The 288,358-nt window shown below is 42.0% G+C and overlaps 7 protein-coding genes and 2 long non-coding RNA genes across 36 annotated transcripts in view; 5 read left to right on the top strand and 4 right to left on the bottom strand.

The window, feature by feature from the left end:
• The first annotated feature begins 4,776 nt into the window (after nt 1–4,776).
• On the top strand, nt 4,777–10,537 carry LOC149915382 (uncharacterized). Of its 2 annotated transcripts, none has more exons than XR_016459075.1 (4): nt 4,777–4,913; nt 7,814–7,921; nt 8,814–8,937; nt 9,063–10,537. It is a non-coding gene; the product is annotated as an uncharacterized LOC149915382 (long non-coding RNA). The 2 variants fall into 2 exon arrangements; XR_016459076.1 differs by having other exon boundaries at nt 8,743–8,937.
• Nucleotides 10,538–12,558: 2,021 nt separating this feature from the next.
• Nucleotides 12,559–16,938, bottom strand: TOB1 (transducer of ERBB2, 1). The gene is made up of 2 exons (XM_031598691.2): nt 16,616–16,938; nt 12,559–14,497 (listed from the first exon to the last, which is right to left on the bottom strand). The coding sequence occupies exon 2, from the start codon at nt 14,361–14,363 to the stop codon at nt 13,386–13,388; it is 978 nt and encodes a 325-aa protein (XP_031454551.1). The 5' UTR covers nt 14,364–14,497; nt 16,616–16,938; the 3' UTR covers nt 12,559–13,385.
• Nucleotides 16,939–51,664: 34,726 nt separating this feature from the next.
• On the bottom strand, nt 51,665–110,948 carry SPAG9 (sperm associated antigen 9). 8 transcript variants are annotated; one of them, XM_090122062.1, is made up of 32 exons: nt 110,534–110,673; nt 105,276–105,396; nt 98,863–98,941; nt 95,582–95,652; nt 94,227–94,259; nt 87,330–87,424; nt 82,642–82,795; nt 79,620–79,830; nt 79,074–79,173; nt 78,296–78,417; nt 75,297–75,354; nt 74,810–74,962; nt 74,671–74,722; nt 74,144–74,274; nt 73,044–73,100; nt 72,064–72,237; nt 71,320–71,449; nt 70,985–71,077; nt 70,526–70,693; nt 69,650–69,821; nt 68,235–68,462; nt 67,495–67,684; nt 66,622–66,744; nt 66,023–66,103; nt 65,491–65,558; nt 62,921–63,069; nt 61,630–61,801; nt 60,541–60,654; nt 58,728–58,766; nt 57,695–57,871; nt 56,773–56,910; nt 51,665–55,227 (listed from the first exon to the last, which is right to left on the bottom strand). In XM_090122062.1, the coding sequence occupies exons 2-32, from the start codon at nt 105,285–105,287 to the stop codon at nt 55,112–55,114; spliced, it is 3,660 nt and encodes a 1,219-aa protein (XP_089978188.1). In that variant the 5' UTR covers nt 105,288–105,396; nt 110,534–110,673; the 3' UTR covers nt 51,665–55,111. The 8 variants fall into 8 exon arrangements, with proteins under 8 accessions (XP_089978188.1, XP_031454552.1, XP_089978189.1 ...); XM_031598692.2 differs by lacking the exon at nt 98,863–98,941 and having other exon boundaries at nt 110,534–110,948; XM_090122063.1 differs by lacking the exon at nt 94,227–94,259.
• A 3,064-nt stretch (nt 110,949–114,012) lies between these two features.
• Nucleotides 114,013–118,107, top strand: LOC116232404 (nucleoside diphosphate kinase-like). Of its 3 annotated transcripts, none has more exons than XM_031598709.2 (5): nt 114,013–114,523; nt 114,929–115,129; nt 115,627–115,728; nt 116,437–116,549; nt 116,856–118,107. In XM_031598709.2, the coding sequence occupies exons 2-5, from the start codon at nt 115,001–115,003 to the stop codon at nt 116,971–116,973; spliced, it is 462 nt and encodes a 153-aa protein (XP_031454569.1). In that variant the 5' UTR covers nt 114,013–114,523; nt 114,929–115,000; the 3' UTR covers nt 116,974–118,107. The 3 variants fall into 3 exon arrangements, with proteins under 3 accessions (XP_031454569.1, XP_031454570.1, XP_031454568.1); XM_031598710.2 differs by having other exon boundaries at nt 114,429–114,523; nt 114,932–115,129; XM_031598708.2 differs by lacking the exon at nt 114,013–114,523 and adding an exon at nt 114,537–114,906 and having other exon boundaries at nt 114,997–115,129.
• Nucleotides 118,108–118,404: 297 nt separating this feature from the next.
• On the top strand, nt 118,405–120,396 carry LOC116232403 (nucleoside diphosphate kinase). The gene is made up of 5 exons (XM_031598706.2): nt 118,405–118,525; nt 118,745–118,877; nt 119,254–119,355; nt 119,642–119,754; nt 120,151–120,396. The coding sequence occupies exons 2-5, from the start codon at nt 118,749–118,751 to the stop codon at nt 120,266–120,268; spliced, it is 462 nt and encodes a 153-aa protein (XP_031454566.2). The 5' UTR covers nt 118,405–118,525; nt 118,745–118,748; the 3' UTR covers nt 120,269–120,396.
• Nucleotides 120,397–120,861: 465 nt separating this feature from the next.
• On the bottom strand, nt 120,862–149,396 carry MBTD1 (mbt domain containing 1). 18 transcript variants are annotated; one of them, XM_090122164.1, is made up of 19 exons: nt 148,965–149,233; nt 148,062–148,210; nt 147,372–147,563; nt 145,083–145,264; nt 142,037–142,238; nt 140,839–140,978; nt 139,787–139,901; nt 139,613–139,698; nt 135,182–135,299; nt 134,263–134,397; nt 133,726–133,814; nt 132,262–132,496; nt 131,046–131,101; nt 130,690–130,794; nt 129,749–129,896; nt 127,393–127,475; nt 126,834–127,068; nt 126,145–126,222; nt 123,959–124,755 (listed from the first exon to the last, which is right to left on the bottom strand). In XM_090122164.1, the coding sequence occupies exons 5-19, from the start codon at nt 142,188–142,190 to the stop codon at nt 124,637–124,639; spliced, it is 1,896 nt and encodes a 631-aa protein (XP_089978290.1). In that variant the 5' UTR covers nt 142,191–142,238; nt 145,083–145,264; nt 147,372–147,563; nt 148,062–148,210; nt 148,965–149,233; the 3' UTR covers nt 123,959–124,636. The 18 variants fall into 18 exon arrangements, 14 of the variants coding, with proteins under 14 accessions (XP_089978290.1, XP_089978293.1, XP_089978291.1 ...); XM_090122167.1 differs by lacking the exon at nt 145,083–145,264 and adding an exon at nt 147,883–147,909 and having other exon boundaries at nt 148,965–149,232; XR_016459143.1 differs by lacking the exons at nt 145,083–145,264; nt 147,372–147,563; nt 148,062–148,210; nt 148,965–149,233 and adding exons at nt 120,862–123,950; nt 144,222–145,054 and having other exon boundaries at nt 124,073–124,137; nt 124,625–124,755.
• An 84-nt stretch (nt 149,397–149,480) lies between these two features.
• On the top strand, nt 149,481–157,986 carry UTP18 (UTP18 small subunit processome component). The gene is made up of 14 exons (XM_031598705.2): nt 149,481–149,972; nt 150,091–150,218; nt 150,316–150,411; nt 150,928–151,007; nt 151,217–151,302; nt 151,870–151,995; nt 152,799–152,973; nt 153,289–153,389; nt 154,643–154,733; nt 155,095–155,218; nt 155,988–156,162; nt 156,583–156,725; nt 157,165–157,221; nt 157,857–157,986. Exons 1-13 carry the CDS (start codon nt 149,481–149,483, stop codon nt 157,187–157,189), a joined length of 1,842 nt encoding a protein of 613 aa, XP_031454565.2. The 3' UTR covers nt 157,190–157,221; nt 157,857–157,986.
• Nucleotides 157,987–178,800: 20,814 nt separating this feature from the next.
• The window catches only part of LOC149915381 (uncharacterized), a 177,155-nt gene continuing 67,597 nt past the window's right edge, over nt 178,801–288,358 (top strand). Inside the window, exons 1-2 of the long non-coding RNA XR_016459140.1 lie at nt 178,801–179,740; nt 267,402–267,598. This is a non-coding gene — a long non-coding RNA (uncharacterized LOC149915381). The remainder of the gene's footprint in view (nt 179,741–267,401; nt 267,599–288,358) is intronic.
• CA10 (carbonic anhydrase 10 (inactive)) overlaps nt 207,128–288,358 on the bottom strand; it is a 157,654-nt gene continuing 76,423 nt past the window's right edge. Inside the window, exons 5-10 of the mRNA XM_031598711.2 lie at nt 243,400–243,585; nt 217,274–217,369; nt 216,774–216,846; nt 210,059–210,213; nt 209,173–209,347; nt 207,128–208,341 (exon numbers count right to left, since the gene is read on the bottom strand). Coding sequence (XP_031454571.1) covers nt 208,319–208,341; nt 209,173–209,347; nt 210,059–210,213; nt 216,774–216,846; nt 217,274–217,369; nt 243,400–243,585 — 708 coding nt within the window. The 3' untranslated portion in view covers nt 207,128–208,318. The remainder of the gene's footprint in view (nt 208,342–209,172; nt 209,348–210,058; nt 210,214–216,773; nt 216,847–217,273; nt 217,370–243,399; nt 243,586–288,358) is intronic.

Here is a 288,358-nt window from a genome sequence, read left to right as displayed (position 1 = left end):
GAGGAAGAGTCTGCAGATGTCAGCAGGGCAAAGAGATGCTCCAGAACTTTCTTTGAAGCCACCACAAGAATGGTTCACCTTGGTGGAGCTGACCTCAATTTCTGTAAGGCTCCAGGGGAAGTTCTCACCCCAAAAGTTCAAGGCAACGTGGCTGCCTTGCAGCAAGATGACAGGCAGTCTCCTGAGTCCAGGACTGGTTAACACAGGACAGGGGTGAGAACAGAAGGTCAGCTTTTCATCGGGGGATCCATCGGCGGTGCCCACAGAGCCCTGCGTGATGGTCAGGGCTGCTTCGTGTAAGTGGTTGGGAAAAGGGACTGGAGAGGCAGGCTACCAGTTCTGCTGCTGGTACGAGATATTTGGTGCTGCAAAAGGGGAAGCTAGCTGCAAGGATACTGCATGATAAGCTGCAGGATATCGTAATACCCGGCAGCAGGATGACAGAACAGCAGATGAAATACAATATTGCTTAATAATCTACACAATGGAAACTTATCTACATAATGGAAAAATGAGTCCTGACTGCACTGCTGTGATACCTTCAAGCAAGCTTTCCTCGACTGAGACCTGGGTGACCCATCATCAAATTTGGGACTGAATTTCCCCAGCTCTGCTGCACTCTGTATTCTGGGTCCCCACCTCGGCACACGGGCAGAGCCCAGCCCTGCTCGGCAATGTCCAACCACAGGAATGTAATTACAGGAGCCAAACCCGAGCAGCTGCTCCCACCGCGCCCCGGCGAGCGGCACCCCGGGTCTCGCACAGCCACCTTTTCCCATTTGTGCACTGCTTGTGGTTCAAAGTGAAAACTCCTCACGTCCCGGCACCGAAGTGACGCCGGAGGGCCGCAAAGTGGGGCGGGAGCCGCGGCTGCTCCCCGGCCGGACGCGAGATGGCGTGCGGGATCGCGCTGCGGGACCTCCGCCTGCAGCCCCGGGTCAGCGCTTCCCGGGGGGATGCGGTCCTTCCCTGCTGGGGTCAGTTGGCCTCACCCTGCTGAGTTTAACTTTTCGCAGACACTTCGCTGTGCAATTCAGATTTCCCGAGGGAAAGCAGACCCCGCGGAGCTGGGTCTCACATCGCTGCTTCCATCCCTGGCCGCCTGGAGATACAGCTGGGTGGACTGAGGCTTATCAGGAGAAATAGATGTAGTCAGGATGTGATAAGGCAATCAAATCCATCTCCAGAGCCACGAGAAAAGGACGCAATGTATAATTTGTCCAGCATTTTTCGTCTCCCTGTTTGCAGATTGCTTGGTTTCTAAATATATTGGTCCAGTTATTCAAAATTACTCATGGATCTCTTCAGTGAATAATACTTGACCTGCAGATCATCCAAAAAGCGAATATTGCAATCAGATTCTCAGTTTCTGCTGTCATTTCTTGTAGCTAACGGATGTATGGGACTTAGGTAATTAACTCAGGAGGAAACTCAGATTGTATATTTGATTATAATATTTGCAGTTCACTTTCTACTGTGCCCGCTCAAGAAGTCATCCAATCAAGAGATGGGCAAAAGGATCTCATCTCTGGCACAATGCAAGGGCTGCTTCTTCCGCTCACTACAGACACAGAGCTGCTGCAGGGGGAGAGCTGAGTGCGGCCTCATGGAGCCGCACAGTCATGGCAAACACACAAAGACTGAACGCCAAAAGGTAACGGCTTTCCACACCTACAGGTGTGCAAAATGAGACTTACGCCAAGGGTGTCCTCATCGCCAAGGTCTCTGATAACTCTTTCTCCAGGAAGAGACTTTAAACTGAAAAAGACCTTAACATCTTCCCCAGGCAGCCCATCCCAGTGCCTCACCTCTCTCTCATTAAGTTCTTCCTGACACCCAATCTAAACCTTCTCATCACACTTGAGACTGCTTCCTCACATCCAGTCTCTTGCACCTGCCTGAATGGGTGCTTCGGTTCTTCTTCCAATTTGCCATCAGACTGCAGAGGCCTCCAGCAACCCCAGCATTAAGCTGCTCTTTGCCCCCACCAGCATTAAACACATTCTCTTATTCCCATTTTTGTTTGTGAATGGAAGTTTAAGGTCTCACTTAATCACATAATCTCCAAAGCAGGAGCTTTAGGAGATCCGTCAGCCACGACAAAGCTCACAGTAACACACCGGGGTCAGAAAGAGCAGTGTTGCCATCTAGGGACTTGCTGTGAGCTTTAAAAAAGAGAGAGGTTTCTTTGGATGAGATGCTCCAATGTATTCCATACGAGTAGTGGCAGTTTGCTTGCTCACTATAGATGTGCTGGGGAGGAAGGAGGTTTTGCAATGGGCCTTTTTAGGCTTGGCTTTTGTTTTCCTGCCATGCGAGGAGCCCTGCCCCGTGTGCATGCAGGAAGCCCGCAGCCAGCAGCTGCTCCACCGCAATCTCAGCTCCAGGACTGCCGCCATCCCCACACGCACTGCGCCTGCTGCTCACTGGTGCTGCTCTTCATGTTTACCGAAAGTAATTTTTCAGGGGAGAAAAACGGAAGGATTTGCTGCTTCTGCCCTGGCAGGAGGGTTTACACATGAGCGAATGGTTTGTAACAAATGCGGTGTAAGATTGATGGAGCTGCTCCTCTTGTTCACAAATTATTCACTGTCCATGGGCTGGAAGAGGAAGAAAATTGTCCCTTGTTTTGTAGGACACACACGCACATGTTTTTATTATTATTATTTATGACTACATTCAGTGGAAAAAAACACTCCTGAGAGCACCTTTTGCAGAATTATTTTGGCTCACATGTTGTTACATTTGTAATCTGGAGAGAGGACAAATGTCGGGTATTTTTTTTTTCCCCATTTCTCTCTCTCTCTCTTTTTTTTTTTTTGTAATTGTCCTGACCTATGAGCTTCTGTCACGGGTTGGAGCCTCTGGGCACTGGGAGGTCAGAAGACTTTGGCCCACCTTTCCCTTTGCAGGGAGTGTAGCGTGGAACTGCTGCTGAGTGGTGCAGGGGTAGCACAGCTCCTCCAGCCTCACTCCACCAAAGCCCCAGTTTCTTCACAAGGAGCCCTAAAACCTCCAGTTCTCCATGAAGCTCTGAAAACAACCCCCCACACCACAGCATGCCGCAGGCTGAAGCCCTTGTCTATGTCTGCTGCTGGGGTGGTTTGTTTCCTGGATAAAGCTTTCCTTTCCTTCTTCCCCAGCTGGGATGGAAAGGCACTGCCGTGCCCTTGGCAGTGGGCAGCTGTGCTGCTGTGTGGGACGTGAAGCCCTCCCTGCCCCAGGCAGGTGAGGCCGCTCCAAGCCCAGCTCCTGCAGCGTCTGCGTCCTGCAGGAGTCACGCAGCCTCGTGACACAGGCACTGCTACAGCCTACCAAAACCTAGCAGTTCGTTAAAAAGAAGGAAAATACTATATTTTTGCCCTGAAGATCCAGGCAGTGCCAGATGCTAAGTAGGTCACTATTCAAATCCCCGTCTTCGTTCCAGATGTGGGCATGTGTGCATACTCTGCATATTGATTTGTGCAAACCATGTAACATACACAGAACTCACTGGCTTGTGAGCTCGGCAAACACACAATTGCTCTGCAAATCCATCACTGGTAGCAGCAGTTGGGTTGCTTGCTCAAATAAATGCATTTGCAAACTCTTCTGGGTCTGCTTTAAAAACACCAGTTTGTTTGCATGGTGCAATGCAGCCAGCTCCGCTCCACAGCCCTGCAGCCTCGAGCTCAGGTGCTTTCAGGTTTGCATACAGCAATTCCGAACACAAGTACATTTTTGCAAACATAACTACAAAAAGCAAGCAAACAAACAAACAAACAAACAAACAAACAAACAAACCTCTCTTGATTTGTAATGTATGAGCAAATCATTGCTTTGCTGAGCAGGAGTTGGTGTGGCACCCTTGGCTGTGCAGGTTGGTTACCTGCTCAGCACCTCCCAGCCCGCCCCGCAGAGCAGATTCATGCCATCTTGTTCTCCCCACACAGATTCGTGCTGCCATCTTGTTCTCCCAGCAGCTGCTGCTGTGCGCTCCTGCTCCACCAGCGCCCCTTAAAAGAGCCCCACGAAGCAGCCATCGCCAGTTTAAGCCCATCCTAATCAATCAGAGGTTGTTGTACGGGTCAAAGAGTGAATGACCCGTCTCTCCCTCTTTTTCCAGCCTGCCCAGATACACACCGTGATGGGGAAGGCTGGGAATCTGATACAGGCTACAGCCCAGCAGTGCTCCTGGGGAGGGAAGCGGCGGCTCTGGGTGAGAATATCTGTGGCAGTTATATGACTAATCCCAACATCTACGGATGTTTTCCCCTGCGCCTGTAAGAGTTATGTGATCCTAAGCTTCCTCGAGGAAAACAAGCCCATTCTGGCTAGATGACTAACTGCTAGCAGAGAGCATGTATGTTTTTCCATATCTGATGAGAGACCAACGTGTCCAAGAGAACAGTGCCCCATGGAAACGCCCACTGAAAGCTGGGCACCTGAGAACAGCTGGGTGCTCCCAAAAAGCAGCTGGGAGCCAGAAAAGCAGGAGCCCTTCTCCTGGTCCTCTGCTCAGGCCAACATGACCCTGGGACTGGGAAGGGCAGACAGGTGTTAAATGTCCCTGGGTCTCCTCGGAAAATAGGCAATGTCAGAACTGAGTGCTTTGGGAAAGTCACACCAAAGGCTCATGGTCCCCATCTCCACCTCCACGTTGCTCGCTTTCTGATTTCACTGGAAGATATTCAGGTACACAGAGTTCATTTGTGCTGGCAGCAAAACTCCAAACCCAGAGATCTCCGACCAATGTACAGTGTCATGTACACAGAGCACATTACCACAGCCCACACGTGGTGAGGAAAAGTGTCACTGGTGGCTAAAGCAGAAATATCTCAGGCAGTGAAGGCTTCCCCCTCCGGACCGCCCTGGAGCTGAGCATGGCTTCCTCCTCCCGCGCTGAGCTGCAGCGATGGAGCATCATCTTCTCAGTAAGTGTGGGTATTCTTAGACTAATAGGTTCCACAAATTGCTTGTAAAGGAGCTTGCTTTGCCTGAAGCACCTACTTCTTCTCAAGCCTCCTGTGATGCAGTGTAAACCAGGTTGCTAATAAAAATCAGTCTTTAATTTGCTTCCTGAAAACAGCTGACAAAATACACGGTTTATTTGGGAGTGTCTGTACACTCTTCTATTTCTGTCCTTTTTATTCAACCTCAGAGAGCAGCAAAGGGAACTGCGAGTACAGAGAGAGACAGCCCTGCCCTGAAGAGATTACAGTCTCAATCAGATAATGCACTGCAAATTATACGTGGTGAGGCACAGACCTCAGACAAGCTGAGTGGGGAGTAGGCTTGCTTTGGGAAGGAAACTGGGAAAAATAAATTTTAAGGAAGACCTTGCAGGAAAGTAGAAAGAAAAACTGAGGAAAGGATCTAGGAATATCAAATGGATGAGAGAGGCTGTACTGCAGAACACTGAAAAAAACTGAATAGTGAAGATGAGATCTAGAGCCTATGTTTCACTTACTTTGGGCACCAAATTTCACACGGTGCTTACACTTCTGTTAATTGGCTAACATCACCTCCACTAACTCATCAAGGCTATGTCTTTGTCTGTAGGCTCAGCTGAGCAGGAATAGGGACAGTGGGTGCAGCACCGTGGTGCAGGGAGGGCAGTGCCAGATGTAAGAGAGGCCAGGGCAGGGAGCCGGGACATGGTTTATTAGGGCAGCTGGCACACTTGGAAAAACTAGACATGCTTTCAGGCACATCAGGCTTCCTTGGGTCTGAAATAGAAGCAATAACCTTAGAGCTAAATACAGGTTGAGAATAATTGTTCTGAGTTAGACTTCATTATATTAATGAATTAGGCAATTTGAGAGAAAGGACGATTGGTTCCTGTTGATCAAAGGGAGGATACTAGCCAGAGGACAGCTGATAATGTCATTTATGGCACAGAGTGGGGGCGAGAGAGAGGAGAATAATTATTGCCTTGGGATGACTGGCAATAGCAAAAATTATAGTGTAATATGCAAGCAATATCTGTGTGATTTTTATATCCTAGAGTCAGGAATTCTAGTACTCAGATGGTCTTCTGAAGTTTTGGAGAGCTTCCTTAAAGGTTAGGAGTGAGAGGTCAGAGACACGGCGGCTGATCTGCCTCTGTGCGTTTCTGTCCTTTACCATTTCGTAGGAGTTAATTTGGGTTGGTTCCCTTCAGTTGTTGCCACTGCCAACTGCTGGATCCACAGTGCAAACTGCACACAGTACAGGAGAGCAGCAGACAGAAGGGCGGCGGTGGCATCAGTCGTTCGGTATCACTTAGAGATCTGATTCAGTTAAGCAGCTGCAGATAACTGCCAGCACTCATGAGTTCATCAGCATCCATTTTTCTATGGCGGGCCAGTCCCTGGGAGCCCGTGACTTCCTATGATCTAAATTTTTACCTAACAGTTAATAGAATAACAGTTGTATAGAAAAGCTTGACATTTCTCAAATTTATTTACATTTATACCCAGAAGGTGAGTTGATATGGTGCAAGGTTGATTATTATTTATAGTTAGCTCATCATTTCTAAAATACGCTTGGAGGCCAGGATCGGAGCTTCTCCAGTGATTCGGTTTGACAACACTGGCAGAAGTCTTTAAGGACAGCACTGTAACTTTCTAGAAGACCCAAATGGAGAACATTGTTCTGTATTGCGCAAGAATGAAATTCAGTTGTTCTCAGCTAAAATATGATCTCTGGCTGAAAGCAGTTAACCGCTATAACATGGGATTCACAGCATGTGCAGGGCAGGTAACTGCCCCAGGCATTAACGTTTTCAACCGCAGTCAGGAAAATCGGCACTCTTCCCACTGAACTGTCGAACCGAGGTGCTGTGTACAGCCGGCCAGTACTGAGAGATGCAGACGGACTGAGAACCTGTTGGCTTCAGAAATCAGCTGCAGTTATCTACAGCATCTGAGACTCAGCAGGGAGCTAAAGCTCAGCCGTGGGCTCAGAAGTACAGAAACCACTTCTGGCAAGGCTGAAGCAATGTGCTGCAACTGCTCAGAGTTCACAGCCAGCAGCAGAACCTGGTAGCCCCGTCTCTGTGCTTGCTTGCAGGATGCTTAATATTATGGTCTATTGAAAATCAAAGGGGAATTTGTTTTAGTTTGTAAAATCTGTATGCAAGCCTAATTTTGACCAGCAGCAACTTCAGTGAGTAGGCTGGTGTAACATTTTCACATGATTTGTACTGGAGGAATATATACTTCTATATCTATAGAAACACCCACAGAAATTCTTTTAAAGAATCACAATAGTTGGAATGTGAGATCTCACAGCTCTCGAGGCTTTCTGCTCCAATGGTGGGTGAACCAAACTCCAGAGCATGGACAATGAGAATTAAGTGCTTTACTTGTATATGCATGCCTTACTTCTAAATGGAAGGTCACATACCTTAACTGAACTGTACAGCAGAGAAGACTCAGCTAAAGGCAGTAGAAGGGGGGAGCAACAGGTCAACCTCAGATGTTCCTGTGGCTAACAGAAGTCGGATAAAGTTCAGCAGAATTGACAGCAAGAAGGCAGTGATAGCCAGCAAATGTCTAACTTGAATTTCAATGGTAATAGAGAAGGAAACCAGCACAGAAAAGGGCAGTGACTCACCCAGAGGCAGAACTGAAATGCGGGTGCCCAAATTGTCATCCATTGCACCACATTCCTCACTGAGCTGCCACCCCTTGTTCCCACCAACAGGACTAAAACCTTCCAGGCTGTGGTATTATTGGGCACGGCTGTCCAAGCAGCAATTTCACCCAGTTTCATAAGACTGCAACAATCAAATGTAATTCTTAACTATATTCTGACATCCAGTAGTTCCTTGTGCTGTCTTTCCATACAGTGAAGTGGAGCCAGCCCAGGGGAGCTGTGTGTGTGCAATGTACCCGAGACAGGAAGGGATGGAGCCAGGATCTCCTTCGCAGCCCTCACCTTAGGGCTGGCAGTGGAGGTAAGGGGATCTCACTGGAGATACCTGAGCCCTTCCAAAGGCAAGCAGTTTTTCTTCCTTTGTTTCTGCATCCATGGCTGCTGCAGCTGGGCTCGTTCTCATTTGCTGCAGCCTAGGACTGTGCCCCTCTGCCACTATTGCTGTACTTTCCATCACATTACAGGAATTATCATATTCTGCCAAGGAAAAAAGGTGAGTTTCCAGGGTTGTTCTCAATCGCATTAGTCTTGTTGCTATAACCCTCTCAAAGAAGCTTCTCCAAGAAGGTGCTAAACCGTAATTAAGGCACTGCATTCCCAGAGATCTCTTTTGTTTTATGCTATGGGTAATCTTTAAGCTAAGGGGAACGCGGAACGCAGCTCAATGAGCTCCACGAGGGCACGGAGCTGAAAGGCTGTTGGAACGTAATGGTGCCTCTGCTCTCAGAGGAGGAGAGGATCTCTGATGTTGGGCCTCTGAAGCGCTCAATTACCAAACAAAAACTACGAGTTCCCTCAAAACTGCAGCCACCAATGCTACGGATTGTTTTCAACAAACAAAAGATGACAGAATAAAGGATGGGGGTGGGGGATGCCAGCACTGTATGCCAAGGTTTTTCTAAAAATATTTTACACCTGCTATTCGTTGTGCACACTGATCATATTTTGTCTGTGAGGTAAAGAACTTGCAGTGCCAAGGGGAACGTGGTTTATGTTCCTGAAGCCTTAATGCTTTTTCCCTTCTGCGAGGCAAAACTCCTTACTACCTTCACTAAATAAAGCCAAGAGGACAAAAGTCACACACACACTGCCACAGTAACAGTTTAACCATTCCTCTCGCAGAGCTTTGGAAACAGTCCCTTCAGCAGGATTTTACTGCTCTGGCACTTCAATTTAGCAAACTTTTTATGCAGCTCATGAGAGGAACGGAGCCAACTCTGTACACTCAATTTAAATCAACTTGCTGATGGCAGAAAAAAGAATGCTGAACCGTCGGTTTGCTTCATCTGCTCCAAAACTACCAACACAAACTCTGAGGTATTTATTACTGAGAGTTAATAGAACAGTCTGGGGCACGAGCTCAGTGAATGAACTCTGGCTTGATCCCACGCCGGCTGAAAGAGCTGATTTAACAACTAGTTGTTTGGTTCCTTCTATTTCAGAGGCGCGGCAGGACGGTCTGCTGCCGCAGGCCGCTGTGTCCGTGGTGCAGGGAGCACAGAGCTGCTGCTGGGCGTCTGCCTGCGGCCTGCAGCAGGGCGGTACAGCGATGCTTCGGAGCTTGCTGATTGTGCACGGTGAAGAGCAGGGAACGATCCTCCTGTGACTCGAACTACAGTTTGTGTAAGTTGTGACCGTTTTCTTGAAGCTGAGAGAACCACAAAAACCTGCACTCACCGAGACTGCGATGCCAGCCCAGCCCACGGCCCCCAGGTTCACCGCCGCAGGTGGGCTGTGGAGAACATGTGTGGCAACCAAGCACGATGCCTTCTGAACTCGGCCCACGAACTGGCAAATTAGTATAACCTTCATTACAGTTGTAACCTTGTCTTCGTAGGGTAGCAGGCATGGCTCAGGTCTGTCAATGAAAATAACCACATCCATTTAATTTCGGCTACTACAAGGAGATCCAGAGTGAGCTCTGTCGTTCATCCACACAACGCAGCCCAGACCGTAGCTGTGAAGCCCTCCCTGCCCCACCGCGCCAAGCAGCCCCTGAACTCAATTTCACCGATTCCCCCAAATTTTCAAAAGGAATCAACTTGTGCTGAACTGAGTCAGCCTTACAAATGAAAGTGCTGCCATCCCTTATCAATCGCTGCACCAACACTCGAACACTAACCTTGTTTTAATATAGCATGATTGTTTGAAAAATTCTTAAATGGAAAAGCAAATTAGTATAACCTTCATTACAGTTGTAACCTTGTCTTCGTAGGGTAGCAGGCATGGCTCAAGTCTGTCAAATTCCACAAATCTGGCAGATTTAATAATTACTACTTTAGGTTTTGTGCTCTGTTTAATTCTCATTGTAGAAAAAATGGATATTTTATCAAATTAACCAGACAGTGGGAAAAAAAACAAGCCCTGGTAACTACTGATTTTGACATTTTATAAAACCAGAAGAAATACCTTGAAAATACAGCCTTGCATGGTTGAAGAGGTCCATACAAAAGATCGGTGTAAGCGATAACTACTGGAAGAGGTAGGTGTGCTGCAGTAAACGTGGGCCTCCAGCCACTCTGACACTGACATGGCTGTAGTCAGGGTCTGAGTCTGGTTCAGGTTCAGAAGTTGAGCAGAACACTATTGCTACTTCAGACTGCTGTAGGGATTGTTTTTGAAAGTCGTGCTGCAGACTTGAAACGAAGAGACAAGAGACAAGACGCACCCCATGGGACGCGTGCTTACAGCATCGCCCTTTTCTTCACTGAAATAAAGGACATCTTCTGAGGCTTAACTGGCACCTGCAATTTTAAGGAAGCAAACTGCATGTTCACAAGACAAAACACAAAAGAACTCGCACAACTGTAGCAATGCTTCCTTTTTTCACCTTCACTCCTTTGGGTCCTTTCTCTGAAAGCAAATGTGCTTACCTGAGGGCACTGGGTGCATGCAAATCAGACAAGAGGTGACTGGGCACTCATTTAGAACAGTATGCTGCAAAGTCAATGTTTGAGCTAACAAGTTCAGCTCTAAGCTTTAGTAAAAGATGATAAATAAACAGATGAAGTGGACTGAACAGAAAACAGTAAAAGCTTTAATTTCTAGAAGGAGTAAGAGAACACATTAAAAATGTTATTTGCATTCTACAAGAGCACCAAATGCTTTTTCTCCAGATTGTCTCCTTGCAAAGCACCATAAACAACCCAAGAAGGACAAAAACCTGCTTATTAAGATCTGCTTTATATTAGGAGGTGCTGCTGTATGCAGACACATAAAAAAATAATAAGCATCTTTTTTTTCCAGAGTTTTCTCCCAGCAACGACTGCCTTCGTTGCAGAGCTGGTTATGGTGACAGTGAACAAATCAGAATGGAAAGAGGGTAGTACTGCTGAATGACCTTTAAAACAAATGATCTTAGCTTAAATCACAGGAACATAATTACAGAACACAGCCTCCACTATCACAGCTGCTCAACCTCTTTGCCAGGTTAGCGATTACTACGTTGTAATTATTAAACTTACAGGAGCCTTAAACTTTAGCCATATAAACAGAGTAATACACAGATCAAACACTCTCCACCTTTCGATATTTTCAAAAATTATACACGGTTCAGGGGCCTTTTAGAAGCAAAAGCACACACTTAAAATTAGTGATAACGCTTTTAAGTGCAGCTCTGCCCACTGATGTGCCGTTAGTGAAAAGATAAACCAGATGGCAAACTCAATAAAAAGCAGCAGACAGATGAATGCCTAAAAAAACGTTCACTCCACTATTGCTTTGGAATTGGTTGTCATGGCATTACAAATTGATAGCACGGTCAGCCTCACACCTCCAACCCAGCCATTTGCTAGCGCAGTACTTCTTCACAGCTCCGCTCTGTCCAAAGCAAAGGCCTCAGTGCTGCAGAAATATGCTCCTCCTCACAGCACAGGTTATTTTGCACCAAATCTCTGTTCCACTCCCACCAAACCGGTAGGTGTGTGTGTGGCACTGGGACAACTCACGCCTTTCATAAAAGCAAGCGCATCAGACAAGCAAAGAACGATCTGCATTCTCAAACACCAATTTCAGAACCGTGAAGTTCAGACAATTTTAATACTGTGCTCCTTTTGTAGCTCAACATTCACTGTTGTGAGCCAAAGCACAGCCCTCTGAGCGTGCATCTTCTCTTCGTACAACTGGAACTGGAGTGGAAAATAAGCTGCTGGTTAAGAGTTCAGCATTAAGTAAGCAAGTTTCTGTTCCCCATGACAACATCTGTTAGCAAGGAACACCATTCGTCAAAAAGACAGAAAAGAGAAAGGGATGCCATGGGAAATCTGGTTTTTGTCACCTTCTGAGCTCCGTGTCCTCCCACTCACGTTCATGTTTTGAAAACCTATTAAGTTAAAATTGGTAAAATCCACTAGAATAAAAACCTTGGATTGCCACATCGTTGTTGCATTACATTTCTCATTTTAATAGAGGCATATAAAATGGAAGTTTACAATGAGTGCAGTAGCTGTACATCAGCACTTTTATTCAGCTGAGCTTCTGAGTTATTCATCCCCAGTACAGACCCAGAACGCTGATGCATTGTCTCGGACCTCCCGAGATAATGGCTCAAATCCACGCTGCTTACACAGAAAGTGAGCTTCACTGAATCACCTGAGTACCTTCTGGATGGGTCACGTCACACAGTAACTCCACACTCACACCGCACGGAGCCTTAACTCCCAAGGCAAAAACAACGAATCGCCTTTCGACTTCAGTGAGCCACAGCTACAGAAAACAAGCAAACGTTTGCTCGGTCACAGGCAAGCAGTCCGTCAGGCCGTGTGCTTTGTCAGAAGCGTGCCAGGTAAGCAACCCATTATTGTGGTGCATCAACACGGAACCCTTTCCATCGTCCTCTGTGATGCACCAAGTCACTTCTTTGCACGATGAGCTCTGAGCACACAGTGAGCACAGCACTGCGACCGCAGCACAGCAGGAGCACAGACCACAACAGCCGAGTAATTTTAAAGGATTTTAATACAAACTTAATATAAACTATTTCAGTCCCTCTTAACATGTAAGACACTGACTCAAAATACTTTTATACCTTTTTTCAAGTATTGCACAATGTAGGTACAAAATTAATATTTACGATTACATTTTCTTCCATAATATATAGCAAAAATCTTTAAACTTTTAACAGAAAATACAATTTGTGTTTCTTTTGAAAAAAGCAAATATTTCGTACATTTTTGATTCCACCACTAAGGAATATTCTGTACACAACTTTTTATATTTTTTTTAGAATCGATGTCTTTAAGATGGATATCTTACAATTTCAGTAAAAAAAATACAACATGAAGCTGCTGCAGCTGTCACAGATCACTGTAGTAAAAAGATATAAATGCAATACCATGTTGTAGAAACAATATATATACTCTGATATTTTACAAACTTTGTACTAAATTAAATTATACAATTAGAAAAAGACCAATAAACCCACTTACTAGTGCCAATTTTTTAATATATATATACATATGTTTGCGTGCATATATATATATACACACAAAAAATTAGCCATGTCCTTGCTATATCTTAAATACTGTAAGAGGCCATATTTCGAGAGTATATTTTTTAATGTACAGTCAGTATAAAATAATTTTGTGCTTGGTTGGCAAATGAAAAAATGATGCATGTTGTATTTCTCTAACCAAGCTTGAATGTATTCATACTACAAGCCTTAAAAAAAAAAATATCTCAAGAGGTGGAAAAAAAGATACACCCTTGGGTACGTGCATTTTTACTTGTACAATAGTATTTACTTGTATGTCACTTCTGCTTTATTTTTAGTTAGCCATAACTGGCTGAAATTGCTGGTTAGAATACTGCATGTTGTTTAAACTAAAATTCAAGCCATCCACAAAAGACTTTTCATTTAGACCTCCATAGGCTGCAAACATATCAAAGGCATTACTGTACTGGAGAGGACTGAGGTTAAGGGGGCTGTCACCAGGAAATACGCTACCGGTGCTACCTTGACCCTGCATGTTGGGGAAAATAAACTCCTTTGCATTAGGAGAAAGGGCAGAAGTCTTCTGCTGTTGTTGCTGCTGCTGCTGATTGCCTAAGCCAAGCCCGTAGAGAGAGTGCATGGAGGAGGAAAGGGCTTTCTGCTTCAACAGGTCATTGACATTCAAGCCCAGGTTGGTGGGAGAAGTGCGGGCGACCTTGTTGCTACGGCCGCTATTCTTCATTTTGGTCGAGCCAAACTTGGTGGCAGCAAATGTGGCAGTGGTGAAGGTTAAAGGCTGAGTGGAGCGGGGCATGAAAGTTGGGCTCACAGCAGCAGAGTGACCAAAGGGAGGAGAAGGAGAACTAGACACTGAAGATGCTGGGTCACTAATTGGCATGAACACCTGGGCCTCTGGGTTAAAGCTGTTCTTGATTTCCTTATCCAACTCACATCCATTTTCATTATCATCCACATAAAGCACTTTCACTGGTCCCTTTTCACCAATTTGGTATGAAACCTCAAATGGGTCAATCCAAACACTAAGATCCTGAGGCAAGTTGCCACGAACATCATCAATGTCCAAACCACTCTCTTTGGATGCTTGTTCTATGACTGGGTCCACTTTCTCCCCTATATGTATACATCTAAACCCTGATCCTTTGTATGGCTTTTCTGGATACCAGTGCCCTTCATACTTCTTCTTAAGAAGTCTTTCAAGCTCTTCACCAAAAATGTTGACACGTCGTCTGGGAAGCTTATTGTACAAATATGAAATAATAAAATTGAGTGCTACTTGGATTTCAAGCTGCATAGCTGCTATGCCACAAAGGTGTAAGTCTGTTTCAAAACACGAAGAAAGTGTTCAAGATGCCACAGGGAAACAAAATTTCCTTCAAAGTGCTGATGCTAGTTGATTATTATCCTTCACCTTGAGTGCTCTTGTTCCTTTAAGAAAAAACAAAAGCAAACACATCCAAATAAGGAAAGGTAAGACCAAGGTTCAAGGCCTATTCTTTCAGCTTCACTTTCTGCATAAAATAGGTTATGTTTTAAGTGAAAAAACCCCAAACTATTTATGTTTGTGCCTGCAAAAGCTGAGGGTGTCAGCTACGTTCGGTTTGACTTCCAAACAACCCTGCAGAAGATGCACCAGGCATGTGTTTACATACGCAACACGGGGCATTTCAAAATAACATGAGCTTGCAGTTTAGTTATTCACAAAGCAGCAAGTGCAATTCTTAAGACATCACAGGACTGCCAGGTCTGTCAAGGGTTCAATTACCAACCCGCATTTGGCTGATTTATAGAACTCAGCTGCAAAATTTAGCACTGGACTATTAGCTGAGACTGGGAGGTCCTGGGTTGAGGATCATTTATCACTTTGAAGTTTGCAAACACAATGGTCACGCCGTAAGCTGCAGATACAGAAATATTTTCAGTTGCTTTAGAGAACTTCAGACAAGAACTACAAGTATGCAACACAGTTCAATTCCAAGGCAGCCATCCGCACAGACTGCTGGAATTATGCTGTGCACTCTGCTGCAATGGTGAAGTTGCATCAAGCGAAATGTCCACTGTTCATATACAACACTTCTTGCTTTCCTCAGAAGAGCTAAAATGATAATGCAGGCAATGCATACAAAATAGGAGCATTGATTTCCTGCACTGGCAATGGCCGTGAAATTAATTACATTTTTTTCCTACATATTATTCCATTACATATTAAATATACATGCTGCATTTTCTACAGTCCGGATTTCAAAAAGCTACAGCCAACATCGGAGCCAACGGGGCTTTTCAGAGCTCCAGTAAAAAACAATCGCCCTCCTCCTTCTCCAGGACTCCATTTTATATTTAATATAAAATATGGTTGTTGGTCCTTTGAAGGACAAAAGAGAAAACAGCCATCTGAAGTTAAAAAGGGGCAGAACGAGGTATCAGCACACGCTGCAAAGGAGAACCTGCAGCGCTCCAACAGGGCGCCCAGCCCCCAGGGACACCTTGGCATACAAAGTTCCAATGAAACAAAACACGTCTATTTTGTGAAACGCCCAGCACGAATTTCAATTAAGGGTGTGCTTTTCTGCACTGCATCGCTAGGGATAAAATTCAGTGTGGCTGTCAGTAAAGATTAGAGAAATCAAAGTCAATATCAAAATCCCATTATAAAAAAAAAAAAGCTTTGTATTTACGCTGTTGTTTCCTGCTCCAAATAATCTCCTTTAAAGGCTGGAACCCTGTTTCCAAGCCACTTGCACTCTCCCCAAGATGGTATGGAATATGTGAAAGCCTGCACGATAAGGCGACCTTTAAACGTTTGCTGGATCAGCACTGGGTGGGGATAAGGAAAAGATCAAGGGCAAACAGAAGATATTTACAAAAGGGACACAATCGGTGCAGAAAAGCTGATTGGGTGGTTCAGAGGGGCATTTAAAAATGATTTATTAATCCGTCTGTTTTGTTTCCCCGCCTCCGCGTCCCCTTAGGAAAGCAACGAGCCTTTCAGGGCGCACCGGGAAGCCAGCAGCCCCGGCGGGCAACGAGCGGTGCGGGGCGGTGCGGGGCCGGGCGGTGCGGGGCGGGCAGCCCCAACTTCTGCCCCTGCTTAGAGGACAGCGCTCCGACGGCCCCGGGCCGCAGCGGCGTTACATAACAGGCGGCTGGGGCTCATTAGATTTCTGCTCACGGCCCGGGGAGCTCCGGCGGCGGCGGCAGGAGGAGGAGGAGGAAGGGCGCCTTCCAGGCCCGTAAGGCAGAAAGCGAAGCCAGGTGCGCGGCGCGAGGCCCGCTCCCCGCGGCGCAGCCCGGAGCTCAGCGGTCCTGCGGGCGCTCCGTCGGTCGGAACGCCGCCTCCTCCCCGCCGAGCGCGGCCCCTCCCGGCCTCCCTGCCGGCCCCGCTCCGCGCGGGTCCCGCCGCCCCCCGCCCGCCCCGTCCCGGCCGTGCCCCCCTCGCTCCCGGCCGCCGTCACCCCGCGGGGCCGCGCCCGCCGCAGCCCCCGCCGGCGCCCGGGCCTCCGGGGCCGCCCCGCCCTCGACGAGCGGCGCCCCACGAGCGGTACTCACCCGGCGGGGCGCGGCGCGAACGATCCCGGCGGGCTGCGAGTGCTGGGGGCGGCGGGCTCAGCAGCCGGCCCCCATCTCCGAGAGCCGGCTGCCTCGGCGAGGACGGGAGGGGAAAGAGAGACGCGAAAAAAAAAAAAAAAAGAAAAAAAAAAAGAAAAAGAAGGGGAGGGGGAGGGTTGGAAAAAAAAAAGGGGGGGAGGGAAAGGGGGGGGAGGGCTGCGCTGCTCACACCCCCACGACGGGCGCGCTCCGCCGCCGCAACTGCGCTCCTTCTGCTCCTGCCCCGCCGCGCGGCGCGCCCCTATATATGGCCTCCCTCGCCCCGCCCCCCGCCTCGGCCCCGCCCCCGCCGCACACCGCCCGCCTCGGCCCCGCCCCCGCCCGCCGGGCCCCGCCCCGCCCCCCGTCCTCCCCCACCGCCGTGGAAGCGCCGCTCTACGTCAGCGCGCGCCTCGCCTCACGGCAGCGCTGCGTCACGGCCCGCGTCAAAGCTGCCCTCGTCAAACCCTGCCCTCGCGGCCCTCGGCTCCGCGGGGAGGGGGGAGGGGCCCGCGCCGAACTACAGCTCCCATCACCGCCGCGAAGACCCCGCGGAGCTGGGAGCCGCCGATCGCGGCCCGCTGAAGGCTCGGGCGCCCCGCGGCGCGGCGCGAAGCAGCGCGACTCCTCACAGCCCTCCCGCGCCGCCGGGGCTAAAAATACTCCCCGCAGGTAGCAACGGCGTGCGATTGGCTGCCTGCCCGCCGCGCCGCCTCCCCATTGGTCACTCGGTATCGAGGAGGACGACGTCAAACGCCCGTTCGAGGGGAAAATGTCCCGGGGGGGCGCGGGGCGCTGCCCTCGGAGCGGCGGGGCGGGGCGGGGCGGGGAGAGCGGTGAGTCCCGGTGCGTTCCGGTGTTTGTCGAATAATAAAGCGCTTCGGCACCGCCGGCACGGGACCGTGTTTGGAAATGTCGGAAGGAATGGCGGCCCCGCGGCCTCTGCGAAACCCGGCGTCATTCGGGTGCATCAGCGGGCGCTGCCCCTCCGGGGATGGCGGCATTGCAAGCAACGTGAAAATCCCAGTTCGGGCTGCAAATAGCCGCTGCTTCCTATTATTTTTATTATCCAATATGTTATCTCACTGTAAAGGTTTGCAGAGCGCTGTGACTGCAGGCGGTGGCACCCGGAGCTGCGGGACCTGCGGGCTCCCGGCGGGCAGCGTGGGCATTGGCACCGCGGGGACGCGGCAAGGCAAATGCCGGGCTTTGAAAGGAGGACGTGGCAGTCCGCTGGGGACCGCCAAGGCTGGGCGAGTGTGCGGACCACACCTGCCGCTGCAGCCAGCATTCAGCCGCGAGCTCTGCGCGGCGGCAGCTTTGGTGGGAGCGCCGCGCCGCCTCGGAGGGCCGGGTGTGCAGGTGAGGTTTGGGATGCGGCCTGAAAACCGAGTAACAGCGCTGCTGAAAATGAGCGGCTGTGAAAGACGAGGCTTCCTGCTGAATGGCCTTAACGTGAGCATTAGAGCCGAGTTAAACGCACAGAGCTAATTCTTGTATAATCAAGGCTGCTTGAGACGCTGTAAAGCCGGAGATGTGCTCTCCTGTGGCCCACGTGAAGATGCTTCTGATGAAGATGCTTCTGATGAAGATGCTTCTGATGCGGTCTGTGCTGCTGGGGCGGCCCGATGCTGGAGATGAGTGATTGCCCTGTGAATTAGGCTGCAGGCCGGCAGGAATCAGGCCCACTTCTGGGGCTCCAAAGAAACTTTCAGTTCATCCCTTTTTGTCTGAAAATCAAATTCTGACTTTTAAACTTCGGCAGAGCACACATGAAAGAGAGGTGCCAAGCTGTGGTAGTGTTAAATTAGTAGCACTTAAGAACGAAGTCTAATCCAGGATCAGCGGTATTCTTAAAACCTCAGCTGGCTCTCTGGTGCACAGAGGTGAGAATGGGGCCTGTAAGGTTTTCAGGCCTTTTGATTAATACTCAGCAGTAGCAAAAGGTGCCTCCCCCTTTACAGAAAAATCTTTAAAAATGCAATCAATACAAAATAACAGTTCCTGCAGCAAAATTGTACTCAGGATGCCAATTCTATTCAACCAGAAGATTCATCATAGATATATGTACATATTTCTATTTTTTTCCTGGGAGACCTTGACACTTCCTCTCCCCAGCAGAACAAATCAGCAGAAGTATCTCAGAGAATTGCAGGGAAGCAAGAGGGAGATTAGGAGACTTTTAACCCATGTTACCCTGGCAGGGGTTTCATCTCTTTCTTCACAGCTGTATCCTGCAGTGGCTGTTCGACGTCAGCACCAGAAGCTGAGCTGCAATTTCTAGGCTGCATCTCTGCAATCTAATCTGGAGCGCCAGATCCTTAAAGTAATTGATAGCACTCTTAAAATCTAAACCAGTGTGATGTACTGATCAATTTAAAATACCGTTTATTAAAGGAACTTTAAATATCCAGGATTTTTTTAATAACCTACATCAACATAGATGAGAATTTAAGAGAAGCACAAGCACAGCTCACTCTCATCACCCATCTTTGTCCTTTTCACCCTTTCTGCTACGTGAATGTTGTTGACCCCTACAGAATATGTAACGTCTATCCTGACAGCAGATACAAAGCTTTGTAACATAAGTTCCTAAAAACAGTACAACACAATTCTCTTTTTAGCATGGAAGCCTGGGCTTCGGTTTTAAAAAGCTGGGAGGCTTTTCCCCTTGCATTCATCCCTCTCTAGCCCAGTTTTGTCCATTTGCTGACTTTAATGTGTGTCCCAATTCCCCATCATTTATCAGCATAAGCACCCAATCCTGACTGGTCTCCAGTATTTATCTCCTCTCAGTAATTTGGAAATGTAGTGTAGATTCTCTCACATTTCACCTTACCGACCAAAGCAGTGGTTTCCCTTTAATGCCTGTGTTGGCACATACACATATCAGACAATGCCTGGCCTCAGGAACTCTCTGACCAGAAGGATTTTTCAGGTGGGAACCACAAAATTAGCTCAGCCATAACATTCTGGTGGAGAAGAGAGTAACCCAAAAAAGAAAAACTCAGCCAAAACGGAGAAGTTCATGGGGTGCTGTTCCAGGTCATCTTCAAGAGAGCCCTGAGCCCTCCCTGCTCTGCAGTGTGCTGTTTACTTTGGAAGCCCCAAAGACAGGGCTACGAATTCCCACAAAACACACTGGGGTTTGGCTGCCCAGCTGGGTGTGCAGCCATACACCCACAACAGAACATCTTTTGCTCTAAAGTATATGATGACGTTGGCTCCAGTGTGCTAAGACATTAAAAACCTGGCCATGGAGAGCTGGAGCTCATATGGCAAGGAAGAAGCAGCAAGATATGGCTACCTCCTGCTTTGTGCAGTCAGTACATCTGACAAAAGAAACTTCTAAACTGGTGCCTTCTTAGATGTTAGTGATTCTTCTTTAAAAAAAAAAAAAAGAGAAGGAAAGAAGGAAAAGGAAGAAAGGGAGGAAGGGAGGAAGAGAGAAAGAAAGAAAAAAGAAAAAGGGTAAGCATATTATCTTGCTGGGCAAATAAAAGCAAAGGGGACTGACCTGCAGGAGCACAGGGCTCACATCATTCACTCCTAAGCGTACTGGTGCTCTGCTTTACTCGGCTGAAGGTACTGGAGTCCCAGGCAGGACAAGGAAGGCATCTGCTCAGTAAGAAGAAAAATCAAAACTCGGAGAAACCTGGCATGCTTCAATTAAGACTTTGCACCAAAGCTCTGCTGCTTCAGCCACCTTCAGGGATGAAGTGAAAAGGTTTTGTGTCCTGAAGCTGCTGTGAGGCAGGGTTTGTTGCAGAAGAACAGCCTGATAATTGATGGTGTGAGAAAGGGGAACCGCTCCTGGGAAGGCCAGAGTGTGAAATGGGGGCAGCGAGTCCAAATAAAATGGGGGCAGTGAGTCCAAATAAAACGGCCCAGACAGTGAGTGCTCACAGGCAGACAGGTACTGTGATGAGGGCGAGTGGAAAAAAGGCAACGGGAGATACTCCATGAGGATGAGAATTTTCTGTAGCTATGAGAAAACAGACTAAAGTAGAAGAAGGGAAGAAAAATTGATTTTCTACCTTAGAGAGGTTGACCTTTGAGGAGAGTTTTATTAAAATCCAATATAATTTTTTTCTCGAGTTAACTTTTGCTCTGGGATCTGCCAGTCTAACGCCAGTCAGTTCTGCAGGGCCTGCTGACAGACAGAGCTCTGAGGCGAGGATTGTCCGAGCTGATAGCCACATAGCTTCGTCAATCAGCTTCAAATTACTCGTTATTCTTGTTACAATGATTCATAAACAGCCTTAAAGAGATAGAAAGCTGCTTGTTAAGCTGTGGGGACCGCTCACCTTAATTATTTTATGGGGATCAGAAATAAACACTGATGATAAAAGGCTGATTTTCTGCCCTTTTAATTTGTGATAGATGAAGGGAGACTGAAAAGTTACTTCTAAAAGTAGCTTTCATTAAGAACTTGCTGAAGAGTTTTGCTTTCTTGTTATTTTTCAGGAAAACTGCTAAATCTGTTTCCTCTGAGGTGGGATTCAGGCAAGCTGGTCAGTCCTTTTAACTGAGAGATACTAAATGTGAAAAAGGAGATATTAAACATTAAAAACTGACCGTGAAGGAAAAGTGCTTTCATTCAGTCCTAACTAACATTTGCTTATAAAAATGCCTGATAAACACAGAAGTTCTTTTCCTGATTTTCTGTCATTCTGATTATCTTCAGTTAGGGTAAAAAAGATGCCCCAAAGTGCTTGGGGACTCTCTTGGAAGTAAGTGGACACTCTCCCTTACTGGGGCAGTGATCCAGCCAGGGCAGGCTTTCCTTGATGCCTAAACCACTGCTCTGAATTCAGACGCTCTGGCTGCCCCAGCCATGGGAGTTTGGGCTCTGCAAGGCCTACTGAGAAGACAAGGGAGGCATCTTGAGTGATGGAAAATGTAGGGAAGCCAAAGGTTACATGTCTTGAGTTTGAGAGCATTCATTTGAGAAGAGCCAAGTCAACCTAGTGTGCTGCCAGACCCTGACAATTTGAGTGATGGTGGCTTCCAAGTAAAGGAAGTTCAGATGGCAGCATCATGATGGGTACAGTATGAAACTCTTCTCGTGAGAGGAAGATCATTGGAAACTCTCTTCACATTAATAGAAAACCAAGGGTGCTTCCTTTCAGGGGAGCAGGAACCTGGCTCTGAACATGTGATACAGTTTCTAAGCAGAAGACTTTCAAGACCTAAACATAAGTTTAGGTACTTCTCTGTGCAGCACTGGCCTTTCTGTGCAATAAATCGGAAGGGGGAAAAAATAGTTTTTGTGGGTAAGCTTGGCCACGACAGCTAAAATGCACTCATCCTTAGAGAACGCTGAGATCCCCCAAGGGAATTCCAGGAGCCTGAAGCAGACACAAAGGTCTGGCTGGAGAAAGAGATGCCAGCTTATGGGGGAGGAGGGTTTGACCTTGGGTCTGTAAGGGTATTATCCATGGAAAAAAATTCAATGGAAATTTCTCTTGACTGTGCTCTTATTCAGCACTTTAAAGTCTATGGAGTTATGGCAGTAGGAATGGTGGAATGGAATTAAGGTTCAAGCTACATGGTTGCTCCTGGGACGTGAGGAGTGGTTTTTAATGCAATTCTGTTATTCTATTCGTGTAAGGAGCAGTTCATGGAAGTCTGAATTTCTCAGCGATACTGAAACAGTCATCCGGTTTATATCACCAGTTTAAAGTGTAGCAAATCGCTCATTTCCTCTCCAAGCTTTGATTCCCAAAAGTATAATTGCTACAAAATAATATAATAGATGCTTTAAAAGATGAAGAAAAAAAGTTAAAATTAGCGTAACATCTTGCCTGATGATGGCAATCATCATTTAAACCCAGAGCCACATCTAGAGATCTCCCAGGACATTGTGCTTGTGGCTTTTCATGCCAATAAAGCCATGGCGGGGAGAGAACACAGACCTTCTATTTCACTCATCACAGGTCTTCACCATGTGATGGACAAAGGAGCAAACCTCACATACCTTCATGTGTAAAACCCACTTCATTACAGCAGAATGTTTTCTCTCAAGTCAAATCGGTGGGAGCTCTTATGCAGCACCGTGATCAGTGTGCAGGGCTGCAGACGGTGTCTGCACGCAGCAGCAGGGCTGTCGGGTCTCAGGAACAGCCATAAGCAACGGCTTCGGAGAGGAGAGAAAGCAGCCGTGTTGCACAATTACATCGGCAATGGGAAGAAGAGATTTCTTCTGTATCCCACGCGGTGATTATCTGATATGCTGGAAAATGAGCGCTGACATACTTTTTATTTCAGCTAATGTAACTCAGACTTGTAAGGAAGGTGATTCTGCTGTATGACCGTATTATCTAAATTGCTTTGTCGCCAACGCATCAAAAACTGAATATAAAATTGACTGCACGTAATTGAATGCTGACTCACCCTCCGATTGGGATAAATGGTGCAGTATTCCAGGATGTCCTGGAGCTTTCTATAGTCTCACAATCATACGTGAAAGTTTCTGATGGATTTTTCACCACTCCAAGCAAACTTGTGTTTTGTGCTACTATTTGGGGCTGGATGGAACAAATCTCTCACTGTCACATGGTGTCTTCCCCTTGCTCCCTTAACTTCATCCATTTTCTGCTGAAGCTCTCATCTTTCATCCTGGCTGCACAGTTGCCTCCCTTGTGATTTTCCCATCTCCAGGCTCTCCATATTCGTAGCCCTCTCTGACCTCCAGCTCTACCTCCCTAGTTTCTAAGGCTACATAGCTGGGTACAGTTTTCTCACAAAATGCTTTTCCATAAAATCTCCAGTTCGGTCAGATCTGAGGCTGTACCATTTTACATCCCTGATACAGCTCATGGCAGACCATTTCAATAGAAGAAGTGCAAACACGAAGAAGCAAACGCAGGAAATCGTTTTTTGTCTCCTTGAATATGGCCTCCATCAGGAGGTGTGTGACTATCCTTAAAGGCAGAATGCTGTTTGGTTTGCAGAAGGGGTGGGAGAAGCACACCTTCAGGGAGCAGTGGCAGAGCAGGGCTGTGAGCCCTGGGCAGAGCTGTGTGCCATGGGGTCACCTCTTTGGGCTTCACCACACAGCCAGGGAAGGGAGCAGAAGAAGGGTTGTGACTTCTGTGATGGGGATAACAACAGTTACTGACCAACGGTCCCACTGTAAGTTCTCTTCCAAGTTGGTTCAGCTTTTCTTCAAGGACTTTCTCCCACAGAGTCAAAAGAGGCTCAATTGGAGTTGTGTTTCCAGAAACAGGTGAGTTCTCGAAGTAAAAGAGCACAATTCATTGTAAAAAAACATGATATATATGTATGGACAGTGTGAAATCCAGACCTGATCTGCAGCTGGGTCAGAAGTTGGTCAGAACTGAGGATCTGCTCTCCTCTGGTCAGTGCAAACAAATGTGGTACTATTGCAAAACACAGATTTAAAAGACAGAATAGAAAAAAATAGAAAAAAAAAAGGGGGAGGGGGAATCTCCAGTGGTGATGAAAGCAACACATTCTCAGGGGAAAAAAAAAAAAAGACATTAAAAAATAGCAGCAAAAAAAATTAAAGCATCCAGGTTGTTGCTGCTTATCCAGGCTGCCTTGAACAGACCTCTCTCCAATCTTACAAGCAGCTTGTATCCAAAGGAGAGGAAATTAGGGAATTCTGCAATCCAGCTGTGTGGAGGCAGCACCCAGGTGGCTCACAGAGCACCATGGAGGCCTGGGGGCCTGGAAACACGGGCAGCATGGATGGCCCTGTCCCTACAGCCCTGCCAGCAGTTGCAGCACCAGTAGCATTTGAACCCTAATGTGCAGCGCCTGGTGGTTCACTCGACGCCAGTTTTCCATTGCACTGCTCTGCAAGGGCAGGGCTGGGAGGCTGGGGCACCCCTGGCTGGAAACCTGAGCTCATTCTGCAGTGAAGATAAGCTCTTGGATGGGAGTCCTTCAGAGGGCTGTGAGCAGGCAGCGTCACTGCGGGTCTCGGAGCATGCAGGTGGTTCTCCCTTTAATACAGAGAAGACACTAGGTGGTCAGGGAGGAGTACACTGTTCAACATGCTGGAGAAGCAAGGCAGCTGCAGCTCTTCTTGCCAATCTGCCAGGCTATGGAGTTCCAAAGAAGCGGTAGTGCCCACATAATCAAACAGGAGAACTGTGCTGGTCCTGCCCTGAGGCTTTGCTCCAAACTATAACTAATGAGGGCCGAGTCCCTGACAAAAAAGCTTCACAGAATCCCTTTCTCAGGCTTTTGATTTTGCTGGAACATGCACAGCAGAAAAATTCACATAGCTGATGGAAAAGCCATGTCCTGGCCTGACCCCGCTACTGACGACACCAGACGAAGGGGCAGCGATGTGGGGTCACGTTCAGGGAGGATCTGTGATTCAGCACATCGGTTTGCTAAATCTCCTCTAATTTGTCACAGAACGAAGGAGCGGGGCAAACACCTGCAGCTCCAGGCTTCTGCTTTACTGCCAACAGGTAGGGCAGGCAGTACTGAGCTTCTAAAGAATACACGATGCTCAATTAGGACAGTAGGTCAGAAGGAGCACAGTGATTCATAGTCAGGACACACTCAAACCATCCACAACAACACGCAGCAATCCCATACAGAGAGCCCACAGACAGCCTGTCCTTCTGCAGTGCTGGCAGTAACAGGCTGCAGGGCAGCACCACGTGCTCAGACCCCACTGATTCGTGGAGCAGTTGGGCTGGCTGGAAGGAAATGGCTCCCAGTGCTCCCAGAGACAGCAGGGCATGGGATGGCCCTGTCCTAGTGGCAGCCATCCCCTAAAATCAGGGGATGCAGAGGGGCTGAGACACACAGAATTAGTAAACGAGGTTCCCGGGATGAACAGCCCCTTTTAGAGAAGGGCTGCATGCAGTTTGCCCAGGAACGAGCTGCAGGTCGCAGCAGGTCAAGTTTAGGATTTCTCGGCCCCAAGGGTACGGGGACTGACAGTGCTCAGCTGTGCAAATGGTATTTTCCTTGCCTGGCAGTGAGCTGCTGGGCACTGAGTGTAATTTTCCATGCTCGCAGTTGGCTGTTGGTTTTACCTTGACACGTGTTTGATAGCCTAAGCTCCGTCAACACTGTTTCACCTCTTAGAAAATGATAACTAAGAAGGCCAAACGAGGGGCACGTTGGTACCCAGCAGTTTGGTGACCAGGTTTCCCTTAGCCTCAACAGCAGCTTACTGCTGTGCAACAAAATGTCTCTTCCAGATTTACCCAGAATATGAAAAAAGCCTGGATGCAAGGCATACGCTTGGTTGACTTTCATCTCTCTGAAGACAAATCTTTTAAAATTTAGATCAAGGAATCTTTTAATGAAACAAAGAAATTGTGCCACTTGTATCGGTTCCAGATATAAATAAATCAGCTGGAAATAAACAGGAGCAAGGCAAATCTAAGGGAGACAGACACGCTCTGCAATGTCAGCCCAAAGAGACCGTCCGATGGATGATAACATGGCTGGCTCAGAAGAGAAGTCAGGGTTTAAAAGACTCACTGTCAGCCATCTGGCACATCTTCTGAAATACCCTGCAGTACAACTTCACCGAACTGCTGCCTTTTTTGCATCTGCTCGGGTCTGAAGCGTAGTGAGGATTGTGACATCTCTGCCAGCACTGCCTCTGTGGGACTTGTCACAGTCCGTGGCTCAGCCCCCAGCCTGCCACACGTGGTGGTGGCATTCCATCAGTACTGGTGGTGGGACCTTAATGATTCCGTGATTCTGTTGTAACCTTCCCAAAGCAGTGATACTGTTCCACGTTTAGGGTCATGGAGATGGTGCTCACAGAAGCGCTGGCTGTTGGGAACCCACAGCCCACCCCCCTGGTGCCCGCGGGCAGGCAGGGCAGCGGGACCTGCAGCACCGATCCTCTGATCCTCCTGCTCCAGGAGCATCATGCTGTGTTGCTTTGAACTGAAGGGCAAGCTTCGTGTTCTAATGGCGTAGGCCTTATTTTATACCACTGAGTAATTTGGACTCTGTATATTAAATATCACCACTTGCCATTTTCTAATAACCCACAGCAACACGGTGATAAAAATCTACGGCCCCTTCAAGAGATTGTTTTCCTTTTCATGAAAATCAAATCAAAACTCACAGAGCCGGCTGCCCTGCCTCATCAGCTCCTGCCACCTGGTCCCCAACCAGCTGTGCTCAAGGCTGTCACCCTCCCTTCCTGACACGGAGCGCAGCGGCTGCGGCGAGGGAATGCTCAGAGCCCTGCGTGCTGCACAGAGCTGAGGGCTGCTGACCAGGCACCCCTGGGCTGTGATGTGGACCCATTAAAAAGCTATTTTCAGCTTAAATGATCTTTGATACTGAAACCAGAGTTAACCTGAGTGGCAAGTGGAGGTCATCTGTCCTGAGAAATAAACCCAGGGAAGAGGAGGGAGAAAAGCAGGAAGATAATCACAGAGAGAGACTCTTTAGGGAGGGAAATTAATTTGAGAACATGCACTGGTGGGAAAAGAAGCACACAGAAAAACAGTGTTGTTGCATCCCCCAAGTGCTGATCAAGTCCCCATCCCTCCTCAGCTGCCAGCCAGGCTCCTAATTTGTAATTCTCTGCCTTCTTAGATAGATGGGGCTAAGCAGCAGGAGCCATCTCTTAGCAGCTCCAAGCATCTCACCTTTGTCATAGCCGTTCTCGGCAGCTGGAGCCAAACTGGGCTTGTTGCTAAGATGGGTTCCATTCAAATTTCACCCATGTGCAGCAGTGACTTGTTAACAAGCTGCTCCAGGAGATCTTTGTAGGACAGTGGAAAGCAGGGAGAGGAAATAATTACAGCATTTCCACCTACAGCAGTCTGCTTCAGGGCAGGTATAAATAGATCCGTAAGTGTTTGTTCACTTAAGAGAGAGCTCAGCCTAACTGCTTTTGCAGTTGCCAGCAGCAGAATTGATGGTTTGTTGGTTTTTTTTTTCCTTAAAAATGAGGGCAAAGATCACTGACTAAATATCACCCTCCCTTCCTCTCAACCACAAGGAGCATTTAAAAAGTTTCTGAGTTTTTACCAACTCCAGATGCCAGGTGTACAAAAGAACAGGCAATTTTTCAAAGCTGTTCTATTTGTCTGGGAAAGGAAGGATAATTAGATCCGTTCTGCTTCAGAACTGAGGAAATTAATGGGGGAAAAGAAAACCAAAACCACGCACATTTCATCCGCTTGGAAGAAGAAAGCACCCAAAAAGCTTTGGAGGGATTCATGCAAACAGTGCAGGAAGGAAAGGAGCGGAGATCCCACAGTTGCATCCATCCGTCCATCTGTCCATCCATCCATCTGTCCGTCATTCTGTCCATCACACAGCCCTGCTGCTGTCCACCTTTCTGAGCAGAACTGACCAAGAGCAGCTCCCTGCTGTGGGCTCACAGAAGTGCCACAGACATCATCACGCGTCCTCCTGGGTCACGCTGCTAATGGACAATTAATGGTGTTCCGGGGGCTTTGTAGGCAGATCTCCCCGCTTTGCCTTCAGCCATGCATGGAAACCTCATTCATCCCAAGCCTGCGAGGTGGCTGCAGAGGGCAGGGCAGTATGTGCAACCTGGAGAATGCTATGCAAACTATTTCAGTGCTGTAGCATCATTAACATTTTTGAATGTCTGAGAAGCTGGGTTTTGGGGATTTTTTTTGCCTGCTGAGACGAGATGACTGACAGAAGGAGATGAGGAGTTCTCAAAAAAATAAATGGTGTGAAAGCAAGCAATAATTGCCCTAATACATAGGCACGAGTCTCCAGAAGGTCTCATGATTTATTTCCAGAGACATCGCTGACAAAAATGCCAGGCATGCCTTCCTAGGCCAAGGCACAGCCTGGTGCTGCCTGGAACCCGGCCTCGTGCTGCCCGCCGTGCCCACCCGAGCACAGTGCTGGCTGGGAGCTGCCATCCTTGAGCCCCGTGCAGCCATGCACGAGGTTCCTGCAGCACCTGGCCTTGTGCCTGCTCTCACTCTTCCCCTGCTTCACACACAACCAACCCCAGCCCCTCTCCCTGCTGTCCTCCTCTGCCAGCTCTTCCACCTGCTCCTCCCATTCTCCTGCACGGCTCCCAGTAGCCTTTACATATGCTGATGCCCATTCTGCTGTTCCGTTCAGCCCCAGACCTCCCGCAAAGCTTTCTTGCATTGATCTTCCAGTCAGCTTTTGTCTTTCAGATATCGAGGTTCTCTTTGTTTGTACTCCTCTGCCTGGATCTGAAAGCAGTTCTGCTTCTATTGGCATTACTGAATCTGGGTCCTTATATTTATTAAACTCCTTGGGATAAGGGTGGCGGCTTTCAGGGACAGATGCATATCATGCCTGGCAGATGGGGCAGAGCTGATAGGTGTCACCAACCACCCAAGCCTTACCTGCACTAGGTGCTGGCTCAGGAAAGACATTTCCGTGGCAGATACCAGCTCCAGAGGGCCGCTTCCATGGCAGCCCTGCCAGGAGCAGACACCAACTTCATGGCAAGCTCAGCAGCCGGGTATAGGGAAGTGTTGTGCCCTGGATTGCAGCAAGCTGCTCTGCTTTTTCCCTTTTTCCTCTCCTATTGATTTAGTTTGGAAGCATTTCAGATGGCACTTTCTTCTGTTATATGGTGATAAAACCCTGAGCTCAATAACTGAGATCTGATGTCTGGCATCAAAGCAATACAAATAACAATAAAAGAAACAAAATAGTGGTGAGTCAGGCTGGTTTCTGCTTGGAAAAACATCAGTTCTCCTTATTACTCATTGGCTTTGCCATCTCCTCTGGGGGACTCTGCCGGCCACCGCAGGCTGCAGCAGAACAGAGGCTGGGCTGAGCTCCGTCCTGCCAGGACCCGCTTTGCTGGGGCTCAGTGGTTGTGTGCCTGTGCTGATGGCACCCAGGGCGCATGGGAGCCCATCAGCAGTGTGTCCAGCCAGCCCGGCCCTGCTGTTTTCTACTACCAGGACTTTTATTGGTTCATGTCTAGCTTGTTTGCTTCCTTTTGGCACCACTTTTTCTCTGCAAGTGAAAAATTTACCCTGAATCACAGCACGTTATTTCCACTTGTCAAGATAAAGGTTAATGAAGTACTGGTAACTGCATCACAGATCTGGCTCTATCTGAGATTTCTTATGGTGCGCTGTGCTGTGCAGCTCATGCATGGAAAAGGCTGAGATAAAAAACGATAATAAAAACAAAACAAAGTGTTAGAGGTCAAGAAATTCGCAATGGCAGAGCCGCTGCCCATGGCTGCTGCCTTCCCCCTGGGCCGTGCAGTGGGCACAGGGTGAGGTTTACCCCAGCGTTCCCAGTTCTGCAGCACCGCAGTATTTGAGCAGCATTTCCCTTTGCAAACATTGGCTACCTCTGCGTCGCGGCTGCTTGGGTATTCATACAGCGTATAAATAATACAGAAAGTACGTAGGTATGTACCTCCTACAAGTATATATATAGGATTTAGAAGCAACATCGCAATGTATTTGATGTGTAGCTGTCTTCAGAAAGATTTGCACAGAGTTGCAGAAGGATTTTGCACGCTGGCTGCACAAAGCCTCCCATGCCCAAACACAAACCGGGTGGCACAGCGGAGCCGCTCAGCGCAGCGCTGTGAGGCCGGAGGAAGCACAGCCACCAGCTCCTCTCAGACACGAGACCAGCACCAAATCCTGCTGATACGAAGGATGCACTGGCTTAGCAGCAGCCCCTGTGGCTGCAGGAAGGAAGGGAGGGGCAGCCTTGTTTTCTTCCCAGGGAAGGCCAGTGACTTGTGGGATGGGTGTCAGAAGTGCCGGTTGGGCTGAGTCATGAGGCTGGCATGGGGCGTTTCTCATTAAGGCTGGCTTGAATGCACGCCAAAGAGGATTTCCAAAATTCACAGCTCGTCATAGGGTTAAAAATCCCACGGTCTGCTATTCTGCTCCAACGCGTGCAACCAAAAGCCTGGGGAGGTTATGCAGAGGTTTGTTCTGTAAATACATTTTTAAAATCTTGAGTACAAGTGAAGTTTAAAAGAAAAAAATGACAGAAAATCCCACTTCTAAAAGAGTGAACCCTCACAGAGGACCTTTTCCCTCTCTCTGAGGCGGATCCAAAAGCTGTTGTGAACCTCAGTGTGGATTTTATTATGGGCTAAATTGAGATGCTTTGGAGTTGCTGAAATTTGGATCTGAAGTTCATAGTTTCAGCCCCTATGCTGTGTATAAAAGGAAGAGAAAGAGAGGCATGTGCTTTTTCTTCCTTTTGATATGCAAAGATGTAGATGAAATACTTACTTTCCAATTTTCTTTTTCAGTAGAAACCCGCCAGAGTTGCATTTGGACGTGAATTACCCCGCAATGCCTGAAGAGCTCCTGAAGTGATGGAGGACATGGAGAGCCAAAGGGATTTGTGCAGGGCAGCGGGGGAGCGGTTGCTGGGGCTGCTGGGAGCCTTGCTGGCTCCTTGCCATCTGCTGAACTTAAAGGTTGTGTTGCCATGGACCTAACCTCAAAATCTAAAATCACGGAAAGGAGATCTGCCTAACGCAGCAGTGCTGTCCCTTCGTCTGCAGCAACAGCTCACCAGGCACCCCAGTACGGCCGCGTCAGAGCAGTGCGTGGTGGGACCTGGCTGTCCTGTAACACTGCCAGGCACAGCGCCAGAAGGAAAATGTTTCAGATTTTATGTATTCATGAAAAACAGTAAAAGCGGATGCAGAAATGAGACAAAACAAACCTTTGCCCACTAGGTGGCTGTAATTGTTATGGCCCTGCTTAGTTTTTTGGTATCAAATTGTCTTCAGCAGAATGCTTTCCTCCTTCCTGTCCTGCTCGGTGTGCTGGGGATCGCTGTTGTGCTGGGCACTGAGCTCCTCGCTCGGTGATCTTTACCAAACATCAGCGTTCAGAGCAGCTTGCTGCACCGTGCTGGAGGCCCGGCAGTGTTCTGAAGGATGGAGCGCGCATTTATTTTTCACTACTAAAAGAAGTACTTCATTTTCAGATGGCATAAGTAAGGACCAGAGATGAATAACCCTTTGGAAAGGCTTTCCCCATGTTGTGCCATTAAGCACAAGCAGCTTTCTATTACTGTTCTATCACCAAAACTTTGCAAAGCTGATGGATGAAAGCCCAGAAGGCAGGATTGAGCATCTGTGTCCTACATTTAGGATCAGCACTGATGTGAAGAAGAAGCGGGATCTGCAGGAGAGGAGGCTGGAGTGATGCAGCACAGGGAACGCGTTGCTCCATGCTTGCACCAGGCTCAGAGAAGGAGCGGGGCAGTGCTGTGCACACAGCCTGCAGGCCCGCCTGCCCGCAGCACAGCTTGTGCCTCATTCCAGTGGGATTCCCTGCAGCCACAGGTACTGCCCCGATACCACGCATGTGTCCAACACCTCTGGATTTCAGAGTCTGGAAGTGATGGCACAAAGGGAGCTGCAAGATCTGCTTACAACAATTTCAGAATGGCTCTGGTGGTGGTTTAATATCAGTCAAGTAGACCATTCCATGTATTGCTCGCTCTTGCAGAAGCGCTCGGAAGCCACAGCTGCACTCAGACCAGTTGTGTTCTCCTGCTTTGATTGTTTCTCCCTAAATGAATCCCAGCAGAGCGCTGTGTTTTGTGCAGGCCCTACAGAGGGAGGTGTCCCTGGGCACTGAGCTCAGCGGGCTGCATGCTGGCCGTGCCCCAGGCCGTCACACTGCTGTGCTGCAGGCTGCCCTGCCCTTCCCACTGCATGCAAAGCAACTGAGCCACGCATTTAAATCGAGTTCATCACCCGCTGTCTGAACACCGTATGGAATTATGTTAATCGAGAAGGCATAATGAGCCTTCACATCCACCTGACTGCAAGTAAGGATGAAGTGCTGAACTGAAGTGGCTCTTTCATCCTAAATTGGTCCTTATCCCCAACACCTCTGCAAGATTGTCCTGTGTGCAGGGCACTGAACCAGGTCATTATGCCTGCGTTCTGGGGATGTCCTCAGCGAGCTGTCACCGTCCTGCACGGGCATTGTTTTCCTAACTACAAAGTAGGATAAAGCGTTTCTGATTCTGCATCAAAATATTGAGACTGATGGCTGAAAGAGATAGGTACCATTAAGGGTGGAGGTCTGTTTTTAGCTCTCTTCCCGTTTCCTTGAAATTAGTTCCTGCCATCATCCTTTGAATGCCTGAGCACATCCCCAGCACTGGGGCTCTTCCCCAGGCTCCCCTGGCTCACTGACTCTTGCAGCAGGTCTTGCTGAGCAGGTTTAGGTGAAATAATCTCCACACAAACATTCTGCAAACAGATCAATTCCGTGTTTGATATCAAACATCCTTTCTGGAGCCCACCAGGTTAACAAATGTCTTAGTTATGAAATTATCAACCAGAACAGCAGGCAGCATCAGACCATATAGGTCTGAAATAATTTAACTTCCATCACAGAAGTTTCAGCGCTGCAACATCAGCAGTATGAATAGCTGCCATTTCTGAGAACAGCAAAGGACAAGTGGTTATGGTCTGCAGCTCCACGGGGGCGTTTGGTGCAGAGCTGAAGACTCACGAGAGCAGGTTTGGAAAGGTGCAGAACAGCTGAGGCTGCTGACATGCTGTGATGGAGTTGTGGATGCCTTGTGTGCTCAGCCAGGAGACGCACAGCAGCAGAGGCACGCAAACCCAGCAGGTATTTTGGAACGCTGCGCACTTGCAGCCCAGAGGGAGCTGCACACGTAGGGTAACAGAGGTGTGTGTGGGGCTGCCCCCAGTGTTGTCGACCATGAAGGAGACACCCTGCTGGGAGCAAGAGGCGCAGCGGCGAGGTGGGTCCCAGCCTTGGGCAGAGGGATGGGGCAGCGGCCCTAAGGAGCCCAGCCCTGTGCCAGCCCTGGCTCACGCCTTGCTGTGGGCAGGAGCTCTGTGCCCTCCCTCATCTCACCTGGGCATCGCCCTGAAGCGAAGCATTCCTGCCCAACACGCACTGCGTTCGGTGGGGAGTTCTCTCTGCATGCTCCCTTTTGGTTTTGTACCATTTCCAGCATTTCTGACAAAAACATTTCCTCTGACTGTTTTCCTTCTAGAAACAGCCTCTTCCAGACAGGGCTGCTCTGCCACTGCGCAGCGGGCAGACGTGTGGCTATTTAAAACGTGGAGCTGGAACGTCAGCCAAGCACTTGTCTTGTTCCAAGCAGAGCTGGAGCTGAGGGCGCACAGCGGGATGCACCCTGCCCAGCCTGGGGGCTCAGCAGCATTATGGCCCCTGTGCTCAATTCAAGGCTTCCGGGCACCAAATCGGTGACAAAACCCAACAAGGTTTTAGGAGCAGGTATTTCTCAGCCTGGTATTTCTGCCCTCGGCTCCCAGCTCCTGTGCCCTCTGTGCCCAGCAGTTTAATTAGTTGCCAAGCTGTACGCAGCAGCACTTGGCAACTCCATCAAATCCAACATTTTGCTAACATGAGGGTCATTGGTGATTTTTCTCCCACCCGCTGCAGCCCCCCTGTTCTGCTGGGAGATGCAGAGTCATGGCTCTGCCTGCCTGGCTCCCTGCCACCCAACTGCTCCTTTAAAACCCCATACCTCCCATTGAAAGAACTCGGTGTCCTGTTCGCCAGGAGGACGTCAGTGTTTCTATGGAAACTCTTCCCAAAGATTCTCGCTCGGCGCTGCTGCTGCGTATTGTATGACTGGCTTTGTGCATGGCAATTCATTATAGAGGCTGTGACGAAAAGGGAGCAGCTTTCTGCCCAGAGGGAAAAAGCATTCGGAAAAAAAAAAAACAACAATAACAAAAAACACCTCCGTATTAATAAAGTAAGCCACTAAAATGGAAGGTGCCAAAGCCATTCGGTATGTGAGTTATGAATGGAATCTGCTCGCCTGCGCTGCTTGCAGAGAAGTAAAACGTACCGGTACCCGAGTAATTAGCTGAGCTGAAGAAATGGACACATTCCATGTAAGATATTTTTTGTTCTGAGTCGCTGAGGAGAAAGTTTTCCACCACGATCACCATGATCAATGAGTGCCACGCAGCAACGAACGGAGCCACACAGCCTGGGACGTGCGCTGCCGTGGGTGCAGGGCTCTCATCCAGCTCAGGTTTCACATTTGAATTAATGTCCGTGAAGGGGACGTGGGATTAATAGGCTGACAGAAGATTCGCATTACTTTCCCATTTTCCTCAATAACAGAAAATCATGGGGACCAGCGGAGGACACACTGATGGCACTTACGTCAGTCTCCCTTGCTGGATGTGTCCAAAGGCAGCCAGACTGCTCACCCCACGGGAATGAGCAGCACACATTAAAGGGCAGCAAGGCAAAAGGTCCGTGTCTCATTCTCACCTCTTCCCCAGGCTCACCCTGTTGTTTCCTATGGGGAGGCCTCTGCTGACTTTGAAGATGTGGAACTTTGGGAGGTTGTTGTGGTGGTGCCCAGGAGTGGGCTGGCAGCAGGGCTGTGCTCCCAGCTCGCAGCTCCAGGCATCGGGCCGCCCAGCACAGGAGTGGGGAGCAGCCCCTAACCCAGCAGCAGTCTGGGATCTCCTGAGAAAAATGCAATGCTCGTGCACTGAACTGGGAAATGGCACCCGGGGAAAACTGGGCAGAGAATGAGAAGAGACAAGTATTTTATTTTTAAACCTTATGAATTTCTGAGTGGTTCTGCTGTGTTGCTTTCCTAGGGAGGAAGGCAGAGTTGGGAAAATAGGAATTTCAAGCCATGCTCGCTCCCTGATCCCGCACTAAGGACTTGTATTACCTTTAATTGACATTTCTGAGTGCATTCTCATTGATCTACCACAACTGTGCTTTGTGCAGAGAACATTCTATTCTGAGAGTGTAATCCAGACCCATGCAAACCATATAGATGTTTCCTGATAACATAATTTAGAAAAAGAGGATGTAATCACTGCCTGTGCTGCACGCATGGCGTCTGTGCACTTTACGCCCAACCCGTGGCCCCGTTTGGGATCTGCACCGGGGAAATCTCCCAGCGCCCTCAATGTGGTTCTTGTTTTGCAGAAAGCCTTTTCCATCCTATTAAATATGTAGTCTTCGTGCCTTTGATTTTAGCTTCCTAATGATATCTCATGCTGAAATTATTTCAAAGGATCTCGGAGGTTCTTGCACATGAAATTCAGGATTCCTGCTGGGGGAACGTCGCTGTTCTCGGAGGAGAGGAGAGCAGCGATGCGGGCAGCGGCTGCAGAGCCATGGGGACGGGGCAGTTCTACTGGGGGGAGATTGTTCCTGGGAGCACAGCAAAGTGGGTTCTTGCTCTCAGGAACTACAGTTACACATGGAAGAGCTCAGAACTCATCTGACCCGCTCCAAAAAAAGATAAAAGTCTGTTTGCCTGTACTACGCAGCCCACGTGGTGCTGTTGTGGCACTTAAGGTGAATAGCTGGTGTGTGCTTCTCATGGACCAAGCCATTGCCATTCTGTTTCATTGCCTTCTTGGTGATGGAAGGACACGTGGGGTGGGGCACTGCAATCTGGATTGTTGTTGCTAGGGCCAAATCTGTCTTCGTTCAGCAGCAGTATTGTCCACAGTGGGGTTCTGTGTGAAATAAGCACGCTCACGTTTCACGATAGGAAACCAAACCAAAATTAGATCCGATCCAAATTAAAATAAAAAGAATCCATTTCCTCAGAAGGCAGCAGAGCAGGTGAGTCAAAGACAGAGTGGGAATATAGGTAAAGGTGGAGAAACACAGATATAAATATGTTTATCTTAAAACATTCCTTTAAAGTCACAGGAAAGCCATTTAGTGCATGCGATGCCTGAGGTTTCTTAAACAGGGAAAGAAATTAAAATACTGATCTCCACTGATTTCATTGCGTAGCAGCAAAAACAAGCATGGCTGGGAAGGCTGAGCCATGGGAGATCAGAGAGTGAAGCCATACTTGGCAGTGCCGGCAGGGTGCAGAGGCAGGGGGGCGAGCTGTCGTTTGAAAGACAGCACAGACCGGGGCTGAAGATGAAGGAAAGGTCGGTGCAGCTCTGGAGAAGTGTCCTTTCAGATGCTGGCACATACGTCAAGTCATGGCAGCCATGGCACACAGCTGTGGAGGCACTGGGCTGCACTGAGCCGGCATGAGGGTCACCAGTGCCACCAGCAGCTGACAGCACTTCTATTCTCAAGTTTCCAAAGCAAATCACCTTTACAGAAGTGGTGGCTCAGCTCTCTCTATACACCACGTCTCCTCCAGCGAGGCGCCCGGCAGCACCGTGCGTTTCTGACAGTCCTGAGCAAAACCCAAAGCGTGGAGCCACCCGGCGCTCCGGGGAACGGACAGACCCACCCCGTGCATCCTTCCCATCTCTGGTTTCCATGACAGTTGCATAATCAGACATTTATGTAAGTAGAGGTTTCCTCTTTAAATAGCAGGCTGTGATCTCATGCGCACCTACATATCACCCATCTGAACGGAGATGATGTGCCAGTCGTGTAGAACTCGCAATGCTTCCAACTTATTTTCCCGTATTTATGGTGGCTGATGAGCCTGGAGGGAACCACTCACACACAGCTGATTTCTCAGGGCCCGGAGCAGCCGCCAGCCCCAGCTGTGACACGTGGCTGTGCTCAGCACTCGCTCAGGCCCTGGTCCAGCACGGGGGTGGGCAGATCCTCACCACATCCCCCACTGCTGCAGCTGCACCATCGGCCCCAGGGGCTCCTGCAGGCAGGGGTCATTCGGCCAGCACTGTGCTGGGCCTTCTGCAGCGCTCCACCAAGCTCACACCAACACAGAGCTCCATCACACGATGGAGAAACACAGCCCTCCTCCCAGGTGAGATATTAGTTGAAATGAAGAGAAGCAGAGCTGCTGTGCAGAATTTCTGTCCTGCTCTCACCTCAGCTCATGTAATGAGACGGAGATGCACTCAGGGGTAACTGCGGATACATCTGCTTGCTAAAAGATCTAAAGAGACCCTGGAAGAAGTGGCAGCAGACACTGCAGTCCCAATGCCAGCAGCTCTCGGTGTCTCTGGGTACTGCGATGTACTCCACATGTGTGCTCCATGTCCTGCTAGCAGCCAGTCCTTCCCAAACCACCCCTTTAGTACTGTTTGCATCCCTGCAGCACCGTACGCAGAAATGTGCTCCGGGATGAGGAGAGCGGTGTGGGGACGAAGCTGGCGGCCGTGCCAGCCTTCGGCCTCAGCTCGGGGCCACGACAGCTGCTGCACAGAGCCTGCTCTCACTGACAGCATCACGGCCTCTTGTTCCCACTGGCAAACAATTGGCAAAAACATCTCCCTTTGCTCCTCGGCCTAATCCTCCTCCTCCCTCTGCTGCTGTAGTGACCCAGCAGGGCGGATTGGGCTTTGCAGGTGGTTCGGTTGGTTTTGCCAACCCAGCCACATCTCCATGGTGCTGCCATCCCCCCGCGGTCCCGCTGTGCCCACCTCAGCCCTGCCTTCAGCCCCAGCACAGCCCGGGTTTGGAGCCGGGGTTCCCTGCTGGTGTGAATCCCCCGGAGGCAGCACGGCTGCTCTGCCGCGGCCGCTGCGACGCAGTTATGTAAGGGGATTGTTAATGCTTTTCTACGTTGGCGGAACTGAAATTAAAAGAGGAAATTATTCTCCTGATGCTCAACTCTAATCCCCATCTGTCTGTGTTTTTACTTTTCTGCACTTGCAAAGCTCCCTGATCAAAAGGTCTTGAATAGATTCCAGATTTCCAATTTAGTTTGCTTATGCAACCCAAAATATTATGGCAGTCTTTCCTGGGGGCGATTAAGCATATATTTTCAGTTCCTCCAATTCTCTTGGTTCCAAGAGCGCTAAAAATGGCATAAAGCTTGAGCTCATCCCATCCCATTAGCACCACAAACAACCTTTTTTTTTTTTTTTTTTTAAGTCTTTTTAAAAATATGGGAATAGTCATCAGCTTTGCAGGGAAGGAATATATTCTGAAAAAACGTGATTTGCTGACCGTCCCCTGTGCTCAGCACAGCAGTGTGTGCGGATGGAGCCGTGCAGCCGAGGCTGCCAGCAGGACAGGGCAGATGGGGGCAGGGACCCCGGCCCGGAGTGCTTGGGAGCTATTTGGGTCGAGATTTTCTTTGTCCCATCGTGAGGATGAGCTGCAGCTGCACAGCTGGGAACAGATCTCATCTTTCTTGTGGTTCAGACAGCACTCGTTCATCCCCATCTGAAAACTGGCTCTGAGTGCTTTGATCCTTTTAATCTTTCTTCTGCTTTCCCCACCCCAGCTCAGCACTGGGACTTTGTGACCTTTGGGGAACCTTTGGGGAACAAGCAGAGTCCTGACAATGGGAGATGGGGCTTTTACCCAGAGCACAGCGGGGACGCTGGGGTTTCATCCTGCTGTGCTGCTGGGCTCGTAGCACCTGTGAGTGGTGGGGGACCTCAGCAAGTTCCCAAAATGAATCTGCTGGGTGGGATGGGGTGGGAGGAGGCCAGCCGCTCCTGCAGCTTTCAAGGGCAGGATGCTTGATCCCAGGAAGGTCCCCCTCTGGCCATTGTTCTGGACCAGAAATCTGAATGGCAGTTGGTCCAAATTTGTGTTATGGAAGCTGTTATTCATAGACATCACTAAATCCCAGAAATTACCGATTTCTGGCTCGGCTGGGAGCCCTTTGTGTTCCAGGATAGTTTGCTTGGAGAATCCAAGTGCTGTCAGTCCAATGCAGTGCAGAGGAACTCTGTGCTTGAGGTGCCCAGAAGCCCAGATGGCAGAGGATGGCACACAAACCCCGAGCTGCTGCTTTGTGCTGGAATCTACTTCAGACCATCTCTGCTGACTGCTTAAATCAACTGCCGACCCGAACCCAAAACATCCCCAGCATGAATTTTCCCCTGGTGATGCTTTCGTCTAAAGCACACAACTGATGAGCACACCTGAAACCTTCAAACAGAAAGGATACAGCAACAGGGAGCCGTCCAGCAAAGGGAGCAGCAGCCTGCATGGCTCAGACACTCAGCAAAGCGGCTCTGCCCATATAAGCCATTTATTGCCTGCACTTCAGCATCACCCACAGCTTCGGGACCGGCGCTCTGTGCGTTCAACAGCAGCCGAATGTAGAGCAGGGAGCACCCAGTGCCACCACACAGCATCACCCAAAGGGATGCAGCAATCCCCGCAGAGCAGCAGCGCTGCCGTGGGTGAGCTGCTCCCTCCGGATGCCAACAGGATACCGTAAGAAATCTTGGTCATGTTTTTAGCAGGGCAGAGGCACCGACTGGTGCTGGAGAGGCAAGAGGGGAAATCACTAAACTCCACAACCCAGCGGCAGGCTTTAAGAGGAAACTTTGCCTTGTGCTGGCTCACATCTACATGCAGATGAGAGGTACTAAAGAGCAGGAGAGCTGAGCTGTGGGGTTCCCCCTGGTGCCGCAGGGCCCAAAAGCAGGCGAGGAAACCCATGGCAGCACACACCGCACAGGGCGGCCCCCGATCAAATGTTGCTGCTCTCAGCGGCGAGCAGCTGCTCATAAATAGCAGCGGATCCCATTACTTCATGACCTTCACTTCCCAGCCTGGCAAGGCACAGACTGTGGTGCACACAGGCCGTGCCCATGCAGGCAGCCCTGCACCACGGGGCTCCCACACGAAGCACTGGTGATGCCCCGTGGTGGGCAGCAAGCTGGGCCCACCCACACTTATTTCATAGAATCTTTTGGGGACGGTTCGGTCAAGTCTGGCTGTTGGTGGCTGCAATGGCCGCCCGCACACCGGGACGCAGCTCACACACTGGTGCCACTTTGAGGGGACATCCACACAGAACGTGGAAAAGGATGGGCAGATGGGGTCAGTGCCTTCTCAGCCATCTTGTGACAAAAACAGGCAGATTTGGGCAGATCTACATAAAATGCAGCTGTGCTTTGCAAACCTTTTTTTTTTTTTTTTTTTTTTTTTTTTAACTAGGTCTTTTGAATGCTAACCAGCAGACGAGGTTATTTAAGTGCACGCAGCACACACAGCACACCACTGCCCTCCCCCCCTCCGACTTCCATCAGGAGGAGATTTCCTGCTCTCAGCTGCAGCTCCTGGCTGGGCAGACAGCCGCCGGGCTCACACACAGGAGGGTGGCTGCAGCACCCAGAGCTGCTCCTGTGCTGACAGTGAGAGCGGGACTGAGGGACACACATGGACACACGTGGAGGGAAATAGCCTCCAGAGAAATAAGCGTCACCCCAACACCTGTCCCATCACACCCACTGCCACGGCATCATCCCATGCAGCACTGCTCAGCAGCTCCATAGGAAAGCACAATGCCTTTGGGACAGCCGTGTGTCCCAGTGGCTGTCATTGCCCAGCGCTGTCTGCAGTGTGGCACAGCTGGGCTCGTGCTGTTTGTTTCTTTTAAACTCACCATAAAGTGTCTACCACCAGGGTTGGACCTCAAAATTTGATTTGGAAATGTTACGAGGATGATGATGAGCAGTGTGCAGTTCCTGCCCAAGCACTTTGCTGTAAATGTGTAAAGGCCTTTAAGGAACAGGGCTCTGCCTGTCGCCCCTCCGCTGGCCTGCCACAGATCCACCAGCACGGGTTGCAGCATTGGCCCTGCGACTTCACAGCCATTGCAAACAGCGGCCTTGCTGGTGCTACTGGGGAGTGCGGGGGGAATCCCGGCTCACCCCCGAAATGTGTTCTGCCCTGAGCACCCCCTGCCCTCATGTTGATCCCGTGGGCTCTGCGCCAGCCAGGTGTGTGCCACGGCTGTTGTTGCTGAGAGGGGCAGCGCAGGGCTGACAGGAGAGGGGTGGGCTTCTCTCTAGCTGGAAATGCATTCTTCTTTATAGGGTTGAGGTTCCCTCAGTAGAACTCTTCATGCCTGGGGGTACCAAAGTCCCAGTGGAGCTGGCTGTGCTGGGTGAGGACATGGGATGCAGCAGGGCCACATTCTGCAGAGCTTTCAGGCTTTGAGCCTCTTGGATTCAACTTTTCTGCAAAATTTATTTTGACGGGAATTCTTGTTGCAACCACAAGCCCTGCCAGCTTCAGGAAAAGCAAAGCTGGTCCGGCTCATGGAGAAAACATGGAAATTGCAAAACATGGCAAGTTTTAATGATGGAAAGAGCCCAGATGGATTCTCCCAATGTGTTTGCAAGGAGGAGGAGTGACTCTGAGCATTCTATGGGATGTGCTTGGCACAGGGATGAGGCACGGTGGCTGAGCGCCGTGCAGCACCTGTCCAAGAGCAGAGCATGTTGTCCCGCAGGGGATGAGCAGAGCTTTTTTGCCCACCACAAAGCCTGCTATTCCAGAAGCTGCTCCGTGTTTCCTTAGCAGAAGCGTGGCTTAGCAGCGCAGCTTGCACCACTCGCACCCACCTGCAGTGCTCATATCCACAGTGCTGCCACTGTGATGGATGGGAGTGCTGGGGAAGGAGAGGTGGCATGAGGGGCCCCTTCAGCAGAGCCTCACAAAGAGCAAAATTAAACCCTCGCCTGTCCCCATGGCAAGCACTGCTCCCAAGGGATGGGAAAATGGTACAGGGAGATGTGTGCGTGCTGCTGCCCACGCCCCGAGTGGGAAGAGTTTAATGGGAGCTGAGAAAGAACGGCATGTAGGAGGAGAATAGATGTTAGCAGCACCTTTTTGTTTTCCTGGACGGCAGAGGGAGGTGGAAAGGAACTCCCCTCCTGGGGAATGGGAGCTCAAGGTGTGGGACAGGGCCGCCCGCCCAGGCTGAGCACCAGCAGCACTGCAGGGGCAGAGCCTGCTGCCATGAGGTGCTCATCCCTCACCAACTCATACAGACAGGAGAGATTCCCTCTGCCCTGAGCCATGCCACTACAACAATGCTGGTGAGCTTGCAAAAACTCATCACTGCCCCTAAAAAAATAGGCACATGTGATGGAGGTACCTGCAAAGGAAGGGGCAACACCGAGGGCAGCTCAGCCCCGAAATGCAGCACTGATGGCTGCATGCAGTTCCCCACATCGCACTCTGCTGCAGCGCAGGAGGGCCAGCACTGCCCTCAGCACACAGCTTGTGAAGGAGGCTCTCACAAATCCCGCCTTGGAGAAGCTCTGTGTCCTTTGGTCACGGAAAGGAATGAAAGCTGCATACAGCACTCAGTACTCAGTAATCCCGCTGCACAGCCCCGTGCCTGCATAAATCAGAGTCTCTCATGAATATCGCACTGTACCTGCGGCCGCCTGACCCACCGCTTAACGAAGATAAATAGAACGTGAACAAAGCGACAGTCACAGGGCCCAGCAAACAGCACCTGCGTTCTGAGAGCCTGGAAGGTCGCAGGGCACAACAGGAGACGGATCCAGGCCGGCCGGGAGCTCCGTGCTGGGGTTCTCCCCCACAGCATCCCACAGGAGCCCAGCACGTCAGATGTGGTCACTGAGGCATGGAGTTGCTTCGTGCTTGTTTCTCCAGTTCTAACATCACATGGGATTGCTGCTGCGAGCCCCTCAGAACCCACCAGCAGCCCCAGGGAAGAGCTGAGCTCTATCCCAAACTATTTTCTACAGCAGCTTGTCCTCGCTGCATGACTTCCCAGCAAACAGCGGCTTCTGCGTTTAGGAACAGCAATTCCTTCCAGGTCCTCACCCTGCAGCCTCTCCTCCACCAACACCCGCCTCACCTCCGCTGCACCCCCATCTGCACTGCAAAATCCTGTCTTAAAGCATGCAGAGAAGGTTTGTGTTGCAGCCAGTGAACGCTGCTAAAAGGGCATCGAATGCTTTTTCCATTGTCATTAATTGAGTGAAGAGAAAACAGACTCCGCTGCTGTCATATCACGTCAAAATAATTAGCTCTGCTATAAATAGCACAGCTTACTCACTTGTTTCTTCTCTTGCGTTAAGGTCAGGGCTGCAGCCGGACGAGCAGCACATCGCAGAGCCGCAGCACTCCGTGACCCCACGGCCGCGCCTCCATCACATCACACCAACCAGCAGTCGTGTTCGGATAAGAAGAGGGGAAAAGTGTGCTAGCGAGCCACACGTGTGCAGATTTGCATGGGCTTAATTAATGAGCATCTTCAAACCAACTTTTGCTAAACTGCCCTTGTTTTTGTTGCACGATGCTGTGATGCTGTGCACGTTTTTTTCCCCAGGTCACTGCTGAAGCCCACAGCAGATTTCTAGGAGCAGCTCTGCACGCTTGCAATGGTTCAAGCCCAAGGTCCGAAGCACTCACATCAAACACTCCAGATCAGCCTCGAGACACAGGACAACCTTCTCCAGTCCTTTTACAGCTGAAACGAGTTCCTGCTGGAGCTCAGGATTCGAAGTGCCCTCCCAAATCACGCTCTGTGCACCCACGGGTGAGACCCCAAACTCATCCTGAGAGTTTCTGGAGCTGTCTGTGGTAATGGAGAACTGCTTCTTTGAAATACAAAGAACAACTCAGTAATTATATGACTCGTAATAGAGACATTATGAGAGCTGTCAGATGAAACTCTGCATGCTGAATCTTTCAGTATTGAAGAGAAATGTAGCAGTTTTCTGCCCATGCTAAGCCTGAGCTCACTGGCAGCATCTCCTGCCATGCTCCTGCTGCTCCCTGTCTTTCAGATGAGCGCATGAATCACAGTCTAATAATAATTTTTGAAGAAATCCTTCCGTCCTAGGAAATCACATTCAGCCACAGTTTGAAATGAATCCTGTGAATTTACCAAATATTTAGAGAATACATCTAGAAGCCAATAACAATGCACTTCCTTTACCTACAGACGTTGGGCACGATGCAGCAACCAGCACTGGGTGGGCAGCTCATCAGGGGAGAATTCAAGGGAAGAGAAAAATTGCACATAAAAGCTCTGTGAGCTCATTCCAGCCCACCAGAAAGCCAGTGCATGCTCCAACCGGGCCATCCATTCCCTACTGACCCCTTCCCTGCTGATTAATGTACCTCCAACCCAGCCATTCCCACTGAAGGCTTTCCAGCAGTCCTTTTAAGCTCCCATTCCCCACTCTGCAGCACAGCACCAATACCCAAAGACAGTTTCAAACCTTGAAGGCCCACGTGAAGTCTGTGCACTGCAGCCAGTTTGGCAGTCGGCACTTGAAAAATCAGAGCCAGCTCCACAGCAACGATTTGCACAGCACACGGAGCCTAAAATTAGCGTGCCTCCATCTCGGAGGAAGCCGGATTGCTGCTGCAGCTTCTTGGGTTTGAGAGAAACTCACAGCATCTGAGGAGCACGGAGCGTCTGCCAGGCAGTGCTCTCCTGGCACAACACAAAGCAGGGCAGGATTGGTAGATGGATTTCTGCTGTCTGTAGGATTCATTAGGGACACCCATCCAGATTCTCAGTCAGTGCCCCCATTACACCCCTACGTTACACACAGCTTCTCCACGATAACGGCGCTGCAGCTGAGACCTGGCTGCCCAAGCAGCTCCACGCTGCCTCGTTTCGTTCTGCAGATGAACGGATGCCCATAGGAGGATGCACGACTCCACGCGGGCGTCTCTGACCGATTTAAATTATTCAAAAAGTCAATCAAGAGCTAAGTGCTAAGCTGTTTTTATTTCAGCTTCAGATGTGGCTACAGCCGCTCCCCCTGAGACGCGTGAATAATGAATGCAGTTGTGTAGTGGGATCACTCAGGACACGCACAGCTCTGAGCTGCTGCTCAGATTCACCGCTCTCCCTCCCCAGCTCAGCCCTGCAGCCCTGTGCCACGCTCCCAGCTCAGGCCCTGCTCCGGGTTTCTCAGGGCTTTGCAAAGTCCCAGACACCCATGAGCTGATGGCAGGTCCCTGAGGTGCACAGCACAAAGCTTGCATTAAATTTGCACCAAATAAACTTGCTGTACCAACAACCCAGTGAAATATGGCCCTTTGTATTTTACATGAATGCCAGCCAGCATCTAATTTCATTTTCTGCTCTGTTGTAGAATGGGAAGGTAATGACTCTCTCTCAAAAATACAATTAAAATGATTTGCCTATGACTTTGACTGCAACGTATATCTTATGGAAGGAGCCCAGAGCAAAAGCTGGGCCATGGGCTGAGTCCTGCCTGGTTGCAATTAGGAACAGAACAGCTCCATGACATGAAATCTGATGAGACAATGAACTTCTGACCTATAGCAGAAATCCGACCGCCACAGCCCAGCTCCTCCAGTGCAGCTCTGCAGGAAAACAGAAGTCCTCATTCAACGTTCAGTTTTCCCCACCCTTCGCCAATGGAATTTTTATATGATGTGGATTAAATATGGCAAACTTTGAAGGCAGAAGTTATAAGTGGCTGTGTGCAGTCCAGGCCTCCTTCTGCTCCTGTAGCTGCTCCCGTCACACCTTGTATTGGCACAGTGGTGCGCAGCAGCAAAACGAGACACTGCTGTGTCCATCTTCACTGGGAATGAAACACTGAATCCAATCCTTCTGGGCTCATCGCTTTTTGCCCACCTTGGCTTCATTCTCTGCTCCCAAGACTAAGAATTAATCCTATATTCCTCACTCAGGATTCCCAGTATGTGCAGCGAAGTGCAGAGTGCCCAGCTATACGCCAGCAGCGAGCTGTGGGAGGAGCACCCACCAACCTGGAACGTGTCAGAGCCGCGGAGCTGACACCTCCACAGCACTGCAGGAGCACCACGAGCTGTGGGGAGACGTGTCACCATGCTGGATGGAGCCCAGCACAGCAGTACTCCTTATCTGAGCTCCCGCTCCACTTTAGGCAAGTGCACCCTTTGCTCAGAAATGCCGATGGCCAATGCACACAGAGCCAGGGGTGCGGAACCGGGCGGCTCCCCCCGCGGCTCTGATAAGCTAAAAACAGATGGAAGGTCTAAGCCAGTTACGTGGAGCACATGATAAAATTCCTTGCTAAACTGGGGCCCCAGTCAGTGTGAGCTTAGGGTGGAACTCCAATAAACAGAGGAGGAAGAACAGGCGCAAGAACGGAGCCAAAGGTTCTCCTGGGGTGAGGGCTGGGCCCCGGCGAATGGGGAAGCAACGTGACCCAAGAGGAGGACGGACGGTGCGGCTGCTCCACGCTGGGGCTGCAGAGCAGGAATTTCCTCGTGGGAGCGCTGCCAGGAGGGTGAGGAAACAGCTTGTTTGTGGAAGCATGGAGCGACGGAGAAAGGAGGGGTCGAACAAAGGCTCTCGAGCAGCGCTGCAGGCACCGCCAATGGGACGGAGCATTTGTGGTGCTGCGAGCTGTGCCGCCTGAAAGAGCTTTAAGAGCTTTATTTTGGGTTTTTGAAGTAGAGCGAAATAATAGAGCTCATCTCCTGCGTGCATCCACGCTTAGCATTCAGATCTATGGCAATGGCTGGTGGGGTCAGGAACAAAAATAGCCTGGGCCCAAAATCTCAGTGCCAGAGTCCATCCTCAGATGTAATGCCCGGGCATCAGCCAGGTCCGGGAGCTGAGATTAGTAGAGCTGTGTGTGCAAGAGCACGGCATCGCTGTGCAAAGATGCAATAGAGCTGAAAAATCCATGACAGCAAATCCCAACAATGCCCAAAACAAAGCTCTAAGAGGACTCTGTGCACTGCGCCAGCTGAAAGCTCACAGCAGCGGTTTGGGGACATATTCCCACCACACAGAGGGAAAGAGGACTTCATGCCTGAAGGATCTCCACTGATTGATTGCATCACCGTTCACGGCACCATCTGCAATAGTTAGAACCTAAAAATGGGAACTTCCGCTCAGGGCAGACAGCAGTGCCTGTGCTCCCCTTCTACCAGAGAAATTGCTGTGAATTGAGTCTTCTGCAGCATGTGGAGGGAAGCACAACGCTCACACTGAGCATGGTGCAGGGGGTCTTGGTCTCTTTTCATGCCAAGGATCACAAATCAAGTTAGGAACTCCTTGTCGCTCGGAAACTCGTCATGGCCGTATCAAATTGCTGTAGCAGCAGTTGCATGGAAAAATAACATTCAGGATATTTTTATTTTTAGCTGCCTTAATGAAATATAGCAGATGGAAATAAAGAGGAGAAGCCCATCCTGTGTGACTCGCCATCTGTCTGGGGATCAGCAACAGGTCCATCGTGGATCACAGCTAGAAAATTACTGCGTAATTAACGTCAGTCTTCAAGCTACCTTAGAGCTCTTCAGTCCTTCACTCTATATGCAGGTTTCAGTGCCACTGCGAGAGCCATGCTCACAGCACAGCCTTCATTTCAGAGCACAAGACCTCAGGCTGAGCCCCAGGGGCTCCTGCAGTTCCCCATGGAGGTGGCAGCAGTCTCAGAGCCACCTACTCAGCGTGGGACACACTACTGGGATCCTAATGGTTATTCCTGATCCGGATGTTTGTATCCTGCCTGCAGTTCTGCAGCGCTGCAAGCACGGGGCCATCTCCTCTATTGGGTTGGTAATGTCAATGCAGGGCTCAGAGCTCTTACCCCAGCGTCGCCTGTTGGCTTTGCTGCTGGCACGCGGCTGTTCCGACTCAGTGCAGGAGCTGCTCAGGAATCCGGCCCTCCAAACTGCTCTGATTACCTCTGTGCTCCGCTCACTGGGAGGAAGCCTGTCATGGTTTGTGACATCCTAAACAGGCGCACGGCCCCGAGCGCTGCTAAAGGTCAGGAGCTGGGCTCTGTGCAGGAGATATTTGCTCGGTGCTGTCATCGCCATCCCCTCTGCTCACACTGCCGAGCCACTGCAGCTCTCTTTCCTTTCTGGGAAAATCAATGCTTTGTCACAAGAAAGTTTGGTATTTCACCACTGCAGGATATTGGTAATTCATCTCCTGTAATGGGATGTTATCAGATGGCTTTAACCTTGTTTAGTGCCACCACTCTGCCAGCTCCTACAGTCCACTTGATCCTGTTCTGGTTACTCTCATGCTGATGTAAGAGCACAGCGCTCTGCGACTGCACGGTAAGAAAAGCTGTGAGGAACAGCAGTGTGTGCAGAGCTCCCTGTGCTGGGGGGAAACACTGCTGCCCCAACCCCTTCTGAGGGTATCGCCGCACTCACCTCCATGCCCAGGCACTGAAATCGCACCTTACCCAGCAAGCAGCAACTGCATTACCCTCATGCAGGGCTCAGGGACGTGGCACAACGTCCGTGGCTCCGTGGTTGCTGCCCCAGGGGTGCAGCCATCGGATAGGGACACACAGCACTGTCCTCTCACTGCACCCACAGAGAGACCACAGCTCCACAGCGTCTGAGCCCAGAGAGTTCTGTAGGGACGCGGGTGGGATTTGCACAGCAGAGCACTGGGTGTGTGCTGTGCCCTCACACGCAGGCACTGAGGGGCTGTGGCAGCCGAGGGACGGAGCTGTGCTCACTCTGCCCAGCCTGAGCCTTTGGAGCTGGAAATGTACAGCGGCTCCTGAAGGCTTCCACAGCACAGAGCATCTGCCTGCTCATGTGAGGGGGTGGTTTCCACTACAGCAGTGAGAAGCCATCACAGAACCCCCAGGCCTCAGATTTTGAGCCACTCAATACCCAGGGATATATTTAGAAAAATGACAGCCAGGCTGATCACAGCTGTAATTGAAGCCAAAAAGCTCCATCCCACCCTTCAGCACTGGAGCTGTATCCTCTGGCACAGCATCCCCAAGGATGCCTGCCGCTCTGTGTCTCCCACATGACCTCCAGCCCACACCTGCACACCCCCAGAACCACTGAAAAGCCACAGTGTGAGCAGGCGGGTTCCCCCAGTGCTGCTTTCACCAAACGATCAGGAGGTCACCCCAAAGCAACATTTCTGCATCCTCTTCATTCCGCACTTGGAAGCAGCTCTGGGTGATGAGGGTGCTGCTCCCAGCTGTGCCGCACAGCTCTGCTGCAGGAGGTGCCCCAAACACAGCTCTGCACCCCACAGTCCTGTGTCCCTTTGGCTGCAGCTGCTCCGCGAGCGCCTGCCCCCCTCCCCAGGCCCCCCTGCACCACACGGAGACAAAAATACATCGGCAGCTGCTGCCCACCTGGTGCTGGGCTGAGATTGGGAAATGGCAACAAGAAACTGAAAATAAAAGACCAAAGAGAGACAGATAGGACCGCGCAGCAGAAGTGAGAGCACTAAAAATAGCGGTGATGTGATGTGGCACCACAACGCGCTCCAGCCCCCCACACAGCCTGTGGCCACCCCATGGCTGAGCTGCAGCACAGCGCAGCACAGCGCAGCACAGCACAGCACCTGCCTGGCCCTGAGCACCGCGCTGTGCGGAGCTGCAGTGGACACGGCCGATGCAAACAGCAGCGCCAGCCCCAGGGCTCCTCTCCAGTGCCTGACCTTCGTCTGCTGCAAAGAGAGGATGCTGTGAAATAGAGTAGAAAGTTTCCTTTTTAATTCCGGCAGAAGCAGAATTACTTCACAGAGCTGCTGTTCCCTGGGAGCAGCGACCCAAACGCTGCAGCCCCCAGGACAGCCCCACTCTGCTCCCAGGTGGGACGTGAGAACAGTTCAGCCCTGGGAGGTATTCACAACCAGAATGAAACTGGACAGGTTCTGACACTGTGTGTGACTTGACCCACGGCGACCCCGGACCAAAGCCCACAAGGAGCACAGGGGACGTGGGCTGCTGGTGGTGCAAAGCCCCGCTCGGAGCCCGGCACACGGCACTGGGACCCAAGAGGTCCAACGCTGGCTGTGCAGACAAGGGACAGAGCCCAGAGCTGGGTTCGACTCAGAACTGAAAAACCGCAATTCTCTCTCCCTATTTTTGGCCTCAGGTTTTTGAATGTCTCTGCCTACTCCCAGAAGATGTGACAAGGAGTGGGTTTGAGATAGTAACAATATGACAGCGAGTCCAAGAGCAGCTCAGGATGAAAGTCAGCACCACCACGGGGCGGGAGCTCCCAGACAGGGGCTGGGGAGGGGCCTTGGGAACAGACATAGGACAGAGAAACGCCCCTGCGGGAACAGTGGCACCACAGGGCCCAAACCCTGCCAACAGAGGCCCCGGGACCACCTGGACCAGCACTCCCTGTGCCGGCCTCTCCACACACAGCAGTGGAAGTGAAAAGCAGATGTGGAATCCAGGAAGGCTTCCAACTTACTGTTTTTTCCCCCCTCTCCTTATTTAAGCTCCAGACCTGAGGCGGCCGACAGCCACGGGGCAGAGCCGCCCCGCAGAGGCAGCAGGGCAGCGCTGCTCTCCTTCGCTCAGCAGCCACCTGAGAGCCCCAGGGCCATGGGAGGAAAGAGGACAGCGGTGCCTCTGCTCATGAAAACAGGTGTGAGGAGCACCCAGCCAAATTCTGCCCATATTTCCCACCATCTGTAACAAAGAAGTGAGTTATTCCAAGCTCTGGCTGCAGTGGGCTGAACAGGTCCCAGCCTGGGGCCCCTGCGGGCATAGCGAAGAGAAACCCCTGCAGCACAACCTAAACAACAACCTGGGGGAAGGCAAGGGCAAGCAGTTTTCTGAGCCTTTTGATAATCAAACGCCCAAATTCCCATTTCCTTCAACCGCTGACAGAGGGAATTCACCCTGAAGAGTTGCAAAGGAAACCTGAAACTTGCCTGCTGGCAGAAGGCAGGGAGCAGAGCAGCCTCCAGCATCATGACGTCTCTCCCCACGTCTCCACGTGGTCTGTAGGTTCTTAGAGCACCACCTTGTGTTTAAATACAACAAACCGTTCTGAGTCCCGAGTGGATTCATCCCTTTTAGAACCACGAGCAGAGAGTAAACCATCCCCATCACACCACGCCCAGGTGTTCCAAAAGGCACAGGAACTACTCTGCTCAGAACTGGGTTTGTCATTTTACAACCACACAGGACAGCACTAAGAAGTCCTGCACAGCCCAAGGCCAAAAAGCTCCTTCCTGCTATTCTTCTACAGCAGAAGATGACCATAATGCTAAATAACATCTACAGACTGCGTTGCTCAAGGAGCTTTCATATAGACAGGAGGAAAAGGAGTGGATGGCAAAAAAAAAAAAAACCCGATCTCTAAGTTTGGTTTAATAATCCCTTGTAGGAAAATCTGAAGAATCAAATTACTTACCCACATGAACAGCAGGCTGGGAGAAACGAGCTTTAACCTTGTCAGAGTGAAGGCAGATGCTGCTGCTTCCTATTTAATACACACACTCAGCACAGTGCAATGAGATCCCTGTGAAAGGACGCACTGAGAATCAACACCGAGAAGAGGCAAACTGTCTGTGCACCTGCTCTGGGGAGGCAGCAAGGCAAATGACTTGCAAGAAAACCCCAAGACACAAGACCACAAAGAAAACACCAACCCAATGCATGTTTCATATACATATTTATATATATATTTCATGTACAAAGTTACATTCTGAACCCCATGGATTCAATAATAGAAATAAATACTGAAATAACTACACTGCTATATGAGCTTTTCTGCTCACAGAAAAGAAGCCTCAACTTTTAACAGACAGCAAGTGTAACGCTGTAGTATCCATCTCGGATTACAGAGGCAAGTAAAATTCAGCGTAAAGTGTTCAACAGACAAAACTTCCAAAAATTACAGACCATAAAATGTTTAAAATATGTTTAAAAGATTGAGAAATGTGCATCAACAAAACTAACAAAGGAAACTTAATCTTGTTAGAGGGCGGGAGAGGCATTTAGTGTATAGAAAAATGCTTTGAGGTGCAACATAGGTTGTTACAATATGGCATAACCCTGTTAGAAAAAACATTTCCTTAAAGAGCTGTATTTGAGTTTACCGTGTCGTGTTTTACAGAGCAGGGCCTTCACAAGACCCTGCTGAGACAGGGTCCCTCACAAGAGTGCTAAGTCAGGTTTAATCCTTTGGTAACTTTTATAATACTCACATGGAAATAAATAGTTACACAGCATTTTAAAAGACGCACGTGCTTTAGAACAGTTCGTATAATAAAACAGATTGAACATTTGTTTGTTACTAAGGCAGCCTATGATAAAGTGTCTATGCTCTGCCAGCTCTATCTGATCCAACGCAGGAAGACCTTGACAAGAAGTGGACAATGCAGCAGCTTACACAACACGTCCCACCTCTACCATACCAACACCCTCACCTGGGCAAGCCCTGCACTGCACATTTTGTGCTCAAAACGTTTCCAAGCTATTAGTGAGCTGTAGCTATCAAGAGATTGGCTCCTACCTATATGATGCTTTGATCACGAGTGTATGCACAAACATTCTGGAGACTATTTCTAGGGCTGTTTGTCACCTCAGTGCCTGGGCTTTGCTCAACTCAGATTACCTCAGGCAGGGAGTTTATAAATCCCAGTGCACTGGGATGAGAACAGGGAGTCATTTTGCTGTACCTTAGGACAGGGGATAACATTTTTAAATGAGAAATACAGAGAAGTGCACATGCCTTTTATCTACCACAGTGGTACACAGTTAACTACTGTCTTCTTCAAAAACCATTCTACTCTTGGACAGAAGCAATCATTGCTGAAAACCAGCAGAAGTGGGCCTGCTGAGGTGACTGAATGGCACGGCGGACCGATGTGCTTGCTAAAAGACCAGGCATGTGCTTGCCAGATTAAACTGCTCTGCTTCAAGGCAGCCAAACCGTTCAGAGAAAACAGACCATTAATTACAAATAAAACGCTATATGGGCACCAAGGAACAGAATTGTGCGTTTGTTTTTCTTCTGAGAACATGAGAATGTGACAATCAAGCAGTGAGTACAAGCTTTGGAAAATGGAGAAAAATAAATTTAGGAAGACAGCAAGAGAAGCAATGGAGCTGCACCACTCACAGTGAAGACTCTGCACAACCGTAAAGAAGTGTAGACAGTTCTTTTCTTAGACGTCCAATTTCCCAAGTTAATTCAGATGTGCTTCCAGTTCAGCATACGTGGCTACGTGAGTTTTAAATAGGCCTCTATGAGAGCGTTAAGTCAGTTTACTTTCTGCATTCCTATTCCAGACTTTAGAATTAAGCCAAAGTAGTTTAAGAGTGACTTCAAAGATGAATTTGGAAAGCAAATTATGAACAACATGCTCTCGTCACTTTTGGCATTCTGAAGAGAAAAATACTACCAAGATATTAGACTTCTTTAATAAGGACTTTTACTACATAATTTGTGTCCTAAATACATATTTACGAGAGGAACAGTTGCATACAAAATATGTTGCTTAAAAAGTATTTATACATATAAATCTAACCAATAGACCTGAATGGAGTTTTTCTGGTTTATCAGCTATGATATGCATTTGAAAAAGCTGCCTAAATATATATTTACACAATAGACCTCAGCTAAATGTGTTCATTTAAAAAATTAAGAAAATATATAAACACATGTTTGCCTGATAGACCAGAACTGCTCCTATTGCATAAAAATGTTTAGGCAGTTTTAAAAAGTGTTTCTACACTTACTTCTCTGAAACTGTTCAGCACTCACATATTAGTCCCAGTCTTTTTGGGGTAAATGCTGGATGTTCATTAAACCCCTCCAACTTTTGCTTTTTAGAGAACAAATGAAAGAGCAAATTTGTGTTTTACAGTATTCCAAAGAACAGAAATCATGAATTGGTTAATATAGGAAATTCAATGTAAAAGGAAGACAGTCTTCAACTCACACTTATGGTTAAAAAAAATAGATGGTGAGTAGACAGAATGTCAGCCTGATATTAGAGTCTCCTGACTTTCAACAATTTACTCCATCTTAGTGTTACCTGCTAACATTGCTACACGTTTTGGGTGGGACTAAATGGGAGTATGCAGCTACAAAAAATACACTTTGTACCTTGCCATCTGGCACTAAAGTTCATTTACAATCTCACTTGGGCAGGATGCATTTTTCCTGTACACACACAGTCTTTTCTCGTGCTCTAATTGAGGTCTTTAACCTTCACACATGCAGTGACTCATGAGTTCGACCAGCTAGGCAGAGAAGATCATTCTAGTGATTGGGACATACGGAGTTAAGACAAGAAAAAAATAAAAACAAGGTGTATCCCCTGTTCAAGAACTCTGATTATTTATAAACTTAAATCATCCTAAGAACATCCTTTGAAAACAGAGTTGTTCACATGCATCTGTGTCAGGGAGATGGGAAAAAACACTGTTTGAAATTGCTGATTGAGGGCAGCAGTTCTCAAACTTTAAGGTTCAACAGTGAAAACATGTCATTTTATTTAAATATCGTCACTTCTATACAATCTCCTCTTTCCCCCCAGAAATTTTGATGAAACAAATTAATCTGTATACATGATGTAAGCAAGACTTTCAAGGTTTGGAAACAAAAGTTGGAACAATTTGCTTTAGCTCTCACTGAATATTTGGATGAGCCCTGATAATCCTATGATTTGCCCTTTTTTTTCCTAAATACTCTGGGAATAACTTTGCTGTTTTACTCAATGCATTATACAGTGAAATGAAGCTCAGTCATAGTAAAGCCAAACTCAAGTGAGATTACCAAAGAAATGAACTACATTAGATTGTTGTGGTACAGTAAAACTAACGTCTCGATTGCTTATTATGGTGTGCACACCAGTTTTGAGAAAGTTCTGATTTCATTATACTGTTCCATGTAACAAAGGTGCAGTAAAACAGCACAAGCTAATTCCTGTATAGTTAAAGGTCTGACAGGTTTGCAATATAAAAGTTAGACAGCAAAGAAATGCTTCAACATCATGTAGTGAAACAGGTCTCACAAAATAAAAAACATGCAGAAGCGCTTTTTTTTTTCCTTTTCTTTTTAGCTTAAGGTCTCCAAGCTGCATCCTACAGGCTCACTCACTGCCATACATTACTTGCCACACTATTAAGTGACTCCTCTCAGCTTTGGCTACAGAAGGTTCAAGTTGTAGAGCTTCTCCAAGAAGTTCCGATTCTCCACCTTCATCACCTGATGAAAAAACATCAGCTTTGATTCAGGCAGACAATGAAAACAGGACACCAAATGGAGCTAAAGAAATGACATATAGATTTATAATACTAAAGACAGTAGTTGCCATATGCTCATAAGAGAATATTCACAAACTTGAATATATACATTATAAATGGAAAGTTGGTTGCATAGTTGTTTCAGAGCCTACTATTCTGACAGTCACATTCTTCAATTCTAGAAGAATGTTAACTCTGGCTTTTTTTTTTTTTTTAATCACTTCAAAAGAGAAGAGCAGTTTTACAACCGTGCTAAACTCTTTGTGACATGAGGCAGCTTGGATCAAAGGGGACAAACTAACCACTAACAAAACCACATTCGGGCTGTGATAAGCATCACTCCAGTGGCAGTCTTGTGGTACAGAACAACGTCAGCTCTAACAGATTAAATGGGAGCTTACTGACAGCTTCAGGACAGTTCAGTGTCACAATTTGGCTAAGTTTCTCGTTAGATTACTTCAGAGCTGTGAGGAGTCTAAACATAAATAGACCAAACTTGTTCTTGATCCAGTTTGCTTACACTTTTGTGGTAATGGTCGAGTCAATGCAGCTACACTTCTGAAGCTTTAAGAATCTGTTTTTCTATCACACGACAAGGACAAAGTGCACGTTTAGTACATGGCTACACCTATCTTGCCTAAAACGAGTACAGAATTTTAGTGTCCCACTACAGTGTGGCAAAGAATTGCCACAGTCTTGTGGCACTCCACTGGGGTTACCAGCAGGAACATGTTTCACACTGGACATGACAGAATTTGGGCTGGCGTTTGTGGGTTGTTTTGGAGTTGTTGCATGTGTATGTGTTTTTCTTGTTTGTTTTTTTGTTTGTTTGTTTTTAAACTCTAGAGATCGATGAGAGGTCAGAATGAAGAGCTGGGAGTGCTTTTGGAGCACTTTTCCCTCACACTCCCCAGCCACAGATTCTAAATATTGAACATTCTTGTTATATTTTCCTGAAGTGTCAATTAAAAAGATGTTTACACAAGAGATCATTTATGGGCTGCATCATGCAGAAATGCTATCCAAAAAATGTCATGATCATAACAGGATGGGCATTTAAAGATAACAGTGAGTTACTCTTCCCCTTTCCCCTTAAACACAAGGGCATTTATTTGTATTTGAGTGTTGTTCACCTAATACTTTACTTAAATATGAAAACTGACTATAAAAGGTCAATTAACTAAGGACATTTTCTAGCAGCTTGAGTCAGAAGGCTTCCATCTTTCAAAGTAAGATTGAACACATGAACTCCTATGCACTGTTTCAAATGAATGTTTTCACAGTTTCTCTCAGAGGTCATGGTTTACTGGAAGAAGTGGAAACTGAAGATGTATGTATGAGAATAAAGATGTTTCTACATACTTGCTTAGTAAACACTCAATAACTGACTAACCACAGAAATGCATTCTGCAGTCACAGTGGAAGTTTTGATATGGTTAACAACCCAATCTAAGATGCTTTCATCATGAAGAGGTTACAACTGGATTTTAAGCTCAGTATTTCTTACCCATTCTGAAGTCAATATATCCTTCTCCACCACTTATCACCAACATTGATTTTAAGGGACCCTGGCTGAAGGACTCTTGGGCTGGCTTGTCACTTGTTAGCTCTGTTCCACCACTACTCTGTGGGCAAACAACCTGACCTGTATAAAAACACAGAACACATTTTTAGGCCATGTCTCACAGTAATGCCACCTGCACTTGGTCACCTAATATACTCAGCTATGGATTCCAGCATCTCTTCAGCAAGAGGCAAAAAAAGCAGCTAGCTGTGCTCCGATTTCCTCTCTCTAAAGAGATAAGTCAGGTCAGTTCAATGCAAGTCAGAATTAATGCCTCTTGGTAGAATTCACAGCACTGGCAGATCTAGAGAATGACATTGAAACAGACTTAAGGACTTTTTCAGACACACAACTGAAATGATTCAGCACATCAGCCCAGTAAGCAAACTTCTGTCATTTACTTCCAGCACCAAGTGCATACACAATTGCCGAGAGGGTAATTTCATCAGTACTACAGCTTCTAGAAAACTCTAAGATTTTTTTTTTTTTAAAAAAAAAAACAATTCTTTCCTTTGGGGGCTTCTCCCTTGGTAGTTGTTCTTTCTTGCAGCAAGTCAGATTCTTAAATCAGACCTTAAGTCACCTAGCATTTGACCACCCTCTCAGCAGGCAAGTACTCAGATTCAGGCAGCACCTTTTCCCCAGATGAAAACAAAGCACTTCTTTGTCACCAACTTCTCCTTCCTTCCCCCCCTCCCCCCGCAGCTTTGAACAACACTGTACCTGAGAATCAGAAAATTCTCACAGATCAGAATGTAGTATACTCAGAAACAGATTTACAATCTCATACACTTGCTAAAAAACTACACTTAAGAAGCAAAGGAGGGCAAAAGCTTCATTTAAGGAAGGGTAACAAAAAGCTCACCAGGTACTGCAACAAAGAATTTGACAGCATCACGGTGCCCATGGAAGCAAAGCTGTGCGTGTGCCATTGAACAATATGGTATGAAGGTTCCTGGAGTCACTTTGTCACTGTTCTCATCTCCATATACACGAATTACACTACCTGGACGGTTTCCAGAGCCTGCGGCTGCTTTATTAGCTGTAAAAGAAGAAAACAAGTGTTTTCTACTTGAAAATACAAATTACAGAAATGGTTATTTGTTAAGGAACCTTATGGTACCATCTAAAAGCTACAGCCAACTCAGATAAAAATGAAACAGGAGGGCAGCAATGCCAATTCAAGACAGAGCTGGAAAAAAAAGAGATTGCATGCTTCGTTATTTTAAGTACATTAGAAAATGGAGCAGGATTCTTATTAGTCTAGCATAAACAACAGATTTTAATATCCTACTTTTGGAAAAAATAATTTTTGAAAGGACTATATCTTCTATAGGAAATAAGTACCTCTAATGTGCTTCAGTACAAGCAAATTCAATATACTTCAACATGTAACATGTTTTCATTGCAACTTATAGGGTATCCCCGTGCAAGTATGAAAATCTCAGTAGCCACCTGTGGCCATGCAGGAGCTACCTTATTATCATTCTATGTCTAGTTTTTCTTGAGAAGTTTTAAAATCAATTAAAACAGAAGTACTCATGCTAGACATACAAGCCATCTCCATTCTACAGACTACCAAAGAAGTGAAAGAAACAGTGATTTGTAACAAGACAGTAAATGATGTGGATTAATGACAAAGTTATAAGATATGGTATCACATTGGCTGGAAGAAAAATAAAGTCTGTATGAAAGTTCAGCTGCAACACAGGATGATATGCTAAACTGCTGAGCAGACTGGTGGCCATTTAGCAAACATAAAACTGCTGCAATGCAGTAACTGCAAGTGGAAAAACATTTAGGAACATACAGAGGGTAGATCTATAGGGAGTGATAAACAGCCTCAAAGTGGCTATTAGAAGCCTGAAAATAGATTTTTGTTCAGGATCTGCACTTACCCCTCAGCCCCAGTAAACGTCCCTGGTGGAGGATTACAGCTAAAGTGAGAAAGGAGGAAAGGGGAAATAGATAGGTATGACAGTAGAGGAGAAGGATTAATGAGAACCCACCACTCTTTATTTTGGTTTTTGATAAGACAGAGCTTAAATTTTAGCTCCTAAAAACCAGCAAGTTTTAATCACAGAAGACTCAATAAAAAGTCAAAGAACAGCATCTTGTTATAGAAGTTGCAGTATAAAATGGACAACAGAAGCACTGCCACTTTCATGTGCTTTATCACTGAGAATTTATTATTCATTAGCAATGTTTCCCCTTTCTCTCTTTCCTTGGCAGAAAACTACCAAATACTTAACTACTCATGATTTCAAGTGCCCTTTTGAAACAGCATCTGCAGATCTGGAAGGTACCCTGCTAATGAGACCCAAGGAACTGAGATATGCAACTGATTATGCAAGGATATGACTGTTTTTAAAACCATGAATATTTATAATAAGGGTTCTCAAACCCACAATCAGGCTATCCACAAACGGTTATTCCAATTCATGATCAACTAACAAGACTGAAATTAACCTGAATAACTTTCCTAGGGATTTTTTTCCCCATGTTCACTATTGTTTTAAAACAAACTCTACTGGAAACATTAAATTAAGCTTGATGCAAGCGCTATAATTTCTGAAAGCATGATTTAAACTAGTTCAAAATCAGTGACAAAGACTGTCCTTCCCTAGTACACATGCAATGCAAAAAAGACAGTTATCAAATGAACAGACAATGCAATGGAACAGTATGAGAAACAATGCATGTATGTGCTGTCCAACAACGCAGATACAACATGAAAAGCTTTTACCATTAAGTTACCCTACAATGTCACCCATCAGCTTGCACTACTTTCTATTCAAAACATGGTACCATTAATTACAAAGTCTTGTGTTTTATTTTCTGGAGCTTCTGTCCATGTCTTTTATGATTAGATTATGATTTCATCATTAGCACAAGTATTTTTTGCTGTTTGCTTTAAATGGCCAAATATACAGAGAATCTTCCCAAATTTATCCTTTAAGATTCAGTCTGCCCTTGAACAGGATTGCTGCCTTCTCCCAGGGTTCAACCATATTTCCTCTCCTATCCCCAAGCCATTTCAGTAGTTTCAACAACAGTTCAATCAATCAGTTATTAAGCACAGATACCTGGATTTACAGTGCCGGAATTCTACCTAGAAATTTGTGTTCTACTTAAAGATACTGCTTAGAACTCCCAGATCTTCAACCGTGTCCTTCAAAGCAACTGGTACCAGTGCTGTTCCAATCTTCCATATCAACTTTGTGATGAATTCTCAAGAATAAACCAAAGCTGATTGAGTTGTACTAGCAACAATACCAATTTGCTCAAACCAAACAGAAATATCTACTCTGGTGATCACATGGCAATCATATCATCAGTTAGAAAACTCTTTTACACGCAAATAAGCTTCAATGAGCACTGCTACTACTCCTAACACCTCTAAGGTCACATGGATGCCTTTCAAATTCAAGCCAGAGCAACTCCACTCAAATCAAAGAGCAAGATGTTTGGAGATGGGTTGTTTTTTGGTTTTCTTTTTTTTGATCTGTTTTGTTTTTCACTCGGAGACTTGTAACCATGGACATAGCTTGGGCCTCCATAATGTTTAGCAGCTAATCTGTCACAAACCTGAAAGATTCGGATTTGTTGGTAAAGTTTTCTACCCAATAGCAAGCATCTGAATGACCCTCCGTATTCTTTTTTCTTTGCATTTACAGCATATTGAATAGCAGCTATTCATATTTTACTTACTTTCTGTTAATGGAATGGAGATGATGACACCATTTCCTGTTCCTACCCATAAACGATTACAAGACACCATAAGAGCTGTGATTCTCACAAATGAGAATCCCAGTTTACCAGTACCTAAAAACAAAAGATGCTTTTCATCAAAAATTATGAGCAAGAATAATTTTACTTCCATAAAGAGATTCTTAACTTCAGTTCTCAACTCATGCAGACAAGTAATTCCCGCCCACCTCAAACAAGCAAGGCAGAGGAGCACATTCAAGTTGTAAAGGCAAAATAAAATGCTAAAACTTGTGCTAAGTTGAGAACCTATATAGGAGACAAACATACTGGGAGAAAGCACAAAAAACACAACAGCTCCTTAATGTTGCACATTTAGTTATTCTAGGGCTTGCAGCACCATGGCAGTCTGTCAAACAAAAAAAGTCATTCACAACAGTGAAATAACAGTTTCTTGCCCATTAAAATAAAGGGTACTGCTTCTTCTACAAGGGAGTTTCAGAGGCTATCATTAGAACTATACAGGGAACAGAAGAAAGCTGTCAGAAGAAGGGGAATGTGGCCTACACACTAGTCTCCTTTACACCAATGACAATAGTTAATTGTGAAGGACTTCTAATGGACCAATTACCTTTTCAGGTTACGTAGGTGGTCAAACTACTCTTATATAAACAAAAATTCAGGAAGCTTGTTAGCTTTGACAGCAGTAAGAATTTGCTATTTTGCATTTGTACTTTCTTAGAAAAGAAAGGGCAAATTTTGCAGGAAAGTAATGGGTTCTTCCCACTCTGAGAGGCATCGTTCTAGTAATAAAGATTTTACTGACTGTTATTCCTGCCCAAACATCATTTTCCTCATTAGTTCTGAGTTTTAAGGGACAGCTTAGACATCTGATAGGATCAGACCATACCAGAGACAGACTAACTAGGTTTCTACTTGCAGAACCAAATTTTCACATACAGCAGGATTTGACTAGCATTCCACCCACCCTTCAACTTCATTTGAAATGAGAATTGCCTGACTCATAACAGGAAAAGAAAGCCCCAGACAGCAAGAGGTATAAGAACACTACAGTTTTTCTTATCAACTTACCTAACATTTTGCTTACATAAGGTTCAATGTCCACATCTTGCAGATGCTGATACGTGTGTGCGTGATAGAGACGCAGGGTAGAGTCCAAACGAATCGACACCCATACCCCATCACCCACCCATGCCAGCTGTCTCACTTGGCTTTCTCTTCTTGGGTGTGCATCAAATGACTTCTATAAAAGATGGGATCTTGAATTAGAAAATAAGAGAAAAGAATACAAAGGACTTCTGTGCCACCCTTACATGATCAATACTGGCAATTTCCTTAAGTCATCTACTACCCTCTGATTTGTAAGACCACTATAGCAGACCCTTAGTGCTTAGCTCAGTTAGTATTACAGTACGATGCTGATAAACAGTAAAAAGGCTGATTGCCTGCCCTGAGGCGTGACCTGAAAGCCATAATTTCCTGCTGCATCTTCATTTACGTAACCTCCCCAGCCTACTGCGATTTCTGTTTTATCCTGGATCCTCTTCAGTGTGGGGTCTTCTAGTCACTGCAGAACATATATATGCACTGAAGGTGTTTTTCTTCCCAGTTCTGTCAAGCCTTGCTCTTGCATACAAACTCACTCCTGCTGAACACAAACTACCCAGCAAAACAGTTCACTACTGTATAAATTCTTACAGGTTTCCTTGCATATAATCTTCACAAACAGATTACGAATTGGGCCCTTAATATTTTCAAAAGAGCTGAGCAGTCACCCTCCCAAAGCCTGATCCATTTCACAGACCAAGTATAAGAAGCTAAAATATTAATATTGCTAATTGCTTTCAGAAACCACAGGCTCTTCGTGCACTTGTATACTCAGAACACTGCAGAAGCCAGCTTACACACCTTACATAAACATAATACTCTATAACTGGAGGGAGAGTACATTCAAGATTAGCACTTACAAACCTCTAAAGTATGCAGAGAGATTCTAGAGAAGGTTGTGGGTGGGTGGAGAACATAATGAATAAGTAAATATGCATAAATGAAAAGAATGAGTTTGGATCTAGCATTGTAAGCTCTACAAAGACCTAAAAGGACACTTACTAGTTTCTGGCCAGGACAAAGTAGAGAACTAAACCCCAGAATAATCAGTTTCGACAAATGAGAACTGCCTTAAATTTTTCCAGAATCATTACATCTTTGGAAAATTAAGAATTGCTCCCTAAAACAAATTTGCCTGCCTACTTATATGCTGATGAACAAATAAGTACTCTCTGGAGTTACTCAGGAGTTTGCTGTAACATGAGATGGCATTAAGACAAAACATATAATTATTTTAAACACCATTTTAACTTGCCTCTATTTTCATGGCCTTTGGTTGAACAACATAGATTTTGTTCCTGTAGCCACACCAGACTTTGTCATGCACCACTGTCATGCATCTTATAGAATGATGCGGCCGGCCCAGGTCTAAGAGGTGATAGTTTGTCAAATCCCACTGACCATCTTTAAAAACAGAAGCAAAATAAGAAAAAAACCAACAACAAAAAACAAAGCATAGGTTCCTATCATTTTAAAAGTAACTTAAAAGCACAGGTAAATACCTTAAGAATAGTTTCATTTTTCAAAAGCACTGTAATGATCTGGGTAAGTCAATACAAATGCATGGGTAGGCTCCACATTAAAAAAACAGCATTTACTTGTATGAACTACCAACACCCCAAATGCTACTCTGTTTTTATATAAGGTTGTACTATGACTCATGTTCCAAACATGTCAAAACACTTGTAAAAGCAGAAAGTTACCTAGTGTTAAATGCTTTACTTGGACAGGCATCAGTATACATAAGAAGCAACAACCCACACGGCGCTGGGCAATTACTGCTTGGCTGAGCACAGAAATGCTGGCCAGTGCATCAAGATTTTTTTTACACATTGTTAGACCTTAAAGTGGCACCTGATATCCACTGGAAATCATACTAAAATTGTTCACCCAACACCAAATAAAATTCTGCTGTAGACTAAGCTAACACAGAGATCATTCCAATATTTACTTGAGATATTTTAAGGGATTATAAACCAATAGAATTTAAAGGAAGAAAACATCACAACTTCACCCTAGATGCATCTTTCCCAGTATTTGCATCAGCGCTATGCAACCTCTTAATTCTCCTGAACACCAAGAAAAGCAATTTCAACTACACAAGGGAAAAGAAGAAATGAACAGGGACTCTGCAGAGAGAAGCCACTAGATGAATTCCAATTACTCTTCAGACATTCCCCAGCAGGTCCTTATTTCAGAAGCTGAAGAACAGAGTCTGTCCCAGAGTGATGTGGACAGAAATTCCACAGAGATGCTTACAAAATTCTACAGAAGGACTCAGCCACACACAATTTCTAAGATCAGTAACAGAGCAGAAGTCTACTATTGGGCAGGATGAACAGAAGCGATCAATGCAGACTCTATCAATGGGCTTTCTGCTGTTAGTGCAGATACCTATACTCCTTTTTTTCTTCCTGTGATAATCAAGAATTCCAGCTATGTACCAGAACAGTGCAAAAAATTCTGTGGGAGTCAGAATAAGCCCACATTTTCTTCAAAGGTCATTAGTAACACTTACATTGCAGTATATCAGAACCTAGAAACAGGCAGCCAGAAGGGCTGACAGGGTCACTTTTTTCTTTTTGGCCACATAACAGACAGAAGGACTACCTGAAAGAAGAAAGCCTTAACAAAAGCTGAAAGAACCCGAGGATTACAGCTCTGTGAAAGATTAAACAAAGCCTTAAAAAAAAAAAAAACAGGAAAGATTCCACTGCAGACCTATAATCCAAAGGAGACTAACATCAGAGAACAGGGCAATTTAATGCAACTCAGCGTACTTGATTTTCCTGTATTGTGCATTTAGGACGCTTGTAGTAGAAGTTACATATAGACAGAAAAGTCTTATGCTTCCATTAAAAAGAAAAAGATGACCATGAAGTCTTTCCCTCACTTCGACAGAAAAACTGAAGTATATTCAAATAACACTATTCCACCCTGAGATTTTTGATAGCATAAATGGCTCTGAAGAATCCTCTACTACCTTACCAGTTGGGAAAAGGGCAAGCAAAGCACTTTGAGATGATATGGTGTATTTTTCATGACTAAAGATTGATGGTGGAAAAGTTCAGTAGCACACTTAATTTCTAAATAATACAAGAAAAAGCCCCTGAAAACATGACATATGTACTAACAGCAACACAGAATAGAAAACCTTAACATTTGATTAGGTATCCTAATATTTAAACAAGTAACTCCTAAGAGACAGTCAAGTAACTTATAAAAAATGCCATTATGGTGCTGTGAAAGTACAAACAGATCCAACCAAAATTTAACTCGAATCTCAGCATGACCAAATTTCTCTAGTTACAACACTGATTGGAGTTCCATATTTTATATCCTTAATGTTTAACTATAGCTATGTTTCTAAGCAACAAGAACAGTATACTCTTGAAGACAGGCTGGAAAACATCAAAATTTAGTTTAGCTGTTCATGGAAAGAATCTGTATGGTGTAGAAGATGAATAGAGGTGCAGGCAAATATGTTGGGGCACACAGTTCATATACCACATTCAGTGCTTCACTCACTCTGTATGCCTTTAAGCACCTTAAAGAACTTCAGTCAGAATATGTGGTCGTGAGTTCAAATATAAGAACATGGGTGTCTCAGATCAAGAACAGAAGATTCCTAACTGATGCATTTATAGTTTTCCTGAACTGAAGTACTAAAAAAGCGTAAGTACCTGAAATTACAAAAGAAATGAGAGATCAAGTAGTCTGCAAAATGGTCATTAGGAGAGCATTTTTAAAATGCTATTTATAAATGGCACATTTACTCAGAAGTACTGTCATAACTTCGCTTTCAAGACCCAACAGAATGCTTACCAACTCCTCGGTGAAATATTGCTAGTGTTCCATCAGCTAGTGCAACTAATACTATTCCTTTCACATGTCTGGTAAAAGAAAGGAGGTACAAGAATATACTTCATTAGATCACATTTCTCAAAATACAGGTTTAAAGTATAAATATTACAAATTTCAGCATACTTCTTACACTAGCATTAGTTCTAGCGTTTTGGTCTGTAGCTCAAGAAAAGGCACAGTAATTAGTGACTCAAAATTCAGTTTAGATAGTTTTCAAAAAAAAAAGTAGCTACCACGTCCAGAGAGAACCCTGAGGATAACTATCTGCAACTGTTTTGAGTACACAGCCACAAAGGAACTCAGTTGATTTATAGCATTTTCAATATATAGAAGGTTCTTTTTACTTTTCTCACTCCCCAAGTGCTTTCCACTGCCCCTCCAAGAATACGCATTCACTTACAGGAACTGACATTCACAATATCTGAAGAAATATAAAACTAAGGATTTTAACAAAAGTTCATTATGATTTATATGACATTTTTTCAAGACTTACACAATACTGAGAATAGAATCTTTAAGTTTAATGGCATGAATACATTTCCTCCAGTGAGCCACTGACGAATGAACATAGAGGCTGCAAAGACAAACCAGGAAGGATTAAAAGCACTATGAAAGGTCTACTGGGCAAGAGAAAAAACAAACAGGCAAGAACCACATAACTGAGATCCACAGATAAAGGAAAAACAGGTTTTCATCTTCTACTGAAAACTACATAAAGACTGAAGGAACTATATGAACAGACAAAAATTTTCCAGATATCTAAAAACATTACAAAGCCTTTTGTACAAACGTCTGTAGTAAAAAGATAAATGTTTTCTAACATAATACTGAATACTGCAGAATTATCAACTATTATTACTCCCACTACTAAACATTCAGCTGCAGAAAAGTATTTATCTGTTAATAAGAGCTTGCAATGTCGCTTCCAGTGCTTACTTGGAATTCTGTAATGCTTAAATGAAGTGTCTAAGGTTTAGGCTCTCAAGAATTCCTTGCACTTAGTTTTGACACAAGACAGTTACTGGCCTGTACAGGCCCAAGATGCAATTTTAAAATAACTTTCCAAATAAAGTTAGAGTAATATTTTCTTACCATCCATTCTGTGTTCCAAGCCACATTGTTGGTAAAAGGCTACTCATTTTCTGTGCTTCTTCTCTCACTAGATCTTGCTCATTTGGCAAAACTGCAACATCTTTATATAGTTCTGACTCAGTGCTAAAAGACAGTTTAAATGTGTTGAATAAAGTGTGTAGCTTACTCAGAGTAACACAGTAACACAGGTATGCACTCTGTTGCTGCTGGCATCCACACTTGCTTTTGAAGTACATACAGCCTTTAAGGAACAGTAACTGTACAAAACATACATTAATGATGCTAATAAAAATGCAATAATTTCTTCCTCCCAAGTGTGCATTCAAGCCTGACAGCTTTACTGGTATCTCAGGGGAATGGTAGAGTCACAGCATCCCAGGCACATAAGAAATACTTATCAAATGACTGCAATGCCCACATGTATGAGGAGAATGAAGATTTCAAACATACTACCATTTGAAATACTGTTTACTTTCAAGCTTGTTCTCCACTCCTGTAACTAACTCAGACTGATTATTCCGAGAGAGAAAACATCATTTGAACAACTAGTTGGTCAGGAGAAAGGGAAACAGGAAATTTGAATAGGCTAGGCCACTGCTATTCATGTTAAGTTTCTAAAACGAGTTAGTGACAAACTGGTGGACAATCATTACAGCATTCTGGAGGCGTCTGTACTCATGTCATGAATTCACATATAAGACACTGTACAGAGATGACCACCTCATGTATGCAAAGCATATAATGCCTTGTACCAAAATTACTTACATAAACCTCCTTTGCAAGAGAAACAACTAGTACCTTCTGTCCCCATGTGTTTCTGAAAATGTTTTTCTTACCAAATATAATTCAAGAGTTATGACTCCAATTACATACCCAGGCTGGTACACTGGAGATGCCTCTGTGTTCTGCACTCCCAGAGGATCTGTAAAGACGTGCTCTGTATAGACTCCAGTTTGTCCAATATCAGTTATATCTTCTGTCCCTGCACTGACTTCTGTTGCTTCTGTTGCCTCTTCTGCAGTTGGAATGTTGTCATCTACTGAATTACTTTCATTTGCAATATCTGTGGAACAAAAGACTCGAAAAACTAAAAACAGCAAGAGAATTCCCAACATTATGAAGCAGACAGAATTTGATGCTTAGATCTTAAGCAATGAGCTGTAACAAACAACCAGACAGTCACAGTCCAGCTATCTCAGCTAAAAAAATAAGATCAGAAACAGCAAAGTTTTCATATCAGCAAAGCATCAAATGCACTTTAAGCAGCTTCATTTAAATTTCTACTGAGACCTTTCAGGATAAAGCAGACATCCACATCTTCTCCAACCATTTGTCAAGAGGAGGTCAGCATTTTAAATAATAGATGAAAATTTCTCTTCAGACCATACTAAAGACTGACTTCATTGAAAGGGATTTGAAAGAAGCAACTGCCTAAACACACGCAATAGCACTTCCACAAAGTTTTCAGCTGCAAGTATGTCAGATTTACAAGCCATTTCCCATAGCGTACTTGTTTTACACCACCTTTTAAAGACAACTTATTAAATACCTGCCCCATTCACTTTCTCAGCTACATCAGGAACATCCCTAGTGCATTTGTAAGATTTTCATACCTGACTGTTTCTCTGCCATTGGTGAGGCACCATTTGCACTATGAGCTACAGGTGCTCCTGTAACACCCTCTGCAGTACAGCCAACCACTGTTATTCCTCCCAGCATGCTATCAGTTTCTGCAGAGCTGTTGCTAGTCATACTTCCACACAGAGACGACTTGTCCACTTGATTGGGATCCACTTCTTGAGACCCCTCCTCTCCCACAGGATAGTCTGTTTCCCTTGCTCCTAGAAGAGATTAAAGTTGCATGTTTCCATGGGCATAAAAGCCATCCACCTCTGTATCTAACAAAAGTCTAAGCTTTTACACAGAGAACTGTCCAGCATATGAGATTTAACATGGAGAATACCCACCTACAAAAGAATTTTTAACGTGAGGGACGCTAAAGATGCTATCACTGAATAAATTTGTTCAAAAAGCAAAAGCAGTACCTACATACACTGATACCTGAAAGTCATAGGCCACAATTTCAATTTGCAGAGTTCTCTAACTCCTTTATTTCCATTTCAAACAAATTAAATTTCATGAATAGATACTTATATGCAGGGTTACCTACATGTCTATAAATAATTTCACTCCAAAACATCCTTCGTACTAGAAAAAAGCAGATTCTTTTCTGTCTTTAAATCCTCTTAAATACTTTTAAGTCTTAAAAACAGTAAAATACTATAAATGTCAAGAAACTATTTTTTATGCTCTCTTGATTTTATAGATTACATACAACTTCAATGTAGCATAACTTGCAACATCAAAGCTTACTTTCAAGAACTTATTCCAAGTTACTCTCCTCGCTTGCCAGTTTCGTGGCCTCCTATTGCTCATAACTTCCCAAATACCTGAAACTACCCCCTCCTTTGAATTTTATCATTTTGACAATACTAAAAATGACTTGTTCAAATCTTCCTCGGGAGGAATTTTCTTCTGAGTCTATTACACAATACTACTTCACAGAAACTATTACCAAAAGCTTTTACAAGAAACAAGCTGGGCTGCACAATCTGTTGTTTTCCAAAGTCATGACTTCCTATTACGCTGCCCTCAGTACATGCTCAATATAACAGATTCCCTCTACAGGTAGTTCCAAGATTTATTACTTAAGCAAGAATAAAATCCAATGTATTTTTCCTAAACTATGTCCACAGTTCTGTAAAACAATGGCACTACTGTACCTTTATAATACAGCAGACAAAAACAATTCTCCCTAGTTCTTGACATCTCACTACCTTTTACTTAATTCAGGTCAAAAGCCAACGGAAAATCTAAACAAAATAAAGATTTCCCTCAAGCTAAACATTTCTTAATGCTATGCTACAGAAATATTTTATCACACTGATTTTAGATTTTATCATTGCTTAAGAAAATCTAAACATGATGCGCTTCAAGAAGTTTTAGGTCTTGCTTATGAAGTCTTTACCTGGTACACTAGCAATACAAAGCACGTGAGAATTACAAACAATGAAACTGTCCAGAATATTTCCTGGCTGATTAGCATCAATAATGATAACTTTTGTAGCAGAATGTGTGCTTGTACAGATCCAAACTAGACTGGATAAGTCTTCCTGGTGTTTCAGCTCCTTCTGCTGGTCCTAAAGGAGAACGAAGCAGAGCAGAAGTGAATGACAACAAGAGGGACAAAAATAAAAGTACTGCCATTTATCTGAAATATATTACTGTACTTGATCGCTTACCACTTGCCAATATAGCTTTAATGTCACTGTAAAAATTAGTTATTTACTTGCTCCAAACCCATAGAGAACATTAAAACGTTCATATTTCATACTTGCATAGACACAAAATAAAATAGTTCTAACCACACAATTATACAGCCAAAAAAGTATAATACAAAGTAATTAACATGTCAGCTACCACAGTCATCACCACAGATTGTGATGTTGCAATGCAATTCAAACTGAATTTAAGCCTTCATTTCTGTGCCCTCAGTAAGATTTCTGTTCAGTTTACTAAGTTCATGAACACATTGTGCCATCATTTAAAAATGTTAGCCTCAGACACCTTAGTATCTTTCCTCATAGCAGGCAGCTCTACTAGCATAAGCAGACTGTTGTGTTCTAAAGTGGACTGGCTCCTGAGACTTAACAACAAGCTGAGACACAGAAAAGAATTAAAAATATTTTACGTTTTTTTTTTCCTGATGCAAGTACCTTGCATTGATGACTTTTTGAGAAAAAACTATTACCACTAATAATGTATTTGGTAATCAGGTTTAAGCTACAGCTAAATGGTAAAGGTAACTATACAAGCTATTCAACATCCCATACAGTGATCTTACCTTGAGCTCCTGGTCTAGTCTGTCTAAGCTACTTTGAGATCCTGTGCGCTGCTTGTTGCCATCTGCATCTGTGCCAGCCACATCATTGTAAAACACGCTGGCACCAACCACAGACCCGCCATCCCGTGTCTTTCCTCCTGACAGGTTTACTCCCACAGCACACCACAGCTTGGAAGAAAAAGATTTCATTTATCTTAAACTAATAAAAAAGACATTAAGTACACCAATATCAAAATTAGGATCTTTCTGCAGTCCAGTTAGAGGAATTAAGGAATTCATTAATGTTAAAGTCATGTATTTTCTACTGAAGCTTGAATTCTGATTAACTTGAGCTTTATTGCAACCTGTAAAACTTGTAGAAGTTCATTACAACTGCACTACAGAAAGAAAGTTATAAAACAGAATCACGCTATAGGCTGCCTAAAATGTAGTCTCTATAAACAGCTCCAAATATTCTACCTTCATAGAGGTATCCTTCTCATCTAAAGGTCTCAGGTAAACAGGTACGGGTAAGTTTTTCATCTTATTGTCACCTTGGCCACCATTTGCCACCTAGGCACAAAAAAGAGACATCCAAAGATATTTACAGTTGTCAGAATCAGTTGACTAATTTTGTTAATATACTTAAAGAGTTTTGCTTTGTGTTTTTTTTCAGAAAGGCTACCTTCAAATGTCAAAGTTAAAGCAAAAGAAAAGTGCTGCAATCAACTCAGCTGTGAAATAACACAGTTCCCTAGTCTGTCAGAATCTCACAGTGAAATTACCACCATTACACTTGAAAATAAGCATAATACCTGTTTGTACTTTTGAGGTAGACTCCAGCCAAATGCTTGCACTCTACCATCCTCTTTCTGGACGTGGGCTTTCACCTGACGATACTGTTCTCTTTTCTGCTCTCTGCGTGAGGCTAAACTGGCTTCAGTTCTAGGAAAGAATCATTATTAAAGAACCTATTATTTATACTCTTTAAAATTCTGTGTATCACTGAAGCTGTCATTAAACTCATCTGTATAACACCAGGTTTCCTGTGGGCTGTTTTTAAGGAACCTGGTTAAGATAGGCAAACCAGAAAGACTACTGTCGGTACCCTTACATAAAAATTAACTGCATGGGTTACGCAGTTACTGGAAGTCATGAAGTTGTAAGCCAAAAGGATGTACTGCCAAAAAGAAGCATGGGATGAGAAAAAGATACCAGTTAGCCTGACACATGTATTTTTGTACCAAACATAAACGGAAACTGAATAGTTATTATTTAGTTATAATACTTTGGGAATTGAGCGCACCGAGTGCTGCCTCCTATGACTAAAAGCGCTTTCATAAGCTGCAGTGGTATATGCTAAACAAAACACTACTGCTGGCTACCCAGAATCAGTCACTGCTGTGCAACTAGACTACATTGATCTCCCAGGTATCAGTATTTACTTCAGAATATTACAGTTCTCTTAGCAGCAACATTGTTTTTTTAACCTCAAGAGAACAAAAAAGGGCAAATACTGGATAGATCATATCTAGTATTATGAAACCAAGGTGCCTTACTCGTCACTGAGGAATTCAAAGGCTTTAGATTTGTCACTAGGCAATTGAGATAAGGTGCTGCTTCTTTTCTTGACTGATGGAGTAATATGTGAGGTTGGAGCATTATATTTAACGTTGACAGGAGGTTCTGGTTTCTTAGCTGTATTGCTAGATGAACTGAAGAGCCTGCTAAAACTAGAATAAAATAAGAAAACTGTTAAGATTAAGGTACATTCAGACTTACTGTGCAGGCAAAGCACCACATAGGATAGCCTTCTCAAGCCAGCTGAACTAAACGTAGAGCCCACCACAGCAGTCATTACACACTCAAATACTTTCATAGCAAAGAAACTCGCGTCAATAGAAGTTCTTGAAGAATTACTGACCATTCGTATATTAAATGTAATAGGATCTTGAATGAATACTTCAAGAAAACTAGGATGTGAACTTACATCTAGAAGACATTTTTATGATGCACGTTAGTTCATGCACAGTGCATTCTAAAATTTCCACCACTCTCTAAGCTAGAAATATATTAGACATCAGCAAACCACAAGAGGATTATTTGCCAGGTATCTTGTTGTGAATAACGCCATTTCAGATCTAAAGAGCTTCAAGTTAGAAAGGAAAATTGACAGAATAAACCATACTTCATAGAGAAAAAGGAAGCTGAAATAAATGCAATCCACACAAGCTATTCAAGTTTCTACTGTTCATCATAAAAAAAATCAAAATAAGTTCTGGTGCATATTCAGCTACGAAGAAGTTACAGCACTTTGGCATTTAACTTCACAAAGTGCACAGCCATTCATTAGATGATGCAGCTTACGATATATTTGTCTTCAAGAACAGTCTTACCGAGCGGGCATGCTAGGTAACAAGAGGAAAACAAGTAAGACATCTCCATTTGCTGAAAGACAATCAGCTAACATATAAAAATGTGCCAGCTAATTGGTTAGGGTCTTTTATTTACTGTTAGTGAGCTGTATTTTAATACTTACAACTGCCAAATGCTTGATCTCTTCTTTTCTTGCATGGCTGGATTTTCCCTTGATGCTCTACAAGAAACAAATTTTAAGTTTACTGAGTAAGTGTTAATAAAAATCTAAAAAGGGAAGGAACAGGACAGCGTGCGACTTACTTTTACAGAACAGAACAACTGATACAGAAAGTATCAAAGCCAGTTTCTTCACACTAGCACCTCTAACAAGCACAACACTGACATCACCAACATATACATGCATCACAAACAACTAGTAAGTACTCTGTAAACAGGATGGAAAACTCACACAACATTTTATAATGAAAACAGATTAAAACAAACTTTAAGTTCTTCTGCCTTAATATTTTAACCGCTGCTTTTTATTTTAAAATTTTACTTTTTGACACAGTAGTAAATAAATGATGGCAATCGCCCCTGAAGTCATAAACCCAATAACAGAGATATGAGATTTCTATAGGAGACAATAACTATAGGAACAGAAAAGCAAACCACAGCTGCTTGGGAATACATACTTCTCTCAGACTCAGAAGGGCTCATGGGAATTAAGGACAGCAATAAAAAACGAATGTCACCACTGTACCTGACCAGCAGGCGGCAGCAAATGACATTACTGGACATGGAACTGACTGGGGGTGGCATCCCCTCCACATAACTCAGTATTCAAGATGCAAGCTAGACCAAGTTCACTAATTAACATTTAACAAATCTTGCAATTTTAAAATTGTGCTTTCTCCTGCACTATTCAAGATCTTATTCGTGGATTATACTTAATCTGAAGGCTGACTGTATTACTTTTTTGAGGTTTCAGCTGCTAACTGAACACACTGCTTTAAGATGCATGCACACGTATGGTAACTTTTTCCCCCAAAAAACACTGATTAAAAAAGTTTTATAACCATTTCCATTTTCTTAAGGGGTGTTTATTTCACATCACGGGAAGTAATACATTTTCAGAGGCATCACCAAGACCCCATTCTAGCAAACCAATACATGCATAAAATTCAAGAACTTACTCATGGGCAGGCAAGGAGACAAGTCTACTGATCAGATCACACACAAATAAAGCTAGTGAAATCCAAGGAGCTAAGTGTCTTTTACCTTATCATTTCAGTCCATCGGACAGCTTCCTGAAGTTCCATCAGCCTCTCTTTATACTGATTTCTTTCCATCAGAACACGAGCCATTTCAACACGAGTAAAGCGCTTCCGCTGAGCAGTGGGGACATCACTCTGAACACAGAAAAACAAACACAGAATGAACAAAGGAGCACAGCAGGGCCTTGCAGAGTCAGCCTCTGCCTTCAGACAAGAGTCAGTTTGGGGCACAATTCCAGATTCTAAACTGTTTGGAGCTTTGTAAAAATTAACTTGATTTTACCCAGGGCTTTCTGCCATACCATCCTCTCCACCCATCCTTTCAAATTTAGTACAGTCTGAATAAAAGCAGTTCTTCAGGAAAGATAGAGATAGTGAATTTAAGTCTATACGGGCTCTTCAGATCTGTTTTAACATGGAGAAAGTTTACCACTTAAGAAGTTAAGCTTAACAGCATTCACTCAATGCATGCAGTCTTTTGTCCAGTTGTGAATTATCAATACAAACATACACATGCACACATACACCTACATCATCATCCTCTTTAGCTTTTTGTCTTGCTTCCTCTGCTTCTGCACGAGCTCTAAATAAAAAAAAGAAACAACAACATAAATAGCTGCATTAAATACCACAGCAGTTTTCTTTTTCAGAATCACAGTATTAAACATACTTTTTAAGCTCCTCTTCCAGTTCTTTATTCTTCTCTTCAAGCTTTTGCTTTGCTTGTTTTACAGCTTCTAATTCACCTTGTAGGACATCCTTCTCACAGGTCAATTCATCCACCTTTGCTATTAAATCATTCTTCACCACATTCAGTGCATTCCTAGACAAACATTTAAAACATCATTACAAGGACTGACTATGGCCTCACAGCACATTCAGCTTCAGTTGAGTTTTATTCTTGACCATGCTTAAGTTTCTCATGTAGAGCTACTATTCAAAAAAATCATTGATTTTCTTAAAACTCCTGCCAACCTCCAAGATTCACAAAATACATTTGTACCACTGCAATTAAAAAAAGTAGTAGAGAATTCAGAACAGGTTGTTGAGTAGTTACATTCCTCAAGATAGAAAGATGTAGAGACTGATACAAGTCTCCATGTAACAGAGGAGGACAGGAATGTATTATTATTTTTTACACAGACATTCACACTTACTTTGTTTCCAACAGCTGAGTGTTTTCCAAAATAAGATTTTCCACCTCACGACCCATTCCTTTCCAAAGGAAATAAACACACAGAATTAGCAGATGAAACTGATTTTTCTCAAATGCTCAGTTTTACTGCTATCCAACAATAGCTGAATTTTAAGTAAGAAGCCTGGCAAAAAAAATGACAAGCTACCTGAAATTTCAGGATCTACCTCCTACAGTTAGATTTCCCCTCCACCTTCTTCCCAACCTGCCTTCAAATAATGACTAAAGGCAGCCCTGGCTAACAAGCTAATGCTACCTCCACCTACTAAATACGTATTGAGGATGCTACAGTATTACCAACTCCAGAAAATAAACAAGTATGGCATCAGTGGGGAAGCATTAGTCCACAAAAAGTTAATTTTACAGTTCTCTGATGTCTTTTACATCAGCTAAGAGTCAAAAGTATGTAAGTTAGACGAAACATGCTGATTAAAGCTCACATTGTGAAAGCCCTGCAAATTTCCCCAGAGCAAATGATACCTTACCAAAGAAATTATGGTCTTTAAAGCCCATGCATTCCATGTAAAGCAAAAACAAGAACAAGAAACATTTCATGTAAGGGGTAATATGGGTGAAGAGCAGTAAAATACTTAAACTTATGAAGTAAGAGTGAATTAAAACAAAGCCACCACCAATAACTGGAAGTGAAATGTGATGTGGATAGAAGCAGGACTTTATATGAAAGATGTTAAATAAAATTTGTCATAAGCATTTCTATTGGTTGGACTTATAAAAATTCAGTAATTTAATAGAAGTCTATTGTCTGCGAAAGAATTTAGAAGCAGGTAATCAGAAATGCTTAACTGTTCAGTATGCTTCATAGGAATATACTACTACAAAAAATGAACTTAACTCTTCACGTAGCTGCTTCAATATTATTGCCATTTCTGGAAATTAATTTCTCACCCCTATTGTTTGCATGTACAAAGTAAACAATTGTAAGGTTTTAAAAATAAGGTAGATTCGGTCTGTTTACACCTGGCACAGCAGAAGTATTTTCAGATTAAACCTTCCACTGTTACCACAATGACAACAGTAGTGCTGCTGATTTAAGATCAACACAAAAAAGTCTCTTAATGGTGGAGGCTTATTTTCTATGAACACAACTTCTCAAGTAACTTTGCTAACAGACTTAAAAGACAGTTTCATAACAATAAAAAGGCTTACTCTAAAAGCAGACATGCAAGTCTAAATTCCCCGAGTTTTAGATTAAAAACAAAAGAGATTGAACACTGAAGGAAGTTAGATTGGCTGTTGGTACTTCATTAATAATGGGAGAAACCCATAACACTGCAGCCACAGAGGGATGTCACTACAAGATCTCTTTCTAAATGTTTTCAGAAGTCACAGAAGTAGCCATGACCACCTCAAACACATTTCAGGATCCATTATAACAAATGACCAAAAACTAGAAAGCCAAAAGAGTGCAAGGGCAAAAAAAAAAGTGTTACCAAGCAGGGAAAAATGCAGAGAATGTATTTCATGAGAGCAGCAGCCAAAAACGCCTAACTGTAGAAGCAACAAATTTCAATTTTTTTTTTTAAAAGAGAAGCATACACACCAGAATATTCCCCTGGGTATGCAGCCCAAGAGAAAACATTAGAGAATCCCAATTAACTACTTTTACAGACCTCAAAACAAGTGTTTGAAACACAGCTACCCTGGATGCAGATGTGGCTACTGAGTGGTACAAAGTAGTTTGGACTATGGTTGTGTTTTAAGTGAAATGGTCTTTATACTGTCCATCTATTAGATCACATTCTGCATAACAATCATTACAGCATGTTCATTTTGCAGTGGTTTTACTGAAAGTGCTAATGAAGACAATAACAAACCTCTGATACATTAGACTAACTAGTATATTTGCCTATGGAAAACAAAGTATTATCAGGCAATCTGGACAGAAATTTGATTTCCATCATGCAGATAAGGAGCAGAAGTTCCAGTGTTTATACTACTTCTCCAGTACCTCTGGTTTTGCATGCAGAATGCAACATGAGCTGCCCACATGACAAAGTGCAAGAGTTTGGGATGAAATACATTTGGCGAGGATGGCATGGCTCTCACTGCTCAGGATTCCAAGCAGTACAGAGTAACAAAGAGAAGTCATCTCTCAGACTGAAAATAGGTCTGTTAGTCCAAGTGGGAAATGCTCTCAGAAGTGTCCCCTGCTTGATGTAAAGTACGTTTCTGGTGGAATGCTTAGCCAGAAATTCAGCCTGCACACATAGTAATTCTAAATGCTATGCGTCTCTACCTCTGCACTGTCAGAAAACAGAAGCTGAATTATTTTCTATATACATTTCTAACACATACACACGAGATGCATCTGCATTTTATATACTGGAAAACGAAATCTAAACCATTGATATGTCCAAAAACCCTTTGTGATAATACTAGACAGTAACAATTTATAAAGATTTTTAATGGCTTTTTTGCCCCTCAATTCGTATCTCCCAAACCTGCAATCTGTTCAGTGAGCATACAAGCAGCAGCAAGCTGTTCGATGGGGAAAGAAGAAATGTTTCTTTCCCTCTTCCCTGCTTTTAATTAATAGTTTCATTCTCAAATTACCACCACTGCATTATACTGTAATTTTCTTACAAATCATATTCCACAGAGTTGTGATAAAGCCAACCAATTACAGATGAGCATAACCTGCATTAAGTTATCTAACACTAAAAAAGGACTGCTTCAGTTCAAGACAAAATCCTTTTGTCAGATAACACATATGGAAAACTGGAATAAAGAATAGTACACCTAGTGCCTGAAAAGATGACGGGTATGTTGGAGGAATAAACACATTTTCCTTTTTTTGTTCCATAATCCCAACTCAACTAACTTCAGATAAAACTCAGATACTTTTAAATTACTCCTAACAGTAAACCTAGTAAGCATACTGAAACATTTAACTCCCAAGGAACACTCCAGTAAACAGCATCATTAAATAACCCTTCTTACCCAGTAAGTCTGCACCTTCATCCACATCTCCAATTAAGCCAGAACCAGCAGATGACAGCTCCTCAAAGAGTGATTCTGTATTACGGTCAAATGCTTTGTTCTCTATGCCTTTGGTAGGAGTGCTATGCAAAGAAATAAACATCACCAAGAAGGCAGAAGGAAAACACATTCCCACTCTGAAGAAAGTTCCCTTTAGGTTACTACAAATAGTTCCCCATAAGAACAAGTAACATTTTCAGAAGCTTTTGGCTTAGAGTCCTAAATTCCATTTTCGTATCTTTTCTAATGTTACCCTCCACAAGCAATAGCCTGCAAAAGAATCAGACTCTGGTATGCTACAACTGGGAATCCTCCTTCAGAATCTGATAAAAAAATGTTGTAGTACTCTGAGAATCAGTCGTAAGTCCAGATTTTAAATGTGCAGGTGAAAGAAAGCACAAGAGTCCAGGAAAGCAAATACAAGCATCTTGGAAACTAGATTTAAGGGAAAAGGGCTTCTTGGTGTAGAACTTCTGATCAAAATATGGAAAGAATACTGAAGCATTCTGAAGTTTGCTGTATAATGAGGTTTGGATGTAGAAACAGACTAAAGTACTGCTGTTACACTTAAAACCTCCAGAGGAATTTGGGGAAAGAAACAGGGTCACAGAAGTAGGAGACTTTATTATATAATGCACGACCTCAGTCTTAAAAATTCAAAACAAGTCATGAGTTCAAAACTGAAGTCTGGTACCTTCCTAAACTGTTTTTCCTACTCAAATCACACTACTCAACTTACCTGGAACCCTTATATCCACTGAGATCTTTATCCATATCCAGCTCTGGAGTCGACTCAATGATTGCTTGAACTTCAGATTTTTCTTCATTTTCATTTCCACCTAAAGAAAAGTAAGGTGTCTAAATAAAACAAAAATCACTGAGTTTTGAGATAGGGAATTACATAAAAATAATTCCACGTTGACCAGCAACCTAACAGACTCATTTAAAGACTTATTTAGGTAACCACATGAAAAGATACATGGATTTTGATATCCTTGTGCACACTGGAATTTCTAAGCCAGTTTCTCTTGAATTTAATTTAATTCCTGTGAGAGTAGACATCTATCTCATTTCAAGACTTTGCCTGGATGAGTGCCACTTCTGCTGCTCACATAGGAACATCAGAAATAATTCTAACATCACCAATAAAAAACAGGTGTATGTTTGGTACACCTAAAAAAATGAGTAAAAACATACTTGTCATTTGTGGCACAAGAATAAGAAATTTCACAATGACTACTTGAGATCCATAATAATAATTCACTGAAAAGGAAATGCAGCTTACCAGTGGACACATTCCTTGTCTCTTGAGCTACCTGTACTTCAATATTCTTGCTTATGTCCGGCTTCTCATTCTGCATATCTGTACCCTTAGCAAATCCTTCAGCATCTTCCTTTTGAGGAGTTTCAGCAGGCAGTGCAGGTACATCTGAAGCAGCTGTGGATGCTGGAGTAGTGGTTTTTGAGCCTGCTTGGCTAACATCAGAGAGCTCATCCTAAAATTGAACAGTTATTGAAAAAAATTAAAAATAAGAAGGACTGGAAGAGTTACGCTCTTTATTAAAGAAAAAGTAATAAAATGCCCACATTTTGCTGAAGAATATGCAAATATAAAGAAGCAGAAATAGAAAGAATACCTTAAACCCCGTACCCGCCAAATGCACCTTTAGACTATGGGTGTGGTTTTCACTCCTGTTAAGATTATAGCTACATAACACACATCCTTACTTCCATGCTCTTTCAAAATCTAAATTAATAAAGTACATCAATAAGTTTATTATGTTTTTCTGTTAAGCCCTGCAGACAGCAGGCTGTATCACCGTCAGTAACTCTTCTAGCTACAAAGTGAATTGCTGACAGTCTTTCCAAAGCTGTTCTACAATTTGTACTTGTTCAAAACACGTATGATGTCTTAAAATAACTTCTTTAAGAACAGATTCAGAAGCACTGGTGCAGAACATGTATTTAACTGGTATAAAAATATAGCATAGAGAACTGTATTAGCATTCAGACATCTTAACTATCACTTAAACAGCAGCATACCAGCGAACAAGATCTCACTGCAGATATGAACACAAACTGGTCCATTTAGGACACTGTCTCCAGCAAAACTTAATGAGAAAAAGCATCACAAAATATGAAATTCTAATTTATTGTACTGCTTGCATTCCTTTTCAAGAACAAAATGAAGATGAATTTTCAACCTCACTAAAAAACAGAGACCTGAATAGAGACATCTTTCATTTGTGTCAAGTGCAAGGTTACCAGGAGTTGTCATTTTTAAATTTTTTACTCCTGCTACTTCCTTGCCAGATAAGACTTCAGTTTATCAGAGCGAGGAGGAAACTACACATTTACGTATACCTGCATAAGTGAAAAGCCTGCATCCCACAGTAACAACAGTAACATTCCCACTTAGAAATAAACTCTGCTGCTTTAAGCATCTTCCTATCAATTACTTCATTTTCATCCCCTTGGTAGTAAATTCCAGAACAAGCTATTATTGTTTAACATTCTGACAAAATTATTCAGAAATCTCAACCAACAAACCTCCAGAATAACTTATTGTGCAGTTATTCAAGGCAGCAAAACCCATATATTAAGGTGTTACGTGAGATACTCGGTGTTCATTAAAAATAAAAGACGTTATTCCCCAACTAGCTTTTTGAATAGGTGCAGTCCAGCTGCCGACAGACAAATGATTCATACTTCAGCAAGCACTTACAGAAGGGAGGGAACGATGCCCCTTACCATGGGAATCCAGAGTTCTCACAAACACAGAATAAAACCTCAAGAGAGCTGTTGGCTCTGTTCAAACATTTCTACATCTTTGTATTCCAAAAGCATTCACTAACTGATGCAGCATGGACTGACCACCAACTTTCACATGCAAAGCTCAAGAAAAATGGCTTGACAGTGCAAAAGAAAACACTGAAGAGAATGGTCCTTGGCTTACAGAAATCTCAAGTTATGTCATATTTTACACTTCTGACTTTACTATCTGGTGAATTTTATTTCAGGGTTGTTCCTCTCCCCCTCCAAGAAACATTGCTCATTAAACTACTATGTTTGTTGGTTTATATTCACACCCAAAAAACTGCTCTGGACCAAAGCAACTTAGAATAAATAGGTTTAAATGATCACAATTTGTACTGTTCACCAACAACTGTTTTAACAATTAACTATTTTGAGATGAGTTACAACAAGAAACCTACTATGACAACATATCATAATCAGTGTAGATTTCTGAACAGTCAAAGAATCAAAGATGTCCCTTTGTATCCCATCCCTACCTACTCGTGGTTTTATGTAATCTGAATCTCAATCAGCTCTCCTAAAGGGAGAGCTCTGTCAATTTGCTTAAATTAATTGGCGTGGGACAAAGGGAATAGGAAGATTTTAAGATCCAACATGGCCCTAGCCAAGAGTGACAAGTTTTTAGACTCACACTCTTGCTGCCACTGATATTTGTTTATAATCGATCATTACTTACACTTCCCATTACCTCCATATGGTCTCTCGGGGAAAAATCTGAGTTCCAGGTATTTCTGTAGAGCTTTTTTTTTCTTATCAGTTTAGTATTCTCACACTGGTAATTAATTTCAATTCGGAGGAGACTAAATCGCTTAATCTGCACATATCAGAAATAACAGTGCACCCCTTCTCCTCAAACCCTTTCACTAACATAAGGAGACTGAGGTTACACATTCTAGAATTCCTCAAGCTGCACTTCCAGACCCACTATGGACTTCCAGACTTGCTGCACTCCAGCATTTTTTCCCTTCCTGCAGCTTGCTCCGTGCCACCCTCCCACTGCTGGAATGCAGAACAATTGGAGGAATTACAGCCAAGCTACACGTAAGGGAAATCATATCACAGGCTAATTTAGGAAAGTTTGGTCACCCACCTCTGTGGTATACCCATACCATACTATATGTTCAAGTAGGCAGAGGCTGCTACAGTAATCCAAGCTTTCCCTCCAGAAGAATGTTAAATCAGCAGATCTGTTTACTCTATTTACATATCTGGTCAGTAAAGAACAAGCTAGTGACCTTTGGAAACGGTCCTTAGTCAGGAAAAAAACACTTGTGAATACAAGAACTGTATTACCACTTGTTTGGAAAATGCAACCCAAACTGTTTCTACCCTTGAAACTCATTTGAATTACCACACCTTATTCGGTTTGCACAAACATGAGTCACAGTTCTACCTCCTCCCTTTCAATTCCTTCCTCCCCCCTCCCACCAGCAATGAACCATACCCTGTTCATGGGGTTCCTCCTAAAGCACAAGGCACTGATCACTTACCTTCAGACTTGTGTGGGACCGTGGCTGGCTTAGCTCATGGAATTTCCAGTGCTCTGACCCAGGTGTTTCCCCTGCTTCTCTCTGAGCTTCAGGTGTGAGCAGTGAATCTCCAGGAGGCAGTGGGAAGATGCCCAGCGATATCGGCCGCTCCTTTCTGTTGGAAAGAGACAGATTTCACCATCAGCCATTTCAGTCACAAACCTTTTGCTGTACACCTCTGAAATCAATAGGGAAGTTCTAAAATTACAGGGTCAAGCATGCATATGCTTTTCCCTACTTAATACAGAACACAGCATATGCAGTTTGCATTACAGCATATGCAAATTTTTTCCTTTGCATTATTTGATTGCAAGTAGGCTATTCCATAGCTTTAGGCAGTAGTATTGATGGCACCAAATCTAATCTATAGCAAACTGAGGTTCTACAAAAACAGAACAGATGAAAATGTCAACTTTGGAAGATTAGTCTTCTTCAACCACTGAAAACACCACATTGTACTTGTTTTTGCACAAGATACACACCACCACAAAACTTCAACTAAATCATTAACTGAAGCATTTGGGAGAGTCAAGCTATTATCCTGAAGTCTGACTTTAGGGTCACTTGACTTATATGAACTTGTATAACATGAAGAAAAACAAACAGGTCAGGAATTACCAGTGTCAAAGCCAGCTAAGGCAGAAATGCCACAGTTTTAATAAACATCAGTTCAACTCTCTGCTTCACCCTACTGCCATATAAAAGTTTGAGAAAAGCTAGAGACAAGCAGCCAGTGCTACCATACCACCCTGCTTCTGTGAGCAGCAGCACTGGCTTCATATCATCAACTGCAGCTTCAGCTTTATTTCATCAGTAAGAAAGGCAAAGAACTTCATCCCCACTCTTTGCTATCTTTTGTCACTTCTCCTCAACAAACATTTCAAAGTTCCAAAGATTCAGATGTTGCATTTTCCCCAAACATTCCCATATCCAATCTTGCTATCAGTAATGTTATCAGCGAACAAAAAGGCCTTCTTCTTAGTAGCATGAGGGAAAAAACATTGTGTAGAATGCAATTCATAGGATGCTACAGCCAGCCCTGAAAACGAATAATATCAGCTGGGCACAGCATTAAGATAAAACAGTATTTGTTCAGATAGAACAATGAAATACAGAAAAAAAGAGCCATAATCAACTAGTGAAATTCAAGTAAAGCTTTAAGTATACTGAAGACAGAAGATAAACGCACACAAGCAATGGCAGATTGCTTTTCTCAAGAGAAAGAATTGCAGGTATCCCTGCAGATACAGTGCAAACAAAATACGAGCATTTGAAATATCCCATGTATTTCAGCATTATAAGCATTGTCAAATCTCAGTCACATAGCAATTTTTACAAGGCTTTTCACAAAATAAACATAACCTCAGACTTCTAAGCAGAATTAGTGACTACATACAAGTTATATGCAAAAGCACAAAAGGCAATGTTGAAAAGCATAGGAAAAACAACGTTTTTTTTTTTTTTTTTTTAAGCTTAGATAAGAAGGTAGTCAAGGAAAGATTAATAAAATAGAATTATTTAGCAATTAAGCAGTCAAGTGCCATTTGGCAGATTTTGACATCATCAAAAAATGCACTGTGTGAATAGTAAGTGATTTTGTTTATCAAGAACCTTCCCAGAAGAGAGGCATAAAGATGCTGTTACGGATGTCTGAGAACTCTTACATGCACACCCCTTGGTCTTTGATAAACACTGGTCCAACTTCAGTTGGAAATTTAGAATTAGAGAAAATATGCAGCAAAGCAAGTAATGCAAAAATCAGTCTGGGTTACAAAATAAAAAGCAGCAGATAGTTGACAGTTGTTGGAGCAGTAACTCTGCTGAAAAGCATTCAGGAAAATAATGGCCAGAAGACTAAAGGATTGGATTCCAGCTGTCGCTGCTTTTCTTTACATTTCCCATAACTCCACTGTGAACAAAAGACACCACAGAAGCTTAAATTATAATAAAAGAAAGGCTGAAAACATGCCATTGGTTGAGAAGTTGAGCAGCAAAAAAAAAATCCCTTCAGCCTCAAAGAAAGGCAGCCATAAAGGCGCATTGTGCAGAGCCCCGCGCTCCAAAACGCCTCCTGCAGCGACTCAGAGCAAACAGAGCTGCCTGCAGGACAACCACAAAGCTCATCTCCTTTGTACGTGTCAGAAGAGGGAATTTAAACAAAATGGGGAGCAGAAAAACAGTTCCCAACTGAAAAATGCTTCTTCGAGGAACAGTTTTCTAAAAATTTTATCATCCTTTTTTCATACATTTAAAAAAGCAGTTCAGGTGCACTGCAAAACTGCAAGGTGAATGAAGCCTGAAAAGGGGCTTCTGTTGGAAATTAGGGCTTACTATGAGGATGCCTGCATTAAGTGATCTAAATAGAACCTTCAGAATAAGCAGCCAGATGCTGTGCTGTAATAACCCACTAATAGTAAAAAAAAAAAAAAAACAAAACACAACTGGTTTACAATTAGATTCCCTCATCCTGTCTTTACTGTTTTCATATGAATAATGAGCTAAGGAACTGAGCTTAAATTCCTGTAACTCCTAAGATGTATTACTGGGAAAAGATGAGCCAGGAAAAGCACAGCTTCCAAAAACCATCCGGATCCAACATACATTCACCCGGGAAGCAAAAGCTCATCATGAAGAACAAATTTTCTTAAACCATTTGATTGCTTAAATATAGGAAACCTGAAAAAATTACCTGAATCGAAGTTCAGTATTTTGCTCTGCTGCTTTTGTTGTGGTCTGGGTTTGTTTTCTGCCATTTTTAAACAAATACAGCCTGAACAACTAAATCAGTCCAGAGAGTTACAACTACTTTATGTCTCTGCATTTAGAGCACATGTTTTTGTTAGCTACACTGCATTACAGTCTTTCATCTATTGACAGATTTTAAACCTTCAGAAAAACGTTCCTGAGCTCAGCCTTGGGTTGAAAAGCATCTCCCATACAACATCCACACGCACCATGTATTACAGGAAGTCACATGGCTGTTTTAGAGGACACTTTCAGCATTTTTCTCTCTTTCAATAAAGTTTGTTATTAAATTTTGAAGTATTCCAAGTTTTCGGGTCAGAAAGCTACATTTCAAGTTTTCCAGTTTCTCCATCTGTAATTCTGGTAAAAAACATAAACGTTACTTCTGGTAACCATATTCTAACGTATGGCTGCTTCTGCTCCAGGCAACCAGGACACAGAACGTAGTGAGAGGGAGGGCAGAGCTGGCAGTGTGCCATACAAGTACAGAAAAACGGGGAGAGGGTAACATTTGGCTGAACAATAGTGAATAGGCTGTAAGAGCTCTAATGCCTAAATGAGGAAAGGCTTCTCCCCCCTCAACTAATAATCAAGGTTATTTTTTTTATTAAAAAAAATGAGCAATTAATTATAAGGTATGTGAACAGTCTATCAGTTTGGCGGTATTATATAACTTATTAGTTTAAAAAGGAATGAAATGTGTTAGCATAAGGCTTCAGTATGCATATATTTATGGCCACATACACCCAGCCCGTAAGTACCTAAGAACACAACAAACGCAGGCTTTATCCGTGACGTTCACTTCAGCTTTTTTTTGCAGATTACTATAGATCAATGTAATAGCTTTCTTCAAAAAGAAAAACACAGGCAGACATTGTACTTGCTTAAACAAAAAGCAAATAAATTCCAGTGTGCAAGAACCATACTACCATATCCCTGTCCATAAATATTGCATTTACAAAAGAATTTGAAATTCATGCACGGTCGACATCTTTCACTGATCGTTGCTCTTCCTGTTTGAAAAGGAAAGAAAGCAGAGAAAAAGCAAGAGCTCGTGCAGCCAAGGTTCAGTGGGTCAGAGTACCTGAGTATCCTTGGGAGGTTCTGCGTCAGAGCTGGCACGCCAGTAGAAATAGAAAAGTGCACAAGCAGCAGAACAGAGAGAGACACCAAGATAGCCGAGTTAATGACCACCGCCCCGCCAACGAAGCCAAACACAAATAGCAGCATGCATCCGGGATTCATGGCGCTGCGCTGGCATGGTGAAACGCCGGGACCAAGAAGGCTACGCGGGGGCCAGGGGTGTATCTTTGTCGGCAAAGTCTGTCATTCAGCCGCTGCCACAAAAACAATGCCATCAGCAGCAGCTTTCCACTCTTCTGCAGCAGCTCCACAGCAATGACATCACCTCTCCTCTCCTCCCCCCTCGCACCGGAGCTCCTCGCAGCACTGATGCGGACGCAGGCACAGCCAGCCCAGGAGCTGTTCTCCCCTCCTTCCACACGCAGCTCATAGGCTGGAAAGCTCCAAATCTGCATAATATATTCACATCAAGCCCCCAGAACAAGTGAGTATCAAGATACCCACCTCCATCAACCTGTACACAAAGCAGCAGCGAGACGGCAATTATTCCGGGATATTTTTGGATACCTACCTTTAAGCAAACACCCCAAAAAGCTGAAATTAAGATAGTGTACAAAGGATATATCTCAACGTTCAGCAGTACAACAGCAAAAGCTTTTCTCTACTGATTTCTACACTATTCTCTTGCTGCATTCCAATCATACAACAAATCTTCCTGATTCAGCCAAATCGTTGTTGCAGGATTAAAGGACAAAGTCTTGCAAACACAAACGAATGGATTTTTCTTTCATTTCAGGGTGAGAGCATAATAAATAGCTTACCTAATTCTACTGTGCGTTGTGGATTCTAACTGATCACCCCCTGTTAGCTGATGAAGTTTGGTTCTTTCCAAGTGCTCCATATAATTGTGAATCATCTGTTTAAAATGACAGAAAAACAGCAAAAAAACCAACAGCTTAGTGCTAGTTATTTCTATTACAGTTTCATAATTATTGGCCAATGAAACCTAACCTTTCCCTCTACTGCTATAAGTAGAAAGAGCATTCAGAAACGTTTAATAGGTGAACAAAGGAAGCAGCAACATTACAGTGTTTAAAGCCACAAACCAGAAGAGAATCCCATAATTAAAAAATTAGAGAACTTGTGCTTTCCTGCACAAGGAACACTGTAATAGCATCCAAAGCCACGTGGTATTACAAACATTTTTGAACCCAAATGCCATGTTCAAATGCATGTTAGAGGCTAAGAACTCTAATCATGTCAACAGATATTCAAGTGTATGATGTGACATTCAGTACAGCTCATTACTGCCGACCCGCAAAAAGAAGTATGAAGACGAGACAGCATGTGCTCCAAATATTACACAAAATCAGATTTCTTCTGTGAGCATAAATTAATTCAACATCTCCTTTCTTTCTTTCAAAACCAGTATCAATTTAACTTCACTTAGAGAACTCAAACTTTGGTTTCAAACCATCCAGACTGACTTCTCATCAGGACTGAGCGCCTCTGGGTTTTCAGCACAGGAGGAGTTTGCTTGCTTGCTCCCTTCCCATTAAGAGATGGCCACAGGCCAACGCTGACTCCAGCAGCCATGACTTATTTAACAACCCGATTCCAATCTGCCTAAGGATGGTGCTGCTCAGCACTCAGTTGGTCTGGGATGCACATGGAAAGCAGTCACAGGTACTGCCATCCTCAAAATGAAAGCTGGGGAAGTATGAAGAGAGCCCACGACTTCGTGCATTTCCAGCATTTCTACACTGACGATGAACAGGGCACTGAGAACTGAAAAATCACAGATGTCCCACACAAGAGTCCAGCAGATATTTTTCTCTGATACATATTCAAGACACAGGTTTCATCTAGGAAAAAAAAAAATCTATTGAATGAAATTAAGAAACCAGTTTTACAGAATATCCTGAGTTAGAAGAGACCTGCAAGGATCATGGAGTCCAGCTCGAGTGGACGCATACTTTCAGACCAGCATTATTAAACAGATCTGCACAACATTACATAACCTTTGCTTCTGAGGCGTATTTACAAACACTGGGACTGAAACCTCCATCTACACGACACTTGCAAGTCAGGGCTGTCCAAGGCCAGTAAGACTGGAGCTCAGTGCTGTTATCCTGGATGTCAGCTTCCCCCAGACACCAGCTGCCAGCATGGGCTACATGCAAATATATACTCTTCATCTAAAATATTCTTGTATTGCAAACTAGTTTAAAATGCCCCAATTGGTGGATACTCCACAAATCAAATCACGTGCTAAGGTACAAACAGATCTTTTGTGCCCCACATTCAACTGAAGTAATAATACAGAACAGAAAAAAAATTATCTTGCTATTTTTAGAGAAACATTATATAATATACTTTAACTGCTGTCAAAAGCTTACAAAGTTTATCCTCCAACAAAATGATATGGATGCAGTGGTTTACTATGACCATTTCATTAGTTCTCTGAATTATTTTTAAAAGCTCATTCACATGCAGAAGCATTCAAAGGAAATGAAATGAAAACTCCACCTTCAGCTACCTATGCTTATTGTTTTAGCTGTTCCCATCATGCAACCAGGGCCAGCTATTCCAATGCTTCCAATGCACAGCACTACGTGGCAACAAATTTATAATTCAAATGATTTTAGAAATACAATGGGTTACTTTTCCCTTCTGGAATAACCTTGAAATTTAAATAAGACCCTTCTGCATCCCACCCATTCGTTCCCTCATCACAGAGGGAATTACTGATCAGAGGTCAACCTACATGTAAGTAACCAGCAATTTTCCAGGGAAAGTTAGCATGCAAAAAAAAAAACACTTGGGCCATTAAAATATACAGCAAAGTATACAACCTAACCTACTTTCTACCATTCCCTCACTCTGTTCTTCTGTTGTTTACTGAAACGTCTCATCACATTTATTACCCGCACACAGAGGCTAGAGGGCAGGTCAACTTAAAGGACTTAATAGTTGAGCACTGCTCTGCGGGTGAAAACATTGCTGATGGTAAATGCAGCAAATCCATGGATTGCATACTTCAGCACGAAGCCTGTAAGCTGGAAAGACACAAAAGTAAGATGAGAAAGGCAAAGGTATGTATCTCATGCACACAGAGCACAGCAGTTCCTCTGCAGACCCAGACTACACCGCCTGCAGCATCCCAAAAACCAGGACAGCAGCACCACTGTGTGAAGCCCACACACTGCCCCCATCCAGGCTCACAAACGCAGAGGCTGACAACAGCAGGATGAGGTCCCCAAGGAGTGAAGCTCCTCATCCTCCTTCCCCGCTCATAGGGAGCAGCAATAGACACAGCATGTGGGCTCTCAACTTGTGAACATCAGTTCAGTCAGTAATGTGACACAATAAATTCAGTGTTGCAATTAACTGAGAAGTCAGCACCCCAAGTGCTCTTTTACAACAGAATTTTGAAGGCTCCCTCCAAAACTACTGCAGTTCAAACCAGATGTCATCCAGCAGCCCTTCCAACATAAGTTACTCTCAGTCTCAGAACATCCTCAAGGTGCACCATCCTCATCCATAACAAGTCTAACAAATTAATGTGCTTGAATTCTGAGAGCTCAAAATCTGATCAAGAATTTTGCTGTTTTAAAACTACGCATCTATCCAAAGATTGATTATTACTGACAACTGACTAACTGGAGCATGCACTGCTCTTACATGTCACAGAAAAGAGCAGATAATAAACACAGGAACCCAGCTACTGTCTTCCTTCACAGAAGTTGGAGTCAAAATATTTCATCATTCTTAACCTTTTGCTACTGACCATTAGTTTTGCTGCCTACAAAAGGACAGAAACATTTTGAATGACTGATTACCTCAGAGATGACATAATAAACACTCACCACTCCACCATTTTTGTGGTACATACATTGCTCAGTTACCATTAGCTGAAAGGATTAAAGATAACTCAGAACTTGGAAAATTTACCTTACATAGCTAACAGCATTTCAGAATTCACATCAGCACATCCCAGGGCACACCACATGCAAACTGACTATAACGAGCTTTCAACATATTACAACATAAACAGCAAAGCCATTTCCCTTGAGCATAAAGCAATAGCCATGTGTTATCTTTCTATCTCAAAAAAGAAATAGTTGGTTTTGTCTCCTCATATAGCATGTGACAAAATCTAGAACTGTAAGGCACTGTTTCTTCTATCTCATGAACTTCAGCAAGTGCTCAGAGAAGGACAACAAGCATCCTGGCACTGGTTCCTATTCCCTCCCTTACAAACGTGCTCACTCAGTACAGACACACAAGTATGTACAAGACAATCCCAGGATGGTAACTGGGACTTTTTTCTTTAACCAGGTTATGGACATCCCCCTTGCCCCTTTCTTTCTCTTTCACTTTGCTCCTTTCTATGTCAGTGCCCCAGCTCCCCTAGGACAGCTGCAGCAGCTCTTTTGCTGTCAGCTCAGGCTTTGCACAACATCACTGCTCATCTGGCAGAGCCAGCCAGGTTCAACACAAGCAGCTCCTGCCTTTGGGAATGTGTCACCATATATATAGATCTTCGTGTGTCCCACATTAATTACCTTATTAGATCTAGATTATATTTTTAGAATCTCTGCGATTCAGTATGAAGTCCTAAATATGTTTCCATGAGCTTGTCACCCAAGCACCATTGCCACTGATGAACCTGATGCATCTTAACCCACATAAAAGATGATGTCACTGGTGGGCACAAAACATGTAAAGATGCTCAACTCAGGCTTTACACAACAAACTATTAATGCTTAGCATAAGGCTGTAGAAAAGTTTGTGGAACAGAAAGTCTAGCCTAAAGATGCTAAGACTGGCACCCATGCCTAGCCACAGCTGTAAGAAGAGATCTTCACTTAAGCCTTCTCTTCCAGCTTCCCAGCAATGGGATCCGTTCAGGGCATGTGCTTATCCAAATGAAGCTGACAAAGTGCATGTCTGGTGCCAGAGACAGGCTCACTGTTCTGTCACATTGTATCAGTGCAAAACAGCCAGCAACTTGCATGGCCCAATTATGCTTCATTAAACTAAGCCCTTGTTCTGTGTGTCAGGAAAAGAGATATTGAACCATCTTAGTTAGCCTTGTGCACCCCAAAGGTTGTTTTTTTGTTTTATAAGTGCTTGCTTGAACAGGAAAGGGCTTCGCTATGAGCATCTGGGCAGAGAAGTGCTACAGGTGTTATTCAGCTGTCAAGTAAATGTTGAAGCACTGTTTGGCCTCAGTTTTCCAGCTGAGTAGTAAACAAAGTTTTTAGCCAAGTCTTTAAAACAAACAAAAAAAAGAAATGCTCCCTATTAACTATGCAGAAAAAAATACCATCATCCTACACTGGGCTTGCTGCAAGTCACTGCAGCTCTTTGCAATGAAGGTAAACAAATGCCAGTAGGTGTGTGCAGGAAACAGGTCCCCTTTAACAGGTAATATAAGGAACCAATTTTATATCAAATAGAACAGTATTCGAGATAAGCTACAATTAAGAAACAGAATTCTCTTTTAAAAGTCTACACAACAAGGATTCAACTGCCAACCCTTTAACCTTCTCACTTAGTGTCACTGTGGCTGTATGACCATTTCCTGCATCTGGTCCTTTATAGCTATGGAAAGAGGGAAACAACAGTTTGCAAAGTTATAATTCCAGAAATACAGCTCAGCACACTGCTTTGCTGCTCATCTGTTCTGGGTACCCAAGCAGAGCAAGATCAGAGCAAGACCTGGCACATCACTTGTCACGATAGGGATGTCAGAACACATTCAAGCTGTGTTTATACATCTGCTCTGTCTGAAGATGTCATCCTCCCAACCACCTACTGCAAGTGTCCAGCTATGCAATCTGCCTCCCAGTCTGCCACTCAACTGCTCAGGTAACCACATCCTAATCCATTTACGACCGAGCCAGTTAGCTCAAGCACAGACTGACTTAGCAGGGGGGGAAGCTTATGGAATACGTTGCACTCACAGTCATTAGCTCATCTCTCACTGTACATAAAAGAGATGAAAGACAGGGCTAATTAGACAAAAGGATCAAGGCTAAATCCTGTCTCCTGAACCTCAGCAAGTCAGGGCAATGCTGCTGTCCCCGCAGCTGCAGGCAGTTCCTCACAGAGCAGCCTGGAGCCACAATGCAGAGCACCATGCCCAGCAGGCTGAGCTGGATGGAGCACTCCATGCACAGCATACCAGAGATTCAGGTCTCTGCATCACACTGCAGGCATAACTTCCCATGGCCTATAATATATAATGTGGAACTCAGGAGTAGCCCAGCCACAGCTGAAAGCAGACATGGCCACAGGGCCTCAAGAATGGCCAGAGGAAGAAGCAGCCATCCAAGCCTGAAATGCTGAACTGTATTTCTGGGAGGGGAATGAAGGGAAGCAAACAGCAAAAACAGGGGGAATGGAGAACAACTGCTAGAAATTAAGATTGCAGAAATTACAGTCACATTGCATTTTCAGCGTGACATCTGTCAGAGCAAATACTGCCAACATCTTAGAGCTAAAAAAAAAAAAAACAATGAATGCTCTGCTCATTATTTGGTTAACTGAAAGACAAAGAATCATTATTTCAATAAGCACCAGAGATTGATCACTTGCAAAGACAATGGTGATACGGTGATGCTAATTGAGAAGGAAAGAAATATTCCTTCCTAGGAAAAGGCCAACATAAAAAGAGGTTTTGGAAACGCTTACTGTAACAGAAGCATTTAACCCAATACACTTGATAACTTCAGGCTTAAAGTAGGCAGAGTACTGGCCAAAATATCTGGCATTTAAGAAAAACATTGATTTCCTACATAGACCTAAAACATTTGAGTATGTTGGGAGAAAGGGAAGCAGGAAATTTCAGAAGGGGGGGGGGGGAGCATGGGATTATTACAGACGCTCCATAAGTCAGAAATACATGCCAGTTAAAATGCTGATCTTCTGAGACAGTCCATGACCACAGCAAGGTATGTCAAGAAGTTCAGATCTTGCAGAACTGGCAGTGATCTAATTGCAATCAAAAATGTCTTTGAAAGCAGAGGTAAGGAATATCTAGTTCACTCCCTGAGGACTGTCACACAGCTTTTAAAAGGCTCTTTTCACAAACAATCACTTTGCTGGCATCTGTTCTTTGTCCTTAGTCCCAACTCTGGAGTTGAGCTTTCTTAGCCCATAAAACCACCACCTCATCCACTCTGCACGCCTCACCTTTGATCTACTGTTGTATTTCTGCAGCCCCCAGCTGATGGCATGAGAACTGTGCATACCTCTTTAATATGTAGACACACACTTCTTACCCAGAGACAGAGACCAAAGCTTACATAGACAAAAGCAGAAATATCCTAAAGCAAAGGTGCTTTTTTTTTTTTTTTTTTTTTTTACAGACTACATGATTGTTTTCTGCACCATCCTGATTCCCTTAAGTATTCTGGGTTGTCAACTTGGCTAAACAAAGAGAGATGAAACATTAAAAAAATGAAAATGCTGAGACTAAGGAACAAAGGAAAAAAAAAAAGCAAACATGCTGGAAGTATTAAGTATAGAAACCAGAGACTTGTTTTTAGGAGCAGAAAGGTGTGAATATACCATCTTATACTACAACTTATTTCCTTATTAAGGGAGGACACAGTCACCTTGGTGATAACAAAGCCCAATGAAGCCTTTCCCTACACCAAAGAAAGCGAATGAAAGAAGTAAAAGCATTTAAGAAATTGGAATCAAACCAGTAGAGGCCGCTGTCCGTTTTGGAGCAAAACCTATGTGAAAAGATATTTGGAATGTTTCATTAGCATTTCATTGAATTAATTGTGGCCGGTACATTTAGTTAACTCAACACTGCAAAGGAAGAGTCAATAAAAACCAGTGCTATTTCCACTGTGAGAGCACTCATCGGTTCCAGCCACACCACGCAGGCACGGTACTCTCAAGTGCTTCCAACTCAAAAGAAGGCAGAACTTAGGTAAGTGAGCAGCATGAAGCTCTGTCACTTCTTGTTTCAGTTAAATTTCTAGTTTTCAACAGATGCTGCATTCTGAAGCAACTATTCAGTACCAAACACGATCTTCACTACAGTAAGATTTCAACAAACACAGATTAAGAAAATACGAAGAGCAGAAATTCAGTGCAATACTCAGAACTCCTAACCAGCTGCAGTTCCAAACCACTTCCAGCTGTTGTCTCTATTACAGGACGTTCATCTTAGAATTGCCATGTAATAAAGGTAACCAAAACCAACATTCACACTTGCTTCTTTCCAGGAACAGTCAACACTGCTCTCCCCTCTGTCAGCAGGGATCTCAACCCAGCTATGTGAGCTTTCAGGGAAGGAAGAAAGCAATCAGAATAAGGAAAGACTAGGAACTGTGCTCAGTGATGAACTATTTAAACTAATCAGAATTACTAACGAAATTAGTGATTTCCTTACCGAAATAAATACCCTAGCCAGGCAGCAAGCCTCCCTGCATGGGAAAAGACAAAGCATTTTAGCCCCTTTTTGCTCTAGATCTGACTTCAGTAGAGCTGCTATTGTTTTATTTAACTTAATAGACAAAGTCAGACTTGTACTGCCATCACTGTAACAGCTATCACTAAGCATGATATGGACTTCTGATCACAATTCTCACTAGGAATGCTTTTGAACTTGTTTGCTTCTTGAATAGCACAAGACCAATACTTCAGGAAAACTGCTGATAAAGAGAACCAAGATTGTAGTTTTGTTTCTATTTCTTTGAAGTTTACTAATGTACTTTGAGTAACAAGTAATCATATTTATCACGTGAAAAAGTAATGTTTTTTTTTGTTGTTTGTGTGTTTTTATATTCTGAATTCCTAAGAAAGCTGCAGAACTGACAAATGTATAAGCAAACCATCATGGAAAAACACGCACACAGATGTGAATGAGATGAAAAGTACATGCCAAATAACATCAGTTTACAATGAACATTAACAATACAAACATCCAAGCATTAACTAGTTAACAAAAATATCCAACAGTTTTCCCAGTTGTTCAGAACAAGAACATTCATCTATGTGAAAGTCCATAAAGGCATTCTGAATTCATCTTGATGAAACGACCTACCTCTGTATGTCTTGAATGAAGAGCATTGTATTCTTTCTTGAGTTCTGCCTCCCTTTCCTCAAGTCTGCTAACTAGAAAATAAAATTGAAAGAGGAATTAAAACTAGATTCATGAATCTGAAAAAAAAGTTTTGATTTGTTTAGGATTATCAACTAGACCAGAGACAAGAATATTCTTAGTAATGAATAGGAACAGCAGAATAAAAAAGTAAGGCAGTTTCTCTATTCTTAACCTCTTATCACTTGAACTTCCTGAAAATAGCATCTCAATCTTACAAATTGCAGTCCTTCAAATCCAAAGCACTAATTATTTTCCCCAGCTGATCACCAGCCCAACAAAAACATTTTCACATTCAAGAACAGCTCACTGCTTGCATCAATCCAGATTTTTCCCACACATGAACAAGGAAGACCTAAAGAAAGGCAGAAGCTGCATCACTTAGCTGTACTCAGTATGGGATGAGAACTGCGAGCTCTGGTTAAGGCTCTACAATGGTTTCCTAGAGCACAGCCACATCGTATTCTCTACAGTAAATTTATCTAACGAAGTATTTTTAAATAGCTTCAAATCACATGTTGTGGTACAGAAATTAAGGCTTTTACGCTGGCATTCACTCCTATTTCCCCGAGTATTAAGGTAATCAATTCACCGAAAAAATCTGAATACTTCTGCAAGTACTGCAAGAAATTAAAATACATCTAGCAGATTTAAGTAACATCTCAGGAAATACATTAGTATTAAAGGAGATGAACTGGAAATAACAGATTTTTTTTTTTTTTTTTGCTGCTAGTCCTACACGTAAATTCCAACGTTCTCTTTGGGTATACCATGGCATGATACTTATGTAATATAACCAGGTGTTTCAAGTTCTGTAAGTGAGGCTCCCTTATTCCACTTCCATAAGGAAGCTTTCCATATTTCATTTGTTTAAATACCCTGGGAAACTTAGAATTTATAGTTACTCACCCCCAGAGACACATTGCCAAGCACATTATCTGAAGACAAATGCCAGCACTTTCTTTGCTATTTGCACATTTTGCTATTGCTGACTGGGTATTCTGAAAATCAATTCTCATTTCTTTTTGCTCCAACTATCTGTGTTTTGGCTCAGTATTTTATTGCACGTAGGTTCCAGTCAAAAAAATCTTTGCCAGAGTTGAATACTGGAACAGAAGTACACAGTTGTCTCTTCACTCCAGTCTGTATAATAAACACCTTGAGCTCCTAATCTAATCTTGCTCTTATAAGAACATTAAACTCCTTCACACAGCCTTTTGCACTCCACCTATAAACATCTCGCCAAAAGTATTAAATCAAGTTTCATTTATACTAATGGAAGATTGAATGCTTTCCTTTCTGCGCCATTATCAGGATGAATAAAAGCTCTTTGGGATAAGCAGCAGTCAAAAACAAGTTTTTACATCTGCCTATGTATTTTTGCTGCACAATACATATCTGCATTTTTGGAAGGCAACGAAGGACACAAACATTACATCTAACAAATGGAAGAATTCAGTTTATTATTTTTAGGCAACAGATTTCTTAAGTTCCCTCATGCAGGAGCACGCTATATGGAAATCTACAGTAAGTGCCCACAGAAAGAAGTGTCAGAACCTGTAATTACAAAGCACGACATGACAAAACAGATTTTACTCAGTATCTTAGACTGATGGGCACAGTAGTCAGAAAAACAACATTTTACAAGAGATGCCCATTAAACAGCCTGGTTTATTCCAAGCAATAACTAATTCACAGCTGCAAGGCAGAGTCCAGCAGCTCCAGCAGTCCTCATTTCTCTATCCACATTCTCCTGGCTTTGCATCCAAGTTCTCTCCCTCACAGACCATGGATCCGACAACCTTTCAGCTGTGCAAGACCTGCTTTAGGACAGGTAAGCAGCCTGGAAATGCAAAGCATGTCACTGATTGTCTTTTGTGCAGCTTGCTTCCTTCCCAGAAATGGTGTCCAGGAGCCATGGAGCAGCACGGCAGGCCTGCAGCACCCACTGCCTGCCCCATTCCAAGCCCACACCAGGCCTCAGCTCAATGCAGCCTCACCAGGAGGTGAAGGATGCTGGCGATGCACTCTGACCCAGCACCACAAACCGGGGCCTGGACAGCTGACTCCAGGAGATTAATTTTTATCAGGAGGGTTCTGGGAGAATTACTTTACACAATGTATTTCACAACAATTAATTAAAGCGCCACACTACACATTGCAAATACCCTTCCCTTCCTCTGTGAAATCCACAAAAGCTCTGCCCGCTGCTATCTGTGTAACAAGCGCTTGCACAGTGGCTGCGGTCCCATAACAAAGCATGCTGTTTTCTCCTTTTATCATCCAATTTTAAAAGGTTCCTGAAATCAAGTCATAGAAAGCAGCAATAACAGCTGCTGCACAGTCAAGGAAGACATCTTCAATAATTCTTATCTTAACCGTCGTTATTATGCACGGAAGTTCCAAGCCACAAAGGCCCCTGGGGGGATGCACCCATGTTACAGCTCTACAGCTGGGAGGTTCACTCACAAGAATGAGTAAACTAAGCTTACATACTCTATGATATCACATTAACAGACCTCAAAAGAAGCCTTTCCAATGCCAACAGGTGACTTGTCCTGGCCAGACCGTGCCTCCGCATCAAGGAGATGATCCTGACCACACGAATCCACTTGAACTCACTTCCAGCTGAACACTGGGGAAGTGATCACATATTCCCTCCAGATCACTGCACACACATAGTACCTGAATCTAGCAGAGAACAGCACAGAAGGCTTTTGAAGACTACCATTAGGCTCTGGCCCCAAAACTTAACAAACTCATTAAGTCACTACTAAATATGCATTCCCATCAACAGGAACAGGAAGTTAATTGCAACAAAACAGGAGACAAAAAGCCTCCCACTAGCACACAGAAGCACATTTGAACTGAACTGCTGAATTGTTGTCATCTGTTTCACTTTGCCACTGCATAAAGGAGTGGATGACCGGAGGTACCCTCCAGTGTCCAACCAGTATGAAAGCATCCCATGGGAACGCCACTACAAACTCATGCTCCAAGTCCAACTGCAAACTTCTCCAGCCCTATGAATACCCTAACACATTCAATGACTTGAAGCACCAATCCTAACGCAAATCCTCTCAAATCAAACCAAGCAAGCCTAAAAGAGAAGCTTATATATTCCAGTAAACTATAGAAGCCTCTGGAGCGCCTAAATCTTGACAGCACTACAAAGACCTGTGTGACAAGCTGCCCACCCTGCCTCTTCAGGAATCAGAGCTTACCTCCCAAGTCTGCTGGCTTTACCAAGTTTGGCACACCCTCCATCTGTATGTTGTCCTCTGCCTCAAACTGCTGATAAGCCTGAGGGGGAGAAAGAAAAACAGGCCTGCTAGAACACTAAATCAAGCCCGTGGGATGCTTCGGGATGGAACTAAGCTCCTGCTACACAAGGCAGGACAAGGGCCCAGCTCACTGATGAGCCCTTCCTGGCATATGACCACCCGAAGGCTTTCCTTGGACAGCATTCATCTAACTCTGTTCTTAAAAGCTGGTCCCACTGCAAACGTACAAATCAAGCATAGCCAATCCTAAAAGCCAGTAGGACTGCATGATCCAGTAAGCTGCTAAAGAATAGACACAACACACATTGATTGAAACAGGGACTGAAGCTATCAAACAAGTGATAAGACCTGGAAACGCAACAGAATGATTACAGTAAACTTTGCCATCCAAACCACTAGCACACTTCTCCCTTAATTTAAAAACACACGTATGCAGTTACTAATGTCAGCTGGTTTCAGCCTACTCTCACGCTTTTGCTCAGGCACATTAGCAGATTTACTTTGAAGCAGGTCAATTGCTGCTCTGTTTTCCTACTCCATTTTATTTTAGCCTCCAGTGTAGTAGCACAAGTCTGTGTGGGCTCCCAAGCTAAACATATGCTCTGCTCCATCTAGTGGACTGTTGATTCCCACAACACAAACCCCAGGTAATGTCTCAATCTAAGGCAGCCAATATATGCTCTCAAAGATAAACACTGGAAACTGACTAAGTAAAAAGGAGCCATAAGTACAGCTGCAATGAAACTACCGCTGGTCTTCACCTTTTTCACAGAACTGGTGGAGGCTAAATGCAGTACTGGGGGTATAGATGAGAATTCTACTCTCATTCAGATGAAAATAGAATACCAACCTTTGGCAGAAGACTCCCAGCAGTAACTGCCCTGCGTTTTCTCCTGAAGCAGTAAAAGCAACAGTTCTGAGGAAAACCAGTCTGTGTGGTTACATCAGCTGCCAAAACGTTGGTCTCATGTCCCAAATAAGACCTGCAGCAAGCAATATCAATTGCTATCTTGTGTCACCTGATGTGGGAAATAGAAGCAGCCCAACAGCTGGGGCACAATGTTTGCAGCTCTAAAGTCAGACATTCTGTGCTTGCTGGATTTTTTTTTTTTGTTTGTTTGTTTTAAAGCGTAGTTTTCCCCCAATAAAAGCTATCTTGAACTTTGTAATGAAACTTATGCTTGATAACCCTGCAAGGTACAGAACCATATCTGTGCTCCAGCTGTTCTGTCAAATGCAGTACACTACCTTGGCTGTACTTCAGCACTGGGCAGACCCAGACCAGAAACCAATGCTTTCATCCTCAGAGCCCACTGCCTCCATTGGCAAGCTTTCCTGCTACCCAGACACAGAGAGTTGTTTTAGTTTCTCTTGTAACTAACCCGACAGTCCTTTTAAATAAGTTAGCCTGAAAAGAATTCTTCCAGAAAACATATTCCAAAGCTGTTCCACTCTTGTATCACAAGATACACTGCAGTCATCTTTAACATGAAAAAGATGCGAGATTCCTAAAAAGCCATCTCAGCTAGACAAGCAAGCTGTGGTTTATTACAGCAAGGTTTTAATACTTGTGTGCCTGACTTGCCAGATTCAAGGTTGAAATCTGAAACATTTTAGCAGTAGTTACGAGCAGAGCTAGCAGCATCCTTACAGCGGAAGTTAATGTAAATCCATTCTGCTATCTATAGCTCTTATAAAAGACATTTAGGATTACCAGAGGCTGGTGGCAGCCTCAGACACTCACCTATCATGTGAGGGAAGAGAAAGGGAAGAATTTAAGTGTTAAACCTCTGATTTAAAGAAAGAAACAACAGCATGTCCTTGCACTGCACTTCCCTGTAGAACTCAGGGGTGCCCTCTGCTGTCACAAGAATTCACAGAAGTCTGATCAAGTCATAAAGCAACAAAAAAAAGACGTTTGCACTAACAGTAAATTTTTCCTAAAGACTGACAGCAAAAGCTTCTGAAAACTGCATGCACTGACACTGTCTCTACACATCTGTAGGACCTTCATGCTATTTAACTTGCTTTGTAGCTCCCTCTGCGCCCTGGGAGGGCTGGCACCAACCTTCCCTGCTCAGGTAACACCAACCCAAGGGCAGAGGCACAATGGAAACTTACAGAGAAAACGAGCAGTGCAAATTGAGACGATGGGCTGCCAGGACAGAGCCACACAACAGCAGCACATTTCTGTAACCAACCCGATGTCACAAACCCTCACACCTCTGTGCTCCTTCCAGCAGGAGCAGCTCACCAGCATAGCCCAGAATGCAATTCCTCAGACCTCCCCCTGCCCCCCCAAACAAGCTGACACCACAGCCACCGAACACAAGCACCAAGTGCTTTATACCATGCATGGGCACTAACTCAGTGGGCATCTGCCCCTGCCACTCAGGCTTTCATTACCTCCTGCAGCTCCCAGCACTCTCAGGGCACTGCTGGCCCAGGCTGTCACCTCTTCCCCTCTCCTATTCCTCCTCCAGAGCAGCAGTGTGGCAGTTCAGTGATTTAGGCTGTGGCTGATAGCAAACAAATACATTTGTAATATACAGAGGAAAAATTGAACCACGGTAACTAGCAACTAGGTGACACAAAATAAGATGCTTTTCCCACTTCTTCAGTTTCAAATGGTAGGTTTATTCCAGCCCAGCTGGTTGGACGTGGCCACGAACATAATCCCACATGATACTTAAGTGCAAAGAAAGATTCTCTGTTTCAGTTCCCCATGTCATGAACTGGGAGGAAGAACAAGAAAACCTCAATGCAATTCGCACTGAATGATTCTGCAAGGCAATACAGACATAAGTGATGATTATTTCAATACATTTGAGTGTAAAATCATTAATATTGCAATGGAAAAAAAAACCAGATCTCCAAGTTTCACATGGAGAAATCTAAGTCAGTAAAAACAAACAATTTTACTATCACTTTCAGCTGCAAAATAACGTAAATGCTGTTTTCATGCTTTTAACAGCAGTTCATTAAATTTGTGAGATAACTCAGCTGCTGTGAGGCACAGCACATAAACTCTTAAGTAGGAGAGAATATCATCTACTTTGTTCAAGGCTTGGATACCATTTAGCACACGGAGTTACTTTCAAAGATGTACTCCCATGTCTTACCCGCTTTCCATTCTACGTTATTAAGCATCGCCTGGAAAACAGCAGAAATACCAATAATGGATACTGTAACATTTCACTAACTCCAACTTCAGTGGTAAGCAGTACTGAGGGTTTAAACTACTTTTTGTCAAAACAAATCGCTACTCGCTCTTACACTTATTCTTCATCAGAAGGCATCAAAAAAGTCACCCAGCACCTGAACTCCAGTATTTGTACACAGTATTTTAACAGCAAGAATTATAATTTCCAGCCCAAAGGCAGCAGACAGCTATCCAGTCCATCTCCATGATATAATACGCACAGAAGTGTCTAAACTTCACACCTAGGCTCATGCTTTGGCAAAACCACACAACAGTGTTTCACAGAGCTGTCTGTAAGGCTCAAGAACGCTTCAACTCTGAGTCTGGAAAGTAGATTCATAACTGCATTTTCACATCCCATTTTCACCTACTATCTATTGCATTCCACTGACACTAATTACAGGTAATGCATTAAGTGGTATCCAATAAACTGATGTTGTTATCTCAGACTCTGTACTCTGATAAAACCTCGCTTGGTCTTTTTGTATTTGCTTACTGATCCCTGTGCCAGGCATCCCAATTCCATTATCAGTGATATTTCTACCACTACTCAGAATGTTGACATGGTAGCAGTCAGCAATACCACAGACCCATTTAAGTAGTGGTATAGGAAGTTCAAGAAAAAAGAAACATAGCTGGAAGGCTCAAAATCACATCCACTGAATTAAAATAATATTGGCATCTTTGGTATCATAGGATTTGTCTATAAAATAGGAGATAAGAATACAGTAAAGTTAGACTAGTTCAGGAATATACACAGCAGTATGGCTTTCATACCCTAGAAATGTAGATCACCAAAAACAGTTCAGTTGCATAATAGTCATGAGGTGTTCACAGCCGTGTTCGTGCCTCTTTGATCTCACGGCATCGGCAACATTTCAAGGATTTGTAAGGCTTTCATGTTGTCTTAGACAAGTTACCAACCCAAATCATAAGCAAAATCCAATGTTCCATACAGCTCTATCATTACTTGAAAGTTACCTTTCTGCCACCAAGACAAAAGGTTTTTCTCCATCACAAAGATTTCTGAACAGCTTAAGCTGAACCTAACTCCAGAACTTTATGCCAATGTGACAACTGTTTCAACAACAGTATTTCTCACAAAAAAAAGTAGTTCTAGCCACAATTCAGTGGTTCCACCAAAACAAATGAATTTGTAATGCAAGCAGTTTTATTAACAATACATATACAGTGTAATTAAAGGCCTAAAATTGTACATACAGACACACTCAGCGTTCAAGGCAAAAAGCGCTTCGTGTCAATAGATTCACAGCAGTTCATGATGCAGTATATTGAGGTGCATAACACCAAGTGCAATTTCTGTAACAAAACCCCAAGCCTGCTGCCACATGTATTACCAGAAATCCAAATGCCTCTTCCTGTGCAATCTGTTCTCTTTTACCGTAGTGACAAAAGTGACAGTAGATGTTATATGACAATCTCAATGCCATAATTCTGTTGTCAGAGCACAGGGTCCCCCCCACTAACAAGTTGTCTGGGATGTGGACACAGAGAGCAGGGCATTCTGGACATACTGTCCTTTGTTACCAAAATAGACCACCCTACTTTGCTTCTAACATTTGTTTTTGGCTGCTACTTTCAACCATACACAACCACATTTCCATTCACAAGAACCCTCGTATTTCTGATACTGCAGTATACTTTACAACAACCAGTTTTTATCCTGACCTGACCTAAGAACTACTGGAAATTAATAATCCTGGTTCCATCAGAAGAAATGTCTGTACAGAACCTGAGAACACAAAACTGCAACAGACCTGTAAAAGTACCTGCCGCTAAGTTTTCCAACAGCATTCAAAGTCACCAACAGATCATGGAGACTGCTAAAAAAAAAAGTCACACCACAGGAAGACAAGAAGTTCCCATTGTTCTGACAGTTCGAACTCTGGAAAGATTAAGCTGTGCATGCCATCTACTTTCATAACAGCACCCGTGCACCAGTACTCCTACCTGGCTGCAGACCCACTCACAACCCTGAGAACTAGACTTCACAGAAAGCTGATAAAAGAAAGCTCTGTCTTCTTGCACTACAGGTACAAAAGGTGACTAAGAAGGAAGAAAAGAGGAAAAATCATTGAAGGAAGGGGTATTCTGACAGCTGGCAGCTTGCTTCTAGAACCTGATCTTATCCTGACCTGACCAGGCTTGATACAGGCCGTCACTGCATTCGTATGCAGCCCAGCAATAAAAGCTGGGTATTAACAGGCATTCTAGTCTTAGGTCAATAGAAGTTAGCTTTGAAGCACCTGTCATCAGCTGGACAAATTGATCACTTGAATTAATATGAACTTTATCTCTATATTCCGCTAAAGAAGTTTAATGAAAACAAAAATCATAACCTTCATTGAACACAGCAAGAGACTCACAGCAAAATAATGAACAGCAGCACAGGTCTTTCTAGGGGCAGGGGAAATGAGGGGATTTTAAAGGCATTTTAATGTATTACTTCTCTACTGTTCATAAAACTAGAAGTAGACAAAATCATGATCAAGTTTCAATCAACCGCTGGTTCAGCCTGCAGCCCAGCAGGAAGCTTAAGCTACACTACATTCACTTCCTAACTCACTACTTCAGGCAAACAAACCATTGCTACATTTTCTCCAAAGTTTCTTCAAGTTTCATAATTTCACAGAACGTCTTATAGTAGAAGTACTCAACTCTTTTTCTGTAAAAACTAAATGCCTCAAAAATAATTCAAAAATCATACAAGTGCCAATTAGAATGAGAAGCGTTAATCAACCCAGCATCACTCCTAAAGTTAAAGACCACGTTTATTTCTAGAACAGACAATGGTTTAATAAAACAAATTCACTTGTGAAAAAGAAAGTTTATTCTGTAGTTATTAGTCGTAAAATAAATTCTGAACATCTCCTGAGAAAGTTGTTAAGCAAGAGCATAGCATGATTTAAATGGAAAGCAAAAGAACAGATATCAGAAGAATCAGGTTAAAAATAACGTAGCCTGTGTCTAATTGTTTTGCCTTAATCTTAAGGAAAACAAACTTGCACAGGAGTTATCTGTGAAAACACAGAAATCAGCACAGATATTTAGCATATGATTACCCATGTACAAAATAAATTTTAAATACAATAATATCACACTGAATGAAGTGCAATGTAGTTTTACTCACTTTGATCAGCATAGTTTTTTGCTTTTAGTTCAAGTTGTCGAGTCTGTGATTCTAATGCTTCCACTCTGGTCTGCAAGTCCTTTTTCTCTTGTTCTTGAGAATCCTCAAACTCAATGAATTTCTAGACAGAAGAATACGCTGAAGTTAGATCCAATTAAATAAAAAAAATTAGAAGCCTAAACAAAGCTACTAGATCATACAGAAGCAACAGATACAGCCATTCCCAGATTTGTTTTAAAGTAGAAAGCCCTGCACTTCAAGCAGCACACAGGAGAACATACAGAGCACTTTATAGCAAAGAAGGGTAATAAGCAGGTTTCCAAAACAACAGATCTCCAGCCCACACTTAACCATGAAGGACACCAATTATGCTCCACTCTGGCATCCACTGGTCAAGCATCCCACCTAGCTCGCTTTGCATCACTGCTACCAAGGATCAGCTATCTCAGAGACGCCTACCTGGGACCAAGAGGAGTGAGAATGCTTTCATTCCATCCCACCTCCACACACCGCCTGCCAACCCTGCACACAAACACAGCTCTCAGCATCCTTAGATTTGAATGAGCACTGGCCAAGCACACCCTTACCTGGAAGCCACACCACCACCCCCTGCAGCAGGCAGCAGCTAACACAGCTGCTTATGGATACACTCCAGCAGTGCCCATCACATTCTGTTACTTTGGTTTACCAAGGCTCACTCACAAAGTCCCGGAGTTCACTACAGTTACAGTTTCATCAGTTACAGGGTAACAGCTTATTGTGGCAGGGGGAATTGGCTTAACCAGGCACCATTCCTTGTTGGGACCATGAAAAAGCAACATGCGCAAGGAGTTATGTGAACCCCCCACAAACCAGCTTTTCAAACAGTACATTACACATTATTTGAAGGTAAGTATTTCCAAAGCTTTAACCAACATAGGGATCATAGCTTTCCACTCTATGGAAGAGCTCAGCTTAGTGGGGTCATCAGAAGGGAGGAACTGTCATTAAAAAAAAAAATACCTCAAATGTAGAAATGCATCAACATCTATGTAGTGGAACAAGAGTTCCTTTCAGGCAAGCTCTGCACAGCCATCACAGGACCACAAATGGCATTCATATGACTGTGCCTGAAGCAAAAGCAACTGAGCAGCAGCTGACACCAGCCCAGGTACGGCTGCTCTGGGTTCTGCAACTTAAAAATGAGTTCTTCCCTGATCCAAGAAGACAGACGTGAAAAAGTCTTTGTATGTCACATCCTCCAAGATGTTTAGGATCATTAGTTTGACAGCGTATGAATAAAAATCTCAAACTCACCACTGTTCAATCTCTCCTTTGTAGATGACACAATGGTTTTGCCCCTTCCACATTGAAAATTCAAGTCATGTCCAGCTTATTCATTCTTAGCAGACTCCCTTTTATAAAGGGGCTTCAAAGTTTGACACAAATTTGGCACCAAGGCTAAATGCCAACGCGGACTGCTAAATTAAACATGGGAAACATGAAGGAGGAACTGTAACATGAAACTGTAACATCTTTGTCTAGCTGGTTCTCTGATAATAACTCAGATGTGTCCCATAACTTGGGGAAGGCTGGTGACAATTATATTTCTGACTAAACAGCCGTTCAAAGCTTTCAGTATCACCGCTACTAATGAAGCTCATCATTTTACCCTTGTGTTCTTCAACTACATGCATTAAGAGTGGTTTTGTTTTAAAGTTAAATGATTTGGGTAAATTTTCCATGGATTTTGCCTTCATTTGGTTGAAGTTAGAATCCAAGTTACAACTCCTCAAAGTATTTTCTGAGTAGAGCTGGGTCAGTTGGTCAGTTTCCCCCCCTCACTCTGCTCTGCACTGTTCCAGACCAAACCACAGCCTGAGCCCTCCAGACTGAGTGTCTGTGCTGCGCAGCTCCCCGTGGCACAGCAGACAGAGCGCCCTGCCCTGACACAGCCTGTGTGACTGCCAAGGGAAGACCAGGCAGGCAGGCAACCACTGCAGCCAAGGGTACAGGCAATACGCTTGGAGCACTGCTCACTTTTGGCACTGTTTAAAGAAGATGCAGCAGCACACGTAGGAGGAACACACTGGCTACTCACTGTACTGTTACTGGCTATTCTCTCATTTCAACCCAAACTATTGGTTACACAAAATACTGGAGCAGGCAAAACCTGGCATTCCCCATCCCAAGTGACTTCCTCTCTAGCCCACAAAGTCATAGCTTACAACTTCCAAGAGAAGTGAGTTCTCTAGCTTTTTTTTTTTTCCTGCAAAGAACAAGTTGAAGGACACCAAGATGTCTTTAAACACTCATTCCAATGACAGAAGACACTGCAACCAAAGGGCTCAACCTGCCCTTTGAAGACCACCTTGTTCAAGGCTCTTGGTCTGTGATGATTAATGCCTGTCTGCATTTTTTGACATATAATGAGGTATAAGCACAGGATCCAATGCACACCTCCTTCTGCTGAAATGCAAACCTCAGATACCTTCATAAGCTATGTTTAGTAACTCCCTTTTACTCCTCTCCATTTTCGCCAGGCAGCGTCAGCTATGTCACTGCAGACAGACATTTCTCTGACCTGCTCTTCAAGGCCTCTGGTACAAAGCAATGTGATTTACAAGTCTTTATACAGATTTATTACTATATTAAGCGTACTGCAATAGTTAATGCAATGAACATGAACGTGAATCACAGAACAGTGTAGCATATACAATTTGAACAACCACCCAAGCAAACAATCATTTGGTGACTCGGTAATATAGTCACAAAATTAGGCATTTCTTCCTACGTTTGTCTTCATCGCTCCTCCCTTACATGCTGGCATGCTTCCCTGACATGTGATCCAGGTGCAGCACTCAGCATATCTCATTTGAGGGTGCCTCCCACTTGGCTGCCTTCATCACCCTGTGACACACACTTGAGTAACTTCCACTGTGACGATGCTCCCAGCCAAAGGCAGCTGTGTTCATGTACACACGTAAGGTCAGCTACAGAACCAGCTCAGCTAGACATGGTGCAGATAAAAACACACGGAGATGAAAACAACTGAGGATGAAGTTGATGCTGTTGTAGTAAACTGCCCATGTTTCCAGGTCCAAGTGAAACTCCTGCTAGACATGCACAACCACAGCAGTAACAAGTTCTTCCTGCAGAAGTAAGACCTAAGATCACACAACACCAAATCTCTTATCCTCTCCCACTTCTTTGTTGCAGGGCTCACTGCCTCATTACCGGGTAGGAAGGTTAAGCTGTGCACTGCTGTGAGCAGAACAACCCAATAGGAAGTTCCTCTATTTCTCCAGCTCTACCATAAAATGCACCATGTTAAAAGCCAGGCAAATTACAGCAATTAGAAAGATCACAATCAGTATCAAAGGGAACTGAAAAGATCTGGTACTTCTGAATTCTTCCTTATTTTCAAGTCACTGCAACAGAAGTCCACAGACAACAATTTTGAGAATGTTTCTTAAACACTCAGTTCAGGAACTAAGAAGCAAATTAGGACATCAGTACGTAGATGTTTCTACTCAAACAGCAAACCATTAACAGTCATCAAGGCACTGTCGCAAATAAGAACTCCTACAGTGTCCAGGAGAAAATAAAAGAAGGCTCCTGAGTTCCTGAGGACAGCCCAACAGAGAGCATGGGATATCCAACTGCATGGTTCCCAAGTGTCCATTTTGCTACCAGATTGCACAAGGAACCTTCACAATGAAGAGAAACAAAACCACGAAGCCAATAACCTGCTGTGTCCAAGAAAATAGTGCTATATTCACATTCCTTCCTTTTCTTTCAGAGACACCACACATTGCCCCAGTATCTAAAAAAAGTCACAACAATCAAGTCTGACAACACATCTCCCAGGAGCATGCAATGCTTTTTACAACACTGTCAGGTATACACAGCATAAGCGACCCCAAGACGACGACCTTTGTGCTTATAGCAGAAAATGTGGTCTTTGATCTAGCTGCACTTTAGAAAGCATCAATGAGCTGTCCTGGGAGGAGTAGTTTTTAAGACAGCATAACGCTGGTCCCTTTAAGTTCATTTATCATGACACAAAGAAACAGTGATCACAGCGAGCGTCTAAGGAGCCACAGTAACAATTAATACTGTATTCTATTTCATCATAATATTGTGGTTTCTGTTTTACTGCCCAAGGCCTGCTTTTTTCAATCTGGCAAGTGCTGCCTGCATTTCAAGCTTGATTGATTTTTCCTGTGAATTAGTTCAGAAAACATACATCACTCCCTTCCTCTTACCCTCATAAGAACAATGTTTTAAAAGAAGCCTTTTCTATCGGCCTGTGTCAGAATGAGGGATTCACAGCAACAATCTCCAGACCATAGTCCACAAGGCAGGTAAAGTGCTGTTGGACAGGGACAAGGAACAGTTTATCGGTCTAGGAGGCGGAGAACACCTGACACCACATTTGCAGGGCAACACTTTTCACTCAAATCCATAACATACACATATTTGTACAGCGCAACCAACGCTTTGCAAATTCAGCTGTCTTCAACAACGTTGCCTTCATCTTCAGTGTTATTATTTTGATTTTTGGAACATTTAGAGGAGAAACAACCCCAGAGAGAAACATGGGACACGAAGTCTGGAAATAGACTCGTAAGATGGTTTGTTCTATTACAGGTAATGCTGTCAATCCAATTTCCTACAATGAGGGACAATGGGCTGAGAGCAGCCATCCCTTACAGCTGCCTTCTGTCGTATTGCTTTATGCTCCAGCAGGAAAAAAAATACAAAAAATACAAAAAACCACAAGTCAACGGCAAGAGTATTCTCAGGTATTTCTACCCTTTTTTTGTGGCAACATCTGAAGCCAGAGCTCGAGTGCTCCGCTCCACCTGTTGCTGGCCGCAGCTTCGATGCACCAACTTTGACGAGCCGCAGTCAGGACAGCAGCTATTCCCACGCGTTTCGCAGCGCATCGCCCCGTTCCGGGAACGCGCCCCGACACGGTGGGACGCGCGAGCAGCGCAGCCAACGCCCGGCCAGCCCGCAACGCTGCGCCGCTCCGCGGGGCCCGGCGCTCCGAACGGCGCCGCTCCGCCGCGGGTACCGGCAGGGAGGGCGGCGCGGAGCCCTCCGCAGCGCCGCACGGCCCCGACCGCGGCGGCCTGGCCCCGGCTCCCCCCGCGGCCCCGCGCCCGGCGGTGGCGGCGGAGCGGCCCGCGGGGCGCCGGAGGGGCGTTGAGCGCCGCCGCCCCGCCGAGGAAGCGCGGAGCCGCCGCCCGCGGCCCCCCCGGCCCACGCACCTCCTCGGCCTGTTTGCGCAGCGCCTTCTCCCGCTCGTACTGCGTGAGGAGCTGCTCGTTGTCGTCCCGCAGCAGCTCCAGCTCCACGCTGGTCTCCTGGCTGTGGGCGCACACCGAGTCCAGGTTCTCCAGCACGGCCACCACCAGCGGCATCAGCTCGGCCACCACCTCCTCGTCGTAGCGCCCGATGAGCCGCTCGAACTCGCGGTAGATGGAGCCCGCCAGCCCCGACACCCGCTCCGACATCATGGCGGGGCCGGGGCCGCCGGGGTCCTCCTGGTACACCACGCCGTCCGCCAGCTCCATGGCGAGCGCCTGGCCTCGGGGGGCGGCGGCGGCGTGCGGCGGGGCCTCGGCTGCGGCCGGGCCGAGGGAGGGACGGAGACGGGCGGGGGGCGGAGAGCGGCGGCGGCGCGCGGCACTGACCTCACCGCCGCGCCGGGCCGGGGCGGGGCCGCTCGTCACGTGGCAGGGGCGGGGCCTGGCGGTGAGGTCACGCGGGCGGGGCTGGGCGGGAAGCAGGGAGCGGCTGAGGGCGATCACGTGGGCGGGGCTGGGCGGGAAGGCGGCCGGGGGCGGGGCGGGGCGCGCTGCGCGTTGCTGCTTGGGGCGAGGGGGCGGCGGTGCGGCCGTTCGTGTTACGGCGTCACGTCGTGCGGCGCGGGGCGTGAGTGGGTCGAGTGATTCACCTAGGGAGGACTGACATGGCTAAAACCAGTTTTCAGGGCTTAGCGGCAGTGAAACGACGCTGAGTTCGTTGTTTTCGGATTCCTGACAGAAAGAAAAAAAGGCCTTCTTTTTTAAATGAGCTCTGATAAATTAATATCGGAAATCCCATCCGCTAGCAGGAACCTTCAGAGGAGAGCAAGGTCACGCTTGCTGATAGAAATGGGTTTCCTGGGATTTGGGGTGGTGAGTTCCGTGCTTTCTCACGGGAACGCTGTCAGCTATTTCTGGCATTTATTGTAAATTGGAAAGCGATGATACGGCGTTAGAGATCTCCGTGTTCACAACACAATCCATCGCTGCGGAAACGGCTGCTTTCCCTCAGGGAAATAAATATCTTGTGCCATGCAGGGCGCCGCTGCGCTGTGGTGGCCGCAGTGATTGCCGCTGCCGTTCAGCAGAGCTGCGCGCTGTGCGCCCTCCTGGGCCGGCTGGCACCGCACCGCACAGCACCGCACAGCACCGCACCGCACAGCACAGCACAGCACCGCACCGCACCGCACAGCACCGCACCGCACAGCACAGCACCGCACAGCACCGCACCGCACAGCACAGCACAGCACAGCACCGCACAGCACCGCACCGCACAGCACAGCACCGCACAGCACCGCACAGCACCGCACAGCACCGCACAGCACAGCACAGCACAGCACCGCACAGCACCGCACGGGGCGCTGCATGCAGGGGATGGGCGCGGATTTCGGTCCCCGTGTTGGGTTTCGTTGAGCTCTGCTCACGCATCACTGATACTTCACGTGGAAGTGAAACTGATATTGAACGCACCGCAGCCGGGGTAGCTGAGAAAAGACGCGATGTATGCTCCCCTGCTCGCATCTCTTCACGTGAAATTTTCATTTACATTTTTGGAAATCACCTCTTTGATGTCGTTTCGCGTTTCTCTTTAGCAGTCGTGCACTGAGAGAAGAACAGCAGCTCCTCCCTGCTGGCTGGCAGGCCAGCTGCTATGGACAGCAGCCCTCTGATACCGCCTGCCCAGGGGAGCTGGCTGAGAAAACGTGTCTCCTTTTGCATCACCCGTGGTTTCACGTTTACCCAGTTGTTGGTATTGAGGAAGATGCTCAGAGCCTTTGGGATGGGTGTTACTGCCTTATGCTTCTGTTTTTTCTTTCCTTGAAGTGATCCTGAATAAACCTTGCAGGAGGGATGCAGGCAGTTGAGAGGTAGCCCCTTTGGCTCTACCTGGTTGGAAGGCCAATCCAATAGCAGGGCATTTCCAACCTAGACCTCACTGCACTGTTCAGAATTGCTTCTGCGGGATGTGGACAGCTATAAACACCCGCAGATGACTGTAAGGATAACAGTACCAACCAAACTGCTGCAAAGACTCTTTTGTCTGTATAGTTTTATCAGCGTTGCCATCATACTTGGCTAATTACACAAATACATTAGCTCCTTTTGGCAGAGAGCAAAAGTGGGTCAAGGTGTCTGCTGACAGCCTTTAAGGGAAGGGGTCTCTAAGGATATACTATTTTTATCCTCTTTCTATTAGCAAAATTGATAGATGTGGCTTTATTTTCAAGTAGCTGGAGTGAGTCCATCCCAGAGCAGGCAGGCTGCTACCACTGCAGTCAGACCGAGGAGCACAGGGAGAAGGGGCTGTTTGTGCTCCTGTTTTATTTCTGGTCACCTGGAAGTTTTGTACTGCGGATAAATGAAGTATTTAAAAGTACGAACATTGGCAAAACTAGCTGGGACAAGCTGCAGGTGGTATCTTGTTGGCAGTCTTACTATTTCTGATCGTGTTTTATTATGCACACAATCACTGTGAGATCGGAAACTCAGGGATGTATTGAAAATAGAACAAGATTTGGAATTGTATCCTAGTTGCTTTTCAGCAGGTTAAGAAACATGGAAGGCCCCGTCAGTTTAGAAAAGTAATGGAGCATATGAAACAGCACAGAGGTGTTGCTTTTGTTCCCTGAAAGCAGTGGCTGTCTGTGGTGACAGAGGTTATTTACACAGAGTGACATGAGGAGAATGGAATTCACACTCATGGAGAAAGAACTCCTTGAAAAAGAAATTCGGTTTTGGATAATAAAAGTTTTATTCCACATCTCTAGAAATAACAGTTTCTTTGAAAGTAAATTGATTTTGATTTACCAGGGAAGAGAATTAACTATTGGATCAGTTTGGGACGAGAAGAACTTAGCTGGGACTTTACCCCGAGGAGGAAATTAATTCTCTAGTCCGTTTTTGTCTTAAAGCACCACAGCAGCGAGAGTCGGGTGAAGGATGATGGCTGAAGTAATCAGGCGATAGCAGAAAGCTCAGTGGAGGGCTGGCCACGAGGAGCACAGAACGTAAGTCAGGGGAGAGCTCCCCGATTTGGGGTGGTATGGAAGCAGAATTTCAGCTGAGATCTTCATAGAGCTGCACAAAACAAGGCTGGGAGCTGCGTTCGGATCCTCCTGATGGCCGGAGCCGTTCACACGCTGTTACCTCAGGCTTATTTAAAAGCCCTGCTTTTAGGTGAGTGAATGGCTGGGGCTCAGTAGTGGCATTTCACTCCTTTAAACTCCGCTGACTGAACACTTGCAGGTCTCCTTTCCCTCAGCACCAACCCTCTGCTTGGCTGGGCTGCCCGGGGCATGGCAGCGGTACATGGAAGACAACAACAGCGCTGTGGTGTTTTATGCACTGCGTAACGAACAACGTGTGCTGCTAACCAGGGATTAGCTCGGAAGTGCCGAAGACGACCCCTATTAATGAGGGTACGAGGCTTGGCAGGGCCCACACGCAGCGCTGGGCCGCAGCACAGCCCGCCCCGCGGCAGCCCTCCGCTTTCATCGCCTGGCGGCTTCCCGCAGCGCTGTACGCGGGCGCCTGCTGCTGCCTTTTCGTGTTTGCCTGTTCGTGGGATCTTTTCCGTTTGTAAATACTGCTCTGCCTTTGTGAGGACTACAGCGTTAGGAGCTGTAACAGTAGTGTGGAATATCTAAAAAAAAAAGGTCTATTGAAGCAACAGAACGTAAGCGCAATATCCGTCTGCTGTCAGGAAGGCCGGCGGAGCTGAGCCGACGGACCCCCGCCCGTCCCCGCTACAAACGGCGGATGGGCACGCGCTGCTTTCGGCCGCGGGAGCGGCGGGCTGCGGGCGGACCCGACGCGCCGAGCGCCCCCTGCTGGCGGGAGGCCGCGCCGTCGCCATGGCAACCGTGCGGGCTGCACGGCCCGGGGGCGGCCCGGGGCTAAGCCGGGCTGGGCGGCCGCGGCAGCGCCAGAGCCGTGCGGGGCTGCCAGCAGGTGAGACGGAGCGGTGCGGAGCGCGATGAGGAGCGGGGCCTGCCCGGGCTGGGCGGGGTCTGGCTGTGCTCGCGCGTTTACCTGTGTGCGGGTGTGTGTGCACGTGTGTGTGCTGTGCTCGTAGCGAGCTGTGCGCCGAAACCGGAGAGCAGCCCTTGACAGATGAAAATGATGTTTATGGATTGATATTTTGCCCTGAATCGCAGCCAGCAGTCCCTCCGTGGTCCTTTGCTTTTGTTTTATTTACAGCTTTTCTGCTCTTCGCATCTGCTAACTGCACAGTTGTGTATGTTGCAAACTTACTGTTGCCTAGTTACTTCTGTAGCATTGTGCCCGTCCTGCACATCGACCTTCAGGCGCTGCCGATGTGCACAGCTTGCCAGGTAACGGGTCTCATGGTTGCAGCAGACACAGGACCCGGGGCCGGCGCTGCGCTCGCTGCTGATCCCGTGACGGTGGCTGCCCCTGGCCAGGACCATGGCTTCCATCTCAGAGCGCACCTTCATCGCCATCAAGCCTGACGGCGTGCAGCGGGGGCTGGTGGGAGAAATCATCCGGCGCTTCGAGCAGAAGGGCTTCAAGCTGGTGGCCATGAAGCTGACACACGTAAGCTGTCCTTCCCTTGTGTTCTTAATAGGAATATCGACCTGAAAACAGAGCAGCAAATGATAAAGAGAAGTGCTGAGAAGAGTTAAACCTGGAATTCTGATAAGTCTTCGGGTGTTTTGGAGAAGTTCCAGTTGCCAGCTCTGGCTAAATGCTTTAGACATGCTAAGCACGCTAATTTTAGTAACTTGATGTCCTTAGTCTGAGGAGAACATTCTTGTAGGTGCACCCTATTCTCAATTGATATCTCTGGATATATTCAACAAATGCCAGCTCACATAAGCTACCTGCATTGGCAATAGAGACCTTCAGAAGTTCAGGTATAATTAAGGCCAACAGTTGAAACCCACATTTACTAAAAGCACTTCTAGGAACTTAGTGGAAATGCTGAATTTCAAAGTGTGTGCTTTGCAGCTAACCTGTGTGATTTCAGCATACTCTTACAGAAAGCTTTCTGTTGCTGTGGGGCTTTTTTGATTATTTGTTTTTTAATGCAGGCCTCTGAGGACCTTCTGAGGGAGCACTACATCGACCTGAAGGACCGCCCGTTCTATGACGGCCTGGTGCACTACATGCACTCCGGGCCTGTTGTAGCTATGGTGAGTCCTTACAAATGAAGTTTAGCTGAGAAAAACATGGTGTTCAGTTGCCTCACTAAGAGGCTTGTGTTACCTACTGGGTACTAGTTTACCTTTAAAAAAGATTTTAGAAACTTAGATTTAAATAATGTGGTTAGAAAGCATAGTCAGGAAGATGCACTGCAAAGTCAGTTTAAAAAAATATGTTTTTCCATAATCTTTCTCACAATTGAAACAGTATGTTGAAGAAGAGGGCAAGGGGAAATTGAGAACCAAGGCTGAGACCTAGAGAGACAGTAAAGCTGCGTGAAAAACCCACTATGGAATAGCATGTGTTAATCAAGCAAAGAGCTGATGGTGGAATAGACATTATTCTCAAGTTAAAGTAACTTTGAAAGCATTTTTAGTCTAATTTTATTGGAAGGATTTTTTCCCTTTATGATGTAGTTGTGAAATAATTGAACTGGAGGTCGAGATCCTCAGTGAGCAGAAAGCTTTTCTGGAAGAGTGCTTCACGTCCTGAGATTTAAAGTCGTTCTCTTCCCATGAGCATTGCAGATGGGTGCCAAGAATCCCACAGAAAAACTGGAGATAAAATAAGCCTTGCTGTTAGGATGGTGGTTTGTGCAGTGATGGACAGCACTGCATTGCTCTGGAACACATTATTAACTCTTTCTACTTTGTCTACAGATAAGGTTTTATCATCTTAATGCATTTTTTTTCCCTAAGGTGTGGGAGGGTCTTAATGTGATTAAGACTGGAAGAGTGATGCTGGGGGAAACTAATCCCATGGATTCCAAGCCCGGCACTATTCGTGGCGACCTCTGTGTGCAAGTTGGAAGGTATATCTGCACAGTATTGATATCATCTGAAGATAGTAAAGGGCAGTGGTGTGTCATGGTGTGGCAGAGCTGTGCTGCAGGCTGCCCTCCCTGGGGCAGTGTGGCAGTATCCAGACATGGAGAAAGAGCTGCAGTCCGCACAGTGACAGAAACGCTGAGCAAAGCTGGCACAGCCTGCTCTGTGCCTGCCTGCTGCTGCCTTACCATTACGTACAACTTCTGTGTGCAATGGAGACCACTTAAAAATGGAGTTTTCTTTGCTTTGAGGTTGGAGATTATATTACTTTTATATCACTCTTTTCCTAGGAACATCATCCATGGGAGCGATTCTTTAGAAAGTGCTGAGGCAGAGATCAACCTGTGGTTCACTCCTGAAGAACTGGTTGACTACAGGAGCTGTGCTCACGAATGGATCTACGAGTAGAACTGAGGCTCTGCCTTTGGTATTGTGGCTGTGCTCTAGTTAGCTCCAATCCTCCACATCACCTCCTGCAAACCTGCTTCACAAACCTGCCACGTGCACGGCTGTGAATACTGATCAGTGGTTGCTGTTGCTTTGGTTAGAAAACTACCAAGCTGTAGATAGGAATGTGCTTTAAAAAACATTCAGACGTTTATGTGGGTAGAGGTGAAATTAAATGGTAGAGAAGCAAAACGTTCCTTGTTAATAGTACAGAACACGGCTTCACAAAACGCTCTGCAGCTGCAGGGAGGCAGAGAGGAGCGCGCAGCCGTGGGGGCCGGGGGGCACCTGCTGGGCTGCTGGGCTGCGCTGTGTGCGGCTGTTGGGGCTGCACGGGGCATCCAGTCAAGTGAACGCTCAGACCCAAAGCAGCTACGGGAAAAGAAACCTCTTTATTTCTCATTCCAAAACGTGCTGTGTTTGTATGCAGAGCTCAGTGAAATTAGAACTTTTCTCCAGATTGATGTGCTTTCAATTTTTTTTTTTTCTGCACAGGATTTATGTAGCTTTTTGAGGAAGGATTATAGGTCAGGCTTTTTTGAAACCCTTTTTTTATGTGAAAAGAAGATTTAATATGAGAACGGATGAGTGTGATCCACTTTCAGCCAGAAAGCACACAGAGAAAAATGGAATGGAGTCTGCTTTGCTGCCCAAACTGCTAACAGCTGTGATGGCTCTGTCTGTGATGGCTGCAGGTCCAGCACAGCCTGCTTTGGGATGAGGTATTTCAGAAGTGACTCCAGAATTGTTTTTTATTTAACTGTGTAGAGAAATCCTTCACAATAATGCTGAGCATCTTTCAGTAGGGACGGCTGCTCCTGCTGGGGAGAGCATCAGCCAGCAAACAGTCACTGACTGCACGGGTGTCGATGCCATTTATCAGCTCGTTTATCCATAAGTCAGTTCATTGTAGCATTCCTTAAGAGCAGCACTCGTGTGTCAGTAGTTGTTTGCACTCCGCAGCGCTCAATTATTTCAAGTACTGAACCACACTGGAACTGACATCATCTCTTTGTGGTTATGGAGGCGCTGAGCCCCGCAGAGGAGATGCTCCAAAGTAAATGTTTGCCGTTTCTTACATCAAATAAAGGGTTATTTTCATCACGCTGCCTTAGGGCTAATTAATTAACGAGTCTAATGAACGGGAACAAATTAGGTACCGAAGCGCGGGTGAGGCCGTCAGGCTCTCGTGCCGACACGCGATGGGGCTAAATATCCTGCATCGCTTCTCACTGTGGGGAACCACAAAAAAAGCATTCTGTCACCCGGCATTCGCTGCTATTACCGCGCCGTCCATCCCCGAGCTCCGCCCTTCGTCCCTCATCTTCACCGCAGGGCGCAGCGCTGCCCGCAGCCCCGGCCGCGGATGCGCAGCGCCGATCACCGCGCACGGCCGCATTGGAGCCGCCCCGCCCCGCCGCCCCTCCCCCCCGCAGGGCGGGCTTCCGGCGCACCGCCGCCGCCTCCTCCTCCTCCTCGTCCTCTTTCTTCGGCGGCTGCGGAGCTGCAGGAGGTGCCCGTGGCGCTGGGTCGGGTCGGCGCGGCGGGAGGGGATCCGAGCGGGGCGGGCGGCTCTGCGCGGGCATCGCCCCGGGGCGGCGGGACGGGAGCGGAGCGGAGCGGGGCAGCGCGGGGCGGGCGCCACGTGGGCCGTGCGGCGCAATGGCGGAGGGGCTGCGGGCCGACCTTGAGCCGGGGGCTCAGATTGAGGCTGTGTGCTCGTGTTCCGCAGCGCCATGGCTGCCAACTGCGAGCGCACCTTCATCGCCATCAAGCCCGACGGCGTGCAGCGGGGGCTGGTGGGAGAAATCATCAAACGCTTCGAGCAGAAGGGCTTCCGCCTGGTGGCCATGAAGTTCGTGCACGTAAGTCGAGGCCGGAACTGCCGCCGTGCCCGGCGCTTTCTTTCCGCTGCCCCCGCGGGCCCTCGGATACGAGTCCGTCCCGGCGGCCTTTCGTGCTCCCGAACGCGCGGCCGACGTCGAGTAGCGCAGCAGCGGCCCGGGCGAACCGGCGGCGGCCACCGGCACCGCGCCGGTACCGCTGTGCCCCACCGCCGCCCCGCGGGGAGAGCGGCTGCTTTTCTCAAGGCCCGCGGGTGCCCACAGGGCAGCAGCCGCTGCAGGGCTGGTGGCGTTACAGAGCTGAGAACAGCCACGGGGTTAAATCTTACAGCAGCGACCCCGTCGGAGGACGGGATGGGGGCTGACATACTGACAGAGCCCCTTTGTCCTCCCACAGGCCTCTGAGGACCTCCTCAAGCAGCATTACATCGACCTGAAGGATCGGCCCTTCTACCCCGGCCTGGTGAAGTACATGAACTCCGGCCCCGTGGTGGCCATGGTACGCAGCGCGCTCCTCCTGCGCAAGATGCAGGCACTTAAAGTGCCTGCTGAGATGCTTCCTGTGTGTTAAAATTCCCCAAAACTTATTTTCTGCACAAGAAAACCTTTATAGTTTGGGGGTAAAAAAGGAGAGGTGTTGAGGGTCACTGGCCCACAGAAACCCACCTGAAGCGGTTTCTGTCTTGTGGTGAAGCCCTCACCAAGGACCAGCTGTCACTGCTCAAGGTGTGGCATGCTGCATAAGCAAGGGCTGATGGTTGTTTGCTGTCTTTTCTCCCCTGTAGGTGTGGGAAGGGCTCAATGTGGTTAAAACAGGCAGAGTGATGCTGGGGGAAACCAACCCTGCGGACTCGAAGCCCGGCACCATCCGTGGGGATTTCTGCATCCAAGTGGGAAGGTTGGTGCTCAGCTGCCTCTCTATAGAGATGACTCTTAGCAGGGCTAGGCTTTTCTTCAGGGAAATCAAACTGCTGGTGGCTAACCTGGTCCGATGGGGTTTTATTTGCAGGTTGCAGCCTATAACAACCACTTAGGACAATGGCTGGGTACAAAACTTCTTAAAATCCAGCTCCGTGGCAGAGCTCCATGTAAGATCAGACTGGCTGCTGCAGTAGAATAGCCCTGTGCCCCCACCCTGCTGGGTGTAGTGAGCAGAGCTTATAGTGGAGCTGTGCAAGTGCTGTACCTGAGACAAGGGTTGTAGCTTTAGGTGCTTCACCCCCACTTTTTCCATATGGCATTTCCACTTGTAGAGTTTTTTTTTCTTTATATTAAATGATGCACTGTTCCACAGAAACATCATCCATGGCAGCGACTCTGTAGAAAGTGCCCAGAAGGAGATCAACCTTTGGTTCAAACCAGCGGAGCTCATCGACTACAGATCGTGTGCACATGACTGGATCTATGAGTGATGCCAGCTTCCACAGTGAATTGTGCCTTCTGACTGTCATCTCACTCCAGCTAACGATCTGGGAGCAATTAGCACAGCGGTTATCTTGACAACTTTTCAGAACCATCAAAAATAAATGATATAAACGAACTGCTTACGGTGCATTCATTATAGAACAGACCTGTTGTGCTGAACTCAGTGAGGTATGAGGAGCACTCGGTTTTCCTTGCAGGAGGAAGAGCTGTGTTTCAATACAAGCTTCTCCACCTGGGTGAATGGGGAGGGAAGGGATGCTTCATCTCCTGGTACAGAACTGCACTGGAAGGAAAACCCAACACTCCCCCATGGGAATTTCCATAGCAACAGTGCACAGCTATTAACAGCAGCTGTAAAACAAGGCCAGGTGTAAAGCCTGCACTGCATAAATCCTGCACCTAACACCACAGCTCACACAAACACCTTCCCTATTCCTGCAGGCTGCTCAGCTGGGCGCTCACACAGCACCCGCAGGCTGTAAGAACAGCTCTGGGTCTGCGCTGTCAGGGAAGGAACGAGCTGCAGAACAGCCAGCGCTGTGCAGGGGAGCAGCCCTTCAAGGAAACGACATTCAAGAACTGACTTGTAACGTTTTTATTTTGTGTAAAAAAGGCAAATTTAGTGAATTATTTTCATCTTGTACACAAAGTTATAATTTTAATGCTTTTCACATCCATGCTGAAAATCTGCGGTCTCATAAAAATGAAAGTAACATTTAATTTCTCCAAAAGCATTTTTTCCACTTATGTACATTGCATGAGAAAGTCTTAAATACTCTCTCATTGACCACACAAGTTACCAAGAAAATAAAAGATAAATTTGTACAGATATTGATTTATATATCAAATACATACAGAAATGATGTAAAAACCCCATTTGTTTCATCTCCATTCCCGCCCCAATGTTTCCCCAGGGCCGGAGCTGACGCCCATGTGTATAAATGGCTGTGGCTTTGTTTTAAATATGAAAATTAAAAGGAAGAAAAATTCAGTTTAAATCACAGTTTTTAAAAATCCCTTCCCAATAAAGGATTGTTACCAAATATATTAGCACCATTGTACAAATATTGACAGGAGAGGGTATTCACATCACATAAAACAACAAGAATAACAAACAAACACTGAAACCCGTGTTAGTATCCGTAGAACAAAGAGTCGAAAACCGCCTTCGCTTCCTCAGGTGCAGCAAGGAAAGGGTTTGAGCTGTGTTCAAATGACAGAACTCAAAGACCACCAGGAGGGTTCCAGCAATAGAGGGGAGCTGCAGACAGGCACGGCATCCTGCTTTGCCAAGTGCTGACAGTCTGACCCCACTGAAAGCTCCGCATCGGACACTGCTCTGCTTTCTGCCCAGAGCAAAGCTGAGGACACCAGAAGCATTCTGCTGACGGATGCTTCCCATGCACAGCAAAGCCTACGCCATGGGTACCAGCAGGGACCCGTAACCCACAGCTGAAGAGACATCCTCTAAACACCACGTGGGATTCGCTCAGGTTTCCAGAAACCTCAAGGAAACGACCCGAATCCCTGCCGCGCTTTGCTTAGGACAGATTCCACCACACCTGACACACAACGCCGCTATCTTGTGAGCACGACACAGACGTCACTCCTGTCTCAACGCACAACTCCAGCAGAGTCCCGTGCACATCAGAATGCAGGGCAGCTCACACACGTAGTGTTTGATCAAAGGAAACTTGTTTCTAAAGAACACTTGAAAGACTGACAGACTTCCAATCTGATTCCTACGTTTCTCCAGCACAGGAGATGCATTCAAAGTGCCATCTTTGCCTCTCAGCAGGCTAAGCTCACAGGTCGGCCGTGCCTGGGAAGCCAAGCTCTGACCTGGGCAATGCATGGGAGCCCAAGGTTTCCTGGCTTGGCAACATCCCTTGCCACCATAGCCCAAATTTTCACATCAAGAAACAAATTAATGCATGTTTTTCTACTGTATCGAGAAGCAACGGATGAGAGAAGAAAGCAAGAATGTGCTCAACTCATTCCAGCTGCCAGTGGCAATTTGGAAGTTGCCGCATCAAAAAACATGAATAAAATCAACAGTGATGTACTTACCAAATCAAATCAATGCTTGCAGAACTGGATTTTATGGCAGCATAAATGAAGAGCATAGGGAAAAATAATAAAATCAAGGTTCAAAATGTCATTAACAATGGTCTCTAAACCTACTCCTCCAACTCAGGGTGTTCAAAAGAAATGCCCCATGAGGGTCAGGCTCTGAGAGGACGGATCTGAAGCCTACCAAACAAGAGAAAGTCCCTTTGCTATGGCTATTGCAGAGAGCTGAAGTGTCTTCACCACCTGAAGTTACAGATACCTATAATCCAGTAACCAGATGCTGTCAGAGTACGAAGCTGTTGTTAAAAAGGGGTCATTACAGACATTTTTACTGGTAAGGGAAAATTCCAGACATTCCTATGCTATACAGGACAGCTTTTTTTTAAATTCCAGTAGTAAATACAAAACTTTACATAATTAACCCCTCTTGCATAGAATGAGGTAAACCTGTGCATATTACCAATACTATGTACCCAAAGTTAGAGCAATATTTTAGAAAAGAATCAATTTGCTGGTTTTCAACTTTCTATGCACTTTTTTCTGTTTTTAGGTTTGAACAATCTAAATATACAAAAATGGTCTCCTGGGGCTCTGTGGGTTGATGTCCTTAAAGCATTTCTTAGGCTGCAGGAACACAGAAGTTAACTGTTTTGATCACCGATTTTCTAAGCCCTACCTTATGGTTAAGAGTCAAATAATCACTGTACTGCTCTGAAGGGGACCTACTAAGACCCAGAAGCACTTATAGAACATATGCAGTTAATTCCTGAGAGTTTAGTTAATGAACCTTACTGGTAAAAGCTAAAGCTCTTGATGCACATTTTTCCAGTCACAGCTCTGCAGGGTGATAATTTTACTCATCAACTCCATCAATGAAGCTATCTACAAAAACATACAAAGTTTAAAACCAAGGAAGGAAAATCCAAATAATTAAGGGCTCACGTGAAAATACTTTGTATTACACTACTAGTCAGTCATTTTCATCCTTCTGCTTAACTTTTGCCTTTAAAACATCTGGACAGACAAGCAGGTGGGATTAATGGGATATCTGAAGCAAGACGCAAGGATTGAGGCAACAAACACATCCAGCTGGTGAGTTACGTGCCATGCTGTATACCATCCAGATAACGTTCTCAAATCTCAGTTTCCACCTCACAATACTGCAGCAAGAAAGGAACACTGCAGGCTGTGCAGAGCTGAACATCTGGCTCCTTTTAGGTCAACTGAAACCACACGGAACATCAGTTCTGAATGTTCAGAAACAAACATTTCAGATGGTAAGGAAATAAAGTCTTTCTGAATGGAAAGATACGATCAGAAGAATACAGAGAAGTTCCTTCCACCACCAAAGGAGGCTGAGTTGCTGTCTAGGTTTCTTTAGCCTAAATCCATCGTTATCTCTAATCTTCCAAAGCAGGGAATTTTCTGAAGTTCCAGTTTGGCAGAGATGGGGCTCTGTAAACATTTGCTGGAGCGTTCCAAGACAACAGATATCCATGTAGAGACAAGAGAGCTGCAGTCCCAATCCAGTGCCCACTGCGGCCAATGAACACAAGGCTACTGATATTACTGGGCACTGATTCAGACCCTAAGGAACTATATATTTTAATTAAAAAAAGTATCATATAAAAAAACGCATTTCAAACTAAATAAAAACACGTTGAAAAGTTAAAAAATCTCCCCCAGGTGATGGCTCCATTGCAACTGGGGCTACTCACCAAGCAGAGCTCTACAGGGCGATGCTCCTCATACCATCTGTGCCTCCAGATCAGGGCTCAAATGCCTTATTTCACAATTAAAAAAAAAAAACAGAGTTGTGACCAGTGCAGTTCACAAGAGTTTAAGTATCTCCCAATTTGTACCAAAAAGGTTCATTTGTCATGACAGTTCATTTGTATTTGCAACTATATCTTCCTCCAACCGCGTCCCACGATCGTGCTATTTAAACTTTAATCTTACAAAAAAATTAGATTTTCAGTTCTTGTTAACAATGCACAATAGATCTGAACTTGAAAATATTACAAAATTCTTGCAAAAGCTTCAAATACAACACAAAAAGTGTCCATTCTCGTTTTTAATAAATTGAAAAAATCTTTTTTCACTAAAATAGTTTCCCCGTCCTTCCAAAAAATTCTGAACCGAGTCTAACTCATCTACAGATAGCAAAGTGCCCCCGGCGCAGCCATCCATGCTGCACCATCAAAGTGGGAACAAAACCAGTCAGTCTTGGAGAAAGGCTCCTTTCCTATCACCAATCCCATGCCCCTCACTTTCGAGCTGCCTTATGGTTCTTGCTTTATGTAGTAGCTGGCAGATCCGTTGCTCTCCTGATCAGACGCTCCTTGCAGGAAGCTGTACTCCTCCCCATCCAGCATCTCCTCCTTCAGCTGCAATGAAGTCACTAGAAATAAAAGATGAACAGTTAAGATCTGTAACATCCACAGTAAGCGCAACTCACCCTTCATTTTACTTCACATGATTTAAATTGGGAACAGACCTCAGATTTCCCATTTTAGAGATTCTTCTTTTAATGCACAGTATCCCACAGAAAACAGATGTTTCCCGACCCTCCGCTGAACCTTAAGTCCTGCTCCAGGGTTTTTCCTCAGTAATTCAGTACCTTAAAACCCTGGTTTAAGAAAGCAACAGAAAACGTTGCTAAGAATGCTTACTTTACTATTCACTCTTTCATTTACTGCCCACTTCCAAATTTAGTCTTCATTCAAGTAAGATGATGATTAATTACTTGCCATTTACAATCAATCACATTGGCTAATAAGCCAATAGTAAGCAGTCCATATGAGACAGGAAAAAAAACACGTCAAAAATTCTCCATCACATCCTCAAATTGCTAAAGGTCCCTGAGAAAAATGTCATTCAAGCAAAACATTTTTTGTAGTTTTAATCATCTTCTTTCTTTTGTACAAGGAAAACAAATGTGATAAAAGGCAAAAAGAATGATGTTATGAAGAGCAAGAATGTATCAACTGCTTCTCCCATTTTGTTAATGGAGAATTAAATTATCAAAGTATGAGCAGAGGGAAAAAAACTGAAATAAATTAAACAGACCAGCACTTCCTTTAAAGGTGCAGTACCCACATTTAGGGGTTGAGCATAGAAAAATGTACAGGATTTTATATAAAAAATTCTCTCCTTAAGTCACATTAAAGGACAGTTAAAGATTTGTCATCCAGGATTGCTGACTTGCACTTAAAGTAGCTTTCAGCATCCAGGACATTGATTTTATTTTTGTTAGGCTGTCCCACTAGAAACTATCTTGGCACAGAAGCAAAGCAAATTGCTAAATTGAGACAACACATTATAGACCTTTGCTGTAGCTGATCTGTCCTTGTGTTGGCAGCACGAAGTACTGCATCTTTGCACTCCACTCTTCCAAGACAGCACCAAGAGGATGAGTCAGCAGAGTGAGCTGATGCTCCAAAAATAACAGACATAGTTGGGTTGCCTTGGATGAGGTCATCGACTTCTGTGAAGACAAACCACTCATCCCTGTGTGGCAAAGGAGAACTGCTACAAGATTTCAACTGATTCATCATTAAAAAAGGTGTGGCTCTTAGCAGGACTAAGGGCTTACCCACTGTACTTATATTGCTACAAGTTATAAAAAAAAATAGATATTCTCAGTTATTTATAAGATTCCTTTTGTGGCATACTGCACCTTTAAGCTTAACACCTGCTTTACATACAGACAGCACTTCTAAGTAGAAGAGACTTAGGGAGAGACCACAAGCTTGTTAAGGGAAATTGCAAGCACTATTTTGTCACCCACTTTTCTTATGTCCTTTGTACTGTTGTGATTTTGACTTTTTCTTCTGTTTTGATGAACTTGACTGGTTATCTCTTGATGCTGCAAAAAAAGTGTGGAGTACAAATTTATGATAAAGTTCACTACTTTGTAAATACACTTCAGAACACGACAAAGCTTTTCTGAGAAACTTGCCATTAAACTACTATCAGTAGTCAGTACTACTAACAGTAGTAGTATTACTCTTCCTACCTCCTTTCCATTAAACAACTAACATTTTTCAAACAGTTACCAATTACCATAAAAACTGGCCTAGAACACCAAGTGTTGATGCACTAAATGAAATGTAGCCTTCTCACACAAACAGCCATGCACACACTGAGGTCCATCACATTCAGCATGCAAAGGATATTTGCCAACTTCAACCACTACAAATTCTCTCTCCAGACTTGTCAGGTAATAGCGTTTTTTTCCAACATGAAATAAACATCTTCTGGCAATAAAACAGAAAACTGCTGAGTTGCCACAGAAATGCCCAGAAGTACTTTAAAAATCAAGGTGGAAGAAGAACTGTGTACTTCTAAGCATTAGCAAGAATTTGTTCTATTTCTGTTACACTTAGCGACCTAACCTTACAAGGATGAAGGTAGGAAAAGCATCACATGTGATTAAGGATCAGTGAACAACCGTATTACTCACAGTGCAGAACTTACACTGTGGTGCTGGAGGCTGCAGCTGATATCCAGTTAGCTGACACCATCCCACGGGGTAGAGGTCTGGGGACTCGCAGTCCACCCACTGGTCATACTCATCTTCCCACCCATCGAAGTGTATCCTCAGCAGACGATGGATAATGCGAGTTACTGTGGCCACACAGACCAAGCGAGGCTCCATCAGATCAACGGCCTCCAGTTTCATTCCAACATGAAACCCATGGTTTGGAACTTCCTGGAAAAAGCAAGCACATCAAGGCAGCAAGCACCAACCACGTTAATTAGATCAGTTAAGCACATGCTGCTGAAGCAAACATTTCAATCACTTTAGCTTAAGAAATTTTCAAGCATCATTTGAGAATTTCCATGCAGTCCTGTATCTAACATTTCAGAAATACTCAAGCTCTAGAAATAAGGGCTGTTAGATTACATTAAAATCTGTTGGCTTAGTTTTTCCACAGCTATACTTAAAGAAATGGGTTAATCCCATAAGCACACAGATTAAAATGTGAAGAAAATCCCAAATTAAATTTCAATATGGATGCTTAGTGCTTATTACCTTATTGAAGAGCTTTACAGGTGCTGCTATTGAGTCAGTTTCCCTGAGGTAGTCAAACCATTTGAACGGGAGTTTTGTGTAACCTGTGAATTTTAAACAATGCTTTCATAAATCAACTGTAAGCTTCCTTATGTTAGAACATCAACAAGAATACAACAGTGGCACTGTGCTATGGCTAAAAAGACAAAGAAGCAAAACATTAACATCAGAAATCTCCATTCTCTGAATTCTGGTCTAATGGACAACACAGTCAACTGGACACTGCCTTTTTGCAACAGAGATGAATGAATTTCTGGATAATACACAAAGCATCATTTGATGTTAAGATCAATTGTCGACACTTGAAGCTTTCTGTTCACGTAGATCCTTCATGTCTACAATGCCCCACACAAATGACCCAGAACACATAACGTAATTAAGCACATCCAGTGCCTTTCCTGTGGGGAAAGAGCTCCACTACTGAAAAATCTGATGCATTAGGAACAGATTCACGGAACAAGTATGGGTATTTAAAACCTTAAATAATAAAGTTAAGGTTAGCAATAGAAGAATAAATTACAGGATTTTTTCCCCCAATCTTTTAAGTTATTGGAAAGGTAAAAAAAACAATTCTTATATATTCAGCTTTTGTACATCTGCTGAATGTGCCTGCAAGTCTTATGAGTATTAAAGCATCTTCAGCTTCTGCTGGTTTCAGCAAGAGATGAAGATATTAGAAAGGAATAAACTTAAAAGCATGAATTGCAGGGGTTTAACAGCAACTTATTTAATGTATCCACACTGCTGAATGTAATCTAAAAAATGGTGTTCACTTTTGGTACATAACTGTCTGCAGGAAGACATGCAGCAAGAAACCTAATTGATAAGAGTAATTATAAGTTTTGAGAATCAATGCTTGTTAATGTACAGCTCCTCTGGCTAGACTAATATACACAAGTCCTTTAGGCATTAAAGACATACACATGGTCCTAATTAAACATTCAAAATTAAGAAACTGTGCATTTGCAAGTTCATAACTTGGAGGGTAGAATATACCTCCCATAAAAGCTAAGATGCCTTGATCACTTCAATCTTATTAAATCAGTAATAAAACTGTGTTAAAGGGCCTTATGTTCTGCATTTTACTCCTAACTTCTCTCTCAAATGACTTTTACATTATTGCATGGGTGATTCTGTGGTTTTAAGATTCAGTCACCTGTCAGTGGATGATACAGCACTGCTAGGGAAAACTGCAATATAAAATGGGCAATACACTTGTAGGTAAAGAAAGCTGCCAAAATATGAGAAACACAACAGTATGATAAATGTGTTAACAGAATTTGCACACTATTGTGTAAAGTCTTTGAAGAATGAAAAAAAGTTTCATCATAAAAGGGAATTTGATTTCTGTATGGTTTAACGTAGTCACTTCTAAACTAGCTGCTGTTGATATGGACACCTTTTGCCCCATGCAACAACTACCACTACTGCAAGAGACTCCTGCAGCACATTTTGCAGGTATGACCACGCTATTCTAGGCAATACATTCACTAGATGAGTTAACTGGAAAATAGTAAATCTGCCTTAAATGCACTCAACACATACTCAAGGATGACAAATTCATTAGTGTGCAATAATAAAAATATGACATTCTTCATGTTGTGTTATGTAGTTATTACCTAGAAAATCATTCAATAAATACAAGTAGAAGCCTGCAAGGAGAATGAAGAAAAATCATCTTAGAAAACCATGTGCTGTTACAAACCTAATTAAAATTCTCTTTACAAGCTGCTAGACCTTGATAATACAAATCAAAAGATGAAGGCAGTAAGAGTCCTCCATAGGCACACGTGCTGGTGGACAGACAGCTTATTCTCACAGAAGGGATTATGCAGCAAACAGCTCTAATGGCTACTTCCTGCAGTTTTGTGCACATTCTGCAGAAATTCACGGCTGCTGTCACTCATCAGCCCAAGCCTGAGATTCTTCATAATGTTCATTAAACCCTCTGGTGGTCTGGACTTGCCAAGCAACAGCAATTTATGAGCAGACCATTCAGTGACTTGCACATTTATACTTCCCATTCACATTAAGGCTATGCTACTCAACTAGTGGCTGTCCTCAAATTACAGCAGTAAAGGCAAATTATTTTAGCCAGTGTATCATAAGGATGTTCAATTTCCCTTTTTCTCAGTTCGAAGTTTGTCTCTGTTTTGAAGATTAGTTTCAGGTTGCACTGTTTTATTTGTTTTTGACTTGAGAGTGTCCTAAAAAGTGAAATGAATTTTGTAGACTGATTTAAAATACAAAGCATATGGCACATACAATATCACTGAAAAATATTCAAAATAAAATGTGGTCAGAATTCTATATGTACCTCTGGGTGGAGTTAGTTCAATCATGTTAATTTCACAGAAACCAACAGGGAAAATAGAAGGGGAAGTGGCATGGTAACAAAACCAATCAGACCCATCTGCTGCTTCTGAGCCATCAATCCCAATCATAAGATAGCCATCTGCTAAAACCTTTGTAAAGAAAAACAAAATTTTACATTAAATACCTTTAACTGTGTGATAAGGCTAGAAAGAAAGCATGCCATGTTTCAAGAGTGAAAAATAACTAATAATGAAAGCACTCAGAAGAACATTCAATTACAATAAAACAGGAAAAGCAAAACAAACTGAAATCATACCTGTCTCCAAGATTGTGTGCTCTATTGTCAAATGTACCTTTGTTAACTGCAAAGTTATGAGATGAACATTTCCATTTTCTGAGCTCTAGTTTACTTTTTGTGAGTATATCAGTTCTATCTTAAAGCTTTATGTTTCAGTTTACTCTAGCTTGAAAGATATTCTGCACACTATTAAGAAAAAGAGATTTGAAATAATGACCACACTCACTGGTAAGGTTATGCAAAGTTGCTAAGCTACTCTTTTTGTCCATTTTCTTTCCCTTTTAATAAAGATTCAATGTTGATGAGATCCCTTTTAATCAATCTAGAAAACGCTTATCTTCATAGATTCCAGCAAGCAAGCAAGATGAGGCTTTTGTTTTGAATACAATGGCAAAATACTTGGGATAATTAGCAGTAGACTGTCTTGAAGATTAATCTCACAAGCATAGCATATGTTAATTAAATGTAAGGCTGAATCTCCAGAGATTAAAATCGAAATTAAACATACATGAGTATGTTCTTTGTCACAGTAGTTGTATATAACAATTAACGGATTCATTTCCTGAGCTTTGTTTCTAACCTGAACAAAGGTGAATGTAAAATGGTCCTGTCTGTCTTCTGACAACAAACATTGGCTTCCTTACCTTCCTAATAGTTGCCACACATATTGCTGAAAGGTTTAAGGGGTCTATAGCTTCCAGTTTCATTCCTTCTTTAAACCACTCTCCAGCTGTGTCAACCTCTTTCACCTAGAAGAAAATTAATAAAGTCAGATGACAGCACCAGAGCTCAGAATTTAATAACCAGTCACAGTAAAGGAACAGAGTGAAATGCCTGTACCATCACCTCTGTTTATGACAAGGAGGACAAATTTTTAAACTGCATGAATTAAAATTCACCAGTGCTTCTGCTGGGCATATTGCCATAACTTCCAAGTCTGTTTCACACACACCAAGTCCTCAATCAACTTATATAAGAACATTCCTGGTAGCAAACTCACCTTCATAAATAAATGTGAGGGTGCATCAAAGTGTCCGTCCTGTTTCTTTGTAATATCTGTAAGGAACAATAGTACATATTAACAACAGTTTTTGGAACAGAGTAGGCAATATTTTTTCTTAACATATTAACTGCTGGATTGCAATCACCTTGTTAGTGTATAAAGCTTATGATGAGACTACCACAAAAATCTGGGGAGCACACTCCCTTCTCCCCACTGTCTTCCATCTGAAAAACCTCTATAACACAACCCCATTTACAGAAAAAATCCAACATTCACAAGACTGCTTAACTGCATCACCACTTTGCTACCAAATATAGAAGTTTTTTTTTTTTTTTTTAAAAAGGCAAGACTCTTTTCTAGCAGATTACATTTATATAATCACAGTTTCTATACAGTATATCTACTCTCTGCACATATATTCAGCTTATTTTTGCCAAGTATTGAATCCCACCTTGCAAGGGAAATCCTTGAAATCCTATTAGAGGCATTAAGACATTATTTCTGGAAAACAGCACTGTTCTTTATGTCTCTACTCTTATTTATAAACAGCTTCAGTGAAAATTTAAGTAGTTAGAAAACTGTCTTGAAGGGCTGTGTTGGGAAATCTTTTATGGAAATTCTGTTTCTGACAAGGTATACATTCACAATGAAAGACAAAGATTCAAAAACTTTTTTTTTTTCCTATTTATGGACCTTAACTATTTCAAATTGAAAGTACTTCAGATAACAAGGGTCTAAACCATATACCATCTATTAAGCCATCATATCATCTTCCCTGCCCATTTCCCAATGGCCTCTAAAACATCTAGGTCTTGCAACACAAAAACAAGATATTCCTCACACTTTGGAGAGACAGAAATTAGCATCCCATTGGATACTTGCTCATGTTGCAGTGTACAAAAGAGACAAATGCAGAAAGCAGTAGAGCAGGAAGTGTAATTCCACGTTTATTTTTTTCATAAAAAATGAAATTTATAAATTTATATTTATATATAATATATATGCTTGAATACTGCAGTTCAAGATTTTCCTGCAGACCAATTGTACATCAAACTGAAACTCTACAATGGCAGTGAAATTAGTAAAACCATTATGCAGCATTTAAAAGTAATTACTCTAACTAGTTTTTACCAACTATATGAAGCAACAGTATTGCTTAAGTCTCTCCACGCCAATACTGCCCACAGACACCTTTGACAAGCAGTAGGCTTACCAGATCTTTTGAATCTGTGTCCTATGCTTCGAGACCAACCAATGTGATGGATGAGTGGACTGTACATATGGCACCAGAAATCATCGGTTTTGTCTTCGCTTTCTTCATACACCAATCTCAACCTTCCCCCAATGACATTCTCTACAACAGCTACCCTCGTTCGACAGAGGTGTGTTTTGTCAACAACTTCTACTCTCATGCACGTTTTGAATGGATACTGCATGCTCTCAGACACCTTAAAATAACAGGAAAAAAATTCTGTAAAAATATATTGTTTTAGCTTAGTAATTTGTCTTCTATAAAGCACAACATCAAAGAACTTCCCATTTAATTCAGGTACTTGCTAAGCAGCTTGCACAAATGACACGTGATTTATGTGGTATTTCCTTTCAACTGTAGCAAGATGCAATATTTTAACAAGACTAACCTGAATAGATCCAACAATGGTATTGCTTTATTTAAGTACAGCCTCACACAGCTCTCACAGTGGTTAAAGGACTTTTCCCTTGGTTCAATGAAAGCTTGTTCAGTTAATAACAAATGAAATTACCTTGACCAACAATTTCAACAAATTTATTTATTGCTTTATCATCCACTCAGAACATAGCTCTTCAAATGCAAGACCAAAATATTTTAACATATTAGCAATGAAAAATAAAATTCAAACATAATGAAAGCTTACCACTCAAACATACTTCATCGTATACCAAAAATAAAGGAACAGAATGACAGTAGTGATCAACCTGCATTGTGAGAACCTATTTTGTTTAAAAATGCTCTCCAGTCAACTCAGCATTCTGTAATCTCCACCCGTGTTTAGGCCCTGCCAATTTGATTTGGCTTCCACTGAGCCAATTTTTAAATATAAATGAACGACTTCAGAAACAAATGGGGAGGAATATTAGCTGCACAGTGAGACAGCAGTACTTCTTAGATTCCCATTGAAAAAGCAACACACCATCTCACAATATCAGTAAATAAGCTTAGAACACATCATGCAGGCAGCTACCATACGTGACAAAGACAGCAAACAAATCCAGCTTGGAGCAGATGAAAACTATTAACATTTTAAAAATCTACTTTATTATAATCAAGATATGTGCACAGTAACAAATGGTTTAGTTCCTTGAAACAGTTTATAATTGAAATAATTTCTGAATTAGAGAAATCAGATTTTTTCTTATATATTACAAGGTAGCTTATCAGCATTTTTGAGTATTTTAAAATTAAAATGGGCTAACTAGTTTTTAAAGAAAATTACTTCTGCTAGAGGAAACAACTTTCCAAACAGAACCACATACTGATAAACATGGAGATAAATGGAAAACAGATTCCTGTGAAAACTGCATTAAGAAATCATTGTCATCTCTGCAGAAGGAGCTGATGTGCCATTAACAAATACAGTTCTTTTCTCTGCACTGCCACTTTGTTGATAGTGCATCATTGATGCTGCATCAGCCTTACCTTCTGAGAAAAGTCAGGAGGAAGTGTTTTGGCACCAGTCAGTCGTTTCACCAGAAAAGCTTTCCAGTTTGTGTATTTGTGTTGGATGGCTGTTGCAAATGAAGGGGACAAAATAAGCCACTCATTTTTTAACTGTCCATTAGAGATAATGCTATAGTCTGGAATAGGTAAATAAGAAATCCTAGATGACTTTAAAAGCTCAAATGAAAATAGTTCAGTGAGAAGTCAGAAGATGAAATGTATGGATGTTAGGGCAAAGAGTTCAATCACAAGATATAAATAAAACTTGTGTATATTCACAACACTGATTAGCTAAGGAATTCCACCTTGATCTTAAAAACAAAGTCATTCTGGAGGGGGTACCACAGGAAGCACTTTCAGTGTGAGTCAAGTCTCTGTTTTTCCATTAGATCAATCATTCACAAATAATTGTTGGCAGAATTGCTATGGTAAAGAATGCTGATATCAGAACCATCAGCAAATTAAACTAAGACAGACTTTTAATTGTAGCAATCAGTAAGACTACTATTTACGTACTTCGAGGAGGGACTAAAGGCTTCCCACTGGTTGCACACCAACCAACTGGGTGGATATCAGACCCACAAACGTTGCACCAGAAGTCAAGGTTTGAATCATTTTCAAAGCCTTCATATCTTAGCAGAGCGTTGTAGCCTGAAAGTACAATCACATGAAAAAATTTAAGATTATAAGAAGATCAATTAAAATTTACCAATCATAACTGATATTACATTAGATTTTCCAGACTAGAACTTTCTAAAGAATGTTATTCTTAAGGCACATGCTGCATGCTATCAGAACAGTTTAAGTAAGACTCTTATATCATAAATCTTTACAAGTTATATAGGGGAAAATCACAGAATTGTAGGACTTGGAAGGGACCTCTAGAGAGCGCCGAGTCCAACTCTTCGCTAAAGACTACAGGTCACATAGTTGGGCACCCAGACGAGCCTCGACTATCTCCAGAGAAGGAGGCTCCACCACCTCTCTGGGCAGCCAGCTCCAGTGCTCCATCATTCTGACAGTAAAGTTCTTCCCTGTGTTAGCATGGAACTTCCTATGTTCTAGATAAGAATTCCTTTGTTACTCACAGCCACTGCTTTTTGATATTTTAGCTATGTGAAGCTTGAATTTTTACCTTTGATTTTAGCCAAGACATTAATTTTTATGAGACTTACTTGCTATTTTGCAATTTTCTATCCTCTCATCCAGCACCATTACAATGAAATCTTGCAATAAAAAAAACAAACAAACCAACCCAACTTGAAGCTACTGTAAAACAGCTCACTAGTGATAATAGTGGAAAATATAAACCTTATACAGGCTCTAACCCCTTAACAGTGTCAGCATTCTGTTAACCAAATAACTGCTGACTACATTAGCTACCTGTGCATAATTATTTTGACTAGTTTAGTAATTCCAAAAAAGTTATATTCACCTGCTAATTTTACAATTCCAGCTATCCAGAAGACTTTGGTAGGTAGGCTGCAGTCTGTGTTTGGAACCTCCACTCGCACTCCTTCTGAGATATCACCCCAGCATGTCCCCATAGGTGCCTAGCATTTAAGGTAGGAGGAAAGTGAACAGTTCACCACACTGCTTACAGCACAAGATTTGTTGTTGTTAATTATTGTTTCATAAGTGACTTTAAAAAGATGACTATCAATATACACAATAACAAACATAAGGCAAGAAAATAGCCTATGGAAATCCAGTTTGATTTTGATCTGAATTTTGTGCATAGTGCTGGTTTACTACTATTACAGTCTATTTCCTACAACCACCATAGGCTTTCAAGTTCAAACATCCATAAAGCACACACTGTATATTTTCATAGGTCCTCTTCCTTCCACTATGCTCTAACTGCATGATACCGACTAATTTTAGGTGGGTATGGTATAATTCCTCTGCAATTCTATTAGCAGAAAATTATGGCACTTAAAACCCATTCCACAGACGTCAAAACATTTATGTTCTGTAAATCTGTAATATGTCTGAAAAAATGGTTAGAAGTTATTTCTCAAATCTATTCTGAAGTTTTATTCTGATGGCTTTTATCACCCATTAGTTCACACCCTCTCTGAGGAAACAGGCTTCCATCTCACCTGCACATGATCATTCTACTGAGCAGCCAAAAAGAGAAGGAGGTAGAGTTCTACCACTTTACTGAACATCAAAGGGAAATGCCCAGCTAAATTCCTCACACACTGCCATGAAAGCTTAGACTAATATGTTAATAACAAAAAGAAATACAAGCTCGATGAAGTCTGAAGTGTTTCTGGAAACTGGTGATAAAAAAATCCAACATTTAGTTTGATTTCAGGAATTTTTTTTGAACAGAGCATCATGAAAAATTGTCAAAGATTCTATAATAGAGATACCAGAAGCACAGTGTTCAAGAATCTAAAGCCTTAAAAGCTACTCAGCTGAAGTTAACAGTAACAAAATATAGAGTGAGCCAGTCTAAATTAAACTCCATCGAGAATGGCAATGCTTGGATTTTGGTTATTTTAGAACAACAGTCATATGAAAGATTCCACATCCTGAGAAATGTCCTAATAATTACTAGAATATCCACATAAAGGGATAGTTGAAGGAATCTTCTGGTTCTTTTTTGTAGTGGGCAGACAGTATTGTAAGGCAATGTTTCATTACAAGGCTACTTGGAAACGCAGAGAACTTAACAGCTCAGTGGGAATAGCCTCCAGCTTCACAGATTTTTGCCTGTGACCCACAGGTGAAGAAAGCTGGATTAATACTTCCTGAAAGATTGGAAATTACAATAAGGGAATTTTGCTGGCAATCAGCAATGTCCAACTAGCAGCTCCAAAGTTATCTTGGAAGGGCACAGCACTCACTTCTACAATATTTGAGGTTAGGCATGCAAAACTTAAATCAAGTTTTAACTATTAACAGGAAAAATCAGTCATAACAAGTTTTGCTACTTTCTTATTCTTGAAGCCTGGTCTCCTCATGCTCTGCTATGTCCCATCTACCCCAGCCTAGCCCACAGAGCTCTCTTCTGCCATCTGGTAGACAGAAAGAAAACAACCTCCGAGATGATGGTTTATTTTCACACACAACATATGCAGATGCAACTTCTTAATCAAGTCCTATTACATATCCACTATCATCTCTAAATTGACACTTGTGGCTTTTTGAATTGAAATGGGGAAATAAACTTTTCAAACAGCATATTTTAGAAAATCTGGTTGCCTTGTACAGAGACACAGATAAATCTAAACAATCAAAAATAGCAGAGCTGAATAATTTTCTAATCCAGCTGCACTTCACTACAATAAATGTTACTGCCTGCTCATCTACTCAATTGATTCAGAGGAAGAGTATTTCAAAGCAGTTCTCCCCCCTTCAACTGATTACAGAAATGTCACAAATAATTTTATTTCTAGAACATGGATTGGTATAGAGGGAAATAGCAGAAAGTTAAATTTGTCCTTGTCTGTGAAAATATTGGTTCTGCTAGTTCTCCTACACCAATCCTTATGGCTCACCCTTCAGAAGAAGGAAGCCATCCTGTGCAGCTTCACTACTGAAAAGCCAGATTAACATTACTGTCCTGAAGTGATGGTATACCTGGTATACTATACATGGTAACTATTCTTAAATGAGGAAGACTGGATAAACCAGGGCTATAACAGCCATCTTCCTTAATGTCTTCTCTGTATTTGTGCAATTAAGCAATTAATGTTTGCACAATGCTTTGGAGGAAAAAATAAACTAAAAAAAAATCAGAGTACTACATAAGTGTAAAGTCTTATTCATCTGCTGGCTGGCAAGGTGAAGTCTGGATTGGCATAGCATGAACTAGCAGAACCATAATTTACAGGTAAGAACAAATTTACCTTTCTGACTTATGATGAAGAATCCATTTCATGTTATTCCCAACAAGGAAAATCTGCTTCCTGCTCCAGGGGAGGACTTGGGAGGGTTTATCTGTGAACAGCAGCTGCCTTCTCTGCAAGGTAAGTCACAATCAGGAAGGTTCAGTTGGACAGGGTTTGAAAAGAATGCCTAAAACACTACCTATTCCCATATGCTTAACCCAGGAAATCTTCGTTCAACTAAATAATTGACTCCTAATGGCTTTGGATGGCACCAAAATTACCACGACTCCAGACTTGAAAGTGGACTCAGAATTTAAACGGTAAAGAAATTCTACCAGTCCCTGGAGTACAGGGATACTCTGCCACTAGAGTGCATCCACAGTATCTGCACCTCTGGCCTTACCATTCCAGAAAACGTGAAAGTGATGAAAAACTAAAGTTAAGGCAAAGCACCGCCACCTAGTGTAAAACCCTGGAAATGCTCCCCTAGAGCAAACGCAACAAAAGAAATCCAGAGAATAAAAATACTTGAGGACAAAGGGAGAGAAATACCTAACAAGAAGAGAAATGTGTTTCCAGATTCTGACTGGTTTAAACATGTTTTTCAAAGATGTGAAATAAACAACGCTCATTAGTAGCCATTGCCATAGCTTGTGAAAGATTTCAAGGTAGAGTACAAACATGAGTATTGTGCCCGCTCACATTACTGGTGTACTATTCAGGTTAATGAGTGAAGCAGTAAGAAAGATAAGGCTCCTTTTACTATGGAATGTTTTGGCTCCATTTATCAGTGGTTTAACTGCTGTAGATGTACCCTACTTAAGGACACTGGGAAGCATTTGTTATAATAGCACAGGTTACATTATTAAACACTGCCTTTTGATACACACTTATGAAATTGCTTGTTACAACACGTACATAATTATGAAAGTGCAAACATGCTTAAGCATATGAAATTCAATACAAATTAACAAACCTATCCTAATGCAAGACTGTTCTGGGCTCTGTTAGGGAGCATAAAGGGTTCTGTCAACTGCCAAGAGCCCTTGCTCTGATTTAGGAACCAACAGGGCTCAGCATGAATTCCAGAGCTGGAGAGAATTTCTCTCTCTTCTCTATTATGAAAAACTTCTAAGAAGCAAAATTTTTAACAACAGAAAATTTTAACAGATAACTGAGCAAAACCAAGAGTCTCTTTGGAAGCCAAAATACTTCATCTTCCCATATAATGAAATAAACAGTATGCTGAGAAGTGAGACTTTTTCAGAATTTTTTTACTTAAGAGATGATTTTACAGCAGAATGTACTGACAATATCTAAAACAATATACAATAAGTAGATTTTAACAAACACATTGAAGACAGATGCTGGTAAATACTTTCCTAATCCCTAAGCTACACTCTGTCATGACTTTAATAGCTGAGGTCCTTTTGTTTGTAATTTCACAATTGTAATACAAAGAAAAGCATACTTTTTAATTTCAGGTTTATGAAGAGGCCCCATTTTCTTTTATTTCTACAGTAGCCAGCAGCAGAGCTGACAGGAAGAACTGACTGAAAACTAATAAAAATAATCCCAAACCAAAATAGTTAATGAAAAAATCAGTTCTGTACACTAGAGCAAGTCTGACTCGATCTAAATGGCATTTTGTAACTATATAGCATTGTGTGACCTGGTTGGTGTGATACCCCATACTGTACTCCATGCTTTTGTGCCCTGAAGCGAGGAAAAAAAAAATAATACCATCACAAGTGTTTAAGACTCCTATTTTTAATTCACAAAAGCAACCATGAGAGTAACTCACAGCATTCAGAATGGTTTAAAGAACAAGCAGAAACACACGTATGTATCTAAATGATAGTCATACTAGTAGAGTTTACAATAAAACTCTACTTTCACAGTCTGAAGCTTTAAAATGTTTAAAATATATTTTGTGAAAATGAATTTAAGAATTAAGGTGGATTCTCTCTCTAACACATGTACACATACATACCAAAAGGACAACACACTGAGAAAGTACTTACGTGTTTAAAACAAGTGACAGGAGCTGCTGTAAAGCTATTGCTATTGATGTAGCTACCCCAGCTGAAGCCTTCCACAGGGACAGCTGCTAAGAGAAAGTTACTGCATTTAGGAAACTGCCAATGAAACCAATTCTGTATTACTAAAAATGTTTCAGCTCTTTTATTTGACCATACCTGCTTTAGTCTTTGCCTGGTTTTGCAAAGTTGCTTGGTACTGAGCATATGCTGCTAATTTAGCCACCAGTGGTTGTTTTTGTAGAACTTTAGCCTTCTTTGTTGGAGGTTTGCCCTAAAACAAACAAACAAAAAAACCATAAGTAAATAAAACCTTCCCAAACTCCCAGCAGAAGGATGTCCTTATGCATGACAAAACTATTTAAAAACAAACAAACAAATCACTCAGAAACAAACAGCTGCCACTAAAATAACCAAAAAATAATCTAATATTTTTTTCCAGAGGATTCAACTAAAACTGGCACAACACAGAATGGAGTTGATCAAGAAACACAAAACTCTATATAATATGGAAGATGCTTAAAAATCAGCAGCAAAACAGTCTCCAAAAATTTACTTCTCTATTAGTACTCCAATGTAAAGAGCATACAGACTCACTGCTCTACCTGAAAAACAAAATCTTTTGAAAGCAGGTTAGAAGAAAGATTTTTCTTTTTAAATCTGATTTATACCAATGCAATTTCCTGGCATGTTGCATATGCAATGGAACATGATAGGATATAATGATATTCTTTTCATTAAATGTTACAAAAACATTCTCATGATTATTTGATTCATATCTTAAGTGAACAGATCAAACCTCATTTCATATATCTGCATAGTTAAGAAAACCCTCAAAAGCAAACCAGCAGTGCCAAATAAACCTTTATGCTCTTAAAGCCAGAAAGTATCTTGGGGATGAGATGCATGGATTTTCAAATCACTACATTTGTAGGTTGAAAAATTTTTCTGATCTTTTCCTTGCAGGTGAAAGTGGGTCACTGCAGCAGAAATGAAATAAGGAGTCAATATTTGGTGGAATTTGCTCTGCTGAGCAAGGTTGTGTGATCAGTGAAACAGTTTTGAGTTTTGTCTTACAAAATCATTTGTGAGAATTTTACTACATTAAGAATTTTGACTTAGTTATTATAAAGCACCACATCTGTTTTACAAACATACACATTTTACAGACACAGACAGCAGTAAGTATATAAAGAAAATGGTGTCTGTACCGCTACCTGAAGTCTGGCCAGAATGCTGGCCTTCTTGGAGTTGGATGAATAGCTTCTAGAGCACGATACACTGCAGAAACGTTTTGTTTTAGAGTAAAAGGCATCACGGACACCAACCATTCCACACATCTCGCACGTAGCTAATCAGAGAAGAGAAAGAACACGTTAAGAGTCTAAGAAAAGCTTCTGTAAAAATTCTGAACAAAGACAGCGTGACCAAGGTCCTGTAGGTGGCACCATCAAATCAATTTCTTACAGGCTATACCCTGAGAACTGCATCAAAAGCCAACTTAAAGACAACCATCACCAACATCGGTGATACAGCAAGAACCTCAAGTTCACAGGCAGAAGTGTCTCTCCATTTTGCTCCCTACTAGTTTAACCAATGAACCCAAAGCCAATTTCTGAATCTTAATGGCTCTCAAGGAAATGCTTTGAATCAGAGCCAACCAGTTCCAATTTTTCCTCTAAATATTTAATACTTGCAAACAAATAAAACCAGATATTTTTCTTTAATCTTAAATTTGGAACACATCCAAAGTACCTTTGCCTACCAATAGTCTCACGTATAGCTGGAGTCATATGCTTTAGAGGTTGATGGCACAGTGCACTAACTTGTCCCATGCTCAGTAAAAATTTGTGACCAATTCACCCCAGCAAGAAAATACCAAGATTCTACCCATAGAGAACCAGTAACCAGGCCAAAATATTTTTTCCCCCAATGACTAAAGCAATCTCTCTGCTTCTCCAATCTTTTATTTTTTGGTGTATACCACAGCTAGTCAGTAGTGAATACATATACACTGATGAGACTTATAAAGTAGTAGGAATGAAGTTTTTTTTTCCTAGTGTAAGAAATATTTTTCTATATTGTAAACACACACAAAAAGAGACAATATGCTTTCATGTAAGAGAGCACAATGACATTTACAACAAAGCTCAAAGAATAAAAACAACATGCATGAGAACAAGTGTGTGTATTATACACAACATACATTAGATAGGGAGGATATTCATATAGTACTTTCCTGATAGTAGGATTCAAATTTTATCATATTTCAGTTTGGCAAAATCAAGAAATCCACTGTATCGGTCAGTTTTCAAGGGGGGGGGGAACCAACATTTGGGTCTGGACCCCACAAAACACTGTGGGCAGAAAAAGAAGCAGAGTGTTTGTACTCACACATCACATACTCACCCATGCCAGATTTACCATCTGGATAAGTATAGACCTGTCCATTGTTCTTTATGATTGGGAGACTGGATGGCAAAGGAGAAACCTCTTCTTCACTCTCATCTGAACTGGAGCTGCTGCTGGTGTCCTCACTACAACTGTCATAACCGTCAAACATCCCGAATGAATCACGTCTCTTCCTTTCTGTTTGTGAAAGATGATCTGTCTAAAAGTTAAAAAAACAAAAACAAATAATGAAAGCAAACAAAAAGAATACCAGAGCATTGTGAACACAGCTATTTCAACAGCAAACTTAAAAATTAAAGGTCAGCCTTCAAATGGAGATATACTACAAACTGCTCTATCGGCGTATAAATGAGCATATATTACAAATTAAATTAGCAGAGTCAAAACCAGATAACATTTTGGTATTGGTATTAACAAAACAAGCTCAGTCCATTGAGAACACATAGAAGCAGTCCATACATTTTTTTCTTGGTTTCTCCAGAGATCATTAATCCTGATGTTCTGATTAATGACAGCCACGCATCTTATATGCAAATGAACATATTCCAGATGGCTGCAGCCAATTTCACTAGAATTCATTCATTCGAGAAAGCTGAGCAGAGAAAACAGTTCAACGAGGAGGGCACTGCTCTCCAGGAATGGAGCTGAGCTGCTCTGGGCCATTAGTGGCTCACAGTGCTGGGGATCCAGCTCTCAGCTTCTTCAGGATTCAGCTGCTCACGTGCAAAGCAGAAATACTTCTCCACCTCACAGGGGTGTTCTGAGGATTAATACATTAACAATTATGAAGAGCTCAGTTTCTATGGCAATAGGGTCTGTATAAATACTAAAAGACAGAAAGGTGACTAATTTGTAGGAAAACTCTATTATGTAACAGATTTCTGTATGTGACAGTGGCAATGAAAAATCAGAGGTCAAATGCAAACACTGCTTTGAAGAATGCCCAGCAGCTGAGCACTTTCCAAAGACAATAAAAGAAGACAAAAAAACCAACAGATTAACTTTTTTTTAATGGATATCCAATACATGCTTTTTAATACAGGAACATTTTTACCTTTATTACCACCTGACAGAAGCCTACTGCTTGAAAGTTGCTCTCATTAAGTTAAAAAAAGAAATCTGAAAGTATTTCTATTATTCTTAACCATACCTACTAAGGTTGAGAGGCATTAATAAAGCAAGAAAAGACATACTACAATGCAAGCACAAGTTAGGAGAATGTAGTACAGCAAGAAGAAATAAATAAGAAAGCCTGTGCCTCTACTTCCCTCACCCCTCAAACCCAGGAGTAAGTTTTATCTCAAAAGCACCGTAGGCAGAAAATATGATTGGACTTGTTCTTAAAGTGCATTTGGATTCATAGCTTTAAGATTTCAACACAGTAATTCCCCAAATCCCTTTCCTAGAGACTATCATTTGAACATCTTTATTGTTGTATCTCATCTGAGCCTTTCTGTGCCACATTATCACTTTATTATAATATTCTCTATTCTCCTTTTCAATCTTAATCTTATTTCAGAAGGCTTTCCTCATAGTTAAGAGGGAAAACTGATTCCTACACGGACCCAATCCTAGCATCCAACAGCAAAAAAAGCACAAACAGTAAAAGGTTATGCAATAAAGCAAACACCTGTAAACACTGAAAACAAGTCTGAAATGTTTAGAAATCAGCATAATGTAAATTGTGCACACAGCCCGTAGCCAAACATACAAAAATTACACTAAAACATATCAAAATTTAGGGCAGGGCATGACATCTTTTCCTGAAGTAGGCAGGATAGCAATTGCAATCATTAAAGGAACACTGGGGGAAGGCAGAACAAAACCCAGCCCTGACCGAGCCGTACCTGCACGGCACTGCTGGTAGCAGCAAGATGCTCGCTCAGATCTGTGTGCACGTGTGTGCAGATTAAGACAGAAGCTGAACACATTGCCATGGATACGAGTTCTGCAAAGTGTCAGCAATTCACACATCAGAACATGAAGACCTCGTCACAAACTCTGTAGTGCCTCAGAGTATTTCACCTTCAGTGACCACAGCCCAGGAAATAAAATGCAGCGCCTTACTGACTACTCACAGCAGCAACAGCATGCTGCCCCTCATCACCTGCACACGAGCTGATTGGATTTCCCTAAGGGACCAGGGCCTTGACCCACATAAAGGAGGACTGAAAGTCCTTACCGGCAGCTGCAGCACCAGGCAGTCCCAGTACACTCCTCTTTCCTTCCAGACCAAAGACCTCAGACCTACACAGCAGCTCAGCTTCGCCCAGAACTCCATTGGTAGAGGCCTGAAGTGCTGCCACAGCTCAGAAGAATGAAGAGAAACAGCCCAGTCCCAGTGCTCCCATTCCCAAGGGCATAGCAGACATCTCCTCCCAGCACCACTCTGCACAGGAAGCAGCAGCAGACAGCTGAAGGCAGGCTGAAGCTCCACTGGCACACAGAGGAGGCAAGCTGAAGCATGGCTCAAGATCACAATTGCAGATACCATGACAATACTGTTGGCTCTTACTTTTTTTCTTCCTCTATCACAGATTTAGAATCTCAATAGCACTGCCAAGAACTCTTTGCCAAAATATCCATAGATGAGAGAAAATTTTTCTGCTTTCTGTAGGAAATCACAATCTCAAAAGAGAAAAATCATCCTTCAGCATTATAAAGGCTCCAAAGTCTCCAACTCAAAGTTTGTTTAGTTTATCTAAACTGAGGAAATCTCACACATCACCTTTCCTTCACTTTACATTTAGTCACATTGTCCCAGCTCAAGTTATGAGCAACTCACAATAGTTAAAATAACACTCCAGTTTTTATAAAACATTTTTATCTGAGCGCTTGTCAGAAGATGAGGATGTTTGCCAGATAATTTACATAGGATGTTCCTAGTGTTAATTTATAACTATTATTTGGATTTTAATTCTTGGGAAATTTGCTCAAACTGCATTTTGTGCGACTTGGAAAAGATTCAGATTTTCAATACAAAACTACAAACTACTTTGTTCACAAAGGCAGGTGAAAGTCAGGGCAGAAAATACACAAATACCTTCGCTGGAATTTTGCTAGAGCAGATCAAACATTTCTATTTTGATAATAAACACCAATAAGATTCTTTTCAGCCCATGTTGAGACAGCATTTGTAGAAACAAGCGAGTGATGCACGGAACCTCTGACAGCCCTCCCTGCAGATCTCAGCAGTCCTACTCTTTTGTAAGCCCTGTCTAATGCCTGAAACAGAAAACAGCCGAGTTACAACTCTGGACTCACAGGTCAAAAATCACAACCTTACACAAAGGACAACATCTGCCTCAAGCAGAACCACAACTAAGGACAAGCCGCTGCTTCAGCAGCAGTTTGCAGCTCCTGCCAGTGATGAGCAGCAGCAATGCTATCAGCTGACAGTGCTTAACTGTGGTACCTGCAGGGCCTCTGGGTTCCAAAGCACTGCCCACAAAAGTGCAGCCCTACATCTCCATACCCATCACAGCTGTTACTGCACCAAAGCGTCCTGTTGTGACCACAGAACTGTGGGCTACCACGGGTACAGCAGGGATGGATTACGCATTGTTTTCACATTCACACACTTCTATGACCAACATCAGGTGGTAGTTCTCCTAGAATTTGTTTTTGGCTATCAGAGACAGTAGTAATAGATTGAGTTATTCAAGTTAACAATTGCAACCCTAAGATCAATCCATGCATGACACAATATATGCACAATGAAAAAAAATTACCTACTGCCAGGAGCTGGATTTAGCATGAAAAACCACATTAGGGTTACCTTTTATTTAAAACTGAAATAGATGAGCATTCTTTGCCTCCCCACAAAACACTGAGAAGCAGCCTGGCTCACTGCAGAGCTTACAGCTGTGTAAGTGGCCAGCAGCAGAACAGCAGCTGCTCCACCTCACCATAAGCACTAGCTCGTTAAGCAGGAGCAAGGCGTATACACACAACAACAGGCCAAACTTCTGGGCATACTGGGTAAGGCTCATTTCCCTTACCAGCTCCTCAATAGGAAGGATTTTTAGAGCGACACAAGATCTAGGTAAGTGGGACTGGCAAATAAAAGCCTAAGTAACTACTTGCTTAGGGGATTTCTTGCACGGCTCTTTCTATTGAAGAGATGGGTGGAGAGAGGAACTTTTAAGAACTGCTTTCTTATTCCGCCCAACTTCCCATTTTCCTGTTCTTCCTCTCCCCCTTGTGAGCACTTGGCAGCAATGTATTTTTAAGAAATATTCTTAATTAACCATTACACAAGGCAAATGGTATGATAAAAGAATATCGTTAAAGAAACCGGTTTTCCTAAAAGCTGGAAGGCAACTCAAACAAATATGATTAACTTTTCTCACCCCTTTAGCACACACAGCTGAATTCAGTCATCACGTCATAGCCCCCTGAAAATAACTGCTCCTCCAGCATAGAAGGTTGGTCACAAACGATGTACAGTGCGTGGCCAAATTGCAAAATACAACAATTTAACCTTAGCTGGACATGAAATGCTTGGGAAATTGTTTTAGTATATCAATGAAAACTATGCTCAAGTGTTGGCAACATTTACGAGAAAGCATTTCAAAGGTGAAAACTTGCTACAGAAAATACCCCGTATTATCAAGCAGCCAAACTGTGCCTCCAAGTCAGCACATCCTGACCAAAGGCAGTTGGTACAAAACCATCACAGAAATATTTCAGCCTGCTCAAATGCACAGTCGCTACTATTCAATCAGTTTGGTGCTTAAATTCACTGAGACAGAAATTTAGAAATACAAGAACTGCAGCTTTACCAACATGTCCCAGCCACCTCGTGCAGAGAGGCATCAGTTTCTACACTCAGATCTCACTCACAGGAACATGCAGAAGTAACAAGGTCACCACCAACTTCCAGCCACGGGTGTCTGATCAAACATTTACTTTAATCACATAACCTTAACAAAGCATGCTTTTCCAATAGCATACTTCAAAGTCGGTGTTAAATTTGACACAATAGTTTTGTATTTGAAAGTTCATTAATGTTTTATGCCACGAGTGTGGTTTTGGCTCTGGAGGTCAGCATTAATGCACCAAGAACAAAACACTCATTTATTGCAACTCTTCTGAACTAAAGCTGGCCAAAACCACCCCGTGCAGAAACACCAGGCCACCGCCTGCAGAACTGAAGCCCTGCATGAGCCTCATAGCATGGCAAAAAACTCCAACATGGTACCAATTTAAAGAAAATATACTTTCAGCTTTCATGAAAAACAAACAAACAAAAAACCCCAAAGATAAACATCTTGGGATTCCTGGAAATCAGAACCAGCCAAACTTAGTTTTTTATACATAAGCAACTCACCTCTATCTGGAAATGTGCCTTCCACTCTTATTACAAGCAAAATCTCAGCTGGAAAATTACAGAAATGTTTTTTCCTGTCTCTTCATTTGCTACATATGACAGCATTTTGTCTGAAGCCAGTTTCTGCTGTTTGCCAATGGTTTTGTCCATAGCCTCTTCCCCGGGGGGTTTCACACGAGAAGAGGGGAGACTCTTATAAAAAAATATATCAAATTAGCAGGCAGCCTGGAGGGGAGGGGATGATGTAAATATGTGAAATATCTGAATTCAAATAAACTAAGTTTACATTACAAACTTAATTATGTTTTAACAAAGCCCTTACACGTAGGAGCACCTGGAAGAGGTGAAGTCTAGAAGGCAAATACTTGGTTCAAACAATTCTGTTAATATTATCAACAACAACAGTAAAATAACACCGACCCCAAACCAAGATCTGCTACACCTGAATTCCTCCTGCGTGCTTAGGGGCAGATTCAGCAAAATATCACATGTCCAGTGTGCACCAACTTACCTGAGAAACGAAGGTGTGCTGCAGCAGCTTGCAGAAGGTATTGAGAACGTTGTGAAATTAAATCAGGTTTTAAAAGGCAAGAGAAAGGAAGGCCAACGTGGGATTTCCTTTCCCCCGAGTTACCATTACCGTCACAGCTATTTAACTCTTTAGGGAACAACAATGAAGATCATCCTTACTTTCAGCCTACAATCCTTGTGCGCTCACAGGTCTCCACACTCAGGAACAAGAGCCAAACCATGCATCAACAACAACTTCCACCCAGGAAAGCATACACCTCTGCTGTGCCTCCCTGCGGCTTACGTTACACACTTCCTCAAAGCGATCCCTAGGCAGAAGTAACAAGCACAGATTACTGCCTACATCTGTTAAGTCCCACGGATCTCGTAACGACTGCATTGTTTTGGTCCCCGTTTAAAGGTCCCGATTAGGATCTCCCTTAACCTTTTCATTCCGTTCCGTGAAAGCGAAAACCGGACCGTTACGAACAAACGTAACCAACCAGTAACCGAACGCAGCTCCTCGAACACGCAAAACCTTCGTTTAAAAAAAAAACAACAGAAAACCGCCCCGCAGCTTTCAGAGCCTTAAAGAGAACAGCGGCGTCCCGGGCTCCGCTCTCACAGCCTCTCTCCCACGGACAGCGCCGTGCAGCGGGACGCTCCGCAGAGCCGCCGCTCCGGGACCCGGCGCAGCAGCGGCCCGAGCGGGGATCGCCGCCCGCACCGGGAAGCGAGGCACGACGGAACGGCCCCGGGACGAGCGGACCGCGCGCGGCGGCCGGAGCTTTAACTCGGCAGGAAGGATACGGGAACGAAGGATACGGGAACGCCGCTCCGGCGGGGCGACGCCGTGCCCGGCCGCCCGCTCCGAGAAGGGCCGGCGCCGCGGGACAGCGCGGCACAAAGGGCCCGGGGCCGCCCCACGTGCGGGCTGTCAGGGCCGCCCCCGCCCGCCCCGGGAGCGGAGCCGCCCCCGCTCCCCGGTGCCGCTCCCCCCGCGCGGCGCGGCGCCCGCCCGCCCCTCGGGGCCCGTCCCGCCCGGGCAGCCCCTCCGCCCGCCCGGAGCCCGGCGGCACTCACCGGCTCCTTTGTGTTTTCCATCAGGCCCTCGCGGGCAGGAGACGCCCAGCCGCCGCCTCTGCCCCCTCCCCTCGGCTCGGCCCCCTCCGCCCGCCGCCTCCCCCTGCGAGGGGCCGGGCCCGGCGGGACAGGAGGCGGCCCACGAAGTTCAGCCTCTCCCTGAGAGAAAGGAGCCCCGCTCCGTGCGCCGGGATATCAACAACATTGGCATCGCCGCTCTGCGCAGGCGCGGCGCCCGGCCCCCCGCGCGCCCTCATTGGGCTCCGCGCCGCTCGGGGCTCCTCGCTCGCCGTACCCACCTCGGGGGGAAACCATTGAGGCGCGGGGCGGCTCGGCGGCGCGGGGCGGGCCGGACGGGGGCGGCAGCCCCGCTGGGAGTCGTTTCGCTTTCTAACGGACGGCGCGACGAGCGAGGGGGCTGCCGGGCCTCCGCTGAGGGGAGCTCGTGGTCACGTGAGGCAGAGGACGGCCCCCCCGCGCGCGGAATAGAGAGCGCCAAGTCACGTGGAACGCGGAATGGGAGAAGCGGAGGAAGGAAATAAGGCGAAGAAAGGAGGTCACGTGACGGCCCGTGCGGCCAGGGGAAGCTCCTCGCTCACGTGGTGCGGGGCGGGGCGGCGGCCGCCAATCGGGAGAGGGGCGGGCACGAGCCCGGCCGCGTGGACGCTCGGCCGCGCTTCCGGTCCCGGCGTCTCCGCTGTAGCGATGCGCGCGTCGGCGGCCCCGCGGGTTCTGGCTGCGGCGCGGCAGCGGCGGCGGCGGCCGGCGGAGCTGAAGCTGGCGGCTAAGAAGAGTAGCAATAATAGTAAGAAGAAGATGGTGAAGCGGGCTCGGCCGCGCGCCAAGGAGATGGAGGCGGCGGCGGCGGAGGAAGCGTCGCGCCGCGCCCGGCACTTGCGGGCCATCTCCGGCGCTACGGCCGCTGAGCGGGAGCTGGAGGAGCTGGTGTTCGGCGATAGCCTCGTGGCGGAGGAGGCCGAGCTGCTGCAGCGCCTGGCCGGCCCGCAGGTACGGCTCGGACGGGCCGGGGCGGCGGCGTTGGCGCTGCGGGGCGGTGCGGCCCCGGCTCCCCTGCGGGAGGTGAGCGGCCCGCCCCGCGCTCAGCGCCCGTCCCGATGCGTTTCAGCCGAGCGCCGCGCGCAGCGGGGCGCAGCCGTGCCGCTCCGGCCATTCGGAGTCGGAGAACGAAGCCAAAGGGGGATTCCCGTCTAAAGGGCCCGTCTGGGTGGATGAAGACGACGAAGCCGAGGAAAGGTGCGCGCAGGGCACGCGGCGGCGGTCGGCCCCGTCGGAGCGGCTGCGGACGGCTTCCAGTGCAATGAGCTGTGCGGTTGTTGTGTTCTCGCTCTAGGGTTGACATGACCCACAGGTATAGGAGGGAGCTGATGAAAAGCGATGCCGAGAAGATACTCACTAAGAAAAAGCTAAAAGCAAGACTCGAAGAGCAGTGAGTTCACTGACGCTTTTGTGGTAAACTGTGCTAAGACATCTGTGGATGCTCGCGGCATTCTGAGTCCCTTTTGTCTTTTCTCCCTATGAACTGCTTCAGTCCTGGAGCTGTTCTTGCACTCGGAGGCACTGTTCAGTTAGAGCTTCTTAACGGTGTTTATGGAATCTTTAAATCCAGAGTAATTCTGTTATTTGATTTTTCTTTATCGACTTAATGCTTGTTTACTAATTAGAAATTATTCCATAAAATACCTGAGGTGATGTGCTGTTTTTTAGTTGGGTGATGGAAGATGTTAATGTGATACATAAGAATGACTGAAGCATGGATAGAGTTGGATGCCATAGTAAAAATTCAGTTCTGCTGGGTTGCCTGGCTATGAGAGTGCATTGCTCAAACAAGTCTGAGTCATCTTGCAGAAGTAGCAATTTCTTGTAAGTGCTTACCAGGTAGAAAGAAATGATTTTGTTAAACAAGATGTTTCTTTCTTCTCTCCCCTCCCTCTTCTCTTGCTAGATTTCAGCGAGCTATGGGAGGAGTTCCTGCATGGGCTGATAGGGAAAACAGGAAGAAATCCAAGCAAGCTGCAAGTGATAGTAAAGAAACCTTTTACTGCTCTAAAGCAACTTGCTGTGCTAGTCTATTCAACTTGTGGAAAAAAGACTTGTTTTTGGTGTTTGATAAGTCTTTGTGTGAATAAAGCTGGGTGGTCAGCTTTATTCTTTCTTTTGGTGTGGTTTTTTTTCTTATTATTGTTCCTGTAGGGAGTTCATTGAGCTTTCCAGTGTGCTCTGTTTTTAATTAGGTGGCAGCGATGAAGATGATGATCTGCTGTGCAGAACTGGCAATTTCATATCAAGCTCAGAATCCCTACCAAGGGGTATTTTGGAGGTAAAGGCAACCTTGTAATTGCACCTTAGTTTGGTCTGTGAACGTGCTTTGCTTTCGTTATTGCTGTTCAGGCAGTAAAATTAGCTCTTACATGAATGTCTTTGTTCCTGTAATTGTAACGTTTAAATATTAATGCTTCAGAGAAAGTGAGTAGTTCATGTTATGAAGGCATGAAACAAATTGAGATGTATTGATGTAGGAGTTATTTAATGTACTCTTAAATAGCACTTTAGAGTAGGATTTCAGTCTCTGGGGGGAGGATGGAGTTCTCCCATGACCAGGTGATGAAATGGTTCTTGAGAAGGGAGCCCTCATATAAGTGTTTCTAACACTACCTCCTTTACAGCTATTTGAGATGAGCAGGAGTGCAAGTAGTCTCAGCTAACTTTCCTTCTGACTTCATCAACAGGCTGACCAGTTTTATACCTACCCTGCTGTACTGAAGCAACTTAGCAAACTTATTTTGTTAGTTCTGCTGGCGTCAAACTGTTGAAAAGTCATTGTAGGTATCAGCATAACTAAATGTGTAAACTGCTATTTTGTTTTTTTGCTTGATCTGTTTTCTAGATGAAGAGCTGCTTGCCTGCTAATCAGGAACGTCTTGCTGATGGAAAACTGTCAACCGTGCAGTTCCATCCATCTGCTCAAGTTGTTCTGACTGCTGGCCGCGATCGATCAGTGTCACTCTTTCAGGTGAAGAGTTTTAACTTATGTGAATGTGAATGTGTTCTTAAATGGAATACTCCTTTGATAAATGTACTGGAAATACCTTGGGAAGATAGACTCTCTTTTCACTGTTCCTATGACGGTTGGCACACAAGGCTTGTGATATCTATGGTTAGAATGGAATTAGCTTGGAGTTTTCATGAAAGATTTCTCTGTCTTCATACCAACTATCTGCAAAATATAGGCAAAATAGTTTCATCAGGCACTGTAGCTGAAGAGTAACAAGGACTACTGAGGTTGTGTTTCTTATTTTTAATTAAATTGTTTGCAAGTGCTATATTGTGAGGAGCACTCTGCTTATGTTTACAGCTGTAATAGTGCTCAGAAATCCTTGGGGGGTTGGAACGGCTGTGTTGTAGGAGGAAGTTTCATATCCTAGGGTACTTCTTTTGTGGTCCTGTGAAGACTGAAGAGCCCAGCTCTGCTAGGAGTTTGATGTGGCCTAGTATCAGTGAAGTAGTCAAAGGTACAAGCTGAGTGTGACATCTGTGAGACTGCAGGAAAAGCATATTAGAAATTATAGTTTATTTGAATAAAGCATGGGCAAGACAATAAGGAGAAGGGGATTGAAGGATGTCCTGAAAGTCTGGGAGAGCCTCATTTATAGGGTGAGGGGTGAGAGGTGGACTGTTCGTAGATTGGATAGGGAAAGATAAATGCTTTCAGCTGGGTACACTTTATTGTTTCTCTTTTACTGGTGAGTCAGTAAGAATTTTTCTCTGTAGAAATATTTGATATGTTCATTAATGTGATAATCTTTTTATTTTAAGGTTGACGGCATAAGGAATCCAAAAATACAGAGCATCTATTTAGAGAGTTTTCCAATCTATAAAGCTCGTTTCAGTGCTGATGGAGAACAGGTTATAGCCACTGGTACTCACCATAAAGTGTTCTATGTGTATGACATGATGGCTGGAAGTATTATTCCTGTACATCAAGTAAGAGGTAAGTTAGTGATCTAAGTGTCTCAGTGCATTTAAAGCTGTCCAAAGTAGCAAGTGCACATGGGTTTGCTTTAAAAGGAAATGTAGTGAGTTCTTGGAGGTAGTGATGTCTATTGTTTTACTATGGTATATTTAGTTCTAGTTTCTTTGATATAACCCCAAGTTTGTGTAACGTCTAACCCATAATGTTATCTTGTTAGTATATTACAGAATTGAAAAGGCGGAGTCGAGTCTTACTTATGTTCACTGTAGGCCCGAAGTTGAGGTAAGTGAGTAAATCACACCAATATTAAGTTCTGTATCACTCATTTTAAAGGTATGGAGGAAAAATTTGTCAAAAACTTTGAAGTCTCTCCAGATGGATCGTTTATGCTTCTCACTGGAACTTCAGGATATCTTCACTTGCTGTCAATGAAGGTAGCTTTTTCCATAATTCATGTAGTTTCAGTTTCTTGGTACCCTCTTCCTTTTGAATCTGGTTGCTTGCCTTTTAATCTGAGAAGCAATGCAGCTTTTCAGTTAAAATAGGTGTGACGTACTGTGACAGCCTTTGAAAGTGAGCTGCTCTATGAACTGACTGTAACTATGGAAAATGGTTTGGGGATGTCAGACAACTTTCTTTGATGACGTTCTTTTTGGACTGGTAATAGAGTGAAGTCTAGAGTTTCCTCCTGGGGGTGTTTTTTGGGGAGGGGAGAAGGTGGAGAGTGGGTTACTGGAAAAAGCCATTTGTCAATGATGTGTTTCAACTGATGGTATAAACACTGTGCTGACAAAACCAATAGCCTCAGCGTGGGAACAAGAATGTGAGGGTGGAAGAAATGTAGGACTTGTTTTTTGGGAATAATGTTAGTGTGTGTTGGTGTACCGTGGTCGTGAATCACTCCATCTGCTGTGATTCATAAGGATCCTAGATTTTTTTAATCTACATTTTAAAATGCCACGTGAGGGCAGCTGCACTTGTTTCAAACTTGGAAATAACTAGGAAAAATAGTTTTAAAACAATTTCAGCTCCCTTTTGTATTGAGATCCCTCTGTGAGGGAGCAAATGAGCATTTATTGAACTGGCATCAACTGGGTAACAATAAATTGGTTGAGCATGAGCTTGTGTGCTGGACTGCGGGCTCTGAAAACTCTGATATGTTCTTGTAATGGCAAGTTGCTGTGGCTGACTTAAGGTTTGTGTGGGACAGGAGTATGGAAGCAACTTTCCTACTGACCTTACCATTTCATAGCACATCTGAAAGCATCAAGGATTTGTTGAATGCTGCCTGTTAAGACAGAACTTTGTTAATTTCTAGACAGCCAAAGAAAGGAGGGTGATAAAATGCCTCATCACACCTCTTAAACTGCAATGTCTTGGTCTGAATGCTCATTGCACTCATGTTTCAAACAAAGCCAATGCTTACGTGATTACATAAAGCTGAAGGATACCAGTTCCTTTCTTGTAATGTAGAACTTGTCTTAGCTGCTGGCTGGCTGACATTATGTTGTGTGATAATGCTGCTACTTCAGGCAAAACAGCACAAAACTGGAAGTCTGTCTTGAATTTACATACAGATATTTCCGTGTAGACTTTAGAGATGTGCTTTAAACAGACTCAGAAATACCTCAGGCTAGGAAGGGTTGAAATGGCAGATTTGGTCACCATTATTAATTTCCTTCTATAGACAAAAGAACTGATCAGCACGATGAAGGTAAATGGAAGAACCACTGCATCTGCTTTCACTTCAGACAGCAGTAAAATATATAGTTATTCCAGTAAGTGCTCTGTTTAATAGTACTAATTGTAATTCCATTGAAATTGCTTAAGTTTTTGTAAATCAGTCAATGTTGTTGTACAAAGTTAGAACCTCATCTGACCTAGAAATACCAGCAGGTGATCCATCATTACCAATAAACTGTTCTAGTATTTATAATATATATATATATATAAAATATATTAATATATTATATATATATATATATATAGTTTTTATAAAAACAGACAAAGCCTCCTTATTTGATAGCTGCATATAAGTTAACAGCTGTCTTTCTTAAATCTATTTTAACAATTCTGACAGATCAGTGTATGTTTCGTATGCATGAGTTCTGTAATCTTCTCTTTCTATTCTGCAAATAGAGGAAGGTGAAGTTTTCATTTGGGATGTGAGAAGCAGGAAGTGCCTACACAAATTTGAAGATGAAGGCTCTTTGGAAGGGAAGTGTATTGCTGTTTCAAGAAATGACCAGTATGTGGCGTGTGGGTAAGTGAATAACTTAGGTGTTTTATTTTCTTCCTATCTCATTTTGAAGCTCTTCAGAATTTGTGTCTGGTAAGAGTGTAGGAAGATAGAATGAGTTTGGTTTTAATAAAGTTATAGTAGAAGTGAATAGATGAATGTTGCTGTTTCTGTGATAATCATTTATTCTGTTTCATGTACATACAAATTACCATACTTACTGAATACTGGTATTGCTCTTAATATGTTATTATTGGCATGCAGCGATTTTAGCAGTTAATTTTGACATTGTGCAGTTGAAACTCTAGTTTACTCTCTTCTGTACTCCTAATTTGATTGCTGTGAGAGAGCATGTTAGCATTTATAAAGATGTTTTGACTCTGACAGTTGCAGCAGCAGAGCCTGAATATTTCTTGAAAGTATTTCTGAATTAATGGTTGCTGGCAGCTAGTATGTCAGTTCTAACAACTAACTGATGTTTGAGTACAGTATGCATTTTCTTAGGAAAAACTTCAGACCCTGATTCTGAGCTCTCTCTGGTTTGAATTTGTTGTACATGGCGTTGGTGTACCAAGGATCACCAACTAAGAGTCTGTTTCTCAACCCACCCATCAAACCCCTCTACTAAATCCTGATACAAACTCTAAAACACAATCTTCAAAATATTGTTACAAACCACACTAAGTAATTACTTGCTAATGATCTTTAAGTTGACTATTGGCTACAGGTAACAAGTTAACATGTACCATAAACGCTGTTTCTCAATATGGATTTTGTTAATTTCTTATTGTAGTTCAGTTTCTGGAGTTGTGAACTTGTATACTACTGATGTTTGTCTCAAAGAAAATCATCCTAAGCCAGTTAAAGCCATAATGAACCTCGTTACATCTGCTACGTCCGTGACCTTCAATCCTACTACAGAAATCTTGGCTGTGGCTTCCAATGAAGCCGATGAGGCTGTCAAATTGGTATGGTCAGCTTCTTTTCTCAGTGTAACATTGCTTGTGTTGTCTTCTGAAAAACTGAGTGCAATCCTGCTGACGTGGTCAAACTGATTCTGAGTGGGTACATGCACTACAGAATTTGCTTGATTGGAATGTGTATGGGGTGCTGTACCTATATCAGAAAATGTTTTTTTTTTCCTTGGAGAAAGTTCTTAAGATAACCTTGTGGTCTAACTTAATTCTTTTTTTTCTCCTCTTTTTTTTAAATGTTCTTGTTTTGTTGCTGCAAATACAAGAACTTAGCGACAATTCTTAATTTTCAGCATCTATTGACTGTAACAGTCTTTCTGGGTGGTGATTTTTCCTTGCTAAGAAATTTTGCCAGCCTTGACAAAATTCTGGGTATTTCCTACTTGATGTGACTAACTATATCTTTCTTAATAGGTACACATTCCATCATATACTGTATTCTCAAACTTCCCAGTGTTCAGAAGAAAGCAAATTTATCTTACTCAATCTATGGACTTTTCTCCTAGAAGTGGATTTTTCTCTATAGCAAACAACAAAGGCAAAGCTTTGTTGTATAGGTATGTACTAAGTTTGGTTGCTTAATCCCAGGTAACATATTTATATTCAATAAGGTGATGCACTGTAAATGGTGAAATTTGACTACTTGATCTGATTTTTACTCAATGAGTTAACAGTGTGGCACTGAGTTCCCACTCTGGAGAATGAACCTAGTTGTTTTTTCTGATTATTGACTATGTATTACTGCAGACATGCCTGTGAAAAGTGTTATTGTTCCTTGCTGGATGAAAGTAGGAAGGAAATAGCAGATAATGGATAGTTTTTGCCATTTTGTTTTCTTTTTAAGCTTTTACTACATCTGTGTTTCAGATTAGTAGTAGTAGTAGATTATTGGAAGAATATTCAATGGTGCTACTGAATATTTATTGCTTGTTATATCATGTGTACAACAGGTTACTGAGAAGCTTTACATCTGTCTCAACTATGTTTTTTCTTCAGGTTGAAACATTATTCAGATTTCTAGAAGATACAGGAGAAAATGGACCAGCTTCTTAGGTAAAAGTAGCACTCAAGCTGTTGACGGGATTGTCTTGGCATTTCTTCTTTGCATTCAGCTACCTCCACCTCATCAAAGGTGGCAACAAGAAGTTCTCAGTGTGTAATGTTGAAATGGTATTGTCTGGGTTGTTAACAGAAAATGTCCATTACAAGAGACAGGCTTGTTTGTTTAGCTCAGCTTTTCTAATAATGCTCTTAGGGCTGGTTGGTAGTTCAACCAAATGTGCCCAGTCCTGTTGACAGCTGTTTTAAAAACTTGTAAGCATTAAAACCAAACTCCTCAGCAGTGATGGTATAAACAGCTGTAGGCTGCCTTAAATTGGCCCTGTTGTGTGGACACACTTACATAACTTCACAGGTCAGTGTGATTGAAAATTTAGGTTACGTAAACAACTGAAATTTTAAGTGTAGCTTGTGAGAATTTTTGCCTTTTCATGGGAAACTGGAATCTCCTGTAGCCTTGTCAGAAACACAGTAGTGCTGTTTGACCTAAAATCTGTTAAAGGTTGGAAGCTCAGCCCATTCAAACTGAAAGCTGGTTCATATTCTGTGCATTAAGCTTATGTAAACTGTTGTGATAGGTGAATGTTCTGAGCATGCTAACAACATTCTCTGTGCTGATCCTTCCCCAGGTGTGGTTACCTGCAACTACACGTATGCTGACAAAATCAAGCAAACTACTTGCAATGGAAGTTGAACAATATTAATATAACATCTGTGATTTGTGAATGTTTTTCTTAATAAATGTACCTGATAAATTTCCAGGCAAGTTCTTTCAGCTTTTTTCCCACACTTTGTGTAAGCAAATGACTAAACAGAATTTTGATGGTTGGTAATGAAGTTAATGTCTTCAAGAAACGCTTAAATGCTCTTTAGTTATTATGAGAACATGATGTGTTCCAGTGTTGACACTAAAACATCAGTTTTGTTTAAGCTCTTCCTTGTGTATTTGGCTTTAGCTTTGCCATCAGCCAGGGATGTTTCTGGCTAGAAGCATCATTTTGCTGATGAGAGGAGCAAAAAGATAACCTGAAACCTGGTCAGCGCAGGTTTTGTGGTTCAGCTCGTGGGCCAGCTGTAACTTCAAGATAGCTGAAGCTGATGACGGAGCAACACCACCATCGTTTGTGCTTAATGTCTCATGTATTAAAGCCAGCTGTTTAAGCCTTGGTTTTAATTCCTCAGGGAGGACCCCATTCTTTCTGTGAAAGCAAAGCAGAGTATTGCTCATGGTTGATTTTTTAATCAGTTGTGAAATCCTGATCTCATTAGGGCCATCTAATAAGGACTACTGTGCAGCTACAATTACTGGTTCCTTCTGATGTCAAAAATGCCTCTGATCACACTTTTTCTTGAATTTGACACTTGTTTTAACATAAATTGCTTAGAATAGCTAGTAAAATTTCAAATTTGAGAATAAATTGTGACTAATACATCAGTGTCCATAGGGGGGAGCTTTTTGAGTGGAGTAACATAGAGAGCAAGGTGTTCCACTGTAGTGGAAGTGCTAAATCAAGGCCTGAAGCAGTGATTGAGCATCTGGTGGGAAGGTGGGGCCAACCCAGGGGAGCTCAGGTGTATGCAATGTACCTTATTGACCAGAAGGCGTGGAGCCAGGATCCACCCCTTTCCAGCCCTCATTTAAGGGCTGGCAGTGGAGGCGAGGGCACCTTGCTGGAGGTCCCTGTGTGTGTGGGAGGCTTTATGAAGGTAAGCAGCTGCTTTTCTTTATTTCATTGCATATGACTGTTGTGTTTGATCAAATCTTTATTGCTGTAGCCTGAGACCTTACTATTTTGCTGTTATTGCTGTGCTTTCTGTTGTGTTGCATCCACCAACTGGTAGTGAAGTCAGCATGGGGAAAGTGACACGTAAAATAGGTACTCTGGGCTGTATAGGGCTACTTCTAAATCCTCATAACTGTTTTCCTAAACACTGTTCTCTGAAGTATTGCAGTCTTTAACATAGCTTTACCAGCAACACTGAGAACATTATGTCATAGAAATAGTATGATGTGGAGGTATTGAATTGACCACTGTATATAAACTTACTATAGTGATAAACATAAACTAAGTATCTTAGTGCAGAGTAAGGAAATTAAGCTGTGAGCACAGACAAATGTGACTAAAAATCCAGTTGAAATGGAAGTTTTGTAAAATTTCAGAAATCTGGAAGCTGAAGGTGGTTTGTAACTTCACTAGAGGGCAGCACTCAGTCACTTGAATGCTTTGTATGTCTGTATAATAATATGAATGTAACAATCAATTTTACCTGTGAGAGCCTCATAAGTAAGGTTTTGGTTGTAGTTTTCAACATGAGTCAGTCTTTTTCTTTTTTTAATCCTTTCTGTACTTCCTTGTTAGGTTTAAGTAGGAGGATATAATCCACAAGACCATTAAATCTTTTTCCTTGGAATTCTAATGACTTTTAAAAGGGTAGGCTTTAAAATTGGAAGCTATATTGTCTTTTATCAGTTTCACTTAAGTAGCTGTTCGTGTTATTACCACTGAATCTACTTCTAGTTGGCTCTGTCCCTCTTCTCCCAGTGTGTCTTCTCTGCACTTTTCCTATAAGGAAATAATCCTGAATGTAGTAACTAAAAGCCACGAAGCAAGTCATTAACAGGTCTAGAACTTGCACTCCGAATTATGGGATTCCTGGCCTTGTTAACAAGTCCAGCAGTTTCTGATGCTTTTCTTCACCCATCCAGCTGACTTTGGGTTAAGGTAACAGGCTGAGAATGGAGGTGAATGAAAAAGGTGTTTTCAAATAATGCAAGGAAGGAAGAAGTGTTCAAACATATTTAACAAATTCTGTGATGTAAGCTGCAATTATTAATCTCTAATGAGTTGGAGAAGGGGAATGCTGAAGAACAAGAAGTTTTAACCTTTGCACTCAGTATCTTCTTGCTATTGCAAGAATTGGGATTGTGTCTTCTGCAAAGCATAATTTGCAACTCCATCCAAAATGGAGTAATGAAGATTGGCCTTTTGAGAGATAATGGAAACTCAAGGTGGTTGTGTAGCTGTTTGTGAGGAGCTGTGATTAACAGCATTTCCACACACTGGCCAGATTCCTAACAGGTGATGCTACTGCAAGGAGTTGATGTACTGCTGTGTTGCAATGGGACACAATTACCACACCTGAGCTGTTTGTGCCACAGTTTTCATCTCACTTTGAAAAACGCAGCCTTGTCCACTTGCTTGTTAATAGTACTTGTGCTTCTGACCTATTTAAAGTATTGGTATTTAATTCCTTTTTTCCTAGCACGGCTTTTTTTTCCCTGACATTGCTCAGCTGAAGTTCTTTTAATGAATTATTTCTCTGCTTTTCCTCTTTTGCCATTCTCCTTGGCAAAATAACTTTTATTGATGTGACCCATTAAATATTTATCACTGTAGCCTTTCCCCTTCAGGCTGTGATCTTGTCCAATTTTGCAAGCTAAAGGCAATTAGTCTTGTGCTTAGAAAGGAATCTCCAAGAAAAAAAGCCTGCTTGGATGGCAGTAACACTGGTTACTTAAAAGTTGATCAGCTTTGCTACTGTCTTGAAACTGCTGTTTGCCTTTGTTCTCAGGGCTGGGTTTGGGGTGGAGGTGGTTCAGCAAAATCTTAAAGGACTGAAATTTGTGTCTCATCCCATGCTCAGGAGTGCTGTGCTGTGCTATTGGGAAGGCTTCTCCTGTCAGACTTTTCCTTGTGGAACTGTTGCAGTCCCTACGTGATTTTTCCAGTTGAATGGAAGACTCTTGATTTGCCTCCTGTGTTTAAGTGATGCGTGGGATCCAATCTCATAGTGAAAGGATTACTTTACAGGTGGTGAGGGCTCAGGTAATACACAGCTTATAGTGCAGCTAAGCAGAGCTTTAACATTTCATGTAGTTAAACTTCCTGTGCAGAACTGTGTGGTTTTGGAGTGTGAGTTGTTGAAGTTTTATGAAAGCCTCTCTTCAAATCTGTGGCTTTAGCCAATAAATACTCTTTCCCATGTAAGATGGGATTATCAATTTTATTGCTGTGTAGCTTTTTTCCAGGTGCCGTGGCTCCTGGCTGATCCTTCTCAAGGGGTGTAAAGTTGTCACATTTCTAACATTCCTCAAGGTATTTGAATAAAAAACACGATGGGCACAGACCAGTGAACGTGCAAATGGTCAGAAATGAACTCAGGGTTTTGCTTCAAACTCATTCTGTGCGATTAATGTAACAGCAGTTCGTGCTTACTGTCAGTACAGTGTCCACTTAATAATCTCCAAGCGAAGGAGATCTGCCCTACCTGAAGTCTAACAGGGATCAATTATGGAAAGCTGTATTGCCTAACTGCATGGAGGCCTCGGAGGACTTTAAGGCATGGAATGGCATGTAGCAAGTGACACGAGGCTCGTCTCAACGATGGGGGGGAGGTGAAATAACATTGAGTTAGAATGGGGAATTTAATCTTAGTTTCTTGTTTCCCTGTTGCTCTAAAGCTGCAAATCAGCCCATCTCATTACAAGTTTTGCCTTGCTCTGTTTTTCACGTGCACCTGCTGTGTCCTTTCTTACTGCCCTGCAGTTCCTGATGCACACTGTGTCATTCCTTCTCCAGTCTGCTCTCTTTCTGCCCATACTTAAAGTGACTCTGCTGATGAATGTGGTACGTAGATTGCGTGCAGTTCTGTGAGAACAGACACTTGGTGGTTCCAGCTGATGTGCAGCTTTGGGAGGCTTGGCAGAGGTGCACACCAAGGCTCAGGTTGGTGCAGGAAAGTCAGACTTGGGCAGAAATCCATCAGTTCCTGTGGTTCTTCTGGGAGTCAGTGAAGAGGCAATCCAGGAGAATGGGGGAAAAGATGTAATGAAGCTGGCTGGAGCCATCTAAAAATAATTACCTTAATTATAAACATACATAAATATCCTGCTGTCTCCATGTCTAATAATGCTCAAACTGCTTTTGAACAGAGAATTTTTATTTGTCCGAGGTCCTAAACATTTTGAGACCATCTGTCTTTTCTCTGTATGTGAGAAATTAAGTAAAGCCTTTTAAGTGCTATGCAGCAAACTTCCCCCTACATCTCTGAGGCTTTTTACACAAGGTGAAGGAGATCAGCTGCCTGCTGCCTTGTCAATAAAGCAAATTCCAGTGATGTTGGAGGTATGACTTGGCCCAATAATCACAGTAGTGACAGTGAGCAGCCCAGCACTCAGCAACGTGTCCCAAAGATGCTCTATGCCAGAGGTAGAGCGTGATGATCTCTAGAGCCCACATGGGTGCTCTGCAGGAAATGCAAGTAATAAAATTAAGGAGTGTTCAGTAATACAGCCAGAATGATTCTTACTGCTAAACTATTTGATTAATACTGTTGCACGCTCAGAGCAACTCAGTAATCCCATGTCTCATAAGGAGTTGGAGTGCTGCGGGGGCTGGACTCCCTCCTGGCTCCTCACCATGAGTTGTTCCATCTCTTCTGAGCTTTGCCTTTTCCTCGTCTGTCCTCTGATCTTCCACGGTTGTCTGGCCACCTCAGAGGAACCCCTCAGAAGAAACTGAAGTAAATCTGCAGCTCAGCCAGTGCTCTTAATCTAAAAATATGAGGCACATAATTGCTGGTAGTGCTCATAACAGTTTTAAATCTGTGGAAAGTTAGCCAGTGTTTTTAATGGAGCTACTTTGCAGCTAGATGATGTTCCTGATGAGCGTGTCATTGCTTCATTAGGTTTCTCCCCTCCTCGTTTTCCTGCATTTTGTTAGCAAATGATTGCTTGCTCTCAAGGATGTGGCTGGAGCTCCTGTTTCATGTGTGCAGTGCATCTGTGGCTGTGGTCCCTCAGCTGAGCACCTGTGCTGCTTCCACCCACAGACCTCTGGGAAGGGGCAGGGAAGAAAACTTGCAGAAAAATATTTAATTATTTTTAAAGCAATGATTTTGTATGCTTACGTATAGCAGTGGTGAAAATGATGAGATTGATATACTCCAGACAGTAACTTATCCTTCATTAACTTTATTAGGCAAAATTGCTTCAGACTCCATAAATACCAAATGGCAGCCTCTGCACACAGTGCCAGCACAGCATTTATGAGCACCATTAACAGCAGAGTGCATGGCCACGTGTATGGGGTCACACTGAGCAACTCCATGTATTTATCTGCTGAATTCCCAGGGGCTTTTGAATTCAAGGGTCTGTGCATTGTGTTATCATGTGTATGAGGCCTTATTCTGAAGTGTTTACCTGGTGAGATACCAGCTGGCCATGCTGGGTGTTGCTGTGTGGATGGGGGCTCATGGGGTGTAGTGGAAATGCTGAGTCAGGGCCTGAAGCAGTGATGGAGCACCTGGTGGGAAGGCAGGGCCAACCCAGGGGAGCTCAGGTGCATGCAGTGAACCTAATTGACTGGGAGGGATGGAGCAGGATCCTCCACAGCCCTCATTTAAGGGTTGGTAATGGAGGTGAGGGGATCTCGCTGGAGATCCCCGTGTACCTGAGGCTTTTCAAGGGTAAGTGGATTCTTGCCTTTGTTTCTGTGTCCATGTCTGCTGCATTTTAGCATATCTTCACTTACTGCAGCCTCGGGCTTTGCTGCTCTGCTGTCTTTGCTGTTTACCGTCAAGTTACAGCATTACATGGAGTCATGGCATTGGGTTGCAGAACCTCTTCACTTTGGGATGCTGAGCATTGGTGCTCTGGCTGGAGCCAGTGCAGCGGGATGTGCCCATGCTGGAGCTCACTCTTTCTGTGCTTGTCAGCTGGAGCACTCATGGAGTTCTCCGCCTGAGTCCTACATGTTGGCTGTTCACCTCCAGATGAAGCAGAGTTTCAGCAGGTCTTCTGAAAAAGTAAAATGCCTTTGAAATGGTGAGACCTCAGCCCTGGGACCATGTCTGGGGTCACAGCTGCTGCTCTGCCCCAGGGCTCCCTGGCCCAGACTCTGTGTGGGGTTCTGGCTCTCCTGCTCCTGATAGCATTTATTGCAGAGCTAAATGTTTTTAGCTGTGATAAATTTGGCCTTTTTTTCCACATCTCAGATCACTTTCTGAGATCTCTTCTTTATTTTTAATATAACTAGCACAAATGCAGGCAGCGAGTTGCTGCACCCTGGGTGACACTGACAGCCTTTGATCAGCTCCTGTGGCTCAGGATGGTTGTTCTGATCTGGGCTGTTGCTTAAAGAAACAACTTCTTAATTACCTGAGCTGGCTTGTAAGGGGAAAACCTCCCAGCCTTCCCCAGTGGTGCCCCTGTGGTGTTTTGATACAGCATTTTGGTTATGGCACAGAACCTGAAGTGTCTTTAAATCCTAAGAATAGTCCCAAGAATGTGTATGTGTACCAAGAGTGGCTTGGATTTTTTCCAAAGTTTGTGCAAGGTTCAGTTTGTAATGGTGAGGCAGAGCAGTGATGTTCTGGGGAAGGGGTGGGAGGCCTCGGCATGGCTGTGGAGCGGAGGGCTGCCTGCCTCCTTTTGCTCTTGCTCTGCCTCCTCCCTCCCCACAAATCCAACTCTCGTGTTCCTGTCCTTCCTTGTGGGAAGTCCCCTTGGCTTTGCCCCAGGTTGACTTCCCATGTATATTCTTATTGTGCCTAAAGATGGGATCTCCATTGCGAAGTGTTATCTCCTGCCCCAGAGGGTCTGCAGGGCTGTATTTTAGCAGAAATTGATCTGGTTCTGCTGTTTTATTTCTTGTTCTGTGAGGCTAAGTCGATCTCTCCTGCTGCTCAGCCCACTGTGAGTCTCCAAAGTCATTTGAAGAGTGTGGAAGAGGGTTAAAAAAAGTAACAATCTTCCAAAAATTTAAAATGAGCGGGTTTTGTGACCCAGCAGATTCATTCAGAGGGAATCAAGTACTTCGTGGCAGAGGTAAGACGTCTGATGAACAGCTCCAGTACAGAAGGGCAAATGATGTCAGCTTCATTTGGAAGTAATTGTTTTTGTACATGGCTGGCATATAAACCATGGTAACCTGATGCTACTGCAGCCTGGCACTAAAACGTGCTCCTTGCTACAAATAGGTGCTGAACACAGATGTTTTGTTTTAGTATTCAAGCAGCAGCATTTCAGTGGCATCTAATTAGCTTGTAGATAGATACAGCCATTAGAGAGGAAAGTACTGTAAAGCAGAGATGTCTCTAAGTACTGCTCTGCAGCCCCCCAAGTGTTGGTGTGTTCCTGGGGCAGGTGTGTGGCGAATGGTTTAGTGGCCCCAGAGCAGCCCGGGAGGTCGGTTCTCTGGGGGATTTCTGGTTGGTGGATGAAAAATCGTTGCTGTTTGCTGGCTGCCAAAGGAGCTCGGGGTCTCATGCTATGCTTTATCAGACTGGTACGCTTGTACAAAAAAGCACTGATCAGCTGCTGCAGTGCAAGCTCTTGCCCAGAGACACGAGATGCGAGAGGGCAGCAGATGTTAAAATGTCCGTTTGTCCTCCGTTTGCTCACTTTGTCTGCCTCTTAGTTTGTCATTTATGTATGTGTGGTGAAAGATGTGGGGCTGGGCACGGTGTTTCTAGGAGAGCCATCGGAGATGGCCATGGGTACAGCTCATGTGGCCGCCACTTTGCATTCAAGGCATTGGACTTCTTGTGTTGGTGAAAGGTGTGCTGATGTTTTCAGCAAGTCCTGTGACCTGCTCGTACCACGGGGCTGAGCACCCACTGCAGGGTGGATTCTGCAGGCTCTGCTGGAGCCAATGCACCCACCAGGATGTTTGTATTCCTCCATGTCTTAACCTTATCACAACTGAAATGAATTCATCCTGCTTTCTCCTTCCTCAGACAGAAGCTGATGAGATCTCACTTTTCAAATAGGTCTTATTTGCAGGTGCAGAAACCTCTGGGGAGCTGTATTTGTTCTCCCACTTGAAGTCCCAGAGAGTGAGTGCAGTGATACGAAGAACACAACCCAGAGCTTTGCGTTTGTGAAGCCCTCTGTTAATTAATGTGTTCTATTTAGGCACTTGCAGCATAACATGGGCTTATTGTTTTCTGTAGTGACTTCTCTGGCTGTGATTTTGTAGCCATGTTTTTTTTTTTTTCTGCTATATGGAAGGAATCATATTTTTACAGCAGCGTAACCCATTTTTCCTTTATTGTAATTGTTTTGGAATAAGAAGTAATCATCCAGGACTGACCAACTTGCTCTACCACACGTTCTGTTCTCAATTCTAGTAAATTGCTTTGAGAATTGAACAAAGCTCTGCTCAATCATGCAAGATATCCATTCTGAACAGCACCAGGCAAGTAAACCTACTTTAGCCTGTTGCAATCATCTTTAGTTCTACTTCTTAAAGATAAAACTGTAAGAGCGTGATACCAAATGTGCAGAACTTATGAATTTTCATTCATTCAATAAGGAACTTAGTCTTCTTGTCCCTCATTCAAATTCCCAGCCTCAGCAGGTATTTAACTTCTAATTTATTACTAATAGACTCAGGCTCTGATGGAGACTTCCATTGGTGGATATCAGCCTTCTGTGGTTATGACTGTAGCTGCCAAGCTCCAGCTGGGAGGGCCTTGTGCAGGGTTGGTGGGCAGCTGCACGACACACCTCTGTCTCTCTGGGACATCCCCCTGCTTTCCTTCTTAGGTGCTGTCAGTCTGAGTGAGATGATGGCTCTCTGCTGGGTGCCTGCTTGCATGGCCAACCAATCCTTTTTGCTTGATGATTTCGTGCTGTTTAATGTCCAGAACTTGGAAACTTTGCGTATTAGTGTAATGTTAAGCCAATGTGGATCAAACAACAGCTTGCAGTAGTATCTGTTGGCTGGAATCTAAGAGGTGACACGCTTCAACTTGAGTGTGTCACAGGGCTGGGTAGGACATGTGTTTCCTATTCACATAGGACCTTTTGTATCCAAGTTCTTTTGAAGAGTTCTGATGAATAAAGAGTATTGTTTAATCACTGGGTGTGCATCTCTACTCAGGGTTCAGCTTCACAAAGCAATGGGGCATGTGACAGTGGAGGTTTTGTCTTCGGACTCTATTCTGTTCATTGGTTTTATTTGCTGTTTTATGTCATAGTTAAGTCTGAAATGAGACATACAGGCTTAAGTGCCATATTGAATTCTTGTTCTGATGCACAGAGTGGCATGTGGACTTTCCCACTTTATAGGAAGGAGGAAGAGTGGTGAAAGCTTCTGTAGGAATAGTAAAATAACACCAAAGGTAGTTACTGCATGCAGAAATGCTGCATTTTTCAGAAGTATTACATGAAGGTTCTTATCTTGTATGGAAGATGGGTAGTGACTGCTTGAAAGAAACCAACCATCTCTTGAGTAAATGGTATTTATGGGCTTCTACAGACTTAGGTTTTTTTCTTCTAAAGATAATAGAGCAGTGGGAACAAAAATTAGGGCTTTGCCATCACTCAACTGTAACAAGCTAATAACGATAGAGCCTTTAAAAGGGCAGCACACCTGAAAGAACAGGGCCAGTGTAAATTCAGGTTAGTAAAACTGAATGTCATTAATGTTACCACGGTGAGGGTCTTCTAACACTAGACAGAGCACTGCTATGTCTTTTCATTTCATTCCTTCAAAAGAAAAGAAACTAAATAATGAAGAACAGACCTGCTTTTTGTTATAAATAAACCCTTTAAAGATGGGTAAAAGTGCGTTTATTAAAACCAAGTATTTTAAGGGTTGCCCCTTTAATATGGGCACTATCAGAGCCGTTTAATGCTGGAGGTAACAGATGCCTTCTGATGTGAAGCTCTGGAGATGGCTCCACACACAGGGCAGCAGGGTGCTGTGCTATTTTTCTATGCTGTGTACGCGATGTTGTACTCTAACATCGTGAGCAACTGCAAGAAATCAATATTAGAAAAGGGGATGAGGAGGATGTTTCAGCAAAACAAATATTCTCCTAGAAGAGAATCCAGGGGTGGGTGTGTGGTGCTGGGCCAGGCGCTGTGTCCCCAGCACAGCCGTGCCCACCAGCTCTGCTGGAAGGCGCTGCACCCGCAGCAGGGCTGGGAGATGTTAAGTAATCTCTAAATACTAATGTGTCAACAGCCAAACTGGGAGCTGTAAACAGAGTGTCATAATTTCCCTTTGGACTTTGGATAATGGGAAAATAGATCATAAAAACAATTGAATAAACTTCTAATGCTTTCAACTAATGCTTTTTGTTTCTTGCAATTAAAATTAATTGCACTGTTTTTCATCTGTGTAGAAAAATGGGCTGAATTGTTATGTATTTGTTACTGCCGAGGACTTCTCTTTGTTTTTGTGCTCTCCTATGCAATACCCCGCTGCTTGGGGCAGTCCTTCAGAATGGCACCTTTGTGGGATGGTCCCCAGCAGCACTGTCACACCAGGGGCTGCAGTAGGGCTCTGCCTGGTGCAGTGTATTCAGGACTTCTTTTACTGTCCCTGCTAATCATGTTATTTTGGAACACATCACGTGTCTGAATGCAGGACGCTGCTAATCCCACTTTGGTGTTTATGTTCTTTGATAGAAGTTATGTTATTGTACTTCAAATGTACTGAAGAAAAGCAGCTTATGATTTGTGCTGTCCTTGTGAAGGGATCCTCATTTCTTTCTGGTTTAAACAGTGCTCATTGTCTGAACTGTTAATGTGTTCCTCATTTATATATGGTAAGTGCTCTGGACACTGCACTGTCACTGATGTAATTGGGCTTAGGGATTCACCTGCTGATCTCTGTTGTGCTGCTCTTTCTGGCTTCCTGCTGCTGTGTGGCTTTAAGACTGCAAGATTTCTCTTCCCTGGGGACACAGGGAGTGTGAGGCTGAGGAGGGTGGCCTTGGCTCTCATTCCAGCTGTCCACAGTCTCCAAAGCTTGTTCTCACACAGTGACTTTCTATTTAGAGCCCTTGATGATTTTGAGCTGTGGAGACCTTTCTGAATTGGACTTTAGTGGATGATGTCTGCCCTACCTGCTCTGCAGTCTGTGTTTGTGTTCCTGTAGAGGGGATGTGCTGGGCAGCAGAGGGGCAGATGTTCTTTGCCCTCTCCAGTTGTGCTGTGTGGAACACAGCTGAGGGTGTCACAAACCATTGTTAAAAGTCCATGGTTCTAAGGTCAATTAAAAGTAAGCTTTTAAGGTGGAGGAAAAAATGATGCAGTTTTAAGGAAATAGTGCAGCAGAGAGAGTGGCTGCTGGCTGGAGCCTGAGAGCTGTGTGCCCTCTGCTCATCTCTATAGGGAGAGCTGTTTGGGAGAGACCACAGAAATGAGGAGGAAGGTCTGTGTGTAGTCATCGCCCTTCCTCAGCAGTTGGCCTAACAGTAGGTTTGGTCCCATTGTGGCTGTGGGGCAGGTGAGGGAGGGTGATCCTGAAGAACTACCTATGTCCTGTTTTGTGCTGAGTAGGGCAGTGCTGACCTCAGCTAGAGGCCAAGCTCTGCCTCCGTGGTCTTTGTGTTATTGAGGAAGCACTGCTGGAAGATGCTGGATGAGAGAGAAATTGGGTGTGTGGGGGGAGCTGGCTGAGCTTTTTGCTGGGACGCTGCTCTTTAACAGCCAAAGCCAAACCTGGCTCTTTAACAGCCAAAGCCCTTTGTGATCCCTTGTGGCTGAAGGAATGCAAAAACACTATTTTCCAAGATGGATTTGTTTTAATGCTGAGGAGGACTGGTTTACACGGCCACAAGATGGCAATCTCAGAGCAAACTTGTGACACTTCTCTGCAGCGCCTGATGGAAATGAGTGCTGTGCTCCTTGAACTGCAGATGCCTATAAAATAAGAAATAGCATAGCAGGTGAGAAAGGTGCTGTGCAATGGATATGTAAGATGTGCGTGTGTTTATTTAAGTGGTATTTCTTCTCTAAGCCCCTCAAATACAGAGTGCCTTTTGTAAATGTCTTTCTCTGATTCACGCAATCACCAGGGATAACTCTTCCTGCTTTCTCTTGGCTGCTTTAGGACTGGGGCAAATGGAATATATATGTGCACGATGATTTTGCCCTGCTGTAGCTGCTTTAAAGCTGTTTAATAGTGGCCTTTTTATTTCAGCCTTTTCAGCAGAAGCTGCACAAATCGTTTGGTTACTTTCATACTTCCTTCCCAAGGGGAAAAAAATCGCTGTAAAAAATTGGTTTGGAACGTTTCCTGTTAAACTATTTTCATGGGTCAGAGGCATGACGTGAAATATTCCTACAGAGAAAATAACAAATTCTGCAGTGTGTCACTGCTATAGGCTCTGTTCTCACATTCTATGAATTAGTTCCTATCCTTTTTCCCTCCTGTTATTGCTATGAGAATGGAAACAGAGGTATTATCCAGGTTGGTTGAGGTGCCATGTGCTCATTTTGATAAAACTATTACAGAAACAGCAGTTAACATTACCCCTTCTGTGGGGATTTGCGTAGAGGACTTGCACCATGTGATCACTGCATTAGAACAACTGCTTTTTGCATCTGCTTCTCTTAGTCTGCAAAGGCCAGGTATCGTCTAGTGTGAGAAAGGAACTTTGATAGGCATGGTACCCTCTGGGGGATCCCTTGGCGCCCTGGTGCCATCCTGTTGAAATCTAAATCAAACAAAAATTAGCAGTGTACAAAAAAAACCCAGTAACCCAAGCAAGTATCAGTTATGTAAGTATTGTGTTTCTGTAAATAAATGTAATCTGAACTCTAGGAAGCCTGAATATGGGGAGTGATAATGTCAGTGTTTCCATCCAATCCTACTGATATCTCCTAACTAGTTATGAGGCCATGTAGGATAGGAATCAAGGCACAGTAAGCATGAAGGTCTTGAAATAACTTTTTCTTGATTGTAATATGGCAGGTATGGGAAGACTAGATCTTTGTCTTTTGCTTCCTTGTTTTGATTGAACAGAATTACAGAAGTAAGTTATTGCATTAAGTCCTCTCTGCTCCGTGGGATCCAAGTTGTAAACAAGGTAGACAGAATGAAAAGTGCAGATAAAATCTGAATGCTGAACACACTTGATCTGTATCTTTCACTGTAGCTGCTACTCAGAGCACATCTCTATTTTGCTTTGTTTTTGACACTGAGTGGAATATGGCTCATGCTCCCTAATAGAGCTGGCACAATTTCGGGTTGACATGGCTGTCCTGGCAGTGTCAAGTCTAGCTTGAGCCATCAAGGCACAGTGGCTCGTTACATACTTGTTTTTATCATCTCCTGCTTTATTCTGTTGGAAGCTTACAGCAGAGGTTAAAAACATCATCTGCGCTGGGACTCCTCTCCAGCTGCTACGGGCTCATTTTCTCCCTGACCCTTTATGGTACTAAAGCCAGCCTGCTTCGTCTGTCACTGGCTTGAAAGGAAGCCTGCTCCCTAGACATGCTACATCATTTATTCCTGTTTTTCTTTTTGATCCAGCGGACTTGAAATACGTTCTATTTCCCATTAATAGGGTTCTACCAGATGCACAGAAAGGGTGGGGACCTTCTGACGTTAGAGGAACACCAAACCTCTGCAGGGCTATCAAATTTTTTTCTGCATTATGACACTGACTAAAAAATAATCTGCTGCTTTGTAAAGAGAAAATGTACTGCTAGATGTTTTAACTAACTAAGATGGTTGCTTGTTAGTTCTGTTGGTTTATCTTTTCAAAGTATTTTACTGTGAGCATTCTGTAATTATGTCTGTGCATGGTGAGCAGTGTGGTGTGTATACTCTTTTGGGCCAAAGCCTTACTTTATAAGTTCCCAGTTTGAAGCTGATAAGAGAAGCCTGAGGCTCACGCAGAATAGCAAGCTTAGACATTACAGTAAGAATGACAATAAGCATGGCTATGAAAGAGACTTTAAATCAGTAGTCCCTCTCTTTCTTCCCCCTCCCTGAAAGTGTTTTGTTTCCTCAGTCTTCTGCCAGTACTGCTTTTAGGTGCAGTTAAGGACTTCAGTTCTTCCGCTTGTCCAATTACTATATACATTAAACTTCATCTTAGAGGTCCATTCGTTCTCATGGCTTCACCCATGAGAAGGGTGGACTTGCTTCATAAGGACTTACACTTGTAATAACCATAGCAGTTCCCTTGAGGATCCTTTTAAATAGGAAAACTGGCCTGAATTATTGGAGTTGGCTTCAGAAATTGCACCTGTTTTTCTTCATGACTTTAGATACTGTCTTCCATTATCCACTGTACAATCTGGGTTCACATGAGGCTAAGCAGCTTCCCAAATCTCGTAAGTCACCGAAGCCAACAGTATATAGATATGCATGCAATGAGATTGTTTCCTTACTGGTGACTTGGAAAATCAATCAAACTTGCTTTCAAAATGTTTCTGTGTGGAAGATGTGTGGCAGTGGATGGGTTTTCCGTTCCTTCCTGCATTATGGATCATGCTTGCTAAGTGGGTTTTACTTGTATGCAGGGTAAAGCTGTGGAGAAAGGAAGCTCTTTTCTGAAGGTATTAGTTCTTCCATGTGTGAAACGGGTCCTCAGAAGACTAAAAACAGGCTATGGAAGAATTAGACTCATGCTCTTAGTCTCTTTTCACTGTGTTTTTGTGACCTTGTATGTGTCATTTCAACCAGTGGTGCAATAGCTGGTCCTCAGCAAGAAGGGTAAGCTTTCCTTTCCCCAGAAGAAAGTGTCACGTTCTATCCGTCAGTATGCAGGAGCCACTACTGCTATTTTTACACTGACAGCAGATAGCAGCTCAGGGCTTGGTGCTGTAACTCAGGAAGTTCATTGCTGTGCTGCCAGCTGCCTCAGTGAACAGAGGGAAGGGATCCTGGGACTACATCTCTCTACATCCTGTTAAACTATGCTGTGTCCAGCCAAGCACCAGAACTCTGCCAGTACAGGGCTCCTGCGGCACATCTTCATCTGGGGGATCTCAATCAGGGACTGATGCCTTATTTCTGGTGCACGGAATACTTACTGCTCTGTTGCTGAGGGCACACGAGTTGGACTTTGAAGCCATTCCCAGTATCTTGGTAGATTTAGAACTCTAAAAACCTAAACCTGCTGGGTCGTGTTCCCGACAGATGTGGTAATGACAGTAAATGCTGAGGACTGTGATGCCATTAGACAAGTAATCACATAGTTTGCATTTCCTGCAAGTGTCTCTTAAGGGACCTCAAAGTATCTTAATGATGCCTTTAGCATAGTTGTATTAAGGGTTATTAAGTGCACTCTTCCCTGTTACAGGAGTGGGGCCCGAAGTGGTTAAGAAATTTGACCAGTGGTGCTGGGAGAATCTACTGAGCTGTGAAAGCTGCTCTCCAGGTCTTGATCCCATTTCTGTCCCCTAATCTGAAGCCCGCATTTGAGCTTGAGTTGCAAAAATAACTACAGCAGCTTATGGGCACGGAGGTCTGCAACTTCACTGATACTTCTGCCAGTGTTGGTGCTCAGTCTCATACATAGAAATGGCTGGAAATTTTTTTTTACTTGCAGTAAGGATGCATTGTGTCAGTGGAGTTAATGCAGCTTGTAACTGTGATCCTCTGCTAGAAGAAATCTAAAGGGAGAATGGTGTGTTACATCAGGATCTGATTAAGCTTTAATTGGGAAATGATGAGGGTAGAAGATTTCCCTGAATAAATATGTAAGTGTCCGTTGAAACACTTCTTAAAGAGAATTCTAATTCAAGCATTGTTAATAGTCTACAGCCTGTAACATGCTATTAGTCACTCAAATAATGATGATTAAAAACTATGGCAAAGTCAACACCTTGTATGAAGGTTAGAATTTATTCTGCTTGGTAGAGGAACAGAGAAGGAATCCCTTTCTCTTGACTGGTTTCCTTATGAAGGCGTAAGGAGAACACCCTGTTCTTGGCTGTTCTCTTTCTATTGCCAGTTCTGTGTGTGGTTGAGGCAGTAAAGGCTGGTGAGCTTCAGCACAGTTCCCTGTCTTCTCTGTGTGCTGTGGCGTTCCTGCGCCTCCCTGCAGTCTCTTTTTTTAACTGCCAAAAAAAACCAAAACAGCATTTATATTAATATCTAAATATTACAATATATTTATACACTTTTAATATACAGATGTGTTTTTATATGATACTTTATAACATATAAAATATAGGAATAATGTGAGCTGTGATCAGCTCTTCAAAGCAGTTAGGAAGTATCAGGAGTGGTGGTTCCCCTGCTGCATGCTGTGCTGCTGTTATCCTCTGAGCACAGCAAATATTGGAATGAAAATGAGAACTGTCCAACTGAGAACACCTGCTGGATTTCACTCGTGCGAGGGCTCTGTCCTTAATGCATCTGGTTCTGCCCATGCTGGGCTTGCTGTAAACTCCATCAGAGCTGAGCCTTCTGTGTTTCTAATTCATTTACTTAGTTGATTTTGTGTGTGTGTGTATGTGACAACAATTATAAGCCTATTTAATAGACAGAGATGTGAACTTCTCTTTAGGGGCTTCTTGAGTGGTTGCTGTTCTTTGGTGTTTATATACGGTATCATCATAAAACAAAAATAGGCCATTTTGAAAGCTTTTATAATGCTGGGAAATGAGTTGGCAGGATTTCACATAATAATCTTTTATTAGAGAACTGGATCTGTGGGGGGAAATAATTCAGGAGTTCACGTGCATTGGCAAGGTCCTGGAAAGAAGGTGATGTTAGCACTTTGGCATCAGGTAATCCTAAATGCCACAGGCAGGTCCTTAAGTAAGGGCTTTTCTTGCTCTGTTGCTTTCCTCAGCAATCTTTAGTTGGGATGAAGGCAACCAGGAGGAACAGATCAGTGTGAAGGAAAGCTGTGTGAGTTCCCTGTTTGACCCACACTGTGTGGGTCTTTGTGAAGTGCTGAAATTGTTTCTCTTGCAATTAGGGCAAGACACTGGTAATGAAGCTTTGTATATCCCAAAATCCAATTATTATTTTTGTTCCTAACTGACGGGCATCAAGGCTAGATGTATCCATATTGTTCTTTTCAGTATTTGATTTTTCCTGTAACATGGGAATACAAGAGCACAAGGAAGCTGCGTGGGCAGAGCTGGGTGTGATGCGACCACCGCTATTAAGGAGGCAGAAATACAGAAGCTGTAACACAGACCTTGCTGTTTTAACCTGTCATGGCAGAGTTCTGAAGTGTACACCGAGGAACTGCAAATAAAAACATCGATATACTTCTCTGAGAAAGTACATCACATTATAAATAGATGTTTCCTCCTTCACCTACCCCATCCTGCTCCATGGAGCTCGTTGCACTCTTGGGTTAGCAGACAAATCAAAACGAAAACAACACCAAAATAAACCCAACAAATAAAACTCAAACCTGCCTGTAAGGTTTTAGCTACAAATTTTTGGTATTACCAAGATACTTTGAATTCATCTTGTTGCTCTCCATACGCACTTTATATGGTAGTATCAAAGTCCTTATTGTGTGAACAGTGCTCTTTCTGTTATTTCTGCAACCTAAGTTCTTGACGTTCTTATTGCATTGCTTGTTTACACTAGGCATTGCTGAGTATTGGCATATAATACACTTCAATACAGAGAGTTAATGCATGAAAGGGTAAATGCTTTGTTTTACTGGTCATCAGTTTTGATCAAGACTTGAGGCTAAAATTAAACCAAAAAGGGTATTTATCCATGAATCTGGGAGGCAGGAAAGAATGCTTAAACCAGAATATAGCTCTGGAAATGTGTGCACAGGACTTGTCTTCTGTATTCATAACCTGCCACTGCCCTGAAGGGATTTATTAAAATTCAAAGCATGCTGATCCCAGACTGTTGGATTTCAAACATGAAATTGGGACCTGGCTTTGATTTTATTTATATATTTTTGTATGTGTGTATATATAATGTATATTTATATAAAAAAAAATTGTATGTGTAAATACAAAACCCCTGCATTAAAATGGAGATTGCTCTGTGAACATGTTCATAAGCTGCTTACGGTAGAATAGTGGTCTTGATAAAGAAATCATGAATCTGGAAAACAAGGACCAACCAGTATTTGATTTGATTTTTCTTCAGAATTTTACAATGTATGAAAAAAACATAGATTATCTTCAGTAGCTATAGCTGGTTTTGAATAATGAGGCCCTCCCCCTCATAGCTGCTAATATTCCGTGAATTGATGGAACACCAAATGTTTGAAGCTCTAAAATGGACTACAGCTTTTACCTGCATTGGAAAAACTAGAGGGCAAAAATCTAGATAGACTGGATTGTGTGCATTTATTTCCATGGATTTATTATTTCCCCCTCTAGATGTGACTGTTGCTAAAAGATTTGGAAGACATTCAGTTCTTCTGGTCCTAATCTGGCACCTGGTTTTGTTCTCTGCTCTTTTAAATTAAATTTATGAAGACTCTTTCTGAGTTGGAGTTATATGGCTCTCTTTTATGGTAATTGCAAAATATTAGTGAAAAATACTTAGTGCCGGAGGGATCCGCTCTTTGCAATAGGCTGGACAGATCAAACAAGTTGTTATTAAAAACAGATTCCTGACTGATAATATCCACCATCTGGGAGCAGTGATTGCAGATACAAAATTGGTTTCACCAGGGGAGGTGGTTGTGGTGTTTGATGTTGAAATAGCCTTTGATAGAATAGGAAGACGAGCTGTTTACTGCAGATAGAATTCTGTGAATTTCTTGCACGAATCCATTAAAACTCTCTGTCTTATCCTGGGGGCAGTGGTGATAAGCCAGTATTTTCCAATATCATTTCTAATCATGAGTGGGGAAGGAAGGTTAGGTAAACAAGTATTTCCCTTTCTCATCATCACATTTCCTTGCTTATTATTGAGTCTTGGCAGAGTAGGTTAGAACAGCTACCAGATTAATGATGCTTAAATGGATTTTTCTTTGTACAAAGGATTTTTTTTCTTTTAAGTGTGGAGTACTTAGTGCTATCAGCAGCTGTTGAACAAAATCACTGCGACTTATCCTTGTTTTCTAAGGCTGCCAAAAGATTTGGTAGAAGAGGATGAGAATGGAGAGGATTTTAGCATCCCCTAGCCCTGAGACAATCATCTTTTTGCACTGGGGACTATACTGAACTGCCCTTATGTGTTTGCTTTGTTTTTGGATAAGAAACATAATGGCTGGAAAAAGATGTGAATACTTTGTGTGTTTCTGAAGCTGTATTTTTATAATTAGTGCAATTTTGGTGGAGTCGAACTTTTCCAGAGACAAAAGGTTAGTAAATGTTCCCCAAGAAAATGATAAAGTAGGGCCACCAAACATGAGCGTGCACTTGGATCATATCACTCTGCACAGAATTTCATTCTGTGCAAGAATTCAGCAGATTTTCCACCCTTACTCTCACAGGTGCTAGAGTTATCAGACTTAGGGTAGAAATAGAATGAATCTACCAAACAATCCACCAAATGCTTCCTGCCCAAATTCTGATCAACCATCAGCTCAGCCATGCACAGCGTGGTAGAGAGGAAGGCAGACTGAGGCCAGGACTAGGCTGTCTCTGGTTTGGGTCACAGCAGCAGAATTTCTAGCTTGACTAAGCCTCACGTGTGAGTTTAATGAGTAGACCACACAGCATGGCTGTGTTGTGAGGCATGTGAAGTTGGTCTCAGGCACGGAACTATGATAAATATTTGAAATAATAATAGGCAATTTAACAGATGTTAGAGGACAGTAGTTTGAATTTTCCTCAACAAGATCCGTTATTGCATGCATCAGTGATTGTTCTTAGCAAATAATGGTAAAATGTACATGTTTCTAACCTCGTTACCTTAGTGTGATTCCTGGCTCCTATAAGTGTAAAGAATTTATGAGCAACAGAGGATGCAATATTCTGAACCTGAGACCTTCTGCTCTTTCTCTTTTCTTATTAGCAGCAGCAGGCCCTCTAGAACATCCTATAGATGTTCAGGCCATAGCTGCTGCTATGTGGGAAGCTCTCATGCTGCAGTGTTGACAAACCTCCAGAGGGAGAAGCACTTAGCATCTGTACGTGGTGGTTTTTCACAGATCAGTGTGCATCTGAATGCACTGCTCTTTCATCACCTATTAAAAATGGTAATAGTCAAGGAGGAATATCAGGTTGTTTTCTGACAAACTTACAAAAAAGTACAGATATGAGGTTTCAGAGCACTTCTCTTTTAAACATCTTTACATATGACTGAAGGCAAAAAAAAAAAAAAAGAGCTGTGATTGCTCTGCATCTTTGCTTCCTTTTTGAATGACTTGTTAAGGCAATTTAAGCAAAACTTCATTTTGGGTGAAATTTAAATTCTAACGTGCAGTGTGTGGATGTAAGTGAAGTAAATGAAATTAGCAGCATTTCTGTACAGAAAATAAAACCTACCTGTTGCTCTAGGAAACTAGTGCTCTATTGGTGGTGTTATGTAAATACTGGGAAGTACTGCTAACGATGGAATAATGCTGGGTTTCAAAGCAAGCTCTTGTTTAAGGTTTCCATGTTCTGTGGCTGGCTTTTCCAGAATTTCTTTCTGTCAGACCTCCTGAGAGGTGCAGTGGGAGAGGAGGGGTTTTGTGCAGAACCTTACTTCTGAACCGGCCATGATAAATAAGCTGAAAGATTCGCATCAACCTGTCTGGAATTTCTAGTAATCCTTTCTGTTGATGAACTTGGAAACAGTGTGGAAATCTTGCAGTTACTGTTGAATAATAATTTAAAAATAACTGAGGTTCAGCGGGCTTAAAATATTTTAAGGCTTCCTGAATAAACTGTTTTAGGAAAAAAATCATATGAGAAAATATTCAGTGAAAATATGAGGTCCCTTTGTGCACCATGCTACAGCTACAGAGGTGGGGACAGGGCTGCGGCTCCTGGCTGCTGGGTGACTGCTGGAAAGGGTTCCTCATCTTCACACTTGTCCAGTTTGTTTTTTCACCTTCTGTGGTAGGAAATGGCTGAAGAGCACAGCACGTTGCGTAGTGTTTAAATGTGAAATGTATTGAAATGCTTTGGGGCTTGGATGCTGCAGGGCTCATGCATAGCAGAGACCTGTGGCTGCTATGCAAGAGTCTCACAGTGGTGCCATTTTCTTTCTTAGTGCAATTCCCCCAGTTTTCTACCACAATTTCAATGCAGGGATGTAATGTGTCTGTCACAGAAAGAACTGTTGCTTCATCCACCAACTGAAGTGCAACAACTGCAGCATAACTTCAGCACTGAGAAACACTCAAAAGTGATGCCTCTGTGGGGGCACTGCCCTGAGCTCTGGTTTCCATGCAGTCCCTTCCCAGTGCAGCCAGCACAGGGGCGCTGACAAAATGGCGCCCAACATGGAGGCTGTCCTGCTGCACTCAGACGGACTGAGCAAGGCCTGGCTTTGTTTGTGCAGCTTTGGAAAAAAATAACAGCTAGGGTATTTTCTCAAGTAGTTTGGGGGCAGGAAAATGATCCTTTTGGATGCTTTTTGATGGTTCTCATGCAGTTCACCCCCATCTGATTACCACACGTGCAGGTGTGGGACTGAACTCTTCCCGCCACAAACTGCAGCATTCTCAGCGCTGTGTGGGGAAGGATTTGTCAGCTCATGGCAGAGCAAAATCCACACTCAGTCCTCCACCCAAATATTATTGATGGAAAGAGGAAGTCTGTCAGGATGGTGTGGCTGTTTTTAAACCACAAAAATCACTCTGTACAAAGTGGTTTTCCAGAACTTTCCTTAGAGACGCAGGGAAGGACTGTGCATCCTGGTCCGGCTCCAGCTGAAAGGTAGGCTGTTTGTGCATACGTAGTTGTGCCTGAATACAGAAATATATGTGATTTTTTGGTCAGTTCTTAATATTAGGGTTGAAAATAGCCACGTGACTGCTGCTTGGCAGCTTGCGAAACTCACGGAGAGGCTGTGAGGAGCTGTGGGGCTGGGGGCATTGCCTAGCAACAGCAGCCTCCCTTGGCTGGACCTCCTGGGAGCTGTGGATGAGGCTCTTAAAAATGTGCATTTAAGATCATAGAACCATTTGAGTTGGAAGGGAACTTTAAAGGCCATCTGGTCCAACTCCTCTACAATGAGCAGGGAGACCCACAGCTTGATCAGGAGCTCAGAGCCCATCCAGTCTGACCTTGGGTGTCTCTGACTGGGCTTCCATCACCTTTCCAAGCAGCCTGGGCCAGTGCCTCACCACCCTCAGTGCAAACAGCTTCTTCCTCATGTCTGACCTAAGGTGTGTGTGTATATATATATATATGTCATGTATGCGTGTTGCTGGCTCACTGCTGCATAAGGTGCATTACTCTATTATTCTAAAGGAATCTAAGTACTGTTTTGCTGCATGCTCCCTTTGTTTTATGCAAAAATAAAAAACCAAACCCACCTTGGTACTTGGCAGCCCTTTCTGTTGGTTGCCAAATGCGGAGGTTTGGCTTTACAGATTGTATTGATATTTTTCACCCGGCTCCACAGCTGTGCATGCTAAAAATATCTTTGGAAATAATTCAGCTAGGAAAAACCATTAACTACGTGAAAGGATGTTATTTATTTCTAGGGTCTGAATTGCTGTTAAATTTCACCCCTTTCTGTTTTTCTTTCAAATATGCATTCAGTGCTCTGTATAATGTTGACGAGCATCTGGATGCTGTCAGCTAATGAGTCCTAGACAGCGGTGTGTCGATCTCCTCAGACTATGTGGGATGGTGTAGTTACTGAGGTAGAGGAAATTTCTCAGAAAATAGGGAGAACTGCCATGATGAGGATCATCCCTGCTTTATTAACAGTCTCTCAGTTAGACCTTTCCATACTTGAGCTTTCCTTTGTCATGTTCCAAGCATGTGATTTCACAGCCTCCCTACCTTGCTCCTGTGTGAGCTCCAGTCCTGTGTCCGTTCCCGTAGTCTGCAATCAGCAGTAATGTTGTTCTTGTTGGGAACCATCTCTTTCTTGTGAGCTCTAATTTTCATCTGCTTAAGTGTGGAACTTTTTTCACCTTCTAAGAAACGTGTGAAGTGAATTTTTTTTGCTCTGGGCCAAGGCTTACAGCAGAAAAAAAGGGGGGAAAGGGGTGGTGGCACGAAGGTGTGCCTGAAATGTGTTCAGTCAGGACCTTCTGTGACAGACTATTAGACAAAGCAATGATAGAAATACGAACTTGCCATGGACAATATCCTTCTGCTTTCTGAATGTCTTCTGATATCTTTAGTGATCTGATTTTCTTAAACAAGAACCATCTGGAAGGTGAATAGATGGAATCTAAGCTTTTCCCCAAATGTTTGTTTTTGCCATTTGGCAGCTTTTCCTCAGCTATTGACTGTGGGGTTCAGGTGAGTTTTCAGTGCAGGATAAAGAATAAAGAAGAGAACTCACTACAGAAGTGTAACAACTAGATGGATCCTATCAACTTCTGACTGGATTTTTATTGTAAATGAGGAATGACCAAAACATAATCTAGGTCCTAACTCCATTCAGCTTCAGGGAAAATTCAGACTTGGATTTGCAGAAGAAAGCTCTGCTTTGTTACATCAGTAATTCCTGCTGGTCTGTCACAGGATGTGTGCCTGTGTGAAATAGGGCAGAACTGAAGCTCTGAAGCTTTTGAGGTTTCCCTTTACTTTGCTAAGTATTTCTGGTCCTCAGCCTACCTTAGAATTGGACTTTAAATGTCAGATTTTTTTGATCACATTTAAAAAGGTGACTCATTTTGAACGCTGTATTGTATGTTGGGCTGGGAAGGACAGATAATGGAGTTTTGATAACAAAACAGCAGAAAGTAGGAGCAATCTCATTATTGCATGAGCTGGAAAGTTAACATATTTATTAAAGTTCTGACAATTGTGGCAGTCATCCTTGCCTGTAAATGTCAGAGCATTACAAACTTTCATAGCTTTCTTCTTGTTTTTCAGACTCTTGTCAATCATCATAATTATTACGTAAATCGACACAAACAGTCATTATTTTTCTGCTGTATTGTTTACACTTTAATGTGATGGAAACTGATTTTCATTCCAGGAATATTTGACAACTACTTGCTACTCGATAGAATGCTGATGACAGCATTGACTTCAAGGCCTAGACACTGGTCTAATTGCCTGGCTATGCTAGCCCTGCCCAGCTTTATTGCTGTTATTGCACATGGATTTTTACAAAATATTGTGATTAGGGTAGTACAAAAACTTATACGTAGAAATCCGTTTTGCATCATGCTCAGATTGCCTTTTTCTAATCCATATGCATAATGTCTAACCTGAACTGTTTTAATTAACCACTTCTGCAGTAGCACGTTTCAAAATAAATTCTGATGATGCTGAGGCTTCCCCAGCAGCTTACAGCTGCAGGAACAGATATAATCCTTGAAGTCCCTCACTGAAAGGTTTTTCCCCCAGAAGAGGGCCATAATTCAACTTTCCAAATTTTTAAAATTCTTTTTAACGACTGTGTTGATAGTGCATCTAAAATTTTAAATTAATTAGTTTCTAAATCCTTGATGTTTTTTCTTGATCAAAGTTGGTGGAGATGCAACTACATAATTCAGTGAATGTAAGGACTGTAGAGGAGGCCATGGTGCTCTGCTGGGACAGTTCTGTATGTCATATCTGTTATTCAAAAGTTTCCCAGTAAATATATTTTTCCACATTTATTCTGGCAAAATCAAACTGGAAAGGATTTCTTGAATTGGCACTGTATCTTTATTTTCCAAGTTCTATTTATATTTGCATCCAAAAAACAGCATTAATTAGTCCACTAACAATTACTTAAAAGCTTAACAGACAAGTCCTTTCTGCTATTTAGGCTGGTCTCTTGTGCACTTAGTTGTGTGGAGTTCCTTGGAGCAATTTTCTCCTCTGTCATTGTCTGCTTCAGTCTGGCTGTGTGAAGTAAGTAAAGTAGTCTTGAGTTTTTTTAAATGCCAAAGTTCTGTAGTTCATAGTTTTCCATATTTAAATACATGTACCAATCACTAATTTTCATATAACAGCTGAAGTGATTAAGTAACTTGATTAGGCACACAACTTGATTAAGGAAAGCTGATTTTTTCATCAAGTGTATGAATTATAAAATACGTAGTCCAAAGCAGTTGAGTACATTTAAAACATAAAAGTATCTGATAGCTGAGATGTTATTTACTGGCTTTCCTTTTTATGAGAATTGAATCACTTTGGGGTGAGAATTTTCTTATTAGGCATATGCTATTGAAAATCTGACAGCATCCCTTTACTGAAGCCAGCAGCAAAGGTTTTCTGTCCCCTGGTCTGTGGTTCAGCTTGTAATCCTCAGGAAGATTTCTCCAACCAGATCTGAATGTGATGAGAAGTAATCAGTAATTCATCCCTGAACACAAACATAATTCAGCCCTATTATTGTGTATCTATAGGGCATCCCATGCGTGCGTTTACAGAGAATGTATTTGTTGGAAGAGTTAGAATAATTATTGCATTTCTGTCAGGACTCCTTGCAGGGATCTTGCAGTTGGGGTGGATAAATTGAACACTGGGGATGCTTTTGTGTGCCTTTATGTAAAAGTGTAAGTAGGATTTGGAGTTGAAAGTACATGTTTCCTGTCTCGTTGTGCTGGAGAAGTTTCAGTATGGAGCTGTGTTGTAGAGGCACCTGGATATACCAGGGCCATTTCTAATAGCTAATGTTGTACCATGAATATCGCATTGCCAACATTTTTCCCGTTGTTCCCCAGACTCTATTCTGAGTGGCACAGAGCAATGATACTGAGGATGCCACATGCTGCTATCACTGAACATATCTTTGTTCATTCTTTGTTATAAGGCCATGCAGTCCTAGAGTAGGCAAATCCAGATCTAAATTAACTATGCAGTGGAAAACATACCCCAACAAGCCAAGCTCCTTGTAACTAATTAGGTAATTGATACTGCTAAATGGCTGTAACTTAAAGGAAGAGCATGTTTAAGTTAGATTGAGAGGAAGTGGCATATTTAGTTTAATTTATTTTCTTTATCTTGCTACAACTTCTAAATAGGAATGTTTTGTTTTAAGGAGGCTTCTTGTTCATTATCACTGGTTGCAGTTAACAAAAGACAAAGAAATGGTGCCTTGGTCCCATGAGTTTGATGTGTGCTGAACACCTAAATTCAGATAACTAAAATATTAGTCATGTGGAATAAACAGAACGATATGGCTAAATAGTGAAACAAAAGCCACAACATGTTGGCAAAACAATAATAATTTATTTATCATGTGTAATGCGAATCTTGTCGTTGCTAGATGTAACCAGCAGCCACATTTATTGCTTTGTCATTCACCTGTTAAATAAAATCAATGAAGACTGGCAGCTTTTCCTGTCTAGTCATTGGCAATTAGCTTAAATCTTTTGCTGATGACTTTGTAGTCTCAATCACTCTTATAATACAAGTTTCTCTTGTACAAATTAAGAAAATGGGGGGGGGGGGTGAAGGCTTTGACTTACTAATGACAAAATTAAGTAATTTACATATTCTGTGCAAAGGGTTGGATGATACTGGCATTACAAGTAGTGACAGACGTCTCAGCAGCATTGACACACCGTGGTCGGGATGTCTGGTAGTGAAACATGGTATGGTTACAAAGTACTGTGGCTGATGAGGCCCTAATTAATTTCACCTGAGCACTGATACCATGTCATAATACATTTGCCAATGTGTAGGTTCCTCTGAAGGGGTGTCTGCCTTATTCTTCTGCTAAGCTTCACCGATCATCTTTACTGGTTCCACAGTGCATCGTTTTCTTGCACATTCTAATTTGCTGTAACTTGTCTCTGTGTACCTCTGAAGGTTTGTAGTATAAAGGATTTGCTCCAGTGTGTTTGATCAGTGGTATTCGTGACTTGACAAAAAACTAGAATCAACTGTTCCTTTTCACATAATGCTTTTCCTTTATGTATGTGCTGTTTATATTTTCTGCCTTGGGGGTGAAATCCTGTGTGAGAAATAACATCAAGTGAGTTAAAGCCTCCTACTAGTTACAGGAAAATTGTATTTTTGTACTGTAGTCATCCACGTCCTTACAGATTGTTCTACTTTCACATGGGCTAACACACTATTGATGGAAATAAATAGGAAGTGCCATCCTGAAGAAATAATCACTTCTGTTTGCGGAACAATTGGTACAAATGACAGGAATGTACAAACCTATTTTAGTTGTCTTTGTTATAAGACATGATGGGAGATGTCTGCTTTTTTGGCTTGAAATTCCAAAACATTGGAATTATATCAGTGACTGAAAGATCTAGGCTTGCTTCATCAAACTGTGCTTGTGCTGCCCTGCTTCACTTGCTGCTCTCCCTGTCTGCCTACAAGCCTGAGCAGATCTGCGATGTCTGTGTTCCTGATGAACCATCTGGAAACTGAAACCTTGATAATATGAAAGTGTTGGAAGGATTCAATGTCTGTAATTGATAATTCTGTGAAGTCTTGTGCTGCTGTGCAAATGATTAACAGTCCTTTGAATCAGGTATTTGTTATATAATTACAAATTCCTAACCCTTAGGATGACAGTGATGTTTAATGTTGATTCTTAGGAAGTGATATTTATATCACAAATATTTTCAAGTGCTACCAAAGGAAAAAAAAAAAAAATTAAATAGCTGGGAATTTGCTCTATCAAAGTGTTATTCTGCTTTTTTTTAATCTATTGTGGTTTTCTTGGAACAAATAGGAGGCATTACTTTCCGAGCAATACTTTTTCTCTACTTAAAATGTAAAATGCTTTGAGATGATTACTCTGACCTTCTCATTTATTTTAAAAGCAGGCTATACATCTAGACCTTATTCTTGTTCCTTTTCATTAAGGATGTTCTCCATTTACAGGCTGTACGTAGGTTTGTTTTAAGATGCTTCAGTAAGTTGAAAGCTGTATATGAATAGTTGCCTCTGCAGGAATGCTTAAGAAAAAGAATGAAAAAGCAATGAGTAGTTCTGGTAAGGTAGGCCAATATTATAGGTGCATTCAACATCAGCTGTGGCTTTTTCCCCCCTGAAGATTACAAATGTTATATTAAATGATTCTGCAGTAAGATTTTGTATATGTGTCCATACATACACTTGTATACAAATATATGCAGAGATTTCCAGATTCAGTGCTCAGTTTTGAACAAGACCCAGCTTGCTGGAAGTTTCTCCCCACCCTTAAATGTTTCCAAAAACCCCTCATAAGTAAACAAGGAAACAAAGGGCCCCCCGGGCACCTCAATCCCTGCCCCTCTCCATTAAAAAAGCAGTACTGTACTTACATCTTCCTGTTTATTTTTTTTAAATCCTAGACTAGAATTTTCCGTACCGGTGAGGGAGGGCAAATCTCTACACAAAGTTCTATCTGCAAACTTCGTACTCTGAACCTTGAGCTTTCTCTCTTTATAAATTCTCTCTTTATAAAGAGACAATATAACTTTAAGCTCACTGATTGTATTTTGGCTGTATGCCTTCAAATAAAATGATACACTTCCAAATAAACAAGTGTACGAACAGGCTGTTTTCATAGGTCATTTCAAATGCGATTTACATTCCAGTACATCATCTCACAACGCAGCAGTGACAGCATTTCATGACCATCAAAGGGGCAATGTTTCAGGCTTCTGAGACTCTATAGTTACTTTATATAATTTTTTTTTTCTTGAACATGTTATAAAATAGATAATTTTCTACTCATTTCTATGTGCTATATTCTTCCACGTTGTCATGGAGCTGACCTCAGCACATATTCTGTAGTTTCTTCAGGCTTGGTGAACTATCTACTATTCAATCGCTATTCATATACAATAAGATCTGATTGACAAAGAAAGAACTGTCTATGAGATCCCAGGCTTAAAGTTTACCTTCAGTGATTTAAAGGGCACTTAAAACTAGAAGCAAATAATGTATGTGTTCTGAGTCCTGAAGCAACTGATAAGAGCAAGTAGTCTGACTTGATGAAGAGGTAACAAATATTAAGCCTCACCATTTGATTTTTTGTTGTTGTTGTTCCATGTCTGCCCTTATCTGCATTTTAGAATTTGAATTTCAAGGTAAATAAATTAATAGCCCAAATAGCACAATGTTGCCACTCCTTTGTTTTTCTCTCTCTTCCCCTTCTGTAATTGCTACTGCTCCTATGTGAGAAGAGCTGATTGTTTCTCTAACCCAGCTGGAGGTGGCATGGGAATAAACAGCTCTCTCTGCAGTTGTTACCATATTCAGACTGTGGGAGCTTGGAAGTCAAGTGAAATGGTATGGGAAAATATGAGTACTTCTAGTAATGAATGTTTATGTATGGGCCAAAGTTGAGAGGGAGGTGCAGTAATTTATGTGATGGTGTGAGAATAAGCCTTTCCAGGGGTTACTAGAAATATGGCATTTCTTAATAGCTGCTCTCTTCTTATTGACATCTCTTAAAAAGTGTGCATATGTTTGTTGTCATTAGTAACTACTTCCTCTGGGTAATGTTTTAGATACAAATCACATCAGAGTACCAGGATTGCTTTGCTTTAAATCACTTTAATACGGAGATTTTGCAGTGGTCACCATGTGTAGGTAGAACTACACAGAAGACTTTAAAATCATGCCAAAAGCATTTTCATCAAGAAATGTACTTTTTTGATATTTTTTTCTCATGCATTTAACATTGGGCTATCCATCTATTACACTTAGAAATCCACCCGTACTGTACATTACTACTACATGTACAGCAAGTGCAAAGATAGTGCAGATACAGGGGCTGAACTGCCATGTTCAGAGTTGCTGGTAGTGCCTGCAAGCAGACAAAAGGTCATTTGGCAGATATTTTAAACCTGTACCTGTTTTCAGTTCATCAGTGGAGAGCCAGGAGAGTTTGAGAAGTACTGCTAAGGAGTGTTTCTTTCAGAAGTGTGTATGATGCTGCATTCATTTCCGGTTATTCAGAAAACTGTCAATGTTGAGTGAAAATCAAGTGCTTTTTTTTTTTTTTGGTAAGGAGCTTAAAGCAGATGCTTTCCAATTCTTCAGCAGTATGGAAGAGCATTAGTATTGCTACCAAGTGCAAGTAGGGTGACAAACATTAGAAGCTGGTTATGTTTGTATCACAGTGAGTGAGAATTTCTTCCTGAGCCTAGAAACCTGAAGTGCCTGTTGCATCCAATTTTGGGTAATGTTTTGTTCATTTTGTTGCAATGAAATAATTTCAGTCTTTATTATAATTATTGCTATTCAATTTTAAGAATGTTGAACCATTTAAAATGCTCTAACAGCTTAAAAGATTACATAGTGAGTAAGCCAACTGGCAAAAAACCTAAACGTGGAATATCTGTTGTGATGCTCTTGGAAGCAGCTGACTCCCTCCCTGACTTGTCTGGGTGGTTTCTTAGGATTCTAATTCCTTCATAATAAAGCATGTAAGCCCTTTTAATTGAATCAAATTTTTTGAAATTGGGAACTGTTGTTTTTTTTTCACCTTGACAAGTGAGATGAGGAAAACCTTGAACATAGTGAGCTTTGTTCTTCTATTTTTTTTCTCCTGATAATTTTGTGTATCAGCTGTTACTTGCCTGTTCCTGTTTTTTTTTCTGTTGGACAGACCTGACAAAGCCAGCATGAATGGGACTGGCTTGCATTTGTGAATGAAAGGAAATCTTGTCACAGAAATGCAGTCTAGCTGGGTAGTTGCATTCAGCTCAGTGGAGGCATCAGCAAATGGATTCTGTCCTGTTGTTCAGGTTATTCAGATTTTACTCATGACTCTGGCCTCTAATTTGTAGAAACAACTCCTCTGAAATGAGTAATGTTAATAGTGTATTTCCTTAATTTGTGAAATGATGGATTTCAGTTCTGATGCAAAAGTCAAACTTTTCCTTATTTGAACATGTTAGGAGTTAGTGATGTTTCTGCTGTGCTCTTGGTTTTTCTGCTTGAATTCCTTTGTAAATTGTATGTGCGAGTCTGGTTATCTGTCTATAAGCTGGGCAGGTCATGAGCTGCTTCTGTCTTAAAGTCGGGAACAATCAATAATACAGCAAGTAACTCCTGACAGTTATTAAATGAATTTTGGCATCTTCCTGTTGGCAAATTACTTGTGAACAGATGGCAAAACTTTCAAATTTAGTAAAACATCAAAGTTTTTCCTACTCTGCCACCTGAAACTATCCGATCTGAAGCCAGTTTTAGAGTAAATTTACTGCCAGCGTGTGATGGAATAACTTATTCACTTCAGTCCTCTAGATGACTTGAATGCATACGATATTATCAGCTTTCCAACAAAGGAAGATTTTCATGAGAGCTGGAGCTCTCTAGTGGTTAACTTTGTGGCTGTGTGTGGGTTAGTTCAAGTTGTGCTTGAAATTTGGATACCTCCGCTTTCTTAGTCTGATCTAATTCCTACTGAATTAGAGTTATTGTATTTGAAAGGTGCATTTGTTCAAGTTCTTCAATGTGTATACCATTTCTTTGATGATGTACACTGGTTGATTGTTGTGAACAGCAAGAGAGAGGTAGGGGATCCTGTATCCTAGAAGTAACGTCATGAGTTGAGTTGACTAGCTAAATAAAATTAATTTATTAAAATGGAATAGACATTCAAGTAATTGAGAAACACTTGGAAAAGTATTAGGATAAAAAGTGTATTAATGTAACATTAAATACTTTACCTTAGTTCTGTAATGAATTGTAGAGTATCCTTGATTTAGTTTCTTTATAGTGAAGAGTAGATATTCCTGAGTGAAAAATTAGAAGCTGTTCTATAGCTGAAGGAGTTAGCTAGTTTGGTTTTTAAACGGAGCTTTCTGAGTGCTCTGTGTACATCTTTGTTTACATGGAATTTTATCAATAGCTCACTCTACAGCTGATTTATCGTGGAGTATGGAACCATCTGCAAGGTGATCACAGACTAGGGATAGTTGCTGAGGCAATAGTAATAACATATGACTAATGGATTCTGGTGAAAGTGGACTTGAATCGAGAGGCTGTATTGGTAATGTAACTTAGCCAGTTTCAGTGCTGCAGGGAAAGCCAACATGGGCATGTGAATTGAGTTGCACGGAGCAATTAATGATGTGTGTTTCAATTCCTTCTTGTACTTCTGTGGGTTTTGAACAGTCCCAGTCTTCTCAGGTTCTAGGATACATCTGTCTGTGTGATACATCTGTAAGTATCTAACCCAGTTTACATGGTAAAAGGATAACTTCTTTATCCTCTGCACTACGATTTTTGTCCATTATCTGGTAATTCCACATGAAAGACAAGTGTTTTTTCAGGATGCATAAATCTGATTCCTATCTAAAATAATATTGGAAAGAGTTTATAAAACTCTTTTTATAAAAAGTTTATAAAACAATGGTTAAACTAACCATAACTATATGGTTTCTTTTAAAGTAAACTGTAAGCAAATGATTTTCTGTGTAAATATAATTTAATAAGCATAGCATTGATAATTTTGATAAACTTGGTTTTTCAAGTCTCGGTCATTGTATTTCAGATGGCCTGTGCCCACAGAGGTGTGACAATGAATTTGCACAATGCAGTATTTTAGACCTGATCACACTTTCACGTGGTTAGTAGCTCTTTTGAAACAGTGTGTTGTGGTAGAAAGGCAATGGGCTGTAATAATGTAGATATTTCTGTGCTTGGAACTAATGCCCAGCTGACGTAACAAATCCAAGTCACTTCTAATACAGCTTTTCCTGCCTTGTGGTAACCCTTCATGCCTTTTTATTCTTCAGCTGTCTATTCTTTATATGCATAACAATCCACTTTTAAGGGTTGAATATACTGGCGAAGAAAGCTTGCTAGTCTGTAGCCTAAACATGTTCAGCACGTACTTCTCAGTCATGCTGTGACTGATACAGCATACTGGGTGTATGCTATATGTGACTCAAAACAATGGAAAGAACTGAAATTCAAAGCTAGTTAGATTTTGAAATGAAATTTTTAGTTGCAGTGATAGATTTTAACTGCATGTCAGAGCCTAATCTTTGCTGGATGAGATATGATGCCACCTTTGGTACTACCAAGAGATGCTACAAAAGGTCTTGACTTCTTGTAATAAAGCCAAGGAAAAACAGGTGATTTTCTGTCTATAACTTAGTGCTCACATGAAGCATTTGATTTGAGAAGTTCAGAGCACCTGACAAATATTAAAATCTCATGACCCTGCTGTATGGCATTCTTCTCATCTAGAAGATGGATTTTCCCTACTGTAGCAAAACCAAGTGCTTGATGCACTGAACTTCTGAATACAGCAGTAGGAGATGCTTGCAAAATAGGGAATTCTTTAAAATATTTGACACTTTCCAAGAAGCCTCTTGTTTTTTCTTTTCTATTTTCTTTTCCATCACCACTGTCACCTCCTCCTGGCATTTTCTAGATGTCTTATTTTCCAACCATTTATGGTTAGCAGTAAAAGGTTTCAGGGAAGAATTGTGTTGTATTTAAAATAAACTGCCACATCAATTTGTTTCAGAACTGATAGCAGGGTGCCAAGAAGCACTAAAATGCTCCTGAAATGACATTTGAAGCATCTTTAGCATTTGTTGAAGGAAGTGTAATGAGACACTGAAGGATATTACAGATTAGACTTAATACAAATATTTACCTTGTCCCAGCATTTGATGTAAGAGATTCTATCAGTGGGAATTCTTTACAGGTATCAAGCATCTCATATTTTTTGAGATAGCATTGCTCAGCCTTTCTTGTTTTATCTGTTTATATCACTGTTGACTCTTGTTATTTCAGTCTAAAGTAACCTGAGAAAGAGCCAAATCCTCAGTAGAAGTGGAAAATGAGTATTCTCCATTTAATCTCATCATATAACATTCATAATTGAGCAAACCAGTGTATGTGCTGTTTGTTAACTTACTAAAGCTGTAGTTTCATGAATGCTGTAAAATACTGTAGGTGGCACTTCTGTTATTTTGCTTCCATGCTCATTTTACTCCACATTTTGTGCCAGAAGAAGCATTTACTTGAGGAGCCAGATTACAGCTAGATAAATACTTCTTGATGAATGTGTTTTCATGTGGTTTGCTTATCTAGTTTGTGTGTCTCTCAAATGTGTCTTCATGCATTAGGGTCTGGGAAAGAGTTAGCAGTTTGTGGAGAATATAACAGGAAAAAGGCTGTGATCAAAGTTGAAAGCTGCCTGTAATTTTAAAATTGCCTTCTGCATCTTCAGGTGTTTGCAAAATTTTTGCATTGAAACCAGATGAGCTCAAATGGGCCTTTGCTGTAACTAGAGAGATACTTGTGTACCAGCACAGGGCAAGAGATCCAGGTGATGAAAAAGAAGGAAAATAGAATCCAGACATGCTATACATGTAGAGCTATTAAGAGCTACAATATGTACCCTGATGACTGACAGTGAAGTGTGATAAGCCTCTACCCCTTCACATCTCCTCTTTTGCATAAAAAAAAAAACAAAAACAAAAACAAAATTTGAATTATGAAATCATGTTTAAATATGCTGACTTGCATTTTATTATAAAAAAAAAAAAAACAAACCCAAAAAAACCCCATCACCTCTGAAACTTATTACATATAACAGAAAACTAGGCTTCGAATTATTCCTAAGCAGTTTAAATTCCCCTCTGCAGCAATATAGTTTTACTTCCTTTGCTGTAGAAGCTACTTTATAAATTAATTGTCTTGTTCAAGTATGCAGATTTATACATGTTTATTATCTTGTACCCATTTTTGCTCATAAACAATCCTAAGCATGCTGATATAAAAATGGTGCTGATAACTTGTCAAATTATTAACACAATTAAGTGTTTTTGTGGGACTTGTCTGGATTGTAGCACCATAGAGTTCATTGGAATATGCTGCCACAGTGCTATCGAACTTGCACTGGGCTTGTGGGTTTTTCTTAAACCCCTTTTTTCCCTCACCTCTGTATCTGGGCTATTTAGGATGAATTGAAAATAAGGATAGGAATGTATAAGCATATGTTACTTAAATGATCATTACACACATTAGTTTTAGCAATACAATTTCTGTACCAGTGCTACTGTTTTGAATCCAGATGGCTATCAAAAATCCTAGCAAACCATAATGCTTAACTGTTTGCATGATTTATTCTCTAGAAAATAAGCGTGATGAATATTTAACAAATAAGTTGTAGGGAAAAACAACATGTATTTAATTTAAGACACGTCGTATGTTACCGTATGGTGAATTTTAATATTATGCTGTTGAGACAGATGTACTGACAATACACCATCCACCTTGGCACAGTAATTTATGCAGACTTGTTGCACTGCTGGTGTTCTCAATTCATTTAAGCGATGCCATGAGCTCTATTATGGCACCCCACATGAATTCATACTAAAGAAGAATACCAGTTTTCTTCTTCAGTAGCTTTTGGAACAGCTGAATGTCAAACTAATACATACTAAATCATTATTGCCTTGCAGCAACTAAAAGAAAACTTGAAGTCAATTGCTATAGTAACTTCATGAGTATAAAATGTGCTGATATATTCATGTATATTTTGGAAATGCTAAAACAATATAATATCCTCTTATAGTAAAGACTACATCTGAGGATGTTGTGAAGTTGCACTTAATTCAATAGTATTTGTATTTGAAAACCCTCTTAAAAAATTTGTAATTGGTAAGTGAAACAGGATAGCATTGAACTGGAGCAGGGTTTGAAAGTAAAACTTGTTGTTTAGTGATTGTACACTGTTTATACTTCTAAACCAGCACACCCTTTCTGTCTCCTCGGTCACTACTCACCTGAAGATTACATGAAAGTAGTGCTTTCTTCTAGAGTTTTAAGTATTTGAAAGAACTGCCATGTATTTTTTTTTTCCCCTTTGATTCTCTTTAAATAATGGATAAATATTTATAAGTCTTAACTATGTGAAAGTTTTGTTTTCAGTGGAAACTTTGAGCATGACCTCTCCTATTGATTCAAAGAAATGAGAGCCTAGGGTTTCTTAGTGAATGAGAAGCTCCAACCCATTGGACAAAAGGATACTTCTGTATCAATTGAAGTAATCTGGTTGTTTATGCTGGGGAGAACCAAGGTGCTCAGCTCTAATCCAAGAGTGTGAGTGCTAAGGATGCTCTGGGTAGAAGCACTGTGCTTGCAGCAGATCATGTGATGTTTTAATGGCATCCAGGTGAGTGCCTGAGTGTATGCAGAAAGACAAAGATGTGCTGGAGGGCTGCTTGGTTCCTGACTAATATAAATGAACTGATATACCATGTTGAGCCAGTGATTCAGAGCAGGTTGGAGTCCAGCAGGGTGATTATATCTAGCACTTGAGGGAAGCAGAGGGTATGGAAATAAACGTCAGAAACATAATTAAATGTTTTGTGCTGCTGCTGATAGATGTCTAATTACAACCTTGCCAATATCACGTACCTACAGAGAGGAACAATGAACAAGGCTGCATTTGTCAACTTACTTCCACCCTAGGAATTCCCCAGCTTTTTTTTTGTACCTCACAATCCTGCTGTTCCCTTTTTAATTGAAAGGTTTTCTCCAACACAGATACAAAGTGGAGTCATTCAAACATAGGACTTTTCCAAAAAGCAGTAAAAACAATGTTCAACAAACAAAAAAACCTTACCAACCCAAAAACAAAGCTGTCTGGTATGGTAAAGATGTAGTTGAACAGACCATTGTTTGCTATGGATTTATTTGCCATGGCTTTGATATAGATAGTGCATTAATTAATTTAATGGAAGTATTAATACTGGTGTTCAGGGTAACCTTTCAATTACGGAGAGTTGGAATCTTGTTAATCAGCTATAGCCACCATGCCTCTGACATTACAAATAACTGGCTGAATTTTCTGTGCATGTGACTTTGCTGTTTGCCCTTGAATTAAAAATCTGCTATTATACACTAAATATTGGTATATGACCAATATATGTTTTGCACTTCTTTTCCTTCTAGCTGAATGAACCTAGGATCTGATCAATGCTTGTGAAGACTTAGAAGGAAGTACTTTGTACTGTTTGTAACTTCTGGTGCAACTTTGACTTCAGTGACAACTGGAAAAATATTTCGAGTATTATCACATCTAAAATGAAACAAATGGTCTGCATGCAGCATCTTTGATATTAGAACAAAGATTTATACTACCCACTGGCATGGTACCTTGAGTTCTGCATGAAGGATAATTTATTATTCTTCAGATTATCACTACATTACCTTGATGTTAGAGATTAGTATGCAGAGGCTTTGTATGTTAAGTAGAGATTCTGTAAGTTAGGTATTAAAATACTTTATAATTAGAGGAAATTGAAATGTAAAATGAATGTTGAAACATAAAGGTGGTATCATAAGATCCTATGTTTAAATTTCTCAATGCTTTGAAATAGTACAGGAAGGTTTGTATTCCTCCCTCTGTGGACAATTTTTCTAGGAAGTTTTGCCACATTCTTCTGCTCTGAAAGAGAGAATAGATGGTATAAATCGGGTGTTTTCACTAGCAGTGCATAGGCCTTAATATTGTTCATCTGCTGGCTTACTTCTTGGGACATATCATTAGTTTACATCTTAAGGAGTGATTATAAACGGGTGTGCTTGTCTTAAATCTGTTATTTATTTAAGTGGAGGACTCCTGTCTTGATTCTTGCCCTTTGACATCATTACTGGGTACCAAGAGTCATTTAGTGTGTGTAGGTGACTTTGCAATGACACTTGTCAACAATTCTTCACATTTTCAGAGGATCTTAAGGCTCTTAAAAAAATAATAAACTATTAATTGTATATCTTGAAACAAACTGAGAAATCCTTCAGATTTTTTGCTGAGGAATCAAACCTGCATTCTGTAGGATTCATACCTTAATGCTAGAAAGGGTTATGGGCATTAAACCTTTGGGGGAGGCTGAGGATGAAAACAGTTCTGAAAGTAAATATATACATAATCACAGAGTGAAGAAGAACATAAGTGCAAAAAGCAAAGGAGATTGAAGGTCAGACTGATCATGCCTACAGTGTGTGTAGAGAAAAACATATTAGTAACAGATTTGAACTTCTCTGGGGACAAGATTTTAAAACCTTAATTGAAACATCAGTTTCTTCCTCTATGCTGTGAGCATGGAAATCCTTCTCACACATGCATGCTGTCATCAAGAAAGGAGGAGATTGAGACAGCAACAGATGCAACTTTAAAGGAATATTTTAACTTATTTTTAACTAAGACATGTTGGGTTAGCTTAGACTGCAGGGATTTTTAATCAAAAAAGAAGCATAGCTGGCAGATGTTGATCCAAGTGCACTGCCCAGCCCTGACCCTCTTCCCTTTCAAAATTGGATCAACCACTGTAACTTTACTGTAATTACATCCACAAAGCTCTCCTATGTACGTCACAGCTGGCAAGAGATAGAGGCTTTTAAGATGTTGGTTTTTTCTTGTGTGAGGAAATAATTTTTGTTTGTAAGCAATGTAGTCCATATCTTTTGATCAAAATACTCATTTGTTGTGAGCAAAATATGGACTCTGGGAGGTGTTCAGAAATATTTCAGCTGGACTGGAACAGCATATGGACAGAATCATTCCCATTGAATTTGGTGCATTTAGTCAAACTCACAAGCAGGTGTCCATTGTCTTCTACAGAGAAAAAACATAAAAGCTTTGTCACCTTGTGCTTATGATGTATTGGAAATTCCTCCATAAATATCAGCAGCTTCTGTTTCTTACAAACAGCCATCTGTGGCAAAACTTGTACCACATATGTGTTCGAGCCTACCATGGCTGGCTTTAAACGGTCAGAAACTATCCTCAGTAACTGCAGATTTTCCTTCACACAGTCCTGTGGTGATTACTGAAGTTACCAGGAAGCAGTATATATTTTCTATGTTCTCTAGAGCTGATGTTTTTTTTTTTTTTTTCATGAAAATAGGAGTCAGATTTCAAGAAACGTTTCTTGCAGTAGGTTTAGTCTTAGATTGAGGAAAGCTATTCTATGAAAACTGTTTTGTGTCAGAACAAACTACCACATCTTATTGAAAAGAAACAGAAAATGGGAAGATTTAAGTGTGAAGTCTCATCCCAGGAGAGATTTTTGATATTTCTAAATAAATTCTACTCAAGGGGACTGGGGTCATTAACAAACTGAGTGTTTTGTAGTCATCGGGACCAATTTGGTTTGGACTAAAAAGCCATTTTGTTATTAATTGTTGTTCTCTTTCCCCATTAATCATAGAATCACAAGGTTGGAAATGACCTATAAGATCATCTGGTCCAACCGTCTTCACACTACCACTGCTACCACAAGCTACTAAACCAGATCTCACAGCTCCTCATCCAGACGCCTCTTGAACACTGCCAGGGGTGGCAACTCCACCACCTCCCTTGGCAGGCCATTCCAGTGCCTGACCACTCTCTGAGAGAAGTAGTTTTTCCTCGCGTCTAACCTAAACCTCCTCTGGTACAACTTGCAGCCATTTCCCCAGCTCCTGTTTGTTGCCTGGGAGAAGAGGCCAAACCCCCTCTTCACCACAACCTCCCTTCAGGAAGTTGTAGAGTGCAATGAGGTCTCCCCTGAGCCTCCTCTTCTCCAGACTAAACAATCCCAGCTCCCTCAGCTGCTCCTCATAGGACTTGTGCTCCAGACCCATCACCAGTTTCATTGCTCTTCTCTGGACACGCTCCAGGGCCTCAATGTCTTTCCTGTAGTGAGGGGTCCGAAACTGAACATAGTATTTTTTATTACGGCGATATCTGTTGTAAAGAATAGTAAACTAGCAGTGCTAAGATAAGTTTTTTAATACCAAATTTGAATTTTGCTGTAGATGTATAGGAGGCTATCTAGTAAGAAAGCCCGTGGAGATCTTGTCTCTGTCCTGGACCAGAAAGATGGATTTTATTTGAATGCTAATGAGCCCTTTTAAAAATAAAACTTCATTTGAAGAGAACATTGTATGTTGTACTGTAACAAGAGTCTAAATGCATTGTCTGCATTGAGTTTATTTACATCCTAAGGGATAAATAATTTTTCTCATTATTTGAAAAGCTTTGAATAACCGAGGGAGAGAAAATAAATGCATGAAAGGCATCTTCTTGACAGTCCTGTCAATATATGTGTTTGGAACTGACAATATGAGAAATTACAGTACCAACCTAAAAAATGAAAATCCTCAGGGCTCCAAAAGCATGAGATGAAGACGGTAGCATTTGTATGCCACAGCTGTGATATATGGATCCCTCTAACAGTCACAGAAAATCAGTGGCTGCTGCACGTATGGCATGCTGTGAGTGTATATATATGGTTCAACGTTTGGAGTGATAGGGGAGAGAAGAGCTGGCATCTCCCTTCTGACACTATTAGCTCCCTGTTATTTCCTTATTGAATAAGCACTCGATCTTAAGAGAAATCTGTGGTCAGTTTTAACTTGTATAGAGCTGAAAGCACAAGGAAGTAACTCAATGAGCTTTTTACAGACCTGTTGGTCTTGCACTTTAGAATGATATGAAAAGTTATGGAAGTAAACTTACTTTACATTGAAGGAATTAAGAATATGCAAAGAGAAGAAAATTTGCTATTGAATGAATGAATGTAACTCTGCCATCTCCTTCTGGAGGGATCTGGAGTGTCTCTCACATTTTCCTTATAATATTTTGCTTACATTTGGTGGGTTTTGTAGAAGCCTTCTCTGAAGTTTGATGGAACAGGTGTTGGTATGCTTTGATATTTGATTTTTTTTTTTTAAATCCGGTTTTTGCTCGGCAAGTTTTTCAGCACGCTTATCTTTGTGATCACTGTGGTGAGAGTGGCAGGAGATGCAGAGAAAATATACTGGCACTGAAGTGAACTGGAAATGAGCTGTGCAGCCTGAGTGTAGAACTTGTTGGCTGCTTCCATGGCTAGTGCAGGGCTACAAAAAACCATGCCTCAGCTGCCATGCCTCACCTGAAGAGGATGGTGTGTCATTTTCCAAGGCTTAAGGGAAATTTACCTCATTAAGTAAATGCTTCCTGATGTTATTTAAGTGTTGCTGACTGCAGTTTGATGGCTCAGATCTTGCTGGTTATGTAGATAAAGCAAGTTCTTGTAAGGTTGGATGGGGATTAAATTCCTTGAGGCACGGAATTGGGATTAGGTTTCTGTCTCATCTCTGTGGAGGTATTTTTTGTGTGCTGTTAATCTCCCTGAAACTCCATACGAGCTTTCATTACTGCAGTATCTGAATTGTTTATGTGGTTGTTCTCGCACCAACTCTTCCCTATTGTGCTAATGTTTTCTACCGCATTTATTATGTGTGCAGAGAGACATAAAGAGGGGGCAGTGATCTGTTGCAATTACGGGGTTTGATGGAACAAAAGTTTCACAAGCCCCAGGCTGTGGGGAAGTCCTGGAAAGATGACTTTTTTTTTTTTAATGACCATATTTCCTATTGCTGTGCTGTTAGCTTCTCACTCTGCTCAGTTATGTTATAAATAATGTTCTGAATGAATATTTTAAGGTGGCTTCTCCTATTGGGCTCTTATTCCCATAAAAAAAAATACTGATGTCTGTTAAGACAAGTCAGCTCTTCCAGTTTTTTTAATACTATATAATCTGCATTGTTTTTATGAATTTTTAATCAACATTCTTCTAGAGTATTACTCACGTTTGATCTTTCTGTAGCTTGTAGATTACTTCGAGGGTAAGAGGATAATTATGAATGTTTTCATGAATTAGTACCTTCAATTAACATTCTCCTGCACATTAAAAAGGAAAGCAGAGATTTATGTTAGTGGATTTCTCTGTGTCAAATGTGACTCCGGCATTTATTTTTTCTGCGAGCTTTTCCAAACCTCAATGAGAAAATATATTTGAAGTGAACTTGATTTCTAGTGACTGCACGTGGTAAATAGGGATAGGTTAAATGTAATTATGTTTTAATGCATTGAAACACAAGAATGACTGGGGACATCGAGGCAAAGCTTAATGAAGAACGATGGTAACTTCAGTAATTGCCCTAGATTTACTTGTACCTTAAAGGCAAGGGTGTTTATATGTATTCTGCTTTAGGAAGAAATGGGGAAAGGATAACAAGTAACAGGATGTTGTCTGTAACCAGTAGGTTTTTTAACATATTTTTGTAGCAGCACGGTGATATCCCTATTCTTATGGCAAATAGAGAAGTTCCAATAAGACGTTATTTGTATTATGAAGAACTGATTTACTGGAGGCACAACGCATTTGACATAAAATGCACCAAAATAAAATATTTCACATCAGCGATATACTGCTGGAGTTCCAGTTCCAACATACTGAGGATACAGTTTTCAGAAGAAAAGCTTCATCCAGAAAGCATTAACAAATAATCCTTCTGTGAATTTAGTGCTTTCAAATGCACTGTAAAATACAGAGGAAGTGTTATCTCTGTTTCCTGAATTAATCAGGTGTAGAACCTAAATAATGGCCCTAGAAGTGCTCTTTTCTTTTTCTGTTCATTTTTGCATGAACAGATCAAGACTGATACTGAGAAATAATAGGTAGTGAGCAGCTATACTGAGGAAAGCCTGGTCAGTGTGAGCTGCTCCTAGTCTGGGTTATGAGCTTACCACAATGCAGAGAGGAATTTGAGCTCCAGGCTACAAAGCAGAGAGCGATCTTCAGCATCAGCCTCCCAGGCAAAGGAATTTTAGGCCAATTGTGATCAATGTTTGGTTAAAATATTTCAAAAATACTAATTTGTATGAGTACATTTAATGTGCAAATGAATTTGGTAGATGTTGCCACCAATGCTTCTTTTTAAATAAATTTGTCTTCATAACTTCTTAAAGTTGGAAAAGAATGGATAGAAAAACAAAAGACATCACAATCCTGAATTTCAGTTATTTGCCACTAAGCTATAATAAAGTGAAAGAGGCTTTGTTTTTGTGCTAATTTTTCTCTTAAAAACCTGCTCAAGGTCATGGTTTGAACAGAAAAGTAATTGGATTTGAGACACCATATGTTATGGGATGCTTATGACATCGCTAATGATGTTACAGGAAGACTGCTTCTGCCAAAAAAAATGCTGATGATAACATTGAAAAGTGACTGACACAAAAACTTTCATTAAGAGAAATAACGTGAAGTCAGTCTCTTCCGATTATTTTTTTTTCCAACGTATGATACCCACTCAAGTAATGCAAAGGGTTTGATTACCAGCTTTGGCCTCTCAGCATTGCTCACCATACTCCATTGCCATTTCAGAATATCTTCTGATTCGCAGTGACAAAAGCCAGACTTCAGGTTTGAACAGAGAGGTATGGAATGCCAGGCTGGTTTTCTGGTGCACGGTACCTACAGCAGTGTGGGCAGTGGCACAGGCAGGCTATGGCTATGTGTGTGTGCTGCTCTGGTGTAGCTGACAGCTGTGTGATTAAATCTTCCATGGATAATGTTGAGGTGTGAATTCACAGGGAGCAAAAGTAGTGCTCTGTGCTCTCAGCCTTGCTCCCTGATAATAAGTCAGTGACATTTGTTGCTTTGCTTCAATACATATACGTGTATATTGGTGTGTGGCAGCACAGTGAGCCATGACAGCCCATGTATCAGCTTTTTAATACATTTGTGGCCATGCAGTGGGGGTGCTGGGGACTTGCTTTCAGGCTTGCAGCCTCAGGCACTAGCCTGTGCAGATGAGCCTCCTGTGACATGTAACTCAGACAAAAGCATAACAATTCTGAACACCAGTCACAAGGGTCAGCTGGTAGCTTGCTGTGTAACGATGCAAATCCTTGCACAGAGAATTGATCTTGCCATTTTCCATATGCAATGTTTACATCTGCAGTGAAAATCCAGGCAGTGTTTTAACTGCTTTTGTGAGCCAACCTTTTTCTATTTAGTTTGATTTTTTTGTTCTTAAAAGATAAGGCTAATAGGTCGTTATACTCCCTGGGTCAACCCAGTGCAAGGCAGCATTGAGTTAACATTTTGACACAAATCAATTAAGAGTCTTTAAAACAATATTACTTAGGGTAGCAGCTATGTCCTCTGGTATTCTCCATTCTTACTGGAAGTTGTGTGTCATATGAAGACAGTTCTATTTTTTATACAAGCTCCAAGCTATAAGGAGATGGGGAAAAAAGCCTATTCCCAGAACTTGGAGATGGGAAATAACTGCTTTGTTGTATGGATTCTGAATGATGCAGTGAGGCTGGGATTCATCAAAGCTTATAAGAGCCAAAGTCTTGTTGGTCTATAACTTTCAATTAGATCACATTAGTTCTAAAAGGAGGATGCTTAGTTTAATTAGTTTACATGCTGTAATGAGTGGCCACATAGAATGGTTCCTCTTCCTGCTGCTTTGCAATATGACAGAATTTCAATTACTTAATACAAGAATTTCAGCCTGACCATCTGTGTTGGAGGAATGAGGACAGCATTTGGGTGAAATGTTTGTCAGTGGAGTTCCATTTCTGGCAGTTTTTTTCTGCAGCTTATACAGTGTGGATATAAATGTTTAACGACTGAGACCTTCAGTGTGGCGAAAGTTTGTGGTGAATGTCTCAAAATGTCACTATTATTCATATTGCTGTCTATTTTTAAATGATGCCTGAAAGAAGGCAGCTGAAATCAGCTTGCTGCTCTATTGTATTCCATAGGGAGAAACTCTGGATGGACAGAAAAAGTCTTCTTTCCCCATTGTTATCTTCCAATATTCATTATTTTTGCTATTGTAATTGTGATGCTGTGTTGTCTTAACATTCCTTCACAAAATTTGTCACATTTGAATAATGTTTTTCCTCATCATGTTGACATGTTTTAACTTTTTACCATGTATACTAAGGTGCAATCACACCTTTTACAGGGTAAATTCAGCGGTTATTCACAAGTTGTTGCCTTAATCCTGAACTGATATTATTATAGAAGAGTTTGTTACCAAATGGTCAGTTGTGAGGATGCATAACATAAATACCATCTCTTTGCTCTGTTCATTTTGATTTACTCATCAATTTTATGATGAATTTGCTTAGTACTGCATGGAGAATTTCAGGCTTGTTTCTTTTCCATTCTTTTGCACTTGGTGAGGAGAGAATGAAAAAAAAAAAAAAAAAAAAGGAATTTTTATAGCTTTCTCAATTTTTATAGTACTTTTTAATAAAATCTTTTGCTGGAGACTTGATCATTTCACAGCCAAGCTGTTGTTAATCCTTTTCATTCAGTTCACAGCTCATTCCTGTCCTTTCCTTTTCCTCTTTTTTTTCTGCTGTTGCATAGTTCAGTATGCCAAAAGACTTCAGCTTAAGGGATTTTTCTTTATTTCATAAGATGTGTGACTGCTGCCAGAGGACTCTTAGGCTTAGCTGAATAAGGCTTCTTAAACAAAGCTTTAATTTTGCCTCAAAGACAGCTGAATTTCTTGGGTGGTGGTCTCAGTTCCCTCCCCCCCCCCAAGGAAACACTATTAAGATAGAACAAAACCATTTGGAGTAAACCCTGAATTATCTTAAATTATTCCGAACCTCCTCACCTTTGGCAGAAATTTGTAGATAGTGTCAGCAATCCATTTTCTGTGCCCTTGAAGGACAACCTCAGTGCAGGCAGGTCAAAGTTCAACACTTGTATTTTCAGTGCTCATAATTAAGTTATCCTTCATTATTTTTGCCTGATCTCTTTTCTGCAGCTAATACTACCACCAGTACAACAAAAGAGTGAGGTCTGCTTTGCCCTTTGAACATAGACTGTGTTCCAAAAAGTCTCAACCAAAGTGTATGTGTGCAGCAGGAGAGCAAGGAAAGCACAGCATGAGGTATTTCTGGCAGCCTCTGATATCTTGGCAGGGTGCTAGACAGAGGTTCACAAAATCACCTGCTACAGCACTGTGGGGGCACATCCGGGGGGGAGTAGAGGAATCAGAAGAGGTATTGTGGATGTGACTCAGCACTGCTTTTCCTTGATCAAGTACATACATGATGTGTTATAATGTCTGAACATATGCTCTGCATGCAGATAGTCTCAAAAAGTGAGATTTTTTTTTCTGGGTGTCAGTGACCATCTGTGCTGGAAATAGTTACAAAAGGCTGAAGTTCATATTGTTAATTTGGGGGGTAATTGTGGCATCTTGCAGCAGTATCTTTGGCTCAGATTTACTTTTGAGTCTAGCTCTTCCCTTGAGGATGAAGTATCCACCTGAATTCAGACTGTCATTTCTCCCTCTCCCCCCCATAATTCTTTTAAGGACTTTTTGTTCTATTTAAATGCTAAGGGTTATTTTGCCATACAAGATCTGTTTTCCTGTTTTTCTATATTGGCTTAGATGCATTTTTAGTTACTGGAGTAGAATCCTGACGCTGTAGGAAACGGAAAATATTTGCCTGATTCGAGTTTCAAATTATAGGTGGTTCTTGCTCTTTACCATGCAAACAGACCCCTTGAATAATTTCGCAGTACGCTGCTGAGAACTGTGGCAAACCATTTAGTAGTAAATCAGCATTTCTTACAGCAAAGTCTCTATGCTTTGTCAGCCATCGCATCCAGGTATTAAAGTCTAATAGAAAAATAAATTAAACCATGGAAAAGTTATGGCTGATCTCCCTGAAAAAGATGCACTGTTTTGATTATAGGAAAAACATCTGGGTTTTTTTTGGATGGTGGCCAGGACTTTAAGCTATGAGCTGTAATAGAGTACATGCAAAATATCTGCCTCTTTGCTGCATCTTCAGTATTTGCTGTATAAATAATACATATAATAATAGAATAAACTTAGAATAAAAGCAGACAGTTTGCCTTCCAATTCTTGATTTTTAGGGGAAGCTCAGAATCTGAAAGCACCTGCTGTATGTGAGATATCTTAAATATCGGAATCGTTCTATTTGCTTCTTATCTTGGCTTCTTGGGTGAAATAAGGTCTGTTTCCTAGCTTATCCTCAGCAAGATAATTCTAAGGCATGTATGGGAAATAGTAGGATATAAAACCTGCGGAAAACTGAAACTGGGAGACAAACAGGATGTGCCAGAACCAGGAAGGACTCTGAAGTATTAGCTCCACTATTTAAGTTCTTCTGTATTGTTTCAGTTAAGAACAGGTGTTTTGAGAAATCCTATGAATTTGAAACACTGTTGGATGCAAAGTACTGAAAATAATGGCTGCTGGCAGCCCACCTCCACCAGGGGCATGGAATCGGAGGTGCCCAACAAATTAATGCTATGTGAGCAATAATTGTCAGTGTTTTTCTTTTTTTTCATAATTGCCAAGTGAACTTTTAAAGTTTGGTGCCTGGCTTGATATTACATCCATAACAGTGGTAGAAGATCAACTTTGAGAAGTCCTCTCAGGGTTGTGTTTCTTAATGCCTGTCACCATCATGGCATGGCAACGTGGTTCTGCCTGTGCTGCTGACTTTTTTTCAAGGATGGCTGCCAGATTTATATTCCTTACCAGATAGCACATGCGTGTTTTGAGCCTTATCACAAGTGAAGAATCTTGTTTGTAATCTGGATGGCTCAGACACTGCTAGTACTGAAGCCATGACAGCACAAATCCAGCTCATACCAAAAGCTGTGCACTAGCTTCATGTTTAGCTGGGCTTTTCATGGGCAGCATGGGTAGGAAACACTCAAGTCAGAGATTTGCATCTGTTGCTGTGCTACACAGATTCTGGATACCAGAATATCATCCATGCCAGTTTTTTTATATAGATTCTTCACTTTTTTGATTAAAGGCTTTGTAATAAATTTTGTGTGGCTTTCTTTGGATGCTCACTGTCTTCACATGGAGGCAAGTGTTTGATTTGAAAAACTGGAAACTGCATGTTTAGATACAAATGCTACTTAAATCTGAGGTGTGTGCAAGATATTTAATTCTAAACTTTGGTTTGGTCTATTTCTACTGCAATAAAACTAACACCCAAATGAATCATGGCAAGCTGGAGTTCATTAGTTCACAAAATGGACTTGGGAATGTTGACAAATGTGTTTGCAGTGTCCCAGCATGATTGTCATGTTTCTCTATTTGCAGGGTTTCTATACTGCAGCCTCACCTAATCCAAAGCACAGCATGACTTCTTCTTTAGGACTAGTCTCTTCTATCATCTCTCTCTCTTCTTAAATCCCCTCAACCAGCTTTCACTAAAATAGCATATAGGTTTTATTACTGAAAGTTTTATAATGGTGGCCTTGCTTATCTTCCCTACCTTCTGTCACTGACATAGTTGGATCAACAATTGTCAGGTATTTGTCCTGAAATACAGTTTGAGCCGTTGTGGACTTTGTGCTCTCTGTAACTTCTCTGTGTAACCTTAACAATCTCAGGAGAAGCTTAATAAAATAAAACAACAACAATAAAACCTATAAAAGCAACCAAACAAAACCCACAACCAGTCAAACAAGTCATGGAAACAATCCCAATATCACAAGCTTAAAAGTCATTTTAAAGATGACTGTGGCGTTTAAAAGATGTTAAATACTATGAGCCACGTGCATTTTTTTTTCATTAGCTAGGTAAATCAAAGGTAGTAACTATGCTTTATTTCAGCTGCAGAATTCAACAAAGCTAGCCTACTTTGTAATAGTTGGTTTTGGCATTTCTGTGGTGGTTTAGTGAACTTCTCAGATCACTACACAATGTTAAGCTAGTATATGTAGTTAATTTGAGCTGTTCAGACAGAAGTAAGTTAGGGATCAGGTACTACATCAGTGTTAGCAGGATCCTGGACCAGGGTCATAAGCCCCAAACGTTTTTGCATGTATGACATCAGTGTGCCACGTCCCACATGGTGATTCCTCTGCATCTTTCACCGAACAACTGAATTGTTGGAAGCTTCAGATTCCTTACAGATTTCCCCACAGTGTGCTTGCTTAATTTGAGGATCCTCTGAATACCAACTCATGCATGTTCTCACTTTCCTGATACCTTTTCCTTTTGTGCCACTGATGAAATCACAGTTTTTAGCTCACGTGATGTAGTCTTTCCCAGCTCTCACCAACAACAGTCTCTTGAGTTTTCAGTCTGATGCTGTCCATGCTGTTTGCTTTGGCCAAAGATGAAATACTACGTCATATTAAAGGTAGTTGGTCTCCAGTGTGGATTGGGTCTCTACATTCTTTACTGTGTTTCATCTTCTCAAACTTCTTGTAGCGTATGTTCTTCCATTTGGTATGAATGATTCATAGTTCCTGTTTGGTCCTTGCTAGCTTCATAATCTTTTCTGCTAACTTCTACCTGTTGTCATGCATGACAAAGTAAGCATTAGGAGCTGGGTAACATGAGGTCTGCTCACTCTCCAGAGAAAGAAACAATTTGAAACTTCTCAATGTGCAAGAAGGCCAAACATGCAGTATGTGAACTTGTTAAACACATTTATTTAGTTCTTGACAGTAACCAAACACAGTGAATGACCATTATAAACAAGAAAAAAGGCATTCCCTTTTACTTGGTCAGCTCCTGCTTTATCCGTAAAGAAAAATATCTGCTTCCACCACCAATTTACAGGGTTAAATTTGTTTGTCACCGTAATGAATTGAACAGGGGAAATGACAATTTGAAACTGAGATGTTTCAACTGCGATCTGTTTCTGGACCCAGCCTTCTCTTAATGATTGACTGTAAAGCAGAGTTAAAGTTATACTGGATTTAACTGCATTCGCAATTGCCGTTAACTGACTTAGATTGGCTGCAAACAAGTAAATGAAATTAAAAAATAAAAAGAGAAAGTCAACAAAAACACAAACAATGCAGCCACAAATACTTAGAGGCTTGTTATTTCAGAAAGGAAAAAAGTAAACCAAAGCAAGTTTATTAAATTAATTTGTTAAACACATTTATTGAGTTGTTATTAGTAACCAACACAACGTATGACCTGTTGTAAAACAAGAAACAGAAAATGGATCAATTCTGATTTTGGCAAATCCTACTACAGATATGTGACAGAGGGAAATATTTAAATTTCCTTTGTATTCTGCAGTGATCTATTTACAATACTTATCTCTGTCTGTCCCTTTTTTAATTAAATGAACAGAAGGATCATAATCTAGAAATAAGTTTGCTCTACAGTCGTCTTGTTCTGTCTTGTCAGTATCCATTAATGATAGTGAAATAATGAGAGCTTTCCAAGGATTACTTGGCACACAGAACACAACTCCACTTTGATGCTGCACCAAGCCACCTTTTTTCTCTTTTTTTCTTTTAGTTTGAGGGAGAGGGGGGAAGAGGGGAAGAATTTCATATGTACAAAGGCTGAAAAGTCTTTTTTCTTTCTTTTTTTTTTTTTTTGTGATGCTAAATTAGTTCAGGAAAACTGTATCAAAATTGTAATCACATTTACTGTAATACTGTCTTTTTATTTTTTTTAATTACCACCGATCATATGAATGAATTTTAAGTTGAGTTTCCAACATGGCAGCTTTATTCCTACAGCATGCTTGCACATGCTGTCACGAACCCACAGAGAGAGTGAGTTTGGGTGCATTCTAGATTATGTCAATCACAGTAGTAGCATTCCACTGAGGTTATGGGTTCTGCCTGCTCTGTCTTACTTGAGGAGCCATTCATTTACTGAAAGAGAAACAAAAAAACGATTATGCTTTAATAAACCCCGGAAATGAAATTGGATGACTTTAAATCATTTTAGCACCTATAACATCCTGGAAAAGCCAAAAGGCTCAGTTTTTTCCTTTTCTTGGGAAAGTACTGCATCTGTATGTTGGTTTTTTTTTTTTTTTAGCCGTATTGTAACTCAATCATTGACCTTGCTGTTGAATAAGTGTGTTCTTATCCACCCTTCAGCACAACCATAATATTATAGTCAAGAGGGAAGTTTTATGCTGTCTTGTAAGTAATACAACTGTATGTGCATGGACTAAAAGATGTGTAAGATGCACTCCAGCTCAGAAGTGAGCCCCAAGCTGTGGCAGTGTAAGATGTTACCAGCATAAGACTGGGTTGGTTCATTTGTTTGGTGTTCATTGTGTAATAAAAAAACTTTCCAGTTTGGATATTTGTTATGGCAGTACACCTCCAAAGTGAAATTTATTCTTTTGTTTGAGATCAGCTGTCATCAGGACTAGCTCATCCCCCTTTTTCTTTCCAGCAGAATACAATATACTTATTAAGACTTTAAAATGAGGCTAGAAAGCTGAAGGCCTGTCCCTTCTCTTATGAAAAACAGCAGATGTCCCAGAGTGACTTTTGTCCTGGCTTTTCATGGATGTTTCTGGGCATGTTTCCTCTTCCATGTCAAATATGCAATGTTGGACTCATACCACTATTCCCCCAGATCTGGTGTTTCATTTGTGTTTATTTGTAGACTTTGCTATGCACTTAAATTTACCAGAGAAAAGAGCTCAGTGTAAGTAAAGAATGGATTGTTCTGGAGGTAGAACGTACCTCTATACTGTAGTTTCTGTGCTCTATTGTTTGGACAATCTTTTCCCTGTAAACTAAAGTTGATATTAGTTCGGATACATCGATTGTTGAGAGGCTGGACTGGTCTGAAATTGTCGCTCATGCTCAGAAAAATCTGTGATGGCTGATTCTGGCTTAGCAGTCGTAAGGAATGCATCTATACAAAATATAAAACACGGAATTTTAGTTTTGGCCTTTCCTGTAATTAAAGAACATACAACACTATTAAATATACTATATATATATATATATATATATATATATATATATATATAAATATACTAAATATTTACTATATATAAAAATATATTTATATAATATATATTATACTATATCAAAGTTAAACAGTTTCAGTGATTTGTAAGCAAGAGGTGGGTTGAAAGAGTCAACTTGAGATTGAACTGTTTCTTCTGCAGTTGGACAGCAATGGTTCTTGTAGTTACTGTGCTACAAGCATATTCATTAATTCAAGTCAACAAAAATCTTTCAAAGTAGGAAACTGAAGTAAAGGTTAAACTTCATAACACCAGTTATTTTTGTACAACTTTACTGTATTTGTTTTAGAATCCCCGTGCATTTATTCACAGAATCATGAAGTATCTTACCAGGAGAGACCTTTGGATCGTTTGGTTCAAACTCTCACGGCGAGCGGAGCCCACATCAAAGTGTGTGTATGTGCAATTATTTTGGCAGTTCTAAATATTTAGGATTTTTATTTATTGCTTTTGTACGCTGTAGAAATTGCAAGCAGACATCCGTGCAGCAAGATTGAATCTAATTTTGTATATAAAACTAGCAACATATTTAAAATATTCTACTCTTGTACCTAGACTAGATCAAGTATATGTATATCTATTATTGTTATTACCTGCATTCTTGTTATGTAGACGGGTTTGTTCATTATTATCCAGCTTGCTGTTTCATAGCAGGGTGGAATTGTCATTGACCCATCGTATGTAATGAAACTAGAGGTCTCTGGGTAAAGCTCCTCAATGTTAAGCCCCTGTAGTAAGTATGCATCATCTGGAGAATTAAGAGAAGAAAAAAAATAAAGATAAAGCAACATTTTTGAGGGAAAAAAAAAGCGTTTGCAATCCTTACTTCAAAGCATCATCTCTAGCTTACTGATACGGGAAGTGTAACGACCATGCCGCAGCTGTTAGGTTAAGAAGTAATCTTGGTTTGGCTTTTTCTCCTTGGTGACAGTGCATACCTTCCCTGGGAATTCAGCTCAAGTATCCACTGTGAAACTCTGAACCTCATTTAAGAAGCGGTTAAAACCTTCTTGAGGTTATTGATTTAGGTGCAGCAGTCTTTGGAGAAGACTTACCATATTTTGGAGAGATTAACAATTTTGGCCTTCCTAAGGTCTTGTGTTGAACAGTGAGTGTTAAAACTTAATTGCCCTTCTGCCAGGGGAGGAAGTTGAAGTTGAGGTTAATGCATGATAATAAACCTGCTCGCTGAAGCCTGCTGGCCTTTCATGTGCACAGTGGGGGCGGATGTGCTGCTAGCTCACTCAGAGTGCTAACACCAGGGTGGAAAAGTGTGCTGGAAAGCAGCTTACTGTGGGCCTTGCTTTGATATCATAAGCCTCTCTTGGAATTAATGAAGTACCTGTGTATAACAGAATTCAGTCTGTGAACATCTACCAAAATAAAATGAGGTAGGGATAGATCTCATGTCATCAAAGTTCCTCAGCCTGTTTTATTATCTGTACATTTCCCTTTTATAATGCTGGACCTCTAATATTTTTGCAGTACTGTCAAAGCCAGAGCGTAGGCAATAGGAGTTCACCAATAGAAAATACTCAGGGATAGCATTTAACTTTTGATATATTTGTGTTCAGAGAAAGCTGTGCTGGTTGCAAGTAGCAATGCTGGGAAATCTCTGTGCATGTCTTCACTTGTGTGTGGTATTCAGTATGGTTCATTTGCAGAGTGAGCACTAAAATGTGGGCAAGGAAAGCTGCATATTTAGGCAGTTCCCTTTTCAATACACAGAGTAATATGCGTTGATTTGAATTGAATACAAGGATGTAAAAATAAAGTAGAGGATTCCTATTGAGTCTAAAAAAACATGTAGGAAGCACATCTTTTCAGTCAATACCAATTGTTCAAGCATTCTTGCTTGATTCTCTGATGTTTTCCACATTTAAAATGTAAACTGTTTTTATTATTAAAAAAAAAAGCTGATAATTTCTTGGCCATTGGGAAAAGAAGTTTTTAAATGAAAGCATAGAAAGAAATATGAATGATTAAGAAAGTGTGTAAGATCTAAAAAACAGGAGTAATTGAACTAGAATTTAACATATAGCTGAAGGACAAAACTTAGGTGATCAAAATGTTTGTCTCATTATCTAATGGGGAAAAAAGAGAACTACTGTACTGGCAACAGAAAGATCAAAGTACCCAGGCAAAGCAAATGTGATTTGTTTTATTTTTATTTTGACATACTGCATTCACCATGCTGCTTCCAGGGTGCAAGTGACTATAGCATCGGTTAAAGGGCCAAGATGAGGGTGTTATATCTGCAACTTCTTGGCCAGTACCTTACAGGTGTTTGGTATTAAAAATGTATTTGTTATTTGAGGAATGAAAATCTTGGCATGTCCTTTGATATTGTTAGCAGTGCAGCTCCCAGCCACCTTCTCGTCTTCCCAGGGTAACTGCTTTTCCAAGTATCTGGAGCCTCAGAGGAGACTGTACTTCTCGGTGTCTTAGAGGCGACTGTTATCTTTGTAAAAATGCTTAGCCTTCACTGGCTTATGGCCTGGGATATACAATCTGTTTCTAGCCCCCCAGTTTTCCACTTGAAAGTGCAAAACCATTGCTATGGTATTATGGAGACAAAATGCTGTTGAAGTTTAACAGCTAGAGGTGACTGAATGCAGCTGTGTCCTGTTCATTGTAAACATTATTTGCAGTACAGCAGTAATTTTGCTAGAATTACATGTGAAGAGAGTGAATTCATTTTTTCAAACCAGTGCCTGCTTTCCTTGAATCATCACACTTCCTTCCCATCCCTATGTGAACATCCTATTCGCTTATGAACTATGGAGGGTGGTATACGTTGGCTGTGAGTGGTGCAAAGTCCATCTGAATTGATAGTTTCAAGCTCTAAGGACCAAATCCGCTTTCTTACATCCACGTTGCCTTCAGCTGGACTAAAATGGTTTTAACAGGATTGAATTTTCCCTGAATTATTTTTTAGGAGATGGAAAGCTAATGAAAGTTTAATGCAGAGAAGAGATACTGATGATATGTATTTTTGTGCATGCCACACTCTAGTTAACTAATTTGTGTTTGGAAAAGCGCACAGATTATTAACTATAGGGTTACTTATAAAAGATACAGAAACTGATTAATGCAGGTAATCATAGGGATTTTGGAGTTGCTTTGCATGGTGTTAATAGAGAATGTGTTATTTTGATGTGAGCTGCTAACTTGCCTATGGATGTGCTGTACTGTGGCTTCTAGCAGTATGGGCACAATGTGGGGCGTGGAATTCCCAGGCATTCAGGCAAGTGTGTGTGGTGCTCTGAAAGTCAGGAGGTGTGTTGCTTATAGCCTTAATCAATTTTGCCTCAACTGCTAGGTTACCTTGTTTACATACTGAGGATCTGCAAAATATACAGTGCTCTTTGTGTAGCCATCTTTCCCATCACCACCCAGCAATGGAGTTGCTTCAAATTTGATTCATTGCTTCTGTGTTCACTTGGAGTATGTTTAAGGAGAGTTGGTGGATTATGTGTCAAAATCCATCAGTAGTAATTAAAGAGAAACTGGAGGAGAAAATATCACTTCAGGAAACAAGGAAGATGGGTGTGAATTAAATAAGAGTTTGGCCAAGAAAAAGCACTATTAATTCATGCCTGTATGTGGGCTATATTCCCGTGGAAGTCAGGCAGCTCAGTGGGAATGCCTTGAGGAGACCTCCGAGTAGGCATTTGGTTATCATTTTTCCCATGAACAGCTCTGTTCTTTCCCTCTTCCCACATCTTTATTTAAAACAAATAAATAAATAATCTGTACTGGAACTGAAACAGAACTGGGTATGGGGATTGCATTAATACTAGGCTGCACTTAGATGTGTTGTCTCTTTTGATGATATTTATTGCAAGCGTATGATCAAAATGGTTGAAAACGATGTGATCTCTTGCCAGTAATAAACTTCTTTGGTAGACCTGTTCAGCTCTTATTAGATTCTCAGCATCATTCCTCTCCACAGCTCACATTGTTTTTCTTGTTGTGTGTGTGCCTTGGGGTGATTTCTGAACTCGTGAACTCTTCTCTATACAAATTACATTTATTTAGATTTCAAATTCATTTACATGTAGGCCTCTGACAATTTTCTTAACAAATAATGGAAGCGCTCTTTCATCCTTAGATTTGTAACAGGTGTGTGAGGTCTGCTTTCAAAGTAAAAATGTGTTCTTTTCAAGGAAATGGTACTTAATTGGGAATACATCAACTGAATTAAAAAAGCCCTATTCGATTTCCGAGTTTGTATCGTGGTAACTCAAAAAGGGGACAGTACAGGCCTAAATAGAATACAGGGCAAAGAACGTTGAGCTCTGCAGTTATTAAATTCAGCACTGGAGTTTCTCTGTTTATCAGCCTTCAGGAGCTGCTCAGACGCAGCTGGGAGCAGCAGTGACTCACTCAAAGAACCCACACTCAGTCCCCAGGGCCTGCCTCATGGTGGCCGAGCTGTTCTGCTCGTGGCAGGAGCTGCAGGAGCTCAGTTCTTCAGGCAACCCACTGAAACATGCCCCTTTGAAAATTAGGAGTCTCATCTCCAGAGATATGAAATGTAAAGCTTTTCAGAATAATCTGTGAAAACTGATACTCTATTCACTTGTTATCTCTATTACAGTGGAAGATTAAATTTGAGAAAATGCAAAATTTTGCAGCTCTTTTGCCTAGCTGAACATACTTGGGTGTTTCTATGGAGAATGACAAGTCCAAATTTCAGTATGGAGTTTTGGGAAGCTGAAATGTTGCTGCTTTTCAATGATAAGCAACTACTGGGCATGGCTGAAAGAAATCCCCCTAGAATCGTACTTAAAAAAAACTGCTTTCATATTCCATTTTAGAGATTCACACAGATTCTGAATAAATAATCCTTGTTTCAGCTAGTTCAAAGAATATTCGTTGTGCTTTGTTAATACTTAATACTTAAAAAGTACTTAAAATCTACTTAGAAGTAGATTGGGGTCCACTTCACTTTACTTAACCACTAATATCTGAGGGTAGAAATTCCCCTTTTCGTGCATGTTGCCTGTGGACATTTCATGCTGCATGATATACAACTCCTTCATTTTTTTGCTATTCTTCTTCAGAAAAAAAAAAAAAGAACAAAAAATTCACAAATGTAGGTATGTTATTAGCTCTGCTGACTCTGAGCCTGTTTTCATTTACTCCACCCCCCTATTGGGCACACTGGGAGCGCGCTGAGTACTGCCTTCAGGAGTGGGCCTGCAAAACGCAACTTAAAAACCTCCAGTTGCTGAAGGCAGAATAGAAATCCCTGCAATGTAAGAAGTAAAATTAGTTTTCAGCAATGATGCCATGATCTATCATGTAAGACAACCACAAAATTACTTTCAGTAGCACTCTCGCACTCCCAGTTTACACTAAAAAATTTCTGGTCAGTACTTGTTACTACAGCAAGAAACCCAGTGCACTGAGAATGCTGTGTCCATTGTATCCAAGGATTTCATTTGAGCAGATGCACCTGCTAGGGATAACAGTGGCTAAAAATTAAAACTATTCCAGTACTCATTGATTTTGCAATCTGTTATGCATTCACCTCAATGTGAAATTTCATTTAGAAAATCTAAATGAAGTGATTGGAATTGTTTGCTCTCTTAGAGTGCCAAAACAACCAATGAAAGGTCTAGAGTGAAGGTGCACCTGCTTACAAATGCAGTGCAAAAAGAAAATGTTCTGCAATGGAGGTGATGGCTGTACACTCATATACGCAACAAGGGAAAGGTGCTGCTGGTTCCTTTCAGCCCTGTGGATCATCACATCCATAACTGTCATCTCTCTTCTGCTCTGAGTCTCTGCAGTTTGCCCAGTCTTTGCTCTACTGGCCAGCTATAGAAGCTTGTGCGGCCAAGGAACACAAGAAAAGCTGTGATGCTCATGTAAATGCATGGGACAGAAATGCTGTAATGGGAAAAACTAGGCAGGAGCCTTCCCTTGCTCAGTATGTGAGATCTGCTAGATGTGTGTATATGTGGGGAGAAAAGAGCTTTCTTAGTGCTCCACTGTCGGGTTTGTTTATAGTAAAGGACATGGAACTGCTGTGTTCGGAATGGAGTTGGAATGGCTCTGTTGTTCAAATTCTCTTTTGTATGGCAAGGCTCAATCTTTCTGCTTCTCTCTTGTTCAAGAATTAGTGGGTAAAATTCTGTGTTTGCAATTCATGTAGGTCTCAAATGCATTATTTTTTCTTTATGTAAACATTGTAGGATTGTAGTCCTAGCTGTGCTGGGAGGGAAAAAGGTAGAGTACAAAGAAATCAGGTTGTGAACTTCAGGGATGTGTACAGAAATCTCTCCAAACGTTTCCATCATAAACCTGAAGTTCAGTGACTTGTTGGAGTTAAATGGATTTTTGAGTTCTCTAGAGATGCAGACGGGAAGCTTTCAAAGCAACATGTATTGTTGGAGGGTATGTAGATTGATGTATTTCATTTACAAAGGTGTAAACTGGGCAGAGTCTGAAAGAGCTGAGAACTAAGTTTTGCAGTCCTGACATCCAGTCTCATTCCAGTTACAAACAGCTCTATCTCTTCCTTTGTAGATGCTGGTCTATGATATTTTCATAATCTGGTATCATTTAGTGTACTAACTTTATGGTGCTTGGCATTCAAGTGATTATTTGACAAAGGGAATTATGTTTTCAGTATAGAGGTTTAATTTATTCTGTTGAGGTCTATGTATTTTTCATGTCTTTCTCTGAATTACCCTGATTTTAACTGATGCTTAAGCTCCAGTTTTCCACTTATTTAATATGCTAACATGGAGGTATTGAGCATTATCAGTTAAAGGCTTTCCAAATGCAAATACAACAAATATATGTGCTATGTTGATGATCTCTTTATATACCCATTACATGCAGTAATAGTAAAATAGAAACGACATTCTTCTGCGCAAAAAGAAAGCATTAATGAACACTGAATCCACAGCTGCGTGTTAAAACAGGCAACGATGCAGCATCTTGTAATTTGAATTGGAGTAATTCAGGCTGCAATATATGGTACTTCTGCTGCTAACAATAAGCAGTTTTACCTGTGTGTTCTGTCCAAATATATCACATATATTTATTAAATATGTTTTCATCAATTTACTGTTTGTCCAAACATAAAATAGGCTTTGAAGCTCAAAAATATTTTATGAACTTGTGACCTTATTGGATGTTTTCAAGTTCTCAAGTTTGTCGTGCAGATTTGCTGGCAATACAAGCTTTGTAACTTTTTCTCATAGCAAGGTGTCTCTCGATGCAGTGAGTCACTAAGCACGGTATTTGATACTAAAAGCATACAGCTATCATGAATGGAAAGAAACTTACTTTTATACGTTATTCTTGTTATAGTGTCTCTGTTAAGCATACGATTTAGAAATGGATTTGATGATTCAGATACCTAAAGAAGAGAAAATATACAGTGTCAAAACATTCCCTTTCTGGAGCTGCACCTGTGTTGTGCCCGTTCCCTCCATCCCAGGGCCTCAACCTACCGGGAGAGGTTCATTTCTAATTGACTCATTCATCTCATGTTTCATACAAGAATACTAAATCAAAGAAATCAATAACTTTTGTCATAGCCACTAAACTTTTATGAGTGGTTTTTATGATATCATTAATTTTCTCCCTTTATTCCTTTTCATTTTTTTCCGTTATGTTTTCAGGAACTGTACGTTCAGTTCCTAGGATGAGGCTGTCTTGTGATTTCAGATCAGAGCCTCCAGGCACTGCAGTGCCACAACGAGGAGTCCAGTTTCTGCATTTACAGTTCATGAAAAACAAGTCCACCCCCTATACATTAGATGCTGGTAACACTGAATACTTACTTTCATAAATATGGAAACTACCACCAACCCATTAGGACTCTTTGCAGCCTCTGTGACATTTGTGTACAACTCGTGGTTGTAGTGGATCAGTTGAACCTAGAAAGGAAAGATTACAATTGAACAGTAGCAATTGTACCATGCGTTGTTTGCAAATACTCTCTATACACCAATTGGTTTATATTAAAAGCCCATCTATGTTTAGGATATTTTTTTAACTGTGCAATTTTTCAGGGATTTGTGATGTGCACAATTTTAATAATTTCAGTTACCATCTGGCTTCAGCTGGTACAGCACCAACATGTTTTCTTCTAGATTGCCAGTAAGTGAATTTACCCTCATCAAGTTATGAATTGCACTGCAGGGGGTGACATCATTTCCCCAGTGAAACAGCATTTGCCATGGGCAGCAAGTAATCTGTGCTTCTCAGCCTCGAGCCAAGCACAGGGGAGTCAGGGGCTGAAATATTTGTAGAAACATATGGGATGCAGGATTGGAAGTGTTTAAAGCAGGACTTGCAGAATTCAAAATACTGATATCCATTGGCTTCAGTTTTAACAAACTCGGTTACAAAACCTCCTACAGCAAAGTGCTTACTATGTTACTGCTAACCAGGATCTACTCAGTGCCTACAGCTTCTCTTCGCTCATCATTAAAATGTACATTTTAAGTTAGAAAGGTAGAGTTCATCTCTCTCTCTCTCTCTCTCTGTGTAAATGAATATTTCTTACCCAGAATAACAATATTTATATTTTTCTGGGACCACTGGGTAATTTTACAGTTAATGCTGCAATTATTAGTGATTTTTTTTTTAAGATAAACAATTTTAACAAACCCATGTGAAGAAGTTAATTACTTCCAACGATTTGAAAAGCTATTTATTTAGTTTTACTTTGCTTTAAGATATATTTAGTTTTCAGATGTCAATCAGAAAAGTAAGGTCATTGCTCTGGCAATCACAGCAGCTCAATGCTTGTATTTTAAAAATCAAGTTCATTTTCCAACTTCTGATGTAAATCTGAAGTTAGTGCAATGAAATCTGTAGACTAACATAGCATTAATTTGGTCTCTATCTTGTCACTTTAACTAAATAAATGGCCCAAGACTTATGCTGCCAGCAAAGGAATTTTATCACATAGAGCTTCCCATGCTTGTAACAAGGAAGAAATCTCCATGTCAAAACATAAAACAAAACAAAACAACAACTAAAAAAAACCAAACAAACTCCAAACATCTGAAATGTGATGTAATGATGGCATTGGTGATTTTGTCTTCTGGATATGACGTCTGGTGCCTTTGTACTGTAAACCAGAACAATTGCAAGGATTTCTCTACAAAAATGACCTCTCTGTGACAATTTACAGTGCACGATCAAATAAGAAGGACAAAGTGTTGCTTTGCTATCCAGATAGATGTTCACCCATGTGTATGCCAGTAACAATCTGAATTACAACGGTATCCTGAGTTATTTGTAACCTACACCATTATTACCTCAGTCTGTGACAGGCTGAGATACAACAGATGCCTGCAAAGTCCGGGAGTGTTCAGACAGCATTTCCTACACTCCGCCCAACTGCACAATGTATTCTTTGTATGTTATATGTAAATCACTCAATCAGCTCTTGTGGGCTTTCTAGTGTGAAAATTCCTCAGGCCTCCTCCTGTCCCTGCCCCAGTCCCTGAGCAATGTGGCTTTAGTGCTTGGATGTGGATGCAAAAAGGGTAGTGGGAATTCTGAAAGGAAAGAGAATACTTGTATGAGTAAGATTAGATCTTTGGCATGTAGCTTTACAATTCACAACTAATGGTTCACAGACAAAAAATAGCCAGAATTACTGTTACTATGTGTTAATTTCAGTTATTTTGCCCTCTCTGGATAAGGAACTATTGGCTGACCTTTTTACAGTCCGCATGGTTGGCATGTTTTAAGGCAAGTAAACAAACCAAAACAGAAGTAAAAATGTCAAAGTAGCCAATGAAGACATCTACTGAATTCTGATAGCTAGGAAGCAGAATGAATACAGTGAGCTTTCTAAAGGTCCTGCAAGGAATCAGAGCATTTACAGTACAGCACACAGACATTCAGGCTCATTAGCCATTGCTTTGTGGTACTTCTGAACTTTCACAATGTTGTGGCTCTGGGGACTGCCCTCACTGGAATGACAAAAGTTAGAACATATCCTTCTTTTTATGTATAACTAGTAATTCTGGCAACCAGATTAACTTGTGAGTTATGAAAAAAGTAAGAACTGAGATCTGTTTTAGACTAGAATTCCTTCTATAATGAGTCCCAGAATAGAAATGGATTAGATGAACCAAGTTTATCTCACAGACCAAAATGCTAGTGAAGGAACAGCTAAAAGGAAGGGCCAAATTCTCCTTCCATCCTTGGAAGCATGTGTCAGTGTGAAGCTCTTATTTTTACAGATGGGACTTATGGGAACAAAATTCTTCAAGTATGTATGAGTGTGTAGAGAATATTTGTCTCAGACCCACAGGAAGCAGCCTAATGTGCAGTGCAGTTCTGGCCTGCTGCAATGCATTATGCTGCAACCAGCCTGTGACAGTGTCCTGGCTCTGGTGGACCTCTATGATAGCGGCGAGACACAATTCTGTCTGTGCCAAACTGGCATGCAGACTGCAGGCAGATGCAAGTGTCTGGGGGGATGAGTTAACACATTGAACTGCTTAGAAGTTAGAATAGTTATTTCCTGTGCTGATCTCTAAATGGTCTCTCCACACTGTACTGTGCTCTCTGTACAAGGAAAGAACCTGTCCGAGAATGTTCTTTACTGGTGATTTTCAAGTGGTTTTCATTTCAAGTTTTCTGTTCCTGCAGGTCGGTACATGTCTGCCCTGCACCACCTCTCCTTGTCACACTCAGACTTGTTGTGAACGGAGTGTTTTTGAGAGATCTTGTTTCCCTGTATTTTGAGAAGACCCTCTCACCTCACTAAGCATTATTGTTTCTCAAAGCACTCAGTGCTGAATGAAGACAGATTTTCTTCTTTCTTCTGAAAGCTGTCACTTGCTTTATGTTAGAGTTGTATCTTTCTTCCCTGCAGCCAAATCAATTTTAAAGCTGTTTCCATGGCATCATGGTTAAATTCAATGGTTTTCTCTTTTTTTAGATTTTTTTTTTCTTTTTAAAAACAAGAGACATAATTTTCATGTTTCTCACGTGGAACAGACTAATTTAGAAAGGTACAAATGAATAAAGATATCTAAGATATAGAATACTACATGCAGGATTAAGGATATAATCCCCTATAAAAGTTCTTTTCTGAATAACTTCCCTAAAGCTGACTGAAATACCTGTAATCCTACAGTCTGCATTAAATATTACAAGTTTTTTTTCCACGGAGATGAAACCACACAACTAAAACTGCTCATATCTGAAAATCTTACTTTTTCAAATGATGGCATTGTATTGAAAACAAAGCATAACAAGAGCAAACTTGCAATGCTTAAGTCCCCTTTGGTTCTGGTTTAAGTTTCAAGGCTCCAATGCAATAAAGAATCTTGTTATAAGATATTGATTTCTTTTTCTTTTTTTGAAGATTCCCCCTTTAAGATTAATTTGCCTCTGAACAACTTACAGCTCTTTGTTTTCCTCAAGCAGTAGAAGTTCTATTTTTCAGGGAGATGGAGAGAATTAAGATTAATTACTCTCATTTTAGCTGCTGAAAATCCAGAATGTGCCCTTGTTCCATCACCCAAAAATGTGCAGTGGACCAGGAGCAGACACAGCACTTTTCAGACACCTGATGGTGGTGGTGCTGGGAATGCCAGCAGAAGCTGGCTGCAGTGCTTGGGGTTCACACAGTGAGCACACAGCCCTCGGGCTGCAGGCAGGCAGGAGCTGTGGCTTAGCTCTGGCTACTGCAGAGGAAGCATTGAACTCTTTCCCAGCACGCAGTGTGTGGGTTGGTTATGGTGATTACCTGTGCTTTGCTGAAAATCAGCCTGGTGCTCAAAGTACTTGTGCTGTTAGTATGGAAAGAGCTGGTTTTCACTTGCAATGCTTTTTGTGGTTTATGATCCTTTGCACAGGTGGAATGTGCATCTTTGGGCAGAGCTAGTAGCTGGATATTTTCTGTGTGGCTCAAGGCCCTTTGGCTGAGCAGAAGGAGGCAGTTTGCTGTGTTGGTGATGATTCCAAAGGATCTTTTTAGCAATCTTTTAGCAATTACTCTGACTTGGAAAACTCCTCCGATCTAGTGTGCATGCTTAACACTTTTATAAATATCAGCTCGCTGCAAAATGTTCTGCTGCAGTGAGGTATGGAGAAGTATGAATCTAAGAGAATTTAAAATCTCACAGCACTTCACAAGTTTTTTTTTTTTCCCTGAAGTCCTGTTGAGAGTAATGGAAATACTCTATCCTCACCTGGAAGTGTTATAATTGAGTGCATAAACATCCTGATTTGTAAGTGACAAGAGATCTAAACCAGGAAGTGAACAGCAGTAGGGAATGGCTGATCTGTAACTCTTAACATTTGCATTATGCTGGGCTACCTGATAGACTGTTGAGATACCTGATTGAGAGTGAGCACAAAGCACATTTCCAGCACAGCAGGGAAAGAAAGCAAATGGAAGTGCTCAGGGAACAACTGCGATGTTTGTTTTGATTCAGAGTCCTTGCAGAGTGTGGCCAAGATTTCGTTAAGGAAAAAAATACAGTTCTGTTTTTATAGAGTTAGGAATCCAGCAAGTAAAATAATTTTGGGGAGTTAAAACCCATTAATAACATTTGATAGCCCTATGTTAGAGTATCTTTGCCCTTACAGGTCTTGTAAAACCATTTTGGAAAAGCAATAACAACATATCACCTTAGAGTTATTTGTGACATTAATTTTATCAGTGCAAAATGGTATGAGATCTGAGGTCCTCCTGTTGTGAATGAGTCAGAGGATCATAGGATGGTTGTGGTCGGAAGGGACCTTAAACATCCTCTGGTCCAACACCCATGCCAGATTTTTTCTATGTCTAGGATGTGTAATTTGTGTGGTTGATAAAATATTTTTAGGTATGTTTTAATTAAATTAAATGTACCTTGTACTTTATGGAAAGGCATAGCATCATCTGTAAGAACATAAACCGGGCTCCTCAGAACCCATGGTCCTATTTGTCTTGTTTCATTGGGTCAGAACCTGGCAGCACTGCACAAACACACAGTGATGAAGCACTAGTAGTGTGTTCCTTAAGAATTGGCCTTAAATGTTTCCTGGACTGAAGAGGGGCAAGAACTGAGTTCTGCATCCTTTTTCTTTCAGCTCACGTGCTCACAGTAACAGTTGAAGAACTGGGCTGCTGGTGGGCTCTGAAGAGTGCATACTGTAACAGTTTAAGCAAATAGAAATTAAGATTCATGTTAATTCTATTTGAAAAATGAAACTATCTTTTTCTCATGCATGAAGTACTCTACCAATAAATGTAGTATCTGCTGAAACAGCATTACCCACGTACTTCCTAATTGACCCTTAGCTCCACCTGTCTTATTTCATACATCTGAGCCCACAGCTGTGTGGGATGTTCTTAGATCATTTTTAAATGGTAAAATAAATGTTACTTGACCACATAGACTTCCAGCAGTTTACTGACTGTTTTATCAGAACGCTGTGGGTTTTAAGATTGAAATCAATTAAAAAGACTTAGTTTAGTGCAATAAAGGAGAATTGCCAAAGCCATTTATTTAAAATAACTTCCTCTGACTCTTCACTGTTGTCAAAACCCAAGTTCTTTAGGCTGACAAACGCGGATGCTGTTGTTTGCTTTGCTGCTTTTGACAGTTATTTCATGATTTAAAAGATATGCCTATGAAATACCAGTTTGATAGAAGGGCTTGTCATCCACATTTATAGCAATTCCAGCAGCTGTATCCTAGATAAATAAAAAAGATTATAATTCTCTTTTATTTCAAAGAATAAGTCTAAGAACATGAGAAAGGAGCTTGTTTATCTTCTGTTTATGAGCAGACAACTGCATTGAAGCTTGTGCAGAGAAATGCAGTCGTGCATTGTGCAGTAAAGTGGAAATGCAGTTTAGAGTTAACTGTACCCGGCTGTGAAATCTACTTTGCTAGAAACAATTACATGCTAGGAATTAGCTCTAAAACAGCAAATGGTGTCTAATACTTCATTAGACCAATTAGTAACAAGAACTAACACTTCTGTTTAGCAAATGGTGTCCAGTTCTTTATCCAGATTTCCTCCACATGTACTTAGCACTGTGTGTTATCTCCAGCATATAACTCTCACACTGAAACAGTAACATCTGCTTCTTTGGACTTATAGTAATCATCTGTAGTTGCAGGCATACAGTTGAGAGGTGAGTAAGAGTTTGAGATCCCTGGGCGCTGCTCTCAGGTGCTCCAGTGGGGTGTGTTGTGGTACTGTGAGAGTCTGTGTGAGGCAGCTCTGAAGCAGGACAGCTGTGTGGCTGCTGACCTGCTTGTTTTGCACTGATAAAGCTGCTAACAGAGGAAAATATACTCATTTTAATTCATTTGAAAACAAAAAAATTGGGTATTTTAGCCAATATTTTAAACCTGAGAATTTTTTTTAAGCACAAGACAATAGTAAAAAATACAAATGTCCCAGTTCAGGCTGACTAAAAAAGAGTGTAAGAGATGATGGATTATTCTACCCAAATATTTCCAGAACCATTCCAAGTGTCACAATCATTTGCACCCTTTTACAGATAGTAGGAAATGCAGTGATGGAAAACCCAAGCTGAGCCCCAGTGCTACAGAGATGTGTCTGTGTGACACTGGGAGAGCGTCTGACAGGGCAGTCATTGCTGCAGCTTTCTGCTGCTGGCTGCTCTGAACGTGGGGTATTTTTGGCTGACCTGCCAGTCAACCACTCTTGTCAGTCATTGTTAGCAGATGAGCACGAGCTTGGTAAACATAAATAAATGGCATTGTTCTGCAATTCACTTTGTATGAGGATCAAAATGAAGTCTTAAACTCAAATGTTTAATGTTGATTATGTCTTGGCTGATGTAAAATTTCACTGCAAGCTATAATTTGGTACTGACCCAATCCATCATCTACAAAAGCTGCATCTTAGGAGACAATAGAGGTAATATAGGGGAAAAAGGCTCATAGATGAGCCTGTCATCATTCCTGGATTTGTGCAGGATTTCTGACTAAACACTACATTTAAATTGTTTTCTCATTTAAAATACAACAGATGCTCAAGCACTGTGATGATGAATTCAGTATAAATGCACAATTTGAGAGATTCAGTTACATAATAGTGCCCTGAATTTCTGGGATAACTCTGTATTTCTTTCACAGCTGGTCCAGAAGGCAGCAGAAGTTGTTTTCTGCAAGTCAAAGACATGGTGAATTGGAGATCAATGTTTTTTTGCCATTTGACTTGTTACCCCACAGTAGCATGTCAAAAGGATGCATTTGTATTTCAAGCCTAACAGTATGTGATGCCACTACAGCTCTCAGTGCACCTTGCCAAAGTACCATGCACAGCTACATTTTAGTTGAAAGAGTGGGCATGATGGGCAGGAGAAGAGAAATATCACAGATTGATGGGTAAAACACCAAGCAAAGATGTGTTACTACAATTTGGGCTAGCGAGAACCGAGGCTTAGCCTCCCTTTTGTCCTTATAACACAGAGGGGAATAATAGTGAAGCTTAACATGCCAATATAGCAATATACCCAGCAGTCAAAGTAGAGTTTAGGGTTAAGATTACAAATGAGAAGCAGTGTTTAAATGTTGGGGATGTATATATACGTGGGGAAATCAGACTTTGTTTTTAAACTAGTGGAGTAGTAACCAATAGTTTAAATAGTGTATATTCATTAAAAGTTATACGTCAAAGCACACAGGCAGTATTATAGAATATTTCTGAATGATTTACTGATACTTTTTTTTCTGCACTGATTTAATTGCTCCTTTGTGACCTAAGAAGTTTATTTTCAACTGCCTTCTCTGCCCGTAAGGAAATATGCCAACCATTTCTGTCCAGCTTGTCATCTCTGAAATGGAAATACCTGTGCTTTCCAGGAACAATACTGTGAGATGCCTAGGTTGAACTTCAATGGCAGGAGGGAAAGTATGGGGAGTACCAAGATGGATAATGAGTGCCAGATTATGAAATTCAATTTGTGTTACTGATCCATGATAATATACAACACATCACCTGTAAAAGGTGCAAAAAGAAACTTGGAATAAAGTAGTTTTGGCAGGAAACTCCATGATTCTTGGATTTTGAGCATCTTAATGAATAACAGCAGGGAAACACTGAAAGTCTGGAAAAAGGGGAAACATTTTTGAGATGCATCTAATTGTCAGTGATTGTATTGATAAATCTTTTAATGTAAGTTGAAGGCTCAAACACAGGAAAGCCTCAGCTTGACACAAAATAGCCAAAAGCGTTTCTGGAGTGAATGTTTTATTAAATGATTGAAGTTCCTTTAGGACATTAATACTATGGTAGATGAGATGATATACTCCAGAGTAAAGTTTTTAGAAACAATTTGAAGAAATTTCATGCCAGGATTTCCTGTTTAAGGTGTAGAGTCAAAGACTGAGAGGAGAGATGGCACAGAACTGCCCTGCAGGCAGAAAATAACTTGGAAGCTTCTTTTAAATCTGAGGGAAGCACAAGTGGCTTTTGTTTATGTACGTTGCTGAAGAGATTTTCCTATTTGTGGTATAAAAGGTAAATTTGAGGTTGAGGGGCAATGAGTACAGCCAGAACAAGAATGCATCAATTATTTAAGAGTATAAGATAATACAGTTAAGGCAGACAACTACAAAATTACTTTGTAGCTAATGAATTGAGTGGCATTACACCCATTATAAAGACAAATGGCGCTTAGAATTTATATTCTAAGCCAAATATTGGTTATAAGTAAGCTTTTCAGCTCTAAGTGCAGATTTGGTTGAGGAAAGCAGGATTCTGGCGAACACTACTCAACAAAGGTAGCCCAGCATAAATTAGAAGGGCATGAAATTACACACAGTAGCAGTTGTCTATCATAAGTACACATTCTTCTGGGTACCTTGTAAAGGGCTCTGAGAGTTACCACGTGATAAGAGCAGTTCAGTACAGCCACACAACTGCAGATTAGTTTACAAACAAACAGAGAAAGAGGATCATCACAGAAGCCTTTCCTTTAGCCTTGATTGTGCTGCAGTTGGTTGAAGTTCAAGGATCTAACAGTGGTTTTCTTTGTTAAAGGTATTTTCTGCACTTTCCTGTTTTATATAATTTCTTAAAGCTGCTTCCTTGCATCCACAACTAAAAGTCTCAGCTTTGCACAGAAAGCAAAAGGACCTCTCCTCTCCTATTCGTCTCAAACTTTCTGATTATAAATTTCAGCACAGAAGTAACCTTTTTCCTAACTCACTGCTAATTGTCACCCAGTCTAGCTAAATACCAGTGACCTCTGCTACGTAGTTTGTCTTGCCTGTATAACACAAATGCTTAGATATAAGAAGTCACCTGAAAACTCATCTAAACGCTAGGGGGTAAAGCTGTGAATATGCCCTGAATTTTCACTTATTCACAAGTTTTGAAATTTAAAAAGTGAAGGTCAGTAAAAAAATACAACGCAATTGTAGATTCTATAGACACATGTTTGTTGCTGTGTCTTTTTGTGGGCTGTTGGAATAGCGGGATGCAGAGCTAAGCCAACAAAAGGGTGAAGAATGGAAATCAGTTACATAGCCAACTTCATCGTAACAAAATGAATAGTGCTTCAGCTAGGAATTAGGCTAAAGGCAAATGAACCTAGGTGGTGAAACTGTGATGCAATATTGCTAACCTTGAAAGCAGGTCTGCCAACATTGGAAGTCTGTGGAATGGGAGTTTGTGAGCATAGACTGCTTTGGGTCTTGTGTGTGTGTTTTCAGATGAATCTGTAATCTGTCTCATGATGAGTCTAGGAAACTAATAACCAGTAATTCATCTCTTCACTGGAAGTGATGGTGAGCACAAAATCAAAATCAGCTCGGATTTGCAACATAAGCCTTTTATATGCCTTTCTTTAAAACATGGATGAATGTTAAGTGTCATTAGCACTCAAAATGCGCCTCATGGTCATCATGATGGTGGGAAAAGGAGCAGCGATAAAGTCACGCTTGTAATTTGTATCAGTAGAATTTCCACATCAGAGGACAGAAGTCAAAGTTTTTTTTCCCATTAGAAAACACAGTCTGTATTCATTTACAGGGTAATTTATGTAGCTGAAATGCTGAAAGTACCAGCATGGGAATACCTGAAAGGCCAGACGTGTTTTCCCTTAATGAAAGAAAACTGGGGAATTTGCCACACACTAAAATGCAGAACTCCTGAAGGGATCTTCAGTCTGTTGAACTTTCTACTATTAGAAAAGCTGGATTTGGGTGATGAACCAATTAAACGCACTGAAATTTGTTTTGTCCATGTAGTAAACTAGTTAGTGCTGGCAGATAGCCTGGTCTCAGTCATGTGAAAGCAGCTCCTTGTTCTTGCTGGCAAAGGGCCCGGCTTTCAGAACGTCTGTGACTTCTGTGCAGATCCCACGCACTGTTTGTTTCCTGCTGCTTCCAGTTCCCACTAGAAGAGCTATAGACCCCTGAAGCACAAACGGAATGGGTTCAACAGTGTCACTTCCACAGGGAAATAATATCTGAATTAAGTTAGGGATTGTGAAAGGTGCAGCTGCTATACAATGACTGGCTTTCAGTTGGCCTCAGTGCAGCACTATTTCCTTCAGTAACTGCTTCTCATAAGCAAGTAGGAAAGGCAAAGAGCTGCAGGGGAGGCCATTCCCCAATAGCAGCACCTCCACGCACCACGGCAATGCTGGAAGGAGGAGTGCCTTCAGGAGTGAGTCCCAGGCTGTGCAGTCCTGCACTTAGCTTTGGGTTTGCATCAACCTCATGCAAACAGGCAGGCACAAATATTTACAAACGCTGGGGCGCAGTGGCTGGAATGGTCTTGTTCTTGTTCTTTGTTAGAAGTGTGAGAAAATATCTTTTAATACCAGCAATATCTCTTGTGGATTTTGTTTTATTTTTACCCCACGAAATTATTATTTTTACAGATTTTACCACTGTAGTTTTTCCAGTTCTGATGCTGCACCTGCTGCCTTTCCTTTATTTCATTTCTTCGCTGCGTTCATTATTCTGTGCCATGTCTCTCACATAGCAAAAGAGAACCTTTCTGTTAGTGCATAGATGAAATGGAGCTGAAAATTAGAGCAGATAAAAATCCATCTCTTTGAACTGTAATGTTGGGAACTCCTCAACCATTGTGGGCACCTAATTGAAGATAATGTTGATTCTATACATTACATTATTACTTGGTCAAGCTTACATCGTTAAGCATGTATTTGATTTCATTGCACCGTGGTAAACAATTTTGTTGTTGTGATTATATGCTGGTTTGTAATGACTGTAAGGGAAGCTGCCTTGTAAGTTAAATGCAGACAGTGCTGTCTTTAGATTTTGAGTTATGGAGCAGCAGTGTGCTTACCCCATTACCTTGATAAAACATCAAATTATTTTGCAGCAATGCAAAAAACAGCGAACCTAAACGTGAGAAATCATAATATGAATTAATATTTTAACAATACCAATTTGCTGACTGTTGTGAGGAAGGATCTTATATAAAATTATGGCAGTGGGGACTACATATCCCTAGAATGACACCTAACAAAAGATTGATTTCTGATTTTTATAAATATAACATAAATGCATAGTATGTGTTTGAGTTTTAACTCACTGAAGTATATGTTATATATATATATTACATGTATTTATATATATAAATATATATTAAATTTTACTGCATCATGAATTGTGTGCTTCTAATGCTATAGACTTTGCAAAACGCATTATTGCAAGTTTTGAGAAGGAGACATAGAAAAAAAGGTGTAGGAAAAAGCAAGTTCTTCTGACATGAAAAAAATCCCTGAATTCTGAGCCCAGCTTACAGCCAGAATTCTGTCTCCACTGGTCCCTGATCTCCTCAGGTAAAGACGTTCCCGAATCCCATTAAAAACAGCTGCTTTCTCAATAAACAGCCTGAAGACTTTTTCCTGGGACAAAGGTTTTAATAATTAAAATTAGTCAATACTGAAGCACAGGAGATTATTTGATCTTGTTCAAAAATTGACATTTTCCAGAAGGAAAAAGAAAATGCTATTTCTCTAATAGATCATTCTGTGCAGAACTGGAAATCAAGCAGTAGAAATTCACCTCAGAAGAAAAGAGGGAAACTCACTGGGGAAATAGGTTTGCTCAAAATAATTGTGAGCTTGAGCATCAACGTTGAGATTTTTAGGACGTTTCCAGAAAAAAACCAAACCTGTAACACTCTCAGGAGGAGATGTAAAAAGGCATTTGTTACTATTCGGGGTATCACAGTTCCCTGACACATTACGTGAAGCTGCTGTTGGCTCTTGTGCTCCAGTCCAAATTTCAATTTGTCTATTTTTCATCCTGTAATTTCTACTGAAACTGTTTTATCAAGTCAGTCTGTATTTCTGCACAGAACTGAAAATGTCCCCATTCATTAGAGTTAAATTTTGCCTTGGTGGCCTCTGCCATCTTTGGTTACTGCCAGCAGAAGAAAAAATACAATCAGAAGCAGGCTAGTTTGAGCATGTCCCATAATGACAGGATTCCTTATAAGCCATGCTCCTTCCACGCTCCCTATAAATGCAGCATGTGCTACTCAAGTTCACAACATGCTCCTTGCCCATACTCAGACCCATACATGTTGCCTTTTTGTAAACACAACATATCCCCTGCCCTTCTCTGTCCTATTTCTACCTGTCACTTAAAATATGTCATTCTTCTAACGTCAGCTCTGCTATCCAGCTGTGCTATTCCTCACTGTGCATTTCCCAGAGAAGCAAAACGGTCCATAAATATATGTTAGTTTTCTTTCGCAGTGGTGTTAAAAGGTTAGTGAGTATATGCCTTAAAACAGACTGCTGTTTTTTCAGGGGCCTATCACAGTGGGAAGGGGCAGCACTGCTGCTCTGCTGTCAGCATCATTCTGAGGATGTCACAGGTTGCTCGTGCAAGTGTTTCTGAAAGCACAGGTGTATGAGTTCAAGATGCTTGGCAGGTCACCGTATTGCACATCTTTATGCTGCCAAACTGTCCCTGCATTTCATTTTTTTTGCTTTGATGTACAAAATTGTATATAAGGCCACATTAACTATGGTTTTTAAATATTATTCTCTAGCTTTTTATCATGTGAGCAGAGCAACATTAAGGTGCAATCTAAGTGTATAGGGTGGTGCTGCAATTCAGCAGAAATGATGCTGCAGCTGCAATAAAAAGCTGTCTGAATTTTCTTGACCTGTTTGATCTCTCTTTGTGGCAGGATAAAGAGAGAATAGATTTGATGAGAAAGTGGAGAGCGAGGTAAAATAAGACTGTACAGGCAAACCAAATACTGGGTGTACAACCAACCTTTCTGTTCCCATTTCTGAGCCCTGGAGCACATGACAGTCTTTGCTGTTACATCAAAGTTTATTTTCTGTTTTCTGAAGATTTGCAACGTCCATTTGCTGTTTGCGTTAAATAAGAAATAAACAAAACCAACAAAAAACAGTAGCACAGGACCTGCCATTATCACAGAATTCATATTTTCAATGTGAATTTAAATTACAAGGAAAGACTATCTTTGTTTTACTGTTGTTACCACAGCTCAGTTTGTTTTGTAGAAACTGTGATGGTTTCTCTTTCCACAGAGATGACTACTATAAACAGTATGCAAATGAAATATCTGCACATTAAGGAAAAGTTGATTTGCTCCATTAGCAACAATGTGACAAAACAGCTCTTCAGTTACCAATCTGCTGATCAGAATCAGTCAGCATCTTAGAGTTTGAACTCTGTCAAGAAAATTAGATGGTTCAATAAATCGGAGACTTTGCTTTCAAATAATAATTACTATGCATTTAGAAATATTTTAAAAGATATTTACCATATCAGCATTCCTTCATCTTTGAAGATGCATCTTGGTAAATTATTCTCACTGCTTCAGTGGCTTTTAATACCGTTAATGCTTATAACCCTACTGCAGTTCAAAAGAGTGCTATGAGATCTACTTAGCTTGCTCACTACAGGATAGACTTCAGTGTTTGGCAGTGATTCTGTTACAGGTAGGCAGAATATTGTGTGTATCTGATGGGAAATTCATATGATTATCCATTAATGCATTTGCATGCTGTCATCTGCACAGTGTATAGTGCACTGGGGTGATTGATTTCTGCTACAGAAAATGACAAGATCTGCCTATTCAAGATACCCATGAGCGAATTTTGAGAAATCAGGTAGGCAACATCTCTGGGACTTTGAACACACCACAGATTGTTGTGCTTTGGTTCTCACTGTGCCACAGCCCGTTGTCATGACTGCAGTTGACTCAGCCTCTGTCTCTGCCCACCCATTTGTAAAATCTGCAAAGTAATTATGCTGTAAGGTAATTGATAGTTAATGGGGAGCATGTTAATGACTGTAAAGCATTTGACAAAAAGCATTATAAGGGCTATCATTAGTGCCTGTTGTGAGCAGCTATCAGCATTTCAGAATACCTACAGGGAACATGAAGTGACCACTTCTAGGCATGACATATCTGAGTTAGATTTCTGGTTCAGGCTCAACTCTAAACAAAGCAGTGAACTAAAAGGAGACAGTCTCTTCCAGCTCTTCACTTCATTTTTATTTTCCTCTTCACAAACATTAAAGGACAAACTTAAAGCTAATATAAGAAGATACAACTCAGAAATTTTGTTGGTTTTATGGCCTTTTCTCACTTACAAATTTTTTATTTTAAACCATGTCAGTCTTTAGATTTAATCATGGCTGTTCACTTTGAGATATGAGCTACCATTTTTAGAGCACAAAAACCAGAACACTATGTAGCAACACACCAGATAAAATTGAGTTGCTTTGCGCTGCCCCATGGTGATTTGGTGACCACATGCAAAATGCTCATGAGTTTACAAATCACATGAAAGATGGATGGGGTCAAAAAACTGATCAGTTCTGTGCTAGCAAAGAAGTCTATTTCATTTTAGACAAAGGAGTTGGTCTGAATACCATAGCACTTTTTCCTCTTCTGGCTTATTCTGAGTAAATAAATGTGAAGTTCACATATACGATGACATGCTCATAGTTCCATTTTTTTTCAATGGGTCTGTTAATGTATATGAAGAGTTGTGGGAACAGACCTCAGAGTTGCTGTCCAGAAGCTCAGAATTCTAATAAAAGATTTCCAGCTTTCTTTGCCATATTTGTTTCTAATGATCAATATACCTAAAATATATGTGTGTATTTTCAAATAGGCCATTGGAAAAAGTTTTTAATTTTCTTTTTTACTCTGCTATTTTTCCTTTCATCATTTGTCTGGGTTTCTAAAAGACAATCCTATGAGAATGAAACAGACATTCATTAGAATCTGGGAGAATAAATGTGATCTTTTTTTTTTAATTACCGCAGGGAATAACTCTGCCAGTTAGGATGGAGAACAGTTCCTCTATTGCACCTTTTGTAACTGAGAAACAGCACTCTAAGGCTCTAAGCTACAAATCAAACAGTGAAAATCCTCTTGACTGAACACACCCTTGGGCTTCACGCAGAATAAGGCCTTGCAGTAATCAGAAGCAGAACTAGCTGGGATTTTTTTTTTGCTGAAAAAGGGTTTTGCTGGAAAATGCTTACATGTCAAAACCAAAGTACCTTGTGGAGGGAACTTGATTTCAAAGAACTTTTGCTGAAAAACAAACAGAGGCTGTTGGATATCTGCCTGATTTCCTGCCAGCATGTCTGTTGATTTAGTCAAGAGTCTGGACACCCGGTGTTTCATCACCCTAGCTTACCTTACAGCAATCTGTTGGTTTTCCTTTGGTGTTCCTCTCCTCAGCAAGACGATAAATGTGCATAAAGGATTGTTTGTAGATAGAGGCAGATTGTCAAAGGGGCAATCTGGGTATCTACTGCTTGGGAGCTTTCAGATTCCTGTAGAGAACTCTGCCTTAAACCAGAACTGTTAGGGTTGGGCTGTGATTTGCAGAGCTGGAAGCACATAGAAATATTCTTGTCTACTGCCTCTCTTCTAGCTCTACCATGCCTGAAGCAGAAAGCCAGCATGGTCAGGGATGAATTGTACTGTTCAAAACCACAGCAGTGCCTTTCTTCCCAGCTTGCCCATTAGCCCACCTCACTGGAAACAGCTCACTGTGACCACTGCTCTGAAGTTAAAGATGGAACAATATGTGCCAAAATCTGACTTAACTGAAACGCTTTTGGTGCAGTAATTTGTATTTCAGGTCAAACTGTCCCTACAAGTCAATGCTACATTGCTGTTTAGAAACAATTCACAAGCCTCAAAGCAATAAAGAGATTTCACAACGTGCAGAATTAGAATTACAGCTCTGCCTGTCTCTTTGGTTATTTGTTTATGTGTTTGAAGAATAAGTGTGTTCTGATAGGGAAAGTGTGTTATAGAGGGTTTTAAGTTTCACCCATGATGGGTACTTCTGCAAATACTTTATGCATTTTAATTATGCTTTTATTGGTAGCATATTTTTATTATATTTAATTGACCTTTCCCTGTTTTTTATGTGAAGAGAGCAAGAGATGAACACTAGCCTCAAACCACCTGACAGCTGGAGTATACTTGTTCTAAGAAGCCTTTTATACTTTTCTGAATCACGATTCCCTATTTCAGACAAGTGCACCAATTCATCTTTTATGTATATTACCATAAGCTTTTTTTGTTCTCTCAGAAAAGAAAAAAGGGATTGGGGTTTGTTTCTTGCTTCTTCTGGAGAATCTTAAAACCAAATTTGAAATCTACGCTCCTCTGCTGCTTTAGTCTAGTGAAAAAGTGCTGCATTGATATTTTGATGGAAAACTTTCTATGCAACTTTGTCAGAGTATTTCAGACTTGTAAGGTAGGTAGGAAAAAAAGCACCAGGTGAGAACTGGGTGGCCAAACTCCTGCAGCCATGGATACTGTAATATTAAGTCCCAAATGAATGTGAAAAATGATGGCCTGTAAAGACTATACCCACATGCTTTGCTCTGCTTTGCTTTGGGTGTAGGCTTCAATGTAACTGACTGGGTTGGTGACAGCATGTAAGGTGACAGAGAAGTCCTCGAATGCTTTGTGATTACATTGTTGGAAGACTCAAGAAACCAGCAGAAAATCAATAAAGAGAAAAGGACAAAAAAATCATATAACCAAATACGCCCCATATATAGTGTTAACACTGAATGTGCCTTCAGAATGAAAATTTACAGATCTGTTTTTGATCCATAGGAATTATGTATTTGAGGGAATATTATAGCAGTAGCTGATCAGTCCTGTACTGAGAGTTAATTAGAACGACTGTTTTATTGACTGATTCTGCTATTAGCAGAATTTTCTGGGACTGACATGTTCATATGTTGATAAGAAACGGTAAATAAAAGTTGATATGACAGATGGACAGTAATGGATCTTCCTAGCTAAGATCCAGAACTCTCTTTGGTAGAACTTCCAGAGTAATTACTTTGTAGATGGTGCTTTTCTAACGTGCCTGTGGCAAAGTGTCAGTTAAGGAATGTTTCTGTGGCAGCTGAAGTGGAGAAAAAGACAAACCTACTGAAAAGTAACTTTCTCATTCTGTTCATTTCTGATGAGTTTGAATCCAGCAAGCCTTGGCAGATGTGTGAAGTGATTTCCAGTAGTTCATCCAGAAATAAGGTGCAGACAGTAAAGGTGAGATATTAAAAGATAAGCAGAAAGAAAATGGACCTTAAAGAAATGTTTTAACCTTGTGAATTCCCTTTCTCTGTAGAGTTAATGCTGATGTACCTGCTATCATGTGCTGCTTTAAAGATAGGTATGCCTGAGAAGCTGACCTAATTGTAATCATTTCAGAACATGCTCGTAAAACAGTAACAGTGTAAGTTCACTTCTCTTTATTGTTTGTAAAACATGCAAATCCATTATCTATCACAATTTTGTGATAGGAAAGAATGTTTAAAAGTATTTCCTTCTTAGTCCTCATTGAAATTGTTGATGAACTAGCTGGTTAGGATGAAATACCTCAAAGTTAAAGTGTTTTCACTTTCTTGGAGGCACTGTAGCTTGTGTGCTTTTAATTAAGGAGAGGTCTATGGTGTGGTGGAAGGTCAAAGTGGTATGCTAAGTGAAAACTGCAGCTCTTACAGTGTTCCCTGAACATGTAATAAAAAGTCCACTAGCATTGACATGATTTAGTTATCTTTTTACTACAGTACTGAAACACCTCTTAATGATTCTTAAGAAACTATTAAACATAAGGTTAAGGGACAAAGACTTAACAAAGGAGGAGCTGAAGCTACAGAAATAAACTGAAGGTTAGAGAGTAAATGGTAAGGCTTCACAACTGCTACAGTGTGTTAGACAACAAGAATTATTATCAGGGAGGAGCAAAACGTCAGGCTGCTCCCTGGAGAAAGACTCCTGGGCTAATTCAGTCCCTGGAGGATGTGCTCCCCACCCCACTCATGTCCTAAATGCCAGTGATCAGAGAGTCCAGATGAGATGTGGGAAAGATGGGGTATGAGCCAGGATTCCTGCCTGCCACAAGAAGGGCTGACCAACAAGCATGGAGCATGCAGGAATGGGGCCACCGTGCTGTTTGAAGTTCTTCCATTTGTTCAGAGTAACCCCAACATTACCATAGCCAGATTCCAAAGTGAATCCTGTCTCTGGAGGCTATAGGGGCCATTCATGCTCTCTCTGGCCCTAAGAAGGTCCAGAACTGGGTATGAATCAAGTCAGCACAACCAGGATACCTATGGCCCTGAGTGCCCAGCACTAATATGCAAGTGCCTGAGAAACTTCATTGGGTTTGGTGATGGAACTTGAAAGTTTTTGTGTCATCCGTTGTTTAACTTTGGATTCTTCTGTTAATGGTCTGATTGCCAGTATTTATCCTCCAGTCAGAGAAAGCATCACTTAAAAGAGACTGAGCTAAAAGGCTTTGCTTTTTTTGTGTGTGTGTGTGATCTGAGGTCGATAGTCATTATATAAATAGTAAATGGTACAGTCTAGACAAAACTCCATGGCTTTCATGATAGTTTTGTTTAGGAATATGATAGCAATAATCACTCCCTGTTTTTTATTCCTTTTGTAAATTGTGAAGATGATAAAACTTCATATAAGCTTTTTCTTTTCTTCTATGGTTGCCCAGGAACATGGCTGCAGGAACTTTTGAGTATGGAATTAGTGTAATTCCTCCTTTCTCTGGAATGTTACATTAAATACATTTGTGGAAAAAGTTAAAATTTATGAGAAGTGTAACGGAAAACTCATTCCCAAGTAACATAAAAGCCATTGCAGAACAAATGTAGTTTTTGGGCTGCAGAGGTAAATTGCTCTTTAACTAAAGAAGAATCATCCAATATCAAGTAAAGCCATCCCAAGCAAATTATAATCATTTGGAATAAGGCAAAGTGAATACTTCATAAGTGACACCAGAGGTTTAGAGGGCTGAATGTTTTACTGTCCCAGTGGTTTAAAAGAGCAAATCCTACAGCTGCTACTCTAAGCAGAAAAACTCCACCTTATTGCTTTATGATGCTGGATTTTAAAATTGAGGCACCAAGGGGATTTAGATTACAGTTTGTGACAGACTGTGCTCTCAGTACACTGACACTCTCTTCCACTTCCCCCTCCCCCCAGAAATGAGAACAGTTGGTATCTGAAATCTAAACATGTGCAAAAATATATTTATTACTGAAGGGGATCTGTTTCTCTCTATGCCTAAGAAATCCAACATTTACTATTCCAAGCAGCAGATACTTTGTTGTGTTGCTACATGAACACAAACTGACATTTTCATAGAGCTTGTAGTTTGCTCAGGCAGTTTTTGCAATTCCGTTAAAGGACGGATAGTCTGTAAGATTCAGAAAAGTAGGTTCCAAAGGAGAAGTTTTCTGGCAAGGAACACCCACATATGTGTAGAGGATGAAAAATAAATAATAATACTTCACCCCATGTTTAGGAGAACAAACTATGGTTAATTATTGCGTGCTACTTCACGCAGTGCTTCTGGAACAATATAATCTGTAGCTGACAGGAAAATATACAGTGAACTGAAGTGTATCTTTTTATCTTCCCTTTCCATTTATACCACACTGATGTCACCTACTGTTTTATTCCTGGGTTCAGGTACAGTAAATGCCTTAGCATTTAGTCAACAATTCTTTTGCTTTTGCTTAGCAACTTGCTTTATCAGCTCATTTTTCTTTGGGATGTATTTTGGGAATATTTAAAAATATTTCTGTTGAATTTCACTTCACCAAATAGCATTGGTTTCCAATATGCCTTCCTGCAAGCCCTGCTGTCTGGTTATCTCCCCTGGTGGACCACACTTTAAAGTCTTGTGGGTCCAGATGCAGGGGGCAGGCGTTGTGTCACCACACAGCATTAAAAGGAGATGGACTGGGCCCTCCTGCATCACATCTCTGTTAAAATGCCAGATTTCCCTGTGCAGTCAGTTGAGAGTGGAATAGAATTTGCAATGGATAATTCAGAACTCTCAAACGGCACACCACAGTCAGGTGGTGAGTTTGTGCTGATACATTGCTCACTGCTATTTTCTTATATTAATCTGCAATAAAACCCACCTAACAGAAAATACAAAATTTGATTTTGGTTTAGAAAAACACAGTAGTCAATTTTAATAAGCATGACTTTTGAACTGTAACTCTGTGGCTTTTGTGTGTATGAGCATCTTGTAACATTTCTGGTGAAACCCACCTGTAGGCCTTGGGATGGACAGAGGTGCATTCCTGCTCCTGACGTGGTGCTCATCCCCCACTGATTGTGAATTACTCACATGAACAGCCTCCTTATGCTGCAGTAACGACAATGCCTCCACCTCTTCCTGATTTATATTCTATTCCTCTAGCAGTTTAATTCATTATCCTATTGACTTTCTCCTCTGAAGCTGAACATTAATCTGAAGGTTATAGAGATTTTACTAAACCACCCTTCCATTAGACATGTGTTCCCTCATCTGGTACTGCCCTCAGAGGCTTATTTTTCAACATTAATCAGCACAGGAATACAGTAAACTTATCTTCTGGCTGCAACACTTAAAAATGACCCGTATCATTTCCAAAAAAATTTCCAAAATACAGATGACCTATGGCAATGGGCATCACCTGCTGCTGTAATGTGCCTTTCCTGAGGAAGGATGATGTGCTACCCTGTATTTTGTTGAACAGCCTTGGTAGAATCTCAAATCCTCACATCAGTGAGGATCCTACAGGGAAATAAAAGCAAACAGAAGTCCAGGCTTGGATGAAGGATAGTAAATATTGCACAGGGAAATGTATGGGGAAAACATGTTTTTGTGCAGAATGCAGAAAAGGAGGCAGAGGCCTGAGCCAAATGTCACAGAGAAGCATGGCTAACATTTACCTTTGGAAGAAGTTAGGGCCTCATCCAATAAAAGGAGATGTGGCTGGCTTGCAGTACACTTAGGGTCAGCCTGTGCCTACCGTTTCCTCTGACCTGCTGATGAGCTGTGACTTGCTTTGTTTCACCAGCATCACTGACGTCGTAATTCATATATGGCTGTATCAAAACTATTCCAGTAAAGTTTTTCTGCTTGGTATAAGAATACCGACAGAAGCATTTTGGGAGAGGTTATTCAGACCTACGCAGGCAAATCAGAGGTGTGCAGAAGGCCTCCATGACAATATCACTTTTTCTGATTTAGCGGTTGAGATCGTTCTAATTCTGCAGAAGACTGGATTAAATTATTTCAGCTGGCTGATGTTTCTCACAGGCTGTTTATCTGTCAGTCCTGCTTCTAAAAATATCAGAAGTTGGATTTGCAACACTGATCTCTCTGATAAATAATCCTTCACTATCATTCAAAGTTCCCTACTCATGTAAAATTTGCCTGATTCCACTTAGAAAATGAAGTAGTAGAAGGCTGGTTTTCAGAATTTCTAGCCTCCATCTCCCAGCTCTGTTTTCTTATATTTTGCTTCAATTTTTTATTGGCTTTTGCAGCAGAAAAAAAAAAATCTTGGTTTCAAACTTTCTGTGTAGATGCAATATATGTTCATTTATCCAGACACTTCGTGGCTATCATTTTATTTATGTAGGAGGTGAAGTCATTTTGTGCTCATAATGTCTATCAGTAGGTTTTCAGAAGATGACTTGGTGGGCAGAAAAGAATAAATCTTTGCTTTATATGTGCATATCTATATTCTGGAGTATGGAGTCTTGTTTGAAAAGTGCATAACATCAAATAATTAAGCTCCTTGACTTTCTTCCTCTCTGTAGATAAGACTACTACAATGCGCAGCCTCGAGGTAGTTGGAGTAAAGCTTAAAGGGTCCAATTTTCTTCATGAATCTTGTAGGTTCAGTTGCCTTTATTTTATTTTATATTTTAACAAGGTAGACAGAGCTTGAACAGCAGCACTATTCTGCTGTATTCTCTGTTTCTTCCTTTCTGAGGAAAGATGGTCTCATTAATGATACAGACACGTGTGTTAGAAGCAAATGCTTTTAGAAGCAAAGTTTTGCATGGAGACGTTAGACAGCAGACATGACTGACTGGTGTCTTAGTGGTGCTCTTTACTTGAGCCAAGATTTTCTTTGAACTGCTACACAATAGTAGGATGCTCACGCAAAGAGTGGAGACTTGAATGCACTCAAGTATGTATCTGAGGCACAAAGAAATGCTCAATTTATTTATTTAAACATTCCAAAGCCTTTCATTCTTTCCATGTTAGCAGTGTTAAATGTATTGATGATAATCTGATACTCATTTTTAAAGCCCTTATATTGAAACTATTTAGGCGTTAGTTCAGTTATTCTGTCTACTGAAGTGATCATCAGGGGCTAAAAGGTACCCAGATCTCTCTTGACAGACTTTAGCACCTAAAGCCTGGAAATTACAAGCCTCTCAGTATCGCTCAGACCATGGTACATTTTGAAACGAATTGCTATTTCTGGATGTTTTTCATTCCATGGTACCACTCCAGTGCTCTCCAGCTTGCTGAGTGCTTGTGCTCTTACAGAACATCTTTGCTATGCAAAAAAAAACATTCTGAAAACAGGCCTCTTGCTTAGTGTGGATCTTCAGCTTGATTTCCAGATGTATAAGGAAAACTGTTCATAATTGAAAATATAATGGAGCCGCTTAGCAGCTTTAGCCTGCCCTGGATTTGGATTTAACTCTGGTCTGTTTAAGCCAGTCTAAGTTTCCAGTGCTGTTAGGGAGGGGTGCTCTGCCCCCCAGCTGCCCAAGGCTCCCCTCCTCTCTCCAGTGCACTGATGTTGATGAGTCAGTGTCAGTGGAAAAGAGGGGATTGAATTGAATCACGCTGGTTGGGTAACTCAGGAATTGTTTCTATAGCAAGACAGAGGTTGTAGTAAACACCATAGTTACTTTGTCCAAAATAAATAAGAACAGCAGCAACGAGGAAGTGTCATGGGCATTACTGTGCAACCAGCAATCAAATGGTGGAATCCTGCAATGATTCTTCTCTGGTTGCCTTCACCTGCTAAAGCCCAAACCAGAAAATCTTCACTGCTGTGGTTGCTGCACAACCTAAATTAAACTAATGTAGTTATTTTTCTTTATCCTATCTCCTTTGACAGTATCACAGGAGTGATAATAATTAGCAGCAGCTTTCTTGAAAGCATATGTTACCTGACAAAGTCATGTACTCAATCATGAAGTTAGCTAACTTGTCCATAGTTTTGTCATTCTAGTTGCTGGGAGCTGTAAACATTGGATCTCCTAGTGCTGAGAGCTTATTGGAAATAACTTATTTATATAGACAGCGCTTGTATGGGTGAATGTGCATCCCAAGAACACTGTCAGTTGCCATCCTTTACTGCAAATTTACACCTATGCTATTCAACATGATTTATTTGACTCTGTGTTTGTGCTTTGGAAACAGTATGTGTTCTATAAATAAGACTTAACTGTGAAGATACAGATCCAAATTGATAATTAACACTTGACCTTACTGGAACTCATCTGTTTGACTGCCCAAAATGGCTATCTGAAACTTTGAAAAGCACATCCTTGAAGGTTAGAATTCATCTCCACCATCCAAAAAGGAGACATCTTAATCAAAGTTACTTGGCCAGCTGTTTATCTGCTCTCTTGTCAAGGCAGATGCATTTCCACTGAGTGATTTGTCCTGTCCTAAGAGATTTGTCTCTAGCTATCAGGAATGCTCATCCTCTGAAGATGCCCATCTTGTTCCATTCACAGTAGGAGGAATTCAGATAATCAGATGAATCCTTCCTATATGGTGGATCCAGTGATGCACCACTGACTGACTGACGGTGGTTTCCACTTAGCTAGATTTTCTGCTTTTATTAGTAGAGAACTGAGGTATCTATTAGTAAAATAGAGCAAATAATACCTAATACTGACAAAATGTATTATTGCAATAATTCAGAAATAATAGGAAGGTGATGGCCTTGATCTAGAGACTCCAGAGGCAACACAGAGGGTAGAGGAAGCTATTCACACTATTTCACTGATGATGCTGGGAAACAAAGTTAGAAAGCTGACTTTTCTGTTTAACCAATAAATGGAAATGAGCACTGCCTGGAAGAGATTCAGGGCGTTTAAACTAGGGCTCTGGTTGGCAAGTGGGACAGCTCAGCTGTGCAGCATCTAAGGTACATCCTGACTGATTTCATGGAAGGCTGTGCAGGGAACTCCCATGGTGCTCGCAGGCAATCGGGCATTCGGCGATGGTGGGCAGCTGGGCCAGCAGCATCTGTAGCTCTCCCAGCTGAGCAGCTGCTTTGCTACCCTGCTCTCCTCCAAGAAACCATTGCATAGCTCCACTTTGAAGTCTCACTGCATCATCTGGCATTTTGATGTGGACCTTCTTTAAGTTACTCAGTGGTATTTCAAGCATAACAGGACAGTGGCTCAGGTACAGCTGTTCTGTGTTGATTGTTTCAAGAATAGAAATGTATTGAGGCCAAAGTTAGGTCAGTATTAACCTGGCTGCAGGAAGGAAGGCTGAAGGAGATAAACTGTCATGTTTAGTCTCCAGAGAAGAAGGTTAAAGTCTATCAATCCAATGCCAGCTGCACTTACTGCTGTGCTTTGAAACTTCTATTTTTGAAGTCACAGAGCCTAGTTAAGTATTAACATCAAGCATACCACAGAAATGCTCTACACATTTACTGTTATAGTCTATGAGTGATGAATTTCTAACTTGTCTATTCCTTTGAAAACATCTGAAACAATACTGATATGTTGTATGTAGTGCAGAGGTGTGTTTCAGCTGGATATTTCTTTCTTGTTCAGTCAAACTGCTTTCATTTGGGTACCTGTAAATATGATTAGCTAAACAAATACTAATTTACTATAAAGCACCTAACTTTAGGCTCTTAAAGAAGTCATACATTTCATGCCGACTTATCACAGAATTTAAGGCAACCAGAAGTCAGCTGTGTAAAACATGAGTAATTTCATGAAAAACCTGCTGCTGGTTATGTTATGTATCTGTGAAGCTTTTCAAAGTAAATAGTTGCCATCAGTTATAACATCATTTGACAATCCTACAGTTAATGTCCTGATCTTAAATAACTGCTGCTGCACAACACCAAAGAAAATAACACTCATTAACTGTCTGATCATCAGAATCTGTGATAGATATTACAGATGGTAATTGATTCTTCCCCAACAAAGTTCTTTACTATGAAAAAACTATTCATTTTGATCTTCCAAAAGAAAGGTAATAGGATACTTACAGAGTACCTTAAAAAATAATCCCTATGGTTATTCTGAAGCACTGCCTTATTTGTTAAGATACGTGGAGGAGAGATGCTGGCAGTTAAAGGATCCACATATTTGGTTGCTCTGTAAGCAGTGTATTTGTGAATACAGGGTGTCCCTGAGTGCAGTTAAACAGTTTCTTTTTAAATACAGCTCACACATTTAGCCATGCATGGGCTGGGAATAAAAAGTAATATAAAAGCTGAATTCCACACTGGATTAAGGGAAACAATGGTTTTGTTGCAAATTGGTTTGCAAATACCTTCAGGTGGAAATGAAAAGTGTACCATTCCATGCTGCTTCATTTGTCACTCGGAATTTGTTGACATACCTCCCCAGAGAACGCCTGTCCATTGAGAAGGTGCTCTGATCCCTGGCTGTCCTCACTTCCGAAGTGTAACCGGATTTCCTCCAAGCGGTGGCTGTATGTCATCGGCCCTCCCGAGATGTTGACCAAATGCTCTTTGTCTAATCGTAGAGAAACGTGTCTCCCTGTATTATACATTGTCCCGCTGACCTAAATAGAATAGGGGACAAAAAGTGTATTTTTCAATATCATTTGTAATTCCTCGAGACCAATTACACATAATGCCAGCTTTTGCATCCTACACATCTTCATTTAAATGTAGCATTGTATCTCATTATTACTGTGTGATGAAATATGTGACCTGAGGACATGCTTCAAGTATGTGAATTTTACACTGTACATTAAAACATTTCTGTAAATCCATATGTAGATGTTCTATCCAGGGGCACATGGTTAGCACAATGAGCGAGAAAATTAGACTTCTAAATAAGTAGGCTTTTAGAATATTTCTCATCCAAAATCTGAGTGGTGACTTCATTACTAAATTTTTCCACTGAAAATGGGGACATTTCTGCTGGTATAAATGATTTAAGTACACTTGAACAAATCTGAAATTTAACTCATTTTTTTTCTTCTTTCAATATTCATAATAGTTATCCAAAAGTAAAGGTGCTGCAAAAGCAGGGAGGTAATTATTCATAAAGCAGGGAGCCCTGCTCATTCTGATGCTGCAGTCGACCCATTCACTGTCCTCTTCTGCAAGGCTCTTTGTTCTGGATATTCTACAGTTGCCAGAAGTTTTGGCCACAGTGGTACAAAATTAATTATGGTTTGATGAGTATCTCCAGTTCCTCCTACACCTCAAGTAGCTGTAATGGTCTTTGAGATTCAGCTTTATTTTTAAAAAGACTAAATGGTACACTTCACTGGAAAACTGATTTACATTTTCTGTAATGAATCAGAAAACAATTGTAGAAATCTTTTTTTGTTTGACGGAATATAATTCTGTCACATTTACCTCTGTCACAGGAGAAGGTCCTACAGCAAGAGGTTCCTTAACTTACATGTCATCGAAAAGTGCAATATGCCAGCTTGAGTTAAAGTAGAAGAGTGATTTATTTAAGAATGTTCTGCGTGGATGCAAATGCTACACTTGAATAGCATTCATTTACATTAAGAAGAGGAAGGATAGCAATAATATGCTTTGTTGCACTTCAATTTAAAATTAAAGACATGACTATTATGTATTATATCCTATACTACATCAGTACTATAGTAATTAACAGTGCCGCAGTGTCATTTTATCTGTAATAGTAATTACAGAATTTAAATGACCTGTTTTGTTGCACAGTATGTTGTAAAAAAATTATACTGCACAGAGTGTGCGATGCAGCCAAATGAATGAGATGAAACAGGTTTTGACTGCCGTGGTTATTTTAAACTTTGATATGCGCCGTCTATGTTTTGTTTATTCCTATTCAAAATAAACAGTTTCAAGTGGTTTTAGAAAAGCAGTAAACACAAATATTCCCATTCATCTCCAGTAAAACACCATGATTTTATTTGTAAATAAATATTATTTGCTCCTTAGTTTTATGCTTGACTTTGCATACCAAATAATTAAATATCAAGTTTAGATTAACACGTGAAAGGTCAGGTTATTGAATGCAGTTTCAGTACGCTGCGGATGGATGAGATGAAATTGCTAACAATGCTAAGAAATGCAGTTGAAAAACAAATAGGGGGAAATGGTTGAAAGCCTCCTATTCACATCTGAAAGCTCACGCTTCACTGAGCACTCTGTTAAATTTAGCAACAGTGCAAAATATTCCGAATCCATTTTCTTACTTAAATTGCCACCAATCTCAAATTAGGTTACCATTATTTTCTCTCTTTAGGTAAAAGTGACCCAAATAACCTCTAATATGAATGAAATAACTCTCTGTAGAGCAGAGAGGGGAAATGATAAGAGCCAAATTCATGAGCAGGAGTAACATTTGTCTTTCTCATTTTCCCTTTCATAAAGACGCAGTGCTTATAATGAGATTGTATTGTCCATTTTAAAGCAGGATTTCCCTACGTTACTGCAGGTAAAGAATACCAGTAATGAGCTGAAGTATCCGACATGCCTCATTGCCCACCCGCAGGGAGAGCTGAACACCTAAGCGAAACCACAAGAACCTCCTGCACAGGCATACGAGCTCATCACCAGGAAGGACAAAATTCAAGACGTTCAATATAAAAAATGCATGGGCTTGTTTTTTTTTTCAGCATTTTTAGGCTTAACTGGGGCACTGGTTCTCTTGTTCTGAGTGTGTGCATGTGGGAAGAGCCACATATTGCAATCCAGACCCCAGGCAAACGGCCCCTGATGTCTCTGTGCCATTTCTTCTGTACCATTAAGGCTTTTAATGGCATTTCTATTAAGGGTATTTGATCACTAGAAGAGCAAAAGTGTCTTATGATTGCCATTTACTCAGATTACATATGAATGAAAGGTGCAAATGCTGAAGAATTTTATTTTATTTTTAATTTCTGGAGACTTTCTGACTTGCCATGTTTGTACAATAAGACTGCGGCTGATCATGGCAAGTATCGCTGGACTGCTGTCTGAAATTGTTGCAGTGCAGGATTGTGTGCTTTATATACAAACTGAACATCTCATGACCTTTAAAAGCATAATTTTCGAGTACAGCCACTTTCAGTTACAGGGCACGGTGCAGTCACCTTCTGCTTGCAACTCAGAGTCTAGAAATGCGTTACACTCAGTAGGAAAGCCCTGTGCAGGAAATAGGAAAAGTCTGCCTGGCATTGTTGGCATTGCTGCCAGCAGAAAACTTCCTGTTGTGTTTTCTCCATGTACACTTCTCACTGCGACTGGAGAAAAAGGAGATTCTGATCCTGCCCATTATGTGAAGTTACTGACCAGAGAGGGATTTTCTATATTTTATGTTACTGAGCCTTTAAAGTGATAGTGCACAGTTACTTTAGAACATGAAAGTTGCTTGGTTTTGTGGACAGTGAAGTTGTGTGTGGTTTTGTAGGGGTGTTCTCTGCTGCGTGCCCTGCTGCAGAATAGGTAGTAGGAGGGCTCTGAGGGCAAGGACTTGGCTCTGCATGCTATGGGCAACAGTATCTACTACTGCTGTGCATAGGGCTGTCTATGGATTGGATGAAGTGTTACAGGGAGTACTTTAAAGGGGTGATGTAGAAAGGGTAATGCCAAGCTCAGCTAAGAGTTGTCTGTTACCTTAAAGTGTTAAATTTACCTTTGGTGCCATGTCCTTCACAGTCATGGCCTCCTGGTGCTCTATTACTAAGTAACATTTTTGTTCTGTGTTTCTACTTGACTTAAATGTATACACAGTTTCATTTAAACAAGGTTAGGTAAAAGATGAAAACAGCAAACCAGGTTGGGGAAAGAAAAGTGCTAATTGCCCCTGTTGTGTTTTTGAAAACAATCAATGTTCACATTTATCTTAGAAATAAGGCTGCGCTAAAGAAATTTAATAAAGCATCCTTAAAAATCTGAGAAAACAGCTACATCTAACATTTTCAAAGTTAACGATGCCACCACACTCTCAGTTGACCCAGTTTTCCTCAAACATTGAGAAATGTTTCTGAACTGGTAATTTTACCTATGGCAAAATCCCCAAGTAGAACAGAGAATGTTGATGGGCTTCAACCTTAATTGTGGAATATTTCAACTTTGGTAGACTTTAATTAAATTATTAACATATTCCTGATGTGTTATTTTCCATTTAATCTCATTCATTTTAATTCTTGCTTCACAGAGCTTTGTGCACATAATTCCCCAGCAGCATTATTCTCTCTTTATCTTGATGCAAGGCAGCCACACAGGCACACTAATATATGCAGTGCTGCGGATCATCTGGGTTCTCATGTATCTGTGTGTAACTTGCTAGCCCTACAATCACAAAAAGTCCAAATTCTGCCGCTTGGTTGTAGAATACAAGGTCAGCAGAAGTGTGTAACCAACAACTGAATTCTTTAGCCATGTTTATCTTGAAACATCATAGATTTTTATGACCATTAGAAAAAAAAAGTAGTGGAAATAATTTTTCCTGATGTTTGCTCTTTAACCCTGTAGTTATGGAAGAATTTCATCGTGTCCTTGTTAGCCCCATACCTTGTTCACTTACTCTTTTCTTCTGAAACTGGTCCTGAACTAAATATTTTTCAGAACTTTCATGTTCTACATCACTACATCGTAGTCTATGATAAAACTGCCTTCAAAAGGCTGTGCAGGAAAAGCCTCGGAAAATGAAGCATGTTTTGGTATAAAGCTGTGCCAGTCTCACAAGCAGGGATTGCAAGAGGAAAAGTGAGGGAGCTGAGCTGGATTCTGTGCCCTTCATCCCGTGCTCTGCTGGTGGCTCATTGTCACCACTTTCCAGCAGCTCTCTGCTTCCCAAGGCCTTTACAAAATAGTGAAACAAGTCTCTCAGCATTTTGGATTTATTCAGGTAACAGTGGCCTGAGGATCAGTTCCAAAAATATTTTTTCACTTGTATCAGTACCTGTCAGCAGAGCAGCACTGAATGTAAGGAAGCAGGAAAATCAATTGTGTATGGCTGCCTGCTGTGGTGTCCTTGGATCTTATCTGGGGTTTTAGCTGTTTCTTTCTTTGGGATGAAAATAGATACAGTCCAAAGAAAGCCTACCACTGTGTAGGGAAGCAAATCACTAAGAATTGAAGGGTGTTTTGAAGATGTTGTAATGCCTTGGTTTTACATCCTTCAATAAGCATACTTCTGTCATCCTCCGCATGGCTTCCATATCCTCCCCTTGAAGTCTTATGTTCTTGCAGCTCTGCAGGCTCCAGGGGCGGTGGGCTTTCTGCCCCACTAACAGCACCTGAGCTGTTAACAGCACTGGTTTTGTCATTGCCTTTGCTTTCTGCCATTCCCTATCAACACAGAAAGAGCAGTAGATGTCCCAGTGACTGCAGGCTGGATTCTATGGGCAGGAGCCATCAGTTTTCTGCCCAACCAGTGGCTTTAAGAAGTCCATGGAGGGAGCAGGGTTCCATGGAAACACGAAAATACCAATACTAAGATTGAAGTAGCATCTGTCATCTAAGGGACTCAAAGAGCTTCAATGCAAAATCTAATGCAAAAACAAATATGCAACTGTCTTCAGGCTGACCAGGGTATGTAAGCATTAACACCAGAGTGTTTGGTTTTTTTCCAGACTTACGCAGGATTGTCCCATTCCCATACAACACCTCGTGCTCAGGTCACCCGAGCCTGAGCTTTTAAGTACAGTCGCAACCAAATAATGTTTTTCTGAGTATTCCAAGCAAAGTCCTTTCTCTTAATGATTTTGTTGTTGTTGTTGTTCATAGTATCTTGACCAGCCTTGTTCAGCAATATGAAATATTGTTCTCATTGATTTGCAATGACTGTGCTGTAGGACGTCTCTGGTACAAAGCAGACCTCGTTAGGACTGGAAAACAGAGTTTCCATAGACTTCAGAGCAAGCACGTGGTTTGGAATCTGACTTCAGGAACCATGACTGAGCATCACGCTGAACTAGAAATTCAAATGTAATCCTCTATGGCACACTGCTTGGTTCTCTGCAGCAGAATTACCTTCCTTTCCTTCAAAGCAGTGGTCATACAAGAATGTACATTTTCTTAATATTGTGCTTATGGCATCTGGTTGGTTTTAGAAATAGTTTTATGCTGCTGCTTTGATTTTCTATCAGTTGTTAATATGGATGGGATGTATGCCAGAAAGTAGAAGGACTTTAATACTTCATTTTTAAACAGGTTGGGTTGGTTGGTTTTTTTTTTTTCCTCTGGAGCATTCAAGCACATTTGGTAAGCCTCTGTATGTTTGAATATTTATTCTTCATAATACTTTTTCCCTGCCTTCTCTTTAAACTCTACTTATGCAGCCTTATGTAAGGAAACCATCGAAACACTGTGAGCATAGCAGCATCTGCAAAATTATGTTTGCAGTAAACAACTTGCTTCTTGACCTTTTAAATCATGATCTTCTATAGATTTGCATAAAAACATCTCGCCATAGATATGTATTCGAAGTACTTCATGCCGTGTAATTTAGATTGCAGCTGTTTCTTGCAGCCTTTCCCTGCTGCCAGCAGAGAGCACTGTTGACCCATCCCACACGGCCATCACCTCTGCCACGGCGATTTCCACAGCCAGGCAGAAAACTAGAACGAAAATAGTTTGTTAGTTGGGTTTGGTTTGTGACACAGCCTTATTCCGTGTCGTTAGGTTCAGAAAGTGTGGTTTGAGCAGTGGGATAGAAGTGAAGGAGCAGCACATTATGCGACATAATTGCTGAGCTTTGAGGAACAGCAGACCTCACCATCACCAATATCTGATGGGAAGGCACAGCTGGGAAAATGTAAGAGAGAAGGGCAGAGATTAAAATAACTTTTTTGTCTTGTTCGTTGATAAGTTTTGAAAAGGAAATGATGTTAATGAGTCTAATTAACGCATTTACCTGCTTAATGTCATGTGGCATGTCTCAAAATATGACACGAGACACGTTTTTTAAGGCCCCATTGTCAGTACAAATCCCTCCCGTTCACTGGGCTGCAGTTCTCCTGTTTACTTTCCTTAAGTGACTGATATGAGATATTTTGAAACAAACTTCATAAATTAAATATTCAGGCTTACTGGTTAATGAGCACAATGTGTCAATTTCTCAGTGATCAAAATAATGTGCTTCAGTAACGTATACACTGTTCTGTAACAAAAGTATAATTTTAATAGGGGACCCATAGGGTCATGGTTAGCCTGAGATAATTACATGCCATGATAGGAAGGAGTGAAACTGCTCCTAGGACATAGGTAATACCCCACGGAGCCTATATGCCACATGCTGCCTTCTAGGGATAATAAGGCACTTTATTACATTTCCACTACTGCATTAATACACTGATTCTTCCCTGTTAGTATCTGTGAAGTCTAAAGCAGATGCAGCAAAGTTTATGGTGACTAGCTTAATAATTGCTGCATGTATGTGTTTATGTTTACTGCGCTCCTTCATCTAAAATATTCCAAATAATTCAAACCGTGTATAGCAGATGAATTAGATCCCAGAGCTTTCACTAGATTTCTAAATTAAAACTGAGTTATTAAAATAAGCAAGCAGAGGAACTGATTTCTGTGACTGGACAGCTTCCATCAGCGCTGGCTGAAAGCCTTCAGGGACCAGTAAGGATTTTAAGTATGGGATACATCTTGATACTGAGAGTTTCCAGCATTTATTAGCAGAGCTAGAGTTTGTTGTGAGGTGCCACGTGTCTGCACTGCACTCTAGAGCCCAACAAAGATGTCTTGGGTCTTCTAATCCAGGCACGTACCGTACACCTGCAGGACTAGGCTCTGTGGCACACAACCCTGTGCTTCCACAGCCACATTCTTATCACTGATGACAAGTTTGATCCTTTGGTCTGACAGTTATAAGCATTATGTGAAAGGAGAGGGAAAAATTATGTTTGCATGTTCCTTTTCGTTCATTAACCTTAGTTTAGAATTAGGCTAAGTCAATAAGTAATTGAGAGAATAACTGAGGCTTGGAGAACCCATTACCCTAATTTAATCTAGCGATCTGTAACAAGATTTTAGATTGAAGAATCCTCATTAAAATCTGTGTTAAGAATAATTTTTGTCTCTGATGAAAGGATGTCAGAGCTGCCTGTTTAAGTCTGAAGGTTTAAGTGCATTTTCAAAAGCTACAGAAGCCTATAAACTGAGAAATTCAGACACACAAAAAGTTACTCTTTTCATTTTATATAGGGCTTTAAAAAGTAAAGTAGAGTGTTAAAATTCTGAGGCTCTAATTGAGTCACTATTTAATGAGTGATCTTAAGATGCACTGATCTTCAAAATGTTCTCTGACTGGAATGCCAGCAGCTTTCCAATGGCAGCAGAGGGACCATCTGACATACAAGTGCATATGGAGCAAAGGGACGTCACTGAATTCCTCCCTGCAGAAAAACTGACACCCACTGACATTCACTGACACTTACTGAAAGCTGGTGGGGACCAAGCAGTGGATGTGAGTGCTGTGAGGGTTTGGAGGTGTGTTTCAGCAATGGCAACAGCAACATGAAAGATATGCCACCTTTTGGATGGTCATCTAGATGGTTATAGGTGGCACACAGTTCTTGTTCGTCTCTGGCATAAATACACAATGGTAGATGGCTATGTTGGAAAATTATGTTTTGCAGCTGACAATTTGCTCTATAAAATAGTGTTATTGTGCTCTTTCCATCTGTTGTAGTTACCACAGAAATAAATAGAAGGCATTACTTTTGGAGTGACCTATGCATTTTTCAGTCTAAGAAGTAAATAACACTGTAGGGAAGTGCAGGTTATTAGTACAGTCACCACTTTACTTCTAATGCACGCATCACATCCGTCCATCCACCTACCTATGCATATGTAGATAAGCATTTTGTCATAAGCATTTATCTGTAAATATACAGAAATAAAATATTTTCTTTTTTTTTTTGCTAATTCCTCTGGATAGAAAAAGAAAGAAAAATGCCCATCCTCACACACAGAGCTGGATTAATGAGTTGGCAAAACCTTCCTGCTGTTGTGCATCCAGAGCATTAGCTTGCTGTCTGAATGACTGAGACGCATATGGGTTTCTGAGCAGGGTGAAGGATGTGCATACAAAGTTCATCTGTTTTATGCCGCAATCAAAACATACCATTATTAAGTTTAATGATACAATTTTACAAGAGACTGAAAACACCATTTCTCTAATTCTTTTGCTGTCAGGAAGGTCTGCATTTCTAGGCCTATTAAATTTTCATAAACATGCTAAAATAAAGAAGTGTTCACTGCTGGTTTTTGAAATCCTCTGAGCACCTGTCCTGGTTTTGGCTCAGATGGAGTGTGGTGCTGGTATGGTGCAGTGCTTTGGATTCAGGATGGGAATAATGTTGGTAACGCACAATGTTTGAGTTGTTGCAGAGCAGTGCTCATGTCAAGGACTGCCAGCTTCCCACGCTACTCGGGGGATAAAGCAGCTGGGAGGGACAGAGCTGGGAGAGCTGACCCAGGGCGACCGGAGAGACTCCCCGTCCCATATGGCATCATGCTGAGCACTGACACCAGGGCTGTGGGCCAGGGGGCTGCTGGTGGCTGGGCATGCTTGGCTGGTAGCGAGCAATTGTGCTGTGCTTCACTTGTTTGTCTGTTTTCCCTTCCTTCTCTTTTGTTATTATTAAACTGTCCTTATGTCAACCCAGCAGTTCTGACGCTTTCACATTTTCCAGTGCTCTCCCTTTTCTAGTGTGGGCTGAGCACAGAGCTGGGCGGTGCTGAGCTGCCGAGGGGTTACATCTCTTACATCTCTGCAGCCATGGAGCTCCTGCAAGACCCAAGAACTGACACCTGGGAAGGGAGATGGCAGTGCCCGATGGTGGCACGGCCAGAGAAACACAGTAATGCTTCCCTGCAACTCCAAATCAGTGGAGATGGAAAGGAGAATCTGTACAGCTCAGCTTTTAACCATGAAAGGGATAAAAGTTTGATCAGCTTTTTTTAGCAGAACTGTGACAAGTTTTTGAGAGCGGTGTATTTCACAAGTTGCTTCCCAAATCACTGCCAGGGAAAAATGCACGGTTACTGCAAAATATTTTCCTTGTATCTCTGGAGGTAAACTAGTATTTAGATAATTTGAAATTTGACCTCGATAAAATTCATTACGTGTCAAGGCAAATCCTTTGTGACATGCAAAAATCATAAGCTATTCTGCCCAGTAGCATTTTTCACTTTCATTTTTTTGAGCGATAGAAGAGAGCTGCTTTGTCCTGATTTTTCTAATTCTTTAAAGAACATGAATAAATTCGCTTTCCCAGGAACAAATATTACTGTTTCTGTTTACCAGAGGTCTGTTTTACTTTACTCATTTTATTCACCTCAAAAACATTTGTGTATTTTTTTATGTTGAGAAAAGTAGAACTGCAGTAAAGACGGAAATAAAAGAAAAATAAATTAGACTCTTATTTTTCTGTTCTAACAATGCACTTTAAAACAAAAGATGGTAACCAGAAATATTTTAAATGTTATTATGTCCTTACTAACTGGAGAGAACGTGGGCAGAAATCGAACTGGAACTTTCTAAAATGAAGATCAGAAGAAGTTTTTATTACACGACATTAGTGAGAAACGTAGGACTTCTGGTATTTCTAACTATTTTAGATGTGCTTGGGTTCTGAATAATGGGTCTGCCCCAGAGCTACTGAAATCTGAGGACAGCACCTGTTTTTAATATATAGTTGGTGACCGATGGAGTCTAACATAAAGACAGGAAATCTTTACGGGTCTGCGCTAACAGAAAAATATCCACTCCCTGGTGCAATTGGGAGATTTGTAAGTCTATTGTGGCTTATGTCTTATTATTTTCACACCAACTATTTCTAAAGTCTAGATGATGCCTAATAAACAACTCCTTTAATCATCTTTAAAATGACAAACCTGTTGATAAATTGAATTTTCTCCAACAAGATATTGCTATATTGATTTTAGTACTCCATTTTTAATAAGCAGAGACTGTTCAGAATTGCCTGCTATGACAGCCCGGAAAGTAGGGCATCAACTGACTTGGCAAATGGCTGAATTTATAGGGGAAGTTTTTGCTAGAACTCCAATCCGTTATTCTTTTATTGTCGACATTCACTTGCAATAAGGACGCTGGATCAAATCTGCTGCATATAAAAAATGGACAGATATGTCTACCTAGAAGTTTCTGTGGTAGATTTCCTTTTCTCAGGAATAAAAGCCATATCCTCCCAAGCACACCTTAAGTCACCAAATGAAGTTCTGCCCACGGGCAGCCTCACTGGCAGCCCATCAGCCCCATCCCTGGGTATGGGCACCTCGCTCCCCGAGCAGAGAGCTGTGCAGCAGTCCTACAGCTCAGTGCCAGAGCAATGGTTTCATTTGCCATTCTTATCCCCGGCCTGGGTTGTGTTGCTGAAGGCACAGGGTACACACCAAACTTCTAAGATAGCAGTGTGGCTAATCACAGAGAGAGAAGGTGAAACCCAGTGGCTGGGTCAACGCATAGCATTCGAAAAGTCACTTGTAATTGCAGAAGTGTATTTCATCTACTGTTGGAATTTATCTTTCTTTTCTCTGAACATATGAAAGCTTTGCACATGCCAAGGAATATAATGGGGCCTTTAGACACTGTCTGCTCAGTCTGCTTAGTGAAAAAGTTACTTACCTGACCGATAGTAGTTCTCTTTGGTTAAAGGGGCAGAAAATTGCTATGATGGTGGCATCACTGGTACTGCAGTAAATACGTAAGTTGGAAGCAATACAAAATCCTTCCGTGCAATAAACTTGAATGAGATAAATGTAGGGACAAACATCCTAAAATGTTTCAGTTTGAAATAAGGAAATGTTTTTGATATATTAACCTTCACCTCAAAAGTGACTGTAGCTGCTGTACAAAACCATATCTTTGTGCACATTCAAAGCTGTTCTTGGACTAAAAGCATATCCACAATTTTCAAAACACATAGGCACCTATTTGTACATCCTGCCAGGGTTATGTATTCACTGTACAGTGCTTGGTATTTTACAAAAGCTTTCCTTTGAGCCACAGAGTGATTACTGAACAAATTGTGGTATATACTAGCTGGCAACTGACAGTGCAGTAATGAGTACTGAGTAAAAATCTGAACAAAGACGTTATGGCCAAATCACCTTTATGGGATTTTGGGTTCCTGGTTTAAATGCTGTTGCTTGTTTTTTTTTCTCATTTATATATTAAAAAAGGTTTAGTATTCTTAAGTCCATGCCTCTCATCCATTGTATTCTCTGTCAAGTGAAAGCAAAGCAAAATGAAACCAACAACTTCTAGCAGAAAAATTCCAGCCTCAGGTCAGCGTTCCTCAAGCTCGGGTCTGATCTCGCACAGATGGAGCACATCAGAGCCCCCCATGTCCGGCTGCACACAGCCAAGAGCTGCTGCCTGCTGAGGGACCTGCACACACATGAACCAGAAGTGGCTCATGAATGCGGAAAGGTTGAGAAGTACTGATCTAGGTCAGCTTCTTCCACATTCAGGCGCTTGAGCAGACGTGACCTGATTGTCAGAAGCCCTGAGTAAATAGAAATCTAGAAATGATAACATTCCAATAGAAAGGGCTGCTCTTCACATCCTAGGAAACTCCTAAATATGCCCCTCAGGCTATCAGGAAAATGCTAATCCTAATGTTTTCATCTGTGATTTTCTTCCCTTTGTTGTTCAATGATTTGGTTAGTTTGCTGTCCCTTCTACTCTCCCACATATTTGGGTAGCTCTCAGTTATAACTGTAAGCCTGCTTTTCCTGTGATACCTGTTCCTATGTACCCCTGAAACAAGTTAAACATGTGCAGAAAGGTCCCTAGGTTTTTCTGTTCTTCTGAGTAGAACTATTATTCGTTCTGTGTGTCTCTTTGTGATGTCTGCAGAAGAATTTCTGAGTACAGTTTGCTTCCTGAAAGGTACCGAAATCCTGACAAATCCTATCACAGGAATGTAGGTTTTCTTTCTGTCTGACTAATGATGTTCAGGAAATGCCCAGCCTTTCATTGCGCACAGTGGGGCATCATCCAGGCTCACATTTTTCTCCTGACCAAGGCTGCTCACCAGATTCTAGTAGTGCTGTAAGAGCACACAACACAGAAGCAACCAAATACTCACTGTCAGCACTAACCTACCCTTGCTTCTGAGTTTAAAAGGATGAACATATCCTTTTGTATCTATACCCTGAGATTCTCCTATTGAAATCAGCAGAACCAAGATCGGGTGATAACTGTCCAGAGAGTTGTAAATTTCAGTAACTCCTCATTCAAAAAAAACCAACGACCTGTCCTTGTGGAAAATTCCTGTTTAGCTGTAGGGACGCCTAGAAAGGTCTGTAGAAAGAACTGAGAAAAAACCCATTGTGATTATTCTTTGGGATTCTGAAGCTATTTTGCTACAGTATTTCATAGGGATAGAATTTTCTAACATAAACATTTCATACATCCCAAACTGGCTTCAGATTCTGCTATAGGATATGTGTGGAGGAAGGCATAGAAAAGTCTAGCAGAGAAATTTGATATTTGTCTTGTCAGGAGTACAGAGCTTTGCCATTAGAATTCCCTGACATATATATATCAGTGAGTCCTATCTATTTATTTTCTGTATTTACATCATAAATTAGAAGATACTTTACTATGAACTGATATGAAATAGCCCATTGATTGTATTTGGACGGCCAGTATGTACTCAGAACAGAACCCTACCCTGCCCCCTACCCTGGCCTTGAAGCATTCAGAAACCCTTATACCCTTACCACTGCATTTCCTTATGCAAGTCTTATTCTGAAATTTATATACATGGAAAGCAGCACCAGTTACATCAAAAAGACTGAACGAAACCTTGAGAAGCAGAAGAAAGCATAGCTTAAAACCTTGGGTGACTGGATGAACTCCACATACTGTTAATTAATATTTCAGTCGGCTATATCACCCCAGACAGAATAATCCCACAGTATTGCAATACGTGGCTGCAGTAAGAGCTAACCTACTGACATGCTGCTTCTAGCAAATCGGAGACCTAAGGCTTAATCTACATCATCTAGAAAGCATGTGTGCAGAAAATGTGTAATGCCAGATCTTACTATGAAAAAGAAGATTAAGGCTGAAAAAGGATTAGAAATTAATTAAGGAGCTTCTTCATGTTTCCCAATATCCTTCTGATCTGTTACCAGCCTATCTTCGGCATCTCTGCTGCTGATGCTGTTGTTAGTGATTGTTTGAACCACAAACACTGGGGCGGATTATGGCTATGCTTTAGGACGAGCTGTGGCTTGGGGCTTATTTTCCACTTCCACGCTTTCCGACTGACGGCAGGGATCAGTGGGAGAGCTGCAGACTCCGAGCTCGGAGGGACACAGATGTTCAGGTCTTGCACTGCTGCCAGCAAGCAGCCTGGTGGGTGTTGCATCGCTGCAGGACTGCAGCAGAGAGCTGGCAAGCACCTTTCAGAGCAGTAAAGCTCTGAAATGGCTCAACTAATGGGGAGGGAAGCAGCCAGAACTCTGAGCTGACTAACAAAGTGGTGGTGAGGCACCAAGAGCTCTCTGAGCAATTGAGGCCCTGTGATTTTTCAAAGTCAAGCTAAAGTATTCCTAGGCTCTGCTCTGTGAGCACAGCTGTGGGACTGTTCAGCATCCTTCAGCGTGGACACACCACGCAAGTGAGGTGTTAGCATGAAAAGTACCTCATCTTAAAAAGTGTTGTTTAAACTTTGTGGTATGTCCTTAGAAGTTTTGATCTGAGTGTGCTCCATGTGTACATTCAGATTATGCAGCAGTGAATCAGTTGTTCTGATTAACATTAATTCTAGTTAATATTAATCATTTTAAAATTAATTATGGTATTTACTATGCAGACAGTTTCTCGCTTATGACATGGAGTGTTTCTATTTTCTGGAACTTGATTATACTGAAAAAATACAATCTTCACCCCGCTGAGGCAGAATGATCATTATTTTGTTTGAAAGCTGCAGCTGAACGTGCACATAAATGGAATTAACACAGCGTGACTATGAGATATCCTATAAACAGGGCCCTCAGGCTTGTTTCAGGGAAAAATCAAATGTATTTTATCACCTTTATGAATACCCAAATATGAGCAGGTTCTGAAGTACAGAGAGAATCATAGATGCTGACAGCACTTACGAAAGCAAGTAGTGATAAAGGAACTGTAAACAATTTTTTGAGAAAGATGAGTTTCATTTCAAATGAAAACTCCAGAAATGAGCAGGAAGAGCTGACTTTGACAAGCAGGAAGCTTAGGTGTGTTCTGGCACAAACATACAAAGCCCCCTAAAACTCATGGCATCAATGTATCAAACTAAAAAAGCCAACTTAATGGCATCTGATAATAACTATTGGCTACTACTACAGGATGCAACAGGTTCCAGCATGAACTGAGGCAAAATCAAAGCATCCATTTCTTCTTACAAATCAAAGCATCCATTTCTTCTTACTAACTTCAACGAACAAACACTTCCACGCAGCTGTTACGCTCAGTTCTGCAGTCTTCATACATTCCTTTTCCTGGGCAGATCCTCAGGAGGAGCTTGCCATCTCTTGCACACATCTCAAGGGCTGTTTAAATTTCCATTTTCGGCTGCAGGTTACCACATTTCCATATTGCCAAGGGCTGCTTAGCAGAGCTGAAATTTCTTCTATTCTTACTTCTCTGTCACAATGTTTGGGGATAAAGCAGGACACATCTGCTTTTCATCCACACCGACAGGCTGATCAGATCCCACAAGGCTTTCCTTCTCTTCCCCCCGCTCAGCTCACTGCACAAACGTCCGGCTCTGAAGCGGTGCACTGAAGCCTTCAGGCTGGCTTTCCACGAGCAGCAGCACTCTGCTTCTTCTGCTTCCATTGAAACAGCAGCACTTGAGTGGAACAAAATCAGATCAATGTCTATGCTGTGTGATGGAGCTCAGACAGACATCTCCGAGCTGCTGCTGACACGGGTGGCCCAGAGCCAGAGCCAATATGATCCTGCTGGCAGCTAATTGGCCATGGCAAAATAAAACCAGAAAGTTGCTTATTAAAAATTGTCCTTGCTGAGATTTACACAGCCGTGGATTCATACTGACTCTCATATGCAAGAGATCAGTTTTCAAGCTGCTGTCAAACCGTGCTATCTTTGTAAGACCTCGATATATACTATTTGTAATCTCTGCTATGTGCTGGATTGATAACTAGTAAATCTCTATTGTTTCTGAAGCAAAATCCTGTTTAGAGAAAAACCTGTCATTACACAGAATTCAAACACTTTTAAAAAGAAAAACATCTGCTTAGTACTAAAAATACATGGGAATGGATAACTTCAGGGAATATTTAACAGTACCTGCAAAATACAGGAAGGGATTCAAGTCTGTTTTTCATATTACATTTAAATTCTCACAGACTTATTCACTATGGAAAATACAGCTAGCAGCTGTTGTTCCTTGTCCTGTGACATTTAATTAGTAATTAATGTGTATCATATGTGTGTATGAGTGTGCAAATATTTATTTACCATTAGTTTGATGTTTCTTGCTCTCTCTCTTTTTTTTCATCACAGCAGCAATTCAGCTCTAAATCTTCTAACTGTTACGTAAAGATGCCATTTGGGAACCCAGAATTGTACATTTTCTCCATATGTGGCAAACCCAACCTCCTGTTCTCACATAGATACGAGTGCATCAACATATCTTATATTTTATGCAGTAAACTAGTTTCTAAGAATTACTGTATAAGCATCCCATGAAATATAACACAGCTTAAAAAGGCTTCATTGAAATGTATTTATCAGAGAACTTCTATCAACTGCAAGAGGCTCCAGGAAGCTCTTGCCAGTTATTTACATGCAGCCTGGCATTCTTTTAGTCCATGCAAATGGGAAATGGAGTGGTTCTTCTCCCATTTTGCATTTGCTGCAGTGTACATCCAATGGCTTTGGTATATCTACTTCAGATTACACTGTTGTGAGAGGGGAATCAGATCTGGAGTTTATCGATGAGAATGTTCAAGTGATCTTTGAAAAGAGAAAGTCTTCGATATGCGCAGGGAAAGATGCTTTCTAGAGATAAGCAGCCATTCTTTATGCGTAGTTCTCTAGGTTTTCTGCTTTGAATATTCAGTCAGTATCATTTATGGCAGAGAGCACATAAATCAGGGTTATGAGATACTAAATCACGTTTAGGTAAGTTTTCAAGTTACCCTAACTAATACGGCTGTAAAACTGTGGGCATATTTACTTGTATAAGTCAGGTGGCTTCTCTCCCTACATTGCTTATGTATGTACAAGATGTTAATTTAAGCAAACGCATTTGGTAAAAACTACTGAGGTCACCTGGTGATGTGGTCCCCATTTCTAGCCTTTTATTTGAAGTAGAACGCTTCATCATGTCCCCATACTTGGATTTTCTTTAGGATTCTGAATTCCTTGTTTTTTTTTTTTTGTTGGTTTTTTTTTTTTTTTACATAAAACAACACTTTCCTGGCAGCACAGAAATTGTGATGATTATCAGCAAATGGGGAGTTTGGCAGGTTTGTGCAATGAACAATTCACAACAAGCTAATTATCATCGTGAAACAAAAAAGGGACAAACAGGTTTGGATTCAAACCTGGAGTGAAATGCCTATTTGTTCTGGGGAGAGAGGCACCATTCTGCCCCAACTCCTTGTAATTTTTCTGGTGCTTAAGATCTGACTTGGTTTTGATAGAAAGACGGATTACTGGTGAAATAACATCGGGTCCTCCCAGTCACAAAAGGCACACGTGGCAGTTAGCAGTGACACTTGTGTCATCCACTTTGTGTGTAAGTGCACATCAGCAAAGGTGCAGATACGTGCTCCTTGTAGGGCACTACGGAGGACACAGGTGAATACCCTGAGCCTCCCCCTGGGTGGCTGCTGGGGAAGGTGACAGACCGGCCCTGCCACCTGCCTGGTGGGTCCTGCTGGCAATTATGGTTCTCCCAGAGCATCAGAGTGTAGATGGCTGGAGATTCCTCAAAAACGAACACAGACCTTTCAAAAGCTGGCAGCTAGAAACAGGCTGCTCTCTAGGGCTGAACGTTTATGTTCTCAGTCCCACAAGGCTTGCCTATTCTTTCTCTTACTGTGGGTATATTTTGAACTGCTAGGGACTTAAATGCCAGCAGCATTCACAAGACAGCTTTCTACATCAGCAGAGACAGTGCTACTGGACTATCTTTTCAAGTCCTAAGAGACATCCTAACAGCATCCCTGCCTTGCCTTGTTCCAGGCAGCTGAATAGAGAATGCAGCTAAAAACAGTCAAAGAACCAGGATTTTATGAGCAAGTGAGTGGCACCAGGCATTCAGCACAGCCTTCTCAGGGACCTTAAAGATTTATCTCTGTTTCTAAACTCTCAAGTGAGCTCAGTAACCAGACTGTGTAACTGTTTCATCTGTAAGGCAATAATAAGGTGATGTGCTCTGTACTGGAGACACAGACTCTCCTCAAGCTAATGTGGGGGAAGAATTCAGTAATGATCTGAGTAGTACTTACTGTAAACACAGGGATAGCAGATAGTCTTCCTGTGCATTTGTTATGCACATTAACTCAGCTGAGTTTTGTGATATCCAGTGTCTGATAAAATCAAGGCCCGAAGTAATACTAGAATAAAGCTGTAAGTCACTAGACATAAACAAAATCATTACTTAAGCATATCATTAATTATGTTCAACTTGAGAACAAATTGAGTGATAGCTGTTAATTAGGACTGTGTGCACAAGAAATCAATCAATAACATGACAGAAGGCTCCCAGTCACACACGTGTGTGTGACTGCACAACTGCGTTACACAACATGGGCAGGGGAAGGAGTGCTTGTGGATGTGCAAGTGTGCTGACTGTGAAGCACACACTGTGCTTGCTTTGTTTCAGGCTGAAGTTGTTTATTGTTTAAAATACATGAGTGATCACAGAATCCAGTTCTGCCATCAGTTCACTCTGGGCCACTGATTTGTCAGTTAGAAATGGCAGTGAGGATCGTTATGCAGCACAGCCCTCTCGTGCACTGCTTCTGCCAGCTGAGGATGGTGGTTCTACCAGATGGTGGAAGGGTGGCTGTGAGAGGCTGGGATGCTTAAATACATCACATCCTGCAGACTGTAGTAAAAGGCCACGTAGGTGGTCAGATGGCATTAAAGTTCTTGAAAACAAAAAAAATTTTGCTGTGAAAAGATATGTAGCATCTTTTGTGGAATATGTTAATAGCCCTGCCTGATTTTCTAACCTGGGGTCACCCTAGAATGCACTTGTGTCCAGATACATTTATGTACATAAGCAGTTGAAGAAATGAAAGATAAGCTTACATTAAGTGATAGATTCTGTGAACCATGCTGTTATATGTGTATACAGGCTGCTCAATTCAGCAGTTTGGTTGAAAGGATGGAAAAGTACATGTGTGCAGGTCAGGAGTGCAGCAGGGCACTGCGCTTCCTTCTGGGGCACCTGGGTTCTGTTCCAGCCTGAAGGAGCCAGTCTGCATGCTCTGACAGCACAAGTGATGGGGAATGAAACCTCAGTAAGAACAGGGGAACAGATTTGCTTCAAAAGCACACTCCTGAGCTGAAGGAAAGCTCCAAATGAGATGCACATTTTAAAAACTCCAGATGATGTTTATAGGACTGGGCTGTTAAAACAGATACAGTTTTTTGCTGAAAGTATTGACCTGCTGCTTACAGCTATTAGAAAGTCTGGGCAACGCTAGCTTGGCAGCTACAGGTGATTATATGGTTACCAATGGGTTATTAAATCTCCTCCAAATCAATGCCTCTTCTTCCAGAAGTGTATTAAAAAAGCCAGGGAGGTACAGAAACACCCAAGGGAATTATACAGAAGCCATCCTATATTTTTTAAAAATCTAATTAACTGTAAAGTAATTTCACTCCACAGAAACCATAATAGCACAAACGTAAGAGAAAGAGCAGTGCTTTGCTTTCCTGCCTATTGATTTCTGGATGCTAACTGGAAGGGGCAGGTATTTTTGAAACACAGCTTATAAGGAAAGCTTTTTCTGTGCCCAGGGAGAAAATCTAAACAACATTTAAATGTCTTGTTTTGCTCTCTTCAGACTTTAAAGTTTCATCAGTAAGTAGGGATGCATAGTTTAGAGCTGTAAAAATGGGCCACTCCATGCTTTGGGGTTCTGATCCACTGATCTTAGAGCACTGACCTTAGAGCCCCCCCTTCCCAACGCTGTGCTGATGGAGCTAGATCTGCAGGGCTAACAGCTCTCCTTCAGGACAGCATTTTTCTGCTCATTGTGCTGTCTTTTCTTTTCAGTTAAACTGTCACTATTTTCCAAGGAACACTGAAAACATCTGCCAGCACTAATACCTCTGGGAAGGCCTTTCCACCCCAAGCAGCCACCTCTGCTTGACAGAGATGCTCAGCACCCACTCTGAGCCTGATAGGGAGGAAATTCCAGGAGCTCTGAGGCACGTCTCACACCGACCACCGCCGCGCTGATGGGGCTGACACCTCCGCTCTTGCAGAGAATGGCTGCCAAGGGGTGGCAGGCTGTGCTGAATTTTACATGAACCTGTCAATGTAGTACGTAATGTTACAATTATGGTGCTCCTCCGAGACTTAAATCAGCATGACATCGCCTCCTCATTTACTGTAACAAAAATCTTTTGTCTAATATTAACTAAATGCTGCTCTTATTTACGCCCTGTTGGTTTTGTTTCCAAAATATTTCACGCACGTACAGCAGGAACACTCTGCTGCACCCGATTCTGCTCTCAGTAATAGTGCAGCAACATTGATCTAAACACAGCCTCTGTGTCTGAGGACACTTGTAAACAGAAAGTTCAAAGAATGGAATCCCAGTCTCAAAATAAACACAAAATCCCAATTGATTTCACTCAAGGATTTTAAAGCCAGAAAAAAGATGTGCTGATTAAGCCTTATGTGAAAAAGGGTAAATTTGAGTTAGTGCATCCTTTCCAGAATTTGAGGCAGAAATCTTTCATAATTTAGGCTCTTTATGGATCGGGAACCACTCACCTACTCTGTGCCACTGGCACAGTGTAAGCTATATTTGAACATGTGAAATACATACTGTAGTTCTGATTGTTTTCAAGCCCTTACCAAACACATGTAGAAGCTATGAAATGATAGGAACATCCTTCCTGCTGCTGCCACATCATTCCCTCCCTGCTTATCTTGCCAACTTCCCTCAGCAGTCTTTTAGCAATTCATTCATTCTGCTTTCCTAGCCCTCAGCTAGGGAGGTGATTTCAACAGCGAGTCTGTGAGAGAAGAGTTGGTCGTATTTGGAATTTTGGTATTTCAAATGAGTTTCAAAATGCAGTTGCTTGTGTACAAACAGATATTTCATGGAAAGTATTTTCTGCAAAGAACAGGAAGGTTGCTTCTGATTCTACCTGAACCAGGATTGCAGACAAAATGAAACTGGAAGGTCTGAGCACATTCTAACAATATTCCTGTGGTTTGTTCACATCTAATAATGCATCAGCTGGGCGTTTTCTCTCTAGACAACATGGGCTTTCCAACTCAGTGTCACAGTACCTGTTGTGCTGTAGCCCTATCTCCATAAAGAAAAGTTGGGTTTGGTGTTTTAAAAGTCACCTTTTCTCTGTTAAATTAATCTGCCAAAGTCTGAGTGCTGCAGTTAAACTCCCTCCCACAGCTTATCAGCCCCATGTCCCCACAGACACACACAGACTGTCTCCCTCTCTCACACACACAGCTCTCCAGCAGCTGGTTTACTTCTGGCAAGTAATAGGTTTTCCTTTGCACTTAACTCAGTGTTTTAATTTTAGTTCAGTCCCTTTCAAAACCAGTAGGCTACCATTTCTCTAGCTCTACTTTTTGCTCTATCTGCATCTAAACTTCAGGGCAGACATTCAGTGTTATGATAAAGTGAAGCACTTAAGGAAAAATTCATATCAAAAGTCTGTTTCTGGGAAGTAAAAGCTAATATGCAGTGTTGGGGAAAACATTACTGTTGCAATCCTGTGCACATAATATGACTATTTATCATTGTTTGGCACTTTCAACTGGATGATTCAAGATTTACTTCATAGTTTCATGACATTTACAAGAAGAGAAAGGAGAAAACATTTGGTAAAAGATGATCCCATACGTTATAAATAATGACTTCTGTGGTGTCACCATAAAATATCTCATAATAATGAACCAAGGTGAATAATTCACACAATTTTCTATGGGCTTGAAAAATTAGATTATTTTTCAGGAGCTAAATGAACAATAAATTTCAGTTCCAAACAAGCAGCTTTGCAAACAGTCTCCAACTCTTATGCAAATATCCACACGTTCAGGAAATGACGGCCAGCAGAAGCGACCACTGCTAGGTGCCATTCATACGCAGTGCAATAAGGCAGTGTGACCACATGCGTCAGTGCAGGGCATGCTACACCAGTTTCATAATTCTAAGGGCTTTAAAAATAATTTCCATATAGTCCTAAAGTGATCTGTTCTAATTATAATTACTATTCCAATGGCAACTAAAGCACTGCAATCAAACAGTTTGCTCACGTTCTGAACTTACGCTTTATTTTTCTGGAGAGAATTTATTTTCCTCATAGAATGGTTGTTGCCATAAATCGCTCAATAAATTTGAAGATTTGTTACTGCATTCAGTAGCAAATACATTCTTGTAAAATACACCGTAGGTACAACTAAAGAAAGGTAAAGGCTGAAGCTCTCCCTTTTTATTGTCAGCTAGAATGACACGCGATACAGAGAGCTCAGAGGTTAATACAGTAATAAAAGTAAAGTCAGCCCTGGTGATTTGGTGTGATCCGTTGTCTGCTCGGTCTGTGTAACTCTATCCAGCAATAAATATCCTATTTGTTAGGAGTAATGAGTATTCGTATCAGTGTCCTTCTCGGGAATTGTTACATGCAGATATGGATCCGCACCTGAATTACAAAATAGGAAACTAAATCAAAATATTTCACTTTCATTTTTGTAGGATTAAACCCAAACCCAGAAAACTAGCTATTCACAATCAATGACCTTCTATAAAGTTAGAAGAAATCATTTAACAACAATTTCTGGATTTTTTGGGGGAGTGTGGAAACTTGTTGTATTCTAGAACTATGAATTTCAATGGTCAGTTCTGGAGAAAAGCCTAATATTCATGGAGGTGGTAGGAAATACATAACTTGGATCCCTGCCCTGCACCCTTCGGCTCTCACTGTTCCCAAAAGTTTTCAGTGCCCAGGGAGCAGGCTTACCCCCAAGCTCTATTAAAAACTATTTATGAGGTAAGCAGAAAAAATGCTTTTAATAGTTAAGTGCAGTTTCAGTCACAAAATGTTGGGGCACAAAGACTACAACACTGCAGGAAATCCCATCAGGAAATACCAGTTCAGATGCCTTTAAGTATCTCGTGTTTGGGTTACTACCCAGATCTAGGCTTATCCAGGCTGTACCTTACACACACAGCACACACCAGACTTGGCTCTGCTGAGAAGATGTCAGGGACTGGTCAATGATGTGATTTATATGGACATGCAAAGTCAGGGTGCCTTGGGCACTGTGGGAGGGGAAATCCATGCAATTCAGCTGAGATACATCCTGAGCCCAGTTCTCTCTTTAACTGTCGCAGTGATTAGAGGTTTTTATATTCTGCAGGTAAGGAATCATCTAGCTGCACTGATAGTTCTGAAGCATCTGTAAAGTGTTTTTCAGAATACAGAACGTGTTTCTAAAACATGCTGGCACCAACACGTTCTTTGTGCTATGGACCTTCACCAAAATTCCTGTGCCTGTGATGTTGGATGTCAGGTGGTTTGATAGAACCAATTTGCATCATATTGCTGTGGAGAATTCAAAAACAACAATCAAAGCATTTATTACCCAGCCTCCTTCAGTGGCACAGGGAGTTTTCATTGCCCAATTGAAAGACTAAAATGTGGAATTACAGAATATTAGTCAGGCTTTAAACTTCCACAACAACTGGTTGCTGTTTGCTGATGGAAAAACACTTCATACCTCTGAACAGGAGACACAAGGATGGTTATGGCTAAACTACCAACTGTTAGAGTTTACACTGGTGATGCAAAAGCAGGGCTTGGCCTCCCAGCTCTGCATGCCAGTTCCACTCTGTTGTCTAAAAGCAGCTTTTCCAGCAGGCAAAAAAGGGTTTGATGTCACGTTATTTCAGAGAGTCCTTAGGAATGTGATTCCTTCTTGTGGCTTTGGAACATCTCCGCTGCAGTCTGGTTGGAGCTGCAGTTGCTCTCAGTGCTGAGGGAGCCAGGTGCAACATTGGCATCTGTGCCAGCAGGGGGACAACAGGCACCTCTGCCTTCTCACTAACTTGGAAAACAAGAACTTATTCTTAAAATTTAGATGTTCTCCATGTAGCTGCAAAATATACCAACCTGCCTTTTCATGTTTGGTCTCTGCTTATCTTTGTCTTGCAGATTTGCTGGAGGAGGATTAGAAACAACCAGAATGTCACTTGTGCAACTGAGACACTTGTGTCAGTGCATGGCAACACAGCAGCCGAGCTGAGCAGCAGCACAGCCTGCAGCAGCAGAGCTGATAATGGCCAGCATGTGAAGCTTCACACAACGAGCTTTTGAATTCTAATGCTGTCTCTACATCAGCAAGTCCATCAGTAAGTACTATCTGTGTTACCAAGAGTTTGTTTCAATGGACACTGTCTTCTCTGAGATTTGGATGCAAAACCTTTCCACAGGGCTTGCCTATTGCTTTGCCTATACCTACAACTTTATAAATTTCCTACTTGTGAAGCCCTTATTATTAATGTCCTATTTTGGCTCTTAAAATCATATCCAAGTTCAGATTCTTTGATTTAAAAAAATATAGTTCTTTTGGCACCAAGTAAAAACAAAGTCCTTTGGAAATTGAAAGGAGAAAGGGTTTGCTTGAGATGAATCCTCTAGCTCTTGGCACTGCTACAGAAATAATTCCATGAGAAACAGGCACCCACTCCACCCCTCTGTCCAACATCACTCAACAGCAGGAAAACATTTCAGTGCAAACAGAGCCTTTGCAACTGCCAGGAATGAATCCTGGCTTCACTGAAGTAAATGACTTCTGCCATCGATTTTAGAGGAGCCAAATTTTTTTTCCAGGTCATTTGAATCCATGTCGCACAGCTGGTTGCTCAGGTCTAGAAGCACTACAGAATGGTTCTTGGCAGTCACATGCAACAAGAATACCCAGTGTCTGCCTGCTATTTTGGCCCTGGGAATTTTATCAAGTCAGAGCTGGTGCTGGGCAGAATCAGGCTGCAGGCTGCCAACACAGAGATTTCCCATTCAGAAGAGGGCCTTTTCAGGTTTATGTGCACTACCAATCTGTGAGCTGTCTGCAGGAGTCCCAGTGCAGTGACAGCTCATAGTGTTGATGAACACAGCATCTGCATGCTGCCCAACTTCTCTTAGCAACTCCCAGTGGTTGTTATTTAAATATTAGGAAGGTAAAAAAAGCTACTCACAACTCTTACTGATTATTGTACCGAATTCACTAATCTTTTTTGTCATAGTGATACATTTTCTTTCTTCCTATGACATACATTTTCTTTCTTCCTCCACAATTTTCTCATCTGTAGCATCTAATGATGCCATATAACACTTTCCAATCACTTACAAACATCAGGTTTTTTTCACCTTGTCATTTTTGATGGAAAAAAAAAAACACCGATTTATTATTCTGCAACAAAAAGTACATTCAGGATATTCATGTGTTTGTTCTAAACATCATTTTGAGCAAAATGTTTACCTTGTAATAACCCATACGATGTATTATGGGGAATAAAAATAGTTTCAATAATATCTACTCCAAAACCTTAAAAGAGATTTAGGAAACACATGTGGGTGATCAAGCCCCTAACACAAAAGTCTGGAATGACTGAATGTTTGTATGGGTTTTTTGCTGTGAGTTCTCAGGTGTTGTGAGTTCTCAAGCTGTTTCACACCGTATGCTGTGCTCTTTTAATTATGTTAGGACAAGTTACGTGTTTTGTTGGGAAGCTCTCAGAAAACAGGATTTGGAAAGATCTCTTGAGTTTTCATGTTAGGAGGTTTCCTGAAAGAGTATTTTTCTTTATATTCAATTCTCTTTGAAAAGATCTGTTTGAGATCTTCTTTTTGAGAACAGTCTTGCCAAACAAAATATTTCCTGCTCCATTGTTAATGACACAGATAGTTATTTATTGTAGAAAGAATTCCATGTTTAATGTAGTTGGATTTGATGTTTCTCTGGTCCTTCTCATTCACTCTTATGCCCACAATTTCTCTTTAAACCTGTCTAAATGACTTAATAAGCATAAAGAAACTGAAAAGCACCTTGTTCAAATCTGATGTTACCGCTGAGAGCCTGGCTTGGCTACCAGAACCGTGAGGTACTGCTTGAGAGTCCTTGAAATCCATTAGGATTTCTGCAGCACCTTCTGCATTTAGATGGTTTAGATGAGTTTGGACACTAGAATGATAGGTGGCTGTATAGCTACAAACACAGTGCTGTGCCATGAGAATTGCTTCTGTTCTTTTAGCCATCATTGACTCAAGATTTGGACATTCTAGGGAGCAAGGTACTCAGCTGCCATTGAATTTCAATTACAAAATAGCGCCCAGCTCCACGAGGGACTTCTGATCTAACTCAGTCTAAATTGCTAGGACCAAAGGCAATGAGTGGTCAACTGCTTAGCAGCTGCACTGTAAGCTCTGAGCACCTCTCTGAGTCTTCCAGTGCATGTTAATGTGCTCCTGTGGAGAGGGGGAATCAGCTGCGTTATTTGCTGAGCTCCCTGAAGGAATTTGTGAATGAACTGCATTAAGAAGCTGCTGGTGCCTTGTGGGAAATCTCTCAAACACATCTTGTTTGAAATCGATTCTGTATGTGGCCTGTAGCGTATTTTCTCTGTTTCTTTTCTTCTGTGCTGGAATTCTTATGAGAAAAGCTGTTGCCTTTTTTGGGGGCAAGATTTCCATTACTGGCTCATCTCTGACTGAATTTCCATGGCTAAGTATATGCTGTTTGAAGCAGCAATTAATGCAAGTTCTATTCCCCAGAAAGAAGAGGTTGGGATTTTGCTTTCAGGGAGGAGGAATGGAAAATAAGGGAGAGGCTTGCATTTGCTCAGAAATGTTGTCAGCTTCTCTGATGAGGGTGCAAGAGAGGCATAAGAGAAGGTGGAGAAATTTCTTACCTTCCCTGTATATCCCAGCTAGGCATTTTCTAAACGGTTCTATCAATACTGCTTATAAGGACATGAGTGGCTTTGAAAGTAAGGCTGTATACTGACATATGACAGCAAAAGTGGCATGGGTTAATTTATTTTTGATTTGCCAACAGAGATTGCATCTAACGTGTCAGCACATTAGACATTTTGGGATTCCACCTTCTTGCATTTCACTGCTACTATCTCAAATAAGACATTATTTTAATAAGAATCTGCCGAGAATATTAAATGGGATCCAGGACCCCAGCTGAATTTTTCCTCTTCAGTATGACTACAAATGCTACAGCTTTAGCTGGACAAGCAGGGTCTTCAATCACAAACAAGCAAGTGCATTTTGTTTAGATTATATTTGGAGTAACTGACAGGAAATATCTGTAAGCTGGCCAAGAAGCACAGCCTCACTGCAGTGGCACATCACTGAAATGGGGACACTGCTTTGGCCAGCACGCCAGGGGCTGCTCAGGAAAATACAGACTTTATCTCAGTGTAGCTGAAGTTGATACAGAATCAGTAAGAGACACTTAGATCTGAGCTAATCCCTTACAAGCTCAATTTGCATTTCAGAGGTGAAACACTTTAAAATGAGCAGAGAGGGACAAAAAGGAGTATGGTGTATCAAATTCTTTTCAAGGGCAACATTGATGAATGAATAAAATAGCAACAACTGCAGGACAAAGTTTGAGGTGTGCCTCTGCTTATGGTACTGAAACTATAAAGCTGACGTTTATCTTTTTTTTTTTTCTTTTTTTTCTTTTTTTTTCTTTTTTCTGATTTTAGGTTTAAATTCCAATCCAGCATACAGCTGGATAATGCCACTTGTTTGGGACTGTATGTAATTGACAGGGAAAAGATCTCCTTCTCTAAGACTGATTTGAGCAAATCCCAGTTGGTTGCAAGAGTAACAGCATTTGGCTCTTTGTAACTGAGAAGTCCATTAAAGAGCTGCTTTATCCTGTATTTACTGCAGTGAATCTCCAGTAGCTTTAATTTGTTCAAAAATCCCACCATAATATTAAAAGGTGTGTTAAAAGGACTAAACTGTTAATGTTGCCAGATATTATACAATAGCTCGCACTGGAGCTACTGCTGAAATAAGATCACTTTCTGAAATAAATGAATAAAAAATGCATTAAAAACGTTAAAGCAAGTGAAGCTAAACAGTTTGTACTGTTGGAGTATTACCTGTAGAGGTGATCATGCAGTGGTTAAAGATTTCTCCCTTCATTTTGAAGTTGCTCACTAAGTTAAGTGTTTCTGTGTGTTTGATGATGGATGCCTAAAGCCACCGGGTGACCCTTTGCACAACCACTGCTGCACTGCTTACCATGGCCTCTTTCATGGGAAACTTCAGTACTGGAAGCACAGGCTGCTCAGATAGGCATATATGCTCATATAGCAATGCCAAGTTAGAAAACTTGAAAAACTACATGTAATCCCATTTTAGCCAGTGATTTCCATTTTCCCTGACTGCTCATGCTGAAAATAATGATTTTCAAACCATCCCATTGCAAAAATTGAGATGACAATTTGGAACCATTCATTTGCAATTAATTCAAGTGGTTTTTCTTTTTCTTTTTTTTTTTCTTTTCAGTTTTTCACAAGACTTATAGGCCCCAGTGACCACAACTTTCATTTTAGTTATACACACACATCAGAGTTTTCCAGAGCACGGCAAGAAGCTCAAGATCTATAAGCAGCATTTCAGAACAGACATGATCTTGACAGCAGTAATAATGCAGTCATTTTCATTTACTATTTCTTTGATTCAATGTGAGGTCAATTCTAGAAACAAAAATATAGATGCAAAATGAGTGTAATATTTCAAAAGAAGCTTTGGCTTAAGTGCCCAACAGGGATGAAGCAACTGAGAGGGCAGAGTGGAAGGAACCTGCTCTTGTGGTTCTGTGCTCCTTCTCTATGGCTTTGCTGAGCACACTCAACTGCTCTCAGGCAAATCCTCTTCTGACTTCGATTCCTGCTGGCTCCAAACTGAACATACACTCAAACATAGACAAGTTCAGCACAGGTGCACCAAACGGAGAAAAATTACACCAGAAATTATTTGTCCTTCAGTCTGCTTTTTACTGACTTTTGAAGTGATTCATATTTTTGTTTTGTTTTTGCATCTTCCTGTATTTTCCTTCTCCTGACGGATTAATGCTTCTGTTTTAGAAAAATATTCCTGGAACATGATTTTGTAATAAATTCTAGAAAAGTGCACACAGTGAGAAGCAAGAAACATGAAGCCAGAAAGAAAAGGTATCTTAAATTACTATCTCACATTGGTGATCCGAATGTTTCCTTTGGACCGAAGCATTTTAAGGGTGAGAAAGCACTGGCTTACATTACTGAAGTGTCATGGAGAAGGTGGAAAAAACACAGCAGTGTTACAGGAATGTAACCTTCCACAGGAGAACAGTTTACCTCTTTTCCCAGTGATCACGATTAATGTTTTCTGACTATGATCGTAGCAGGAAACTCATTCTAACAGTTACTGTGGCACAATGTAAAACAATATTACAGCTTGCCGACATTAATTTATCTTGATTATTCTAATGATTTTATATTTTTATTGGTGCACTGGGTTGCAAAAAATGCAGTATAATTTAATTTTCACCATCATATGTGGGGAAATCACTGGAGGCATTAAAATGATGAAGGAAGAGATATGCTAATACCACAAAAAAGGATGCAAAAATGATTTATGTTACTTTCTTCTCCTATTTGCAGTTCATTAAGTCACTGTCTTCTTGTAATGACCAAGTGAAAATTAAAGTACTTCAGAGAAGAACTTTAGGTTCAAGCATCATTAGAGGAAGAGAAATGGGTTCTTTGATGAACTTGACTGCAGAAATCTATAGAGCACAACTTAATCAGACTGCACATTGATCTTTGATGCTACAAGGCAGACATAAGATTGAACAAATCTTTTTAATGCATATTTTTTCTTTAAAAAGTAGCATATGATGCATGAGAATGATTTATATTTAATATACTTCAAGTTTATAAGGTATAATAGTACACTGCACTTTCTTTTTCACTCACTTCAAACCAAAGCCTGGGACAAGGAGATGCCCATAAGGTTCTGCCTTGCTTTGTGCATTCTGTGTTTCGGAGGATCTATGACTTTGGAAACTGTTTTGTTTCTTAACTGATGAACTCTCAATTCACTCAAAATGCACAATTTCCATTCTTTGAAACGTGAACTATGAGTTATAGTTTCAGTAGATAACTGTAGGTAGGAAAAATGTCTTCAAACTATTTGCTGTCTCTCCTCCAAGAAGATTTTTTAACGACTTAATTAGATGGTGCATTGAACTCTACTCCTTTATTTGTAACGCTTTTGACTTTCTAAGGTTACTGCAAAGCTGAAATCTTCCCTGAGTTGTTACCTCAGAGGAAAAATCCTCAGTATTTCATGAAGGAACCTTCTTCCTTCCCTCCCAAGGAGCTGTGATATCTGGTCAGATAAACACATAAGAAATTAAAGAACAGTTTCTAAAATGTCTACTTCCTTTTTCACTCTCAGGTTTCCCCTATTTAATTTTCTGCTAACACGCAGATTTGACAGAGCAATCCCTTCTCAGCATAAACCAATACTGTCTTGGCAACAAAGCTGCTAGGTATTAAATACAGGATGATGGAGATAAATTTTAATCAGGTCAATGTGCTTTAATTACTGTAAATTAGATTTTATTTCCCTAAGCAAACAAACAGTATTATTTGGGTTATTTAAAACAGAAACTCTGTAAACGGTCCAAGTCATTTAGCAAACACAGATCGATGTTAAACAAAAGTTCATCATTGTTGTGGGTGTACCGATAACTTTATGCTCTTGGTTGGCATGAAAGGAATAAACTAAAAGCTGATATGAAAAACCTTCTATTTACAATAATTCTGTTTATGTGAAAGCTTGGCAAAACTTTCCCTAATCGCTGTCTAAGCCTCCTCACATTAAGGGAGTTTCTGAGAGGCAGAATCCACCAGCAGAGACAGCGAAGGACAGCAGCTGTCGGAGCTCTGCTCCTGGGAGGCTCTGCAAGGGCCTCTGCCATTGGTGGACATTGGTATTAACAGACTGCAGAACTGACAGCGGGCTGTTACTGAGGGAAATGCAAGAAGCAAGTACTCAAGAGGCCCAAGTAGAAAATCTGGCAATCTGAACATAGATATTTATTTTTACTTTGGCAAAGCTGCACAGAAGAATGCGTGGAATGTTTACTACGCAGACAGAATAGCAAGTAAAATTAATAGATAGGGTGTAAGGGCATCCATGAGCTCTTGTGTGTTCTCTATCGAGTCCATTTCAATATTAAACCCTTGGCTATCTCAGGAGAAGCATCAGTGCCTTATAGGCCCCCTCCGTGGTCCTACCACTGCTGGGAGTGACAAAGACAAAGCTTGCCACTCTCCTCCTGCCTCCTCCCACCGTTGCCTGTTTGTCTCTGTCTATAACACCACTGCTGTGTTATCAACAGATTTTCTAAATATTATTCCACAATCAGCTGACTTTGAAGGAGCACAGTATTTGTATTGCATAATAAAAGAGAGGATAATTTTTATAGGTTTTATATGTTAGGTAATCAGCTTCAGAGATGATCAAAGATTAACTTTAAATGGATGCTGCTAAGAAAGATCTTCAGTCTTAAATCAGCTTTTCTGCTTTAAACCTTTCTCTTTAATCCTCAGCTTCAAGTAATTTTATAAATAGATAAAATTGGAAAATCTTTTAAACTATAGAAGTATACTATAATCAGATGAGCCTCAATGCTATCTTTTCTTTACTTGCTGTAACTGTAGGAAAACTTACACAGGTTGTCTTCTTAGAAGATGCCCTTTGCATCAGCAACAGTGTAAAATGATTCATTAAAAAACGCGGATCATTTACAAAAAACCCATAACAGCACTAAATCAGTGTAAGTCCTTTCTCCTACGTACATAATATTTTTGAGACGTTTCTATGGCAGGATGTAAAACCAGAGCTGTATAGTACCACCAGCACTCAGCAGCACGTGTGTGCAGCTCAGGAAGACCTTTCTGCTCCCATGGCCACGTCCATTGTGCAGTGCTGCATTTGTGCTGTGCTGCACAGCACTGCGGGGCTGGGACCAGTGGGAGCCGAGGACGGGCGGTGGTACAGCCACAGCCACCACCTCAGCAGTTATATGGGATGCAGTCTCAGTGCTTCTGCAGTTACACTAATCTTGAAAAAGGGAATCTACAAATGTTTCTGAAGAAAAAGTTGGTGTTCTTTTTTTCTTCTAGTTTTAATTAATTCTAGTGTTACTGGCCTCAATGTAAGTAAAAGGTAAACATCTTCCAGAATACAATGTGATCTTTGAAAACTAAAATATTCTCATATAGGGAATCGGTAGACCTGATTTTACTGACATTTAAATTGGGTTTGTAGTGCTATCAGTCCACTAGCCTAAATACAGTTATTCCTGATTTGTATGAGTGTGAGAATCCTATGAGTTTCTTTGTTTTGACAGCATGCATATTTTTCCATGCAATTTAAATAATCAAATCTCCTTTCCTTCTTATGAACTGGTCACATCTCATGAAGTTGGTGAATACTTTACAACTCCAGTAAACAGCAGAAAAGGCATTTAGAAGATGAACTATACATAATCATTAAAAAGACTGAGCATAAAGAGCTACCAGAGCAGCAGACAACTGCAATATTCACAGACAAACTCCATGTTTGAGTTCAGCCCCCAAAAATAAAACCAGATAGAAACTGTCATATCCAATGGTATGTAGGACAGTCATAGAAAAACAGATTTGAAAGAAATGCATGAGTGTTTATAAACTCTTTCTTGAATGTCATTAATAATAATAATAAAAATACATACACCAAAAACACAGAAATTGCTCTGAAAAAATTCTATAGAGCCCATGTAAATATTTTAAGTTAAAGCACTCAAGATGGCTGCTACCTGACCCATGTTACTAGGAAGAATGAATAAAGTAGGGTAAAGGAATATTAATGCATTCTGATGTGTATCAAGGGCACCTCCATGTATAAGCAGGATCATGAAGGCTTCTCCTGTTCCAGCAGGTGTTGATTGGTACAGTGAGAGAGTAACTAAATACTTCAATCAAATATTTTTATGTAATAACAAAGTAAAATAGCAGCACTGAGAAGGGAAGCAATGCAACAGGGGCTTTCTGTCAAAGCTGCCGGGTCTTTCATATTCTCTCAGAGTACACTGGGTACATCAGGAAAAAAGACTGTTTTGCAAGGCTTCTTCCACATGGCTCCTTATAGAGTACTTTGTCCAGCTCAGTTTTGAGACTCAGGCAAGAAGAGCATCTGCAGTTTTACATGGGAGACCCTTTTCATGCTCTAGCAGCTCTCACTGTTGGAAGGTTTTCAGCTTTAATTTTCCTTTAATTCCTTCCCATAACTCAGGTTCTGTGGCACTTATGGCTCAGCAGTGTAACCCAAAATCGCAGTCATGGTCTTTTATTTTACAATTTTATTGCCTTTTTATAATTAACAATTTGCAAAATTCTCTGAGGAGATACTCAAGTTACATATCTGAAAAGACAAGAGATTTCCATGCCTTGGGATTGTTACCCGAGACAAGATAGCCTGCTCTACATTGCATATATTTTGTTATAATACACATCTGGGGCTAAATTGGCCTCTGCCTCCCAATTCAGAGGTGTGCGTGAACACGGCAGAAGCCAAGAGCAGTAGCAGTACTTAGGGCTATGGTGATGTTTTGGAGCAGACAAGTCACATTTTAATTTGTCTTAAACCTGGATCAGCATTTGAATCAAACACAAGTGCTCAGGCAGTTTTAAATCCCACTCATGGTTTTTAACATGAACATTTTTCTTTATCTTGTATCATCCATCTAGTGTCAACTGATGTGATCTACAGAAACAGTAAAGGTTCCATGGCAGTAACTCTCATTTACTGCTGTTGTTTGACTCTCATCTTGATGTTGCAGAATATGTCAGACTATAAGGGAATACAAACAGAAGCAGAATGGTAATAATTATTCATTCTGCTGGCGAGGTATACAAGTCAGGCATTAAAAATGAACAAACAGCAGTAGAGATTCTTTGGCAAAGCTAATACAAGTTGCAGAATCTCTGCATTATCAGGAATACGTTCACACTATCTGGTGTTACTGGTAACCAAACAGCTCTATGCCATGGCACGTTTGTCTCACTGACACTTCCACACTGCTCCCATTTTTATCCTCTCCTCGAACAACAGAATATTCCTTAATAGAAACACAGATCAATTATTTATGCTAGTGCTTATGTTATAAAATAAAAATGGAAACTGTTCTTCTTTTTTCAGACCTGACCTTTTTAGCCTCACACTAAACCTGCGCTACTCCAGCACTTTATTCATTAAAGTCTAACATGGTTGCAGTGCGTGTTTCCAGCATTCTGTACTCAGCCATACTAGAAAGCAAGTAAGAGAACTGAGTTAAAAAATGTCCCATAAAAATTCGGTTCTTGTTATACTAAAAGCAAAGGAAAATGTCAGAAAAGATGAGTGATACTTTTTGCTTATTAATGCTAGATGGAACTTGATTTTAAGCCATTTCGACTTTGGCCTGTTTGGATTGGATGATTTGGTTTGGGATCAATTTGTAGCTCAAGAGAGAAACCTGCAAGAGAAAAAGCTATGCATTCATCCAGATAAAAAACTCTCCAAACTCCTAATCTCTGCTTCATCAGCAGTTTACTCCCTGAATCTTCCTAGCACTGCAGTTATTCTCTGCCATAAAGCTGTAGCACCAAATGGAGGCTGGTGGCCATGAAGCCTCAGTCCCCATTGGGCTCCCCTCCAGCCAGTGTGCTCCTACTGATGCACCTTTTCCCTCTCCCCTTTCCCCAGAGGGAAAGCATTGACATCAGGTACCAGTTCTCTTAAGGACAATAAACAGTATTATTGCTTTAATGCTTGTATTTTACAGTTCAGTGGAGCAGGTGCAACCTGGAACCAGCACTGCTTTATCTTGGAAAGTTATAGTACTTGCTGCTTTTCAGTTTTGTTTTCTCAACTAATTTGCTTCAAAATTCAGGTTGAAACAGAGGCAGCAGGCAGAGCTGAGAAGTAGGTAACTCTCTTTCAACCCTCATAAGGTAGACTACTCCAGTTTAAGGATTTGTGGGCAGATTCAAGGTGCATATCTAGGAAGTTTCTCCTATAAAAAAATTGTAAATCATTCATTTTCTAAAGTTTCAGATTCAGAAGAGATTGAAGGATGGGCTCTGCACTCATTACTTGTGAGGTGAATTTGTAAAGATCAGGTGAAAATAGTTTCAGGTGGGTTTTTTTCTAACTACTTTCACATCACTCATTAGAAATGCTGTCTTCCTTTGTAAACACCTGCTTGGATGTTTGAAGAACCATCCCACAAAGAGTTTAGGTGAAACTGGAAGAACTACGAGGGAATGAGAGTTCAAGTAGGCAGCACACATTCAGCTCCATTCAGAAAAAACGATTTGTGTAGCAGGCTCCTGCATGAGTCAGACTACTGACTATTTTATTATGCAGAATTCCAATTAGTTCTACTTTTCATTGAGGAAACACTTGCTTTTAAAATGGAAGAAAACAAGAATACTCAGTTGATGCCCATCTGCCATGAGCATGGTAAGTCCATGGATGATAAGCTTATGGCTTCAACTCACCAATACCCCTCCAAACCAAGGCAGCTGCTCTTGCAGTGTTCTGAGATTTTCCAGAACTAGCTGGAAAATGATATGATGCCAATGTGACTTTATTATATTATTATTTTTTTTCCCAATTAGTAGAGATTACAAATATTTTGCCTGTTGCAAATTCATGTTGTGTCTTAACCTTGATCCAAGACACAGGCAGCAGCCCATGCAGTGAATTTTTAACACGAGTTTCACAGCACCTGGCATTTAAGTGCTGATGTGGCTTTGGATTACATAACAACTTTCTGCAGAGGCTGCACACAAGCGCAGGTGGAGCAGGATACGTCTATGAAGTTGCATAAAGGATGGCTTTGCTAGTCAAACTTGTTTTGGCAGAGTACAGTGCTCCACACCATGAGCAGACCACTTCCATCAGGCACTCATTTTTTTCCAGGCTGCACTGGCCACTTAAACCACCTTTCCCTGTTATTATCTGAACAAACACTGTCTTTCCTTTTTCTCTGCATTTCCCTGCAATATATCTGTTCTCTGTATTTCTTGCAGCCTTCCCACAAGGGATTTAAACACTCCCTTGACATCCTCCTCACCACTTGGTTGACAATTTTAAACTGGAATACTAGGGAAAACTAGCAAAAAGAAGAGAATATTATGTCCTACGAGTGCCTGCAGTTCCAAGCAGGCACGTCTGCAACCTCTGAGCAGCTAATCAGTCAATTGTCTACCAAAAGAAACTGAACATGAAAAAATCTAGTCAGTGGAAAGATGAACAGAGCAGGGGAACAAGTTCTTATGGGAATATTTTAAAAACACAGATTTCTGACATTTGAGACAGCTGTGAGCAAACAGGTTTGGTTTGTGAACATTCAACAAAGCTGACATCTGTCAGCTCAGCATCTTGACATGCTCAGCCCAAGTGTTTCTAAACACATCTGCACTGGGAACTTTTTAACATGATATTAAATCAATGAACAATGTAAATCAATAGTGTCAGAGTAGAACTCTGGTGCTGTATCTCTGGATTTACATCAGTAAATATCTACACATCGGGGATTTCAAATAGCCTTTGTCATGTCCCAAGCACAGCACAGAAAGCTGCAGTGGTTTTGTTGGTCCTCTGCAGCCTTAACTCACGTTATGGACTTTATTTTTTAATTAGTTATGTGTCCTATATTTTAAAAAGTTCTTCCATTAATTTTAGGCACATGAAATAGCTCTGACTCATTATGAACTTGAAACATGGTCGGCATACTTTTATTTTCTGAATGAAGTATGGAGCAGGAACATCCTGAAGTATCTTATGAAATATTTATGCTCCCATCACAGCACAACTACTGCTTTCTTATTCCTGTTAAGAAAGGGGTGGTGGCACACAGGCATGGTATGCAGAAACATCTTGTTTCACCAGGCAGCAAGGAGATTTACCTTGTGCCCAATTACCTGCGGGTGTATTGCAGAAAAAAATCAGCTCTAATGAATGTCTGTAATTCTGAGCAAGGTTTTGATGGTATTTCATTCACAGCTAACTGCAGGATGTTTATGGCCCACATCTCAACATATTCATTTGAACAAGGCATTGAAACAAATGCAATAATCTGTATAAGGAGGAAAAAGGTCTTTTGGGCCTCATATAATTCCATTAATCTGCAAATCTGAATGCACTAGACTTAATTGGGGTTATACAAATGTTGAAACACACTTCCAAAATCTGCTCAGAGGAGCGGCTCTCACACACGTTACCTGTGATGTCAGTGGGGGGGGCAAAACCACGAGCAAAACAAAATGGAACATGCAAATGGTCTCCAGAAATGTGAAGAGCACAAGGATGGTTGTCCTGACCATCAAAAGGTGCAAGTTCATTTTATTTCCTAGACATGGAAATCAATTTCATTTCAGTCATTGTTCTGAAATCATCTCTGTTTATAGAAGAGTATTTTTCAGTTATTTTCCAAATACAAGTCCCAGTACCAGAAATATTCATTTAGGAAGGAAGGCATATGGGATCCTTTATCACACATGCAAATGTGAAACAATGAGTCTCTTCTCCATCGCCCTAATTATCTGTCACAAAATGAAAAGCTGACAGGTGTGAATGTCCTTGTGCAGTGGGAGAGCAGGCTGCCCAGAGGAAAGCTGGTTATGGGGAGCAGGCAGGAACGCGATTTGAATGTAGTATTCTCCCTCTTGATCGAAAAAAAGGGTTGATGAGATTTCCCTGCAAAACTTCCTACAATCAATTGCAGTAATGTAAAAAATAGTTTCTGTCATCTACTTTGTGCAGGATGCAAATTAAGTTTGAAAGCTGCAGCAGTTATTTAGACTGTGAAGTGAAGAACGGAGGAAAGATAAAACAGAAGAGAAGAGCAGCCATGACTGCCGCAGTGAAGCACAAACACTCCTCCAATTAGTGATGCACTCTGAATTTCTGTAACAATCCATAAAGCTGCTCTGGGCGGCACAAAAATGCCTCTGTGCTCTCCAGACCCGGGCTGCATGCATTCCTGGCGCTCAGGGAATGCAGGTGTAAAAACTGAACGAATGATAATGATTTTCTGTGAAGTGTGACAATCCCATCCATCTTCAACTCTTGCTGGAGCTTGCAGGGCTGTGTGTATGGGCCTTTCGTACCCGCTGCCCCTGCTGTGATGCAGGCTGCTCCCTCTGCTGACACTCCCTGGTGCAGAGGCCGAGCAGAGCAGTGAGCCTGCAGCTGCTTCTCTTTTAGCTGAGTCCTCAGCTCCCATCCCACAGCAATGCGATGCCATGTCTGCTCTCACAGCAGCGCTCAGCAACATTGTTCTGCTAAGATGGGATCTGACATTTATCCGTTGAGGAAGCTTCATAAGAAAGCTATAAAGCCCTCTGGTGAGTTCAAGAATATTTCTACCTACACTGCAAGTAATTAATACTTAATCATTATAAAAAAATTGGTACCTACTGTCATTCGCACTTCCCATAATCCTGCCTAAACCACTTCCAGGGCTCTTAGGTGCCAAATAAGCAGTTCTTAAGAAGCTGTGCTGTGTCATGAAGAGAGAATTCCCTCCCAGATAAGCAGACAGGTCTCCTGACACCTTCTAGTTGGTGGCTATGAAACTTTAAAATATGGGCTCTCAGGTCAGGGCCAGTATTGAGTACAGACTGATGTCTGCTCTGCTCATTCCCTCTGTTTTCCAGATATCATATAGGAAAATCTGGGTCAAAATAGAGGTAAAACACGCATTTCCAAATTAAGCACCACACAAGCAAGTGAGATTCCCCCCTGCATCAACAGGAGATCCGCTCACCTCTGCGATTTGCCTCCCCTACCCTTGGATATTCATGTCTTAAGAGCATCTTCTTAGAGAAAAATACTGGCTGGGAAAGTTGACAAAATAGTAGAAATGCATAGGAAATCTACATTCAATATGAAATGTTTGAAAATACTGATTTCTCTCTTGTTCATCATCAGACAGCTTATTTACATAAAAAAGTGTAAAATGAGCAGTGGGCAAATGAAGGTTAAATAAGAGGCAGAATAAAAAGCAAACGTAAACCATACAGGGTATTCTTAACCATTTCAAAATCGCATGAAGTAGAATTATGTGATGAATCACTGCAAAATTCACATAAAAAGAATGTTTTTTTTTTTCCCTATCTTCCCATGAAACTCTAACTTTATTCTTCTGAAAGTGCTATAACACTATAAATTATTTGCTTGGCACGAAAACTATATAAAAAACGAATCTCTAGCTATACAGTAAGGGGAAAAGAAAAGTGTAGCATATGCAAAATAGCAAAATGAAGAGATGCTGTGGTTCGAGAAGAATATGCAGGAATGGGAGCAGGGATCCTGGCTCATGGCTCTGGTGGTGCAGTGACTCTGGGGAGCCTTACGGAGCACTCCTCTGCAGTCCCCTGGCTGCTTAAAGGAAGACAGAGAGGCTTTGGTGACACTCTGGAGACATGGTTTGAACACTGAGCTACTGGGGTACTGCTCCTTACAATTAGCATGGAGAGCAGTAACAGTCTGAGCGAAGAAGAGCAGGGAGCGGAAATCAAACCAAAACAAGGGTGTTATAATGACCAAAAGTTGTTGTTTTAAAGGAATTTATTCTAAGATGAAAGCTTCTGAGAAAGTAGAAAATATTTATGGGAAAAAGGCTTGCTTTTCATCGATGACCTTGAATGTCACTGCTGGTTACCCTTGGCAACAGCTAAAGAACAGCTGGGTTTCAATAAAAGGAAAATGCAAGAGAGAGCAAGGACCAATGTTGCCAGCAAGTTTAATTATCCACTTTTCGTGTTTGTATTAGTAATTGGTTTCTGGGGTGTTGTTTTTTTTTCATGTTTAATCCATATGGATGGTAATACCCCATACCACGGCTGTTCCTCACGCATGGGTGAGCGCCTTTGCCAGGAACAAATGTGGAGCTCTGCAGCTGCCCAGCAGCGGGCAGTGCCTGCGTGCCTCTGCTGCACACCAGCCTCTGCCTATCCACCAGCAGGTCAACATCTTTTGTTGGAGGCAAGGCATGCCTGCACACTGGGAATCCTGGGCTCAGTAAGCATGGTGGATGTTTCAAGGTCACCGTAATTGTCTGTTCTGTTCTCTTTTTTTGCCCTCCAGAAATAATCAAATTAATGATCCTATTTCCGGGCAACTCCAGAAACTCTATTAATTTTAGTGATTTGTCCTAATACAGCGATCACTGCCAACAATTTATTTCAGTGTTTGGTGTTCAGTGAAGCTAATGTAATTTGAAAATTATAACATTGTAAGATATGTAGTGACATAGAATTGATTAAAAACACAATTTAAATGAATCACATGCTTGCTTCCCCGGAAAGATTGGTAATGGCCAGCAGAAAAGAAAGAGATGAGACTGAAAACAGCGAGGGCGTAGATTTTAAGCAACTGATCCTCTACATGTTGGTTTGTCATTGCTAATCCAGCCTGCAACATGTATGGTGATGCCTTTGAGTCACCAGACATGTTTGGGTGAGGTCATTTTATTTGGATGTGAGCAGAATATCATCTAAAGAAAGTGCTCAGCTCATTTCTAATAGTAATCTAACTCTTCCCATCTACAATTCAACACTGCTACAAGCCCACAGACATCTTGGTGATCTGCAGCCTTAAAATTAATCAGCTTTAAGGAAAGCTGGAATCGCTTGTCCTAAACAATTCAGTCATGTGATTAAAGGAAACAGGTGTAAGATGCAAGAGTCAGAGAAGAGATTCTACTTTGGGTTTTTGTTTTATCTGAAAAGACAGCATCTCATCTGTTGCACTCATTCTCCTTTAGGAAACATTAATCTGCACAGATGGTGAAACCTAGTAATCTCTGCTACCAGCTGCAGAGTGGAATTTTTAATGAAATGGGAATTTGAAGGTTTTCGCAGAAAGCACTAGAATCACTCCTATTATTTCCCATGATGCCCAAATTACTTTGACTGTTATTTGACATCTACTGTACTGTAAATACAGCAGCCGCGCAGCTTCGGCCGCAGCCCAAACACAGCCATTTCAGAGCCTTTGTTGTTTACAAAAGCCAGATGCTGAAAGCATTGCAGTCAGAGGAAGAAGTCATCCACCATCAGCACAAAAAGCCAGACAACTTAGAACCTGCTATTTGGAACTTTATTTTATCTTTCTCTGAAGTTTAAAATAGTTTTAGCATGTTTGTAAACCAAAATGAAGTCAGAGACTGAAGATGAAATGTGATTTGTAGGAAGGACCTGCTGGGAACACATGGTCACCAGACTGCCCAGCCTTCTGAGATAAAGGTGTCAGCCAGGGGTTGAACTGCAGCCCTAAGGCTCAAAACAACAAAAATGGAGCTGCTCCAGGAAGAGAATCAGGTAACAGTTTTGGGGTAACAATCCTAATCAATTACTAAGTAAACCTAGACCTAATATGTAAATTTAGGCTTTAAAAGTAATTGCTGCATTGTTAGGAACACAATCGTGATGTGCAGCACTGTAATGAGATGGTGCATGTGAGAAAGGCGCTTCCTCCTGCACAGCTGGCACTGCTTCACCTCCCTGTGTCTGGTTAACCTGCTCAGAGCCAAAAGGCCACAAGTTCACCTCAGGATAAGATAAATAGTTGGGAAATGAATCAAGTCCACGATCTGTGTTATATACCTGCACCCACCACGCCAAAGGTGCTGTCGAAGTGTTGAGTCAAATCAAAGTGACCAGTTGAAATGCTATAAAATATGAATGCAGAAGGAATAGATGAGATCTTCATGTGAATCACAAAATACTCGATAAACGACCTGAAATTAATCAATCTTCCTTTCAGGCAGCTGTATTATTTCATATTAACTGTGGCTGAACTGAGAACACATCCAGATGAAGATACAACATTAGAAGTCTGTTTACTGTAGTGCAGAACAACGTTGCCTTAGGTGATCATTTACTTGCAGAAGTCAAAGGGGCAGATTTAAAAAAGTGATTCAATCCTTAAGGTGCAAATAGGCACAAGAAGTGATTTTTAAAGACAGAGTAATTCTGGCATTAATTTCCCCTGATGAAAATGGGGTGCAGAAGATTTGTAAATCCTCATTAGGAAGGTAATCACCTTAAAAACATGGTCCCAGACATCTCTCAGATGATTTCCTCTTGAAATTTTGTAATGGAAATGGCTTCTTCTTCCTTCTTCTCCCATTTATTGAGAGGTTGACAAAACAAAAGTAAGAGACAGAGTTTGAGGTTTAGCCATTGTGAGGAATAACCCCAGGCAGACCATGAGAGCTCTTGCTGCTCAGAGGCTAAGGGATGCCATGTCTCTGTATTTAGTTTTGGTGATTCAGGCTCTGACCTTTTAGCCAAAGTTAACAGGGCACACTGGGTAAAGATATTCAGGAATAGATCCATGTTTCAGTAATAACGTGGCTAAACCAGGTTTACAATGGATTTATATTCACCTGAGAAAACAATGCAATGAACACAGGGCTTTTGAAAACGCTATTAGAATGTATCTGTACACCAAAATGAGTATTCATTGCCATAAAAATGTTGCTTTTGTAGCAATGACTGAAGGACAAAGTAAGAGACAACAACTTCAGTGAGCTGCTGCTTGGAATTGCTGTGTGTGCTGGTGAGCTGGGCTGAAAAACTGCAAGTGCAATTATATTGTCTGTATTTGATTGGGAGTCACAGAGGAAGATGTAAGCTTATGAAATGGTCCTCTATTGGAATAATAATTTAAAAAAGATTTTAAAGAAAATACTTTTGATAGTTGTGTGCTTTAGTAGATTATATTTGCTTAAAATGCAATTCTGTTTTCGTTAACCAAGCATTACAGAAGCAGTGCCATTTGTGTAGCAGACTCCCTAGCATTCCAAGGGTTGAGCCTCACAGCAGTCCTGCTTCTAACCTCCTCCTCGCAGTGAGAACTGCTCCAGGCTCGGCTCTGTGAGCAATACTTTGATGTGCTGAGGAGAGCAGAGGTAAAGACACCACTGGAAAAACAAAAACAAGAAAAGGAAAGCAAGGAACATAGACAAAGAGAGTAGGAGCAAGAGCAAAATAAGGAGCTGGGAAGAAAGGGGCCCTCCTGTAGGGTGAGCAGGGGAGGAACCTCCATTGCGAGTTGAAGAAAGACATTTTGCTGCTTTTATCTTGAGCAACTACACTGGAACTATCTCCTGTTATACCGTGGCTGGCACAGTGAAAGCCACCCCAGTTATTAGAAAGGAGAAGGAAAGATCTATTTGATTAAATGAAGGCAGCACTACAAAACTTAGCAGGTCTTGCAAGACAAGGTGAAGAAAAGCTTTCATTTAATGTTGTGGCTTGTTGAGCACAGCTCCTCTTTGTGATGTGTAGCCTTGCTTACAATAAACTGCTTTTGGGGTTTTCAAATGCCTCGGCTTTGCTTCAGTGTGTTTAATCACCTGCAAAAGCTGTTTATTGCCTTGTATACTTCCCCCATCGTGAACATTATCCTTTAAGTAGAAGGCTTTATGGTGAGTCAAGGCAGACCAAATGATGTAAGGGTACAAGGCGCTATCAAAGCGATGCGCAAGCACAGATGAAATAAATCCATATGAGGACTACAAACTGTGGAAGTAGAAAGATAAGCCATAATAATGCAGTGCAGTTACAGGCACTGTCACAGGCACTGTCTTATCCTTTAAAATGCACTGTTGTTTTTGAGAGTCACACTGGCAATCTCATATGCAACCATCAAAGAAGGACGTAGGCATTCAAAGAAAATTGAGATCATGATAGACAAAGATAAAAAGGCTAATAAAGGGCATATATGTGTACTTTACTTCTGAAGGCTTCAGCTAAGGCACTGTAAAACAGCTGCAAATGTAATAAAAAAGCAAAGTACTGAGAAAGTATTTAAATGAGAAAATGTTTTATTACATAGAGCACTTCCTTTATTAATAGAGAAGGACTCAATGCGTTCGTTAATGACCTTCATCTAAAGAATATCAATACCTGGGACAATTAATCAGAGACTTGTTACAAAAAAGAATAGTTGTTCCTCCTGTGCAAGGCAGAGGTTGTTGAATTAAGTTCAGATACCTTTAAAGCTTTTTGCAGGTATATCAAAGCATCTAGCAGCTGTGCTGCCAGTGAGTTTGATGACAGAGATAAGAAGTGGTAGGCAGTGTAACATGAAAGTAATGACAGTGACCTACCTCTATATTTCACACACAACAATCTGGTATCCCTGGGATTTCCAAGCTCTGCATTGCCATTGTTTTTTATGGAGAAGAACAAGAAAACCCACACAGTGTCATAAAAAATTGGAAGAGAAAACTGATGCAAATTGTAAATTAGAGGGAAAAATGTTGGGCCAAATGGCCTTTCTTGTCTTTAACGTTCTGAATATTCCCACAGAGAAGGCCCATTACAGCTACTGACAAGCAGTTTGCCAATTCTCACTCAAAAGGAGTGATGTATGAATTTACTGCTCCCCTGTTTTTACCTTTTTGAACACTAACCACCTCGCTGTGTTACTGACCAGAGACGCTGCCTGGATTTCTGTGTCTAATTCTGGTTATTCACCACATGAACTGACTTGGACTTTTAAATTAAATAGCGTTAGCTCAGCCAGCACGGGGCAAAACCATCAGCCTTGGAATACATGCTTGTATTGGGCAATGCTGCAAAAACAATTTAATCACTTTGCTAAGAAAAAAAAAGATTTTAAATATATCAGTGTAACCTCACACGCTTACAGGATGGTTAGTTGAATTAGCAAGTTAAAATTATGACATTTGAAGTAAGTGTTGTTGCAAATGTTCAGCAACTGGTGTGAATACAAATTCAGCCTGGGGTTCCATCAGTTCTATTATAGTATGAAGAAAATATATTTCCAGTGAATGCTTTATCCCTTCATTTTTCAAACGCGCTGAAAATTTCTCTAGCTACCTTTTATTTACAATGCATTTACTCTGAGTTGTCAAATACAGTCAGGACCACTTTACATTCAAGAAATAAAGGAGAAAATTAATTTTATATAACTACTGCTGTTTAAAAAGCTAGATTTTCCTTGCTAAAAAGAGCAGG

The sequence above is a fragment of the Phasianus colchicus genome, chromosome 20 (genome assembly GCF_987193195.1).
Source record: "Phasianus colchicus chromosome 20, bPhaCol1.hap1.1, whole genome shotgun sequence".
NCBI lineage: Eukaryota > Metazoa > Chordata > Aves > Galliformes > Phasianidae > Phasianus > Phasianus colchicus.
This window is presented reverse-complemented; position numbering and strand designations above follow the sequence as displayed.

Excerpts from the sequence above, each read along its gene's own strand:
- TOB1 (XM_031598691.2), bottom strand. The coding sequence starts at position 14,363 with ATGCAGCTTGAAATCCAAGTAGCACTCAATTTTATTATTTCATATTTG.
- SPAG9 (XM_031598692.2), bottom strand. The coding sequence starts at position 110,839 with ATGGAGCTGGCGGACGGCGTGGTGTACCAGGAGGACCCCGGCGGCCCC. Across the intron at positions 65,559-66,022 it reads GATTCTATTCTCAGTATTGT|ACATGTGAAAGGAATAGTAT; the intron begins GTAAGTCTTGAA and ends TTCTTTTACCAG. Across the intron at positions 58,767-60,540 it reads CTCCATTCCATTAACAGAAA|CTGTAATCCTCCACCAGGGA; the intron begins GTAAGTAAAATA and ends TTCTCACTTTAG.
- LOC116232404 (XM_031598708.2), top strand. The coding sequence starts at position 114,812 with ATGTTGCAAACTTACTGTTGCCTAGTTACTTCTGTAGCATTGTGCCCG. Across the intron at positions 114,907-114,996 it reads CGATGTGCACAGCTTGCCAG|GACCATGGCTTCCATCTCAG; the intron begins GTAACGGGTCTC and ends GCCCCTGGCCAG. Across the intron at positions 115,729-116,436 it reads CCGGGCCTGTTGTAGCTATG|GTGTGGGAGGGTCTTAATGT; the intron begins GTGAGTCCTTAC and ends TTTTTCCCTAAG.
- LOC116232403 (XM_031598706.2), top strand. The coding sequence starts at position 118,749 with ATGGCTGCCAACTGCGAGCGCACCTTCATCGCCATCAAGCCCGACGGC. Across the intron at positions 119,356-119,641 it reads CCGGCCCCGTGGTGGCCATG|GTGTGGGAAGGGCTCAATGT; the intron begins GTACGCAGCGCG and ends TCTCCCCTGTAG. Across the intron at positions 119,755-120,150 it reads TTCTGCATCCAAGTGGGAAG|AAACATCATCCATGGCAGCG; the intron begins GTTGGTGCTCAG and ends ACTGTTCCACAG.
- MBTD1 (XM_090122156.1), bottom strand. The coding sequence starts at position 144,533 with ATGGTATCTGCAATTGTGATCTTGAGCCATGCTTCAGCTTGCCTCCTC. Across the intron at positions 140,979-142,036 it reads AGATGGTAAATCTGGCATGG|CTACGTGCGAGATGTGTGGA; the intron begins GTGAGTATGTGA and ends TTCTCTGATTAG. Across the intron at positions 132,497-133,725 it reads CTCCTGACTTTTCTCAGAAG|GTGTCTGAGAGCATGCAGTA; the intron begins GTAAGGCTGATG and ends TGTTATTTTAAG.
- UTP18 (XM_031598705.2), top strand. The coding sequence starts at position 149,481 with ATGGGAGAAGCGGAGGAAGGAAATAAGGCGAAGAAAGGAGGTCACGTG. Across the intron at positions 150,219-150,315 it reads GACGACGAAGCCGAGGAAAG|GGTTGACATGACCCACAGGT; the intron begins GTGCGCGCAGGG and ends TTCTCGCTCTAG. Across the intron at positions 152,974-153,288 it reads TCCTGTACATCAAGTAAGAG|GTATGGAGGAAAAATTTGTC; the intron begins GTAAGTTAGTGA and ends CTCATTTTAAAG.